This window comes from Sturnus vulgaris, chromosome 8 (assembly GCF_052056855.1).
Source record: "Sturnus vulgaris isolate bStuVul1 chromosome 8, bStuVul1.hap1, whole genome shotgun sequence".
NCBI lineage: Eukaryota > Metazoa > Chordata > Aves > Passeriformes > Sturnidae > Sturnus > Sturnus vulgaris.
The window spans coordinates 24,731,378-25,005,488 of NC_142250.1; the positions used below are offsets into that span (position 1 = coordinate 24,731,378).

The 274,111-nt window shown below is 47.6% G+C and overlaps 8 protein-coding genes across 17 annotated transcripts in view; 7 read left to right on the forward strand and 1 right to left on the reverse strand.

Moving 5' to 3' along the window:
* Positions 1-4,622, forward strand: part of LDB1 (LIM domain binding 1) — a 23,580-nt gene extending 18,958 nt beyond the window's left edge. The window contains exons 2-11 of one of the 3 annotated variants that reach the window (XM_014885975.2): positions 583-685; positions 1,282-1,326; positions 1,550-1,625; positions 1,834-1,936; positions 2,139-2,311; positions 2,539-2,661; positions 2,834-2,917; positions 3,212-3,335; positions 3,749-3,891; positions 4,251-4,622. In XM_014885975.2, the coding sequence (XP_014741461.1) occupies positions 583-685; positions 1,282-1,326; positions 1,550-1,625; positions 1,834-1,936; positions 2,139-2,311; positions 2,539-2,661; positions 2,834-2,917; positions 3,212-3,335; positions 3,749-3,891; positions 4,251-4,481 (1,205 nt within the window). In that variant the 3' untranslated portion in view covers positions 4,482-4,622. The other 2 variants (XM_014885974.2, XM_088169240.1) reach the window with 2 other exon arrangements.
* Positions 4,623-9,302: 4,680 nt separating this feature from the next.
* LOC106859024 (prominin-1-A-like) lies at positions 9,303-19,593 on the forward strand. 2 transcript variants are annotated; one of them, XM_014885988.2, is made up of 25 exons: positions 9,303-9,440; positions 9,687-9,837; positions 11,005-11,060; positions 11,291-11,496; positions 11,915-12,035; positions 12,182-12,245; positions 12,671-12,760; positions 13,009-13,205; positions 13,293-13,367; positions 13,668-13,731; positions 13,959-14,118; positions 14,371-14,523; positions 15,008-15,131; positions 15,289-15,380; positions 15,603-15,687; positions 15,795-15,938; positions 16,185-16,256; positions 16,436-16,525; positions 16,654-16,707; positions 17,035-17,115; positions 17,423-17,491; positions 17,588-17,677; positions 17,947-18,059; positions 19,011-19,028; positions 19,402-19,593. In XM_014885988.2, the coding sequence occupies exons 2-25, from the start codon at positions 9,708-9,710 to the stop codon at positions 19,451-19,453; spliced, it is 2,400 nt and encodes a 799-aa protein (XP_014741474.2). In that variant the 5' UTR covers positions 9,303-9,440; positions 9,687-9,707; the 3' UTR covers positions 19,454-19,593. The 2 variants fall into 2 exon arrangements, with proteins under 2 accessions (XP_014741474.2, XP_088025365.1); XM_088169239.1 differs by having other exon boundaries at positions 9,304-9,440; positions 9,562-9,837.
* A 3,345-nt stretch (positions 19,594-22,938) lies between these two features.
* Positions 22,939-24,516, reverse strand: HPS6 (HPS6 biogenesis of lysosomal organelles complex 2 subunit 3). The gene has a single exon (XM_014885992.2). The coding sequence runs from the start codon at positions 24,514-24,516 to the stop codon at positions 22,939-22,941; it is 1,578 nt and encodes a 525-aa protein (XP_014741478.2).
* Positions 24,517-24,786: 270 nt separating this feature from the next.
* Positions 24,787-149,715, forward strand: ARMH3 (armadillo like helical domain containing 3). 2 transcript variants are annotated; one of them, XM_088169237.1, is made up of 26 exons: positions 24,787-25,877; positions 32,912-33,023; positions 33,486-33,542; positions 33,668-33,814; positions 35,608-35,715; positions 36,569-36,661; positions 37,528-37,602; positions 38,276-38,362; positions 41,665-41,721; positions 42,705-42,748; positions 44,258-44,318; positions 45,275-45,321; positions 45,986-46,061; positions 48,660-48,753; positions 53,537-53,638; positions 58,086-58,144; positions 59,505-59,570; positions 60,654-60,723; positions 62,218-62,278; positions 64,871-64,959; positions 77,968-78,050; positions 78,605-78,731; positions 81,393-81,468; positions 115,956-116,034; positions 141,453-141,569; positions 147,336-149,715. In XM_088169237.1, exons 1-26 carry the CDS (start codon positions 24,787-24,789, stop codon positions 147,426-147,428), a joined length of 3,171 nt encoding a protein of 1,056 aa, XP_088025363.1. In that variant the 3' UTR covers positions 147,429-149,715. The 2 variants fall into 2 exon arrangements, with proteins under 2 accessions (XP_088025363.1, XP_014741431.1); XM_014885945.2 differs by lacking the exon at positions 24,787-25,877 and adding an exon at positions 25,914-26,044.
* A 7,733-nt stretch (positions 149,716-157,448) lies between these two features.
* On the forward strand, positions 157,449-201,187 carry KCNIP2 (potassium voltage-gated channel interacting protein 2). Of its 5 annotated transcripts, none has more exons than XM_088169242.1 (9): positions 157,449-157,598; positions 195,379-195,478; positions 196,537-196,708; positions 197,102-197,171; positions 197,254-197,324; positions 197,857-197,964; positions 198,351-198,455; positions 198,693-198,755; positions 199,082-201,187. In XM_088169242.1, the coding sequence occupies exons 1-9, from the start codon at positions 157,526-157,528 to the stop codon at positions 199,127-199,129; spliced, it is 810 nt and encodes a 269-aa protein (XP_088025368.1). In that variant the 5' UTR covers positions 157,449-157,525; the 3' UTR covers positions 199,130-201,187. The 5 variants fall into 5 exon arrangements, with proteins under 5 accessions (XP_088025368.1, XP_088025367.1, XP_014741446.1 ...); XM_088169241.1 differs by having other exon boundaries at positions 157,450-157,598; positions 196,588-196,708; XM_014885960.2 differs by lacking the exon at positions 195,379-195,478 and having other exon boundaries at positions 157,511-157,598; positions 196,584-196,708.
* Positions 201,188-203,987: 2,800 nt separating this feature from the next.
* Positions 203,988-226,199, forward strand: OGA (O-GlcNAcase). Its single transcript, XM_014885955.2, has 16 exons — positions 203,988-204,363; positions 207,932-207,983; positions 208,307-208,404; positions 209,603-209,733; positions 210,400-210,571; positions 211,439-211,537; positions 211,674-211,958; positions 212,470-212,628; positions 213,901-214,511; positions 214,903-215,077; positions 218,530-218,615; positions 219,474-219,578; positions 221,131-221,216; positions 222,110-222,302; positions 223,098-223,257; positions 223,925-226,199. The coding sequence occupies exons 1-16, from the start codon at positions 204,177-204,179 to the stop codon at positions 224,059-224,061; spliced, it is 2,736 nt and encodes a 911-aa protein (XP_014741441.1). The 5' UTR covers positions 203,988-204,176; the 3' UTR covers positions 224,062-226,199.
* Positions 226,200-226,356: 157 nt separating this feature from the next.
* NPM3 (nucleophosmin/nucleoplasmin 3) lies at positions 226,357-231,692 on the forward strand. Its single transcript, XM_014885956.2, has 6 exons — positions 226,357-227,691; positions 229,232-229,317; positions 229,992-230,111; positions 230,350-230,443; positions 230,856-230,979; positions 231,088-231,692. Exons 1-5 carry the CDS (start codon positions 227,499-227,501, stop codon positions 230,945-230,947), a joined length of 585 nt encoding a protein of 194 aa, XP_014741442.2. The 5' UTR covers positions 226,357-227,498; the 3' UTR covers positions 230,948-230,979; positions 231,088-231,692.
* Positions 231,693-237,795: 6,103 nt separating this feature from the next.
* FGF8 (fibroblast growth factor 8) lies at positions 237,796-253,426 on the forward strand. 2 transcript variants are annotated; one of them, XM_014885925.2, is made up of 5 exons: positions 237,796-244,009; positions 244,093-244,129; positions 246,193-246,373; positions 250,591-250,697; positions 251,638-253,426. In XM_014885925.2, the coding sequence occupies exons 1-5, from the start codon at positions 243,978-243,980 to the stop codon at positions 251,917-251,919; spliced, it is 639 nt and encodes a 212-aa protein (XP_014741411.1). In that variant the 5' UTR covers positions 237,796-243,977; the 3' UTR covers positions 251,920-253,426. The 2 variants fall into 2 exon arrangements, with proteins under 2 accessions (XP_014741411.1, XP_088025369.1); XM_088169243.1 differs by having other exon boundaries at positions 246,226-246,373.
* Positions 253,427-274,111: the final 20,685 nt, after the last annotated feature.

Below are 274,111 nucleotides of genomic sequence, written 5' to 3' on the forward strand. Positions count from 1 at the left end.
CTGTCTGCCTGGATCCGGGTGGCCACTGGCCTGCCTGAGCGGCAGATGGTGGCTGCCTGGGGACCCGCCATCCATCCCTCTGGGCGATTATTCACCCGTCACCATGACGATAGAAAGGTCAGCAAAAAGATCCTGTGTGATTCCCGGGTCGGTCAGTGGGATTAGGAGCAGTGCAGGAGGGAGGGCTAGGGCCAAACCAGCCCCTCTTCAGGCTCACCAGCTGGATTGTCCCCCTCGGACACATCCCCAGAGCCCAGCCAGCTGAGAACTGACAAACTTTGGGTACTAGAGAGAAACCCTTGGGATGGGGTTGGGGCCCTCTGGCTGCTGATCCAGAGAGCTTGGCCTTGAACCTGTGAGTTCCATCCTGCACAGGGGAGGCCTGGAGTTGTGTGTGGGATGAAAGGAGTAGGCTGACATCAGGGGAGAAGCAGAGGAGGGATGGGGCTGTGCTGATGAAGGCTTAACTGATCCTGCATCCTTCTTCTTCCTCCTCCTCCTCCTTGCAGCAGCAGCAGGGTGTCTCTCCTTGCAGGATGCCCCCGACTGATCCATGTCTCCTCTCTTTCTCTTTCCCCCCAGGCTGTTCCTCTAAGTCGTTCAAGCTGTACTCGCCAAAGGAGCCCCCGAACGGCAACGCCTTCCCCCCCTTCCACCCAGGCACCATGCTGGATCGAGATGTGGGGTGAGTTGGGGCCCAGGGAGGGATCTGCAATGCTGAGGACACTGTGTAGTTTGCACCCCAGGGTCTCTGTGTTATGCTTCCCAGCAGCAAACAAACTGCAGTGTGCATGGAGTTCAGTTAGCACAAGAGCAAAGAGGGAATTGGAGCAGGCAGAGGTGATAGTGGGTTGAGAACTAGTGATATTCAGGATGAAGGAAGCCTCCAGGTCCTGAGCTCTGTCAGGCCAAGCTCTTTGCCTGGCCAAGCCCCTGGGATGACAGGGAGCCATCCCAGCTCCTGCCAAAAGAGCCCCTTCTTTAATGTCTGTCCTGCCTAACACCAGTCACTGCTGCAGAGGAGCTGGATATGTCCCCAAGGAGCAGTTGGCTAAATACTAGGGGTGGAGCAGCCAGTGATGTGGGATCAGAGCCCAGTTTTGGGCTACAGGTCGCCCCATGGGGCTGTCAGATATTGGTAGCCAGAGTGGAGTCTTCACTGTGGGGAGGGTCTCACCTCCAGTGAGCCTGACTGCCTGCTGTAGCCAGGGAAGGAGGAGCTGTGGTGAGCAGGGAGATCCCTGCTAGCACTGACGTGCCTGCATCTCTTTCCACTGCTAGACCTACTCCTATGTACCCACCGACGTACCTGGAGCCTGGAATCGGGTAAGCATGGGGGGCTGATATGGACCCTGCTTGGTGGGGAGCTTGTGCCTGTGGTGGGGGTGCCTCAGCAGGGCCAGCATGCTGGCTGACTGGGGCTTGTGGGAGGATTGTTCAGACTCTTCCAGCCCTGGAGGGGCTATATGTGTTCCCCCTGTGGGCTCAGGACCCTTCCACATCCCGTGGCTGCCTCCCCCTCTGATGGCTTGCTGTGCTCTCTGGGCAGGAGGCACACGCCGTACGGGAACCAGACCGACTACAGGATATTTGAGCTCAACAAGCGGCTGCAGAACTGGACAGAGGTAGGCAGCTGGGAGAGCGAGGGTTGGCCAGGGCAGTGTTTCAGCAGTCCCACCTCCTTCTCCCACGTGTGGCCATGGGACAGGGTTTATCACCCCCATCTCTGAGTACTCAGCTCAGAGCGCAGTCCTCTGCTGTGCCTGGCAACCGATGTCTATCCGTCTGTCTGTCTCTCCTCTCCATAACTTAGCATCTCTCTGCCATCCCCAGGAATGTGACAATCTGTGGTGGGATGCCTTCACCACAGAGTTCTTTGAGGATGACGCCATGCTAACAATCACTTTCTGCTTGGAGGATGGACCAAAGAGATACAGTGAGTACCAGCTTGAGCCCTCCTTCCTAAGGGCATTGCCCTTCAGCAGAAGACAGTTGTGTGTTCAGGGGGATGTGGGTAGGGTGTCTAAGCTCAGCTGTTTCCAGCCGGAAGGTATGGGGGGACCCTATTCCTGTACATTCCAAGAATATCTGGATGAAACAGGTTTACTGACCTTATTTTCCTCCTTTTCCTGCTGCAGCAATTGGCCGGACTCTGATTCCCCGTTACTTCCGCAGCATCTTTGAAGGGGGAGCCACAGAGCTTTACTACGTGCTCAAGCACCCCAAGGAGTCCTTCCACAACAACTTCGTCTCACTGGATTGTGATCAGTGCACCATGGTCACCCAGCACGGCAAGCCCATGTTCACCCAGGTACTGCTTCTGCTGCCCCTCCTGCCTTGGCTTTTTGTGCCCTCTTGGTGGCACAGTCCTACAGGGCTGTGCATTTTGGGCTCGTGGGTATGGCTTCTGCTGAGACTCCTGAGAGCAGAGGCAAGCCACTGTGAGAGTATTCCAGTGTGGAGCAGTGGGTTCCCAGGGGATCTGGACTGAGGGAAGCTGGGGCAGTCTGTTCCTGACCTTGTGCCCTGCCTGTCCAGGTGTGTGTGGAGGGACGGCTTTACCTGGAGTTCATGTTTGATGACATGATGAGGATAAAGACATGGCATTTCAGCATCCGCCAGCATCGAGAACTTATTCCCCGCAGCATCCTTGCCATGCATGTGAGTACAGCTCCAGGAGCTCCTGTGAGCATGAATGACACAGGGCTGCTGAGCTCCTCAGGCTGCTGTGCAGGTTGGGGGAATTCAACCCAGTCCTGCATCACAGGCTGGGGCACGGGAGGGCTGTTCCCAGCCTGGATGTACCTGAGCCTCCGGTCCCTCTCACTCCTAGGCACAAGATCCCCAGATGCTGGACCAGTTATCCAAGAACATCACACGCTGTGGGCTCTCAAACTCCACACTCAACTACCTCCGAGTAAGTGTGTGAGAAGAAAGGTGTTGCAGCTCTGCCATGTCTTGTCCTCTCAGCTGCCTGATGCCTGGCTGCCCTGGGGTATGGGTAGGCTGCAAGACTGGCTTTGCAAAAGAAATCTTGCAGAGGGGTTGTAGAGAGCTGTGGGGCAGTGGGTGTGCCAAATCCCACAAGCTCACAGTGTGGCTTGGGTCGTTGCAACACAGATGCCTGCCTGTAGAGGGGTCAGGGTTATGGAGTCTCCATTTTGCTGGGGCTCAGAGCGTTGCAATCTAATGCAGAGTCTGCTCTCTACAGCTCTGTGTAATCCTAGAACCAATGCAGGAGCTCATGTCACGGCACAAGACCTACAGCCTCAGTCCCCGGGACTGCCTCAAGACTTGCCTCTTCCAGAAGTGGCAGCGGATGGTCGCTCCGCCCGGTGAGTCTCACACTGCCTGCTGTGCTGCCTGGGGGTCTCTGGGACTGCCTGCTCAGGCCCTGCCCTCGGTGCAGGCTTCTCCCAGCCCCAGAGCTGTTCTTGGCCCTGTTTCATGAGACTGGGGGTGGTGAACCAGGCATTTGACTTCCCAGTGGGGCAGAGCACGGCTTAGGCAGCCAGTGCTCCCTGCCAGCTGTCTGTGGAAAGCAAAGCAAGGATGGAAATGTTCGTGCCCCCTCACCTGTCCTCTGGTCTTGGAAGACACCAGAGCTGTGGAGGTGAGGACAGCAGTGATACAGCCTGGAGGGGGAATGTGGTCCTTGAAGAAGCAGGGTTTGCATAAAAGGGCCTGGGGGGCACCAACTTCCTCTTGTTGGGACTGACCATATATGTATGTCTCCATCCTCCACCAGCCGAGCCAGCACGGCAGCAGCCCAGCAAGCGCCGGAAAAGGAAGATGTCGGGGGGCAGCACCATGAGCTCCGGTGGGGGAAACACCAACAACAGCAACAGCAAGAAGAAGAGCCCAGCCAGCACCTTTGCCCTGTCCAGTCAGGTACCTGTAAGCATCCCGTTTCCATTCTCTCTTCCTCCTCTGGGGTGGAGGGGAGGGTTCTCTGCCCCTGCCCTGGGAGCTGCTAGGGGGAGACCCCCAGGGACTGCCTATCTGAGCCACCTCAGTTCTTCCCATGTGACGGGGAAAAAGAAGGAGAGGGTGTCCCAGCTTCCTTCCCTGAGAGTCCGTTTGCTCTCCTGCAAGGGAGTGAGGATGTGTTTGCCTCACTCAGTGTCCAAGCTCGGGTTCTGCAGTGGAGATGAGGAGCTGGGGAAAGGGGCTGCGCTGATGAGAGGGGGGGTCTAGCGGCCCAGGCTCCCCCCACCTCGATTATGTTTCGGGACCGTCTCCCCTTTCAGGATGTGATGGTGGTAGGCGAGCCCACGCTGATGGGGGGGGAGTTTGGGGACGAGGACGAGCGGCTCATCACCCGGCTGGAGAACACGCAGTTTGACGCCGCCAACGGCATCGACGACGAGGACAGCTTCAACAACTCGCCGGCGCTGGGGGCCAACAGCCCCTGGAACAGCAAACCACCCTCCAGCCAGGAGAGCAAGTCAGAGAACCCCACGTCGCAGGCGTCGCAGTAACGGCCCCCTGCCGCCCCGTGGACTCAGTCCCAACCAATCTACCTGTACATTTGCAATGGAGAGTGACTGGGAAGCGGCGAGGTACCGGGGGCGGATCCGCGCCACGTGGATGATGGGGTGCACGGCCCGGGGTGCACGCCAGGCAGGCAGCCCCCAGCCGTCACCCCCGCCGCCTCCCCGCACCCCACGCCTGCCTCCCTGACGGACCCCAGGGCAGGGGTGGGTTTCCGGGGCCATAGCTTCATTATTCCCCCTTCGTTCTTCTTTTCTGCTTCTTGCCCAGAGAGCTTCTCATCCCTGTCCCAACATGCCCAACCCCTTCCTGCCGAGTGAGGGGGAATTAGTGGGGAGGTGTTGGCAGCGGTTACCAGATGCCATGTGTTGGGGTCTGGCACAGCACAGAGACCCTCCTCTTCCCTGGGTCCTGTGGCTGGTGTTTGCTGAGCAGCCACTTGCAGTGGGGTTGCACATCCCTAGTCCAACCTGGGGCTGGTTGGGAGGGGCAGTGATGGAAAGCCTTCCCTGTGCCTCAGGCTCTGCCACAAAGCTTCCTCTGGCCAGGGTCAGATCCTGCAGTGCTGGGATGGTGTTGAAGATAGGGCCCCGTCGCATTTTCCCACTCTCCTGCACCTTCCCCTTCCCCTCGCTCCCCGGAGCGAGAGTGCAGCACAGCCATGGGGGGACTCTTGTATATAGGAAGTGCGTGGCGGGGGGCTGGGGAGGCACGGAGGACCCGCAGCTCTGCCGGAGCAGCCGGTGCCCTTGTTCCCTGCCTGCAGCCTCTGTGTTTCCCTCCACCCTGCGTGAGTCTGCCTGGGGCCCCTTTGCAACCCCTGGCTCCCGGTACCTCCTACTTTTGTCTTTTTTTAAGAAAAAAATAATATTATTAAATTGTAAGTTTAAAAAAAATGAAAGAAAAAAAATGGGAAAATACCCCCTCAGCCCCCTTGCCTATTCCCCCCTCCTATCCTGAGCCCTTTCACCCTGTCCTGACTTTTGTACAGGCTTCTTCTCTTGGAAGTCTCGTTTTATATCCAGTTCGGAGAGCTTCAAACCAAGGAGAGACTTTGCAGACTTCCTTTCTAATCCCTCCAGAGGCTGGGGGGGGGCAGCCCCCCGCCTCCCTTCTCAATGTAAATCTTGTGTGCTGTTGTCCCCGCTCCCCCCCTCGGGTTCGTGTACCTCGTGCTTGTACATTTCCGCGCTGTAGACAGTGTGTACGATACTGTTCTTTCAATGTGTTATCACTAGAGCAGGTGCCTCCATTGATGTTAGGGGAAACGATGAGAAAAATAATAATTTTTGGGGGTTTTTTTTGGTTTAAAAAAAAAAAAAAGAGAAAAAAAGTAATCCCTTCCAAGGCTTTTTCCAAGGAGAAGATGGGAGGTGCCAGGGGAGGGTGTCTGTGCTAACTAACCAGTTCACCCCAGCAGCCTTGGAGTGGGGTTCTGGGAGAAGGTGGGAGTCCGGGCTGCTTGTGGGAACCCCCTGGCATGCCCTGTGGTGGGGTTGCAGCAAGTGCTGCTGTGGGGGGGGACTGCCCTAGTGGGAGTATGAGTGTGTAAGAGTGTGCGTGCGAGAGGTTTGTGTGTCTGTCTGTGTGCGTAAGGGAGCCTGGGGCAGGCGGAGCAGTCCTGAAGCTTGGGGGAGTGAGGGGTGCACTCCATTCTCTCTGTCAGACACCCCCCAGTTCCCTGCCGGGGATCCCACAGTCCGTGTCCCACTGCCCCATGGGGCTGGGGGCTGGCAGGTGTCACTGAGAGCCTGCCTGTGCTCGGGGGCTCTGGCTGCTGCAGGGGTGCTCCTAGCACCCCACGCCTTGCCCACCGTGGGTGAGACTGCAGGAGGTTGCTGAGATGGGGTGGGGAACAACCCTGTGTGCCCTCTCCTTCTGCTGTCCCTCTGGTTGGGTAGGGAGTCAGAGCCTTGGGTCAGCCCTGGTCTGCTCTCAAGCTGCAGATCCCTGGAGAGGTGCCTGTGTTGGCTCCTGGGCCCCTCCATGGGCAGGCTGGAGGTGAAGGGCTCGGCCCCTCAGACCCCCAGGCACGGGGGTCCCCACAGCCCCTTTGCAGGTGGGAGTGGGATCCCAGGATGGGAGCCTGCTGTGGCAGGGAGGGGGGCTCTGTGTCTCAATTAAGGTACGATTCTCCACGCCATGCCACACGGGTGCTGTGGAGGGTGCAGAGCCCTCACTGCCATGGGCACACTGTAATGCCTTCTTGTTTCTTTTTTTTTTCTTTTCTTTTTTTTTCTTTTTTTTTTTTTCTTCTCCTTCCTCCCCTCCATAGTTTGTGCCATTTATGAGTCATGTATGGTACCAATAAAATGACTTTTCGGTTTGAAGCTGTCCTGATTCACTTAGATACTTGAGCATGGGACCAGGCAAGGCAAAGGGGGGTCCCCTCATGTCCCTGGTGCCCTGGCAGGGGGTGTGGGCACAGGGCTCACTGTGCTCCCCGGATGAGACTGGCCTGTCTCTGCCTGCTAGTTCCCAGGCAGGCCACAGCTGGCTCCCTGCCATGCCATGGAAAGCAGAAATACCAGCAAGGGTAAGGTAGGTACAGGTTTGCTGGGAGATGACCCAGTCCCCAAACCAGAGCAAACAAGCAGCTCAAGGCCTGCCTGGACACCAAGGTGATGGGCATGTTCCCTGGGGAGCAGTGGGGGCCGTGTAATTCTGCCTGGGAACGGGGCAGGAGCAGCTGAGCAGCATGGAGGTGTCCTGGAGGGAGCAAAGGACAGACGGGACCAATAGAGGGCCATCCTCCATGTGGACTATGCCAGTCTCCTTCCAGAAGCTGGAGTGCCCTGTGCCAGCATTTTTAGGGATATGGGGGAAACCATGGTCATAAAACAGGGCTGATGCAGCAGAGGGTGAGAGCAGGATGGGCCTGTGCCTTCAGAGTAGGGGCAGGGGTTGGGTTGACATCTGCAGTGACGGATGTCACCAGGCTATCCTTTCCCCTGACAGGGCTGAAGGATACAGGTAATGTGGCAGGAGCTCATGGCAAGGCAGGTGAGGGCAGGGTGGCCCCAGTGAGCCCATAGCACTCAGAGCTGAGGCATCAATCCCCTTGCTCCTAATATGCCCCAAGCTCTGGCAGGCTCAGTGGGATGCCCTGGGCCAGAAGGGAGCAATGCCCTGCAGAAGCAGATCCTGTCATCTGTGATGGATCCTGCACGTGCACCCAAGAGCTGCTGGAGGGGCCCCAAGACAACAAACACTTCGGGATTGAGGTCTGACCTGGAAAGCCCCCAAACCTCTTTCGCCACATCAACTCCAGGGCTCTGAGAAACTCACTAGCTGTTGCTCTTTTTTTTCCCCTCCTTTTTTGTTGGGATGAATCTGTGTCCTCTGCTGCTCTGGCCCAGTGGCAGTGCTGTGCCAGAGGATTCCACATGGCACTCTGGCGCCCAGCATGAGCCAGACCAGAAAGAAAACCTGAAGCAAGGCTGCCCTCCTCCCTGTGCCGTCTTCCCCTAAGGTCACGGAGTGCAGTGTTGCCTGCTTGTGCCAAGGAAAGTTAAGTAGTAACTGGGGGGTGGTGATAAGCAAAAGCCGGGGGTGCAGGACGGGCCAGGGAGCCCATCATGCAAAGGTCATTCAGGTACAGCTCACCCAGAGTTCCTGCTGGTCACTGTTCAAAAGCCCGTGGTGTCCCATGCAGGGACACAGGGCAGGGGCCAAGGACCATGCTGGGGGCTCCAGCTACTCTGGGGCAGGAGTGGAGGAGGTGCAAGGCACAGCTGAGGGCTGGCATAGGGGCAAGGTGGGCAGCGGGGATGGGCTCCCAGCGAGGGTGCTATAGCAGGGCAGGCTGCTGGACGGGCCAGCAGTGGCTCTGGCAGTGCGGGGTGAGTGCTGGTTCGGTTAGACAAGGAGGGAACATCCCCAGGCAGAGGGTGTGTGGGCGGCAGGCTCTCCCATGCGGGACAGGGCAAGGGCCGGGGTCTCTTGGGGAGATGCAGAATGTCAGGGTGGGCTGGGGCCAGGAGCAGGGGTGCCTCCCGGGTGGAGGAGGAATGCCAAGGTGCAGCGGGGAGGGATGGGGCAGAGAGCTCCCGCTCGGCAGACGAGGGGGCCGGCGCGGCCGCACACCCCGGACAGACCCCGGCAGACCGGGGCGGAAGGGGCGGCTCTGTCCGGCCCTTCCCGCACCTCCCGGGGCCGCCCGCGCCGCTGGCTCGGTGCGGAGCCCTGCTGAGCCGGGGAGCTCCGCCCGCCGGGATGTGACCCCCGGGGCACCTGCCCCACGTCCACCGGGTGCGTCCGCGGCACAACCGGGAGCGACCCTGGCCCCAGTTGCGGCTCCCGAACTCCGGCGGCGAGACGGCGGCGTGGGAAAGCTCTGCGGGGAGCAGGGATGGAGCCGAGCGGGCGCCCAGCCTTGGAGAAAAAATGCTGCCTGGAGGCCCCTTAGGCTGTTCCCCACTTGGGGGGACCGGGACGCGTGTGAAAAATGCCGGGTTTGCCGCAGTGCCCCATTTCGGAAGGTTTTTAGACGCCAAACCTGCTTCTGTGGCTACAGCTGGTTTGTGTTGAGACTGTGAACGACTCAACGCACCCCATCCCGAAAGGATGCAGATGGTGTGGGGCGGAGCGGGCGGGACGGCTGCCCTCGGGCTCACCCCGGGCCACCCAACTCCTGGGTTGGGGCAGGAGGAAACCAGCACGGGCAAGGGAGCTTGGCAGAGGGCGAGGAGCGGGACTCTTCCTGATACCTGCGTCGGGACAGATCGGTGGTGACCCTGACCCCGGTTTAGAGATGCGGCCCGAGGTGGCTGGGTGCCAAGAGCTGTAAGGGGCAGGGTGGGGCGATCCCGGCATCGCTGCCTGCCCCGACACACAGCTTGTCAGCAATCATCGCTGAAACTTAAACAAACCACAGACCTAGGCGCTGGCACGGTGTGGCTGGACTCTGTCGCAACTGTGGGTGCAGAGAGGTATCAGAGAACACGGTGAGTGCTCTGAATCCCCTTCATCCCCCACAGCCCCCCCGTCACTCGTGGGCACCTCCTGCCTGGCTTCCCACCCCACTGCTCACAGGACTCCCCATCCTTCCTCGGTGCTCTCCCGCAGCATTTTCCTTCCGGGCAGGAGCGGGCAGGTGCCTGGTTTTTTCTCTCTGCATTTCCTGGTCGGAGGCAGGGCAGGCTGAGTGATCCCGTGGCCCGACGATACCGACAGCTCCTCTCGCTGCCCAGGTGTCCACAGGAGCTGCTGCGATGGAGCTGGGGAACATCTCGAAGCCCACGTACGGCCCTGGCCCCGAGGCGCCGGGGAGCAGCACGCCGGGGCTGGTGACAATGGCACACGGCTTCCTGCGGCTGGTGCAGCCCAACGCCCTGCCCATAGGTGGGTGCACGGCGACGGGGGGCTGGCAGTGGTGTCTATGGTGTGGGGGGGCTGCTTGGGGTTGCAGGGTCTCATTAAACATGAGCCCTCCTGCAGTGGTGACTGTCTATCCAGCATTTAAACACTGGGGCACTGGATAAGGAAGGGTATGGCTGGAGTAATCAGGAGTGGGTTCCCAAGTATTGCCAGCTTTGTCCTGCTCGTGTCCCATAACAACCGTGGGGCTATCTTAGCTGGGCGCCAGGACAGGCGTTAGTGGTAGTGCCACATTGCAGACTCCTGCCCCATCCTCCCTCCAGATATTTTAATCCTGGGCCCCCAAAAATGTGCAGAGCAAACCCCACTCTCCCTCCAGGGTCTTTGTTGTCTTGCAGCCCTCTGTGCTTGCTGGCCACCAAGAGCAGTGTGTCGCAGTGCCAATGGCAGCACTGTGTGCTCTCCCTATGCACTTCTCTGCTTGCCATCACTTGCCCTTGCTCCTGTCGCTGTCACAGCTCTGTCCCGAAGCAGCTGCAGGTTTGCATAGGTGATACCAAGACCCTGCTCGATATTCATGGGGCAAGTACTGCCCACCTGGAGGGAAATGCCACTCTGGCTGTTGCCACTTGTGCTTCCTCCTTCTCTGGCTTCAACTCTTGCTCACCGTCAACATGCTGGCTAAGGTTGGGTGGCACACATGGCTTTGTGAACCTGTGTCACATAGACACCAGGGTACAATAAATACGTACCATCAGGGCTTGTATTGAGGGCATGGTGCAAAGGCAGTGAGCCCTGGGAATGAAAGAGGCAGCGTGGCAGTGGGCCTTTGCCCAGTACTCATTCCTTGCTGGCCGTGCCCTTGGGCATCTCTGTAGGGCTGGGCTGCAGAAGGGCAACCCCAGTGCAGTGTCCCTTATGCCCACTGTGGTGAGGAACCCCCTTGTTCTGTGGACCCTGAGAGCCTGGGAGCTGGCAGCACTTTTCCTGGGTGCAAAAATGCTGCATGATGTGATGGCTGGGGAGGGAAGCTGCAAGGGAGAAAAATGCCATACTCAGAGCTGGTCTGAGCTGAAGGTGATGCCTCAGGCTGGGAGCACCTCTCTGGGGTGAGCAGGGTCTAGGGCCCTCTTGGAGAGCCCCAGAGGGCCCAGCACCTGCTCACAGCCTTCTGTGCTTCTTGTCTCCCAGAGCTGATTAATTTTGGGCAGCCTCAGAACATGTTCATCCGGGAGCATATCCACGAGGTGAGCAGGTGGCAGGGGTGGGGAGGAGGCAGCCCCAGACCATCATGGACTGCGGGATGCTGCTGGGTGCTGCTCTGAGGCTGAGCCCTGGATGCCAGGCAGCAGCAAGGGGACATGTTCTGCTCCCTGGGGGGACCCATTCTGTCTGTTTGGGTCTGGACAGGGTGCGCAGAGCTGAGGAGCCTGCAGGGCCACCAGTGTTATGCTGCCTCTCATTCTTCCTATCCCAGCTGCTGCTCTACGAACTGGGTTTCCTTGTCTGCGTGGCCATCGGAGTCCTCTTCATCATCCTGGTGCCGTTGGTGGGATGCTGCTTCTGCTGCTGCCGCTGCTGTGGGAACTGCGGGGGCCGCATGTACCAGAAGCAGAGCCGGAGGATGGGCTGCCGGCGCCGGGCGCTCTGGAGCTCTGTCCTGCTGGTCTCCGTTTTCCTCCTGTGAGTGCGCTGGCCGGGAGGCTCCGGATGGAACCCAGGGGTGGCTGGAAATGCCGGCGCTAGGCGGCCGTGCCAGGAAACTGCCATTGTTCACGAGTAGATCCCGGCACGGCGGGACAAAGGAGAGGAAGCAGCGGGGGTGGGAAGCGGGGGACTGCAGCCGTACAGTCTGCACCGTGCAGACCTTTCCCGACAGCTTCCCCACGCCGTACCGGGATCCCCCGTGCCTCAGTTTCCTGCATCCCTCCTCTCTGGTCCCTCAGTGCAGGGCACTTGCTGGGATGCTCTGGAAGCAGGGGTCACTGGTGTGCTCCAGACCCTGCAGGCTGGGGTCTGTGTAAGTGGATTTGGAGGGTACTGGGGGGGAGCATTGGGACTGAGCTCCCCACACGCTGACCTTGGCACCTTTCCTTTGTAGGGCTGGTGGTGTCTGTGCCCTCATCAGCAATGCCCGCTTCTCCCAGGCTGTGAAGAGCACCTTCCCCAATGTGAACAACACTATGGATGACATCCACACCTACCTGGCCTCCATCCCCCAGGCATGCATGGTCCCCCTGCCACATCTCAGAGGAAAGGGGCCAGGTGGAAGGAGCAGCCCAAATAGCCCCCTGGGGAAGGGCACCAGAGGGGCTGGCAGCAGAGAAAGGTCCCCACCCTCACTGACGCCACATCTCTGTCCCTACAGCAAATTGATTTTATCATCAGCAAGAGCGATGTCCCACTGGATTATGCCAACCGCAGCCTCCAGGGTGAGGGTGTGGGACGGGAGGGGCTGGAGCATCCCCATAACCCTGTGGCGAACTGCTCCAGGGTTGGGGGTTCTTGGACAGTGGGGGTGTTGTGTGGGTTTACCTTTCTGCCCTGTGGTGGTTGCTGACCCTGGGGGCTACTGGGCTGGTTTTTACAGGGATGTCTAAAGGGGCTGGATCTGGAGGCTCTTCCAAGCTCCAGCTCATCTCCAGTTGCTGCTTTTCCTTGTTCGGGCTCCTGTCTGGGAAGGGTGATGCAGGTGGTGGGAGGGTGGGGATATCCCCATTTCCCCCCACCTGGGGGTGGGTGAGGGAGGGGTGCTGGTGGTGTCAGTGTTTTCACACGCTTTCCTGCAAGCCCCAGGGAAGCCCCCAGGCAATCCCCAGGGATCCTGTCATTGACACCACCTCTCCCATCTCTGCAGAGATTGGGCCCAACCTGGGTGGTATGATCACCTCGCGCATCAGGAGCAGCACAGACAGGGCTCTGAGATCTCTCCAGAACCTCTTGCAAGGTACTGACCCCATCCCTGGGAGGCTGGCAAGGGACTCAGGGGGATTCTGGAACCGAGAGATGGGGTAGGTGCATGTTTGGGTAGGGCTCCCTTGGAGGTCGATCCCTTTGGCTCCCAACCACACCCTGGGGCAAGTGGCATGACTTTGGGGTTCCCCTGTGTTGCATTTTTTCATGGTTCAGATGGGTTAGAACGAGTCCCTGCCACACTGGCAGGATGAAGCCCTGAACTCTTTGCTATCTCTCCAGGGATGGAGACGCTAAAGGACAGCTTTGGCAGCATTAACATCAGTCGCTCAGTCCTCGAGGAGCTGCAGAGCAACTACAGCCAGCAGCTGGGCAGCCTGCAGGGCAGGCTCAATGACACTCTGCAGAACTGTGGCACCCCCTGCAGCCAAGTGCAAGTGTCCCTGGCTGGGCTCACCTTCGCTGCCAACTTCAGCACGGTGAGGAGGGGCAAGGTGCAGGTGAGGGGCCCCAGCAACCCCTGCCCCAGCCCCCACAGCTCCCTCACCCCGGGCTCTTCCCCACAGATCCCAGGTGTGGAGCAGCAGCTGAAGGCACTCAGTGAGGTCTCTGACTCAAACATAGAGAATGATTTAAAGAAGGTAAGGGGTGTCCCCGTCACACAGACACAAAGCTGGGTGCTCCTGCAACTGCTGGTGCTGTGCTGATGGGCAGTGGGTTGGGAAGAGCTCTGTCAGGAGTTCAGTGTGTGACATGAAGGGAAGGGCTGGCCAAAGGTCTGCTCGCTATCTCCCAACCATCCTAGCACTGGTAAGGTGGACTGGGTGCTGTGGGGAGCCTGCCTGTCACGTGCTCTAGGATCTGGGGACAAGGGGATGTGCTGCTCAGCCTTGGATTACAGGCAGGGATGTGAGTTTCATGCTGTGCTCCCCTGGATGCAGGTTAACACAACACTGGACACAATCCCTGAGGAGGTGCAAGAGCAGTCACAGGAAGTGGTGGCAAGTAAGCAAGGCTTTGTGTGCTGACTTTTCCCTCTTCTACGGTTCCCTCCTCCCTTCTCAAGATATTCTTTCCCGGAGGCCTTTCCTGCAGCCCTGGCTGTCTCCAGGTGCCATCATGCCAATGACATCCTTGGCCATGACTGCCCCTTTCCTATCCTTTCTGAGTCCCCACTGCCCTGCAGGACTTGGGCAGCAGCTTGCAATATCAGTGTGTCCCCTTCCTTGCAGAGAGCCAGGACCAGCTGGGCTCCATCAGGCAGGAGATCAGAAACTTGCAGAAAGAGTTGCCACTCCTGGATGTGGAGGAGAAAGTTGGGGCCTTTGTGAATGATGCCACATCAGCACTGGAAGAGTACAGGGCGCCGATCATCGCCTGGGATGGGCTCAGGTGGGCGAGGGGCTGTGGCCCCAGCTCCATTGTCTGGAGGGTTTTAGGCTCCTGCTCCTCCAGTTGCTGGAGGTGGGGGCTTGCTGGATGGTGGGGTGTGGGTACAGGGTAGTCAGAGATGTGCCTTGCTCCTTCCCTGCTGTGGTGTCTGTGACCTTTTTTTCCTCCCCATGAAGGCAGCCGGTAGGCCGCAGGATGCTGCTCAGGGTCCCAGCTTCTGCTGCCTGACTCCTGCCCTTTGTTTTGCCCCAGGTTGATCGTGTGTACTCTCCTGTGCTGCCTGGTGCTGCTGGTGGTCCTCTGCAACATTTTTGGGCTGCTGCTGGGGCCCCTGGGGCTGAAGGAAGGTGTTCTGCCCACACAGCGCAGCTGTGTCTCCGATGCTGGCGGGAACTTCTTCATGGCGTGAGGCTCAGTTGGCTCCCAAGGACGTGTGTGGGAGCCGTGGGATGGGTGGGCAGGGCCGGCCTGGGAATGCTCGAGCTCCTAAATCATCATATTACTGCAGTTTAATGGCCTGTCCCAAGGTCACTCCCTGTGCAGGTGGTAAACTGAAGGTCAGACGTGGTGCTGGTGAGAGGCATTCCGGGGGAGCCCGTTTGCCCCGCTGGCCAGGGCTGGCAGTGTGTGCCTGGGTCCTGCAGCTCTGCGGGGGAGGGCTGGCTTACAAAGCTGTGGGAAACTCTTCTGGAATCCAAGCTCCAGGGTAGAGCCTGTCATGCTCTGGGGTCTGAAGGCAGAACAGAGATGAGCTTGTGGGAAGGGTGGTGTTCCCACAGCTGTGGGGGTGAGGGGTGTGCAGCCCCTGGCCTCTGTGAGCTGGGGGCAATGCTAGCATCAGTGCTGGGCCACAAGGCTGTTGGTGCTGATGGCATTTCTGTCCTGGCAGAGGGGTTGGCTTCAGTTTCATCTTCTCCTGGCTGCTCATGTTGCTGGTGATGATCATCTTCGTGCTGGGGGGGAACATTTACATGCTCTTCTGTGAGTCCTGGCAAAACCAGCAGCTCTTACAGGTAATCTTGCTGTGGGGAAACAGCCCTGCCTGGAGATACTGCTTCTTAAATGAGGGCTGCTGGTGGAGCACAGGCAGCACTAGCCATTTAGGATGCTCTTCCAAGATGTCCTGCCCTGCACTATGTCTAGTTTCTCCATCTTTTTCCTTGCTCTTAGCTCCTGGACACCCCTGGCGTGATCCCTAACTTCAATCTCTCAGGAGTGCTGGGCCTGAAGGGTGACACAGCAAACTTCTCAGAGATATACAGGTGGGTCCCAGCCCTGACACTGTCTTTGGTGGGGGTAGAGCTGCTCAATGCCCTCAGATGCTCTCTAGGAGCAGGGCAGCTTGCCCTACCTCCCCAGGCTATGGGTAAGCACTGATCGCAGGGAAGGAGTGAGGTGTAACTACGTGCACAGGTGAGGACATGCTTCTGGGAGGGAGTGGCCCTTGCCTGCCCTGTTTTCAACCCCATGCCCCCATCCTGCAGGCAGTGCCAGCAAGATGCTTCCCTGTGGAAAACTCTATACTTGGACCAGATTGTGTCCCTGGATGAGCTCTTGAATATCAGCCAGGTGAGCGTGGAGGTTCCAGGGTCCTGAGTGCAGGGATCCAGACCAAGGGCTGAGGGGACAGTGAGGAGCCAGCACATGTCTCATCATGACCCCCTTTGCTCTGGCAGTACACAGGAGATATCTCCACAGCTTTTGAGGAGATGAACATCACCCTAAGCCCCATCTCCCTGCTCAACCAGACTCAGAGAGACCTGCTGCTGAGGGCCAGTCAGGCAGGACAGCCCCCCAACTTTACTCTCACCCTGGAACAGGTGTGCTGGATGTAGTCTGGTCTTGGGATTGGGGGGGGCAGGGGTTGGATGTGGATTGAGGAGGTCTACTGCTCTCTCCCTTTTGCTGCTGTGGGAGTCCTCTGCCATCTGTGTAACCCATTAGGGTAACAAGGCACATCCTCTGTCCAGAAGGCCCTGGCTCCACTCTGCCCCACAAGGAAGGGGTATAGCTCCACTTGTGAACCCCATTCCTCATTTTCATTGCTCTGTCTCTGCCTTTTCCAGTTGGATCAGAATATAACCCAGGGAAGCCTCCTGGATCTGGCTGCAGAGTTGGAGCAGCTGGCAGAAAAAGTGGTGAGAGACCATGACAGCCCCGGGCCACCCTGTCCCCAAAGCCATTGGTTGCAGGGCCCCTCTGTGCCTGTCTGGGTGTTGAGGGAAGGCGCTTTACTCTCACCCAGCTCTTTTCCCCAGCTGATGGGCTGGCTGTGGTGAGGCACAGAGCTGGGCACTGCTGACTGTGGCTCTTCCAGGACACGGATGTGAAGGAGGACCTGGAAAATAAATCTCGCGAACTGAGGGAGCTGGAAAAGGAGATGCAGGCGAGCTTCTCTGGGCCACTGGTGAGCCATGCTGGGGGATGTCCTGGAGATGCTGGGTTGGGGCTTCCCTAGAGCTCAGAGCTTGCTGGCAGGGTCTTGTTTGAGCTGTGGGGTCTGCACCTCTGACCCCCCTTTCTCTCTGTCCCCAGCAAAGCCTGAAGGAGGACATCCACTCAGTGCAGAGTGGGGCTGCCCAGCTACAGGTAAGCTGCACTTGGGAGCGCATGCTAGTCCTGGGCACCCTGAAAAGCACCCTCAGGGTACTGCAGTGGAGGTGGTAGGGCTAACCTGGGGTCTGGGGGGCTGCTGTGGGACTCTTCATGTGCTACAGGGACTGTTCATGGGGTAGAGGGAGGGAGGCCGTGGACCCTGCCAGGTGCAGGCTCCCTCCACCTGAGGCACTTGGCACTACCAGCACAGTGCTGGGAACGCCACAGCTCCAAGAGGCTGTGCCCCAGGGATTGCTGCTGTGCAGGGTTGGTGGAGTGCAGAGACTCCGATCACTCTGCTGAGAGCATCTTTCACATCAGGGACAGACAACAGCTGCGCTGGACAAAGCCAACAAAACCCAGGAGATCCTGAAGAGGGAGATGTCAAACATCATCAAGAACGTGAGCTTGCCTTGCCCTGCTGCCAGGTCACATGGACCAGACCCCCTCACCAAGATGTCCCTCTATACAGGGAAGCCAAACCTTGTCTGGCTGCTCATTCTGCTCACCTTCCCAGGGTGTCTCCTGCACCCCTGGGTGTCCCCTTCCCTTATGGCATCCCTGGCAAGGGACTGGGGTGGGGTGAAGCATTCAGCCCTATTGCTGCTGGGCTGAGGTGGTCTGAGAGCCCTGATCCTGACACGGAGGGGACATGGGACTTGGAGGGGGCTGGTGGCACAACACCTCCACTCTGTGCTTGCCCCTCCAGGAGACATGGGACTTCCTGGAGCAGCTATTGGATTTCTTTGAGACCTACATTTCATGGGCCAAGAGCAGTGTAAGCTAAGCCTTCCTCAGCGGGGTGAAGAGAAGGGGAGAATGAGCTGCAGGGCTTGGTGGATGCTGACATATTCTGTCCCCACCATGTCCCCAGGTGACAGAAGAATGGGCACGTTGCAAGCCCATAGCTCAGTCCTTGGATAATGTGGAGGCCATTGGCTGTGACTATATCATGGACTCTGTGGTGAGTGGGGCAGTGGTGTGTAGAGTGACATGTGTCTAGGGTGGCAGTGAAGTCCTCTTGTCCTCCTCCTGCACAGGCTGAGGGATGCAGGGAAGGATCGGGGATGCACAGGAAGCATCTGTGCTGAGCCTCTGCCCAGCAAACTGCTGTGGCTAAGAGGAACGACCAGGCTCTGAGAAGGACTGGGTGGTCATTGGGGAGTGCTGGGAGCAAAAGAGATGCACCCAGTCACTCTCTGGACCTAATGCCTCTTCCTCCACCCTGTGCAGAATGCCTTCTGGTTCAGCCTGGGCTGGTGCACCTTGTTCCTGCTCCCTAGCATCATCCTGGCCGTCAGACTTGCTAAGTTTTACCGCCGCATGGATATTGCTGATGTGTACAGGTGAGGAGCAGCCCCCACCCCCTGTGACTACACTGGGTCTGGGTCCCCCTGCCACCTGTCCCTTCATGTCCTGTGGTAGCCTGTGGGACTCATGCCAAAGTAATGTGGGCTGGGGAGAATCTGAGAGGTGGCTTGGTCCCTCAGCTTCTGAGGATTCGGATGTTCTAGAGCTTTTCTCTGCCTGCTCTGAACCTACAGTTTGGGTAGACAAAAGTGTCTACCCTTTAGAGGAAGGAGCCCGGCAGGGCTGCAGCCCGAGTCTGGCTGAAGTCCACCACCTGACTCACTCTGTTTTGCACCATTTTTATGCTGGAGTCCCGGCATGGGAGCATAGCTGGATGCTGTGCAGAATGCAATGTGCTGTGTGGTTGGTGGCACTGCCATGAGGGTGCAGTGCTTGCTCACATGCTTGTGGCCACCCGTGTCCTGGGGCTGCCCCTCAGCCCTCTGGAACACTTTGCCCAGCAGCTCCACTACCAGCACAGACACTGACACCTGAGGGTAGTGAGCAGTTTCTAGTTGGATTTCCAACTCCTGAGGGCTACCTCATGGCCCTGTGGTACAGCTGCTGTGCTGGGGGTTCCCCAGCTCTTGCCACCCCTCTGAGCTGGCTGGAGATGTGGGCTCAGCTGCCCAGGAACCTCAGGGAGCTGAAGATGATGCACAGGGAGCTGGGTGCTGCTGAACCACTGACTGTGGTTCACCCCCCCCACTGTGGGGCCGTGTTCTGCCTGCCTGGGGAAGGAGCACTGATGCTCTGGGAGCCTCTAAGAGCCCATGCTCTCTCTTCAGATCAGGCAGCCAGGATGGTGGGGACCACAGCACCCTGAAGTCCATATGCTCTCCTTTTGTGACCCATGGGAGACCTTGTCCCACCATTAGATGCTGGGCTGTCCCATAAAGCGTCTTCTTATCCCACTAACACTGTCCCATTTTTTTTCTCCCCTGTAGGAATGAAGAATTTGAGATGTAAGCTACTTACACTGCCAGGTCCCTGCGTGGGGTGGGGGGCAGCCCCTGTAGAAGGCCAGGGGACAGAGGGAGGGTGGTGGGGTCCAGGCTGAGAGCAGACCAAGGAGTGTGCTGCTACCAGGGGTTGGCTGTGAAGGTGGGACTTGTGTAGTGCATGCAGTTGTGGTGTCCCCTATCATCTTCTCACACTCCTAAGTCTGGAGGTGCTGCTGGTCCCAGTCTCTCAAGCTGGTGGGTTTGTCTACATACCCTGTTTCCTGTGGGGTTGGGTGATAGGAGTGGGATGATATTTGACCATCCCAGTGCATCCTGAGCTGTCCCTTGCTCCCCTCTGTGGCTGGGAGTGACATATGTGACCTTGGTTTTGCAGGCCACCAGCATTCAACTTCTACAGAATCCCCAGGCCTTCCACAAGGCATTAGTCCCTGTCACCCACAGATGGAGGAGGAAATGGACAGACCTCCTCACTTGAAAAATGTGACTATTTATTTTTGCAGAGAGCGTGCCTCTTTCCAAGGCTCTAATTTTTGGTGTCAAACAATAAATGGTGTGTCTGTGTGCACTGTGGGATGTGACTGTGTTCCTCAGGTCTAGCAGTGATGGAAGTGTGCAGAGCTGGGGGCTGGAGGGTTCCCCACTGCTGGCACAAGCTGAGGCTGTGCCTGGGACCAGAGGGCTCTTTCTGGTGTTCCCAAGTGTGCTTTGCCCACAGCCAGCTTATGGGTCGATACTTAGTGTCACTAAGACTGGCTGATGTTCCATTTACTAGGAAGCCATTTGCACCTCTGACTGGGTGTCAGGTCCCTCCCTGGGACAAGCCACATAAAGAGCCTCCTGTCCCTGAAGTGTCACCCCCAAGCTGTCCCCAGCACATAAGCACTTCCCTCTGGCACCCCTAGTATGTATCATCTGTGGATTTCCATTGAGTTTATGGGGTGTCTGCAGCCTACACTTCCTTCCCTCTGCAAGCTTTGGTGGCATGGGTACTCTCTGTGCACACCCCATGCTCTGCAGAGAAAGAGCTGCCTGCCCAGACAAACCAAGGGTGACTAGGCCTAGAGCCTTGGGGTGAGTTCAGGTATTGCTTTGTGCTGCTCCTTGGTGCAAGCACAGAGACCATCCCAAAAGCTGTGCCAGGCACAGGGGATATACGTCAGCAGCTTCACTCATTTCCTTTGTTGCAAAGTCCAAGTTTCTCTGGAGCAGAGTGACAGGGCCAGGCCAGCCAGCTCCCCCTCCACTACGTGCATCTCTTTTTTTTATTGCTTTTTCCACTTGCCTTCAGATCTAATTGCTAGTTTTTCCTTTGGGCTTTATCTAAAGCTGCACCAGCCTTAGCTCTTGCTGTCTCCCCCGAGTAGTCTGACTGTAGAGAGAGTCCTTCACTTGCCTATCAGTCAGCTGAATCTGTCCTTCAGATTGGTTTGGCTTGCTTCCCCCAGAGATGCCCACCCTTCCTGGTTCTTGGAGTGAGATATCCAGCAACCCTTTGGAAAGCATTCAGCTCAGTTTTGTCTGTTCTCCTCGGTTGCCATGGACCCTTAGCCTCCAGAATTCCGACTACTTCCTGTTTGTCTAGGGCCCATACATGGAGGCTTCTGCCCCCAAGCCTCAGGCTGTCCCTACTGCATCATGTTCCCCGCTTCCTCTTCCCTTGCTGTGCCTCGGGGATGCCAGCTCACAGCACTGCTGCTGGCTTCAGTTTCCGCTTGCTGGCTTTGTGGGCGTTGCTTCTTCCCTGCTCTGCTTTCTCTGCAGAGCCAGTGTTAGAAGGCAGAGAGCTTCACCCTCATTCACTGTATCACTGTGTCCACCTGCACCCAAACCCAGCCCTGGCAATGAAGATATCCTCCCCTAATGACGGCAAAGCCTTTGCCAAGGTGTGGGGCTTGCTCTCACCAGGTCCCCAGGCAGTGCAGCTCCAGGGCAGTGTTCCAATCCCTGGACCCATGGCTCTAAGCAATGCTGGGGTCCACCCATCATCCTCCTCCTGAGCAGCCCTGGGAGATGGGTGAGACCAGTGTCAGGCAAGGCCAGCAGCTGCCTGGAGAGGAGGCAGGGACAACTCATTACAAAATGCCCACAGTGGATGCCACCAGCTCTCTTTTAGGCTGCACTCCCTCTGCTTGTGTGCATGGCAGCTGCCAGAGTGAGAGAGAAATTCACAGTGCCCCATGGCCACAGCACAAGGCCCCCACCAAGGAAGGTCTCATCAATAACCAGCCAGTCCCTAGGGAACCATTGCAGCAGTTTCTCTTCCTCTTTGCCAGACTTTCTTCCACCATAGGGACTTTCCGCAGGCAAGGCCTTCTCTGGGGGAGACTCTGCCACATCTTTACAGTGTTTTCACAAAAAATAATCTCTCCAACAGCAGCTCTGACACTGTGCCTGGCAGCAGGCTTTTGCTGGGCCAGCCAGGTGCTCTCTGTTGTCAGTTTTCCTAAAAAATAGACCATTTGCAGCTCTTGAGAAAAAAGTCCTCCCTTCCTCAACTCTGTTGGGCCCAGCCACAGCCATGCACAACCTGGATGGCCCTTCCCTGTGGCACACATGCTCCAGCCTGCCTGCACAGACTCCTGCCTCCATGGCTTCATAGTGGTAAGCAGCTGAGGACCACAGAGGGAATGGGCTATCTTGGCATACTCTCCTAGCCCAGTTGTGAGCCATGCTGGGCAGCACCAGAGAGATGAGCCTGGTCACTTTTCACCAGAGGCAAAACACGACTGCCCTCCTCCTGACGGTGTGTACCCTTGTAACATCCACCACCACCTCAGCAGTGCTTTAGGAACCTTTATTTTTAAAAGGAGTCTGTCTTCCACACTTAAGACCACTCTCAAGAGGATTAACGCAGGTGAATCTCCCACAGCCCAATAAAGAAACACACAGCTCCCTTACACCACAGCCCAAAATGCAGAGGCAAAGCCACAGCCAGGGTCTCCCACCTGGTGGAGAGGGCCAGAGACCGGGCACCTGAGAGAGGCTGGAACCTGGATCTTCCTGCACAAACTGCTCTCAAGTTACATTGATTTTGCAAACAGAGGCACAATATGAGCCAGACAACCCTGACAAAGCCCCTTTGTATGCAAAGGGCAAAGGTAGAGGAGATGGGAGCAGAGGGTTCGGGTATCCTGCAGCACAATCTAAGCTTCTACAAAGGAAAGGAAAAGGCAGGGCCAGCCCCAAGCTCACATAGGCTGCTGCAAGCTTCTCAGCTCAGAAGAGAGTTTGGATACTGTCTGGGACAGAGAGATAAGGGAATTAGGCTGCTCTTTTCAGCTAAGTAGCTGCAATCAGTCACAGCTACAGGACTGATCCCAGAGGAATTGTGACTAGACAACGTGTGGAGTGCTGCAACTGCCAGCGTGTGTGCTGGGACCCCCAGTGCCATGGAGCTGTGCCACACTGGCATTTAGCATCTGACTGAGCCCAAAACAGCAGGACTCAGTGGTCCAGCTGCAAGAAATATGTTGGAGCTTGGAGGTACCACCCAACTCATTGAGCAGAGAATTGGGGCCAAAGACTGTGTATCCCTGCCTACCACTCCACTACCAGTACTAGAGGATCAGGGAAGCAGAAGTGGAGTTAAAAAGGAGTCAAACAAACTGAAAACAAAGTGCTTTGGGCAGAGAGCAGTTCTGTAGTCCTGTAGTGCAGCCAGTGTTTTCATCTGCAAATGCACCTGGCATTTGCTCCTCCACTGGCACACACACAATTGCACTTGCTAGGAATAACGAGAAAGCCTGCCCTGGCTCAGAGGAGATCCCCCAACCCCAGCCACCCAACAGGCTCTTTGAGATGCTGCTGCAGGGATGCTTCAGAAAGGAGCAGGCTTCTGTACTGCCAACACAGGTAGGACTTCCCTTCCCTGTGCATCCAGGGCTTGGCATGACATTGTCCTTCCCCCCCTTCACACACTGTCATCCTGTAGCAGTGCTGAGGGTGAGGAAGTCCTTGCAATGGACGGCTGAGAAACATCATCAGCTACTGCTTTTGAGGAGATTTTGTACTCTCGGGGTGGGGTGGGAGGTGGGAAAGTGGTGCTCTGCAGGGCATCTGAGTACATCTCGTCCTGGACACTAGGACGCTGCACAACCCTTTGCAGCAGTGGCTTAAGCAAGCCCACAGTCAGCTGGTTCCCCTCGCTGGAGAAAGGCACTGGGTCCTCCTGGGAATGAGGGAGGTGCTGCAGGACCACGGTGAGGATGTCTGAGGCAGTGAGCTCAGCAGGGCACAGCGGCCACAGCCTGTCCAGGTAAGGGTCCAGCTCCCGGTGCTGGGCAAACTCAGCCAGCAGTGTGATGAATATCTCCTTGTTAAGCAAGGGGCTGAGTTTGGAAAACTTCTCTGCCACCTCCACCACTCGCTGCCACTGCTTGAGACGGATGAGAAGGTGCAGAGCTTGCAGTATGGCCTTAGGCCTCTTGCTGCAGAGCAGCAGTTCCAGCTCCATCTCGTCATCTGCCTCGCCGTGTTTGTTCTTGCGGGCCAGCACTCCTAGTGCTCTCTTGTACAGTGGCACCCGGCCCTCTGGGCCCTCCTTGCTGCTGTATGACCAAGAGCTGCTAACGTACTGCTGGGTCAGCTCCACAAAGCTGGGCAACCACTTGGGTTTGTACCTCAGGAAGGAGGCGCAAATGAGCTCAAAGAGGGGGACGATTCCATTCTGACCCACCTCCTCCAGCTGTGGCTGACACAGGACCTTCTTCCATACCTCTGGGGTGGCCCTAGCTACCAAGAGGCCATCCCCATTCTGCTGCAGCTGCAGGCAGCTCCTTATGGCCTTCCACGCAGCCTTGGGGAAAGAAGCAAAGACAGAGTTCAGATAGGCCAAGTTGTCCTTGTCCATGTCAGACTGAAGAATGCGGCTGACCTCCTGCTCCACCAGCTCCTTGCAGTAGCTTTCCACCTCGCTCTCTGGGGCACACACCACGCAAGCCTTGAGGAGCTCCAGGCTCATGTAACTCTGCAGCTCCAGGCTCACTGTGCTCAACAACTTGGCGTAAGTGTCTTGTAGGCCTTGGGCTGGCTTCTGCTTCTGGTGGAGGCTGTGCTGTAGGATGGCAGCGAGGACCACAGGAGCCTGGAACGTACCACCTTTCTTCAACTTCTCCACTGTAAGCTTGGAGCTACTGAGGCTCCTCCTCTGGTAATACCTGCAGGCCTCCTCAAACACCATCTCCACCAGGCATGGCTCAGGCCTACTGCTGTCCTCAGGTTTGGAAATGCTAAAGCTATAGATGCCAGTTTGACTGAGGAGCTGGATACTGTCCTCCTCTCCCTGCGACTCCAGGAAATGCACTTCTTTCATGCTCAGGACTTCCTTTTCCACAAGCCTTCCACTGTTCTGGTCGACAAGATACAGTACTCCAGCCAGCACACAGGCCAGGATGCTGCCAAAGGTCTTCAGCTGGACAGGACTTCCTTGGGCCAGGGGGCTGCCCTCCAGGTCAAAGATATGCCTCTGTGTCCCATCCGGCTCCACCATACTCACAGAACCCTTTGTGCTCACCAGTAGCAGACCCCCGCTGTTGGACACAGTGGAGGTGTGAATGTCCAGTGGTGCAAAACCTGAGAGAAGGCCCACAGAACCCAGCAGGAGCTTCCTGAAGTCTGACTCGCTGCTGGAGCGCAGCACCTTGCTGTGGATGAAGCCTGCAGAGGGGGCTGTGATGGTGAACTCCGCCTCCTCTGGATGCCAGATGAGGAGGAATTTGGAAGTGGTGGCAAAACCAGCAGCAGCAGGCACTAGGAAGACATGTTGGGGAGAGGCCAGGACCTGGTACTCGGGGCTGTTGTGCAGGACTATCCTCACCGTGCCCAGCCGCACGCCTTGCTCCCCCACCTCCAGAGCGCGGGCACAGACACAGAACCTGAAGGCACACTTGCTCACGTCCGAGTGAGCACCCAGCGGCGGCCTCTCCTCACACCACACCAGGCTGGCTCCCTGGCTGCACACGGACACCACTCGTGCCCGGGCACCCTGGCACAGCTCCAGCGTCTGCAGCAGCTGCCAGCCCACGGCCACCACAAAGTGCCAGACCTCGGTCCGGCCATGTTCCCACACCACTGCCAGTACCCAGGAGCGCGGTGCCCCAGGGCTCTGCAGGAAGAGCAGTCCCACAGGGGCCGGCTGGGGCGGCTGCCAGCTCCTCTCCAGGTCGGCTCCAGCGATGCTGTGGCGCTGGAAGGCCACGACCCGCGGCAGGGTGGGCGGCCGGCTGTTCTGCAGGAGCAGGAGATGCTGCCCGTCGGGGCTGGACTGGACGTGGCTGGGCTCCTCTCTGCGGCACAACAACTCCCGCAGCCAGTGGCCTCGGCTGAAGTCACTCAAATCGGAGACCTGCCGCAGCTTCATCCTGTCAGCGACAGCGTGCACCAGAGCGAGCCGGGGCACGCAGCCACAGCAGCCACTCATCCCCTCCCGAGTCCCGCCGCACCCTGCTCCCTCGGCTCTCGAGGAGACCCCCACGGACACCTCGGGCACCTTCCCCCCGCGGCGAGCCGGTTCCGCGGCAGCAGCTCCCAGGGACCGGCCGCACCGGGAGCTCCCCGCACACCCAGCGCCGCCCGCCAGGATTCCGAGCTGCCCCAGGCACACGCCGGGTCCCCCTCCCGCCGGGACCCACCTGCGGCGGCAGCACTGCCACCCGGGCCCGGGCCCGGGCCGGTGGCAGCTCCGCTCAGCGCTGCGCAGTCACGGGGCCGCGCGTTTCCGGGCGGAGCCGCTCCGCGCCGCCGCGGGCCGGCCCGCTCCTACTTCCGCCGTCGGTGCGGGGCGGGTGATGGGGCTGCGTCCCGAGGGCGACCCGCAGGTCCCCGTAGACAGCGGGGCCATTTGTTACTGGGGTGCGTGTGTGCGTGTGTCTGTCAGTCCCCGCGGGGCGAGGGGAGCTCCAGCCGGCCCGGGGAGGAGCCTCCCCTACCCGCCCCGCCTGCGGGAGCCGCGGCCGCGTAGGGAACCGGCGGGCGCAGGCGCGGCGCCTGCGCGGTGTGCGGGGAGCGGCTGCCCGCAGGTGAGTGCGGGAGCGGCGGGGGGGACCCGAGACCCCGCCGGCGGGGGCAGACGCGCTCCCGCTGCCCCTCCGGCACCGGGCACTCCGCCGCACCGGGGGCTCCGCGGGGCGGTCGTGCTCCCTACCGCGAGGGGCCTCGCCGGGGACCGGCAACCCGTGCTAGGGCCGCTCGCTGCCCGCCCCGGTTAGCTGCGGGAGCGGCCGCACGCAGCCTGTGCAGTGCAGCGGAAGGTGCCGCTCATCTCCCGGCGGTAACGCCGCGGTGCCCCGGTGCGTGCCCCGGTGCCGGCCCTGAGGAGGCCTCGGGGCCTGCCGCAGCCCAGCCCTTGGGCTCCTCGTGGGCCGCGCCGTCCCCCAGCTGCTGGCTGGTTTAGGGTCCAGATAACTCCTAGGAAAAGAACAATTCGCTGATCATTCTGGTTGTCTGGTTTACCTCACCCTTTTCCGAACACTTGTATGGGCAAAGCAAAGGGGAACAGCAAACAGTGGTAAAGCAGTGGGAGCTTGCAGTGTTTATTATGCTGAAGGCAGAGGCACTTGCTGCCTCTGCAAGCCGCGGCCTCGGTCAAACCCTGTTGCGTATGTCGCTGTAACAAAGTTTGCTCCTCAGCAGAGACTGAAATCTGAATGTATGATGAGAGCCAATTAGGGTGAGCAGGTGGGTGGAATATGCAAAGCAATGAGTTAATTTGAATTATTGCGATACGTGGTGATTACAGTTCACCAGCTGTTTGAACTCTAGTAGGAAGTGTGACAAAAATGCAGAAGAGGAATTTCGAGGGGAGAAAAGGACAGCAGTTTGGCTTTCCAGTAATAGTATGTTGATCCACTGTGTAATTTATGGCACTTTGCTGTGTGCAAAGAGATACTGTGGGCAGGGTATATACAGTGTAGAAATCTTAAACAGTTATTGGCTAGCGTGCACAAAAGGAACAGTGAGGCTTTAATGAGCTGCTGGGCTAAGCATTCATCTGCTCCCTCCCCCTGCTAACACACCAGGCAGCCATGCAGACATCCCTTAGGAGGGGAAGGGTCAGCCTCTGCTGCTCAGAGTTGCTGACTTGCTATATTCTGGCTCCCTATTTTTGAGGGATTTTTGGTTTTAAGTTTTTTTTTAACTTACACTTCATGTTTGCATTTTAACTCCCGACTACTTGTGCTGCTGATGGTCTGTATCTCAAAAATGTTACCTACTCTGCAGCTCCACCTTTCTTATCTTGGCATGACTTTAATGTGCAGCTTCTTAGAACATAGCAGCTACCTCAGAAGTCAGAGCCGAGGTCATGCAGCTGCACTGTATTCAGCATGGGCCTTGGATCCACACCACCAGCTGAATCCATGGGCAAAGGGCAGGGGAAGGTTACAGGGAGAGTGTTTTTCTTCAGAAGGAAGGCATTTGAAAAAGTCTGCAAGTGACATGAGCTTTTAGGTGGGAGTCTAAAGGCAGTGCAGAATATTTCATGGTAACTATGTGGGATGGGTTCTAAAGGGCTCAAAAAGTGAAAACCCAAAGTAATTTTCTGATATGAGAGAGCTGGTCATGGTAGCCAGGAATACAGAGCGAAAGTGTGGTGAAATGAAACAATTACCTTGTATGAAAATGGTGTGAACAGATGCTGGTGGAAGCATGCAGCACTTGTCTGGCTGGACTTGACAGGAAGCTTAGCTAGCCTGGTGGTGCGAAGTTGATGGATTGGGTGGTTTTTTTTAACTGGACAGATAGAAATTAAATGCAATTATGGATGAAGTGTTAAAATAGTAGCTCAACTGTTACTCTTTTATAGCATTGCTAAAGCAGGTGCAACGGGAGGTAGCATGTGGCTGTGCTTGCATTAGGAAGCTGCTTTTCCCATTTTTCAAGGAGAAAAAATAGGTCAGAAGTGGTGTAACTTTAGATTGTACTATGTAGAAGCACATATACTGCTCTGAGTGGGACAGAAGGAATTTCTAGTAAAAAATATATATACTGCCACTGTACTGGGGTTGTTGCTTCGTACTGCAGAAAGAGAAGTAGCATCTCTATGGGTTTTTGTCATCAGCACGCCCTCAGAATATGTTTCTCATTACATACTGCCTGAAGGCACCTGAAAATTCTGCAGCATGGATGCAAAGCTTGTATGCTTGTATGCTGTGTTACTGTTTGCCTTGTTAGTGGGTTGAGCACCTTACAGTTGTAGAGGAAAGTGCAATTTGAGCAGTTTTTATTCCAATGGACAATATCCAAATGAAATTGTGAACAATGGATGGAATATAAAAACAGTGTGGTGTACTTGCACAAGCTGTAACTGCCAATGCAAGAGTTTGTAGAGAATAAGCTGCAAAAGGGCTTATGGCAGAAACTTGGCCATGATGGTTGCTAAAGCCTTGACAAAATCTAGCCCTATGTGTTCTTGCTCTCTTTGTTTTCAATAGTAGGCTGCTGATGGCTGGTCCTGGGGGTTTTTAACAGAGGAGCTGGAGCTGGGTCCAGGCACTGCCTGTGCACTGGGATTCATAAATTCTTGTGCTGGGTGCAGGTTGTCTGTTGCTTCCAGCGATGGATGAGTGCAGTGTTGTAGCTGCCAGTTGTTCAGGTCCAGTATTTACTCTGCAGATTCATCACATGGATTAAGTGCAAGTTTTTCCTGGTACTTCACTGAAGAATTTAGTGAGTACTTAGCTTATAACACATTAGCTGTTTGTTAACTTTCAGGCAGGTTTATCCCCGCCTCTTGCATGATGGAGGCAGTTTTTGAACAATTTTCCTTTAGCCTTGAGTGATGTACCTGCAGAACACCTTGAAAGGCAAAGCATGATCACACTGAGTCCCAGGTGCATACACTCAGAGAGGGAGGAGACAATTGCTGGCTTTGAAGTGTTTGAACAGGTGAGTCCAATCTTAATGGCTCTGGCAGTCAAGAGACATAGGATTCTAAAAGGAGAAGTATCTCAGCACTTATTCAGAGTCTTTATAAAACGGATTGAGGTTCAGGACTTTGATAGTAACAAACTAATACATATCACATCATTTGCACAGCCTTTTCCAGGTAGTGAATAAATGGTTTTCCAAGTAAGTTGTATGTGAAAATACAATTTTGCATCATCTGTATTCTTTTTGTCTAGCCAAGAAGTGTTACAGTATATTTTATGAGGGGTCCACACTGAATAAAATACACTTATTCATGTTTGGTTGCACGTGGGGGTTTTATACCTGCATTTATAATATTAAAAACTTTCAGGTTTGTTAGCCAAGGCAATTGGATGCAATGTGCTGTGCTTGATGGGCTGCATGCAAGATTACACAAGTTACAGGTTTGGATCTGGATGTCATTATGGTGTGGATGTGCATTAGTGTTGTCCTCTTGACAGTATTTTTGCTATTAAAAGACGGTCTGTGGGATACTAATAAGTCTGTACAGGAGCTGAGTGGCAACGTGTAGCATTGTGTTGCAGTTTTCAGCGTGCACCAGTCTGAGTAAATCTCGGACTCAAAATACCAGGCTCGTTTTTCCTGTGTCTACTCTAACAAAAAGCTAACAGAGCTGTGTTCATTGGAATGTCATATGTTTGGTTGGAATCTCTGTTATTAGTTCAGGAGTGAAACAGAAAGGAGGTGGATGGTTGGATGTGCTCATCTCTTCCTGGCTGGATCAGCTGATCCTGGGGTTGATGAGAGATAAAGCAAGAGTCTGCCTGTGTCTGCCATGGCTTTTATCTTACTGCCTTTGAGCTTTTTTGACTCGTGCTCTGTCAAGTTTTCTTTTAGTTCCAGATGAAGCATCTTGGATTTTCTGCTGCACAGCAAAGTATTTGTTGTTCTAAAAATCCCCATGCATGTGCTTCTCTTGGCCCTGAGGGGCAGTTCTCCTGTGCAGTCAGTGAATACAGCAGGATTCACTTAGCAGCATGTGCTAATGGGAATGACCTATTGACAGAATAAATTATCCATTTGAACCTAAAATGTGGAAAATGCACTGATGCTTTTTAAATGTGATGTTTAAAGGAAAATTGGTAATTATCATCAATGTCGTTGTTTTCATAAGCTGTCAAGGCATCATGATAATTTGGCACCTCTACAACTTATTTATAAATATTTTGTGGATTTAACTGCTGTTTTCTGCAGCTGCCTGGAAGGTCTCCATTAGCAAAATGCAGTTTTCTGTTTGTCTTTATGACATCTAAAAAACGTAATTGCATAAAGTGAAAAGAAAAAACCATTTGTATGACCTGATCATCATAGGTCATGAAACAAACACAGCCTAATAAAGCATTGGTATGAAAGGCAAGGTTTATGTTTTTCTCCTTGCTCCTCCATATGCTCATTTATAGAACAGCAAATTATAAACAAGAACATTATTTAATCCTTGCCTCTAGCAGTTGTCTTTTTGTATGCTCTGTGCAGCTTTGGTTGAGAGAATGTGAATCCTCAGACCCATTTTACCAGAGACTAGAATTTTCACATGATCATGCAATCCTTCTGGTGCCCTCAAGACCCTTTATGTCTTGAGGTATTTCGATTTTTCTGTCTTTCTGGAAATGCAGGAAGAGGGTTAAAATGCAACTCTGAAAATCCAGGAACTAAGCAGAGCTTATTGATCCCCTCCCATTCATGTACACATTTGATGTGAGAACGCTGACCTAGAAGCACTGAGAGTTAGTTTATTAGTTTTGACATTGGGATTCATTAGCTGTAATTCAATTAGAAGCACACTGATGGATGTGTTCGTATGCTGGGGCTGGCAGCTGTTTTAGGTTCAGAAACTTACAATTCTAGTAGGAAAATTGTTTTGTGAGATCTTACCCAAGATTTGTATTCCTAGGCTAAAAGTGACATCACTCTTCATTTGGTTTTTAGTAGATTTCTCAGTGTTTCTAGTTATGTTTCTAATTAGAATAATGTCTTATTTCCCTTGACAGTTTAAAAATAATACAGAATCTGTAAAAGAGAAGCTATCAAGATGATTGAATCATGTTTTCTTTTTTTGTTTATTAGTTGGAAACCTTCTTCCATCTCAGTTGGATACATAGACCTACTAGGCTACAGGAATAATTCTGGTCTTTACAGAAGGTTACAGTGCAGGACCTCCTAAGCTTTCTTCTGTTAGTGTGTCCCAGGGCTCTTTCCATGCTCACCCCAGCCCATAACCAGCCAGCTGGTTCCCTCTCTACTGGGAAGACAACACTTCTCTGCCTATGTAAATGTTAGCTTTTCAGGTGTGAGAACTGCTGCTCTTTGTCCTACCCTTTCCCATCCCAGCAAAGCTCCTTCCCTTTGCACCTGAGGTAGGGTCTTTTGCAGCAGCATTATTTTTCCCGGCCTAAAAATGTTTTTCTGCCACTTAGAACCAAGATTTATGGCTAAAGGGATGGATGTTTGAATAACTGACTCTGGAAACCTGAGAGTCCTAGTTGGGTATATAGTTTTAAGTCAGCTAAAAATTGTCTGTAGTGGAAAGAATGTAAAGGACATCTGGAACTGATATTCAGTAGTTGATGGAACTTGGTCTTTGAGGGAAAGATAGATCTAAACCTGCCGTGGTTGTGGTAGGGGGTTCAGGCAGTCTGGGATTGAGGCTGCATCCAAAGCTATCTCCACGGCTGCCAGCTCTGTGGTTCTAGATTCCAAAGGTGAGCCCACCTCTCTATGCATAATTTATCATGGTTGAGTGCACCTACCACAAGAGCCTGCCCATGTTTTTCTGGAGCATGACTTAAGTCAAGCCTCTCTGTGTGGTATGATGTTGTAATGCCATGTGTGTAATTACCTTTGGAGATATGGGAGAAATGCTAGGAGCTCGAGGGTATGAGAAGGGATGGCATTCCCTTTCTGCTAAGTACTTCTGACATGCTGCAGTGATGGAGGAGGTTAGAACAGTGCTAAAGCTGTGATGCTTGCCAGGAAAATCTGTGATTGCAGATGAATGTGTATTTGCAAGGTCAGAGTAGTGCTGCACTTGATAGCATCACACATGAGGCTGAGAATATGTGGCAAGTTGTGTGTTCTGACTCAGCCCCTGCAGTGGGTTGTCCCTCACAGAAGGCTCAGGACCTCATTACTTTGCGTAATGGCTCATTTTGAAATAAGGATACTACTTTTATTTTTTTAATAGTATAATCCATAAGACAACAAATAATTATAGTAAAACGTCTTTGCATTTTTAGAAAACCCTTTGCTGTCAAATGGATCATGAAATTCATCTGATTTAAAAAAAACAACAACTCTTTAAAGTTTGTCCTGTCTTCTATCCTCCTCCCAAAACTGAATCACATGGGATGCTTTTGAGGCTGGAGTTCCTCTCTGGCTTGATTTGCAGAGCAGCTGGCCCAGATAAGGATGCTAAGGTGCAGAGGCAGGTGTGTACAAGGGTTGCAGGAGTACTTTATGGAGGCTTTCCTAGTGTTGGATGCCACCTCAGAGCACAAAAGCATAATTTGAAGTGCTTTGGTAGGCAGCAGCTTAAACACATAAGAGAAGACTTTCAAATAGTTTCAGGAGCTTCTTGTCACCAGGTGCCTTTGAGGCTTGACCAACCACAATTCCTCCAGTGAGATTAAAAAATACATGCTTTTCTATATGTAAACTGCATTGGTCTGGATGATTAATTAGTTTCTAATAGAGAAGAATTAAGAAAATTTATCCATAAGGAGCTTATTCTGTTTCTGCCTGTGTGTGGACTTTTGCATGTCTTTGAAATGAGATATAGAACTAGATGGGTCCTTTGATCTGATTTCTTATCTGGTATAGTTATAAATGTCCCTACTTAGAGCTTGTGAGAGACTGTTAGTATTTCAGTGCAGTGAAAAGGTCTTTCATGGTTGATGCAGGCCAGATATTCCTTGAAGAAAAGTTCAAGTTTTCTGAGCTTTTTTGTCTGTTCTTACCTTCAGGGTATACAGCATGGCCCAAACAGAGAAGAAAGGTGGGCTGCTCCGGAAATCTTCAGCCTCCAAGAAGCCATTGAAAGAGAAAGTGGTGTTGATGTATGATGAAATTTTCACGGTAAGGAGTTGAGCATCTCTTTTTTCTAAAGTGTCGTGTTAAATTTTCTTGGTTTAGTTTATGCTGAGAGTTTTTTTTCCTGTGGATTTCTTTCCTCATGGCAAGGCCTGCACAGTGTAGGCACATAGTCCAGGCTCTCCTACTGCTCTCTTCCAAAATGTCTCCTTGTCCTGTTGCTTACCAGAACTGTACCATCTGGGAAGATGGCACCATATGGGAAGTCATGGCTTTCCCAGTATTTCTCAAATAACAATTCAGAAAATAAACAGAGGCGTCCCAATTGAGAGCTGCTTCTGTTGGTCCTTCTTCTGTTTTGGAATGTCTGTAGCTGGAATTATGTACTTTGAGACCTCTTGGTCATCCAGCAGGTGATGCTGACTCTGAGTTACTCACGATAAAGACTTTCTTTAAATTCTGCCTGAATGATTTCTTTGCCCTCATGCCTGTTCCTTTTCCTTTCAGACAGAGGACCCCAGTAAATGCAACCCTAGGTTTTGGGAGGAGCTATTTCTCATGAAGGTAACAGAATGTGAACATCCTGTTGCTGTTCTGCCTACAAAGTGGCAGATTCTCAGTGCAAGGACTTATGTTTCTAAGGTGTAGGTGATGGTATAATGTTCATGAACTGCTTCTTAACCTGACAGGTCAACCTGGAGTATCTAGAAGGCAAGCTGGAGGCTCTGGATGGGGAAGAATTAATGAAGATAAAAGATAACATCAACTGCTTGTTTCAGCATTGCATCCAGGCCCTGGGTGAGGAGCACCCAATCAGAGTGGTGAATGCATTACAGGTACCATGCTGGGACACAGGGAATGCTGTCTTCCTGCTTCTGATGAGGCCATATATTTGTTTCTGGTATCAAACACCTTGCGCTCGTTTCTTTGCTTCTGAGAAGAAGTGATGTCTACAGAGCAGTTGCTGCTTGTAGTCTGTGGAGGTTCCAAACATTCAGAGTCTCTTTACTCTTGTCGGAGCAGTAGATGGTTTCAGGATTCAAGAGGATCTGATGATGGAGGATGAAGTGGATGGCAGTGAGGAGACAAAGGGGCTTGTTCAAATTGCAGGCTGTCAGCTTGGGGTCTCAAAAGTACTTAGGCTGTGTAGCTTTGTGTTTTACTTTCACCTCTTCTCCCTCAATTCAGCTACCTTTTTCAATTTCCATGTGGGTCAAAAAAGAAATAAAGCTCTGCAGAAGTTAGTATGAAATTTACACAGGAAATTGCCTCAGCTGGATGCTTCTTAATTGGAAGCTGTGAAGAATCATCACTCAGAATTCATAGCGTTTTTGTGCAGGTTGTTCCTTAGCAAAGCTCTGCTGTACTATGTCTTGTGTGGGTGTCTCCACAGTCCCTCCTCAGTCTTGATATTTGATGTTACTAGTTCACAAGTTAATTCTCACAGTTTGGTGAATTCATTTGCTTTAGGAGCATGCAGGATGCATTTCTGCTTTAGGAGTACAGGATACGAAATTCAAGTTTGAAGAAGTCATCTGTAGGAGACATTGGACTAGCAGTGAGCTGGGAGAAGTTGATTTAAAACAGAATATTTGCATCTCTGATGTACAATCTTGCATTGTTTTATTGTTATTTTTAGAACTAGTTTGAAAGAGTGCTACTCAAATTGTATTTATAGCTACATAGACAGCTTAGACCAGCCCTGAATATTTAAACTTGTATCCAGACTTGGAAAAACTTAGGGCAGGTCACAAGAATCCTGCCAAAGTGCATGTAAATAGGAACCAGGTAACACATCCTGAGCTCAGACTGGGAGAGCATTCCCTTAATCAGACTATGTTAGTGTGGAAAGTGATCCTGAAGCCAAAACTTACTTAAGCAATCCTTTTTTTGAGAATCAGCATGGTGAGCTAAGGTTTGTTTAGCCCAGTGTCTGTTTCTGACAGTAATCAAAAAAAGGATGTCTGCCTTACCTTTTTGCTTTTAGAGGTTCTAGAGGTCTGCTAATTCCATCAGGTCTGTTTTGTCTCCACCTTTACATCTGAAATTAATTACCTCTCACTGGTGAATTTAAGCTGGAATCTAAAATGGCAGTGGTTGGATTCCTGCTCATTCCCCTCTTCACAGGCCTGAGAGGTGCCTGATAATAAAAGTCACCCCAGACATTTCCCTTTCTTAGGACAAATGAGTAATGCGCTCCCCAAATTTTCCAGGGAGTCTGCTGGAAACATAGTTTGCTGATACCTGTGTATCTTCAAGAACTTGGAATGAAGCAGTAATTAAGCTACCTAATAGACTTGGAGACTTTTTTTTTGGTGGGTTCTTGTTTTTGACAAAGACGCAGTTTATTGGTCCAAGTTGGTATAGCAATGTGGTAACCGAACAGAAATTTGTGCTCAAACAAGAAAAATACAGACAAATATATTCTTCTCCAATTTTTATTAGTTTTCAGCATCCAAGATCCCTTTTAGAAATGACAGAGCTGGAGGAGAGGTCAGATAAAATGGCTTCCAGGCTGGCAGTATTAATTTCAGTATCTGCCAGTGCTAGGAGAGGACTATGCAGTGGGTTTTGCTATTGAGTTGGAGGTGTTGCCTTACATCTCACCTTCTGTTTTTTCCCTTCGCAGACTTTGTGTGCATTAATTCGGGGTGTCCATCAGAAGAACAAATCCACTTCTGGGTTTGACATCATCAACATGCTTGTGGGTTTTGACAAGGCAGAGCTATGTATGAAGGTGAGGCCCTGGCAGTGTAGAGAAGCAGTTTGCACAGCAGCTGTGTTGCAAGGGCAGTGAGTTGCAGATGGGTGTGTCTACTAGGCAGCAACTTTGGGGAGGAATATTTGAGCCAGTTATTAAAAATAGCTGTCCTGAAGTTCTGTACCTGCCAGTAGCACAGACATTTGGGGTCCCTGGGTTGGTTAGTAATATAACAGAACATGTTCTTTTCCTTTAGTTTCACACTGTGTAGTCACTGCTGTTGAGAAACCTTAAAGCCAGAAAAGACTGTCACAGGTGATTACCACCTAGTATTGAACCTCACATCTTGTTCTTTATCTGAGAGTCACACCCTGTGTTCCCACACTCCATCAGCACATGTACCGTTTTAAACTTAGTTGATGCTCTTCACTGTAAAGATACTGAGTTTGGGAAATGACAAAGTAACCAGTGATAAAGCTGAATTCTTGTTGTATCTTTCATCTCTCTACAAGAGTAGCAATTTTTCTTCTGTACACAAACTGTAGTACATTTGGGGAAAACTACTTAATTTGCCTATCAGATTTTTAATCGTAACTTTTATATATGTATTGTTAATTGGAGTTGTGCTGTTGCATCTAGAGAAAACTCAAGGAAATTATCATGATGGTATACCAGTAGTCATTAAACTGTGGTTAACACAAAACAGTGTTGAGAAGCAATAGCATGAATATGACCCGTGTAGCAGTAGTAATGGCCCAGTTATTGATTCTGGAATAACATGGCTTTATATTGGTACTTTGCTACTTGAATCTTCCGGAAAGCTTTTTATAAAAAACATTTCAAGTAATTTAAAGTACTACTTTTAAATAACGTGACTGTTGTTCTTTAGAACCTGATGGAGAGCTTGGACTCCCTCCTCTGTGCAGAAGGTTCTGAAAGCCTCAAAAGCTTGTGTCTGAAGCTACTTTTGTGCTTGGTGACAGTAAGTAATTAACAGCTGTATAATAATTTGGGGGCTCATATGAGCCACATCTGAGGGATGGAACTGTTTCAAAACTTGAGCAGAATGCTGCAGTGTGAAGCTTAAGAAGGGGAAAGAAATTGTGAATGAGAACAAGGGTCCGTCCAGAATATGCATGATGACTCTAACCATGTTGCCAATGCAGACTAGCAGATGCTCTTCATCCTGTAAGATAGGCGCCAGCTGAGACTAAAGGGGAGAGGCAGGAGGATTAACTGGATTCACAGGTGTGGGTTTTTTTAATGAAAAAGATTTTTAAGAAGTTTCAGATAAATGGAAAGAAAGGGGAGGAGGGTTGAGGAAAGACACCAAGTGTGGAGTAGACCAGAGTGGTGAGGATGTGAAGAATGAGGAAGTTTTAATAAATGACCATTCATCATCTTTTGGAGATGGTCAACTGTGAACTCTTTTGACTGTGATTAGAGATAATCGAGAGTGGTGGAGCTCTTCATTGCCCTCTTCATGATGGGAAGGTTCTCAGTGGAGCATATGTGTGCTGTTTTTCATTCTCTGCCTCCTGTGTAGAGCCTGCAACAGCTGATGGCTGTTGTCATTCATGCAGCTGTGTAAAATACCAACGTGTGGAGAAATGGGGGAGCTCTTCATCCGTGGGTGGTACTTCTTGGCAGAGACAGGGCTGCGAGGCAGATTTCTTTTACTTCATGTCTAGCTCTATTGCTAGTCACACCTTGGCTTGCTAAGTGTGAGATTCTGGATAAATGTGTCCATCTGGGAGCAGAGGTCTCCTGTTCCCAATGTGTGCCAAAGGCAGCTACAGCATTGGTAGAGGTTTTGGAAGAGATTTTAAAACTTCTGTTTGTACTCAGGTGACAGATAACATTAGCCAGAACACCATCCTGGAGTATGTGATGATTAACAGCATATTTGAAGCTATTTTACAGGTAAGGGTTCTTCCTTCTACTGTGGGGCTCTTCCATAGCGAGGATTTTCAGTCATGTGTTTGCTTTTCAGCATTTTCAGTGCAGGGTAGTTCACTGGCACTGTTTTTGCTCCCATTCATAGCTCAGTCATACATATATTTTGTGATGTTCTCTCCCCTTTATTCCAGTCTGCTGTTTTTAGTCACTGCTGACTATTTAAAGTATTTTCACTTGAGACATTTCTGCACAGTTAGAATCTGAACAGATTTCTGGGCTAATTTCACACAGAATTACTGTATCGGAGAAACTGTTTTTCAAAAGGTAGTGTGGATATATAAAGTTTTTTTTCTGCTCTTGGATAAATTATACTTTTTTCAGTGGAACTGAACCTTGGAGAAACTCAGAACACTTGCACAGGTAATGCTGGTAATTCACTGAGATACTGTACAATGCTGTTGTGAAATATATTTGCCCTTTATGCCCTGAAAGCCTGTGTATATCCTTTTCTGTGATAAATAAACTTCTCTGTGTGCAGAACTTCCTTGAGGCACTGACACTCCCTTCACCCTAAATATCCTCTTTCAGATAGGACATAATTGACTCTTACACATACATTTCATGGCTGTGCTCTGTCTGAGTCACTGCAAGCTTCTTGAAGCAGGCCTGAACAGAACAGTGTGATCGTTTATTCCAGATCCTGTCCAGCCCTCTTAGTCGCAGGGAACATGGATATGATGCTGTCGTCCTCCTGGCCTTGCTGGTCAACTACAGAAAGTATGAGGTGGGTGTTCTGGGTAACAGAAGCATCACTTCTCTCTACTTTATTAATTTAGGGTGGCCTCTGGATTATAAAGGCAGCACACAGCACAGTTTTCAGCAGTGCACACTGTAGCATCGGGGCATCAGAACGGAGCAGGAGAAGCTTTGCAAGGCAGCCCTGTTATGCTCCCTGTGTCTATCTCTGATGTATGTGTATAATCAAATGCTATGATATTCCTACAGCTCGTTCTGTGCCAGCATGAAAAAAGCTACCTAGGGAATTTGCATTTCCTTTGTGGAAATTGTCTGAGGAAAGTCCTTTTGGAAGAGTTACTGTTGTGCCAAACTGCATGTCTGTGTCTGCGAGTGTGTGGTTATACATAATCTCCAAAGTAAAATGAGCTGTCAGTCACCCTGGGCTTCAGACTGAATTTGTGATTCAGAACCTGACTAGCTGACTGAAAGCACAGATCTCCAGAAGAGATGGTGAAGGTGTGACCAAAAAGTGAACTCAAACATCACAACTAGTAGTTCCAAGAGAAGTCTCTCTCTGTCTCTTTCATGGATTCCTCTTTGAGGAACTTTATTCATCATCCTTTTTATGTTTATGGTATATTCCCATTTTTTTCTGTTATTCATCAGCTTCAAAAAAACCATTTTGAATGCCAGAGCAACACCTAATGTTGGCTTTTCTTTGTATGAGGCATGAGGCTTTCATGATCAGGGTTTTTTTCTTCATAAATAGGAATATCTTAATATACTTAATTAGCCAGCAAATAGGAAAGTTCTGGAATAATCTGCCTTTCAACAGAATTACTAGGAGAGAGCAGGCTTCAAAACCAACCTGGTTTTATAATAGGTCTTGTTCTGAATTATGGATAGACCTAGAGAATATGCAAGGACAGGAACTACACTTGGTGTCAAAGTAATGCCTGTCAAATTCCCATTCCTGTCAATGATGTCAGAATAATGAATTGCAGATTCTGTTCAGCAGTCTGTAGTGTGGTAGCATGGAACAGGAACATGGAGTTTGATTTCAGTATATGGCTATGAGGGAAAACTGTTGGGAATTATCTGTAAGTAGGGTTACTTATGCGGGAAGACTGGGAAGACCAGTGGTCTCATTGCAGCATTCAGACAAATGGTGGAGAGCTGTGTAATCCCATCTCTGAGACACGAATCCCTGGGAGCTGTAGTTTGTGTCCTTAATAAGGTGGAATGCAGTGAGTGCGTGAGACTTGTCATTGGTCTTTGCAGTGGCTTTCTGGAGAATATTGAGTTGGGGTGGAGTGCTTTGGAGAACCTGAGATGTCTTGAAATTGATGCTTTTAAGGAAGTTGTGCTGATGTTTGAAAAGTGCAATGTGTACAATCCAGCTGAAGCAGGCACGTAGCAAGGGGAACTTCAGCTCAAGCAGCTCCTCTGGCAAGGCTGAGAGCTGCTCCCAGAAGGGTTTTATGTGACAACTGCCCAACACTGCCCTTGGTAGCAGTGCTACAAGCCAAGCATGTAGTAATGCAGCCATAATCCTTGTCCTTGAGTAGCTGCTTTCATTTGCTGTTCTTTGGCCCTTAGGGTCAATGTGGTGGTTGTATGGTTGTCAGTGAATTGTAGCAAACTTTCATGCTTCAGGTGCTCTGGAGTTCTCTTCTTAGTTAACTGTGGTGCAGCTGAAAGGTTCTCCTTTGGTCTGAACTCCATTGGTTAAATTGTGTTTCCAGCTGTTTAAGAAAATCTAATAAGGCTCAAAAATTCATTAGCTGATTACAATTTTGCATCTGTTTTTAGTGTTTTTTGTTTCTGTTTGTTTAGCGTAAATACCAGTGTGTTTTACATCAGGATGTTATTTTGTATTTTTGGGATGTGAATTTTGTAATCTCTCAAATTCCTTGGAGAGTATCTCTCCTTGTTGTCGTTACCCATGTTGTTGAGATCTTGGCTTGCTTATTGACTCCTGTTCTAGGGATTTACATGCCTTTACTTGGAACCTTTAAGGAGATGCCTCTGATTGAAATCTTAATAATTTTCAGAAGTTGTTCCAGCTGTATATTCAAGCTTTCAGCTATATATATATTTTTTTTTTAATACTAGTCCTGATTTCAGAAAAAATACTTTTTTTGCATTGATACTGTGAGAAAGAAAATGCTGTGAGAAAAAGTATTTATTTGATCACTTTCCCAGTGTTTTAAGGTATGGCTAATAGGATAGTAAGTTAAAACATAAAATCAGGTAGTGACTTTTGAATACATACTCATTGATACCATCTAGGCAGAAGTTTATTTGCCTCATGTTCAAACTGCTGGAATTGCATTGTGTCTTTTGTTAGGCAAAGTCAGGAGAAATCAGTTAAAATGTGGAGTTTTCCCTTTGAGTGCTTATCTGGCAGCGTATAGTGTATCCAACAACCCTTTGTGTCCAGTTTTGTGCACTTGGCCTCTCTGTGGTGTAGACAACTACAGATGCTGAAGAGACAAACCTTTAGAGAATCAGAAAGTTCATGTGTTTTTCTTTTTTTTTCCCCCCAAAGATCTTGCATAACTCAAATTATTTTTATTTAAAAGAATCTCTTTAACAAAAGAAGTAATTATTTAAGCTCCAATTCCCTGCAAAATGACCTGCCTGTAGATGAGTCTTTTTTTCTGCATCTTTGTTTAAAATCAACTTTTTTAGTTTTGTACTGACACATATAAACCAGGGAAAATGTGCATTGCTAATCTGAAATTCTTCCTAAATTATTAGCATTTGTCTTTATGGATAGAGCCTCTGTGCTTTCTTCAGCTAAGTTTAAGGCATTTATATTCTCCAGAGACTTCCAGCTCTTAGTGGTGTAAACAAAGTGTTGCTCTCTAACCCAGCAGCAGATGAGTCTAGAATGCTGTCCTGCCTTCCTGGGTGCTGCTTTAAGCAATCTTTGCAAGGTGCTGCAGAAGGGAGATAGAGCACTAATGCTCCATCCAGCTTCACTGCCTGTTCCTGCTGCAGAACTGTGTGTGTGTCACAGATAACAGGCTTGCAGCATAGCTGCTCCACTTTCCAGACTGACAGATGAGCTGGTGGAAGGACAGAAACTCCCTCTCTTCTCAATAAAATCAGGAGACTGCCTGGTTGAGCCAATAAGGGGAACATGTCCCTGGCCTAGTGGTCTCAGTATGTGCTGTGACTCCTGCTTATTTGTGTGTATTCTGTTTTATGGAACAGGACAGACGTTCTTCTCAAATGGTTGGGTAAACTTGGAAACATAATGATGTGTTGTTTTTTTTTTTTTCCCTGAAGGCTGAACTTAAAACCATTTTTCTTTCTCCTTTTTTCCCCCACCCTGAGCAGTCAGTGAATCCCTACATTGTGAAGCTCTCCATTGTGGATGATGAGGCCACGCTCAATGTGAGTACTTGGCTTGATTCCTCTGTACTGCTGGAGATACTCTTTCACATGGAGTGTAGGGTAATGAGTGCAAGCATGGTGTGTGGTAGAAATCACCTCTAAGGAACACCACTACAGTGGCTGTTCAACCCTAACTTTGCTCTTGCAGTAGGTTAGGCAGCTCATGATTTGGACAGTTTGATGACCAGTTAAATGGTGGGGGTGGTTAAAAAGCGAGGTAGCAAGCAACATCCTGAAGTTGATCTATTATACATTCATGAACTGTCTCTGCACCACTTGCTGTCATGTGCCAAAGAGGCATAGGATGATTTATGCCAAAGGGAATCTAATTTCCAGTGCTGTGTCACTTGATTTTACCAGTCCACAAGTCAATTCTTGTAACTCAGTGAAGCTTGTATCTGAATCAAGAGTCCTGCAATATATTTTGAGTTGTAGCCACAGTCTGAGTTTTTTATCCAGGCCTGGATAAAAACTGACAGCAGACTGAGTTATGTGAGTTCTGGACTTGGAAGCTGCTCTTTAAACATGAAGTAAAACGCAAGCTCCATGCTAAATAAAGGGTGAGAACTGTTAGTATTTCTGTAATGGTGGAAGCTGTTTGCAAGAAGTCAAAAGTTGCTAGTGTCTGTGACTCTGTTTTGAATTTTTGGATGTTCTTCTTCTGACACCAACTTCTTTCTAAATTTCTTGATGCTTTACTGAGGCTTCTTGAGTGAGAGCTCTATCTGGAGGTCCAAGGAGAGTAAACATTCTCTGTTGAACTTAATAATTAGATTAATAAGTTTAAATTTTGTTGTCTGGGATTTTGTATTATGATGTTATTGTAACATAGCACATCTTAATATTTCAAACAGCTTCAAGGGAAATTCTGCATAGCAGGCTAGGTTATCTTGGGAGGGGCAGCATTGCTATGTGTGTTCAGTGTGTGATTTTTCTCCCTTGAGATTTTAATCTAAAGGTTTTTTTAAATACTTTTTTTTCAGGGAATGGGACTTGTAATTGCCCAGGCTTTATCAGAATATAACAGGTAAAAGCAAATTGTATCTTGTTTTTCAATACGTGATAGTTACTGTACATTTTCACAAATTGTTTTTTGTGTTAGAGCACTTGGTTATCATCTGACAGCCTTGATGCACGTGGAGAGGCAGGGAATAGTCTTATGCTTTGAGGTACTTTGGTTCAGTTGGTGCAGTCATTGCAAGTCTCAATGCATCTGTACTATCTGGGCTGATGTGCTTCAGGGGAGATCTTGCTATAGGGGAAGATATCCATTGTATGTTTTTACTGTCATGGAATTTACTTCTGTATGAACTTTGTGTAAAATCTTAGTCACAAGTGAAAAGATAATAATTTGCTGACACCTTCTCTGTTGAAAAATTGATTTAGATGAAATACTATCTAAACCAAACAAACAAATGTATCTGGGGCTGTCCACATGTCAGATCAGAGAGGACTAGGAGATGTAAACTGTTCCAAAGGGTGGGAAGCAGTAACTACTGCTGAAGAAAGAGGCAGAGAGTCAGCAGTAAGGGTAGCATATTCTTAGCCACTGCTTCATAAGTATCAGCAGAAGGCTAAGAGGAAAGTGAGTTAGAAAAATTTGGAAACTCACAGCAATTTCACCTGAAAAACTTACGAAATTTTTGTGCAGTAGGATTCTCAGAGTATCCAGAAGAATGTTTTAATTCCTTTGGAAGTCTGCTGTCATAGTTATGCAGGTGGCTTGCAAGGTCAGCAAATCATGTAGATGTATTTAACAGAGGAAATGATTAGGGTAAAGCAGAAAAAAACTTCACCCACCCAACTTCCTTCATTCTGGCAAAAGCTGTCTCAGATCATGGCCTGTTTTGTTTAACTCATTCCTTCCCCCTTTCCCAAGAATTTATAGTTGGTTTATTTGCATGCTACATTGTGTGTGATGAGATTCCTGTGTGACAGACGAAATAAATGGCTGTGTGAGCTTTGCTAGTCCCTTTGAGTGCCAGATGAAGCAGTGTAGCTTAAATCTGAGGTACCCGAGCTGTTTGTTGACTTCACTTGCTCTAGTTCCAGTCTCTTCACTTGCTCCAGGAAGGTGGAATCAGGACATGAACCAGAAAGGTCCATGTGCTTTCTGCTGGCCGTAGGATGACCAACTCTGCTTTTTTCTGTAGTGGGTGATGAAATGAAACTGTTCTGTGGTTACTGATTCTGTGTGCTCATGTGGATTATTACTGTTTGTCCAGAGCAGGACAAAATTTCCTAAGTCACTTGATCCCTTTCCTTCAGAGTTAGCCCAAAATGCTTGTGTCCTCTGTAACAAAGCATTGTTCAAGTTTCACATCTTTCAGCAGACCCACTTCAACTCTACACAGTTAACAAGTATTTTAATACCCTTTGTTTCTTGTGAGTTCTTGAAAAGGGCTGTTGAATGTTGAAGTTTCCTCCATCGTATATTCTTGTATATAATAATAAGAGTAATGCATAGGGATTTAGGTGAGGTAACCCTGGTTCTATTTCTAACCCTGAAACTCCATCCTTATTCCTTTTTGTTCAGGCAATACAAAGATAAAGAAGAGGAGCATCAGACTGGTTTCTTCTCAGCCCTAACTAACATGGTAAGCAAGGAAGTGGTGTTTTTCTATTCTTAGAAAGGTGCCTTCATGCAAGTTCAGCAGGAGAGTGTTTCTAAAAAGTGTGAGTTTGGAATGTGAGTTCTGGAGGTAGAGATGGATTGGACAAATCAAAACTAAATACAACTAAAATGGTTGTATTCTGAGGAGTGTCTTGTCTGGCTGGGAAAGCTCTTTCAAATGACAAGATCTCTACTCTTATGTTGATAGATGAAATTCTTTTCCTGCATCTTCTTCACTCTAGTTGACTTTATTTTAAAAATCACCTTATTTTAAACTTCTAATATTTTTTTTAAATTATAAGGACCTCTTAATCCTTTTAAACAGCTAGGTATTTTTAAAAACTAGTTGCTACTCTGGTGATGTGGCCTGTAACATAGTGGCACATAGTCTGATATGTCACTAGTCTTTGAGATTCTGTTTCTTTAGTGTTTTGTTTCTCAAGCATGGATGCACTTTAGCTATGGAGTAAAACTTGATTCTGCAGTGAGCACTGTCTGAAGGGGTAGCCTTCAAAAACAATTGTGAACTTCTTCCTTGTAAAAGAATATCCACAGCTCCCCTTGTTCAGTTTGGCTTTGCTTTAGTCAGAGATTTCATTGTATTCTGAGATCTAACTGACAGAAGAATTTCCTGTGAATCAGGGTAGTTTAGTGTTGACAGCTGTTTATCAGGAGGGACTGGGGTAAAACTACTGCCACCCTGGGGCAAGCAGATTGGAAAGGATCTCTATTGTCCTCTTACAGAATGGTGAATTAATCCAGGCTAGGATTCAAGATTCAGTCTTTTTTTTTTTCTCCCCCCCTTTTTTGTGATTCAACACATTAAGCATTGGTCAGTGACAGTACAGCAAAATAAAATGTGTTTGTAGCCATGTGTTGTCTCTTGCTATCTAATAGCTTTCCCAGATTCCTGCTGTGCAATGCTCTCTCTTTCCATAGGTGGGCAGCATGTTCATAGCAGATGCTGATGAGAAGATCTCAGTCCAGTAAGTGCACAGATGTTATTTACACAATGAGTGGTCGGTGCGATCCGTTCTGTCACAGAGCTGTTTAATGTCACACAGCAAACTCGAGGAGCAGGTTCTCCTGTCAGCTAAAATGGGACCACACCCTGCAAACTGTGGATGTGCACTTCCCTGAGAAGGATACAGCAGGAGGAGACACAGCTGAATTGCTTGTAGTGAAGTCTATTAAAAAAAACAAAACTTCAGTGGTTTTTATGAGGCCTTTGTAACATATAATAGGTGTGTCAGAGGTGGCGCATGAGAAGCAAAGGTTTGTGCACTCTGGCCCTCACCAAAATATTTTCTAAATCAAGGGGGCAAATGATAAATATGAGAAATTTTAGTGTCTCTGGGACCCTCTTTTCTTAAAAGAGAGGATTTTAAATCGAAAACACTGACTAACTAGACACGCCTTGAGTGGGAAGGCAACAAAGATTGTGGTTGTGCTCTAAAAATAGATATTTTTACCGATTGCTACTACTAGTACTCTTATTAGTACTACTGATAATTGGAAGAACAACTGGATTGCAGAGGCAGTTTTCCATACTTGAAAAAAAATATTTTTTCAGATAGGCCATTCTTCTGAAAAATTTAGCTCCTGGTATTTTGATCACTAACTGTGCCTTTGTCTGTATTCTTCCCACAGAACAAATGAAGCAATTCTTCTGGCCCTCTACGAAGCTGTTCACTTAAACAGGAATTTCATCACGGTTCTGGCACAAGTGAGTTTCAGTGGAATGTTTCCCCATTTCTTTGTAGTGGATGTCTTTGGAATCAGAGAGTCAGAAATGGAATTGGTGAAAAGATATTTTCTTTTTTTCTCCTCCTTATGTACTTTTCATGGGATCAACATGAAAGAGCAGGAGCAGGCCAGGGCTGGAGAAGAATTTCATTATCTACTTCCTGCCTTGACAGTAAATCAGTAAAGTTTTGAGGTCACAGTTCATGTTGGAATGATTAATTTTTGCCACTGAATGGAAAGGGCTGCATTGAGTGCCTTCTGTGCCCTATTAATAGTCCACTTAGGGGGAGGATGGAGTGAGCAAAGTGGTTACTGTAGCTCTGAGCAAATCACAGTTTTGTTAAGTTAGGGTTAAGAGAAGGAGGCTGATTCAGCTCCCAAATTGGATGGATTTTTCTGTATGGATGTGCATGGACTGCATGTTGTTGTCTGTTTGGGTATTCTTCACTTAGGGACTAACTGACATGTGAGAGTTGTTTCAAATACCATTTTGTGTTCAGGCTTCCTTGAAGAGCCCAGCCCTTTTGGCATGGAAACCAGTTGTTGGAGCATAGCACTTGTCCTTGGGCTTTTTATGGTGGACAAACAGCCTTCTGAGAGGCAGTGGGCTGCTTTGATCACAAATCTCTGGGTGCTTTTCTAAAGCTATGTGAGTTTGGAGAGGTGGTTGCTGCTGGGAGGCAGGTAATGAGTCTGTCTGATCCAGTGATCCTGCTGAAAGGGTAGCCTGATGTGTTTAGGAAGACCCTCAGGTTCAGGGTTTTAATTTTGGTTTGTAGATACTGCTTGTAATCTATGAGAAAAACAACATCAGCAAAACAGTTAACACCTTTCCCCAGTTTATTCTGGTCCTCAGAGTGCAGCCATAGATCACAGGCTAGACACTTGGCATGACAGAGGAGACCTCTGGGGACTCCTGACAGTAGTGGTGATGGAAGAGGTCTGATAAGCAGATCTACAGCCTCTGAAGAAAGCTTCTGTTTCATGGATGGTTAATTTGCTGTGGTTCCCTTCTTGTCTTTTCCCAGGTTATTCATTCCTACCACTTCTCAGAGATTTCTGCTCTTTCAGTTCTGTATAATAGCAACTCAGACCTTTCTGTGGTCAAGATATTCCTGGGGGAAGAGAGACATTTGGCAGGGAAAAGAGCAGTGCAGAAGATCAGCTAGAGTAAAAGCTCTTAAAAATAAAAAGGTAGACTCGTTACTTGTGAAAATGATAGTTGAAGCAGCCACTGATCACTAGGTTGAATTGGAGAACTGATATTCCTGAGTGGATTGTCTGAAATCCTTTCTTTAAGAGAGGGCAAGGTAGGTCATGTCATGTTGGAAAAAAACTCATAAAGGCAGATGAAAGCTCTTGTCTAAGCTGGTGTCCATTGCTTGGTGCTGCATGGATGGCTTCCTGCTGCTGTGTGGCTCATGGGAAGAGCAGGGATTCAGTTGTGTGGGTATCTGGAGCGTTAAGTGTGTGCTCACCAGCTGTGGGTGCTTGGGTTTGCTGCTGGGTGGCACTCTTGTCTCTCAACTGCCACTTACTGTTCTGGAGAAAGAAGGTAAGCCCCCAAAACATGTCTAAGGAAATCTGGCTTATATAAGACTTTCAGTGATAAAATGTATTTTAAATTGTAAGTTGGTAGCTATAGGGATGTAAATTGTCTTTGAGTTATAGTATGTGTGCTTGTGCTTCCCATAAAATATATGCATTTATAGTTGCTCATAAAATGGGATACTGAAAGGCAGTGTGGAAGATATCCACTTGTGAAAAATCCTATGGAGCTAACAACAAATCAGCAGTCCTGTATCTTCCTTTTATTTTGAAATTGTGATGATATATTAAGGCAGATGATACATTTATGTAAAACTTGCCCTATGAAATGGACACTTTGCTTGGCAGCCAGACTCAAAAATAGCATGGCAGATTGCCTACGCTCTCACCAGTGTGGATAGGTCTGGAAGCCTGCAAAGAGTGAAGTCAAGGCAGTAATTAGGGAAGCAGCTATTAGCAAAGATGAAATGGGCAGAGTGACTGGCTGATGGAAGCTGAGAGGATCGATAATGATGGTATTACTTATGTTATGCACTGTTTTCCTGCAGGGCTTTACAATGAGACAGGAAAGTAATAAATTGCCATCATCTTTGAATATGGTGAAGATGAGCAGGTGGGGGGCAGGAGCAAGGAGAATTTGCTCTTAGAGTAGTGAAAGGATCTTGGAGGAAGACTTCAAATGCACATCCTTGGGTTGTTTTAGGGGGAATTAGAAGCTATTAATATTGTAGGCTTTTGCAAATCTTCTCCCATTCTGCATTAGGGAAGGACATTTTTCCTGTCTGCTGGGGAGAGCCACCACTTTCTGATGTATTTTTATGTTTTGTGGAGTAGAGAAATTGATGTACAGTTTAATCGTTAGACATCCAAGGTCAGGAACCATGACCTGGCTCTTTGGAGAAGAGGTTGAAGTTTCTTGAGATTTCCTTAGTCATGTGTATTATGCAAGAGCATGGAACAGTACAAGTAGTGGTCTGTGTTTCTAGTGCCTGAGGAAGGAGTTGACTTGTGCATTTGTGTTTTCTCTTAGAGCCATCCTGAAATGGGCCTGATGACAACACCAACGAGCCCAGTTCCAACAACACCTGTCACTCCCCTTGGAACCACCCCACCTTCTTCAGATGGTAAGAAATGTAATGATCTCCTGAGGAAAAATAATTTAAAACTGTAAAATAACTAGCAAACTGTTTTCTGAAGATTGCAACTAATGACATCTATCTGGAGCAGATGTAACTTGGTAGTCTCTTCCTGGAGTGACTTGCCTTAGTAAACATGAGCAAGATTCTTTGAGTCAAATTTATTTTTATTTTGCCTTGTGCATTGCTCAATGAAATTATGCTGATATTCCTTCTGAAAACAGTACTACCCCAAAATCTGCATGAAGGTACACCCAGCCTATTAGCTATTCTGTGTGGGCTTTTACTTATGAATATTTCCAGTGTCAGGTCCTTTGCCTGGGATTATTTGTCATTGGAACAGATTTACAGAGAATTGCTGTGGATTCCTGCTTGTCATTAATGCACTTGTCCTCAGCTTTGAATTAATTGGGATTTGAATTCAGTCTGGGTGTGGAAGTGTTCCTCCCTCTTATTATTGCCTTTTCTTTGATAGACTTTGTAAAGGACTGCTTACCCTGAGATCTGTCTTCTAAATGAGATGTTATGTGTCCACATAAATATGCTTTGAACTAATCTAAAATAAAACCCTTTCATTTTAAGGTATAGATAGATACAGCCTAGTTTAAGGGAAGAGATGAAATGGCTGTTTTCACATACTTTAATGGCATCTGAGCTGGAGAGTGTTTAATGAAGGAACAGAGTCAATTTGAATAGAGCACAGTTTGGAAATGTTTCTGGGGAAAAGCAGCCTGGGTTATTCATTTATATCAGCTATTCAGGTCATTTGATACCCTAGTTAGAGATGATCCTCCTCATGGATGAATTCTGTCTGGTTGCCATGGATAACAAAAGCTTCAGATAAAGAGTCCCCTATGTCTCAGGTATCATCTGTGTGCATATAACATAAAATGTGAAGGGATGGGCATTTTGTGGGCTTCTGTTCAAAGTGTTCATTGCAAATGTATCCACTCCCACACTGTATTACACAACTGACAGAATTTGTGCTTACCTACATCCACAGTTTGCTTGCACTTTTTTTCCTCTTTTTTTTTTTTTTTTTTTTTGTTAACCATGAAGCAAAACAAAATCAAAACAAAACCTCCATCCTGCTTTCGGCAGAGGCAGTGATCTTGTGAAGTTTGAGGCTTCTTGTGGCTTGTAAGATTACTACATTTAAGAAAAGGATCTGATCTTAATGTGCAGCAATTGCATTGGGGAGCTTGCTTTATTTTTATCTGCTGTCATCTTGTTGATCCCTACAATGTGATTTTTTTTTTTGTGGCCCTTGGCTTGGTTTAGTTTGGTGGTGCTTGAGTACTGCTGTTTTAAAGATATGTCAGAATTTTCCTCATTTAGTAAGATCTTACAACTCAGCTGTAAAATTTGCCTATGGCTGCCAGTTAGCAAGAGACTTTTTGGCTTTGGAATGAGAAGATTGCTTTCTTTTTACTGCACTAAAAATGTGTAGTTGAACTGTTTTCAAGTTAGATGAACATGCAGAAATCCATCTATGAATTTCAGGTGCTTTTCTTTTATGCTGTCTGGGATAAAAAATGGGTTCATATTCGGGTGTGAAGTTTCTCTGTCTGTTAACCTATAGTGTAAATTAAGACCTTGTAAAGTTTCAAAATGTGTGTTTAAAAAGGTCTGTGTCCTGAACCAGGATAAGCGGTGATGTGTTCTTCAGAGTGATTTCTTTTTTTTTCTTTTTTTTTTCCTTTTTCAGAAATGAGGCTTTTGCTAGAAACTGTTTATCCATAATATGTAAATCAAGTGTGCCTGTCACCATAGTTATCTAAATGTCAGTTTGCTTACTGTTGTTAAATATTCATTCACTACGCTCATTGTAACAGTTCAAGAAGGATCCACTGGGGATATAAATACATTTTTCAGACTTTTAGCTAAATCTTTGAGCTATTCATAATATTGGGAGTAAGAAAGCTTCCAGTCTCATTGCACAGACATTGCCAACAGACGTGGCACATTAGTAATGGGTCAAGAGCCCCAGGTCTTTAAGACTGAATGGACTAAACCAGCTCACACTTGGGAATGTGCAACCTTTATAACCTAAAAGCCCCATTACGATTTTTTATGTGATTCCAACAGTGAAGTTACATTGATCTATTTGACCTGTTGTTTCCAAGGGCTACAGTTTTGTATTGAAGGTGATTTTGTAATCCTGAGTTCCAGGACAACCTCTGCTGTATTCTGGGCCTCTCAGTGCATAGTTTAAAGAATTTTACTGCTGACTTGTCTCCTTCATTCTTCTGTGCCTGCCCTTGCCCCAGTTGAAGCCTTACTTGCCTCATTACAGGGTTACGAGATACAAGCCTTGAATTTTGAAAGGTGTTTTATATTAAAGCAGACTTTTCTCTGAACCAAAATACAGTTGTGGACAGGATCAAATTACTTTCCCTCAGAGCCCCCAACCTAGTCATCCAACAATCAGATGTAATTCCTCATTTCTTACAAGATCTAATCTCATGATAAATACGTTTTTCTTTCCTCAAAAATGAGAAAAGCCTTGAGCATTCCTGAGAATAGGCAGAAAAGAGATTATAAAATAGTTAAGATGTGTGTACTAGTGGTCTGCAGATTTGTTTCCAGTGCAAAGGGAGCCCTGTCTTAGGTTGTCTTTACAGCATGAGAAGAGAGAGACTTTGGTCAATTGTAATTCAAGCCATCTATGACCTCCTGAATGTGAGAACCTGTGGGTTCGACCCCCTAGGCAGCCAGAACAGTCATGTTATTGTCATGTCAGGGCAGTTGCATAGGGCTGGCAAAGGTCTCCTTAACTCTTGAGCCTAGTGCTCTGTGCTTGCAGGTATATCATCATGCAATCCCTTGAATATATCAAGCTCTGACTAAATCTGTTAAATTTGTTTCCCAGTAGTTTCTGTTGGGTGGCAGTTTCAACATCTTGTTCTTTGGTTAGAATTATTCAACTTTGCAACCTCGATTTCTTGTCAATCCATACTCATTTATCATGGTGTTAAGCCTCCCTTGAAACAAAGATCACTCTTCTTCATGTGTTGGTTTACTCACCTGAGTGCTTTGCTGTCTCACAAGAAAAGTTCTTCTGATCTGATATTAGCCTGTCTTTAAACTTGTTCAAATTTAAGTTTATCCTCTTTCAACATGGCGTCTGCATAATTACACACAGTGTTTGAGACAAGGCTTCCCCAGCACCTTGTGCAGGGCATTGCAGTGTTTGTGTCTCTGCTGGAAGTGAATTTCTGAGTATATGTTGTAGAACTGCACTCTCGAGTCCTACATATTGGTAGCGTGTCATTTTGTGATCTGATCATGGTATTTTGTTTGCAGCTGAAGAGCTGCCATGGAAATAAATCCCCAAATTCCAGACCCTACAGCTTGCATTGTTTCATTTCATCTTGTGTTCATTATCTGTTCTTGTATTTATCCCATTCTTTGTGTGCAGTCTGATACTCGTCTGTGTTTACATATCCCACCTTTCTGCCATTGGCAGGTTCATTAGCAAGCAACTGTTTATTATGTCCAGGTCACACTGAAAAAAAAAAGTGCTGTTCTCTAAACTACAGAATTCAAGTAGTATTTTTTTTCTTAGGCCAGTCATTTCTCTGATTGTATCTTGTTTTTCCAGATCTTTGATGTACATTAAATTTCTTTATGGGTTCTCACCTATTTCCTTCACTTTTAATTTCTTTATACAAAGCTGTATTAAGTGCTTTACTGAAGTGTTCTCAGGCTAGTTCCATCAGTTTGAGGATTTTTTTTGTCTGAGCTACTTTATCTTAAAGGGTATCAGACTTACCTGGCAGGATCTGCAGGTGAATGCATGATGCATGTTTCCCACTGATCTTTCTCCTCCTTTTCAATACTTCTTTCCAAAGCTTTCCAAATGGAAAGGCAGAGAATGGCCCTTTAGGACAGCTCAGGCTCAGTCATCAGTAGAAATATGGCTCAGTTACATGATATTGGCTTGACAGCTCATAAACTCAGTGCTTCAGATGGTGCATGGGGAACGGGGGAATGAGTGAGGAGGCATATTGTGCAATTAGCTGAGGAAATGAAATAGCTTCTTGTAAAGTCTAAGGCAGATGATGTCCACTGTTAAGGTGTCAAAAGTACAGCTGGTGTCCTAGAGAAATGCCAGTGAACTGTTGCGAGTATGGAAAGTACATTTCTGTTCCCTGCTGGGTTGAGATGAATCGAGCACAAGCTGCGACTGCTTTTGCTTCTTGATTTTTATAAAACTTCTGTTTCTGCCTTCCTTTTCTATCTCTTTGGTACTGCAATAATTGTTACATTATGTCTTCTGTGTTACTTCTACAAGAGAGACTGTTGTTGAGAGGGAAGAATGGAATTTACACAGACCCTTTGGAATTCACATTTCAAAATTGCTGAAACAGAGAAGAGCTTTTCCTGGGCACGTCTCTTTACAAAATGAGAATTGTGTGATTGTTATCTGTGTTGCTTGTAAGAACTAATTGATTATCAGTGCAAGTATCCAGATTTCCCTAGGCTGGGGATGTTGATGAGTGCTAGAACAGTGGGCTTATCTCCTTGGGAAGAGAAGCAGGGGCAGGACAGAGAAGGATATCACTTTGTGGGGTAGAAGTGGTCTCTGGGGGTGTGGTATCAGTCTTCATAACAAAATCTTGCCCGGTGATCACGGAGGAGGAGGAGGTCAGGTGGCCCTGCAAGTAGGCTGATCCTACCCCAGACCTTTGAGTCTGTGTCTTATTTCTCTGTATAGTTATTTCTTGTATTTGTATAGCATAAATCTGTTTTATCTGCTTTGTTACAGTTATAAGTTCTGCAGAGCTGCCTTTGGATGCTGATGTGCAAACTAGCAACCTGCTGATAACCTTCTTGAAGTACAGCTCAATTGTGATGCAGGACACAAAAGGTAAGTGAATTCTGTGGGTGCAGCAAACAGTGATTCTGAAGTCAGGAGGGCACAAGGACATGCCTAGTGATTCCAGAAATAGAAGTGGAGTCTCTTTATAAAAGGATTGAAGATTTCAGCTTTTGAAAAAATTAAGTGATTTCTTATTGTGAGATAAGACTTATGAAAGTAGAAGAGATCTAATGCTGGCAGGAGAGATGTCAGGTATGGAAATAATGTAATAATAAATGATAATACCTAATAACCAAGCCTGTCTGTATTTCAAAGATGTGAATATAGCTGATTCACAACTATCTGTCAGAGAGGGGAAGTCTGAGACCAGAGAACTATATTTTTAAGAACACTTAGAAACTGACACAGGGGGCAAAGCTCAGCATTAGAAGGAAATACTTCCTTTGTCCTTTGGTTAAACAGGTAGCTGTGTAATTATGAATAGGACAGCAGCAACGTAGACTGCACTAGCAGTTATTTACTTGAGAAAGTATCTTCTGTGTTGTGTTTTTTGTTTCTCCTGTAGTTCTGTGGGGGTTAATTTCAGCTTGCTTGAGTTGAAGTATTGCTTAATCTCCTGCTCAGGGTACCCAAGGGTACAGTTTTGCCCAGTGGTTATACGGGCAGGACCATAGTGTAGGCATAACAAGTGATCTTTGCACTGTATTTCAGCCTATTACCAACTTCCACTGTTAAGTTAGATATAACAACAGAAATATGAAGATATCTGCAGAGCTATGATACATCAGTTACTGAATTTCATGAATGTTTAGCATTGAATAAGAAAGCAGGCAGTTTCCTTTTATCTACTAGCATGCAGTGAAATTGTGTTTGTCTGTCTTGGTCTTGTTCAGTAAGCAAACTAGTTGAAGAAAAAGTAATAATTGAAGTTAGGACCAAAAGGAACTTCATGCACCCCTATCTGATTTTTGGCTGTGACAGAGTTTATTTTCTTCTTAATATCTAGTGCTTTTATTTTTGAATTCAATATGAGAATGATATTGATAACACACTGATATTTTGGCTCTGGCTAAGTAGTGCTAACCCTATGTCAAGGACTTTTCCGTGTCTCGTGCTCTGCCAGTGAGGAGGTGCACAAAAAGCAGGGAGGGAGCATGGCCAGGATAGGTGACCTGAACTGGCCAAAGGGTTATTCCACACCATGGAATGTCACGTCCAGTATATAAACTGGGGGAGTTACCCAGAAGGAGACAATTGTTATTTGGGGATGGGGTGTGCAGCAGGCAGTGAGCAATTGTATCATGAACTGTATTTATTGCGCAGCACTTGTTTCTCTTTGGTTCTGTTATCCTCTCTAACTCTGCTGATGATTATTATGATTATCCTGATTATGATGATGAGGTTTCAGTTATTAAATTGCTCTTAACTCAACCCACATGATTTACCTTTTATTTCCAAGTCTTTTCCCCACTGTGGGGAGAGGAGAAGCATTGCCAGTAGTTGAGCAGCTGCATGATACTTAATTGCTGTCTGAGGTTAAACCACAACTCCTTGGAACCAAGGCAGAATCAGGTTTGCCTGTATTTTTTTCTCAGAGGTATTACTGACAGGTTGGATGAAGATACTGTGGTGCACCATTTTCAGACTATTCATTCCAGTGTTTAACTGTCCTTATTGTGAAAAAGCTTAGTATGCTTACCAAATTCTTTGCTGAGATTTAAATTAATTAATAGTTACCTTCTCCAAGATAGATATTGAGAATGGATTATTACTTTTTTCTGTTTTAGACCTTATGTATGTGAAGTCTGCTTTCATGTTTCCTCTTGCTTTTGTCTTTTGAACTAAACCACATCAATCTTGGCTCAGTCGTTTTATTAGATTGCACATGTGAGGAGGGCTTACCAGCTCTCTGATTTGCTCATTCTCATTTGCTTTTCTCCGGGTCTGTCTTGCTAATCCAAGACTCTGATGGAACAATTTTATGTTTTTCAATTTAACTTCTGCACTTATTAGTCACTGTAATGTGGAAAGTCTGCACAGGGCTTTGGAAACTGCCACGCTGGATTAGTTTCAGATAGAGTGAAATCTGATAGAGGGGATTCCTTACTAAACAAGCCAGTGAGAGATGAGTTTGTGTTATGAGACAGGAGTTGATGTTTCTTTCTTTCTTTACTTTGGTTCTAGCTTGTATAAGGTCTGAAATTTATGCAGCTGATAGACTCCCTTCCCACTGTAGTAGTTTGTGGCAGCGAGCTCCACTGATTGATCATTTTAAAAGTGTGCCTTCCAAACCAATACTTATTAATTCTGGTGGGTATATTCCTGACCTTATATTTTGATTATAGATGGAGGTCTGCCTATTTTTTTTCCTTGTATAAGGTCAAGCATGGAACAGACTTCCCAGGGAAGTGCTCGAGTCACAATCCCTGAAGCTATTTAAAAGACATGTAGTTGTGGCAGGGATATGGTTTACTGAGAGATTGGCAGTGCTGGATTAACAATTGGACTCCATGATCTTACAGGTTTGTTCTAACCTAAATGATTCTATGCTTCTATGTGACACCAATATAGCAAGAAGAATGAATAATTCTTATTTATTCCATGTGTCTTGAGACAGGTGAGAACACTTAGGGGGGAAACTGGTTTGTTCCACATCCAGGACTAGACTCTTGTTTTGGTCCTGTCCCAGAGAGCATAATTTAATAGGTTGTGTTTGCTAGATCCTTCTCTTGTTATTCTCTCTTGTGTTAGTCAGAGGCAGCTGCCTTGGGAAAAAACACAACCTCTGTGTCATTTTCTCCCATCTGCAAAACAGGTTTCATACTGATACACCTCCCTGTAGAAAGTGTTCTGCTTTGTTGCTTTAATGAAGGTTGGTGTGAAAGTATGAAGTGTGTGTGCAAGTAACTGCTTGCCTAGCGGCCCCATAGCTCCTGAAAATGGTCTGATGTTCACAATACACTGGCAGAGGTCATGATGTGAAACAGGAGCCTTTACAGCAAGATCCCCAGAGAGAAGTGGTAGCAGCACCTACAGAAATATACAGGGAGGCTTTACAATATTAAAATAACGAGACTCTTGTATATCAGTTTTATTCTAGGTCATTTCTCCTTCTTGCTGGAATACAAAACTTCATACTTAAACATTTTAGCTGAGGTAAGGAGATGGGAGAGATTTTTAACGCTCCCATTCCAAAATTCCTCTTCCTCTTACTTAGTGCTGCAAGATGAAATCAGCACACTTCAGGGCACATCTTGTTAGTAAATATCTGTCCCTGAGCAGCATAGAAAAGAAAACAGAAGAGGTGTCAAACTAGACAGAGCAGCTAGCTAGGCCCATTCTATCTGGTTTTAAAATTGCCATATACACACCAGCTAGCAAAATGTTTGTAAAAGTCACCTGCAAAGAAAAAAAATCGGCTGATGCTGTCTTCTGCTTTATATGAAAGTGTCTGACTATTTCAGATATCCCTCTCCTTTGAGTTTGACTCTAAGGCAGATGTCTGGGAAGGTGTGTTTAGTAGTTCTGTGCTTTAGAGGAGCTGTTGGAAATCTCAGGAATATGCAATGTTAAGCCTCCTCAGAATTTTGTTATCAGTGTGTAATTTCTTGTTGGTTTATTTTTGTGGGCGTTGGGGTGTGTGGTCCAAGCGCATTGTTATTTAGAGTAAAGATTTTTTAAATGTGCTTGATTGGACAGTGCCTTCTACAACCTGATCTTACCTGGCCCTGCTTTGAGCAAGGATTGAACCAGAGATTTGTTCTATCCTGCGTTACTCCATGACTATATGTATCTTGGGGTTTTTTTTTATATTCAAGGTTAAAATTGAGAGGAGTTTTAAATAATCCAAATGAAAATTGCATTCTTCTTCCTTAGTCCCTCTGTTTTGCTCCAGCTGTCTTTCAAGGCAAAAGCTATTGTTTGAAGTTGTCATGAATAAGAAGCTGTGGAACATGATCAGGGTGAAACTCTTGGCTTAAAATGCTAAGTCTTTGCAAAGAGCAAAGTAGGTCGTGTCTCTCAGTATTGGGGTTAAAACTTGAAACTTGGAGCATAATGTCAGCAGTTGCTCTGCTACACAGTGCCCCTGTGAAAGCTTTGCTGCTGTTTCATAACCTACAGCAAAGGTGATGTTTTGCTTTCCACCTTGTCTAAGAGAGGGAGCAGCATGTCTCTGCTGTGACAGAAAGAGAGTATTTAGAATACCTGTGGAAGTAAAACTGAATGAGACAAAAGCCCAGTGGATAGTTACAATGCTGTTGGAAGTTCAAATCCAAACCTTTGCTGTTGGTGCAGCCTGGTGACAAGTGGGTGGGATTTAGTGGCCAGGCTGGAGGGTGAGTGCTTAATGGGAGTAGACTGCTAGCTATCATGGAGGAAGTTGGACTGTGAAGAATCTCCAAGCTAGGCTTTTCTTTTGCTGTAACAGCTGTCTTGCTCTTCAGCCTTGCTAGGCTTGTGTGGCTCACACAGGACTTGTTTTTTGTCTTTGCAGATGAGCACCGGCTGCACAGTGGCAAGCTGTGCCTCATCATCCTGACATGCATAGCAGAGGTAGGTTTCTCGTGTGAAGCTGCTCAGCAGATGGTGTTACAGGGCTCTATCCCCCTGCCTCCTGTGGAGCAGGAGCTGAAGCTATGATAGATAATGTGAAGGAGCCACATATCCACAGTGGCACAGAGTGGTGAGGTCCTCAGGCACTTAACTGTTTGCTAATATACTTGATGAGTACTGTTAAAGTTGACTTAAAACTTGAAAATTGGATCATCTTATTTGAGTTAGCCAACTCCTGGGGCTGAGGAGAAAAAAGAGTGAACCTAAGCCTTTTCTCTCAGCTTTTGAGTGACCCTGTGGTGTGGCTTTTAGATGAGTAATGTGCTAATGGCTTTCAGCTCTGTGCTGTTCATGGTAAGCACAGGCTGTGCCATAGCCCTTCTGCCAAAGGATACAAATCTGAAAGTAAATCACGTGTTTGTAGGTCCCTACAAGCAAGACAAGTAGCAAATGTGGTAGTAGGGTGAGAATGCAGCATTACAGAGCTATGTCAGCAGTCCTGGCTGAATGTGGCCCTGTCTCATAGGGGAGTATGTTCTAATAGCTGATTGATGTCCTGAATGGTGGTTGTGTTTGTGTGGCATTTACATTTTGCATGCTTGCAAATCAAGACCTTTCATTCTTAAAGAATAAAAAGCAGTGAGGTTGATAGCCAGTGTTAGGATTCTGTAATAATGTTTCTTCAGGGTGCAGCCTGAAAAGTAATAATCTACATTTAAAATTTATCTAATTAAATGATTTTGGCACTTGTTCTTAGGTGGATGCATAGACAACACAAGATAAGAAATTCTATTCCTGCATAACAAGGGCATTCTTTGGTTCTGTCATTAAAGAGAGGGTATATTTATTACCTATTCTGGCTGTGCATTATCTAGAGAAGCCTCTTTAATTTAGAGGTGGTCTTGGAATGAGATTTGCTTGAGGGGTGGAACAGCTCATAAACTTATCTGCTAGTTCTGTAGTAGCTTCTGGCATCAAAATGCCAATTTAAACCTTTATCCACACAGTCACAGAACTGGTATGCTGGAGAACCACCTCTTAAATTATACACCTGGAGCACTTGTTAAACTTGTGACACCATGGTGTGTCCAGTCCAGAGTTTAGATGAGCAAAGGGGGAGAAAGAATGAAGTACTACTTACTTTTTTGGCGATTTATTTTTCTAAAGTGGAATTGGGATCAGGAGAGGTTTACTTTTGTGTGACTGGAAACATGGGTAGGACAAGAGGAAATGGGCAGATGGCTTTTTAACTTCATGGTTGTATCTTGGGAGTTTTACACTGAAACACGTGTGATTTGAAAGGCAACTGTAGGGCGTTGGGATTTTCATATATCCTCCCTTTTCTTGCTCTTTTCAATAGGATCAGTATGCTAATGCTTTTCTTCATGATGACAACATGAATTTTCGTGTAAACCTACACAGAATGGTGAGTCTTTTCCTCCAGATTGTTTTCTCTTTAGGATGCAAACACAGAGGATTTGAGTATGTATGAAAAGTATATGTTGAAAAATGTGTCACAGACGTCTAACCTACATTGCTAAGGCATGTGGAAATACTGTCAGAAATGCAGTAGTTGTGGAATGATTTTGAAATTGCTCTCAGAATGTCTCCATTCTTCAAAGAACAAAGAGCTCTTTGCCCTCTCAGTGAATTCAGAGGCCTGTGTAGCTGCTGAGGAGCTGTATATTACCAGGTCTCTGAGGAAATCAGTGGTAGAGAGAATGTTCTGCCTTAATCTTCAGCAAGCATTAGCCCTCATGTTATACATAATAGCCAGCTGGAGTTGCACTGAGTGCTCTTATTTGGCTTAGCTTCATTCTGAGTGGAGTAATTCACCTTCAGGGAGGAAAGTATTTTTTCCAGAGCTTTTTCCTGTGCTGCAAGTGTCCTTATCTGGCTCATGAAGCTCTGTAGTTACAAGTAACTTGAATGGTTATCCTAACTTGATGCATTCTGTTTCTGTGGTACTGGCAAGTTCCACCTCATCTGAGAGGGAAGCAGCAGTTGAAAATCACTCACTGTTCAAGAAAGAAACAAACATCTTACTTTATGGATACCATTCTGCAAGAATGCTAGTCATTACCCCTTAACAACAGATTTGCTATCCAGTTAGCCTTCCTGGTCTGTTACACTGAACACGAAAGCCATTGACTGCTGTACACACTGTTAAAAATGCCAATCGTACTTCTGGGTCAAAAACAAATCAGTATGTTAACCAAGGGAGGGGAATTGCTGTGTGATTTGTTTTTGTCTTGGGGTCCTTCCCCTCAGTAGAACAGTGCCCTGCAGCTACACAGCTAGAGAAACAAAGCCCCAGTATCAGCATGCTGGAAAGCAGGCACAGCTTCGCTCCAGTCATGGCCTTTAGGGTTAGTGTGTGTAAGATGGCAGTTGGAGAAAAAGACAAAAGGAAGCCTGTGCTGATGGTACTATTTGCTTGAAAAATACAGTAATACACAGACTGTCACTTCAGGCTTCCTGACTTCTTTTCATGTTTGTGTGTTTGAAGCCAATGAGACATCGGAAGAAAGCAGCAGACAAGAACCTGCCCTGTCGCCCCCTGGTGTGTGCGGTGCTCGGTGAGTGTTGTCAGGGCACCTGTGTGCTTGTGGCTCCTGAAGCAGCTCTTGTTGGGCACTAGAAATAGGAGATTTGAGGATTAAATGGAGCAGTGGATGTACTTAAAATGAGGACAACTACATACTAAATATGTTTCCAGCAATCCATACCTGTCTTTGTATATGGCTACCTTGCAGACAAATCCAAGATTGCAACTCTGTAGCAAATATTATATATACATTTGCAGAAAGTTTTGCAGATGCTGCTTGGCCCATTTGACCTGAGTTTTTAACAAGAGGGAAGGCGATTGATTAATAAATTCAGTGTTTAGGTGAGTGTGGTAGCAGCTTACTTTGTAGATGATATGATGATGGCAAACCTATAGTTCACAAAAACATATTTGTGAACATGTTTGCTGGGCATTGAACCTTTTCTGAGCCAAAAAACAACAGGAATGTTAGTAACTAGGATTGGTTTTGCCTGTGGATATGGAGGCGTAGTTGAAAGCTTTTTCATGCAGCACATGATTAAGTTGTGACTCCTGTTACTGTGGAGGCCAAAAGCACATAGGGGTTCAGAAATGGATGGAGCCTGGATCCCTGAATGCCTTTTCAGCCTGATGTTTCTAAGACAGAAACAGTCTTAGACTTCAACATTTTCAAACGTGATTGTTGAAGCCAAGACACAACAGCTGCATAAAGAATCTTTCTAGGACTATCAGATTTCATACACTTTTCACCTACACTGTTTTTAGTCACTATTGAGTCACACTGCTGGGCTGTTACTGCCCTAGGAGGTTACAGCTCATGATTGTTACCAGTGGCTTGGCATAAGCATTTCATGCTGAAGTTGGGTTGAACACACCCCTACACACATTCAGTTATCATTGATAGGCTTCTTTCAATGATATTGATAGGCTTCTTTTCAATTCTGTACTCTTTGCCTCTTATCTTTGCACTTGAACCCCTTAAATGTTAGACACATTCTCCTTTTTTCTTTTTTCCCCAAATTAGTCTTAAGCAGATGCTTAGCCTGTGTTGAGATCAGACTAGCTTTTCTTGCTTCAGAATTTGTTTTAGGAAAAATAGGTGTTATTTACAATGCCTCTTTGAGTAACATCTAGGTTGCTCATTGTTTCTGGCAAGAATAATTTTCTAAAATGTGCTTCTTGATGGAATTTTCCATTAGTGACAGGGCTTGAAATATGAAAGCAATTCTAAACATCAGAATTCATAGTATAGTCTTTATTTGACTAACAGTGGGGGAAACCATATGGGGAAGCAGTGCCTCAAAGCAAATTACAGTATGTACCCTCAGTTTCCAGTAGTTTCTTTTCTAGTTCTAGCAAATGTCTAATGTTCTCTAGAACAAACAAAAAAGTGAAATCGCTTTCATCTAAGCAGGACTATTGTCTGGTAGAGATAGGTAGGTGGGGCAGCTTGACTTCCTTGTAGTCTACTAAAAGTTAACAGTAGCCAGCTCAATACTTACTTTATAATTTTCTTTTCTGTCAGATTTGATGGTGGAATTCATTGTAACACACATGATGAAAGAATTTCCTATGGATCTCTATGTGTAAGTGTCTGTGGGGTAACTCATTGTGATTGCATTTGAAGTTTGAATTTAGGTAGAATCCTGCTCATAGAGCAATCTTCTGGCTGAAATAACACTTTGTGGCTGGTGGAGAGCAGGATGGCTTTTCATGAACTCTTCCACTAACTTTTTGTATTTCAAAAATCCTCTGTGTGCCAGAAAATTGAAAGCAATTCAATTTCAGACTGTTTTCCTAATCTACTTGATCTGACACAAAAAGCTTTTCAGTCTAAAAGAAGTTTCGTAACACGGAGTCATTGCAACAATTCCCACTTCCCAGAAGATGAATCTTGGTCTAAAAACAGAAAAGATAGTTTTGAAAAAGTGAGGATGACTGGCATGAGGCCTGGAAGGCAGTGTGGAGAGGGATTTAAGCCTGAAATGGCCTGCTAGGCAGCAAGGGGTAAAAATTAGCAATGGGCAAAAAGAGACAAGAGGACAGAGCTACTCATGAACACTCTGTGTGTCCCACAGGACTCCAGTGCTTTGTACTGCTTTAGCCTGGAGGGGAGCAGTAGGATTTAGACAGTTTGTTGGCTTTGCTCTGACTGTTTGTACAGTGCTGAATTTCCCCAAGGCGTGAACAGCACTCTATTCTGTAGGGAAGATAAAGGCACATAGGATGTTTTCCCTTAAGGTAACTTTTCAGCATATTTTGATTTTGCCCAAATAACCTTGCAATTACAGTGCCTTTTCAAGAGTTGAACAGTTCGTTTGAGTTTGTGAGATTTCTATTTTTTTTTTAATGACGTTGCAGAACTATTTGTAGATGAGTGTAATGCTTTAGAGTTTCACAAGAAAGGTGTGAAATGCTTGGATTAAAAAACAACATCACATCTAGAAACCCCATAACACTAGAAATAATGAGCAGTAGCAGCCATCAGTGGACATTTGTATCCATTCATTCTGGCATGTTTGTGCAGTCCTTTCACTGTACTCCAGTCTGAAACCATCCCATAGCAGACACAGTTATTGCAGACAAAGTGGGTGTTCTGAATGCACAAGTAGTGTCATACTTCTCTGCAGTACATTTATGAGGTGACAATATGAAGCTGCTCAAGGCTGAGCATTTTAATATTTAGAAGAGAAATCCAGGTTGCTTAAACTAAGGGTACTTTTTGTCCCTTACGTGTATTATGAATCTTCAGCGCAAAACTTTTAAAACAGAGACACCCCACCAGGATGGATAAATTCATAACTTGACTTGCAGCCAGGCAGATACAGAGGTGAAAATGTGCTGGGCATTGTCCAGTAACAGTAACTTCAGAAATAGGAGGTTTTTCCCCATAGGGATTGCTGTTCCTGATCTGAAGAGAGCTGTCTATCCTAGCTGGTTTGCTTCCTTTTCTTGGTTGAATTTATGAGAATCCAATTTGAAATGCAGCACTTAATGTCATGCTCAGTGATTATAAATAGTTTTATCTTTATTCAAAGTTAGTTTCAGTTCCTACCTCATTGTGGTACTTTTTGGGTTATCTACGGGTCTGAAAATTACAATATATATACCTTCTGCATATTTTTTGTTTAGAGCCTTGTTTTTAAAGCCTTGTCTTGAATTTTTCACCTCATTTTGAATAAATTTCATGCAAATTTATAGAATTTGATTTCTCCATGTTTATCTGATGTGCAGTGTCTTTCATTAGTGTATTTTCAGAAAGATATGGGTTTTAATGAGAGAATGCGTTTTTGAGAAATAGGTATTTGGGGGAAAAGGGATTTTTCTTTTTCGTAGTCTTCCTTCTATTTTTTCTACATGTTAATGGCTAAAAATAGCTTGGCCTAACAAATACAAATTGGTATATATTTTTTGTCTTGTCCTTAATGATAGTGTCAGAGAATTTACTCGTTGTACTGTATTTTTAGTTTGGATGTTATTTGTGAAGAATGTTTATGCACCTAAAAGTTTGTATGAACACTACATGCTATAGAGACCAACAGGATTTGGAGACTTGACAAGTGCACTACCTGTATGTTGGGGGATTCCAGAGCTTGCATGTGTATTGCATGAGCATTCCAAAACTCATACTTGAATTATTTTTTAAGGAGACTGGAAAATTTGATAGAAATATATTTATTTATTTAAAATGTAATTAAACCATACACTTCAGTCAAACTGAAAATCCTGTCTTTTTTTTGACACCCTCATTTTCTTTAGTCTCATCACTGGGGCCAGAGACAGAGAAGCTCCATTGTGTCCAGATTTTACAATAACTTGCAGTGTCTCAACATATACGGAGCTTGCAAGTTAAGTAACTAATTTTGTAGAGTTTATGAGGCCCTTAGGTTTGGGTAGCAAAGAGTGAAAAGTATTTCTTGAACAGCAGACATGCATTTATGGTCACTCCAATCCTGTTGAGTTTAAACTGGCATACAGGACCCTTTCTTTCATTTTCACAGATTCTTTATTTCTGAGTGTTGATTTCTCTTAGGAGGCCAAAGCCACAACTCCCATCCTTCTCTGATAGTCTTTGAATATGTCTATTTCCCTGCTGCTGATTTCAGGGATATTTCCAGGCTTGATGCAGAATTGTGGGAAGATGCAATGTCATTAATCCTTTGCCCTCTCTTTTCCAGACGGTGCATTCAGATTGTGCACAAGTTGCTGTGCTACCAGAAGAAATGCAGAGTGAGGCTTCATTACACTTGGAGGGAGCTCTGGTCAGGTACTTGGCCTCTGCAGAGACAGTCAAACAGGAAAAACCCCCAGTGGTGGTTGTTTTGTGGCCATGATTGCTTGTTCCATTGCTACAGGGTTAAAAAGCAAGCAGCAGTTCTGTTAAAGCATCTTTATGTTGCTTCTTAGTTGCTACATGCAAATTGCCTCCTTTGGAAAGCCAGTTCATTATCATAATGGTAGCTAATTTACTTTCTTATCTGTCCATGTTCGCTATGGTATCCAAATGTCTTTGTTTTTCTGTTTCATTATCTGAGTCCCTCTCTACCTGATTGGAGAAAATGGAGTCATGTTTTATGGAGTGGTGTTTCTCTCTCAGATGTTTGTGCATAGAAAGGAGGTAGGCTCTTGGGTGAAGGCGGATGGACCTTGCTTTTCCCTTTACTGTAAGAGATGCTCACACAGAATAGTATGTGCAGCTTCAGGAGAGAGCAGCCTTGAAATGTCAGTATGAGGGAAAAGAGGCTTTTAACTCTGACCTTTGAGTTGATGGTACAGAGTCTGGTTTGTGCCACTTGCATCCCGAGATAGATAAATAAGTATTGTGGAGCCTGACATACTCTAGTGGACAGCTTTGGAGAACTCTTACATGATGCAATCATTGTGTGGGAGGTCTGGGGAAGGGAGTTGCAGAATGGATGATGAGACCTAACAGGCGTCTTTGGTGGATATGGTATGTGCTCCAGTTCTTATCTAGCAAGCAGTGCAGTAGCTCAGCCAGGAAAGTACAGTTAATCCCCTTGCTGTTGTGGCTTAAACAAGAGCTTTATGAAAATTCAAGGGAACGTGGCCCTAATTGTGTATTCCTGTAGCTGTGCTTGAGACTTAGGATCAGCGACTTGCCTGGTGTAATGCAACTCCTATCAGAAATTTGAGAGAGGATGGCTTTTGAAAGAGGCAGTGATCAGTGTTTTGTGAAGCTGTTCTCAATTGACACTGAGAACTTCCCTTCAGTAGCCTTGCCCAGCTGAGATGTAGGTGCAGAAAAATTAACCAACAACCTGAGTAATTTTCAGTTATTAAATTTTCACCTTGTGTGACATGTGGCCTATTCAGCCTTTCTAAATTATTCCTGCAGAAGGTGAAGTGAGTGCCACTAATTAAGGGATTAGCAGTTCCTTTTCGGTTGTTTTCCTCAGAACAGAGCCCCTAGAGGCATGGCTGCAGTGTAGTGCCAGTTCAGGAGATGATTGTGTACAATGTGGATGTCTGTTGTGAATGGAAATTGCAGCTGACAATGTGTGTGATATCTTCTCAGCAGTTACAATGAACCAGAGCCGTTTCTATTTGGCCAGGCTGGCCTGAGTCTTCTACACACTGGCAGAATAAAAGTTTGAAAGACAGCACCTTTTGCTTGAAAGTATTGTTCCACAGTTCAGGGAGCATACTCTTAGGCATCTTTCAATTCTTAACTTTCCCTATTTTAGGGGAGGAGAAAAAATACTCACTGCACACTGAGATTCAGCATTTTGGGATATTCTTGTTAGCTGTCTCTAATTAGCTGGTATTTATATAGACCTTTGGAAACATAAAGTGTCTCAGAGGTATTAAGTACTGCACATGCTTTGAAAGCAAAGCAGTAATATAAATACACTTGGGTTGGTCACATTTCTGTGAAGGAGCTGGAACTCTGGCACACTTGATGTAGCTGAAGAGTGCCATGCTTACAATAGATTTTTGTGTATTTCAGGTGATCCTCTCCTGGGAGTAAACTACCATAGAATGTTTAAATTTTTTTTTTTTTAATAGGATGTTGAGGTGAACAGAGAGATTCTTCTGTAGCTGCCAAGTGATTTATACAAGTTGGAAGGCCCTGGGTGAAATGGTAGATACACCTGTAAAAGGGCAGGTCCTGGCTGCTGTCTGCTTCTAGAATGCTATATAAGTTGCAGAATAAATGCTAATTACCAGCTCTGTCTTGAGATCTGTCTCATACTTAACTCTTACTGTCAAGATTGCTCTTTGATTACCCAGAGTGCTCCTGCCTTTGATGTGAAAGAATGTCTCTTTCTGTGGTCTTGATCTATGTGACAGACAATTCCAAACCAGAGCGCAAGACTTCTGAATTAATTTCTGTCCTTCATATGACCATCAGGATTTTATTTTGGATCGAATAATTGGTTATCACTGCTGGATGAACAGCTAAAAGACACTGTAAGGTCTGAGATATCACGTTGCCCCATCAGGTGTGCTTTACAGAAGGTCTTCAAGCCTACACTTGTCTTCTGGAATGACAAAGTATGTGATGACTTGAGCAATGCCCCTGTGGTGCAGTGGGGATAATAGCAGTGGAGGCCCCCCAACAGAGCAGAGTGGAACAAAGAAGCTGGAGGGAATTTGTGTAAGGAAGAGAGTTCTACCTGGCACATAAATGGAAGAGAGTTTTTTCAGGCAGAAAATTGAGTGGGAGAAGAAGACAAAGAGAATACCATGGGGTAGGTGGTCGGTATAGGGTGTGGAGGAGCTGAGATAAAGCTTGTAGGTGGAAGCAGTAGCAGTGTATGGAGCCTTCTGTTCACTTGCCAATTCTAATCTTAGCTAATCTCTAATTAAGGAAAGCCACTTGTGTGTCATCTGATAGATTGATGCTCTTCCTTTGTGGCTGCTTTGTCTTCAGTATGGAAGGCCAGCAGCACTTTGAGAGTTTCTGCATTTACTTTGATTTTGATTTGCAGTGATGGCAGAGAAAAGCAATGGAGCCAGGTGTTTTGGCATCTCTCAGGACACATACATACCATGCTGTTTGTGCAGTCTGTAATACTTTATACATTTTGGATATGCTACTATTTGGCACATTGTTTCCATATTATCCTATTTCTGTTGAACTTTCTTTTGCAGCATCTGAGCTTAACGAAGAACAATATTGTTAGAATCTTTGGATGTGATCCAGCCTAAGCTTCTCTATTAGAATAACTTTTTCACGTTAAGTCAAGGGACCAGGACCATGGCACTCCAAGGAGTCTAGTGTTGGCCAGATGACCAAGAATGTTTAGGTGACAGAGAAAGATGCAGGGATTTGAGAGCTGGAAACAGGATTGACAGAAAGGAAAATCTGTGGGTGGCAAAAGTAGTATGTAGAAGCTGGTTCTTGCTAAAAGCAGTGTGAAAATAAATATCACTAGTGGAGCTAAATTCTGGAACATCTTAAAAAGAGGGCTGGAGAGTGAAAAGCAGTTGTAATCTGATTAACCTATGAAAGTGATTAGAAATGCAGTTACTGATAGGTAGACATTCAGATCCAGAGATGTCTGTTGATCTTGGTTCTTTTTTAATAGTCCTTTTCAGCAGTCTGTTCACTTCTGTTCCACCAGTGATTAGTGTGCAGCTCTTCCCTTTGAGTGCTGAAGAAAATCTTCAGGTTTTTCACCACTGACAGTGTACCATTGCTGGTGACTATTGCTGGAAATTTGGCCAAGGTCAGAAACTCTTAAGTGGATATGACTCTGTTTACCTGTTTGCTTGCAGACATGCCAGCTGGAAATCTCCTGGACTGTTATGCCAGGTACCTTATACTTTTTAAAGCTGATTTGTTGAATGTCAAGTGTAAGGTACTTCATAGAGCTGATTAGGAAACTTGGGAACAGCCAGTTCCCTGTTCTCAGAAACAGCCCAATGTTTTGGGGCTAGTTTGTACAGCACTCAAGTGATGGACAGTGCTATATGTGTTGTTGTTGTTGTCAAGCATGTATGAGCTATGCCAGAAGAGCTTTCATGAGTCATTTAAGCTTTGTATATAAAAAAAAACCTCGTTTCTTCAACTCCTCCCACTTCAAAATTAGCAATGCTTGAGCAATTCACTCTGAGCTTAGGGGGTGCAGGTAACTTCTTTGCAGTTGCTATGGTTTGCTTTAAGCAAAAGCTGTGTTTAAAGAAACAGAAAAGCAATGTTAATGCAGACTTCTAATAGCAAGAGTAGAGCCTTAAAAATCTGAACTATAATAATAAGGGTGAAATAGCTATTTATTGGGGCAGTTGAATGCAAGTAGGATTAAAAGTGGGTATTGCTGTTAGTAAGTGTTGAAGATCAGTTTCCAAATTGTTTTAACATAAGAATATAGTTCCTTATCTTGTAGCTTATTTAATTTGGTAGATGCAGAATGCACTATTAAAATAAGGGTGCTTCAAATATGTAGCAGTATCAAGAATTTAATTTTTCTCCTTTTTCATTTTGGGGTTATCAAAGCAGACTTTTACAATGCTACTAGACAAAATACACTTGTTTGTTTTTTTTTTTTTCTCCTTTTGTATACTCTTCAGATCTTTTTGTCAGGTTCTGTATTTATAGCAAGGATAGTACTGCATTCAAAATCTTTTTGGGTGAATACTAAAAATACCAAATGTTCCTTTATGGAAGATTTTAAAATAAAGAAGCAATTTTTTGTAGGGGAGAATCTCCCCCCAGACTTTCCGTATATATAATACTGCCCTTGTGCAGTGTACATTTAAAATTATATTGTTTAATCACTTTGCTTTATTATTTTTGTGACTGAAACATTGATTACTGAGAGTATGTTGTCTATGTCATTTCTGGTTCTACAACTGTTGAGCAGGTCTGCTTCAGCCCTCTGATTTATGCTGATGAACAGACTGGAAGTCAGGTGATGTTGTGTCTTCCCTTCATCTCTAATCCAGCTGTCACTGTCACATTCTGCAGCAGCTACCTGGCAAGGGAAGCTTATCATCTTGCAGCTCTTGTGGAGGCAGGATTCTCACCCTGGTGTACCAGACAGTGTAGTTCACTGGCAAAGTTCCTGCTCACTAGATGCTATGAGAATTTGGAAGACCATAGAGCTGCTTGGCCAGTTAGAAAATGGCTTTGTTTCTCACACAGACTAAAGGCTCTAACAGTTGTTTGCCAAGGAATACAAACTGAGAGTTTGCAGTCCTTAGGGGGGTCCCTTTCTCTTTACTTATAGGGGTGTTGGTGCTTGTGATATGTGTTACTGTGTTGGCCCAAGCCGGGTTCAGGAATGCAGCTTTTAATACTGTAATACAGAATTCAGGAAAGGATTGAAATTGAAAAATGGTTTTATAAAATAATTTTTGTTTACAGTTGTGGTGTGTGTTGTGGTTTGATATTCATTGATTTATTTAATTTGTACTGCTGGCAGCACTCCATGTTACCCCAAAGCAAACCCCAGTCCCACCTTAGAAAGCTCACTTACAGGCAGCAAGATGGGAAGGTCAGAATGAAGACTGCAAATGTCTGTTTGTAGTATTCTGTCATTTGCAACTGGTGGGACAATGTCATGCTCACCTTTCTACATTACCTCCTTCAACCAAAGCTAGAATTTTCATGGGAACACTCCAGCCATTTAGTGAAATGCCCTGATATTTAAACTCTTAAAGAGGATAGTGTAAGAATTGCAGAAACTCATTGGCTTTCTTGTAAAGGAGTATGTTCTAAATTCCCTGCATGGGTCATTTTTAGGAAGCATCTGCTTTTACTTAATTCTACTTTACCTTTACTTTGTTAGCATATTTTAATACTGATGATTAAGAGTTTGACCCTGATAGCCAGTGAACAGAAGAAGAATAATACAAGATTTGTGGCTGTTATTGATCACCTAGTAAGATCAGGATGGGAATTTCTCAACATAGCCTTGCTCAGATTGATGCCTTAAGTTTTTTCTATTCTGCTTGGATGTACTTTTCTGATGTGCTAGGGTGATGAAGACAAAACAGTCCTATTCCAGTTGAGAACTCAAGGACAGTTTCTGCAAACTTCAGGCCCTAAGCATAAACAACGTGGAGAGAAAAATGAACCAAAATCTATAAAAGTGTGAGATTTTGTGACCAAGTCCTCCTGTGCTTCCATCTTGGAGCCATCCAGGCAGGGGCCATGACTGTGGCACTCATACTGCTAGGGTGAGACTTTTGTAGGCCTTTCGTAGGCCTCTCCATAAATACCCATTTTATTCCCTTCAACTCTGTAGCCTCTGTTCCAGCTCCTCAAGGCATCAGATGAGCAGAAAGGGAATTTAGTCATTTGCATGGATAAAAGTCTGGCAACCTTTTGGTCATCCTGCCTCAGCCTGGCATGTCTCATCCAGATATGTTGCTCTGTCTTGTTTTAAATAAAGCTAGCAAATACTGGAGAATTTGATGGTGAATCACGAACAGTTTGCAGATTGTAGTGACCTAGTGGAGATAGTGTGATAATTTTTCCTGGGAAATGGTCCCATTGATGATAGAAGTGTTACAGTCAGCTGTTCAAAGCTGTTTCTTTATTTGCACAGAGAGGTTGCAGCACTCAGAATGCAGTAATTTATCCTGGGCCCCTTATTGTGTTCAAGCAGCATCACTCCTGGATTTCTTACCTTGCAGTCTTTCCATGTTCTCACACAATATTTCTTCTCTTTCTCCAGATTCTCCACCTTTTCTGTTTTTTAAAACCTGAGGGAAAAATGTGCAACGTTAACTCCCAAGACTACTGCTTAACAGTGTGAACCTACACTGTCAGACAAAACAGAATTGAGCTCCATACTACCCTTTCCTCTAAAGAGGGATGAAGCTTGTGGGGGTGTGTGGGGTTTTTTAAAAAAATATTTATTTATTTTAAAGAAAAAAGCATACTGTTCATCTGAGCTTTAGGTGAAGTTGGAAAATTTGTGTTATTTCTTACTGCTTGCTGGATTGCCATCTAGTAGCATTGCTCTGGCATCAGCAATCAGCATTTCCATTAAGCTTGCAATTTCACACTGTTGGTTCCATTTAGGTGGGAACAGTGAGTACCAGGGATGGAGGCTATATAAAGAAAGTAAAGGGTTGGAAGTGAAGTAGCCTGCTCGACTGATCCTGGGAGCGATGGGTTGTGCCAGCATGTGCTCCAGCCCTCTGGCAAGCTGTTGATTCTCATTAAGAAAACAGCCTGCTTTCATGGATGTACCCTTGAGAGCGAGTCATGGGGAAAAGAGAGAACAGCTGTGGAGTGCTGGTGATGGGAAGCCTGCCAGTTGCCAGCTGCTTTTTGCCACAGAGCTGTGGTGGCTGGGAGGAGGAACTCAGCAGTGCCTGTGGCAGCGAGAGGGAGGCTGGAGGAGTGTCCAGGCAGGTGATTGTTACAGCAGTGAGCAGGGTGCTCCCTCCTGATCGCAGCAGAGCAAAGAAGCTGGAGCATGTTGACTAGTGATGTTGACAGAGCTTTTATTGCTTCCCCTGCTCCCCTGAGAGGTGACTGCAGCATTGGTGCAAGTCTTGTTTTCTAGGGCTGTGGGTGATTGGCAGGAAGCTGCAAGTGCTGTCCTTGAGTAATTGGTTCACTTGTCCAAAGGTGCTGGGATAGTTTTGCCTCAGGGAGTTCTGGTGTGTTAGTTTGTAATTGCAATGTAACTATTTCTCAGACACACTTCCTATTCCCGCAACACTATCTGGGAAACACCTCTGTTGGTTCTTTCCTGTCAAACCCAATCTGTAGATCCTCATCTCCTGCTGAGTTTGTTTTGATCACTATTCTTCTGAGTGCCTGCCAGAGCTGAATGTGGCCAGATCTGCACCCTCTTAACACTTAGGTCATCTCAGAATGTCATATTTGAGCCTTTTGCTTCCCTAAATCTGAATTGCCTTTCAGGTATAGCATTTTCTAAGGTGATTACTCTTTTCTGGGGTCTCATAGCTGCACAGTGGGCTATATGGTTATCCTAGTTCAGCCCTTGTGACTTCCAGTCTGGAACAAGAGAGTGGACTAGTCTGTGGTTATGGTATTGTCATGTTGGGAGAATCTGCTTTTTTCCCATTCTGTGCTGTAATTTCCCTCATGTGAGGGAATCATGCTGAATTTTGGAATCTGGAAGAACATAAGAAAACATTGTTTGACCTATTGTTTTTCAACAAGTGTTTGATGTTGACCATTTAGAGACAGAACACTAAGTGTAGGTGGACCTTTGATCTGGCCAGGTACAGCCAGGGCTTGTTGTGTTGTTCTTTTTATACTTCCAGTGCTGTTGCAAATTGAATGGTCCTGTTTTCTCTTGTATGTTGGAAGAATTGAAGCACAGAAAGACCAGTGCTGCTTCCTGAAGAATCCAATCCACTCGATTCTTAGTTGCAGCCTTAGTTGCATTAAGCCTTAACCAGATCTGGCTTACCTTGTGCTACAGTGAAGAAATAGTTTGGACCTTGGGAGTGTGTATATATAGCAGGGTGGCTATAGAAGGTCCAGGGTGGTTACTGTGCTGCTGAAGCACTTGTAGGCAGATGACTTCTCTGCAGTATGTAAGTATGCAGTATGATCATGCCCAGATGTCATGATCAGCTACCTTCTAGTGATATATGGGTGGGGATCTTTCTAAGGGGGCTGTGACTTGAGACACTGGAAAGAGGACACCGAATATACTGTTGGTTCAATGGTAGCTTCTAGAGGGAATGGGAAAATCACTGTTCTTTCCCATGTGCCCTAAAAGTTGAAGGGTAGAAAATTGGAGAATTTTAGAAGAGCACTAGATCCTGTTAATGGATGTTATACTGTAGCTAAGGAGCCCTCACATCTCCCTCTGCCCTGCTCCTTTCTTGAGGGCCATTATATGCACCATTAGAAGATTGTTGACCTATATGCACAGCAGATGCAGTGACAGAGGCCTCTGTACTGTGCTCAACCCATCTGAGCTCTCCTGACGAGTGTCTCAGGGCTATTCTCTTCTGCTCCGTTGTGCAATAACACATCAGAGCCTCCTGATGCTCCTGGCAGAGTCTGTGCTATATTCTGACTTGCTCAAGGGATGATACTACTACTTTTTTTTCCCCTTTTCTCTTGGCCTGCCTTCATGATCCTGTTGCATTTCACATGATCCAAACAGAGAACACTGAGACACTAAATAAAAAAAAAAAAACCCAAAAAACTTTATGTGAATCCAAATTCAGCTGGGCCTGGATATATTTCTGTTTGAAACAAGACTTACAAGGAAAGAAGGTAAGTCTGCTATGTGAATAAGAACAGGAGAAGCGGGGAGTGAAGGGAATCTGTAACAGGAATTACCTTCTTCCTGGTAGAAGAGAAGGAGAGATGGTGGCTGCCCACAGTCTTCTCACAGAAGTGGCTTTAGAGAGGGCAGCAAATAATTAAGCAGGCATGTACTGCTGCTCCTTGGCAGACAGAGTGGCTACAGAAGCTGATAAGGGAAAGTGCTAAGAGGTTCTTTCACTGCAGTCATTTCATTTTAAAAAGTAGGCAGGATATCTATGATGTCACTTTCCATCCTTTCACTGTAATAATCCTTTGGAAAGAAACTTGCCCAAGAACCGACCTGCCGTATACCACTTTTCACATACAGCCTGTCACATGGCTGTGTGTCCTCTCAGCATGCTTGTCTACTTGGGTTTGAGGCTCTGAACATAAATGTCCAAAGCTGTGTTCTCTTCTTGTTGATTTAAGAAGCATAGCCAGTGTACTCAGATCAGGTCACTTACATGAATGTACTGGTGGCTGCATGTTTAGTTACAGCCTTCTCCCTTTATTACTAAAGGACTCCTAATACACTGTTTCACTGTTGTATTGTAAAATTATGGATGTTTTAAGACTCACCACAGTTTCGGGTCCTGCTAATAAATGCCAAGAACAGGTATCTTGAGGGAGGAAAAAGGGTCTATGCAAAAATGCAAAAAATGCAAAATGGTGCTGTTTTCCAGTTAATGTTGAAATAGATCTCATACCCAAGCCATCCATTCATCCATTGCTATTAAATCCTGCAGCATAATTTGGGATAAGGTGGCTGAGCCCGAGCAAGGATCACATCGATGTCTGCTTGTGCAGCTGGGGAGAGTGAAGTGCTCCTCTGTTGGGGAAAAAAATAAAGAAGGGATAATTTCCTGGCTAGTGTGAGAGGGCAGTCTGCAGGTGGGGTATGAGAGGTGAATGAACAGTTGATTGCAGCAGGGAAAATGTGACACATCTGGTTTGGCTTCAGTTTGTTTAGGAATAGTAGCATCAGTGCTCTGTTGGGGCTCAAGGGCAGAGGGGTGTTCAGTCAGTTGGACTTTCCTCTAAAGGTTTATGTTGTCTGTGTAATTGTTGCTGAAGGGCACTAGGCATATGAAGCCAGATCTAAAAGTTGCTAGTTCTGAAAACTTCAGGGCATAGCTGTCCTCATTTTCAGTACAGGGCCTGCCTTACAAACAAGCTGCAGAGAAAAGGCAAAGGGATTTAAAAGTTCCACAGTGTTCACGGTCCTTAGAGACACTTGAGTAGAGGCTGCTGCAGAATGTGCTGGTGTGGAAAAAGACTGGTTGCTCTTTTAGCATCGATGTAGTGTATATCCCATTTAGGAACACTGCAACTTTTTTAGGAATGTGTGGTTTCCTAACAGTTGATTAATTTGTCAGTGCAGGGCACACAGTGACTGTAAACCTCTGATGGGTTAGTTCTTCTGACCAGGCTCTGAGCCAAGCAATCGGTTTTTTCTTCATGTGAAGCATGTCCCTCTCCTTCCTAGTTCTTAGGGAAGGAGCAGCACAGATAGTTTTGAGTGCACTGCAATTCAGGTATAAATACTGATTTCAAGCCGAGGTAACCTCTTGTCTTCTTTCTAACTGAAACAGGAAAATTAAACATAGATTCATCACAATGGCTGAAACAAATGTGGGGGTAGAACAGAGAAAGTTCTCCTTCAAGTGTTGTCACCAATATAGAGCAGTACAAGTGTTTCAAGGTGGTCTATGAGAAGTACTAAAGTGGGCAGTTGTAGGGTGCTTATCCACGTCATTTGGTGAGTGCTTGTGCTCTGGACAAATACACTTGTTCTTTTAAAAATAGTTCCTCCTCGTCACAGACAGCTTTCATGTTCGGTGGTTTTGTATTGCACTATTCCATGACCTGCTGACAAAGGCCATTCAGCAGGGCTATTGTGGGGAGAGCAAGAGGCAAAGAAATGAACACGAGGCTTCTCACAACTTGTCAGAGGAAATCCAGAGTTCTGCTACTTTGCTTCCACAAACTCAAGCTGCTGGCAGTTGTACAGCAGCACCTGGTAATGAGCTGTGGCCCTGCGGACTTTCATGGCTGGGAAGGAGGTAAAATCATGCTTGTAACTACAGGATGGAGAAATGGCCAATGAGCTGCTGTGACAGAGATGCAGGGCAGCTGTCTGCAGTCCAAGGCACTGACTGCAGGAGACTTTTTTTGCTGTGGAGGTTTGGTTACCTTGGCAACCTGTTTTTAGCTGGATCTTTGCTCTGGTGAAGAGCCCATCTGTACCTGCTACTTTGTTTTGAAACGTTTGTTTTACAGAAAAATAACTGACAGGGGTATTTTCAGAGCTGTGTTATTGTGTAATACAGGCTCTGCTTTTGGTCCCAGGAGTTTGTCTGATGATGGGGTGATGATGGTATGGAGAGTTATATGGCTGGATTGTAAAGGTGTTAATGTGTCTGCTTCTGAGGTGAGCTGCTGACATGAGAGGGGGAAATGCTATTGCTGATAATTAATCCTGGAATAGCTCTGAAAGATACATCACTTGCATGTCTGGAGTTTGCAGAGAATTTTGTTCATTCCTGTTTTGCAGTTCAGCATCAGCTACCTGCTGGAAGATTAAATGGAAATAGCTTCTGCCTGTGATGGGTAAATACCCACCTTGGGGTTGAAGGCTTCCCTTTTGGTGTGCATATATAAACTTGTGATACTCATGGTTAGCTTCTAGTGTTGTAAAGAAGAGGTTGCAGGACTGCATTCAGAATCTGACAGTTTTGTTTAATTCAAGATCTGACCAGTGTGTTTGCTGTAGTTTTTTTTATTTTACCTTTTGTGAATACTTTGTAATCTTGAAGGGGGTGACTATCTAAATTCTGCCCATACTTCATTCCTATTCCTTGTGCTTTATTTCTTCCTCTTTCATAGCCTGTACCTTGGGCTGAATGGTCTTTTCTGCATTCACTGTGGAGTTCTCCTAAACCACAGGTTTTTTTCTCACCAGTTACTGGATAGTGTGTGACACTTGTGTAATGGTGGGGGGAAAATGGATTTACAAGTTCTACTTCTGCCTGTAAGAAATTGGAGTCATGTCTGGTATTGTTCTCTTGGATGAAGTTACAAATTAGTAGACAATTAACAATCTTTTTAAAAAGGTGTGTGCAGTGTTCCAGCATTGACTTTTCAGGATATCGTAATTCAGATGTTTTAAGTCTTGAAATGTGTTGACTTCAGAACAGAGAGTACATTAAGAACCTCTTCTAGTCAGACATCAGCTTTCACTCCTGAACAAATATAATGCAGAAGAAACTAATTTTCTGAAAATTTCAAGAACTAGGAAATAAAAAAGATAAAAAACCTACATTTTATTCAAGTGCATGTAATGCAGTTGTTTATTGTAAAGTCTGTTTGATTAAAGCATTTTTAGCCAACCTTTTTGTTAATTACCACTGTTAGTGACTGATACTGGGTGGTTACAGCAGGAGCTTTTGTTGTTTTATTATTTAAGACAAGTGTGAACCAGATCTGTAATCTTTATGGCACAGCCCCAGATAACTGACACAATAAAGTACTACATCCTTCTTTTTACCAGTGCAGCAGTATTGACACAGAGCTACAGAAAAGCTGTGCTGTGGGGGTTTTCTTACCTTTTTTATTTTTTATAACTGCATGTATCAACAAGAGTGACAGTTTGGGGCTGACTATGCATACATCATGTTGGTGATATATGAAGCAGAAACGAGACAGTTGGATCCTCCAGCCCCAAAGCTTGCTCCAGGATCTAGCTGATAGAAAAATCTCCATGAGCTCACTGAGTTAACAAGAGACATACCTTGAGCCTGAGTAGATTTGATTGGGAAGTCAGTGAAGGAGAATAAATGTGGGAAGGTAAAATAGCTGTCACTTATCTGTTCAGCAGGGTACTTTAGCAACAAAAAGCACCACCAAACCCTACATATCAATTGATATATTTCTGAGGTGAATAGCTGGCATTTAGTTTAATTTATACTAGATAATGTAAATGCATCTGTATGTAAGTGACTTGTTGAGAATGGCTTTGCTTTTTATAGTATTTTAAAAATACTTATTCTCTCCTAGCTTTGATCAACTTGTTGAAGTTCCTCATGTCTAATGAGACTGTTTTGCTGGCCAAGCATAACATCTTCACCCTTGCTCTTATGGTGAGCATCTTTACCCTTGCACGAATCCTCTTATTTTTAACAACTTTATTGTGAATTAATATTAGGAAGGAATGCTGAAATGATTCCAGAAAAGATTTCTGGCCTGTTAAGGAGATATGAGAACAGGGCCATGAAGCAGAGGAGTATCATGGTGGTTGGTTTCATTAGGTGTTTGGAAAGGGCAGTGCTGGGACTCACTACAGGGTTGGCTCATTGAAATAAAAAAGTCTTTGTGAGGAAAGGCCTAGTTAAATTTTCCAGATTAGATAATTTTTTTTTTTTTGTTCTGTGGTCCTTTGTATGCAATATAGAAACATGTTTTTCTGGCCCTAGATAAAACAGTATTTAAGCTTCTTGTCTGTCTCTTTGGTACTATAAGGTCAATAAAAGATAAAGCAATGAATCAATGTAATATTATCTGCTGTAATTGCAATCTATTCCTTTGAATAATACGTATTATTATATAATATGATAATACAATAATTTGTATTATTTCTGTTGCAGAATAGATTTGGGATAAATGTTCTTGTTGCAATTTCTTTTCACTTGTATAGGTTGTGAACCTGTTCAACATGTTCATCACTTACGGAGACACATTTCTGCCCACTCCCAGCAGCTATGATGAGCTGTATTATGAAATCATTCGGATGCACCAGAATTTTGACAACCTTTATTCTATGGGTAAGTACCACCTGACTTGTCAGGACTGCTGCTGCCTGGAAGTGAGGGTGGTGGAAGAGGGATATTTGTGTCAGGTGTTTCCTGTCCATCTGCTACTGGTGTGCACCATGTGAGGTGAACATGTTTTGTCTATGTGTATGTGTACACATGTATACTAGGGCATGTTGGTAAATTAAGAATTGAGAGAGGGATAAACTTACTGAAAGGATAAGTTTTCTTTGAAGTCACAAAAAAGTATGAACAGGCTCATTGCCCTTCTCTCTGTCAGTTAATGTTGAAAATACAAATTTATTGTCACAAGTAGTATGTGGTATTTCATGCATTTTGTGTATTTTTCCTCTATTACATTTAACACTTTCAAGTCGAAAAGCAGGTACGTGCTGCAGAACCACCCAACACAGAGAAACACTGAATGCAAATAGGAATTTGGAAAAGAATTTGAGAAACGTACAGCAAGAAGCTTGCTGTGCTAGACAAATCACATCTACTTCACTCATTGCCAAAGCAACCAAGAAAACAGCCCTCACAAACCTGCTTGCAGTGACAAGTGAATCGCTGGACTGAAGAATGTGCCCCCTGGCAAAACAGGGAGAAGCTGCCATCCTTCAAGAGAGAGGGAAGGGAGCCAAGTGACACCCAGCAGGGAAGAGGAACAAAGAAGAGCAAGGAATGCATGGAGGCATAGTCAGGCAATGTTATACACAGGAACCTGGAGCCCAGGGTAGCTGCAGCAGCACTGGTGTGTTGCATTCTTGAAGCTGTGAAAAAAAGAATATAGCTGTGTTCTTTGTTTGCTTTATTCCAATAGGACATTTCATTCCTTCTCTCTCTGCTCCCTTCTCAGCGTGATCACCCAATGAACAACAGGAGTTAATACAGGCGTATAAAGAGAGTTAAAGGGCAGACAGTTGGCCACAGCCCTCTGCTGACATGGGAGAGAGACATCCTCACCTAAATAAAAGTAGCTGACTACCCTCTGTTACTGCAAGCAGAAACAAACTGCCCTTTTGTATAAATTTCCCAGTTTTCAGCCATTACATAAGGGAATACTTGGCCATTTTTGTGCCCTCTGAGTGCATAAGATTTTTTGCTAACCCATTTTCTGCTCCCAAGAGTTGCAGTTAGTAAGATCAGGTGCTTTTACTAGGTAATAATTTTTTCAAACCCATCCCCTGTGTAAGCTGAAGGTAAGTGTAATAGAAGAATAATGCACTCAAATACTTCCTCAGTTGTGTTGCAAAGGGTACACCAGACCTGTTGAAACAATTTATCACATGAATGTTTGCCCTCCTCCTATATATAGTAAACCCTATTGAATTACTCTTGCAGATGCCTGAATTGGATAGATTATTTCAGGTATTCAAGTACAGTACCTACTGTTTGGCAATACAGTGTTTCTCAGAGCTGACAGCTTTTTTCTGCAGGTCGCGTAATGGTAGAGTAGAAGGTGAGCAGGTAGCCCTGTCTCAAGCTGATGAAAGCTACCAGGTGTCCTGATAGCTTCCCTTTTTTTGTCAGCCCATCTCTGAGACTACAGTGACCCTTCTGTCCCCTACCCTTGGGATATTTGTTAGCACAGATGAGAAAGTTACTCCTGTAGTTTTTCTTTTAATGTGGTTGAAACTTTCCATGTTGGGTGTGGAGGTGGAATCTAATTGACTTGGTTTTTTTTTTTTCTCTTGTTCTGAAACGGAACTTTATCCAGATCTGCAGGACTGAAAGCTTCTGTCCTTCAGTTATAGGCATAAGTATGCAGCCACTGTGCTTAAGCATTCGCTTGTAGCATCCATGTTTCTGGATGATCCAAAATTCAGATGATGAGCTTTGCTTCTAAATTGAGGATGAACCTTTCTTATGGAGTCTAACCTCCAGAAAACCGTGTATGTACAAATTCAGAGAAAATTCCCTTTGTTCAGGCAATATGGAAATTAATCAACATCTGCTACAGTATCTGTTATTGTTTTGATGCTTACCAAGAGTTGTGCAAGTAACTGCCACCATAAAAACACTACATATCCTGACCTAAATAAATATTTTCGGTACTCTGGCAGAAAAGAATTGGATTCCCTAGAAGTTCTTCCTGTTGCAGAATGTTTTCAGATCTGTTCTTAAGTCTGTCAGAGACCATCTGTGCAAGATAACACCACCCTTATTCCTACAGGCAGTGTTTTTTCTTTATGCTGGTGTGTAATTCCTCTCTGCCACTGTAGATAAATGAGCATGTAAAGAATTCTTCATTGCTGGAAAGGGTTTAAACTGCAGTATGTAGTCCAGTTCAGATGGAACTTTGTGTAAGCAGCAGCTGGAGGAGAACATCTGTGTGTGGAATAAAAGCTATTCTAGGCTTGGGATGCTGCTCTGTTTCTTGAGAAGATGAACTCTGTATGTGATAGTGAAAGCACTTCAGAGGATTCAGGTTCTTCCATCCCCTCTGCCTCCAAGTCATTATTCTGTTCTGCTCACCCCTTCCATGTTCATTATGTTTCTTAGATGGGCTTTGAAGGGAACTTCTACCTTGAATCACAGGTAATCTCAGAGATGACCTTTGTTTTGATGTGGTTCCTGGAGTGCTATCTTGCCAAAGCAAATTTTTTTTTTCCTATTTTGAATTATGAAATTGCCAGTTCTGTGCCAGCACTGTTAACTGTTATCTCCTTTCAGTTCTAAGGCTGTCTACCAATGCTGGTCAATGGAAGGAGCCTGCAAGCAAGGTGACCCATGCATTAGTCAATATTAGGTAAGGAGTAGAAGTTAATTGCTCTTTAAAGTTTCTCATTTCCTGTGTGACTACATTTTTATCATGACAGTTTCACATTTGTTTTAATGAATTTTGTTTTGAATTTTTTCTACTTACTGGGCTAAATTGTTGCTCTAAACAGGACTCACAGGCATAAAGGAACGATCACCAGGGTTTGATTGTCCTCTAATGATTCTCTCAGCTCTTCTGTAGACTGAGTGCTTTCAAAGCATAGCACAAACTTAATGAATTAATCCCCACATCATTCTTGGGAGAAGTTATACAGTAGAGAATAATGCTGTACTGGCAGAGCAATTGTGAACCTAATGGATTTTTGTTGCATGAATCTATTGCAATTCCATAAAGCTATGAAGGGGACTGGAAGCCTGCTGTAATAAGCAGATTTGAGGTCTCTTAACATTGCACGATTTTTGTGTGTGTTTAAAACTGATTATTTAAGGACATTTCAATGTTCTCTTAAATCTCTTCCTGTTCAAGGGCAGAAGGGGAGAAGTTATGCTTTACTTGTAAGGCTAAGGAGTGTAAATCTAGGTATGTATTCTTTCACAATGGCAATAATTAAATTTTGTGGCACCTGAAGCAGCTACTACTGACTAAGATAGGTGCTGGGCAAGAAGATCATGGATATGATTGATTGGAAAATGGAGGACTGTTGAGAGGGAAAATTTACTTCTTAGCTCTGGCTTATAAACAAACCATGAAAGATAAAAGTACATATATGTTGAAAAACAGTCTGCCTATCACTTCCCTAGGCACCCCGACACTTAGTGTCTGTGCAACACCAAGTAGCTCAGTAATGTTACATTGCTAGTACTCATGGTTTTCCTCACTACAAAAGACATTGTGTAGGACAAACTCACTGAGGGCATTTCTCAAGTCAATACACACCTTCCATGTCTGTAAACTGCCTTAAAGGTTCCCTTAATAAGTCTGTAAGCTTGATAACATCATATATTATTCTAAACTTACTTTGCTGCTATCCTTATTTTTGGTTTTTTTAAGCAGATGTATGTGAAACTGTGTAGGTAGATAGTGCACTTGGAGTGAAGCTGCAGAATAGGTGGCTGTTGACTAATGTCACTTAATGTGACACAAAGTGTCTGCTCTGGGAATGCTCTGTATAACCGGTGGGAGAAATCTAAACTCGCAAGAGAGAAAAACCAAATGATCACAGAGAATTTGTGCTCACCTCTGGTTTGTGGAACCAAGATTTTGTATGGGTTTATTTCGTGTTGGCTTTGCAACTGCTTTTGTGAGGATCAGGATGCAGCTGAGACAAGATGCAACCAAAAAACCAGCACTATGATAGGCCTGCAAGGACAGCCTGCATCAGGCATGTTCAGAAGGTGGTGATGTCTGGAATCAGTGGAATCTCTAGTCTGTTTGACTTCTGGTAGCTTTCCTCTGCTCCACCCAGCTGCTCATCTATGTTGAAATTCCACAAATGACTGCTTTTCATTCAGTGAAATTAGTAAAGATCTAAATTACAGATGATTCAAGGCCTTGAGAAGGATTAGAATTCTGAGAAGTTAGTCTGTTTGATTTATCCTATTTCCTTGCTCTCAAAAAAAAAAAAAAAAAAAAAAAAAAGAAGGAAGGGGAAGTTTTGTCTTCTCGTTTATTTTCTTCTAGTGGTAAAAATACTTTGTTTGAAGGGTTGTTAGATGAGTAGATTTCAGAGCAGCCAGAGAAGTCCAAAGGTAGTGTGCTTTTGTGCAGGTGTTTGATGGTGTGATGGTTCAGAATGGTGACTGGGACTAGAACCTGACTTAGCTCCCCATTTTCCGCATTTTCTTCTTTGTTTGTGCCCCTTTGGTTTTCCCTTAGAGTGGTCTTAGCATACTCTGTCTTATTTGGATGCTTTTGCCATGATGGAAATGAATTTAAGAGAAATCCACCCTGGATTTTTTCCTCACCTTGCTTCATCATCCTGTAAAGTTTTTATGAGCAGTGATTACCTGCTTTTTGCTGTAACTGTGCAGTGCAAAGTCATGCTTTGGTTTATATCTTAGTCTCAGTACACAAGCTATTTAAAAATAAACATTGCAATTTCCTTATCGTAGGGTTTTTAGTGGGTTTTTGAAATGTAAAAGCATCTGCCTGTGCATGCATACAGTGGGCTTTAACAAGTGTCTTAAATCCTAGTGTACAATTTTATGTACGTTTCTGCTGGGAGAGGAGTGGTGAGTTGTTTACAATGTTTCAAGGCTGCAATGCATTTGTGTTACAGAAGTAACTGTTGGGGAGACCCTGAAACAGTCCTGCTTGTACCCCACAGTGCTGGACTGATGAGCTCTGCTGATGAGATGATTGCTGATGAATTGCTCAAATGGACAGTCAGGATGAGTAATACCTAGAGAATCTTAGACATGTTCTTCTTTAAACTCAGCCACAGAGAGATCCCACTTTGTGTATCCTATTATGGTATGAACAGTACCTTTTAGTTGGACTAAATGTTTTCCAGTAGACAGTCTGAGTTTTGTTGTTGCTGATTATTTGATTTTTGCTGTCCTTACTCCAGTCAAAAAAGCAGTCATGAATATTCTTTTTGAGTATTAAGAGATAGAGAGGCTATTCCTACCCTTTTTTCCTTTCTACAGATAATTCATCATTTCTGTCCAACCCAAAGAAAATGAAAAATTGAAGGAGAAAGAATAATAATATCCTTACCTGTCTGAAAATCTTACATACCAAACTGGAATGAGTGATTCTGATTGCTGTCCTATCTCATAATAGTCATTATAATATCTGTCTGTGGATTTGTCTCTGTGGTTTTCATAAATAATTGAGATGTGATAGACTGCAAGATATAGCTGCAGCACTGATGGGGATGAAATAGGAAAGTGCAGCAGTTGGTGGTTTGAAAACTCACCTTCTCACCTATGAGGAAATAAACACATTTTGAGACAAGGTTTTTTTTTTTCCCTTAACTAATGAGCCTCTTCAGATAACATTGTGCAGGTTTGCATTTAATGAGAATTTTATTAATGCAGGGTTCAAAGGGGCATTTTCTGATTGCCTATTCAGTGAGAAAGGTGGCAGCTGAATCCCTGTATTCTTTTAATAGACTTTCTCCTGATCAGGATTTTTGCAATGTGAATAAATAGATTAACTCAGTGATTAATAGGCTGAATTTCTCCCTTGTCTGAAATTCAGCCCCATCATAATTTTTAACGTAATTTTATTTTCTCACTGAAACACTTTTAATAAGCAGAGAGTAAGTTTGTAGCATAGAACAAGGCAATAGGATTTTTTTAAAGGTGTTTTCTGTACTGTTGTAGCATGCACTGCAATCCTTGCTTGGGTGCTTTCATTCACTCTTCCATCTTGCAGCTACTTTTGTTCCACTTGAGCCACCCTGTGTGATGTTTTTTTCTTTGAACAGAAGGTGCTGCTTCTCCCAGGGCTGCTTTTGGGGTTGTAAAGGAGCGACTGGGAATTTCAGAGGAGCACTCATGAGCATTGCATGAATGTGTATAAAATGGTTTTCCTTGATGCCAGTCTACACAGGAGCACTCTGAAGGAACATTTGTAATTTTACTTAGGCCAAATTGGACTGTGCTTGTTTGTTGTAGGACACTTGTCATCCTGGCCCTGCAGCTATAGCTCCTGATAAATTACCAGCACTCACAGAACTGCACTTACTGAAAACCTTGACAGAGGAGAATATCTGTTCAGATATTTGTTAGAAAGGGGGTGGCTGTAAGCAGTCCACCTAGTACCCTCAGGATTGTTCCACCAGACTGCAAGGAATTTAGCATTTGTTTAAGGGGAGAGAAGACCAAAAATGCTGCTGACCTAGTCATGCTACAATGACTTTTATGCAGGATATGTGAAAGTGGTCCTGTTGATAGAGGAATGCATCTGTCTGTATTTGTGGTGTAGCTGGTGACCTATGGATTACAGTCAGCTGAGACTGTATGCAAAATATGTTTATATCTGTACACACACACTTTCTTCCTTCCCTCTCTGTACAGACATAATAGACATACAAACACATTTCTTGCCAATATGAATCAGAGTGAAAATGGGAGAGCAGGCTTAAAGCCTATTTATGAAAAGAAATGGTCAAGAAAATCGATGTGTGTATATATTAAAATACAGACATCTGTATGAACATTATAGGTGTATGCAGCTATATGAGTGTGAATATCCATGTGTGGATGTCTGTGTATGTATAAATACATATATATATCCAGACATACACACGTATATACACTTAAATTATATATATTTTTTTACATATAGAACACACACACACACACGTTCCTTTGACAATGGGCTTATTAAAGCCATAATCTCTGAGATGAAAATATCTTCTTGAAATAATCTTCTTGTTTCCAGCTTCTTTCAGATGAACCACAAGGCTTGGCTGTAGATGCTGAGGTGTTGCTTCTTCCAGCAGTACTGTTGCACTGGATGAGTCCCCTGGGACTGTGGGACCATGTGGAACTGCTCAGGGCCAGCCAGTGCAGAGCAGCAGAGGGTGCTCAGGCATGCAGGTTACAGCCCACAGTGATCTGGAGTTTATTCCCTGCAATTCTTAAAACCATCTATGAGGACTACACTGATGGAATAAAAACTCCATTGAATTGTTCACTGAAGTGTGTTTAATGGTAATGACCTCTGACATGCTGTCACTGCTAATCAACCTGACTGAGCTCAGATCACAGGATAGTATAAGACAGTCAACAATTATTTTTTTTAATAAGAAAAAAGCAACAAAACCCAAAGAGAAACTCGGTAATGTACTTTATCAGTACTTTGAAATTGTAACACCAGCTTGACAAGATTATGGTTCAAATTCTTACTAAAATAATGTAAGAAAACTTCTGAAGTGTATGCATCCAAACTATTTGAAGAATTAGTTCATTTCAGTTTTCAGGTGTATCATGGCAGCTTGAAAAAAATTCTGATGCTGGAAATCTGAAAGCAGATTTTAGATGAGGATTCTGGCTTTGGTCTGGTTCTTTTTTTAGTGATGTGTGGTCCTCACAGAAGCAGCAAAACTAGCAGACCCTTCTTGTCATTTCATGTGTTTCTTGTTGCATGCTTTTCTGACTGCATAGGGACTTTGGCACAGCAGAACAGTTCTGAAATGCCACAGTGGTTGTAACAGAGTTATAATGGTTACTCAGAGTTCACCTGCTAACACTGATTGTTTTTCACTCAATCTTGCAGTATTGTGGTAGGGGAAGTTCCTTTACTAGGAACAACAGATCTTGATATGAACAGGTTCTGGCATTAGCTGGCACCTGAACAGAGGAAGCAGGTGGATTGAAAGGGAAAGACCTTATGACCAGCAACATATTAACAGGAGTATCAAAAAAGAAGGAAAGAAGCATTCTTATCTTGAGTTGCAATGTTTCATCTTTTTACAACAGTCTAACCCATGTTTCAATTATTTTTATTAGTATTTAAGGCTTCCATCTAGTTGTGTAACTTCAACACTTTGTTTCTGGTATGTTATCTGATTTCTTCTCAAGGTAGGAGTTTTAGTTTTCAGTTACCCTTTATTTACTAGCTGATTCATCTTGGTGTGTTTCTTTTACAGAGCCATAGCCAATTTCATTCTGCTATAATTTTCTTTCATTCTTTCTAATTTGTGCAGTGGCTTAATTAAATGTTGTCTCTGCCACTGGCCCAAATCCAGAGAGCAAATCTGTTGGTTGAGTGGCGTTGTGTGGACCATTTCCACCAACACAGCAACACGGTTTGGCAAGTCAGATGCACCCCAGGTCATCTTCCTTCTTTCTGCCAGTAACTTCCTTTTCAGTTATGAAGGGACTCTGACAACGTCAAGCCTGTTTATTCTTTAATGAACTTCTGTTTTCAGTAGGTTTTTGGAAGAATTGATTTTTTTTGTTATTTACTTCTTTTTGTGATGACTTACAGTTTCTGGAGCCGATTCTGATTTTTACCAAAGATGTTTGTACTGCAAAGAATGCCTCTGTCTGAGATACCATAGCCATGGCTTGCTTTCTTCAGTGCATTTGGATGCCATTCTGCAGAGATCCTTTTTCATCTAAAACTTCATCCTCAAAGTAAACAAAGCTTTTTGGATTGGGGTGGAGAGGATCTTGAAGTGATGTATTCTTAGGATGGTAGCCTCACTTAACTGACTTTCTTAGCTTTTTTCCAAGGTCTGCAACTGTATCAGCATCTTTCATCTCCTTTCCTCCTGTCTCAAAGGTGACAGGCTGCCCTTCAAGGGGAGTCTGGGAGCAGGATCCACTTCTGTACTTCAGCTGCTCTACAGGGTTTGCTGTGGAGCTGAGCTGTCTGTACAAGGGAGGATTGTTTGCTGGGCAGAAAGGAAACTCCTCTGCAGAGCAGCCACTGCTTGGTGGTCTCCTCTGAAGCTCAGTAGGTCTCTTAGTTCATGTGATTCTTGTAAGGTGTACATCTCAGTGCTGTTTGCCCACTTGTGAGCTTTTGTCCTCCTGGGCATTGGAAACATTTATTCCTTGAAATGTGAAAGATTTGCAAAGTTAGGCGGGATCTGTAGGCTGCTTATCAGTTTGGTGAGAAATGTTGCCTCCATTGCTAATGTATTAGAACCCAGATTTCATTGGCTCTTTGTCAAATACAACTGCTCTGTGAGTAGGTAATTTCTGTCTACAGATCTATTCTGGACTCATGGGTGCAGACTGTAGGCTTAAAAGGTGGAGTTAGTTAAGCTGCTAGCAATTTTTATTTTTTTCTAAGTTGTGTATACAGCCTTGGAAGTGTGATGTTGGCACATAATTTCAGCTTTTGTGCCAATGAGTTTGGGGTGTGAAGCTTTGGGAAAACAGTAGAGAAGTCAGAGACTTCTCAGTGCAGTTGTAGACTCCTGCTTGATTTATGTGACTGTGCACTGCTTGGTCTGAAGAAGTGTGGCACCAGGCATGAAATTCTTTTTTGTTTTGCTTGCCAAATACTTTTCTCTGTAGAAACACAAAAGTAGTGGAGCATATATGTAAGCATAGGGAGTATTTCTCGTTTATTTCAGAAGTGGATATAGTATTTATTGATGAGAACTTGTTTTTCTGTCTCATTTGCAGATGTTTTGGTCTTGAATCCCTGTGCTGGACACAGGCAAGTAATGTCTGAGCCCAGTAATGCATTAAAGCAGGTGCTGCAAACATAGGATACAGACTTGTATACATCTTGGGTATTTTGTTGAAGCTCAAAATCCAGAGAGCACTGCTTTTTCTCTCTCTGAATTGTTGTATTGTTTCCTCCTGTTTATGAGAACAATCTTCATTATTTCTCTGGTACTGTGGCTGGCATGAGTTCAGTTCCTAATTGATAGATTTCAACCTTACAGTCAATGTCTTTGTTGGTAGCTCTACTGCAGCCAGGAAGCAACCAGATTCTTTTGGCCCCAAGAACTGGCTCTACTGGAACATGATTGAAGCACAGTTTGAAGCAGCTGTTTATAGCTTGTTGGAACTTTGTCCATGCTGGTTTTATTCTTTGGGCAAATATAAGGGACTCTGATCTCTGCTGGTCTCAAATCTGGCTTTAAAGATTCGCTTCAGTGGAAAAAGGCCATTAAGCAACTTTCTTCATAACCCAAACAATGTAAAAATTATTGTGAGCTTAAATAACACCTTTTTTCCTTGAAAAGTGATGTAGTATAATGCTGTTTTGCTCTTTCTGTTTAAAAGAAATCTGTTGCTCACAGCAGCAGCCAGAATTATTATTCCCTCTGAAAGTCTGGGCTGTGGGATGTGTACTTAAAGAAAAGCTTTTCAAAAGCCAGTAACGTGTATTTCTTATTATCTTATACTGGTGGGGGGCCTAAAATTTGGGTTTGCTCTAGGAATGTAAATGCCTTGTTCTCCTAATCTTCCTTTAGGAGTAAACTGACAAAGTACCCACTTATTAAGTACATCTGCTCATTAAGGTAATGAAGTACTTACCTTATCTTGAACTGAAAGCAAGGATAATACATTGTTAGCATGACTGCAGAACTGCAGTTGTTTTTTTTTCTGGTGCACTCCAGAGAGCACCAGAATCTGGAGCTCAGTTCTCAGAGAACTGTGAGAGAAGGCATCTTGTTTCTAAGACTTTGTTCATTAAAATAAATACTCATTCCAGCTTTTAAAGTTAAGATGTTGGGTTTTTTTAGGAGCTCTACCTGCAAAGGCAGAAAAAATTATCTCACCCTACCAATAGGTTGTCTTACCCTATTTGGAAAACAAAACAAAAAACAATTTCTTGCCTGGTGCCACACTTCTCCAGACTAGGCACTGCACAGTCACTCACATAAATCAAGGTTGCAAAGGGGGTTAATTTTGCAACTCCCAGCAAATACCAGTTGGCTAAGGTGAAAGCAAAATGCTGCTTGGAGAGGATGGGAAAACCAGAACTCGACTGAGTGTGATTTCCACACACCACACCCACCCTCCAAAATGTGGTACTCTAATATCTCTGAGTCCTGATAGAGACACTAAGATACATCAGAGTTTCTGGTGGCCTGGATGAAATTGACTGCTTGGGAATCCCAGAATGCAGACTTTTATTCCTGTTCTATGTAGTCTTTAAATTTTTTTTCTAACCCTTACATCTAGAAGACAATTCAGAAAATGATGGCATAATGCTCAAACAATTTCTCCCTTAGTTCTGGGGTCAGACTTCTGTTGCCTGTTTTCAAGAGATGCTGACTGAAGGTTTAGCAGTCAGAAATGCCCATGTGCTTGGCTACTTCTCAGCAATCAAAGCCAACCAGGTTAAGGTAACAGCAATCCCATGAAGAGTTCATCTCTGTTGGGTACCAGGTTCTGATATCTCATTCTGGTAAGGGTTTACTTAAAGGATGTTCCTCTGGCAAAATTGTGTTTCCTAAGCCTGTGCTCTGCTCACTTGGAGGAGGTATAAACTGACAGTTCCTACCTTCTCTTCTGTGGGAGCAGCCTGCATCATGCAGCTGCCTTTAAAGGAGGAGTCTGGGGACCTCACCCAGGATAAAAATCTGTAGGGAGGACAGAAAATGACAAAACAATGTGTTCTAATATGTCTGTTCTCAAGCCTCCATTGGATACACATATGTGACTGGTTGTGTCAGCCTGCAGAGGGTGGAGGCACAAACAGCTCAGTCTTAGGGACAACAGGACAGTCTCTCTTAGCAGCATTGACCTGTTAAACTAGTTTTAAGCTGAAATTCTACCAAGTGCTTTTTATGGTTATATCCAGAGTCATCAGTGGTCGCTGATGTGACACTTTGCAGGCTCTGAACACATGTTCTCTTGCTTGTGCTGGTATAGTGCAGGGTGGTTTTTGCAAACTGTTCTTGCTGTTAATATCAACATAATCATTGCCTAAAGCTTTGCCTTAAGTACTAGGCTTGAGACGATAATACTGTGAGCCCAGAAAGTGGGAACTTGGGTGTTACTTGGTCGGAAGTCTGAAGTGGGAGATCACTGACTCATTGAAAACATCTCACTGCAGTGGAGTCCTGTTTGATACTATATAAAAGCATGGTCTCAAATGTGTCTTATTTTCAGGGTGACCAGAAGTGGAATGACCTTAAAAGCTCCCTGGCAATCCTTTTGCCTGACTTTGCTAGAAAACTTCGAAAGCCTAAAGCTTTTTCATGTTGCTACTTTAGTGATTAATTAGGTCGTTGCTTTGTGTGTTAATTGCAGTGACATTTTTCTTCTCATTAGTTGGATTATGGAAAGTTTTTGAGTCTGTGTGGGATGGGAAGTAATGCAACCTTTGTGGCCAAGAGAAGGATGATTTCAGACTTTAGAACATTGAATTTCAGTGGTGGCTTTGGGTACTGTAAAAAAAAAAGCTGCAATCCACTATACAAAATGTGAGTGGTAAGTAAGTGCTTTGAGGGCAGGATGTCTTTTATTCTAAACAAACTTGATGTTGCACACACTTTGGATGTGAAATATTAAACTGGATCCTTCTTCTGGAAGATAGTGTAGTTGTGTATTATGGTAATTAATGTAAAGCTCTTGCTGACAGAAGGGTGTGAATATGATACACTTCATATAATGTTCTTCATGATGTGTCCGAAACGACTTTACAGAGAGGCCATTAAGCAAAGTGTACATGAACAAAGGCCAATTGCTTTTATTTAATTTTTTTCTAATTTAAATAATTAAATTATGTCCTCCTTATAATTTTGCAACACTGTTTGCTTTGAAATCAGAGCTTTACATTAATTTTTTATGATATTTGAGATGAGCTTGTCTGGGGCAGACGTTCCCTTGTAAACTTAGAAAGCAGCAGGTCTGCCATACGTTGTTCTTGATTCCTTAGTTTGAAAGCTGTGGTTGTTTTGAAGTTGAGCCTTGCTGAAGGAGCAGACTGTGCAATTCTCACTGGGTAGCAGCTATTTTTCTTCCTTATTTGGTGACTTTTACTCTTAGCATGAGCTGATGTCAGAAATGAAGAGTCCCAAAAGGAGGAGTGTCCAAGATCTGAAGTTTGCCTGGGAAATAAAGTTAGTCAGATGGCAGTAAGGGAGGCTCTTCTCAGAATGAGTGATCCCATACTGGACCAGATAGCTCAGTGCAATCTCCATCCTTGGGACTTATTCACATCTTGATGAGCATAGCTGTGAGTTAACTGGCCCAGTGCTGGGTACAGAGTTGCACCATGGAACCTGCCAAGGTCCTTTTTATCCTAACCCATATGATTTTAGAAAGCAGTCCACTGCATGGTCAAATGGTAAAAGAAGCAAGAAAGCCTATTTTCACAGAGTATGTTGTGCTGTGTGTTATCTCTGGACCTTTCTGTTAGGCATGCAGAGTAGGGCACTTAAATCAGTAGGCACTTGGCATCTATTTTCTTTCCCTGACAGATCTTTAAAGAGTAACAAACCAGAGAACTTGCTGTATGTGTTGTTGCAGATGCCCAGTATTGTCTGCTGTCTGTGATCTTACCATGAAATTGGATCCTGCTGACGAGATCCAGCTACACAACTCAGTCATTTGTGAGGAGAAGCTGTTCTCAGTGTGATTAATGCTGTGGTTGATGATGGGCACGGAAAGCTCTGCTTTGAATAATGCCCATAATGACATAGTCCTGTGTGTGTGTGTCTAAAGGAAGAGGCTGTGCTTATATGAGATTGAGGGCATTTAAGAGGCAGCTAATGACAAGTGAAAATGATAGCTAGGATAGATTAATTGTTAAATGAATTGTGCCTGCCCTTGCTGTCCTTTTAATGTGGTATTGGTCTAAGTATGATGTTATATAGCAGGAAGGCATAAGGGAACAATACTGTGCACTTGGGTTCAGGTCAGAGGACTTTAAAAGCTTAGCCATCAGGAGTTTTCTCTAGTTTAGACATCTTTTTGCAGTGTGGGATTTTTTTCTTCCCCTCTGCGAGTACAAAAGTCTTTGTTTTGATTAACTTTGGTTTAATAAGTTTTTTTGCCCATGCTTTTTTGACAATGGAGTAAAGCAATATTTTCTCATAATGAGTTTTATATAAGCTTTGCATTAACTGTTTCTGGAATAAGATAATACTAACTGAACTGGGTCTACAGCATAGCTCAGGGGTTTTTCTTTTTTTTTTTTTTTTTTAATTGTACTCTATCTCCAGGACTACATATTTAACTTGGATTTGTCATGGGGCTGCTTTATATTCATGCCTTCAGTCTGAGAGGGGCATAAGGGAAATAAAGCTCGAAGAGGACTGAAAGCAGCCAGGCATAGGTCTCATCCTGTCATTACAGTGAAGAAATCTGTCCTTTGAATTGATTTGGAGTGACAGTGGGGCAGGAAGGCATTGGAAGAAGTTGTATGTCTCCTGCAAGCTTTTGTTCACACATGGCCAATAGCCTCATTTGAGTGAATTTTGTGGCTTTCTAGATGAAATGTTACCACATATGTTTCAGTAAAAGTTTAATGGTCCCTGTTAAGACCTAACTGTATTGAGGGGTTCTTAGGCTCCTTTTCTCTGCTCATGCTTTTTTATTTTTAAAGTATTTGCTGTGTTTGGAGGGGAATCAGTTTGGGCCAAGGGCACTTAGAGGATTTGAGCTTTGATTGCTTTCAGCCTGCTAATCTTCATGATCCGAACTGTGCACTCAGGCAGAAGAAAAATAATGCGATCTACTCAGGAAGATAGACTTTCTGTTAAGTATTTTCCTGTCCTAGGAAGAAAGGAGGCCTTCAAATTCATCTTATAAAAAGATAAACTTGTATGGAGACAGGGGCAGACAAGCATCAGGAATCATGATTTTCTTCCGAAGGACTCTTAGCTCATGCTTTGCCCAATCCAGCAAAGAGAAAACGAGTGGATACTGCTAATGTAGTGGAAAACAAAAGTGATGTAGAACAGCTTCTGAAGCTGAAGGGTAGTTTGTAATGGAAACAAATGGATAGGGAGGGAGTATCATGAATAAATAAAAGTTGGAAGTGAAGGATTTTCTAAAATTAAAAGCACTGAGAGTCTGGGGCACTCCTGTAATCTGTTAGAATCATGCAATCTAAAGAAGGAAGGATTATTTTGAAGCTGAGAATATGAGAGAATGGGGAGAGCCAGAACCCCATATTCTCCCACCAGGAGAAGCCCAGGTGAAAGATGTTTGCAGAGGTTCTCAGTGAGCAAGGAAGGTGGAGATTTTTTATGGGTTTGATTTTTTTCTTTTTTTTTTTTTTTTTTTTTTTAAATTCCCCCTCCCCATCAGTAATGTCATCAGCTCCAGAGTGTTAGATATGGATCAGATCATGTTGGTCAGTGGCTTAAGATGTGATTCATACAGTGTGATAGATACCAGTGTAGGGTTTTCTACAGTATAAGGCCTGTAAAAACTCATACCTGCTGTTACATTGTGTGTTATTTGCTTCCTGCATCAGCGATTGAGAACCTGTTTGTGTTAGCAGGGCAGCCACTTCCAAAAGACTGATGGCACTCCCTCCTGTCAGTCAGGGATCACTTTTCCACTGAAGGAAGACAGTAAATGTCTTCAGTAAAATTCAGGGGCTGGCTAACAAATTGAGGTTTAGAATACATTACAGATGATGAATGTGATCTCCTTAAAGGGAAATCTGTTCATTTGACTTAGTGCTCTTACGATTAATTGCTTGCCAGATTAAATTGCTCTGTAAAATGCATACTACTTTATTCAATCTCTTCATGATGAGATTAGCTGGGCTATGCTGGTTCTTTGTATGTTAATTACAGTGGTATTTTCTTCTCCAATTTAATTATTAAATTATTTAGCACATCAAGGTTTCTCCTAGCCTCAGGTAAGTTGTCTGTATTTTTCTTTTGACCACCATTCTATAATCACACTGCCCTTTCCCCAGAAATTTTCTGGGTTCCTTTATAGAAGTATCACACACTGTAGAGGATACATCCTGAGGTTTTTCTAGGTTTTCTTTGGTACACTGCTGAAACACAGATATGGTTCTAATTTTGCACAGGTTCATTATGTGACAGTCTAGGATGAGCAATGAGCAAAGTCTGAACCGCAGCCGTGGAGGCAAATTTCCAGGGTTGCTACACAAACAGGAATTTACCCTGATAAATTCCTTTTGTTGAGAAGTGTAAAGCTCACTGAGTGGCCAGGATGTTTGCTTTTTGTCTCAGCTGGGAAATCAGTACTATAGCAGTTCAGTATTCTGTGCTGTTGATGTTTCAGAGCAAATTTGGAAGGAGGACCATGTATGCTTTCCTTGTTTTCGGAGGACTTCTCTGTACTCAGTGACCATAACCAAGACACATTTTTTCCTGAAAATTTGGAAAATGGAGGCATAAGAAGTTGAACAGCACTAGAATTGTGGTGATAGCGTACAATTACTGATAGAGGCCAGCAGTAAAAAATTTAAGAAAAAATTAAGAAAAAAATGAATTTAAGTTTTCATTACCAGATTTATCCCAGCCTTTAGGATATTAGTTCATGCTCCCTTCCTCAGTCAGGGACCTGACTACATGTGCAACTACCTCCCACATGCACACACAAAAACTCCCTATTCTTTTGCAGTGCCAAGACTGGGATTTGCACATAACTGAATGTTCCCACAGTAGCATTACAGAGACTGTTGAAGAAATGTTGGTTTTCTTTATTTTTAATTTTTAACTGTTTATTCTGCTATACCACTCTAGATAAAATATGTAATATGCATCAAACTGTTGTGGTGTTTAAAATCATTCAGATCTCTTGGTCTAAAGTAGAGCTTCTCTCTTACTCAGCTGTAATAATGTTTTTAAAAATTTGCCTCTCAGTTTAACTCCTCTCCCTCAGAAAATAGTGTGTTATCTTCTATTAGAATTGATTCCCAAAGGCAAGGCAAATTTTTGTGTTTATTAACCTAGTCTTTCATTTCCCATCTATCCAGAGCTTAGAAAATTCGAAAGGGTATAGGAGGACTAGGAAAGTTTCAGAAAGGGAAAGTTTCATCAAGAATGACTGAAAGCATGGAACCAGATGTGCTATGAAGGACATTTATATACCTGACAAGTCTTCAGACTGGGAGAGATGGCTGAGAATTTATAGAAGAGTTAGTAAAAATTACCAAATGTCTGAGAGAAGGTGAAGGGGAGCTGTAAGAAAAGGCTGCATCAGAAGATCAGATAAGTTCTAACCAAAGAGATACTGCTTCATGCTATGCTTAGTTAAGCTGGGGAATATCTAAAAAGTTATGTGACTACAAAGCAATGATTATACAAATTAATGGAACAGAATTTAATCATGGGTTGCTAGATCATTTCTGCTTCACTTATTATCTTAAAGTATATGTGGCTGTAAGTAAGGGTTCTTTTTGGGGCAGTATCATTTTGTTTTTGTCTGCTTTTATACTGTTACCTGAGCTCCAAGTTCTAGACAGTTTTGAAGTAGGGACACAGACGCCTTTGCTAACTCATGGCTATTTTAAATGTTGACATAAATTTTATTTGTCATCGTTTTTTCAGGAATAAGTTACTTGCTTCAAAGTCTTTAGCCAAGGGTAAATGAACATGCCAGCATCCCCCTCCCACTGCTTTCAGGATGGGGGGGCTGCAGTTTATTTACAGTCACATCCGGTTATTTACATGGTTTGTTCAATCTGTCACTGCTTTCAAGTTGAGAAGGCTGAATTCCCATGTTAGGGCTCTGTAAGGGTTCATTGTTAGGTGAAGAAGTCTCTTACCTACACTTTGACCCACACTCTGATTGTGTGCAGAAGAGGAGGGCTCCAAGCCTTTCTGTGCCTTTCTGCTGTTCCTTGTGTGTGCACAGGAAATACTGTCTGTGGTCATTCAGAAGAGGGATGTCTAAGGAAGAATATGACTTCCTCTGCTCTTTAGCAGCCTTTTGCTCTTTTCTGGGAGTGGCAGAGAAGCCCATGATTTTCTGGAGCACTGGTGAAGACAAGAGTAGAATGAATAACCATGGAAGATTTTCCTTCCCTCATGGTTTTATTTCATCATTTCAGTCGTCGTCACTGTTCCTTTTTTCTCCAGAAAGAGCTCGGGAAGAACTGTCAGAGTCATGTATTTATAAATCTCATGAAAGTAAAACCTGTGCCAGCTGAGCAAGACATGACTTTAATTAAGACTAACAGGATTTTTTGTAATTTTTTTCTTACCAACCCAAATATAAAAGTCTTCTAATTTCATTAGCCTCATGTTTGTCAGTTAAAAAAGGGTGATTTGGTGGAGCCTTTTGAGAATTCTTTGATTAAAAAAATAGAAGTTCAAGGCCCTCTGTTTTTAAAATTTGGTTAAGAGGACTTTTTACTCAGTCTGTTAGAGCAAGGAATTGAACGGGAATATAATCAGGTTTTTTTCTGTTGCAGGTTACTGTTCTATAGGAAGTTCACGTTGAATAATTTATCATTCATTCCTTTTTCCTTCTGGCTACTGTAGATCCCAATCCACTGCTCTATAAATAGATTTATAAAAGGTTCTTTTGCTGACATCTCTGCAGACAACTTTCGATTTCGCTTAATCCAAAGGAAAAAAACTATTGTGAGTCCTCAGTGCACAAGAAAGAGATCAGGGTAATCTGATCTCTGCTGTAAGTGCCTCAAATAATGATCTGTTCTTTGTGATGAGCGTTTATCTGTGAAAGCCAGTCAAGGTGAATTAAAGGAGCATTATCTGAAAACAGGTGAAGCCACATATCCTGATGTTGTCCCCCGACTACCTGTGTATGGAGGTGGGGAGGGTTTTACCTTTAGTGAGGAGCTAAGACCTCGTGGCTCCACCTGGTTCTCCTGCCCAGTGCTGGTCTCACAGGCCAGTTCTACATCCCTGCCTGTGCTCCCTACAACCAGCACCAACACACTGGAGGCTGAGAAGGGTCTCCTTCACAGCACAGTGCTGACCTGACTGAGTGCCAGGCTGAATTTGCTTCCCATCCAGTTCTTTTCCAGTCCATGGTACCTCTTACAGGGAAAGCCATCTGTGTTACAGCATTTTTATCTTAGCTTGGGGAGGCAAATGTGAAACAGAGCTATTGTGATACTTGTGGACTGATGTTGTGAAGCACTTCCAGCTGCCCTACAGCATACAAACCTAGTCCTGACTGTTTAGGCTCTAAATGATGCAGGTACAGTTCTCCTGGAAAGGCTGGGTGCTGAGTGTGTCTCTAATTCCTGACTTTTTAAACAAAACTTTCCTTCTGTGTTACCAGTTATTCAGTAGAAAGAGTTTGCTTGATGTGGAACAATGCTATTGTGGAACCCTACTAAGGCCCCATCTGCTAAGAGCTTGTATTGATTTGTGTCTTAGTTTATAAAAGCCTTCAATTCACCTTGTGTAAATGCCATAAATAATGCAGATGTACTAGATGAAATGTGCTGTGGGAACATCCCAGAAATCATTTTGGTCTGTGTTGAACAGAGCTAATCTAATCATGGTTAGGAGTTTCTCAATAGCTGTGAAGCAAAAAGTGTATTGTCTTATTCTAGCTTAATGTATTAGTCAATACACAGGGGCAGAAAGATAGGTATTTGAAAGTGATTATCAACTTAGATGAAAACAGGAGTTTTTAATTTTAAAACACTACAAAACTTCAGATGAAACTATGTGTAGATTATATATGTACACACACAGTGGAAGTATAGTCAAGTCCAGTCCTGCGCCTGTGATTTATCTGCATAATCCTAACATTTGTATGCCTCTGTGTCACCAGGACTGCAGTGCTTCACAGGCTATATGTATATATACTAAATAAATCATTTTGCCCACTCATAGCAAACAGCCACTTTGTGCCAGCAACATTGCAGAATGTATTTTAGTACATAGGGGACATTGATGAATAATTTGTCCTTTTGAAATTCTATGGGCTTTAGGGCACCAAAATGTATTTCAAGTTGGACTAGGTCCAGATGTGTATGGACACAGTCCTTGGCAATCTTGTAGAAAGCATATGGGAGTTTTAAAGGTGACCTCTTTTTAGAAATTTAATTAGATTTTTGTTCTATTCAATTATGTGTAAAGAAAGCAAAAAGGTAAAGGGATGTGGTATTTCTTAGATTGTTCAGTTAGGACTATCCATCATATTAAGACTGATTTTTCTTCAAAGTGGTCTGTGGGCATGGCATCTTGAGTTCTCTGCATTGGAGGGATCAGCTGATGTGCAATGGTTCCTGTAGAGGAAAGAGAATGTATTTGTATGCTCAGAAATTGATTCTAATCAGTGTTTCCCTGGCAGTTACCACAATTGCAAGATGAAGAATGTGTGCTATTAGCATTATTAATTGAGAGGAGACATGGATGCAGCCCATTGTCAGAGCTGAGACTTGGCTTCCTGTCACTTTTCTGCACTTGATGGTCCCAAAAGTGCTGATGTGATCAAATAGGACATGGCAGACAATGGCGATTCAACAAGTCCAGGACTCACGAATTCTGCCTCAAATTGTTTATCAGCAAGCACTTGGTCTTGGCTAAAGCAGACAAACCATATAAACAGTTGTCCATTGGCAAAGAGTTTTTAGGAATTTGGGGTCATATGTCAGTATTCATTGCTGAAGGACCTCCAGGTGCCTAGAGGAACTTGGAGAGCTTTTGAATGTCAGCACAGGGCAAGACTTCAGAACTCCTTGAGATTGCTGCTGGTGTGACTTGGCTTGAGTTTTGTGCCTCAAGTACTATTTGCTGACCATCATAGCTCATCTGCTCAACTGAAAAACTCATGACAGTAGAGAGAAGTATTCTTTAAGAGGCTTTGTGTGTCAGTTTTATAGCAGACATTACTGAGGTTCTATGGGCACGTGAAACTCGTAGTGTTTCCTTTGGGCATCAGTGACAACGCTGGAAATTGTGAAGTGAATGATGTGACAGAGCACTTGTTGTGGAGCATCCCTACAAGACAAGGGGGATGCCCTTCTTAGGTGATAAACATGAAAACAGTGCTACATAAGTTTTTCAGTGATCAGAAGGGACATAAGAATTTCTTATGATTGTTGCAAGTTACTGGAAGACTGGCAGAAGGTTAAATCATAAAGTAAATTAAGCATGTGATATGAATTGCTTTTTAACCTGCCAGGCAATTCTTGAAATGCAGTTTTTGAAAAAGCAAGTGCTGGTTTGCAAAAAGGGGCTGTATCTTGAAAAGCAGTATTGACTGACAACTTTACTCTAGGTCTTTTGTGAAACATTCAGCTCAAGAGGTTTATTTAACCCTAGAAATATTAAAAAGAGACAGAAAGTGATTTTATGATGGCATATATTTTGCAATTTTTTGGCTGTTTCAAAAAAGGATATTGAAGAATTGGAAGAAGGACAGAGAAGCCTCAGTTATGAGAAACTAGAGAGAATGCTTTCATGATTTCAGCATCATAATCTCTTCAAAACAAAATGTGTGGTATGCTCTCCAGAGTGTTCAGGTATCTTTGAAGAGATAAAATACCAAACCAGAAAAGGAATATAAGGCTAGACACCGAAACCAAATTGCAGCTGCAAATTACATACCCTTTTCTTAATAGAAATAAGATAATTAATTAATCACTGTAGTAAATGACTGAAAGAATGGGTTTTCTCCTCCTGTTCCTATCTGAACAGAATACCTTGGTGAAAGGTACTCTAGCTAGCTACTGACATGAGAGTAATGATGTTAGGGTGAAGTTGAAAAATGTAGTATATGGAAGTTCAGATGAGCTGATCTACTAGCTTGTAGTGTCATGAATCATGTAGATTGGATCAAAGGTATCATTTTGCATTTAAAACTTAACAAATTCGCTCTGGATTCTTGTGCTTTTGGCTTTTATCTTTGCAATGAGAGATTTCTCCTCCAATACATCAGTCATAGACATACTGAAATTTATCCATGGAACAATTAAACAGAAGGCAGCCCTGAGAATTATTTTGAGACATTTATGCTCTTAAGACCACAAGACAGAGGTAAGATTCAAGGAGATGTCAGTTGGCCACAAGCCTTTAATTTTTCTGCAGTTTGCAGTCACCATGATGGCTGTGCTGAGGGAGTAGGGCCCAGGATGAAGTACTTGTGCTGCAAAGAAGTGTGAAGAAATTCTTCACTAGCTTAACCTCCAAGTGAAATCATTGCATTTGTAATTTAAATTTTCAGTAGTACATGTTTCAGTTTTTTAAGGGGAGAAGGGGTTTTTCCCACTGTGATTCAGAATGGAAACTCAGTTGTAATAGCAAAAGAAAACTAGAGTGCTTCAGAGAGGCCTTAAAAATAGTGTTTTACTGAATGAATTTTGCTCAGTTTCCATGTTTAGTCTTGATATTAATGGACAGTAGCAGTAAATCACGCTAGGAATTGTCCTCAAATCCAAAGAAGAAACTTATTTCAGCAAAATCTCTCTTTTTTTTAAAAGTGCATACATATAGAGTAAGCTTAAGTTTTGATGTTCTTGAGCACTGTGATCTTGAGAATGCCAGGACACCCTTTGGCACAAGAGGTCCTGTTTATCAGCTTCAGGATCTGAAGCCTGGCACCTGGAAGAGGCCCCTGTATCTGCATATGCAGATACTCTGCAACTGGAACACGACTGGCAGTCCTATAGCAATTCTTTGTGTGTAAAAGTAGGGTGGGAACTGAGTCTTAATGATGCATACCACCAGGAGAAAGGAAACTGTGCTGAACTGTGCTGCTGTCAATTGTGGTGAATCTCAGCTCCTACTAGAGCTGGAAGAGAACTCAACCTTCAGCAACTGTCTGACTCCACTTTTCCTGGAATGGTTAAAAATACTTAAAAGTGATGATGTGATTGATATGTTAAAAACCATTAAAGGGAGCAGGAAAAGCAGTCAATATTTGATGCAGATCTATTGCTGGGTCATGAAGAGCTGCTCCGAGGGAGGGCATAAAAAAGCCCAAGACAATCTATTTTGGAGCTTTTAGTAGCTGTCCCAGCATGTAACTGCAGAGAATCTGCAAGAGCTGCAAGTCTGTCTTTGCTCTTTTCATGCCACCCCCTAATTTTGTCTGTTGTATAATGGCAGAGGTGTTTTGGGGCACCAATCAGGCTCTCAGGTTTGCCATTGGCATTCGGGAGGTTAAGCACTCCGTTTACTCCTGCTCTCCTGCACCACTTGCATTGAGGCAGGAGGTTCTTTGTTCCTCTGCTGGCACTCGCTGTTCATCACTATGCAGAATGAAACTGTTCATCACTATGCAGAATGAAACTTAGAAGTTGCCTGAATATTAATTTTCTGGCTTTCTGAGAACTGTGGAAAGTAAAGGTCGAGGAAAATGTATTGGCTTCTATTAAGGCAGAATGATGAACATGCTGAGCAGTGAAAGGCATCCCAGTCTGTAATACACCCCAAACTTGGGCCTGCTACAGCACCTCTGGCCTCCTGCCAGGATCCTGGCAGTGACTTGTGCAGAGCACAAGTTCATCTCCTCTGAATGCAGGGTTGTTGTGTCTGAAGGCTTAGAGATCCACAGATCTTGAGATGAGTCCTGTTCTGTGGCAAGAGGAGCCCTGCTAGAAAGGGAGGTGAACCATCAGTCCTTGGTGGGTCTGTTTTGTGTATATGTGCAGTGTGTGAGGAAATACTCTGTGCTGGAGCCAGTGGGATTATTTTAGAGATTGCTTGGAAAGAACTTGGATAACCATTTCCCAGTGTACAGCTGAAATCAAAACACTTTTCCATATTTGCGAATTCTTATTTTGAAATATCACCTCACTTTTTGAAATAGCTGAATGCTTTCAACATGCAGGTTTGTAATTTTTATCCCAAACCTTGTATGTCAGAATTTAACTGAAATCATGACTTTTGTCCGAAGTTTTGAATCAACTCAATTTATGGACAAATATGGAAGGAAAAAAAATACCCTTCTGAATTTTGTTCACCTTTCTTGTTGAATTATTATGCAGCTTGTCTGTGAATCCAAGTGCAGTTCTGCCCTTTAGATAGCATTCATGTTTTTGCTTTATTTGTTTGGGTTTATATCCTTTTTTGCTTTCCACGTCTAATTTTTTTTTCCAGGAAGAGTTTATACAGTTTTAGCTTTCTTGAATAATGAACATGCTGCCAAGCCTTGGCTCTTGCAAACTGCTAAGTGCTGTTGCTCATTAGCATCAAATGCCACAGCCCATATCACTTTGCTCTGTCTCTCAGTGAGTACATGCTGACTGCTGTGTTGGGTTTGTGTGGCAAGGGTTTGGTGAGGGGAGCTACAGGGGTGGCTTCTGTGAGAAGCTGACAGAAACTTCTCCTGTGTCCCATGGAGCCAATGCCAGCCAGCTCCAAGGTGGATCCACTCCTGGCCAAGCCTGAGCCCATCAGTGACAGTGATAGTGCTTCTGAGATAATTAAGAAGGCAGAAAGTGACCCCATGGGAAGCCCTCTCTGGAGCAGGCTCCTGGAATGACCTGCACCATGGAGGGAGGAACCCACACTGGAGCAGGCTTGTGGATCTGCAGGAGCCATGACCCTGCAGAAGGGACCCATGCTGGAGCTGCCTGTTCCTGCCAGACTGTGCTTTGTGAAGGGACTCACATCGGTGCAGTTCCTGAAGAACTGCATCCTGTGGGAGGGACTCAGAGAGGTTCCTGGAGAACTGTCTCCCATTGGATGGACCCACACTGGAGCAGGGGAAGAGTGTGTGGAGTGTCGTTACCCATCCCCGATTTGATTGGCAATGAATAAACTAACTTCCCCAAGCTGAGTGTTTTTTGCCAATGTTGTTAACTGGTAAGTAATCTCCTCCCTGTCCTTACATCAACCCATAACCTTTTCATTATCTATTCTCTCACCTGTTCAGCTGAACAGAGTGGCTTTGGTGGCCATGTGGCATCCATCCAGGGCTAACCCACTCTGGCTATTAAAGCAGCAATTAATCACTTTGATACTGAATAAGTTCTATAATTATCTGACCTGTTATTTAAAATAATAATCAAAGTTCTCTAATAACTTGCATGATTTAATTCCTTTAGGAGTCTTGCAACAGACAAGAAGATTTTGCCGTGCAAGCTAACTTAGATTAGCTGGAGAGCTGCTGGCAAAGAATGCTTTTTAAATACAGGCAGGAAAAAGATGTCTTAAGCAAGAGTAGTGTGGATGAAGGGAAAAGAGGGTTTGGTAGGTGAACACTGAGCAAGCCTGATTGCTTTCTGTTGCTCTAACACTTTTTTTCTACAAGTTGGACTACAGTTTTTGGAGCAAGATTTTTACAGGATTTTACCTGGCAGTAAATTCTGTATCAGTCAGGCTAGAGCAGTGCTGGATCTGGGTTAAGTTGTCAGAAATTTCTAAGTGTGTGCCTATCAATAGTAAGTAATTATGCATATGCTCAAATGGAATGCTAGCCAAGGGAAAGAAGGCATGCAAATTTTTTTGCTCTCTAAATGTGGTAGAATCTGCAATATCACAAAAGTATGCAGTAATCATTGACAGTTTAAAATTTTATAATAGTGACCTGTAGATGTACTGAATACCTTTTTTTAAAGATATGCCTGTTCCTCCATGTTTTCTAAAATGCTTAAATTGGGCAGCTTTACCTTCATGGTGTATGACAGTACTCCTATCTCAAACATTTCTAGTGTTAGGCTGATTTTGCTAATGCTGGTTCACAAGCAACACCAGGAAAAAGATTCTGGCCCCTTGCCTGCAGACAGAAGTGGCTAAGTGGGACAGGAGTAGGAATCAGCCTGCTGCAGTGGTTGGACCACCAGAGAAGTGTTGCCTTCAATCTTTGAATGGAAGAGCTAAAAGTAACTGAGGAAAAATCAAATAGCTGACAAGTAGTCAACACTGCATTTTTGACAATGCAAAACGGCAAGTTAGGATTTCAACAGCCTTTCAATGCTTAGATTTTGTTTTTCACTAGAGCAATTCTGAATCAAATAGAGCTCAGAGAAATGAATGCAACCAAGTGTGGTGACTTCCTTTTTTGTATTAATTATTTTTCAAGAAACTGTAACACATGTGGCTTTTTTCATTAAGTTTGCTTTTTTTCCCCTTACATTTTCACTTGATTATGGATAACATTTATTTGTTGTAGCCCCAGCTGTGGTTGCTGAATTGAGAAGTTGTGAGGTCTTCCCCAGCTACTGAGTGTCTACAAACCTTTTCAGCACCAACTGAATACATGGATGCTTTGTGTTTCAAAAAGAAAAAGAAAGGAAGGGATAGAACACAGACTGTGTTGCACAACTCAGAGGTTGGCTCAGGGTCTGGAATGTTGAATTCGAGCTGTGCAGCTTAAGCTTCACAAAGAACCTGGCTTGAGCTATCCGAAGCTACTGCCCTGCTTAGAACTAATGTACCTCCCTGGTGTGTAGTTGTGTATTAGCAATTATAAGGAAGAAGCAGAGGCAAACCTTTAGCTCTCCTTCCGTAGAACAAAGTCCAGCACTCCTTCCTTAGATCTTTTAGATCCTCTGCCACCTGTATTATGTCACATGTAACCGATTAAAAATCATGTGGCCCTTTTTTGCATTATATTTTTGTAAGAGCCTTGAAAAACACTTAAATCCTAAAGCAAGAAAGACATATCAGTAGCAGAACACTGTAGGAGTTGGGCTTTTTATTTGACTTGATGGATGGGAAAACATCAGCAGTTAACTTCAAAATGTTTGGTGTGCTGCTGTTTCTAAGACTGGAGAGCCATACTTCACTTTTGAAATAGAAAATGCGCTTCACTGGCCTTGCTTTTGCTAACACCCATACAAAGAGCAGAGCAGGAGAAAAGCATATGTCTAAATAACAAACCCAAAGCTTTGAGGGAGAGGTGAGCATGTATAGATATGTCAGGGATGATAGTGGGTGATTTGAAAAGCAACAAAATTTCTCTTCTTCTGTGACATGAGAAGGCCATTGAAGTGCAAATCTTTGGGAGTAGACTGATTCAGCTAAATGGGTTTTGTCAACATTTGCCTGAAATTCATTGTAGGATAAGGATGTGTAAAGTGAAAGCAAAACCCAGAAACCCCCCAACATTATTGAAGTGATTCTGCAAACCCTTGGTGAGGCAGGTGATTGAGAAAAGTTGTCCCTTGTCCTAAGAGCTGTGATGAGTTGACCCCCAGTCCTCCTTTTGTCCAGAACTGGGAGTGTGCTCACACATGCAGGTTTATCTGTGGTATTTTACTCTGCAGGTACAACAGATTTACAGCATGCTTGTTGCAGTAACTCAGTTGATCACTTGATCAAGATCTATAAATCACTTGCTTCTGATCATCACTTCTTACAGTAGAGATCTCAGTAGTAGATATTTGTGATGTGTGGATATTGGGATGGAGGGGGCTTGGCTTTCAGGGAGATGGGCCAAGTTAAGGCAATTAAATGGGGAAGAAGATGGGTATGCATGAAATACAACAAGGGAGATAAGATGAAGCTCTCCACTGGTCCATAAACCAGGTGCCTTGTCTCTGGAAAACAGATTCTTAACCACAGGTCCTCCAACCTTTTGGACATGAAATAAATATCCTAAAAAGAGTAGCATTCATTCAGCTGGAATGCTGTTTGACTCTAGCTTTTCTTGGTGTTGAAAACCAACTTTGCCTTGTCCCAGGTGATGTGGGGGACATCTTTTTTGAGGATGTGGTGTTCACTTGGGGTGTGTCTGGGAGGTGACAACAGAATCCATGCCTCGGTCCTGGATTTTGGAAGGATCTGAATTCCACTAGGCATTTTTCAACAAATGTGATTCTCATTTGTACTTGTCAGACAAAAGAAACACATTGTGATGTTTGCAGCATTTTTTATTTTCAGAGGATTGGACTGTAAATAATGGGTTTTGGTTGGCATGGTAGTTGGTAGTGTCTCAAAGGCTGATATTGTGAACCCTGATTTACGTGGCTGGTATAGTGGTGCAGATATAGCCATAGCTGACACTTGGTGTAATTAAGTTAATTAAATACCGTTGTGGGACTTATCTTAATTTCCTTTGCAAAGTAGGTTTGACTGTAGCTGATTCTTGCTTAGACAATGTTCCTTCCTCTCCTCTCTCTGTAATTTAATATCCAGCTACTTCACAACTCAATTGCATTGTTCTAACCCTTTACTCGCTCAATACAGACAAATGCTGATGCTTCAGGGCCTTCCTTTCCCTCTGGGACTTCTGTTGCAGGCACAGGTTTTATTCTGAGTCAGTAAAATAAGGTTGTGCTCCATGACCTAAAGGGAGAGGTTTGTCTTGCTGCCACAGCCTGCCAACAGGGTGTTCAGGGCCTCATGCAATACCTGCTGGCTCACACCTGACAAAATGAGGTAATAAGAGTCATTTCCAGTGTGCTGTAGATAATACAGGGTTGATGGCAGGTTTTCACTAAGTTAATTAAACTAGCAGCCTACTCAGAGCCTTTCTCAGAGAGCTTTAAAAGGTCCCAGTGGGATGGCTTATAAACTTTCAAAGTCTCATTCTTAGCTTGATGTGTTTGGAAGCTGGTGTGTGCATCTGTATGGTGCTAGATGCAGCATCCAGTGATCCAGGCTTTCCTCAAAGTTAAACATCCTATGATTAAATACTAATGAAGATACTAAAAGTAACTTTAAAAACTTCAGGTTAAGATTCTGTTTGAGGTTTTGCGATGTGTCTTGTGTCTCAGGAGGCTTAGATGGCATCCTGTAACCTGAATTATGAAGCAATGGGTGGATGCTGACCCACTTATAGCACTTAGAGAGAATAAATATTTGCTGTAATGCTTTACTTCAGGTCCTAATGAGAGAAGGTGGGTATGCAAACATGTGTGGTAAACTACTGTCAAATGTGCTTTTTTCCCTCCTTTTTTCCTTGTTTTGTTCCCCCCCCACTCCCCCACTTTCTGGATGAATTGTTTCTTCATACCTTAGTGCTTGTTTTAGAGAGCAGGTTGCCTTGTACGTGGGACTTAAAAGCTGGTGTAGCTGAGGGGCTGTATTTGATGTTAAGGCAGTGTTCTGTAACCCTTTTCTCTGCTCTACACCAGCTGGCTGTAAGAGACTATCACGCTGTTTGCATCACAGAGTGCTTAGATACTAAAAGACCCACAGCCTATTTGGCCTGTGGACTGTATTTGTTTAGTACAGCTGAAGAACTTTGGATAAAGGAATGTACATGAGGTAAAAGAACTTGGAAATAGATGTTGCAGAAAACGTTGTTTAGGCTCTGAAAAACTTGCTCCATATTAATATTTTTTGTTATGGCTCTCTGCAGATATTAAACCAGGACCACAGCCCTAGGGCAGTAGGTACTTTTTAAAAGCATATATTAAGGAAGTTTCAAAGAAGTTTCTCATTTTAAAAGTCGGCTGAATCTTCAAGTTTGGTAACACAGATGTGGAAGAAGCGCAGACATGTTGTGCCTAAAATCCAGTATGCTGACATGTATTATGGTTGGCTCTTACACCTGGGACATGCTAGATTGAGCTGCAGGTTTTAGTGCTGACAGCCTGAGCCCAGAGGACAGGCTTCCCTATCTGTGATGTTTCTCTATTCCATCACACAGCTCCAGCTCTGTTTGTAGTTAGAGGAACAGGTAGAGTTAACTGCTGCTCTCTGGAATTGAGGTGTAATGAGGGGTTGGCTTTTCAATGTTTTTAACTTTGGTAAAAGTAAACTCTTGCCACACTCTCACCACTACTAGCTGGCTGTTTTAGAGCAGTGAAATGTGCCGTAAAATATGTAATTTGATCTCTCATAAATTACATGTTTGAGGTGAGAAATATATTTGTTATCAAGTGATCGCTTTGTTGTAAAACAGTCAATTACAGATTGGGAGATGAGCAGGAACACAGATCAGTCTGGTGCCCTGTGCTTCAATAGATATTTTCACTCTCTGTGCCTAGGTAATATTTTTTACTTTTTCATTCATACCGCTTAGACTGTCAGTGCCACTGGTTACATATACCTAAGAATTCTGATGCTTGCTTATTGAGAAAAGGGAACAGAAATGCTTCTTAGATTAATTTCCAGTGATGCACTGGCTGCATGAAAATAGGTGAGTGGATAAATTCCCTAAATTGTAGTCTCAAGTGAGGCTGTGCAGCTGTTCCAAAAGATGAGTTAACTGGTCACCCATGGGGATTTCCTTAGTTAAAAAGACAAATAGAAGTTAAGTGAGGTATTTAATGTGGTTGACTTAAATTTATAGACATGGACTGTTAAAAGAGAAAATCAGCATATCCTGTAGCTGTGGCGATACCAGGTTAGTATCCTGCAAATAGCCAAGTGTCAAGACACCCTATGTACCTGCTTGGTGGTTCAGAAAGCACAACTTCTGCTTCTGCCCTTGCGGACTCGAGCTTGGTAAAACTATGCTGAGAAATGTGAGAATCTCAGTTGCTGTGTGTGCACTCTTTTGTCCCCTCCTTATTAAATAAATAGACCATGTATCTCTTTCTGCCATGGAATCTGTCATCACGATCAATAGGTTTCAGGGTGGCAGAATTGAACAGGTGTAGCAGTTGCTTCTCCTGTGAAATTGCTGCAGTGCTGACTCGGATATTTTCAGTGAGCTGTAAAGCAAGTGCTTTTTACTAAAATATCCTTTTGTCTTGGATTCTTCCCTGCAGTTTATTATTGTGTCTAGAAGATGTCTCCCACTGTGAGTTGTGGACTTTCAGCTTAATATCAGTACTCATTAAATTGTAAGAGCAAAAGAAATTTAGCAGACTGGAGCTAAACCACAGTACAAGAAAGAATTTGATGCACGGTTCCAGGGAGTTTTCTTACTTTTAATTGCTGCAGACAGGTTAGGTATGGTAGATATGTGTACTTCATAGCAATGCTTCATGTGTGTTAAAATAATCTAAATCCTCTCACCTCCTGCCAGGTGGGGTTGTACATATGGAGCAACTCAATCTAATTGTTGCAGGCATGGAGCAGATGGGGTTTTATTGTCTGGAGTGCTGGGGATGCCTATGAGAGCAATGTCAGCAAGATCCTTGCCCCAAACAGCACTTGCTGAGGCATAGCTTGCTGCAGGAAGATTTGCTTAGAAGCTTTACATAAGTCTCCAGCAACCATGGTTGTGATGGCATGTATGGGAGAAAAGGAGAGGGTTTGTGTTCATTTTGGTCTCTGTATTGTCTGTAAGTTACTTGCTGCTTTGTGCTCGAGCAGTTTCCAACATACCACATGGTATGCACACTGAGCTCTTACCACCTTGTTGGTTTAAAACACTTTGTGGAAGTGATTGCTCTTATTTCAATTTCATAAAGAAGAAACTAAGGTGTATGAGAGGGAGAGGGAACTGCTGTGACAAATCACAGAGAAACTGGTTACTTATTGATTCCTGTTCCTGAACAACAACTGCTTTATCTCAGGCCTCCTTTTTGTAGTAAAGCAGCTTTGTGGAGTGCGATGAAAGACAACTATGCCCTTTCTTGCTTGCCTATTCCTAGCCTTCATAATGGATGAAGCTTAGTGCGTGCTGGAGTATTTGTCCACCTCAAATTGTGCCAGTTTTCACTGCAGAGGGTGAGTGAACTGGCTGCCTTTGCCATGCATTCAGTTTTACTCAGTGAAAACTGAGATGCATTCCCCACTGCCCAGTGCTCTGTGCTGGCACGAGCAGATGAGAAGATGAATGTCTGCAGTGAGTATAAAGTCACCCTTGATTTCCTGTCAAGGGTTAAATACCAGCCAAGAGCTGCTGCTTTTCTCTTTCACTCTAGCGGAATGTAGGAAGAAGTGAACTTGTGGTGTTGCTTTTATTGTACAAGAAATGTTTAGGAATCCACAAGAATACTTTGTCAGGCACTGCATGCTGGACCTGTGAAGTAGGTGCAAAGGCCAGGTTCATGCAGGGAATGATGGCTCAGCATTCCCATCTCTATAATAAGCTTTGCAACCTTTCTGTTCTTCCCTTAGCCTACTTTCAGCACCTCCACAGTGCTTTACTTTGCTGCTCAGGATAAGAGGACAGTGTTGTCTTATGGGACTCTGGCAATGTAGCTGCTGTCAGGCAAGAGTGGGTATTAGACAGCTCATCTGCAATAACTTCATGGGGAGAGTCTGGAGGTCAGAGAAAACGTGCTGAAGAAATGCTGCCTGCCTGATCATAGTGATTTTGCTTTCCCTGCGCATTGGACCCAGACCAGCTCATTGTGACGTTAAGGAGGGCAAGGTACCTTCCTTACCCTGGTGGGCCACCTGGGCTAGAAGTTCCTGTTAATTGTGGGACCAGGACCTTTGTGTTGCTGGTGTGTTTCACTTTTCACACCTGATGTTACAACTAGTGGGAAATTAAATTGAATTAATTAAAACTCTTCTTTCCATACGTGCCATATTAGTTTTCATAGGAGCCCTTTCCAGTCAGCAGACTTTGTGTCTTCAGAAGTTCCTTTACTCTGGGCCTCTTTTCAGGGCAGCTCTGGTTGTTTCTGTTTATTGAAGAGAAACTCTAGGCAGTTTTTAAAGGCTATAAATGTAAGTTTTTAAATGTTACTGTCTGGAGAGCTACTGCAACCACTGCAGAAGCAAGTCCTGTTGCCCTGAACACTGTGAGGGGAATGCAGCTTACCTGGGAGGTTTCCTTCTCTTACCATAGCTCTAGGTGAGAGCCACAGTGTGATGTCCCTATTTGGTGAACAAAAAAAAGCAGTAGGACCCACATGGAGATTCTTCTGCTTCTCACCTTCCAGCGTATGTGTTTTTGAGGGAGAAAGGGCAAGAAACACTGTTGGACTGGCCAATTTTTGCAGCCTCAAGAATAGCCAAAGTAGAAACTTTCCACCAGCTGAAGCTTTCCAGTTTACAGAGGACAGACTGCCCTGGGATCAGCTGCTGTTTCTCTGATCCTTCCTGTTCTGCAGTTTTTCACCTCTGTTATCTTGATCCTATCTGCCCTTCTATCTCCTTTTTCCTATCTCTCTGCTTTTTCCTTCAGTATTCTTTCTGTGTTTTTTCTCTCCATGGTTTATCTCAAACTTAAGTGTTTTGTGACACTCAGTAAGTAGCAGCACCGTTACATATTCTGTTGCCAGTGAGCTTTTCTGTGCTTTCCCTGTTCTCTTGCATTTGAGATCCTTAGACCCTGGGACAGAGGCTTTCTACCACTCTAGATTGGTACAATACCTGTTACAGTGGGACCTGCTTTTACTGTCTAATAACATGATTGATACAGCTAGTACAAATAAATTATTCATCTGTACTTTGAGGTTTCTAAATCAGGGTGATTTTTGCTGCTTTCATTCTCTTTTTCATGAAGAATTAAGTGAATGCAATAAATATGCAATAAGTGCAATCATACATAAATGCAAGTGTCCTAGGTTGTTCATCCTGAGAAATATGCAAATCATTCATATATGTCTCTACATGTTTCTGCCATCATGGTGTGTAGGTAGCTTGAAGAGCTGCATGAAGAAATTATGTGAGGTGTGTGTTTTTTGGAGACCTCTGGTATGCCTCATGTATTTACTAGGAGATCAATCTCTCCCCAGGAGACTGAGGAATACAGAATATGGAGATGGCTTGTGATCTGCCTTAGAGCACTAAGCATTAACCTCAAGACAAGACACTGGGAGGTAGTTTTTTAATTCCTGAGCCATCTGCTTATTCAGCATCCTTCCTTTGTCCAGTGACAGTCTCCTCTTGTCAGTTCACTGCTGAGCTGTGGATCTGTCAGAAGAGGTAGTGTTGCTGAAGTGACATCTCTCAGTCCCTGGAGAATTGTGTCCCACAGGTGCTGTGAAATTTCTATGGCAAATGGCAGCCAGCCCCACCGAGGGACTTGGCAGTGTGGAAACACATAAGTGTATATACTATGGAAGGCTATGTGAGAACTGCAGCATTTTGTCTTTCAGTTGACACTTCACCATTTTCTTGCTTTACAACTGTGTTGAAGATGTTCATGCTTTATGAATACCAAACACAAGGGTTTTCTTTTTTCCCCCCCATGATCAATATGAAGATCTCAGTAGAACACATCATCACAAATCTTTTCTAAGTGCTTTAACTGTTCCCTTCCCCCTCCCCAAAGCTACTGGCTGGCATGGCAGTAATTGAGGCAATCACAGTGTAAAAATAAATCATTGCCAAGGATCAGCTGTTATGTGCTGGTGTGGGAACTAATGGTGGCAAAACCACTGGTTCTTTTGTCAGTTACAGGGAGACTGTGTTCAGAGTTCTGGTCTCCCATTGTCTCGGGATCAAATGCCAGGGAAAAGGCATCTCTGCAAAGTGAATTCCAGCTGTTAATCAGTGAAATATCCCAGGAGGCCAGTTGCCGAAAACATGCTCCAGGGACAAGATATATTTTGAGAGATGGAAGAATAGCAGGGATGTATGGGAGTAGCTGATGCAGAAAGGTGCTTTTTGGCCTGGATAGCAGTGGGATTTGTCTTGGCAGATGAGTGAGAAGGAGCTGCACCATGTGCAAAGCCTGGCCTTGGTGGGTGTGTTGGGCAGTAAGATCCTGGCTACACAGAGCCAGGATTGAATCCAAGCTCTTCATGCTTTTCCTCCCCAGGCTGCCTGTGGGTTCAGGAAAACAGCTCTGCAGATGGTCAGGTTGAGGAGGAATTCTTCATAGTTAAAACAAATTAAGCAGCTGAACTTCGTCTAATCACTGAGGAGTTGTCCATTCACCTTTCGGGAAATGAGGAAGGAAACTTGAATTCTTTTCCTTCCTTAATGTCTATTGATTCTTACTGCAGTGGCAGCTGGTTGCTGGTTTGCTTTCCCTGGGTGAATCCCAGCTGTGATTGCAGGTGCCGCTCCACTAGCTCAGATCCAAGCAGGGACTTTGTGAGCAGGCAGCCCATGTTGAAGTGCTTCACAGCAGTGGGTAAAAATGTATGCTAAATCTGTTCCCTGGTAAATGTTGGAACCATGTGAGTGCACTGAACCCCTCTGAGCTGCCAAACCTTCTGTCAAGCCAGAAGTTAAGTTGTTGTAAGTCTGTGTTTCATTTTCTTTCAATAACTTGCAATGTGTCCTGTAGGGGTATAAATATGACTCCAGCCAGGCATGAAACATGCAGCTTGAAAGCCAGAGTGTTGGAGAGGCTGGGTAATGGGCAGTGTGATTGTGACTCTGGTCACACTGAGATGGGAAGAGTCTGGGCATGTCTCCACCTGTTTGTTTATCCTTCTCTAGAGGGAAGGGGGTTACAGGAAGCCTGGTAGAGGCACTGCTGGATTTGTTTTCTAAATGTAACTGTCAAGGTTGGTGAGAAGGCAGAAGTCCCACTCTGCCAAGTGTGTACAGATGCTGTAGGAGCAGCTGCAGGAGTGACTGGCCCTGTGTGCTGACTGGCACCTGGTGTGTTGATGAGATGTGGCTGGGAATGCTGCAGTGGAGGTAGCACAGCCAAGAGGGTGAGCGAGATGATTTTGTCCCACTGCTCTGCTCTCTGAGACCCCTGGGGTGCAGTGTCCAGCTCTAGTGTCCTCAGCACAGGAAAGACATGGACATGTTGGAGCCAGTGCAGGAGTGGCCATGAAAGTGTTCAGAGGGATGAACCCTTCCGTGAAGACATGCTGCGAGAGCTGGAGAAAACTGTGGGTAAACCTTATTGCAGCCTTTCAGTACTTAAAGGGGACTTACAAGAAAGCTGAGGAAAAATTTCTTAGGAGAGCTTGTTGCAACAGGATGAGGGATAATGGTTTTAACTAGGACAGTTGATATAGATTATATATGAAAAGTTTTAAACAATGAGGTTGGTGAGGTATTGGAACAGGGTAGATGACCCATCCCTGGCGACATTCAAGGTCAGGTTGGATGGAGCTCTGAGCAACCTGATCTTGTTGAAGATATGTCTGCTCATGGCAGGGGAGTTGTGCTAGATGAGTTTTAAAGGTCCCCCTACAACTGAAACAATTCTTTGAGCCTATGAATTGCAGATTCTGTTTGGGTTGGACTTTTTTTGGGTTGGTTTTTGTTTTTTTGTTTTTTTCCCCCCTGCTCCCACTCTCCACACCTTCCACACTCTTTATCGGTGTATTTAAAGAAGTAAGGATGCTTCTAAGTAGGTTTTTATCCACTCACTCTGATTGGCACCAGTGAATATCATGTATTCCTAGACTGGGGCACAAGCTCTTAGCTGTGATGAGGTCTGGAGAAAGCAGCTGAAAGTCCTTCTGAAGGGGGAGGAGTGGGGAGGAGGGAACCCATTAGAGCACAACAGAGAGAACCAGAGTGAATTTTCATGCTCATGAATATGAGAGTGGAAGCCCTGACTGCTGCTGCAGTGTAATCTGGCTGAGCAAGTGTTCTCCAGGCACAGTCAGAACTCATGTGTGCTGAGCACTGACATGGCCTGTTCCCATGATGAGTATTTACCTCAGCAGTGGGTCTCATGAATTATATCCCAACTGGAGCAGTTGCAAACTCTGTCCCAGGGAGTCTTCTTTGTCCTGCCAATTACCTTAGCAGCAGCACCTGACAAGCAAAAAGAAGGCTGAGGAAAGGCTCCAGCTGCAGTTTGGTGGGGTTCCCCCCGAACTGTTATTCTGCTTTCCATTTTAGATTTCTCACATCTGCTTCTAGATGCACCTAGAAGGGAAAGGGGGTGGTGTGGATTGATACAGCTAGTGAGAGAAATGAGGCAGAAGAGCAGGAGTGGCCAGTATTTGCTGCTGTGTTTGGGACACTGACATAAGTTATTGCTAATGATCTAATGATCTGGGGATGAGGACTGAAGTCAGTATACTAAGAACTCAAAATGTAGTGGTTGTAGTGATGGATGACTACAAATAAGAGCCAGCTACAATATTTTAAACTGCGTGAAAATCCAAAGCAATAAACCATCAGCTTCATCATATCAGGCAACAAAGTTCCACAAAATGTCAGGTGAGGCTGAGGAGCTGCAGTTCCCTGAGCAGGATGGGGCAGTGATGGCCAGGTTTGCTGTCACTCTGCTGGAACACAGAGCAATTTGCAGCCTGCTCCCAGCAATTCCCCCTGCCAGAGCAGCAAGCACAGTCCAGTGTCTGCTGGGACAATGCACCCATGTGTAGGACAGTTCCTGTGCTTGCAATTTCCAGTGAGGTTGTGTCAGGATCTGCATTGGCCTCAGCAGGGAGCGTGCCTTCAGCAAAGAAAACAGCACCTCGTGGTGAAGGAGGAATTTCTTGCAGCACTGGCTCCATGTGCACACACTCAGACTGGCAAGGAATTTCTGCTGCATTTCTAAGCTGTTCCTGAGACCTCTGAAAATTTCCCTCCTTTGTTTCAGAGCCATCATCAATCACTTCAACCCGAAGATAGAGTCTTATGCTGCAGTGAATCACATATCACAGCTCTCTGAGGATCAGGTAAGCCAGGCATGCCATGGCCTTTTTTCATGTTGATCTCTGGAATATGGGTGTTCAGGACTACCTTGTGCTCCGTGGGACTGATAATGTGGCAGCAGTAAGAGAGATGCAAGCAGGACTCTCATGTTCCTTGTTCAGATGTGGGTGAGAGAAAGAAAAGCAAGAATTGCTTTAGCTAATTTTACCACAATTTGGTACTGCAAATGTACAAGGATGGGTACAAGCAAGGAAAATATTCAGCATTGTCAGCAAGAGTGTTTGGAGTCTGTGAGGATGCTGGCATTTAGAATGGGACAGGAGGTTTTTGGCAGAAAACTTAGTTATCAGAGAACTGTTGAGCATAGATTTTTTTTCTTTTGGTTATATTGGGGACCTAGAACTCTGACAACAGCTGGTAGAAGTTTTCTAGGGTAATTTAATTCAGTAGGGTTCAATTTTAAAAAGCAGAGGATTTTGATAAAGAGGGTGATTGTGTTAGGTTTCCCTTCCTTAATTTGGCCTGGTTTGCTGTCTTCATTTTCTGCCTGTATTGCAAAAATTTGTAAACGTGGCTTTTTGAAAATAGGCTACTGTGAGTGGTCTTAGGAATGGAAGAGATGGCCTATTTCCCAAAATAAAATATCAGAATTATACATTAATCACTCTTAGAGGGAAAAATGACTCTGCAGGAGTGTTTGGTGGACAAAATGCAGAGTTGCCATGAGAGCTTGGGGAATCATCCCAGACAAAGCTGCATCAACAACTCTGGACCTTCTGGAGAAGAAAATTTTTATGCAGTCCAGGACAGACTTCATTTAAGTCACCTTGGGTTGTCTCTTCCACTGGATGGGATCCCATACTTGTGCTTGCTAGAAGGTCCTTGACTGTATCCTGCTCTGCAGTTAATCTCTCTTTCTGTCCATGTTTTTTTTATTATTTCTTGATTATACCCTTCCTAGTTTCCCACTAACCTTTTCATTTATTAACCTATTTGATCTGTAATATGTAACACCCCAAAGACTTGGGATGAATGCTGTACTGATGCAGTGGAGGGAAAAAAAGGTGGCCCCTACTGGTTTTTATTCTCTTCTAGGTGTAGTTGGTTAGAAGAACCTGGTTTTAATTTACTCAATTTTCCTTATTGTTCTGCCTCTGAGAGTCACTGTATTCACAACTATGCTTTGTGATGGTTTGTGTTATCAATCCTCATTCATTGATGATAGACTGATTGCATCAACCCAGGCCTCTAAAAAAGAAAAGCCTTTGATAGCCCAATTTAAAACTGGAGGCTTGGATAGAGGGGAATTTTGCATAGTCTTTGAGTTAGTCTGAGAAAGGAAATGAGCTTTTCACTGTCAGCTCTGTGTAGTATTCATCCCCCAGCAGTTCAGAGAGGTCAGGTTAAATCCTTTCTTCCTTGTGTGTTATTCTTTAAATAAAATCCCTAGCAGCAGGCAGATAATGAAATCAGTGCTGATGCATGAAGCATTTTGAGGAAGATGATTAGGAAGTTGAAAGACAGACAGATTTCTCTTTTTTCTTTTCTCCCTCCGTGCTTTCTCTCAACACAGGGAGAACATCAAACAAAATAAAGCAATAATAGCCCCAGATGAACTGCAGAGATATAAGGGAGATGTCACTGTGGTGAAGGGAGTGTGTGGTCCCAGGGTGTTTATTCAGCACTCTGCAATTTACTGCACAAGGAGGAGAGGGATGGAGACTTCTTGCCTCCACTTTCAGTTATGCCAGTGAGCTCAGGTCTGTGTTTGGACTGTGCTTTCCCCTCTGTGTGAGAAGCTGTAAGTACATGAGACATACTGGTAGTTGGCCCAGATCAAGGCCAGGCTCTGGCTTTTGTGGGCTAACAGAATTTGCTGTTTTCATTGGGTGAGCTGAAAACCCAGTGTGTGTGGGAAGGGGAGGGATCAAGCTTGCCTTTAGGCTGCTGCAGTCTCTTTCCTTTTTTGTTTTTCCTTCCAGCTGTACCTTTGTTTTAACTTGTGTATTCACTTAATTACCCATTTCTCTGCTCTCCTTGAGTATTTTCTATACAGACTCCACCATCCTTTATAGCCCTGTCTTTTGAAGTGTACCACATTGAAATATTTAATGCTAACATTTAGCTTGTGTGTCCACACACAGATACTACATTTAGGACTGGTCATTTTCTCCTTTGAGTTATTCCAGTAGTTTCAGGAGACTGGTATTTCTTTACTAAAAACATTTGTTTTTAGAATTTTAAGAGTCAAACTTTCCTTTTAATGAAGATTTCCTTCTCAGACACCAGTCTTTGACCAGATTCTCATATGGCTGCTTACATTCCTCTGTGGTATCTGAGAGTCTCATGCTAATCAGGCAGGTATGTCTTTGACATGGCATTGTCTGAAGGGCAATTTCTAGCTGCTCTGCTTTGTTTCAAATTCACCTGAAGCTAAATTCTGACACGCTGTTCATGTGTGAGTTTGTTTATTTAATTATTTAGTTTTATATTTTAATATCCTTAAACGTAGGTAAGTAATCAGCTCAAAGAGATTTTGCTCTATCTTCTTCTTTTCCTAATCCTATTGAAGCCTTTATTACCTTGTTAATTACTAATGTCCATTTATTACTATTCTAAATCTGTCATTCCAGTGGTTTCTCCTTTTTTATTTACAAGCATTAATTTTAACAATATTGCATGCTGGGGGGATTTGTAGGCCCTTGAAAATGATGGGCATGGGATTATTTTAAGCATAGGCTGTTAATGCCATTGTATGTTCTCAGCCCTAGAGATTTCCAGGAACCACAGTCTGAATATACAAGTTTCTGGTCTAGGCAAGTATATTTGTAAGACTTCATGGAACTGCTTTGCTCACTGTTGTGGTGTTTATCCAATATTAATGGGTTTATCCAGTGTTCTGATCAGAAATACTGGGAAAAGACCTTTTCCATTCCATATTCTCTCCAGCAAAGAGTGGGAAATTCCCAGGGGCAAGTGAATGATGAGCCACTTCAGTCTATAAACACTATGGGAACCTCAGTGCCTTCTGAAAAGCATTTCCTTGCCAAGGCAAACTCGGAATCCTTCCTAGTCATTAGCTGTTTTGACCTTGCTGTAGTTCCTCACCATGAAGCAGGGAATGTCTTAGCCAGTTATTGGCATCTTTCCTCACTTGCTAATTTGTTAAACTTGACTTCAGTGTTAATTTGTTGTTTTGTGGTATTCTCTCTCTCAACACATTTGGCTCCTCCCTGCACATCCTTTAAGGGACTGAAAGATGCTGCACAGTCGAAAAGATTGGATTGGCCATTAACTGCCAATGTAATTTTAGCTCTTCCATGCAAGTGATTATTCCCATGTCTTCAAAGAGGTTTTGGTACATTCTCGAGTCAAAGGGCAAAATAGCCTTTTATGAAATTAATTCATAGGCTTATCTGTAGTTTCCAGATGGTTGGACTGCCTTGTACTTAATATGTTGGAGGCAGTAGACCTTCTCGGAGCCATATCTGATCTGAGAAGCTTCCAAAATATTTTCTAGCATAAGCAGTTGTAGAAAACAGGGTCAAGGCAGTGAGGAAACAGCAACACAAGTGTTTCTCCAGAAGAGCAAATGCAGACAAACAGAAAGTATGAAAACACAGCATGAATGGTCTTGGTGGGTCTCACATCTGCCCTTTCCTGGATGTGAAAGGGCAGCTGTTTGTAAGAAGGCAGCTCTCTGCCTGATAGCAGTGTAGCACAGCTTTCAAGAAAGGTTGAAGTGAGGGGAACCCAGCAGTTTCAGTTGAATCTTCTCCGAGTAGGAACATGTTGTGGTGCCTTGCATGCCAATCAAATCTTGTTTTCTCTTTGGCATTTTTTTCTCTGCATGATTTCCTCTTAAAGGGTCTTAAAATTGAGATGTCAGACACACAGGACTGATAATGCTTGTTAGTCAGGAGCATCTCTGTGCTTTTTTTAGTAAAAGCCCCTCTTTCTTCCCAGCCACAGTGGGAACATTATGCCATCTCCAAAATGGAGATAAAGTTCAGTGTGAGAGACTGCTGTGAGCACCTGTTTTATGTATGGTAATTGCAGATGGAAAGTGCTGGGAGCCAGAACAGATTGTGATGGAAAAACAGGACAACTCTATCACTTTTGAAATTGTGATAAATGAGTGTAATATTTGCGTTGTTTCACACTGTAGTACCTTTGTAACTCGGGTAAAACCATAGAATTGTTTCAGGTTGGAAAAGACCTTTAAGATCATCTAGTCCAACCCAGCACTGCCAGTAGCTGCAATCCAGTTTGGTCAGGCCACCTCACAAAGCCATTTCTCTTTCACTGAGGTCATACCTCACTTTCTGAATGCTCCTCCTTGCCACCTCAATCCACCTGGCCTTCTGTTACACTGGTGAGGCTCTGAGGGACTAACCTGCAGTGTTGCTCAAGGAGGTTCAAGTGACTTGCATAGAAAGACACAAAAGGGTGAAGTTAGTTGTAGGTGCCCTAAATGTTTTAATTCCAAGCCATTGATGTGAGGGTTTATTCAGTTTGTTCTGGTTTCCATAACTAGTAGCAAAACCCCTGGCAGATACCAAATGCTTTGTCTTTTTTTAGCACTGTTGGCAGTGATGTTAAAAGCCTCTTGGCAATGTCTGCGTTTGATATTTTTTAAATGCTGAGTACTGTCAATGCTAGGTACTACTACAGTAAATCCCCCTAATCTCTTATATTAATACAACATGTCATGAGGACTTGAGAAATATTTTATAATGGTCTTGCCATAATGGTGCTTCACTTCTGAAAGGCTGTGAGCTTTGGGGTAGAAGGTCTCAAGTCTGCTAATATTGTGTTGCATGCAGTAGTGGGAACATGAAACTCCAGCTAAGGAGGGATCACCAAGGCAAGGCCTTAATTTAAAGTCATCTTGTCTTTGCAAATGAGGCAGGGATGTTGGCATTCATGGTCTCATTACAGACACCTACTCATGACTAATGGCTTGAAACAGATTTTATAGTTTAAATAGAAAGAGCTGAACTGCACTGGGTGAAATTGGAAAGGATCTATATAAAAAGTCTTCTGGAATTGGCAAATTGCTGTTTTGCTTAGCTGATGGGAGTTTTCTCTGGTTTAGCTCTTGTCCTCTTTTTTTGTTGTTGCTTTTGTTGTTTTTTGTTTTATCAGAGAAATGTCCCTGCTATTTGCTAGCATCTCCGACTGCTTTATGCAGTGTAGCAGACTGAATGGGTCTGAACAGGCTCCAAGGTCTGATCAGCTTTGCAGCAAGGAGATTTGAAGCTGAAGGTGAGCTGTGGAGCAGTGACTTTGTGCTGTGTAGTGCCTTTTATTAACATGCAGAATGCAGTAAACTGTGCGTCAGTGGAGGAGGGGGGACAACTGTGCCCAGGCCATTAGAGAGACAAAAGAAGGACTTTGATTTTTAAAAACAGCTGCTACTGGAGAGATGCAACCCTATTCCAGTAAAAAATGGGAGAAACCCTTCCATTCCCTTCCTTCAGGCTCAACACAAAGGTGTCCCAGCATCCTTCCTCTTAGTGTTGGTGGCACTTTTGGCTGCTCTGGGCCTCAGAGGTGGCGTGACAGTGAAAAACCCTGGCTGCTCCTGGAGCAGAGGAGTCTTTCCACCCTTTGAGCACTGCAGATGCTGAAGCATGTCTTGCTTCCATCCGTTTTGTGAGCTGCCCTCTTGGGCTGATAAGGGACTGCCTTAAAGTACAAACTAGTAACGAAATAAGTCTATTAAACTTCAAAGCAAAGCTTGCCTTCAGTTCTTATGGCTGTTTCACATCCTCGCCTGGTTTTGCCCAAAGACTGCAGTAGTACAGGTGACCAGTGAATCCTGGGGACCTAGCTTGGAAGAGCTGCCTTGGGGAGCTGCTACTCTCTGCTGGCTGCCACTGAGTGCACTCTCCTGGGGCTAGGTAAGTTTCTGTGCTGGGGCTACAGAAGCTACACTCCGTGTGAGTTACAAGCCCAGCCTGATTCACAGCTGGGAGTGTGCTGAGCACAAACAGTAGGTTCAACTTCGTAATAAGCTCCCAGTCCACATTGTGGAGACAGCCTAATGTTGCTCTAGTTCAGTGCTTGCCCTCTTCACCAGTGAGTTTGTTTCACAAAACGCTTCTCAGATGCCTGGCAGATTTGCTTGATATGTGCTTTTTCGCACATACTTGCTTTTTATTGCTTCTAAGCCTAGAAAAGGGGCTGTGGGTAGCTAGAGGAAGGGGCTGCAGGCTGGGGTCTGAACTTCTTCCTGCTCTCACTGTGCTGCTTTGAGCAAACCTTGAGCCCTGTGTCCTCCTGAGTGAGAGAAGCCAGTGGGCAGCCCTTGGGGAGCCAGGCAGCTTTTGAAGTGCTGTGTGATCTGCCAGGGAAGGCTGATGAGGAAGTGCAGAGTAGTGTTACGGATTCCCATCACTGTTAAGTGCCTGTATAGGGCAGGGAAAGCTCCACAGAGGATTGCAACAGAATGATCAAAACAGTCTGCATTTATAAAGATTAAATTACAACTCTGCACATCTGTGATTAAAGCAGAAGCTGTCAATGTCTGGCTTGTGTGAACGCACAATCCAATTTGCATTTTGTAAAAACTTCAGATTGAGAAGGTTCTTTAATCCTTTATGAAACAGGAACAATAGGTGCTGGCTTTTGCTTCATGCCTATAGATACCGTGCAAACTTCTTTGGTCATCCTCTGTAAAGCTGGATTTGTAGCACTATGATTTGTTGCTCTAGTCCCGAGCTCCACCCTAAGCTTCCTTACACTCAGTTGTTCCTTTGCTTGGGAGTCCTAAAAGCAGACAGGCTACAGCCTGCTGTGCCAGCTACAGACAGCAGTGTGGCTGTGAGCAACCACTCCTGGAATCACGTTTTCCTCTCACAAAAGGAGACTGACTGCAGTGACTGCCAGCCCTGTTAATTCTGGGGCTTCTTTAGGGTAAAACTCCTGCCTTTAGAGACTGGTACTCTTCCTTCTCTCTGGTAGTATCCTGCTGTAACAGATGATGTTTTTCTGTCTTCCTTTTCTGGATCCTCTCGCTGGAGCTGCAGCTGTTTCCCAAAAGTGACAAATTGGGTCACCACTCTGATTTCAAAGTGGGAAACAAATGGAGCTTTGTGGTCTCCACCCCTCCCAGAGCAGGAGAGTAAATGCTGCTGAGCCAAAAGGTGCCACTCCTGAACAGTGCTCCACTCAGCTGGAAGATTAGTTTTTTTGGCTCTCTGACACTTGACATTTGTATGTTAAGACAGTACATAGAAATTTATTGTCCACGGTAGGGACCTCAAAGGCAAACCTTTTAATAGTGGAGAGGATGGCATCCCTGATGTATGTCACTCTTCCTGTCTTCATGGGATATCTTAGGCAGGCAGTGGAATTGCTCAGGGAACCAAGATATGCCATTCAAAAGACAACAAGCTGGGGGAATGGATGTCTAGAGAGATGGAAGCTGGGGAAGGTGGTTCATCAGCCAAGTGCCAGAGGCTATAAATCAATTCCAATGCCTTAGTCAGAGGGCCCTTGTATTCCCCCATGGTTCAGTTAAGGCACAGATAAGCTCCTGGGGAGCTAAGTATTGCTGGCAGCACATGCTGTTTGAGCAGCAGCATCTGCCTCATAGCTGGCAGGGGTGCAGGCCTGCAGGAGGATTAATTCATAGCCCTATGTTTGCTTTCACCTGAGCACCTATTTGGAGGAATTCCTCTTTCACACTTTGTGATTTGTGGATTTATGTTCTCCACCAATAACTGCTTCACAGCAAGAATATCTGAGGAAAAATGTATTCTGGTCTCCCAGACAGGAAATTGGTAAATTGTTGTGGAGCATTGTCTGACAGTGCATGTGATTTAAGAATAAGCTGATGTGACCCAGCAAGCATCACTTGTATCAATGTTAGCTGGTGAGTCACAGTTGTATTAATGTTAGTGTAAACTAGCAAGCTTTTCTCTTTCCATGAAAACAGGTCTTAGTTAGGATGAACTCTGGCAGTAAGATGGGTAAGTATGGAAAATCTGCTGTTACAATCTCAACAACTGGAGAAGGTGATAATGTACAGACTGTCACCTAATAAATATTGTTTCCAGTGACTCCTGCCATATGCCTTAGCCTCATAGTTGGAAGCTTTGCCACCAAGTGTCACTGTGTGCAGAACCTTGCTAATGAAATGTCGTGCTGAAGCCTTATTTGTGCACAAACCCCTGTCGTGGTTTCCCAAGTGTATTTTCCTCAGCAGCTGTAATTCGGCAGACTGCATTTGTTTTTGAGTTGGATGTAAAAATACACACAGAATGCTGTTGAAGTCATACTCTCTGGCTCCCTGACTACTCAGAAAATGCTGAGTTTGGGTCCTGTGTGAAAGCTGTAGAAGTTCTTATGAGTGCTTCTTTCACTTGTGGCAAGAACGACCTACTGTCTCTGAGACAGTGACAGCTGCTTGCAGGGACAGACAAGGCAATGAGATTTGAGTCAGGGAGCTGATAGGAGGTGGCTAGCTAACTCTTCTTGGGGTGCTTTGGCTTTAGGAAGGTCTGCAATACCTTTTTCAGAGCAAACTCAGCTGCCCTGGAGCCCCATGAGCATGTTTAACACAATGGAAAGCTGGAAGCAACATTATTGTGGGAATACTGTGAGAATCTGGGCACTGCTATCGACTCCCCTCTGGTTATAATTTCTTCAGCGTGTTGTAATCCAAACTATTGCTCTTCCTGCAAGTAAGGCATCAGTCTTTTCACTTAGGTAATGCATTGTACTTTGCAGCCTTCTAGTTCAGTGACAAATAGTGTTCCAGACTCGGGAGGAATCAATCCATATGTGGATCTGAAGGTCACACAGAGCCCTGAGATGTCTCTCATTCTGCCAGCAGTTCTCTTTCCGAGTGTTTAAAGGAAGAGTGTGCTTAGCTGGCTTATTAATGACTGAGTCTCCCTTTCCATTTCTCTTCTGCACTAGACATACATGTACCCCTCCCCAAACCTAGATGTCAGCCTCTGCTCAGCTATGTTATGGTGGTGGTTTACTGGAGTCAGGCATCTGTCCAGCTTGCAGAAAACATTAACTGTCTCTGTCACTGCAAAGTTTATCTGTCATTTTATAAGCAGCTTACAACACAGAACATGGATCTAGATGGAGCTTTATGTGACTGTATCCGCAGGTTTTCTCCTTTTCATTTGTTAGAAAAGGTAGCTGTAACTGCAGTGTAGAGTTTTTAAGGCTGTGGTTCATTTGCAGTAAGTGTTCTTTTTGTTGAACATCTTGAAACACTAGAACAAGAACAATCTGCTGATGAAAACAGAAATGTGGATTTCTAAGGGAGCTGAGGTAGGCAAGCTGGAACTTAGACTTTGATTGTCTGCTTGAATTTTTCACATCCAGGGTACTTTGCTGGGAATTTTCTACCCTGTCATTAATGCTCCTGAAAACTAGTGACTTGATGGAAGCATCTCACGACAGTCTTAGTTCTCACCTCAGCTATAAAGATGTGATTTTCTATTTTAAGGGATGGACCTTTTTAATTACAGTACCACCTACAAGTCACTTTATAGGCATAGAAAGAAAACTTAGGTCTGTTGCTGGGCTAAACTCCCCTTCTCAGAAGAATAAAAAGAAAGCTGCTGTAAAAAGAAGCTACTTCATCTCAGCCTCTTTGCAGATACCTGAGCATGACACACTTTTTTGCAGGGGAGAATATTAACATGATATGAACCTTAATTTCTCTGGCTGATGACAGTTTTCCACATCATGCAGATTTTGCTGAGCTTTCCACCCTCAGTAGTGCCCAGAGGGATAATAATCCTGGACTGCTTGAGTCTTAAAGTGCTTCTGTTGCTATTTAGTGTGTTGATGCATCAGAACTAGGACTAAGTGGTACTGGGGCTGGGCAGTTAACGTCATACCAATGTTTTAGCATAAAGAAATTGGTCACTGACCACTCCTGTCCTAATTGCTCAGGAAGTTAGTTGTTAATGTGTGGCCTTGTTAGCTTAAGGCATAGCCTGGTCTCTCATCATCACCTCGAAACCCTTCAGTTGAGTGAGGCATGATTTGAAGATGCAGGAAACTGTTCTGTTGTGAGATGAGGATTGAAACATGCCATCATAACACAGCGTGACTTCAGCTTAGGTATGTCAGGGAGACTTTTTTCTGTGATGAGTTTGGAAAAGGTCAGATTAAGATGCTTGAAGGAAAATGGCCAATTTGCTTGATCCTGATCTTTGTTTTAGAAAAGAATGATGCAAAAATCTGTGACGTTAAATCTGGGGAATAAATGGTTTTTATTTTTATGGTATTAATCTGTAGAAACCTGGAGGATGGAGGGTGGAAATCACCTGCCTACACTCTCCCTGAGCCCCTTACTTTTCAGTGCTTAACATCGTTGTTATTGAAAAGGTTAGTCCAGACTCTGGGCTGTTAACCCTCTGCAGTCACCTTACAGGGTTGTACCTGGGTGTTTACAAACTGCTGCACATTGTTCTGCCCTGCCACTTGCAACTGAGTCAAGAACAGATGCTGAAGAAATAGCCACAGAATGTTTAAGGCAGCTGTTCCCTGTCACTTTCTCTTGGAAAAGGCCATCGGGTTGTTCTGATGCTCAGTGTCCCTCCCTGGCAGAGCCTCTAATGAGCATGTTGGGATAAGGGCAAGTGGCATTTCAGATCTCAGGCTTCTTATGTTCTCTATAGCTCCTACTATATGTTCCCTTCTCTCTGGGTACTGAACTGTTGTTCTGGCACAGTATTTGACTGGAGCTTTTTCCCTGCCCTTGTTTTTTCTGTGGGTGGCTGTGCACCGTCACACTGCTGACAATGCACGCATTTGAGAGGATTCCTTTACATGTGCCTTTCTGGCATTTTGTGATTTGGTCTCTTCAACATGTGATAACAGAATATAAAGTAGGTCACTTAATTGCTTTTTTGCTTCTCTTGGTTCTGCAGTTCTTGTGATGTTTGAATTCTTTCTGGTATCAGTTTTGGAGACTTGTGTCTGGGAGAGTAGAGTCGGTTCCTAAAGCCTTGGTAGTCATTTTAGGATTGGGCCTTAACAGGACACTAGGGACATAATTTTTTGTAGCCTTTGTGTGCCTTGGGTAGCCTGTCAGTGCCTTTCACATGTTTTAGAGAGCTGAGAAGGAAAAATGATGGCACCTTTCCTAATGCACAACTGTCACTTGCTGCTGTGCTGCATCCTGTGGCTGCTGCCAGCCCTGCCCTGCTGTCCTCTCTGAGTTGATTGTAGATGGCAGTTGTTGTCTAGAAGCAGTAAACAAAGTGAACAGCTCTGCTTATTGCAGTTTATGAAAATACACCAAATAAAAGCTCTAGGCTCAGTCACAAGTCAGGCCTTAAAAAGGCATATGGAAGAAATTTAGTCTTTGCTGAGTCAGGCCAGTTCAGTCTACAAGAAACCCCAGACCTTTAAAGTACCTGAATATTTCAACCTGCAGACTTGCTTCTGTGTTTTATTCATGCAGTCTAAGATGATAGAAGTGTTGAGGTTAAGTTATAGCATAATTTCACTGCAATTCCCTTTAGCAAATGATACTTAGAACTGTAAGATCAAGAGTCTGTACAGGGTAATTAAAAATGTGACCCCCTTTAGCTTCTGACACTGGCTTTCCTAGCAGGGTGAGTGTGGTACCAATTTAGTCTGTGTTAGCTAAGGGTGAGAAAGGATCCCTCTACTTTATCCTTAAAGGTGTGTTACTATGTGGTCAAATGCAGGCAAACATTTTGTAGAGCTTCTCTGAAATGTGAGACTGAGTTGAAGACACAGAGAGACCAGGTCCAAAGCTTCCACTCAAGCCTTCTATTGGTGTCGAATTCCTGAGGGGACTGCTCAGCTGATATGTCTGGTTAGTCAGGAAAAGCCAAGTAAAATTTGAACTTGTCTATTAGTATAAGGTGCAGTTTCTTAAGAAATTTGCTAAGCAAGCATGAAATCTGCTTTACGTATAGTCAAAAATTTGGATGTGAGCATAATACCAAGAGGGCAATGCAGCAGCATTTTGGGAAGAGCAGGGTTTGATTCCCATTTAAACAAAAATAGTTGTGCAAATAAAACTACCAGCTGATGCAGTACAAATTAAAGGTTTTAAAATCTGGAGAAAAAGCTGCTGAGTTATTAATCCCTGAACTGAAGCCCTCAAGTCCTTTTAGTGAGTGATTTCAGCTTGTCATCTAATCCCTTTGACTCATAGAAAACAGACCCAGAGTTGTTCTCTGTGGTGTAGGAAGAGGAAATTAAACCGGTGAACTAAATAAATAAATTGATTAATTGGCAACAATAAGGACTTGTGTATGCACTGTATCTAATTGCTTTCTTTATATTGTCCTCTTCTAACTTCTGGGAAGACATGAGTTTATGGGTTGCTCATGCAAAAATAGACTGAAAAACCACCTCACCAAGGCTTTGAACCTTTTTCAGAGATCATTTGTGGATCATCTTTTGTTGCTTTGGACAGTCTCTAATGGGGACATTGTTCAGCCAAGCTGAATTGATGCAGTGGAAATTCAAGCTTGAATTGAGTACACCTCAAGATCACAGAGTAAATCAAATCTCATTTCTTTGCTTGCAGGCAATGTGGACTGTATGGACTTTCTTTCTTCTTCTCCTCCTCTTCCTCCTTCTCAATAGTTTTTATTCTACCAGGTCAGAGCTACCTTTTTCTCATAAGAAATACTGAGCAAGTGGCTTCCCTGAGCTTTATTCAAAAACTCATCAGAGCTTTTCGTTTCAAAAATGTTTGATGTCCAAGAGGCACTTGGGAGCATTAAATCCTCACACAGGGATTTTTTTAGGCTGTAAAACAATGGTGTCCTCCAAGCACTGCAGAAATTACAGTGGAGATGATATTTCCATCACAGATCTTGCAGGTACTGATCCATAGAATATGGCAAAAGAGAAATATATAGAAAGCAGAAGCACTGGTGATCAGCTTCATATCCCCAGGACAGTGGCATGATCTTTACTTAAGCTTTCAGTGTATCCCATCTCTATAGCCAGCAGGTTCTGTTTAGAGCTGTGACAACAAAGGGTGCATGTTTTTGATTCAGAGGGCAGCCATTGTGGACACGTAATTCTCCAGCTTGCTGCTCAACTTGCTGATCAGCTCAGCTTGAGGAGTCAACAGATAAAGTGCTTTGGAAAGGAAGCATAGGTTGTGTTCTTTTGTTCTCCTCATCCTTTGGAAAGAACAGGTGCCAGCACAAGTCACCTTTTCCTTGATTGTCACTGGTGGGTATACAGCTAACACTGTATTGTTATCTGGACTGTCAGCAATAAACCTCACCTTTGTGTCATATCCTTCCTGCTCATCCAGCATCTGAATGTCCGTGGAGATAAAAGCTTGCTGTTATAGAGCTAAGATGCCTCTTTTCAGTCTTTCTCAGCTACTAATTCTGAAGAGAGTTCTCTCCTGTAGTGTTTGGGGTTGTTGCTGGGAGCATATGAATCATGAGAGTGCTGGGTACTGAAGGGGTGGTAGGTCTGATATTTTAAGGACATAAGTGGAAGAAATGTTTATGGGATAAACACTGTGTTCCAAGGCTTACAAGGCCTTTTTGTTCTCCAAATATGTTTTGATTGCAAGATGCCATTTAACCATGCCAGGAATACTTCCTCAGAGGCACAGCTATTATCTTGGGCTCTGATAGTTTCTGTCATGTATAGGGAGCAAGGACTAGAAACAAATGAGTGTCAGCAACCTTGGGTGCCTCTGTGTTTATTCCAGAGATTGCACATGGATGTCTTTCTCTGAGAAGGACAGAAAAAAGCAGCAGACAGTTTGATTTCTCAGAAATATCTGAGCTGTTTTCCGTGTGTGGTCCATGCCCAAATCTCTGTTCCTACTCAGCTTCACCTTGCTCGCTGTCTGCTGGTCAGCTTTCCAGCACATCTCCATTTCAGTCAAAACGTGTCTCAGCCTACAGCATTCAGCATCTCTATCAGGCCTGCCCTTGCTAGTGATTATCTTGGATAGTAGCCTCTGCATTTCCATCTGTCCCAATAGCTGTTTTCAATGGTCCTTTTAAATTAACTTAGCAGTCAAGTTTAAGCAGTTCTGGTTTTGCAGGCAGAAAACGTTTTCTATGTTGGCCATGGATGCTTCCAAGCATGAATGGTCCCGTTCTGTTTCAGTTCTGGTCATTGCCCAGATGGAGTTTCAAAAGAATGACACATTCCAACAGCACAAAAGGGAATAATTCAACAAATTAAAATGTTAACATTCACTCCTTCAGCACATCAGAAATTATTTGGTTTCCTTTTTTCTGCCCTCATCCATTCCTTTTCCTCTGATATGCAATGCAGATTAGTCTAAGATCCTAAAGTGTGTCTGGGGTTTGTGAGGAGTCACTTAGTTGGGACAGATTTGATATGATCCTGTTGTCTTGGTAGGAATTTCATAACTGCTGTAATTCTTAGAAACCGAACTTGCACAGCTGCATTCTCAATATTTTAGTCATCTCTACTCCTCCTTTACCTTCTTTGTCCCTCCTGGTGGCAGTGCTACCTGGTCCCCAGCACCCTTGGTACTTGTGTTTAGAACAAAAAGACTTCTTACTTGCACACTAGAATGTCTTATTTCTGCAGTGAATGCCTTTGAAGGAAGAACTCCAGACTCTGGATTGCAGGCTAGGTGACCTGAACTTTGACTTAAACAACTTTTGGGACTGCAGCCTTAGAGCAGACATTTTGCAGCTGAAATTTTCTTTTCACTATAGGATTTTCTGTCTGTAAGGATCATCCAGCAGCTTATAGCTGTCTGTTCCAGCTCCAGATTTGCAAAAGCCTTAAGAGCTAGAACTTTTATATGGGTTGAGTCACACAAACTTCCAAGCACTGCCCACCTTTCCTTATTGCTATCTTAGCATACTGCTACTACAGTCTTTCTAGCTATTTGTAGCTAACCAATTGACTACAGAGCTTCTATTTCTTTTGGACTCTATCTTTAGAAGGCATTTTTGCAGACTGGATTTTAAGTCTCTCAGAATCATTAAACTGTAGTTTTAAGTCTACTAGATTGTGTCATGCTGGAAAGGACTCCTGGAGTCACTGTGATAAGCCTGGAAATGTTGGCTCAAGACTCAACAGTAGTCATAAAGACAAATAGAGAATTAGAAATTATTAGAGAGAATACAAAAATAAAGAAGAAAAATTGTGTTGTCACTGTGTAAGTCTTTGATAACCCATGTTTTAAATCTTGTGTATTGATTCCAGTGCCCTTAGTTCATAAAACATCCTGAAGAACTGCAAAATAGTGGAAATAATTAAACAGCTGTTTGCTCAATGGGTTTCTTGGCTATCCAGACTTCTTGCTTGTATTCAAAAGTTTTTATTTTCCCTGAGAACAGACTTCAGTTCATTTTCCTCATGAAGTCAGGCAGGTGAGATTAGTGTTTCCTCTTTCTTGGTTTCATTGCATCTCCTCAGGCCATTGAATGACTGCCTTTTATCACTTCCACTAATTACTGAAATGTAAGTAGGAGCTAGGGAACTGATCTTTCTAATGTCTGCCCCTCTAAATGTATACCTTCCTTCTCCAGCCCTAGCTGGTTTTCTCTAGCATGTCCTATATTGATTTGACTTACTTTAAATACAAGCATCCACTTGGTTTGTGGCCAGCTTTTCGGCATATTGGTATTTAGTTTTGCTGCTTCCTTTAATTAAATTTATTCATGCTGTGCAAACCAAGTTTAAAAAGATTTATGATCATTAAAAAAAAAGTCATGAGCTAGATTAGCATCCACTTTTTCTCAGCAAGCGTCAGACCTAGGGCTGTACATTCATAAGGGCCATTGGGTTGCTAGTTGCTGTAAAAGATCAAAAAAGAAAATTAAAATGCATGCCAAGCTCCCTAGCTTTTTGTAGTGCCTGTGTTCTCCTTTCACTTGTCTTGATCTTCAAGTCAGAGTCCTGGTGAGTTTTGATTTGGTTTTATTTCTATGTTAGTCTGCAATCATCATATCCCAAATCCCAGAGAAGTCCATGGTGGCTGTGTGAGGGGCACAAGCTCTCTTGGATCCTCTGCTGATTTCTGTGAAGCTGACCAGGTGATGAAGTTCCAGAAGCCTCATGTGACTGCAGGTGTTTGATTAGACCATAACCAGAATAAGCCTCCCCATTGTTTTTTCTTTGGGCACAATTAGATTTTGGTTTCTTCGAACTGGAGCAGTGCACTTACTTCTGTCTGGGTTTGATTGAACAGAAAGAGCTTTGTTGCATATCCTGCCTAATCTTTTCTCTAGACAGCCTTATTCCTGAGCTAACTGTCTTCTGGGCAAATTTGAATTTCTTTACTGGGAATGAGTTTCCTCTGGTGTACATCAGGCATCCTGTTGTCATTTCATCAAGGCAATCTCAGCTGAAAGCTGTGTATTTGAGTTTCAGCATTTGCCAGGATGCTTTCTGGCTACTGGTCCTACAAAGATTTTATTTCAAACCTTTTCTTAAAATCTTCAGCTATCATTTTTAAGGTTCTTATATCTGTCTTTGATTTCTGTAGTAACTGTGTATGTCTTGGTTTCTCAGTTCAGCTGGAGCAGCAGTTCACCACTTAAAACTCTTTCATCTTGTTTTTGGGACCAAGGTTACTGGTCTTGCTTTGGTCAATTAAATGGTGCTGAAGAGCTTCTGCTGACTATTTTTTTTCCTCGGTGTTCAGGAGGGCAAGGTCTTCTGTAAATACTGAGTTGCACCAAAGGTTGCACACAAATCACAGCATTCATTTGCTGAATGCTGGTTAGCCACTTAGGCTGAACGGGTAACATGAATGATAACAGCATAAGGACGCTCTTGTCCTCTTGTGTGATGTTTTGGTGACAGCAGTTGATTTACTGCTCTGTGAGAATGCAGCTGGTAGATAAAAAGCTTCTCCTGGAATAGCCCATCACATTTCAGCACTTAAGTTAATTGTAAGCACAAAGGGGAAATAAAAAAGTTAACAGTCCAGTCCATTGCTATCTGCAGTGCATTTTGAGCCTTGGCAGAATTGCAAGTGCTCTTACGTACCTAGCAGTGAGAAATGTTTTCATAAATGCCACCAGCTGGAGATAAGGGTTCACAACTCCAAAATGGGCTGTAACTCCAAAATAGCAAATCTATCTATCTCAGGGTTTTATGCTCCTGCCATCATCCTGGCCTTTCTTAATGGTGCCTGCCTTTCTCAACAAAATTTCTAAAAACAGGCAAGCTTAGTGGGCCTCATTTGGTTTCTGGTGTATCTCCCCTTCCAGATCTACATGTCTGCTCTGGACACGGCTTATTTTATTAACTGATAATTTTTAAGATAATTTTTTTCAGGATCTTTGACTTCTTTTTCTCTGCCTGGGTTTTGAAAATGCCAGCGTTATGCAGTATATGGATGTTCGTTCCCTTGGCAGAAGCCACTGAACCTGTTTTTCTTCCCTGAATGCTACAGAGTTGCCTCCTTTGTTTTCCCTGGAGAACCTGTCCCTGCAGTCTGGGAAAGAGCACCCAGTCCCAGAGAGAATAGCAGGTTCTTTGTGCCAAGTGGGATATGCAGATTAGCATGAACCCACTGACCATCTTTGAAACTGGGAAAGGTGGGAAAGGTGGATTGGTCTTGAGAAAAAGCAGTGTGAGGCTACATGCATTTTTTGCTCCATGTGCTCCAAACCTGAATGAATTAAGCAAAGTGCATTTAACACATGTGAGAGTTGTGGAGTCTGTGTATAGACATGACTTCTTGAAATTACTCTGCAGCAAAAGCATACCTGGCATGGCTTTCTGGTAAGTGGGCAGACTTTCATGTACCTGACAGCTGGAGCTCAGAAGGTATTGTAGCACTGCCTAGTCCTAGTGATGGCTGCTGGAATGTCCAGGGTTATCACCACATTAATCTGTTCTCCTTGTCTATACCTCTTACAAATTAAGTGCCTTGCAAGCTGTGCACATAGAGACCATGTCTCCCTTGTTACTTGCCTTTGTCCTTGTTTGCAGCCTTACTGCTTAAAGTAGCTGTTGATGGTTGGGAATGCCTGTCCAATGGGGACTTGGAATGGGCACTGTTTTGTACCTTTGTACTTGCTTCTTGGTGCAGCTGGGTTACAGTTTTGGCTTTAAAATGTTTCGAAAGCTGAGTGATTCCCAGATTGGTTGGATTACTGTGGTTTTTACCACCGTTACATAAAGTTGAACACCTAAGGCTTCTAATGGATTGTGCATTTAAAGCATTTCTGAAGCAGATAACTCTTGTCCCAAAATAGGATGCCATTTCTGCTAGCAGAGTTCAGAGAACAACAGTAATTTTCTGAGTGAGATTATAAATTATTTATCTTTAGAAGACGCACCTGTGGGCAGAGGAGAAAGTCTGTAACCAAACCCTCACACTCCATGGATAGAAAGTGTTGCCTTTGTAGGCTTGTTTCTTTAAAGATCACAGATCCCTGTGAGATCACTGAACAAACATCTGAGCTGCTATATTTCATCTGAGCCTCACAGACTGGCTCTATGCTGAGGTGAGAAAAGGGGGTGTGAAATGTCCCTCCTTGATGTTGCTAAGTAAAATAATAATAATGATAATCTTTTATGTACGATCAAAACCTTTTGCCTTCTGTAGAGAAGTGATGAGGCCTGGATTTTGATACCATTCAAGTGCAGATGTATAAAAGCAATCCTCAGGAAGGATTCGGGACATGGAAAGTTAGACTTATGTTTGGCTGGGCACAGAGCAGTTGACTGAAAACAGCAGGACTGCGAGAAGTGACTGGCAGGAACAAAGGACAAACTAGTAGGCAGAGACAGTTCACTTCCAAACTCCAGGAAGCTGTGTCCTGGCTATGCTCAGTGAGCTGAGCAGAGGGAGATTGGCAAACACAAACTAACAAGTGTCAGAGTAAATGGGAACTGTGTGCAGGGGTCCCTGCACCAACCTTAGCAGTGGAGAGCAGAGTAAGGCACCTCCTCTCTCTATTTCCTGGCTCACTCACGTTTGCTATGTGCTGCTCAACTTTGTCCACGTGTCCAGCTCCAGACACTGAACAAGACTCCCATGAGTTCCATCAGCTTTGGATTCTCCACAGCAGGACTGGAGCATGTGCTCATGTCTCATTGTTACCCTGGAGCCCGTGGGCAGCTGCGCCCACCTCTGCAGGCTGTTACAGTCTTACTGCCCAGCAGTGTTGGTGCATGCCACGTCAGTGGCATCCTGTTTTATACCTCAGAGGAGAAATTTGCCCTTTATCTTTTGGTCTGGCTCAAGTTTTTACTATTGAAAAAATACCCTTCTTCCAGCAATTTTTCCTGGACTCAGGGCAGAAAAGATGATGCCCTCTACTCTGGGAATGACAGATGTGTGAGCTGGTGGGGGACTGTCTTACAGGCTCGTGCTCTCAGCCCAGAGCATGAGAGGGCCATGGGTCTATCACTGCATGTAGTACAAGCTGCAGCTGCTGGATGCAGAAGATCTGGGGCACCAGAGCAGAATTAGCAATGTGCTGTGGGTCTTACACATGTGGCATGGTTGCACTTGAATCTGCAGCCCACATCTTTGTCTTTCCCATCAGACCCACTCCACATCCTCTAGATCCATAGAAATGTGCTGTACATGCAGCATGTCTTGGGAATCTGAGTTGTGAAACTATCATAGCAACATCCTCCTCCTCTTTGTCTTAGCATTCGTGAACATGGAATTAATAGTCATGGCTTGATCAGTGCGGGGGTGAGGAATGGTGCTAAGGCATCAGTACTGCATTTAACTCCAGGATAGCTGCAAAGGTAAGGTAGTGTTGGGTCAGACAAAAGCTCTGTGCTGCTGCTAGTCCTGGATGGATGCTTTCCTGGAAGCCAGAAAGGCAGCTGCTTCCAGCATGTGTGTGTAGCATTGGCAGCTTTAGTGGAGCCTCTCTGAACTTGGCTTCTGCAGACAAAGAGGAAAGGGAGAAGGAGATGAGTGCAGCTGAGGTTTGGGCAGAGTCTGTTGGGAAATGTGGCAGCTGTGTGTGTGTGTTTTTATTTAACTTCTAATTATTTAGTTATGTTCTTTGTCTGTGGTGCTTCTGGGGATTAATTTCAACAAAGACTCCAGCCTGCATCAGCAACTTTAAAGTTGCTCTGTGAGAAGTGTGATGGCACTTGGAAAAAAAATCGTTTTCCATATTAATTAGAAGTTACTACTGTAAAATTGATGTCAATTATCCAGCACTTTATTATGGAGAGGCAATAGCCTCTTTGTAGTCCAGGTGTCAGCAGCTTTTCATTACAATGAGAAATGTCGCTATTCAGTTGAGTTCATGAGGAGAAACATTCAGGGACTGTGAGTTGTTGTAGAGATTAAGGACGGAGAAAAAGGGGAAGATTTGTACTAAAACTAGAATAAACAAGCCAGTTTGAAGACTGCAATGTAAAATGCACATTTCTACTGGAATAGGAAAACCCTAGTGTCTCTTCCTACAGCCTCCATCCTCTGAGCTCGGGGTATGGACTGCTGAGTTTGCTTGTGGTGTTTTGCACTTTGACTAGGTTTGGGAGATGGGACTGCCAAATTCCCTGTGGGTGTGGTACACAGGCAGTGACAAGCACTCCACCACCTCTGCAGGGTGGACAGAAGGCATGTTTGGCTTCTATCCTGTTGTGCAGTAGTGCTGATGAGAGGTTGGCATTACATGTCCCATAGACTGGCTGCTCCGTCCTCTGGCATGGAGCAGATGGGACAGAGCCCCTGGCTTTTTTGTCCTGTGGGCACTTACTGGTCCTGACCTGGAAACCCTCCCCCATGGCAGCCGTGTGAGCAGCAGGGAGTTGGTGAGGGGGCAAGTGCATTTTAACCTGGGCATTGTTGGGGTGGCGTTTTGCTTGATGTGAGATCATTCAATCAGTGCTGTTCCAGCTTCTTCTGTGTCATGGTAGTTAATGACTGTCTTAGGGGCACAGAGAGGCTTTAGTGAGGCACTGGTAATGCTGACTGATTGCATTCTTGTGCTTTCCTATGCTGATTAAAAAGGCAGTGTAGAGACCTTGATTTGTTCTTGTTTCTGTTTTTCCTTTCATTTTTCTGTCATTACCTGTGCATGCTTCCTGGAACCTACCCACCACCAGGTCCTTTGCTGGGTGCTGTGAATTGCTGGTGCTCTCTAATTTTATGTTCCAGTAAGGCAGAGACTGCAGATGCAGATGATGAAAGATTCTGCAGGTTAAAAAGTTACTAAGCAATGAAGCAAATGACGTCTGCCAGATAGATGGGCCCTAGAGCTGCATGTTGCCCATTAGGTTTTACTGCTGGTGCAGCTCCCCCTGTGGCTTTGCTGCTAACAGTAGCAGTGCTCTCCTGGGCACAGTGGGGATAGGAGACTGCTGCGTGTAATCCCTGTGTTTCCCCAGGACAGGATCTTCCAGGAGGACTGGTCTGTCCTGGGGGAGTGCAGTATGTTGGCTCTTGCTGAGGATCAGTCAGAGGGAGCAGCTCTGGTGCAGTAAGGAAGAAGTCAGTGCGTAGTGACTAGCACAGCAAAATGATGGTCTGTTTTGAATGCTTAAAATTTCAGGGCAGGGGCAATTTCTTCTGGGAGCTCCTGTTCACAACAGGCCACTGACCCAGTCAACAAGACTGTCCATCCAGTTTGCAAGTTAGTGATGAGCTGGTGGATGGAGCAAAGTAAGGAGCCACGAACTGTGAAATAATCCTGTTCCTCTGGGTGCAGTGACCTGGCATGGCATGGGTGGGATGCTGCAGAGAGCTGAGCCACGCATCAGTCCCTCCTTTGGAAGCCAGCCCTTCTGCCATGTTCCTAAGGGGTTGCCTCTGCTCACAAGTTATTGGTGTTAACTGGGGAAGGAGAGTTTTATGGGGCATGGGCAGTTGTAGCTGCAGGAGAAAGCTGAAATCTGGATGCCAGAGAAAGCACTTGCTGTTCAGAGCAGCTCTTGAAAAGCTAGTGCAGGTTTGAGGACGTGTTCTCTGGAACTTCTGGAAAGCAGTGAGTGAGTGGTGGGGCAGAGGGTCAATTTGATGGCAGATTACTTTTAAATTACAGTGGTGCAGCTCCACTGAGTTCTGGTTTGTTGCAGTGGAAAAAATGAGCAAATGTAGCCTCTGGGGCTGGTGCAGGTAACTGCAGGAAGGGAATTCAACAGCCTTCCCTCTTCTGGTATTGACCGTGCCTGAGTTGCTTGCTTCCGTCATATTGCTTTTTAAAGACTCTGATCCCCCTAAGGTAACCTACAAAAGACTTTTAGACTGTGACTCCATTAGGGTTGGATTTTTTTTTTTTCCACAGTCAACCATTAAAAAAAAAGAAAAAAGCTTCCTTTGCATGTTTGTCCTTGCAGTCTGAGGGGTGTCACTTCAAGCTCCTTGAAGATCATCTACAGTCCAATTTTGTCTGTCCTTGCCTGACACTAAAACTGGTATTTTTCCAGCTTCTCGTGAGATTTTTAAAATCTGAATGACTGTTTAAAATCTGTTTGGAAGAGCAGCTAAAAGTCCCTTCTTAAAATCCCTTCTCATACTTGACCATCTTGGAATTCATGTTTTCTAGACAAGACGCTTACAAGAAGAATGGGTTGGACAAGACTTTGAAGAAGAAATGCTTTAACCTCAAAATTAAATTGCTCTTAATTCCTTTGTATCTGACAGAAAGGTGCAGATAAAGATCTTGTGTGTTTAAGGAAAAAGGCTGTTCTTCCTGCAGTAGTTTTCCTGAGCAAAAGTCAAAGCAATGTGTAAGAAGGGCAAAGGATGCTGACACACACTCTTCTGTTACACAGAGGATGTGAGATTTTTGTCATCTGTGTAGGAAGTTGATGCCTTTTAAACCTTCCTGTTAGATATTCTTAATACCTTCTGCTGCTCTTTGACCTGTCCTCTGTCTAGCAGCTGCATCTTAAAGAGCAGATGAAATCATCTCAAGGATGGCAGGTCCTAATCTCAGTAATAGTTTCTATCCATTACAAGGTATGAAGTTGAAATGATCTGTGAGTGGGTTTATGTCAGATCCCACGTAGCATTTTTTCTCAGCAGCAGCAAGAAAGGGAAATTATCAGGCAGTGGGGAGAAGCTGTTTATTTTTAACTTACCCTTTCTTTTTAAGTTCTATTTCATAATTAAAGGAGATAAGGAGTGGAAGCCAATGAAATACATAGCTGAAGGGATAAGCTGATCTCAAGCTCACTGCAGAGATTACAATAAGTAACAGAGTAGAGACTGTGGGGGCCTTTTTTTCCTTCCCTGATCTCATCCTAAAGTATCAAAGTGAGTTCTTAGCTGCCTTTCAAAGGTGATGCAAGAGGGCAGATTTAAAGGATTCTGGTTACAGAGCTCACTGCTGCCCTCAGAGTGTACTTCTCTTCACCATAGTTTGAGGATGCCTCTCTTGAGTATCTGAAGAGATCTCTACTAGCAAGGAGGAGCCCTGATTGTTCCTAAAGAAACCTGTGCATCCACTGAGTGATCAAAACTGTGTGGCACTGTGCATGCCTGTGTGTGTGGGAATACAAGGAGACTGAAGGGAAGGTTCCTGGGGAGTCAGGTAGCCCTGAATAAAATTCCTTTGCTCTTGAATTACTGCTGGAGAAGCCTGTTCAACTCTTCACCTTTCAAACCAGGTTCTTCCTCTGCAGCTTATTAATCTTCGTCAATTTGGCTTCCTCTGATTGACAGGAGCAAGCTGCCAGATCTTTTATTGCTCAGAAGAAGGTGCATTTTGCTATTACACTCTGTCCCTAGTGGATAGTTATTCCTGTGCCCCGGTGGCTTTCTTTCATCATTGCTTTTGGCTCTGCAATACTTCTTGTAGCTTCTGCACACAGGAGCAAGAAGGGCAGGCTGAATTTGGAGATGGATGTCATTGCAGGGGATTCTTTCTGCCAGTGAAGCTGACAAACAAAACAACATTAGGAAATGAGTACTGGAGAGGAGGCTGTGAGCCTTTGCAACACCAGCAAGCTGTTCTTAAATAACATTGCAGAATCAGAATCCATGCAGTTAGAAAAGACCTCTGAGACCTTCAAGTCCAAATGTTTATTCCCATCCCCAGCTTGCATCTGCAGTTTTGGAGGACAGTTGAGCTGCAGAGACTGCTGCTTGACCATCTCACCTGGGAATTGCTTTTGGACCCCCTTTTTTTGCCCCCAGTCCTCATTTGGATGATTCCCTGTAAGCTTCTGCCACCTCAGGCCCTAGCATGAATGTCTCTCTGCACCACTGCCACATAGAGAGTTTGGGGAAACGAGCTTTTGAAGGAACCCTAAGCAACTTTAGATTTCTTAGAAAAAAAGATGTAAGGACCAGATTCAGTCTTGTAAAGGGCAGGAGCTGCCAGGTGCCTAAAGCGGCAGTTGAGAATAGTGCTTACATTGCTGGAAGTACAAGAGAAGTGCAAGGACTGCTTGTTGTTCTGGTCAGTGTTGTCTTCAATCCTCTGCAATGCTCCTCTTAGGATCTTCTCTGAATTGTGATGCCTTGGAGCAGGGTCCTCTTCCTTTGCACCTTTTACCACATGTCTTCCTGACTGGAACTTGTCGTAAGCAGGGGTTAGTGTAGTGCAAACCTCACTCAGATGTTGATACTCTGTTTAGCTCTCAGAGCAAATGGCAACAGCCTAAAAAAGAAGTCCATGTGTTTAGGAGAATCATTTCAGGCATATGTTTGCCCAGGAGTGTTGGTCTCTATGGTTCCTTGTAGGAAGATTATTGTCACTAACCATCTCACAAATGCTTTGAGGAATATGTTAGTCCATGCAATGCTTTAAAGCTAAAAAATCATTGTGGGAGTCCCTCTTGGTGTTCCCTAGTTAGGAAAACGAATAGTTCAGTAGTACAGAGATGTGTAACTATGAATTTGCAAGTATAGCCCAACACTGGGAGCAGAGTAGGGCAGTAATAAAAGCTGCTTTGGTTGCAGTGGAGGCCAGTAGTAAAGTATCTCCTGGGCAGAAAGACCTGGATTCATGTCTCCATGTCTTTCTAAAAGCAGAGTCTATATCAAGGCTGGTCTTCTCTTCGTGCCTGTCAGAAGCTTGTTCCTATCAGGAGAGACATGCAGTGCTCAGTATGGAAGCTGACCTGAGCAGCTCTAGAAGCTGGTGATTTAGCAGGCTGTGAATAGTGATTCACAAGCCAGGAGGGAAGTGGCAAAACTAACCTTGGAAGGACTGTGAGGCTGGGCAAATCTGTGCTTGTATTGTGCTTCTGTATTGCATCTGGGTGTACATGTGGTAATTAGCTGCTTGATTTATTAATATGTCTAATTCTGAGGACAGAAAGCTGCTACTGTCATGCCATCTACCATTCTCGTGAAATGAGAAATTCTGTAAATTTCAGAATGGTTCCTTGGCAGGAAGACTTTAGTGCCCACCTCCATGTTGTTAATCACGAGCCAAATATTGGGTGTTAAAGCAATCTCTGTTGTGAAAACAGGTGCCAAAGCTGTGATCTATTTCCTTGCTCCTCGTGTCCTGAGGAGTCCATGGATACTGATTCCTATGCTGTGTTTGGCTGTTTCTGGCAGGTTTTGGAAGTGGTAAGGTCCAACTATGACACGCTGACCCTGAAGCTGCAGGACGGACTGGACCAGTACGAGCGCTACTCCGAGCAGCACAAGGAGGCTGCCTTCTTCAAAGAGCTGGTAAGTGCCTTGACTCTGAGCAAGCAACAACCAACCCTCTTCCAAAGCCTTTGCCTGTGGCCTGGGCAGTTGTATTTGGGGTGTAGCTGAGCAGTCCCATTACTCCATTGGATTGCCTCCAAAGAGAGGGCAGGAGCAGGACCTGGACAGATCTGAGGGCTTCCTGGAGCTCTCTGTGTGGCTGGAGAGGATACTCCAGGCTTCTTAGGCCTGCACTGGTCAGACAGTCTCTATCCCTTTTGCCATGGGAATTTGCTGTGCTTTGTAGTGGTAAATCTGTATGGGGAGAAGCTGACTGAGCTGACTGCTCCCACCTGGGGTCAATCACGCACAGCAACTTTGCTTTTTTGCTCTTGTTAAGGGGACCATGAAGTTTGGTCTTCTTGCTCATTGCTTTTCTCCATCACTCACAAAAAAGGGTTCCCAAGCAAAGAAAGTGAAGGCATTGCCTAGAAATGTCTCCATCTGCAAGGGGAGAAGACTGATGGTAGGAAGACCCACAAAAATTATAGAGCAAAGACAAAAATTAGTCTAAATAATTCAGGTTGGTAGTTATAATTCTTCAGCAAGCCAGCTTGCTTGCCCTGCTCCAGAGAGCCTGAAGGCAGTGTTTTTGTAGTGGCTGGTGTGTGAGGGAAGCCTCACTCTTGAATCATTACAGCTTCACCAAAGGGAGGGATCTCTAACCTTGGCAGCCTTCTCCACTACTCTGAGAACTGATTATTTCTCCCAACTTTCTCCCTGCTGATTGATGAGTAGTTGATGCCTTCCTACTCTATCACGAGTCTCCCTTAGTTTGGGCATGTTGTTGTGCATTCCTCTGTCAGCTCTGCTCCAGAAGAGGCACCTGAATTGGTTTTGTTTCCTTTTACAGAATGCTTTTAACTCTCTTGGGGTCATTCCAGCCATGACATGGGGTAGTATATGGGCAAAACCACTTGCAGTTGTTTCTGTGCTATTTTTCTGTGTTCTCTTATGCCTCTTTTTGTCTCTCTGGCCTGCAGCTTGACACAGCTTTCCTGGAATACAGGCAAGAAAATTTGGCCATAGCCTTTCTGTGACATAGGCTTCTTGTATTACTGTACACTGGAAATAAGACACATTCCTGTTTCTGTTGTCATCTGTTCTGTCCCAAGGACTCCCACCCTTAGCCAGCATCTCCTTCCTCTTGGCCACATGACTGCTCTGCTTCCTGCATGTCCCACTTTCCACTTGGCCTGGCAGAAGCTCAGACCAATCATGCCAATTGATTAAAATTATATTCTCAGTCCTATGATCATCACAGCCACAAAACACTTCAGCTAAAATTATTTTCTTCCTAGACCGATTTCCTATTTTTTTCAAAATCCCAATTTTGTATCATTTAAGAATCTGTTTATCATAACCAGCCCGTCAACTCCCTTCTGAAAACTGCCCATCCAGGTACCCTTGGGACCCTCTCCTCAAGAGCATATAAAAGGCTGAATAATTACTGTATAAATGTGCTGATTTGACCCAGTTGTGAATCTGTTTAATCCACATCTCTAGATGCCCTGAGAATTGGGACCCTATTAAATGTTCTTTACTCACAGCTACAGAAAATCCCCTGCATTCCATTAAGCCGTTCCCTCAACACAGTGGGAAATGAACCTGATACGTTCTGATTGTCTTCAGCAAATCCACTTGGCCTCCCGGCCTCCTCGCTCTGCTTTTCTCTAGGTGCACAGTAACTGATGGCTTTATTAATTGTTCAAACAACTCATCAAAAAGGCCCTAATCTGCCCTGTCCTTCCCATAGTTCCCTTCAAACTAGGTACTTGCTTTCTTTTTGTGAAGCTTTTGAGTCTTTGCTTCAGCTTCTGTTGCTGGTCTGATATTGGATAATACCCCCCCACCCAGTGCTTTGTATTTAACCTCTAAGATTTGCAGGATTTTATGAAGGGGGCAGAGTGAAGTTGCTGCAATTCTCTTTGTGGGCTGTACCAAAGAAGCAGGGCTGGTGATGAACTACAGATTTCTGAATTCACATTGAGCTCATCAGGTCTTCCTGGATAGGATCTGTTGGCAAATAATTGTCCAGATTCTGCCAGGTTTTCTTATCACTATCTGTAAATGTTTACATCAAAGCAAACCCTTCTTGGGTGGGGAATGACACCGAGGAGACATTTTCCTTTTCAGCTGCCTTTTTATCTCTCTTTGCTCCCATTAAGTAGGTGAGCAGAAGCTTCCCCAAGCCATTCTGGGGGCTCCTTTATGCTTAGAAATCTTGTTCTCACTCCTTTCACCTGCTTTGCTAATGCACTGCTTAGCTTCTCTTGCTTTCCCTCAGTGCTGCTCTGTCTTGCTAATCCCAAAGAAAAATCTGCTTTCTTCTCCCATTCCCTTTACAAAGCAGTTTTCAAAGGCTGAGATCCTGCGGCCACATTGTGGTGGAAGGTGATGTGCAGATTGTTTTATCAGCTGGGTTTTTTGGCATGTTGTGCTGCCTTTGAGGGGCTAAAGGAAGGAAGTTAGGAAGTTTTCTAACACTTTTTATTTCTTTTCCTTTGAAGCCTCAGGAATGTCATTTGAGGTCTATGCAGCTTTGATAGAATGAATGGTTTGGATGTGAGCTTTTGGACCCTCACATTGCAGCTGGAGGAATGTGTGCAAAGTGATTTCAGCATCTTTCCAAAACATTCACTGTCTTTGCAGTTAGATAGGTTTCATCAGTCTCAACAGAGTCTGATTAGGGATTGATTTCTACAGGGAAAATTACATTAATTTGACTTTTAATTAAGTGTAGTAGTCAGTGTAAACCTTCTCATTGTACAAATAATTTAAGGGCTGCTTGTTGATTAGGAATAGATTTAATTGATGAGACTTGCTGTGAAATAGGAGTGTTGGTACAACCTTGCACACTTCCAGCTCTAATGACACAAAACTAGAATTTAATCATGTTTCCCCCCCATGGTTAATGCCCTTGCTTCATCCATTCTTTCATTTTCTCGTCCTTCCACAGATGATGTCAGCATTTTGCACATTTCCCATTTCTTCAATGTTTGTGGACTAATAGTAAGAAAACAATTTTAAAAGTTCTTCTGGCCCTAATTCTCCAGGATACTCCATAGTGAAGCAAGAGGGAACATGTGCTCTGCTTGTACTTCCTATCAGAATGAATATTAAAGCTCTGACCCTAATTTCTGCAGTTTTAGGACTTTTTTGTAAGCCGGTCTGGAGGGATCTGGTAAATTCCAGGCTGGCAGCCAGGCCTGGGCTGTCCACTGCACCAAGGGCTAGGAGGAGTCCTGGGGTGTATCCTTATGGAGCAGCTTAGGTAGACTACAGGAAGCTTCTAAAATTTATCCTTGTTACAGACTGACACCTCCTTGTCAGAACTGTCTGGTCTTCCAACTCCAAAAGGGAGATGAGCTCTGGCTCCTTGTGCTGAGCCCTGGTGCTGGAGATAACTCGATTTAACTTTTATTTGAGCTATTCTTACCTTTTAAGCAGGTTGGCTGAGGCTGCCTGATTTCTTGCAGCAGAAGAAATGCTGGGCAGGGATTTGTGTAAACATCACTTTTATGTGTTATCATACCCACTCTTCTCCCCAGTTTGTGTTAAAGCAGATCTACATTCATCTAGACTGGTCTTGACCAAAGTTTGTGTCTATAGCTTCTCTTGAAACCTGAAGGTGTCTTTAAATGGAACTAGCTCCACAGTAGCTTCAGGTGAGCTCCTCCACCGCTTCACAGACCATAGGTTTTAAAAGTATTTCCTCTTTTCCTGTGTAAATCTTCTTTGTCTAAATTAGGCAGAGTATTTCTTGCCCCATCCCTGGGGATCCAGATAAATATTACTCACTGTTCTCTTTCTGACCTTATTTTGCATAATGGAGTGTGTTTGCTCTATTCCTCCTTCTCTTTGCAAACTAATCAGGCTAATTAATTTCTTGTGCTCTACCCCATAGCTACAATGTCTGCTAAGCCCTGTGTTCTCATTGTGCCACTCCAGCCTCACTTTCCAGGCTTGCAGAGACTCCTTCTTGGAGACCTTGATGTGTATCTGAGCTGGGAATCTTCTAGTGCTGGTGCCTGACTCCTGGCAGCAGTTCCTGAGGCCAGGAGCTCAGTACTGCTTGCACTTTCTGTTGCTGGGACCCACAGAAATGCTTTTCGTCAGAGTAAGGATACTGGCTTACACTGCTTGTAGCATCTGCCCCTTTTCTTCAGGCAGTCATATTCCCCAGAGCAGAGAACTCCCCACAGCTCATTGTTCATGTTCTTCCCTTCTTGTAAGAACTCACTAGATCACTGGCATTGGAGCACTTGGTAGGACTGGGACCAAATCCTGTCACTGGGACTTCTGTCTCCTGGCAGCAGGACAGCCCTGTGCCAACCAGTGTTGCAGTGGTGTTTAACACAGGGTACAACTGTAGTTATGTTGCAAGGTGTGGTCTCAAACTATTTGAGGATGGAGTAAGTAAAAAGACACCTAAAGAAAAGAGTTGAGGAGTGCTCCAAGGGAACAAAGATGCTTGGGGTCTCTGCCATGCATCCTGATGGAGAGTTTGTGGTTTCTGCAGATGCCATAAAACTTTAATACTTTGTCTTTTAGGGTAAACATCTTTGCTGGCATGCTTGGGTTATTAGGGTATGTGCAATGGGGCTCACTAAGGTTCGTTTCACAGCTTTCCCTGATAACCTTTCAAGTTTTGATTTTCTTCCCTCTCTTACACATTTCTGCTCTTTCAGTGTGTTTTCCTCACCAAGGTAGCAAGCAGGACCCTCGGCAGTATGTGTCTGTGTATATATATATGTGTACTCTTCCAGCCTCTGGTGTTGGATTCCTCATTATGCATCCATATAATTCTTCCCCCAGTGCTTTTATAAAGCACAAAACACTAACCAGGTCAGCAACAACCTTGTTATCACAGGCTCTGAGTCTCTGGGAACTGTAATCCTGTTGTTTGGATGAGCTTGTGTCAGTTTTGCTTTCTGTCACTGCTGCACAGTCGCTGACACAGATGATGTTTGACTTTGTTTTCTCGTTGCCAAGTGCAGCTGAGACTGAGCCCAGTCTGGGGCCTGTGTATTTGGGCAATGAGTCTGCAGGCACGAAGGGAAGGGGGAAGGGAAGCTGCTGTCAACAGGGCTGCCCAGCTCTTCTTTGTGCTCTGTGGTGTCATTGAGGAATAAAGGTGTCTTTTCTTCAGAGACAGTGAGTGAGCCAGCTGCATGGGTATGGCACTCGAGTACACACAGCTGGCTCTGAATCCAGGGGTTTCTACCAGTCTGGGTGGTAATTTGTGTTTACAGCACAGTGGCATGGCCTCTGTCCTTCAGTCTGTATCTTTGGCTCTGTGGGTTCTGGAGCAGGACAGAGGCCATGGCACTACATTAATCCAGGAAACGCTCGCTGGCAGTCCAGTGGACATTGATAAAATATGATCTTTAAGCTTCACCCTGCGAGTGTTCACTTCCCCCATCTCTTTGCCCCAGAACCGGAACCATTTGTAGCTCGTGCATCCACACAGAGCATCTTCTCCCATCCACATCTCCTTGGGAATTTACTCTCCTTGCTGAGATGTCACTGTAGATATTTTTGGTTTTCCAAGAAACGGCTGAACCTCAGCATTTCCTTGCTAGGCTGGAGTCTCAGTGAGAGCTTGCTGCAGCAATTGCTGTGGAGCTGTAAATGCAAAACAGCTTCGTGCTGAGCATAGAGGTCAGCAATGTCAAAACTACCAGGCTCATGAGAAGCCAGGAAGAGTCCCTTGGCTAAAACATCTCGTTTTGTTTCTGTCAGGTTCGCTCCATCAGCATCAATGTGAGGAAGAACCTTGCTTTCAACACTCTGAGCCAGGAGCTGCTGCTGAAGGAATTCTCCACGATCTCTTGAAGCGCGGACGCTGCCGCTGCCGGCGGGGCAGAGACGGGCCCGTGTGGGCAGGGACACTCCAGCTCTGCAGTCACCCCTCGCCTCCTGCCTGCCAAAGGGACTGTGTTTCTTCTAGGGAACGCCTTGCTGCTGTGTGTTTGATCCCAAAGGAATGTGTTTAAACAGAACTTGGGCTGAGGAGAGGTGATTGGCATGTTGAGAAGGAAGCAGTTTTTTATGGTGTCATGGGAGTGGGCAGCCATTCCTGTGACACCGCTATGGGAGATTCCCTCCACAGCCTCAGGGAAAATGCACTGGAAACCTTTGTAGCAGAGCTGGGGAGAGCTCACAACTGAAATAATAAAACCAGCCCAGCTGTGTGAAACTGTTCTGGGTAGAGATTGCTCACCTGCTCTATGGGGAAAGCTCTCTGGTCCCAGGTGAGGGCTGTTCTTTTCCATCAGCCTGGGTCAACATGTCCTCCTATAATGTAAGTCAAATCCACTGTCATTCCATTGGGAATGGCTTAGGATTATAAAACAGTTTCCTCAAGCAGCAGGCCTTGCTTACTGCTGTCTCCTGATGTCAGAAGGTGTCACTTCAACCAAGCCATCGGATTACTGCAGAAGGGGAAACTTTGCCTCCAAGGCTGTTGGCTTACAGGGTCCAGTGTGAGCCAGTATACAAGAATATGGGTCATCAAACAGAGCATTTTGTTACTGGAGACCAGCTCTGCTTGGGGTCACTGCTGCTTCCAGTAGCCCCAGCTCATCCACTGTTTCTAAGGTAGATGGACATTTTTAGATGTTTGGTTTTCATGGGGCAGAGGACAGGCTGACTCCTTCTCCCCACTCACCTTATATTGCCCATCAGAGACCGCTTTGCGACAATCCTCCTCTTCCTCACAGGAACATCTCCTTGCACATGTTTGCAGGTGCCTGGTGACCTTCATAAATGAAGAAGTCTCCAGTTTTTCACTTGTGTGTAGCACACAGTTTAAATGCATCTGGAGAAGTAGTGACTTCACTTTCTCACCCTCCTGTCTTCACCAAGCGACTTAGAGCCACGGTCTGCTGAGGGCTTCCTAAGGAAGAGCTCTGGGATGATGCTGTGGGGCACAGGCAGACCTTCCTGTTCCCAGAGCTGGTGCTTCAGAGGTGCCCAGATCTGGCAGAGCCTGTTCAGAGTGCTGTGTCAGGTTCCCAGCTCAGGAATACACAGCATAAACACCCGTTCCACACCTGTTCCCTGCTCATGCATTTTCAGCTCCCAGCAGTGTTGTTATGGTATTAGGATCTGGCCTGACTTGGTGGACTGAAGTAGAGAAGTTACTTACATCCCAGATCCACAGGGTTTTTTCCTTCCTCCTAGAAAACAGGTGTTTTTTTTAAAAAAAGTGCCTAGTCCTGCTCTTAGCCTTGTAGGTTAGTGTGAGTAATGTGGATGTCATGCTCATTTACTACCATTTTTAGGCAAGGCTTTTTTCATGCTAATGTGCGTTAATTGTGTTAATGTTTCATCTTACCTGCTATGAGCATGGGAAACTGAAGGCTGTGTCCTTGGCCACCCACTGGGCACAACGCCCCATGAAGTCCCTATGTTTTCCTTGGGAGCACTGGCTTCTCTCAGCAGATGATACTATTCCTCAGCAGGGAATTGTCTGGCTTTTAACAGCTAAGCCAGACATTTATTTGCTTTCTGCCATGCAAGTGTATGGGAATGTGTATGTGTCAGAGGGACAGTGTTTAGGAGAGCAAGCAGGCTCCATAAAATCACTGCTTGGGAACAGGCCAGGGTATGTAGAGGAGGCAGCTTCTCCAGTGGAAAATGAGGAACAATTGTTTGTAGGATGTGGTGCTTATCTGGGGGGGATAGAGAGAGATCTCACCTCTGAGAGGGGGAGTTTCTTCTCAAGGGGACTTGAGGTGCAGCCCCAGCATTATGATTGTTGGAGCATTGAGTCATCCACTGTCCTCATGCCTCCTGTTCTCTGGGCTCGTTTAGGCTGAGTCTAGACACATCCATGAGAGAGTTTGGGATGAGTCTGCTTCTGACTCGGCAACCTCTGGAATCTTCAGCTTCTCCCTCTGGGCTCAGCTATCCTATCTCCTTGAGGATGCTCCCTTGCTGGGATGATCATAGAAGCCCAGGCATGTGTGAGATCAGTTCCTGAGCCCAGCCCTCATCTAAATCTGAGCTGGGGAAGACTGTGATACATGTCCTCTTGTCACACTGTCACTGAACCAAGCACTGTAAATGGATGTACATACAAACCTAGAGCTCAATAAATAGCAGAGCCCTGCCTGTCCGGAGTGTGCAGTGTTTGTCCTTCACAGGAGGGAGAGTGGGGTGGTTGTGGGAGTGGCCCTGTCACCATTTGGTGGCACACTGGCTGCAGCAGGGCTATCACCTGCCCTTGGGCTCTTCCTGCCTATGCAGAGGGAGGTTGAGGCACTGCACAGTGATGCTTTGTCCTGTCTGCAGGTACCATGCAGTAGTGAGCATCCCTCTTCCTCTTACATCCCTGTGGCTGGCACTAAGGAAGCCATGAGCAAGACTGGGAGCCCAAGAGAAAGGGATGCAGGGCCTGCCTGTGCATGGTGTGATGCCCTTTGTTGCTGGTGTCAGCAAACTCCTGCTCACAGATTCTGCTGCACGTTTGAGTGCTTTGTGAAGCACCCTACTACTATTTGTGTTTTGAGGCCAGCTTGAACTGAACAGGAAGTCATTTAAATCTTGATGTTCAGCTTCAGGATGTGTGTGACAGCCTCAAACTTTCGTGTATCTGATCTGAGCAGATGAGTGTATTTTGTTATATCTAGTTCATAACTCTGTCTGTTATTGGAAGAGCTGTTTCTGAAGCTTGGGGAGTGTGGGGAGAAATCAGATTGCTACCTTTAAATTATGCAGCAGCTGCAGAGAGACAAATATTTTACAAAATAATGACCTGGAAGAGAATTGAATTTGAGCTAAACTTTGGAGGGAGTTACTAAGAGTTGCTTTGTAAGTGCCACTGTGATATTTTTGATCTCTTTTTCTTTAGCTCTTACAGGTCCCACTTTTCATGCAGACTTGAGAGGCAGCTCCTCAGGAGCTGAGTCTTCCCTGCACGGGCTAGCAGCTCCAAATGGTGTTTTGTCTGTTCTTTGGAGCTGCCAGGAGCAGGTAGTAGCAAACCCCTGATCATGTACTGCAGCCAGAGGTTAGAGTGCACCTTTGCCCACCTGCTATGTTTGGTTTGCAAACCTCTTTGTTCTCTTCCTTGTCATGGCTATTGCCTGCTCTAGTCCCATATCCATGGCACAGGCGCCATCCCTCTGCAGGGTTGAGCATGTCCTGGTGTCTGTTGTGGGGTGCTTTTCTCTTCCTGCTTGAAGTATTGGACACTCCCTGCTCTGGGGTCCTGCACACTGGTGCATGGTGGCTATTAGGAGAAGTCCTGGAAGGAGATATCTCCTAGACAGCACTTGCACAAGGGATCAACTCCAGTGTGCTCCACCTGCTTCCCCACACTTCTTTCTCAGGGTGGAGCTGCTCTTCCCTAGCTCCCATTCCAGTACAGGGCAGGCAGAGGGAGTGGCTGTTCCTTCTGCCAAGTCACAACTGGCACAGTGTGTATTGGGATGGTGTGTGGCCAGCAGTCAGTGGTAAGACTTAGAGCTGGCTCTTGGCACTCAAAAGCAGCTCTTGGTGTCAGCACTGAGACCTTTTGGGATTCTCATCTCCTGTAGAGCTCTGTTTTCCCGTTTGGTACTTGTTGGTATGAGCAGGGTTGTGCTGGACAGAAGTATGATGGATTTTTTGGTAGATGAGCCATTGCAGTAACCTGAAAGGAAAGAGATAAAGCCCAGCTTTGGAAAGTGTAGAAATCCAGACGGGCTAGGATAAGATGTGCTTTTCCCCTGGTGGCAACTTATTAATGCCTTTGCTGATCCTTTTAGGGAGAGGGCAGACAGAAAAATAAGTGATGAAGGGAAGTCTGGACCAGGAGTCTAGAGAAGGGCTGTTGCAAGGCTGGTGGGACCTGGAGGCAACTGGGGCTGCTGAGAGTCCTTCATGCTGGTCAGAGCCCTGGTTCTCCCCACCTACAGCACAGTGGTTGTACCCAGGAGGACACTGCTCAGGCAGACAGGTGATCCCAAATACACGCGATAGGCAGCACTCTCGAGGGAGCATTGCTGAATGCTGTTATCTTTTTAAAGCTTCTCTGGGCCACACTGGCAGGTGCTCAGGGATGCAGACCTCAGATCTGCCCCAGCATGGCTGTCACCCCTCAAGGTTGTGACTGCCTGCAAAGAGAGATGCTCAGGATGGGGCTTGCCCATCTTCTGCCCTACAGCTGCCCACACACCACTCAGGACCAGCATCTTGTGCCTAGAGGAGCCCCAGCTCTCCAGGACAGGATGAGATTCCCCTGGAGCCCCCAACATCTCAGCACATCCCAGAGGGCCAGAACAAGCTCAGAGTCCTGTGCTGCCCTGTCCCAGCCTGGCAGCTGCTGGAGCACAGACTGGGCCATGCTCTGCAGCCTCTGCTCTCTGTACTGTCCCTCCAGGGCTAATTGAATCATGTGGCTGGAAATTGAATCCAATTGAATAGATTAAATGAGCCGGGCTTGCCTCTCACTGCAGCACAGCTCAGAGCCTTGCCAAGCTGCTGCCAGAGGCTGGGATCTCCCAGGAGTCCCATAGGGGCAGGAAGGGGCTGGGGATGCTGCTGGGAGATGGACACCCACTGCGCTGGGCTGCTTTTCCAGCTATGCTGTGACAGACGAACTCTCAGCCATTTCTCAGTGATGTGCAGCCTGGCTGTGTCCCAGGGCCCACAGGTCACTGCTACAGGCAGGCAGAGGTTGGGTTGGCTTGTTTCCCTTCTGAAGCAATTAATGACTAATTAGCTGGAGCTCCCCTGCTCCAGGGTTCAGCCAGTGTACAGGGGCTGGGATGCTCTAATGATTTGTGGCTGCTCAGGAGTTCCAATCCTGTTGTTCCCCCATCTTACAAGTGGAGCAAGTGGTGCTCCAGCAGCACCCACCTACAGCACCCTAGCCCCATGCCCTACTCGTGGCCCTTGTGCTGCAATCATTGCCAGGCCAGTGGGATGGGATAGGGTGGAATGGGATGGGCAGCTGAGCAGAGTGCTGAGACCAGAGTCACAGCAGAGACATCCCCTCCCAAGGAGGTGAGCTGGGGCACAAGGCCCTGCCCTGGCAGAGCAGGACACGTGTCCGCAGTGTGGACTCACTCGTGACAGAGATGCACATCTGTTCTCACAGCAGACCTGAGCTACTGAAAGAATCCCTGGTGTGGCATCCAGCATGGCATAAATGAAGGTTGGAAATAGTATCTAGTTCCTCTTTAATTAAAACCTGAGCCCACAGGCACTGAGCACACAAACCTGAGACGCTTTGTAATGCTGGGAGGGCTTGTGAGACTCAGGGTCCTAAGCCCAAGAATGCTCCAGTCTGCACTCCCCAGGCAAGTCTTTAATGCACACAGATTTTGGATCTGTTACGCAGAAGTGGCAAGAAACATTCTGGGTGGACACAGAGCCCCCCTTTGGCCCACCCAGCAGTGAGGCCATGCTGGGGAATCCCTCCGTGCTGGAGGCATAAGCAGAGGCAGGTGACTGGCTTTCGAGGATACCGAGTGTGATGCAAAGTCCTTTCTTCTGCACACCCAGATTTCTCACACCTGCTAGTTTGCATTTGACAGAGGAGTTTCCCTTCCTCCTGCAGCATTCCTGCTTGCAAGGCTCTCCCAGCAGCTTGCAGCATCATCTGTTCCTCCTCCAGCTTTGCAAGATTTTTCAGCAGCTGAAATTCCCCCCAGCTCTGAATCTCACAGTGGCTCTCACCTGCCCATGTGTCTTTGCAGGGTGGGTTCGTAGAGATGGGAGCAGCCCTCCCCTGTGTGTCCTGGCTGATGTCCCTGTGGGGCATCATCTCCCAAGGACCTATTGGTCTGCTGTAGCTGTCCCAAGATCCCAGAGACCCCTCTCTCTGCAGAGTCCAAGGGGCTCGTCTTGGTCTTGTGTCACCCAGATCCATTTCCTCTGCAGATGTAAATATTGTGGTTTATTCCTGAGTGAGGCCATTTGCCCTGCCTGGAGCCCTCCCCAGACACTTGCGTGGCCCTGAACATCCCTGCTCCAGACTGGGGGCCTGTCTGGGTGCTGGGAGGGCAATAGCCCCTGATGCAGAGGTGCTCATCTCCATCTGCTGGCATGTTTGCAAGGGGTGAAGCTGGTTTAAGCACCTCTCTGCTGTGGAAGCAGAGCTGTCCCTTGGTGCCACGTGTAAATCTGAGCCCAGAGACACCAGGTGACCACAGCCAAAATAAGACTAATGGCATCTGCTGGGAGCTCATCCCGAGGACTGCTATTGATGACCATGGCTTTAAAATACTGTTAACAGTGGATAAAGCACCGTGATTTCGAGCATTCAACAATTACATCTCTGTTTGAAATTTCCTAAAGATAGGATCAGACTCCTGAGTCCTGCTCTCTGCTTTTTCGATAGAATTAATAAGAATGGAGATATGCAATTACAGAGCATGAAGGCTGGTAGGGCAGATCAATGCCTTGTAGTTACCTAATGAAGCGTTAAATTATGTTTTTCCCTCTCCCTGTCCCCCAGTCACACGCACCCCAGGCTGCTTGCAGAGGGCCTGGGGGGAGCTCCCTGCGTTCCTCTACACCTGAGGTGCAGACTCAAGCATTCCTGACTCCTTCCCAGGGTCATCTTCTGTGGTTTGGGACTGTCTTGGGTTTTGTGTTGAGCCTAGGATTTTCAGCAGGGGAGAGTAGGGACTTGTGGCCCCAGAGCTGGGGTGCCCAGCAGGAGCAGGAGGCACAGATGAGCCGAAAGGATCAGACCAGTGTTGCAGCCTGATGTCCTGTCCATGCTTTCCAGCCCTTCCCACCCGAAGTGTCATTCCTGGCTGCAGCTTCACTGCCTGGGGAGCAGCAGTAATCCCGTGCAGATGTTCCTTGTCAAAGCTTTGCTGTCTCTGACAGAGTGACAGACACGCCCCTTAGGGAGCATGCCTTGTGCCTGGGACAGTGTGAATGGGTGATTTCCATCCTGAGGATGTCTGAATGGTCCCAGGGACACCCTGTCTCCAAGAGGCACACAGCCTGGGGTGCACCTCATGGGGCAGCAGCTTTTGCACCCCCAGCCTGTCTCCCTCTGTGCATTTCCTACTCATCCCACCCCTCTGCTGGCTATGCCAAGCCTTGGGGCTGGTTTACATGGCCTTGTTTCTCTCATGGCTCTCTGCTGCTGTCACAGAGACGAGTCTGGGGACCTGGGTGCATCCACAAGACCCCTGCTTGCCCCAGCGGGCTTGATCCATCCACCTGCCTGCCTTCCACACGTCTCTGGGCTTTGGAATATGAGTTTCATGGTTATATGGCATAGCTATGTCTGTAGAGCCTGTGCCATGTCTTGGCCAGCTAGAGCATGGCTCTTCCTCCCAGTTACCCCTTGTAACTGGGATCTTGATTCTCAGGAACCGACAGAGCTCTTTCTATCCTCTGGAAATAGTTAATCCAGTGACATCTTGCACAGTGCAGACCACCAGCCCTGCCTGCAGCTGGCTCCTGCCCATCCTGAACCTGCTGATTGCTTTTGTGGTGGATGTGGCCAGCAGCAGCCAGGCTGCACAAGGCACGCTGTGATTACAGCCTCAGATACTGCTTAGGTGATTTTCCTCAGCCTGGCCCAGTCTTTTTGCCTCTGCTGCACATCCCGGTGAGATTGAGACGTGTTGCAAGGGATACTCAGCATTCTGGGGTGACTTTGCTGCCATTCCTGTCCCTGTCCCGACATGTTCACCGAGGCATCTCTGCACCCAGTGCACCCACAGCAGGGCACCTGTCTGGGTCTGGATAAGAGGGCAAAGACCAGACTCATTCCTGCTTCTCCTACCCTGGCAACCTGCAGACCCCCAGTGCCCAGAGGAACATTTAGGGGAGGATGTTGTATTTTTCCCATGCAGAGAAAGGCTCAGAGGCTGTGAATCCTGGCAGAATGCCCAGCCCTCATGTCTGCTGAGGAAAGGAGCTGTAACAGTGATCAGGTGAGTTGTGTTCCCCTTTTTCTACACCGTGGGGAGGGTAGGATATGTCAGCCTAGGCCTGGGGCTGCCCCATCCTACCCTGTGGTACCCACCAAACTGCCCAGCTTCCCCCCTCTCCCCAGCCTGGCAAAGCATCTCTTGCTTGCCTGCCGGAACAGGAGCACTTAGCTAGGATAAAAATAGCCATGTTTGCCTCCCAATGGACCAGGGATGGCAGAAGGTGAAAACTTCCCTGTGCAGCTCTGCTGGGCTTGCCACATCCATAGCTGGATGGACCCCGAGGAAGGTGAAGTTGGTGGGTGAGCTTGGGCATGGATCATGCAGTGCTCCAAATCTACTTCCCTGGGACACTGCTGGTCCCCAAGGGCAGCCAAGAAAACATGGACAAGCACATGGTGGAGAGGTTGGAGGAGGGAGGCTGAGGAGGCCAGAGAGCAGCAGGATGGACAAGCCCAGAAGTGCAGGGGGTCTGTGGGCTGGCCAGGCTCCAGCTTTGCTTGTCAGGCTAAGCAGAGGGGGCACTGCCAGAGTGTCCCAGGAGTTTCCCTCCAGCCAGTCAGTGCATGCAGGCTCCGTGCAGTGGCCGGGCCACGGGGAGGGCTGGGGGAATGTGTTTAGTTCTCCAAGCATTTCTCCACTGCGTTTTCCTTGCTAAATGGCTCTTATTTTTAGATCCAGGCAGTTGCTAAGCATCACTGCCTCGCTAAGGCGGCTTCTTTCATGGCTTGACACCAAAGCACGTTGACAACACGCTGCCTCGTGAGCATGGCCCTCCCTCCTTGCTGATCTGGATTCCCTTCTGCCCTGCGGCTCCTGTGTGCCGGGCTGGCACAAGCATCAGGAGGGATGCTTTGCCTCCTCCCGCAGCCCCTGCTCTCCTCTGTCTCTCTGCACGGGTGAGAGAATGAAGGGAGGAGCGCTGGGAAGCGATGGGAGCTGGACAGCCCCCGAGATGTGCCCAGGACCCCTGTCATGGTGCAGTCAGTACTCAGGCAGTGGCATCACAAAAGCCCCTGGCTTTGTCCATGGAGGGGACTCTCCAGCACAGTCTGCATCCCCCGGGGATGGCATCGTGCACAGATGGCAACAAATAACTAAGGGCAGCAGCGGGACATCAAGTTCCCAGTGCCAGATGTACCGGTGGGCTGTGAACTCCTCTCTTGGCAGCAGCGGGCCTCTGGAAGCCTCTCCATGTATGCTGCTGCTTCACCCTTTCCCTGAGGCTGCAGGCGATGGGGGTAAAATCCTGCTAAAGACTCGAACCCTGCATGGAAAGCCATGCTCAGGGTGGGAACGGCGGTGAGACCCACTTCTGTACTTGGCTGCAGGCAGGGGGATCTGGCCGCCGTCGCCACACTTCTCCTGCATCCTGTCCATCCCCTCCGTCTCATACCTATTTCTCATCCAGCTTCTCCCCACAGGCGGAGATGCAGCAGTCCCGCGGGACCGGGCAGGGCTGGGGCTCCCCTTCCTGGGGCTCGCACGGCGCAGTCCGGCATGGGCACTGACACGCAGGGCTCGGGGGACCCTCGCTCCCCCGCAGTGGGCTGTGGGGTCTGCGCCCCTCCTGCCCCACGCCTTCTCCATCTCTGTCCCCTTCTCCATCCCTGCGCAGTGCCCGATGCCCAGGGCTCTCCCGAACCGCCGGAGACCGCACCTCGGAGCGGTCCGGTGCAGCTCTCTCCCTGCCTCTTCCCGGGAGCGCCCCCGCTCTCCGCCCCCCCTCCCGTGCCTCAGTTTCCCCGCGGCGGCGGGGCCGGGCTGGCGGTTCCCGGGAAGAGGCGGGCAAGGACGAGAGGGAGGGGGCGGCCGTGCCCAGCCCCGGCGGCGGCGGCGGCGGGGACCGGGGCGGCTGCGCGCTCCTGCTGCCGTGCCGTGCCGAGCCGAGCTCCCGGCACCGCCGGCCCCTTGCCGCTGGCGCGCTGAGCGGAGCGGGCGGCGGGGCGGGGGGAGGCGGCGGCCGCGGGCAGCCCCAGCCCGCCGGCGCAGCCCGTGCGCCCCGTCGCCGTTCCCCCCGCCGCTCGGCGGGGCGGGAAGATGCGGAACAAGGGCAGGAAGGAGAGCCTGTCCGACTCCCGCGACCTGGACGGCTCCTACGACCAGCTGACGGGTGAGTGCCGCCGCCGGGGAAGGTGCAGCAGCCACTCGGACCACGGCGCGGGGCGGCCCCGGGCACCCGCTTCCAGCCCCGCTGAGCCCCGCTCCCTGCCCGCTCCGCTTCGCCGCACGCCGTGCTCGGGGAGAGGGGGAACGGCCGCGACCCCGGCGCTGGAGCAGGGGGACAGTCCCGACCCCCGGGGGGAAGATGCTCCGAGGGCGATAGGGCTGGTCCCAGCCTGCAGATATTGTCCCGAGGCAAGGAAAAGGCAACAGTCGGGGGGTTGAACTCTTGGATCTCTTTTGGCCACCCCCCAAGTTCACACGCCTCGCTGTTACGCCCAAACCCCTCAGGACACCAGGGTCTGGCGCTGGGATCTCTGTGCCGTGCCTTGAGCCCCCGCTGCACCCTGGGGTGGCACAGCAGCAGCCCGGCAGCAGGTTCCCCAGGGAAAACAGGCTCACTCCGCTCAGGAAACCCGGGCAGCACCACGGTGCCTGGTGTCTTCACCCATCACCCAATGTACCCTAGAGCATCCCTTGAGACGTCTTGCCCCTGGATGGGATAGCTGTGGGACACAGAGGCTTAAGACGACCCATTTGTGACCTATTGTATTCCCCTTCATCTTCTGCCCCATCAGGGAATTGCCAAGCATCCCACGTCCCACAGCATCTGTCCATCCGTCACACCTCATCTTCCACTGTCCGATAGGGAAGCAGCTGGGCTGGAGCTGGCAACACCCCTCCTTCCCCACGTGCTCTCCACAGATCAGGCCAAATCCTGTCCCCTTCCAGGGCTTCTGTCGCAGCAGCTGTGAAATGGGGCAGCAATTCCCACCTGCCTCCTGGGACCCACGATGGAGCTGAACCTTTCCATAGCCAGTGGAGTTCTGTGTCCTTGTACCGTCGGCACTGTTGTGCTTGCACAGGCGGCTTCCCTGAGTCCCGGTGATGCTTTTCCTGCCGAAGTCTAGGGTAGATTTCAGGATTTGCTCTAGAATTTCAAATAGGTGGTGATAGCAGAGCAGAACCTCTGCTCTGCTTTCCTGAACAGCCCCACACATGGGAAATGCTGCTTACTGTCTGCCCAAACGTGCTGCAGGGAAGATATTTTTGAGCTGTGTAGGAACTTGGAACCCACACACAACTTTTGGTTTCTCCGGTAACTTTAAACTGTCCATATGGATTTAAATCAAATCAAAGTTAAAAATAAATTCCAGTCTCTCCAAGACTGAGACCTTTTATGCCTGGGCTTACCTCTGAACCAGCTGTGCAGCAAGAATCTGGATGGAGTGGAGCTGTGCCACATGCAAATCTCTGCCCGCAGGGATGGGGCTTTGGGGAAGTCTTTGGGGAATAAGGCTGGAAATATCTGCCCCATTTCCCAGAGTGGGAAATAGGTCCTGTAGGGCATGTCACTCATTTCCCATCACTGTCAAGTCAGTGAACTGCCAGGGCAGAGCCTGCAGTAGCCCCACGGAGGAGAGGGAGCTGGTCCCAGTGGCAATGATTTCCCCTGTGCTTGCTGAATGCACTGAAGTTAAGCCCCCGGCCCGTGGAGGGAAAGTTGTCTCTCTCCCAGAAAGTGTGGAAGTGATGCAGGCAGGAGACGAGATGCAACCTTTACTCTAGGGAGGGTTTGCTACCTTGACCCCATGCCTTCTAAGCTGGTCTTGGCTCTCCTGATATCCTGGAGATGTGGTGAGGAGCCAGGACTTCCACAGGGCTGTGGCAAAACGCTGGGGTGAAGCTGGCAGTGTCTGTGTGGGCTTTGTCTCTATCTGCAGATGGGAGGGTTGCTGCTAACACCTGCTGTTTGGTAGCTCAGCCCTGTTTGGAGTCAAGCACGAGCAGTTTGGGGTGTTCCTCCATTTTTGGAGACCCTCATCCATCAGGATGTGCCAGAGTTTAGAGGACATCTGCCATACAAGAGATGTTAATCAAGAGATGATGTGGTGTCAGGCAAGGCGACAGCCCCACAGCAACTCCAGTGAACGGCTGGTGTGTACAGGGACGGCAGTCAATCCTGCTGCCTCCCTATCACTGCACGAAATCAGGGGTGAAAGCAATGTGATTCCCACCTATGCATGCCCAGAGAAGGGTTAGCAACCCCACTTCCAGAAGGAGAGGGGCTAAACAGGAAGCAGGACCCCCAGCCATGCTCAGGGTAGAAACGCTCCACAATGCCCACTCATTCTTAAATTTAAAACGCTGTTGAAAATGAGGGTGCAGTGACAGTCTCCCTGCAGCGATGCCCAGCTGCCCCGGCTCTGTGGGCACGTGGCTGTGTGTGTGAGAGGCCCGAATGAATGAGAACTGTCTGTGTGTGAGCAATGGGGAGAGCACAGCGCTCCCTGTGCCGGGGGAACGCGGGCAGGCTGCGCTGGGACCAGCCGGGGTGGATCCTGCCTGTGCTGGCCCTGGTGTGGCTGCATGGGGCAAGGGCAGGAAACAGCCATGCCTGCTGAGCCTGAGGCTGGGCACTCACCTGGGTGTTAAGGAGAGAAACCTTTAGGTTACACCACCAGGAAATTAAACTGGTCCATTTCTGGGATATTTAGATGACGCTAGCGAGAAATAAAAACCATCCATAAATTACATTATTTCTCCAGCCTCTAATGCATGAGCGATTAGTGTGCAAGCAGAGCTCAGAGCCAGTGTCTCAGGACTGCTCTGGCCATGGCTCTCTATGCAGAAGAAATGGGAATCCAGAGTCACTTTGTCCCAAGGAGTGCAGGTACCACATCCCTGACCCTGAATGCTGTCATTCTGAGAGGTGAGTGAGCTTGGAGGAGAGTTTCCCTCCTGCCTGATGCTCCACAGGGATGTGTGGGCATCAGGGCTGCCTTAGCTCCAGATTTGGAGCAAGGGTGTGTGGCCTGGGACTTGTCTTACCCCATTTGACAAACCCCTGCCAGCCATGCTGTATCCCATGAGCGGGACAGCATGTGCCAGCATGGGGTGAATATCTAGGCTGTCTGGGGTGGGGCAAGGCCCCTAACTGCCTTTTGGGAAAATGAGGGATTCATCTCCAGGGCTGTTGGGTCCCCAAAAAAGGGTTAGGAGGCTGACTTTTCACCATTGTTTTTTCACCCCTGTTTTTTTTCCTCCAGTTGTCATGATCTGGGGACTCGAGCAACCGTTTTGCTCCACCCCAAAGGCAGCTGCAGCATTTGCAGGGTTGAGCAATTGCTGTAGAGATCATCTGCAGAGCTTTGGGATCCTCCTGTCTCCAGAGGCACAGCTGATGGATGGGGACTCCCCAGATCCTAGCACTTTTAGCAGCCCACCCCGTGAGATGAAAGCCTTAGACAGCAGCATAGCGGCAGCGCAGCATCTGGCTGAGCTCTCCTCCCTACCTCGAGGAAGGCTGTTTCAGAGGTGTTTCTCCCCGCGGCAGTAAGAAAGGAGAGGTGGGGCCAAGCTGTCCCCCATAGACACATCAGAGGGAGAACAGGCCAGTCGGGGAGCAGGGTTCCAGTCCCTGCCATGGGATGAAGCTGAAGAGCTGTGTCCTGGCAATGCTGAAGGAGGGTCCCAGGTGATGGGCAGATCTAGGGCTGTGCCAGGGGCTTGTTCTGCTGCCGGCAAACCTGGCGGCTTCATCGTTTCTGCTCCCAGCCCGTGATCAGCCAGGTGGGGGGAACATCTCCCCCAGCTTGCCATAGTGTAGGACTTCCATCTGCACGGGGGATAATTTATTTCCCAGAGTGTGGAGGAGGTGTCAGTGCTAGCCTGTCCCAAATAATAGTGTGTGTAGGGGGAAGCACTGGGATCTGCAGCTGGAAGATGGAGTGACAGGGTCATTGGGTGGGAGCAAGGGCATGAGCAGGCCGGCCAGGAGCCTGGCTGCAAGTGTGCATGGCAGGTTGTGTGCTGTGCCTGTCTGCTGAATGGATCCCAAGGAGGGGGACTGGGGTGGAGACTGTACCCAAGACCAGCTCACTCACCCAGAATAAAGGTCCTTCTCTTGCCCAGTTGCTTCCTTGAGAACAGCCCTGGGTGCACATCTGTGTCCTCATGGGTCTAGCAGGGCCAGCATCCCTCTGGTCACTGTCAGGCATGAGTTGTGCCTTCCTCAGTCCCTAGGAGGGGTGACACCCACCAGTGTCCTTCCCCTGGGTATCTGACCCGTGGGAACTGTGTGTTGCCCATCCCCCTGCTCCCTAGCTGACCTGCCTTCCCTCCTGCTGCTGCCCCACGCACCCTCCTTCTGCTTGCCACTTCTGCTCCTGCAGCCTGGCAGTGAGGCTGGGCTGGAAGCCACACTGACCCTCGAGCCAGGTCCCTGAGCTCCCAGGACGTCCTCTGTCAGGGTGGGGTACTGTAGGGAAGGGTCTCCCCTTCGTGTGCCAGGGTTAGGGGCTCCCATGGGTCGTCTCTGTGCCGAAGCGCCTTGCCCTCGATGGCTGCTGCACCTTCCTGGGGTGATGGGACTGTTGCCTGACTCTGCCTCATCTCTGTCTGCTGTATCCCCCCTTCTGGCATCTGTACCCTCTTCCTCTTCCCTCTTTGCTGTCCTGGCTTGTCTGCAGTCCTCTGATGCTGATGACTTCTCTCTCATGGGGTGTTGTGGCATTGCTGAGATCCTGAGGGTCTCTGGTGGAAAGGGTGCTGCTTTTAGCCACACATGGGGCAAGGACCATCTGAGTGATGCTGCCGGGTACCACTGCTCATGGGCAGGTTGGATTTTGCAGGTGGAAGGGCTGGAGCTGAGGTTTAGGCAGCCACTGCTGCATCCCTGCAAGCAAAGGTAGGTTGGAGTCCGTAGTGAGTTGGTGGCACAGGATTAATTGACAGGAAGTTCGCAGATTTGGTTGGACCGGTTAAATGGCTGATCTCTACAGATGCTGATGCATAATTAATGGATTGTCACAGCTTTGGCCAAGGGGTACAGCTTCTGCTGCACAGGACTGGCCATGCACAGGCTCTTTCACCAGCTCTGTGTCTGGGCATAGAGTTTTTCCTCACTGTTGGCCATGTTACAACTGGAAAAGATGTCTCGACTCAGTGTGTTGTGCTGGGACCAGTTGCCCTCAGAGCTTTGGGAGCTAGGATGTGAGGAGGTTTTGTCCCTGGAGCAAACTCTGGTTTCTTCCAGCTGTATTGGGTCCATATGTCTCCGCTGGACCTGAACCTCATGCATTAGCAGCCCGGACATCAGTGGGTCACGCCAGCCCTGAAGGACTGGAGAGACCCCATTCATAGAGCTGCCTCTGCCTCACTCCTCATTAGTGGTGTTTTCATTAGGGGAAGTGGTTTGGTTTTGTTTAAGCCAAATTGCAGTGCTTGGGAAATGATAAATCCATCTGCTGGCAAATCGCTCTCCTGACGCCAGGATGGATCCCAGCCCTGCTTTCTAATCATGCTGCAGATAAATGAGCCTTTAGTAAAATGAATCTCCCTGTCATCCCTCGCCAGGGGGGCTGAGTTGGGTGGTCTGGTGCCGTGGTGAGGGGCTCTGGCTTGAGGTGGTGAATCACAGCCTGTCACTAACACTGTAGAACTCCGAGGGTGGTTATTGCTGAGCAAGTGAACTGCTTGGGTTGGCTTCCATGGGAGCAAAGGGGCAGGTGCCCTTTCCATAGGGCAGGGTGTGTGGATGGGTGCAGGGGTCATGTTCAACCCACTGTCCATACCAGAGTGCTCTGCTGGCAGCTGGGTGCATGCCATGCCATGGGGGTGAGTGGCAGGATACGGGGGACAAGTGACCCTGCTCCCAGCAATAACCCTTTTGAGGGCTTTGCAAATGTGTGGCAGCCGGGCTATGCTGGGTGGGAGGAGGCTCTTACTGTGGTCCTCCTGTCCCCGAGCTTCTGTGGCTCTGGCTTTTAAGTAAATTTATCTTCCTCTTCAAATGAAAATGGGTGATGCAGCCCCTGGGGAGCAGTGAGAGTAATTAGCTTGTTTAGAGATGGAGCCCTGCAGGAGGGGAGCTGGGGGCAGGATACTGCTACCTTCAACAGGAGTTGACAGAGATGGAGGAGGTGGAGGGCTGCGACTTTCACTCCCTCTGAGCCTGGGCTTCCTTGAATGTTTCCTCTGTGGTCCAGACAGGGCAAGTCACCTATGGACACTCCTGGACAGGGAAGGCACTCACTGCCATTGTCGTACACTTCTGTGTCCATGCCTTGTGCGCCTCTCCAGTCCCAAAAGCTCAGCTCCACCTGGTTCCAGATGACTCCAGCCCCATCTTGGCAGGAAGCACTGCACTTTTGAACCTGTTGGGTTGGAGATCTCTTCTGTTGAGGGAGCTGGCACTTCTCCCAACCCCAGTTTGGTGTTGGTATTGCTGCTGGGGACTCTGGGCAAGAAGGTCAATGTCCCATCCATGCTGCTCCTGCTCACTCTACCTGGGGACAGGGGGGCCTTGAGACCCTGAGGTGTGCAGGACATACAAGCAGGAGCCCCACTCTGAGCATGATCTTCTGATTCCTGTGCCAGCTTCATCCGCAGTGAGTGTTTTAGGAGTTGTGCCCTGTACAACTGGGGGCCCTGCGTGCAGACAAACCTAATCCATGCTCCACTTAGCCCTGGGCTGTACCTGGAATGGGCAGATGGCTTTGTCCTCGATGGGAGGGAGGTATGAGATCCGACTGCTCACAGAGAGATCTGTCAGGGACCATGCTGCAGCAGCAGCAGCAGTGCCTGTAGATAGGCAGGGAATACTCAGAGCCCCAAGGGGCTGGCAGTGGAGATGGACAGCATCACCTGTGGTCTCTCTCCAGGGAGCAGTCAGGGACAATGATAGAGTGACTAACTCAGCAAGAGGGATGGTGGCACAAATCTGCTCCTTATCTCTGCCCTGCAGAGACTTGAGAACTGGATGGGATTAGACACCCTGGTCTGTCCTGTTGTCCCCGTGGGCCACATCCCATGGCAGTGACATTCCTGCTGGGAAGGGGCTGAACAGTCTGAAGCAGAGGCAGGCTTCTTGGCAAGATACTACCATGAGAGACTGGCATAACCCTGTCACTGAGCCTCTGTGGGGCAGAAAGTGGGGCCCTGCTCCTGGCTTCAGGCACTGACCCCAGCGGCAGAGCAGGGATGCACCAAATCCCTTACCTGTCCTCTTCCCATTACCAACTGTGCATTTGGACAACAAAAAGTGCTTTTAAGGGATGGTGTGTCATTGGTGGTGGTCTGGCCAGGATGAGGTATGGGATGAAGTCCTGTGGGATTCAGGGAAGTACCAGAAAACTCTCGCACCCATCAGGAACTAGGACAGGAGCCAGGGAAGAGCCATCCATCTGCTTTCACTGGTTACTGCAGCCCATGCAGCTGTGGTGGGGTGAGATGGGAACCAGCCTGCTCACTAACGAGATTAGACAGGCAAGCCATTGCTCCTGGCCCCTTTGGTTAATCACTTCTTCCTAGATTGAATTTTTAAAAATTGCATTGCTTACAGAAAGCCCCTGGATGGGTTTAAAGGCAATAATCCACCCGGCCCTCTGTCACTGCAAGGGCCCCCCTGGGGCTACTTGGCAGTGGGTTGTTGAAGTCCCTGGTGTGTCTCCACGTGTCTCTGGTGTCCCCAGGAGGTGGCTGGCAGCACTGGCCCTTGACAGCTCCTGATTTATTCCAGGAGGGAATACGCATTAATTTTTAATGGTGTGATTTAGTGAAGTCTCCAGAGGTGAGGGAGAAGGGACTGGGTCAGATGCCAGGCTCTGTACTGCAGCTCATGTGACAGGTCCAGTTTGGAGCACGGAGGGACAGGACAGCTGCTGGTGCCAGGTTCTGGGGTCGCAGCACAGGTGGAAAAGGGGTGCGGGGCTTGGGCAGCACAGAAACAGATGTTATAATGTGCTATGGTTATGACTGATCCCAGCATCTTTTGGAGACATCTCAGCCCTCTCCTGAGTGGTGGGATCTACCCCTAAGTAGCTCTTTCTTTCCGCCTCACTCTGCTTCTAGCAGTTTATCTTCTGAGCCCATCCCCAGCCCTCTGCTGCTCATGCTGACCCAGACAAATTTCCCCTGGAGCCCGCCCTTTCTGCTTGCTTCCCCTCCATCGTGCAAAGTGAGTCACTCCCAGGCACCAGGAATCATTCATGTCATTTCCCCCTTTGCCGCAAAGTCATTAATGCGAGTGGAATAATTTGTTGCATAACGGAGAGGATCAGCGGGAGTGCTGCTCTGGCAAGCAGTTCCTGGCCCTGGCCACCACTGCCCTGGGAGAGGACAGCTTGATGGGATCCTGCTGGTCCCACGGCTGCACCGCGGCAGCAATGGGGTCGGATCCTTGAGGCATTTTTCCAAAAGCCATCAAGTCTTGCCCGAATCCCAGCCTGGGAGGATGGACCTGTTTGTCGTGGCTTTGGTGTACGCTCACCCTCACACAGATCCTCCAAAAGGGACATGTTCCAACTTCCCCACAGTGACAGAGGCAAGAAGTGTCCCCTGTATTGATCAGGTGTGTATTGTAGCACTCCTTGTTCTGGCCGCATCCCTGCCTCTTATCCACTCCAGCTCCTCTGAGCTCCCCAAGCTGTGGGTGTCACAAGCGCTTCCCACCAGCATCCAAATCCCTTCTGACTTCTTGGTCTAGAACTGGGGACCCCAAAGTGTCCCAGCAAGGGTGTAGGCAGCTCTGGAGCTGTTCCAGTGAGTTCCAGCTGGCTGTTTTTGGTGTAAACCCAAGCGCAGCTGGCTGTCTCTCCTGGGGACCTTGCAGCCTCCCAAGTAAAGGGCTGTCTGGAGGGGGCACTTGCCACCCCACCAGCAAAGGGGTGTGGGTGCTGAGAGCCTGTGCTTGAGTGATACTTGCTGTGATTGTGGTAGATCGGTGTCGAGTGAGAGAAGGGCAGGGAGCAGTGCTTTAGGTGGTAAGAGGCATTGTGGAGACTGCTCCCCCTCCTCAGGGTTAATTTCCTTCTATCCCACGCTTGGCCAGGCATTAATTTAAAGATGCTGTAATGGGAGAGGGAGAGTGTAAGAGGACTGAATTGAGGGCAGGAGGATTTAACGAAGGGAAGGCATGTGGCTGGGGCTGGGGGCTGCACAGGGTCTGATGGCAACAAGTGCCGTGCACTCCTCAAGACTGATGTGTGTCAGCAGCCACTGTGATGGCACCCTCCAAAAGGGAACCTGGGAGTGAAGCTTTTCCCTTCCTCAGGGAGAGCTGCTGGTGGCTGGGTGGGGACAAGGCTGTGAGCTCCTTGTTTGCAGTGTGGCCATGCTGTGTGTTCCACCTGTCTGTGCTTTGCATGAGACACCAGGCACAAGTAAGCCTGGAGTAAGCCAGAAGGAGGGCAAAGTGCCTGGCTAGGGGGACTGGGGGGAAGGAGCAGGCAGAGCCCCTTTGGAGTGCCATGTCCCAGCTGGGACTTAGTGCCCTTGGCTCAGCTGAGCAGCAAGCCCCTCGGTGCAGGGGGCTGCCCTGAAGCAGAAAGGGGAAGAAGGAGATGGTGTTTAGTATTTCCAGATGACTCACTGAAAACCTGCTGTTCTTTGGGACTGCTCATCCCCCAGCATGGGATTGGGGCCACCCCAGTGCAGTGTAAGCTGGAGGGAGAGGCTCTTTTGGGACCACACCCAGGGAGGCAAAGGAGCCTTTTCTTCTCCTCCATCCCTCACAGACTCAAGAGTCCCACCTCTGCCCTGGACCACAGTGCCAGGACAGGGACGTGGGTTCCAAGGGATTGTAGTGTCCCCCCCAGCCCCACAGCATCCTGTGCCTCCCTCAGAATTGTTTGTTTTCTCTGCCTGCCCTGCTGTAATTACAACCCGCTGTCACTCTCTGGATAATACATCTTCTCTTTTATCCCTGCTTAATTAAATAGCTGTGGAGAAGTGAGGGGCTGGTAACCCCTTATTTGCTAGAATGAACAACCCAGTGGCACTGAGGACATTCTCCTGGGGCTGGCAGAGGAGCTGGATGGGGATAGCTGTGCTCTAGCCTGGGCAGCATGGCTGAACATGGGGTACTTGCATGCCCTTGGGAGGGATGAGGTGCTGATTTTGTTGTTCATAGGCACAGGATCTCTGGCACATCCCTCAGGAAGTGCCCTGGATGTGATCACCGACACCCCCACCTCTAATTCTCCACTCAGTTTGGAGCCTTGACCGCTACCAGGCTGGGAAGAGCATGTGAGCAGGGTGCCTGCTGCCAGGCTAGCCACCTCTGTCCACAATTAGTTGGTGCTACTGAGTGTCCCTGGCAGCTGCTGCCAGGTCAGTGATCTCTGGCAGAGTATCTGCTAGGCTATCCCCCCGTGAGGCCAGATGCATGGGTCCCACTCCATGCTCAGCAGAGCATCCTTAGTTGTGCTGCTGGTCCTCAGTGCAGGCATGGCTCCCTCTGCTCAGTCTCCATCCCTTCCCTCATCCTCTGCTGTTTCTTTGCCTTTGCACCTTCCCCTGGAGGCTGGTCCCAGGTTGGGCACTGCCAGTGGTGCATCTCCAGGTGCTGTCCCTGTGTCTTTCTGCTCTGAGTGCTCCTTTCTCCCCATCACAGCCACCTCACAAGTTGCTGTAGTAGTGGAAATGAAGTCTGTTAAGACATCCTCAGGAGCAGGAAATGGCCCTGTTTAAAAACAGGTGGGCTGGGGTGGTGGGAGTGCTCCCCTGGGCACTGCTCGTTCTGCTATGGTGGATCAGGGATGAGATGTACAACATGCCTGGCTGGGGTAGACTGGGAAATGCCTCCCACTGTGAACAACCCTGGTTCTTGGGGTCCTGGTTTGGAAATGATCAGTCTGGAGAGGGAGCAGTTTTAGAGGCACTCTAGGTCTTTGTGGTGGGATGCTGTGGGGAGACGAGTTCTGTGATGATTAGGTGTTGTGTACAGATGTGGAAGCATCTGCAGGCTCGGGGTGGCTCTTCTCCTGGTGTGCTGCCCATCCTCATAGCCTGAACTCCTGCCTGCCCTGGATTTGCAGCTCCAGACTCGATTTGCACAGATCAAAGCCCGGGGCCATCTCTCATCTTGACTTACCTGGGTCCTGCCTGCCCCCAGCCCGGAATGCGGGGGAGGTCTGGAGGTAATCCCTGCAGACGGGATGCTGCTGGCTAATTATAGCAGAACCTCTCCTTTCATGGGAACCACGGCAAATTGTCCCTCGAGCCCTGGCAGCAATGGTACAAATCTTCCGCTAATTAGACTTGAAAGTCCTCCCGTGAGCTCAGACACAGGATGGATATTTGGTTATTAACATACTTATTTCTGAATCTCTCAGCAGGTCTTGCGCTGGGAGGCTGTGCTCCCCCTCAGTAATTGCCAGGCACATTTATTCTTATCAAGAGTGCCTGGTGGCTCCAGGGAGTGGGGGGACTATTCAGGTCTGTGTGCTGATTTTTGGGATTGTCTCATTAAGGTGTGTAGACGAAAACCTGCTAATGTTGAGAAGTTCTCAGGCAGGAGCAAGGTCCGTGGGCTCTGACCTGTGCCTCCCACCAGCCCCTCTCCCAGATGGGATGCTCCTGACCCTCCTGCCCAAGTAAGAACCTAGGGATATCTTCCCATGTGCTCCCAAGCACAGTGGGTCCAGGCACAGTGGGCAGGCAGAAGAGGGATGAGGATGACCCAGTGGTGCTGAGCTGGTGCTGGGCACCACAGCCCAACACAGAACTGCTGGCCATGGCACCTCCAAGGAGAGCATCCCTCCCTCCAGTGGAGGAAACTGCAACGGAAACACTGTCTCTGAAACAACCGAAAATAGCTTTCCTGTCCCCAAAATGTCAGTTTAAAAAGGCAGTCTCCAGGGGCCACTCAGGGCTGGCAGTCGGCTGAGTGGGTGCCCTGGAGATGCTGAGTGGGCAGCCCTGCTGCCCCATGGGACAGGGAGCACAGCAGGGTGGAAGGCTGAGGTACAGGTGGGAGACTCAGGGTACAAGTGGAGCGAGGGTCAGTGCTGGCATGGGGGCCATTAGCTCAGCCATGGGGATGGGCTGTGCCTTGGCTTGAGGCTGGAGAAGGGCACAGGTGATCCGTGGGCTGTTGGAAGAGCAGTACTGACCTTGTGTGTCTGCCCTGCCCTGAGCCCGCCAGGTCCACCTAGCCACCTATCCAGGGCCTTTAGGCCAGTGCTGGGGTGTTGTTGGCATGAGGGCTCCATGGGCTTGGTGAGGAGCCATGGGTCAGGACGTCAGCCCCATCTCCAGCACCACTTTGCTCTCCCTCCCTGCCTTGTTGCTGTGTCTCCCTGAGCCGAGGGCACGCACATCATTACAGCTCTGGAGTTATTAATAGCAGCAAACACTCTCGGTGCCTTCAAGCCAAGTCCATTTTGGGGGAGATTCCTGCCTTTGGAAGCATATTTCCCCTCCGGGCGTCTTATCTCCCTCTCCCAGCTGTGCAGCCAGCGTGTGCGGAGCCCCTGGATAAGCGGTGGTGCTAATAGCCCGTGTCACTCAGCGCGGCAGCATCCGCCCGGGTGACAGAGGGTGTCCCGCTCCCTGCCTCACAGGCAGCCCGGGGCTGCCTGAATATGTGGGAGCGAGGTCGTGTCCCAGCCTGTTCCCACTGTGCTTCCTCCTGTCACCCTGCCGAGACAGATCTGTTGGTGGCCAAGTGAGCGCTGATTGCAAGGAAATGAGCCTGGTACCACCTCCCATTTACTGGAGCCCAACCTATGTGTGATTGCATGGAGCTCATTAGTTTATCACCATCGCTGTGGCTTGGTGAGAGGTGGTAAGGCTGGCAAGGCTGGAGAGATGCATGTCTCTCTTGGGAGCAGGGCTGGCATCACTTGTCACCAGGCTGAGATTTTTTTCCAGCTTCTCAGTTCAGGAGACTCTGGTGATGATGGGAGTGGGCGCTGGAACAGGGCTGGGGATGGAAATCCCTGCTGATTTTCATGGGATGCTATGAGCATGGAGCAAGGTGGGCATCTGAGGGGCAAAAAGATGCTGGTTGGGGATAAGGAGATGCTGTGTCTGCGTTGTGCCCCAGTGTGAGCTGTGCACACTTGGGAAATGCTCTTTGGAGCTCGTGGGTGCTGTGCTGCCTCACTACCTGATATGTCCCGGGTGCCCATAACATTGCTGTGCTTTTCAGACACAACAAGCTCTGAAATGCCCCCAGATGGTCCAGGCAGTTTATGGTTCTACTTGCTTACAGCTACTGTCTCCATGTCTCAGCCCCATAACCAGGACTGGGTTCAGGTCCTGACTCTTTTCCCTTCCTTATGCTTCTGTTTCCCTACAGCTGTTGGTGCAGTTCTGTGCCCTCCTTTGCAGGACATGGAGACTCTCGGGGTGCACCCCAGGAGTGGGGTGGGGCTGATGAAGCTGTTTCCCCAACTTTGTCCCCTCCTACCCTCTGCTTCTATCCTGCTCATGGGGTCAATGAATTATCCATACCCTGGCAGGCGGGGGTGTGTCTGTGGCCGCCTGTGTGATGCCAAGGGGGCTGACATGCCGCCGAGCACAGAGAGCTTTTCTGTGTAAATACCTAAAATATTTAGCAGAACTGACGAAAAAAAAATCAGCTTGGGAGCATTCAGCGTCTCAGTGTAATCTGGATGTCTGGGGCCATCACGGGGGTTCTGGGGGTGATGGACACACCACGGTGGAGCCTGTGGGGCTCTTTCATCTTGGCCTGACACGCGCCACCCAAGTTGGTGGTGGTGTTTGTATCTTTGTCTGTCCAGCCACCCATCTGTTCTTTCTGCTTGTCTCTGCCATTAGATGGTGGGGGTGCCCCATCCTTTCCCTGCATTGCAGGGGTGCTTTAGCATGTGCTCATCTCTAGCGTGGTGCTACAGAGCCAGGCTGCTGCCCCATCACCTGCTGCCTGCCAGCTGCTGCCAGGTGGGTGCTGCAGGACCAGCGCACAGCGTTAGGCTGGGTTCTGTCCCTGGCAGCGCCTTCCCGAGCAGACAGATCGCGTCACATGCATTTTTTAGCAAGATCCACCAGCTGAGAATGAGCTGAGCTGTCGTTGCACGTTTGTGATCAAAGCCAGACATGCCCTGGCAGCCCCGGGGAGAGTGGCCCTGCGTGCCGTTCCTCTCCATCACAATTTACTGGGCACAGCAGCTTGGGGATCCAGCAGTGTCACAGATTGGTGTGTTGCCCCTGCATTCCTGAATGTACCAGGATGACCAGTGCCCTGCTGCCTGCTGTGGTTCAATGATTCCCGACCCGAACAGCTAAGGATGGGTGCAGTTATGATGCAGAGCTGTTGATGGCATTATGCCTCACGCACAGTCCTGCATCCCAAAAATTGCACCTTCTGCTGGGAGTCAGAGTGAAGTGGGTTTGCTGGCAGCAAAGATTTGGGTAGGAAAGGGTTTGTGCTTGTCCTGGGATGTGTTTTAGGCCAGGTTCACAAGGGAGGAAGCGGATGTAAGGGGTGCAGTGAGCTGCAGAGCATCCCAACTCTGGGTGGGAAAGCACATGGAGCCAGCTGGTTGTGACAATGCAGGGTTGCCCTGCAAGGAAGCCTGGGTTGCTGGCAGCTTTTCCTTGGCCTTTGCAAGCTTGTCCTTTCATGGATGCTCTCTGAGCCTTGGCAAGGTAGGATCTGTGTGCTGGCCCATGATCTGTAATCCCAGGGCCAAGCCGCAGGGTGTGTGGCAAAGGCAGGAGGGGCTCACGGTTAGAGCACACAGCTCCTCCCAGGCCGTGTGCCCTGCTTCGAGCCTTCCTCCACCTCCTTGCTGGGTTTGCTGCTGCCCCCCTCGCCTCCCCGGTGCTGGGTGACAGCTGCCTGCGGTGGGTGCCTGCGGTGTGCCCGTGCAGCACGGCTGTCTTGTGTGTGTCTCCCTCTGCAAGCGCAGCAGAGCCCTCAGGCTGCACTTAGCTGTGACAGCACATCCCATGTCAGACCCGCTGCAAATCCTGACTGCTAATAGCTATGCAAATTACCTCATTAGCCGCCTTATTTATTTTCTCTGGCATCACGTTTTCAGCACTTCCCCCAGACCCGGAGGCTGCGGTTTCCCCGGGCAGGGAGGAGGCAGGAGCAGAGCAGCAGCACGCAGGGCTGGCTGGGCTAAATCTTCCTGTGATGGTTGCAGAGGTGGTGGGATCCCACGGAGCCACCCACCCAGATGTGATGTATCTGGATCCAGAAACTCATGGTTCCTGAAGTGATCCCTGCTGCTGGGGGTCCACCTCCTTCTCTCTCATCGTGTCCTGGCTTTGGGGTGAGTCTTGCTGTGCTCTCCATCCAGCCAGGACCTGCTCTGTCCCTGCCAAGCAGCTGTGGGTCTAGCACTGCTGGGATGTGTATGCCCTCCATCCCAAATAAAAGGTGGGTTTGAATTATTTAGAGAGAGAACAGAGCATTTGCTCACTTGCTGTAGGCCTGAGTGGTGGGCTGAGGCTTGGCACAGGGTTGCAGGATGTCCTGCATCCTTCCCACTCTGATCATCCTTCCTTGGTAATGGAAATTTTCCTCCTTCTCGCCCTGATTGCCCTTCCTCATTACTGGAAATGTGCCTCCCATCCTGACAGCACTTCCTCCCTGAGAGAATGTTGGCATCTGCTTTCTGCCAGCCACAAGATGACTCCAGAGAGCCCACAGATGCCCTGGCCAAGGTGGCCCTGGACTGGTGCCCTTCTCTGGTGCTGTCCCTGTGGAGTGTAGCCTAGGTTGAAATACTTTGAAGCCCAGGCACCATCCAGGGCTGGCACGAGCAGAAATAGTCTCTGATCAACAACCCAGCATGGTGCCCCTTGGTGATGTGCGTGTTGCAGGGCATCCTTACCCATGCTGGATGTGCCTGCAAGGACTTCTGTTTCCTGGCTGCATTTTCTAGGGGTGTTTATGTGCCCACGACGTCCATGACAGTGAATCAGGCTTTGCATGGACACCAGGGGACCCACATACTACTGTGGTGACTGGTATGAAGACCTTGATTCAGCCACTCCATGGGCTTGTCAGTGCCATGCTGAGCTGCCTGCAAGCATTATGTCTTCTCCCCCCATCCCCTTCTGTTTATCTTTTATTTCCTCCCTTCTCTTGGCGGCTGTGCTAATGAATATTTAATGGCCAGGAACCAGCGTGAATTCCCCCGGCAGCTCTCTGCACTCCCTCGGCAGGTACCAGCCCAGTAGCTGGTGGCTTAGGAAGGATGTTTCTGCCAGGAAGCCATATCGGGAGGAGAGGACCTGGGTAGGAAAGGAAGCAATGGCTCTGGTGTGGGCAGATGAGTCGTGTCCCCCTACTCGGTGCTGTTGTCACCGTCTCTTCAGCCTGCAAGGGACTGCCAGCTGACCGTGGTGGCCCCATGTCCGCAGTGGCCGCATGGCCTTTACGGTTCCCGTGCATCCTCTCACACGCGTGCAGGGCCACGCTCCGACACAACAACACGTGTCCCCTCCTGTCTCCCGTGTGCCATCGGCTGCCACAGCCGTCTGAACGAGCCGTGTCCCCGGCTCACCTCCCGCCGCTCTGCCGCTCTGCTGCGCTGTACCGGGGCTCCTCTCAGCGTCGGGCAGCGGCACCGCGGCCGCACGGAGCGGGACACGGAGAGTGGGACACGGAGAGTGTGGGGCACGGAGTGGGACATGGAGAGTGCGGGGCACGGAGCGGGGCACGGAGTGGGACACGGAGCGTGGGGCACGGAGCGTGGGGAACGGAGCGAGGGGCAGAGAGAGTGGGGCATGGAGCATGGGGCACGGAGCATAGGGCACGGAGTGTGGGCAGTCCGGGTCCCCACCCATGACATCTCAGGTGCGTCGCATGGCCTGTACTGCCTGTCCTAGCTCCAGTGCTTCCAAGCTGGTGGTGTCCCAGCACAGTCAGCAGACAGGCATGGGACTAGGGCAGAGAAATGCAGGACAGTGTTGGTCTTCAGTCTCCTGGAATTTGCCGTTTATCCCGTAAGCTGGGCTGTCCCGGTGCAGGCTCGGCATTAGGAGGTGCGGGCAGCATCTCTCTTTGCCAATATCAAAGCACATGAGGGCAGCATGTGCTGGAGCTGGAGACAGAGCCTGGAGCCACAGTCTTCCTCCTTTTCATTGCTGCAGCTCCAGCTGCTGAGGGATAATGTCCTTTGCCCCACAGTGAGGCACTGTGGGGAATGGAGCTCACCTGGGGCTGCAGCTGTGGCACGGGCTGGGGAGCCACTGGGCCTCCTAAGCAGAGAGCAGGTCTGGGAGAACCACAGGCTGGGTTGTGGGGCAGGAGACTGGCAGGATGCACCCTGCAGTAGCACCCAGGTGGGGTTTTTAGCAAGAAAAGTTGTGTAAAGGTAGGCTCAACAGCCCTGCCTTGTGACTTGCTTTTGATTTGTGCTGAATTCCTGTTCAGCTTTCCAGTGAGGAGCAGGGTCAGTGACCAGGGTGGCCAACATCCACTGATCTGGAAGGGGCAGGAGATCCCCTGTCCCGCATGACCATCACGACCAGGGTGAACGGGATGACACTTGCATGTCTCACCTGTCCGGCGCACGCTGGGATGGAGCAATTTTCCCTGTCAGATAGAAACTGGCTGCCAAGGAGCTGGACGGTAGGATTTGGAATGGATCTGCAAACTCTGTTTGCTGTCACGAACTGTGGGCTCTGGCACCCTCCTGTGGCTGTTCTGCCTCCAGGCCTGTATCCCGAGGGCCTTTAGGATGCTGCAGCTGCCTTGGTCTGATTTGTGCTGGCTGGTCCCCATAGCATTGGGGACGTTGTGCATTTGCAGGATTTGCATCACGCAGCTCACGGGACCTGATGGCTGCAAGAAACTGTCCCAATGTGTTTGTGTTGTGGGGTTGAGCCAGGAGCAGAGCTCCTGAATACTATAGACATGGATGAGGGTCCTAAACCCCAGACCTATCCCTAGAAGGTGGCAGGAGTGGACTGGACACTGCTGGCTACCCAAATCTCTGAACTTTCAGCTGGGGGCAGGTGGTTCACAGGGGTAGATTCAGTCAAGGTGTTGCATTCACAGATTGTCTCTACATCTATGTCTCCGTCTGCTGAGCTGCCCAATCTGCCTCAGCTGGCCTGGACTGGCCCCTTCCCCTTGTGAGGTTCATGTCCCTTGCAGCCCTTCCCTGGGGCTTTGTGGATGTATTATTAAAGGGTTGCAAGTCCCGCTGTGCTGTGTGTTATGCCTTGTTTAGGATTTCTCCAAACCTGGCTCAGCTATGCAGTGGCCAGTGCAGCATCCCCTGCTGTGGGTCTCCCTCACTCTGGGACACAGGGACACTGTCGTGCTGTGGTGTGGAGACACTCTGTTGGGCAGCTGCCCCCCTTTTGCAGGGTCATAGCCTGTATAAGATGGGGGGGCAGACAGGGGGGCTTGATTTGGAGAGGATGGGCCTTCTTTTAGGGAGCAGGAGGTCGGGTTCCCTTCTGCCACCCCCAGTGCAGGATTGATGGGAAGTGGTGGTGCTCTTGCCCCTTCCCTTTGGACTCCTTCTTGAGGTATTGGTAGGGTCTGGACAGTCTGGCTGTTCCTGTCTGTATCTGTCTGTATGGCTCCACCCTCTTTTCCATCCCGGAGGGAACAGAAGCTGTAATTTCCATCAGGTCTCTTTTGGTTCGCTTCCTTCCCTATTAATAAGAGATGAAATTTATGAGATTATAGAGCCTGGATGGATTCAGAACTGATAGAATCCTGCTGCTGTGGGGTGTGAATGCACTGCAGAGATGGAATACAGCTGGGAAAATAGTACTAGGGGAAGGGATGTTGTCTTGAGTCTGCAAAGACCGTCTCAGGCTGGCTCTGGGAGCAGGGAAATCCCACTGCCACCACACTCCAGTCTGTCTTCTGGCTCTGACACAGTGTGCAAATTAGCAACTCGCTGCCAGGCTGAGCTTTGGAGTGAGCAGCTCTCAGCCTGGGTGGTCTCAGAGTCTGACTCCTCTTCCTCCTATCCTTGCATCCATCCTTGTCTCCTCCCCTATGTGGAGCTAGCAGAAGTGGATGCCTGGAGATGCAGGACACTTGCAGTGATGAAGGATTGATGCCCAGGGATGTAGGATGCTCACAACACTTGATTGTGGAGTGGATGGCTGATGCCCAAGGATGCAGGATGCTCTCGGTGCCGGCTTCCCTCCGGAAGGAGCATCCTTGCCTGCTCTTGGAGAGAGGCGGCCCTGGGATGCAGCGGTGCCTCATTGGTCAGCGGGACCTGTGGAGTCTGCGGGTTGCCATACCAACCTGCCTCTGGTTCCCGGCCAGCCGGGGCGTGAAGTGCCGGGTCGAGCTGGTGCCAAGGGGCGGATCAGGAGCCAGGGGCAACCCGAGGCTCTGCCAGCCAGGGAGGCGTCCATCCGCCTCTGCCGGAGGGCTGGCTGGCCCCGCTGTGCTCCCCGGCACCCCGCATCACCCTGACGCCGCTCCCCGCCACTCCCCGCAACTTTGCGGCACGGAGGGGGCCGGCGGGAGGGCACGGCCCGGGGGGGGCGAACCCGGACATCCCGCTCCCTCTGGGCAGTCCGCTTTCGTGAGCCCGAGCCTCGGGAGGGGCACAGCCGCCGGACCGTCTGTCCCACTGCCCACCGGCACCGGAGCATCCCCGCGCAAAACTTCCCTTGCCCGCCGCCGGGGAGCGGGGCCGGCGGCTGCCGCGCTGCCGGGCGCTGCCGCTGCCCGCTCCGCCGGGCTGGACCCGACGCCGATGCCCGCAGGCTCGCCCCGGGCGGGAAGGTTCGGTCCTCCCCCGGGCATCGGCTGCTGCTCGGAGGAGCTGGGGGGCTGCTTGGCGAGCGGGAGGGGGTGCGGCTGGGTCCCTCCCCAGCGCTGGGAGCTGGAGCCATGAGCCACTGCCAGCAGCGCTGCAAGAGGCAGCTGGGCCGGGTGATCCGCTTCTTCTACCAGTTTGTCACCGGGACTCTCTCCCAAGGTAAGTACCGCCCTGGGGGACACGGGGTGTCTGTTCTGTGGGAGGGGGTGTCTGTGTGGTGAGCTCTGTGGGGTTATTTGGGGAGGGGAGAAATGCTGTTTAGGTGCTGATTGCTTCAGCCTCTGGTGGAGGGGTTGCACTGAGCTCCGCGTGGAGCAAAGCTGAAGATGGTTCCAGGAGGCAACAAAAGCCCCTGAAGGCCCCATGTGGACCTGGGGTGAGGCGAACGTTGTATTTGGGGAGGGGGCTGATGCAAAGTGGAACATGCAAGAACTGCTGTACAAATAAATTGCAGCTGGTCTGACGGTTCCTGACATATCAAGGAATCTGACTCATCTGGGGCTGAAGCCATGCCCTCCATCTAGCTGGACAAAGAAACCCTGTGTGTGCCCCATGAGCCAGGGCAGAGACACACCCTGGTGCTGCATTTACCCATGCTCTTGTCCTGGGATGTTTGGTCCTGGGGACAGAGATTCATGCTGTGTGCTCCTGGTTTGCTGTCACTGCCATGGTAGGACCCTCACCCCTGTGCCTGCCCCTGCACTGCCCTGCCAGCTGCCCAGAACCCCCTCTTCTGGGTGTGACTCGAGAACCACCTCCTAAACCCAGTGGGCACCTCTCCGGGAGTCATCATGGGCCTGTGTGTGCTGGGAACCCGGGTGCCCTACTCCCACCTCTGTCCCTGTGTCCCTGTGAAGGGACAAAGTTGGCATCTCCATGGCCTTGTCCTGCTGATGACCACTGGGCTGCCCCTCTGAGTCCCAACAGTGCTGGGAAGGGATGCACCATACTCTGAGTGCAGGGAAAGCCTTGTCAGGCCAATGTGGCAGCGTCACGCCTCAGAGCAGGGCTGGGACTTGCACTGCTTTTGCCAGGACTCAGCCTGCCTGGAAAACCCCTCCCAGGTTTTGTCCCCTCCTTGCCTGGGAAAACCCCTGGGTCTCTAGAGCTTGTGTCTGTCCTTGGGGCCAGAGAAATGCAGGGATAGCATGGAGATGCACTTGGCACAGCCCTGGAGGGTGGGATGTGAGAGCAATATTTGACCTGTGAGCCAGGTCATGAGCTGTGAGCCATGCCCAGCTGGCATGTTACCTTCCTGCCCACAAGCAGGGACCCAAGCCCTGGGATGGAGGCTCCCAGTTGAAGCAGGGGACAGTCCCCTAAGCCCAGCAGCATGCCAGGCTCTGGAGGCTGGGTGTGCCACAGGAAGTGCCAGGTCGATCCCCGCTAGTTGGCTCCGTTGGGCACCAGCCAACTTGCCTGGAGTGGAGGGGGCAGAGGATGAGTCAGCTGTGTCCAGCCCAAGGCATGAAGGGCAGAGCTGCTGGTGATGGAGCAGAGAGGGAATGGGACCTTGGGATGCTCCCAAACCCCACCAGCTGCACGGATATCTTGCAGGTCCTTCTCCCAGTGTCCAGGGCTTTACAGCTGGGTACTATGGCATTGGGACTGTAGCAGGTGTCCCCTGGGACTGGGTTTCTGGAGTGACCATGTGTGATGCTGAGCAGGACCAAGGGGTTTCCCTACAGCCTGCTGGGTGTGCATGGGATTGAGATGGATACAGAGGGCATGGCTGGCCGTGGGACTACCCTCACTGTCTTCCTGGTGTCCTCCCAAGCTCTGAGAAAAGCCAAAGTGGGGTGAAACCCAAAGTTGGGCAGATCTGAGTTGGGTGTGGGATGTGGGGCTTGCACAGCCTTGTCCCTTCTGCAGCTCCCCTCCTCCCCAGCTGCTGCTCCAATCCTTGGGTCACCAAGATGCTGACCCCTCAGTAGCTGTTATCCTACCACATCATTCTCTTTTGGGGGGCAGTGACCCCTGTCCTTCCTGCACAGGTGAAGGACGTCCCCTGGAGCTCACTGCAGAAGGCACTGGGTGCCTGACCAGGTGGGCCCAGGGCAAGGAGCCCCCTGGCTTGGGTGCCCTGGGGAGCTAGCCAAGGACGGGTCGCCAGAGAGGGCAAAGAGAAATGACTCAATCAATTAACCAGATTAAAACTGTGACTTCACCTCCCAAAAATAGCATTTCACCAATATTTTAATGTGCTTATTAATAATCTGCTCGCGCTCTGATTAGCAGCAAGGTAATAAGAGATCAGCTTTAACCTAAATTTAACTCTCCCTAATGGATGATGGCCCCGAGAACCAAAAAAGAGGAGAAATTCCTATCCATCAGGCTGGGCCCCCAGCAGGTCAGGAGCACCCAAGGGACCTGGGCAGCAGCTGCCCAGCTGTGGCCAGGGACCATCACCTCATTGTGGCCCAGCAGGTCCTATGGCACATTTCGTGGAAGTCATCCTGCTGCACTGGGTGAAGAGCACTTTAGAGGTAGCCACAGGGGTGGCTCTCAAGGAGGGCAGATCCTGGCCACGGTCAAGGTGCATGGTCCCCTCCTGAAGACTCAGATTCTTTGATGATGGATGATTGCCCTGCTCCATCCCCATCTCCTCCATCCCACAGTGGGGGGCAGTTCCCCATCCTTAGCTGCTGGTAGTGCTGGGAGGATGGAGACAGGGACGAGCCACCTGGTTACCTGATGGCTCTGGGTGTGCTTGTGGCATGCTGTGTGCATGGAGCTGCTTCTTGGGCAATAAACCCCAATCCAGGGGTTATTTATATACCACCCAGCAGGTGGCTGGCGAGGTGCTTAAATTTAGCTGTGTGGCAGGGCTGTGCTGCCGGCAGCACTGGAGAGCCAGGGCAGGGTGGCTGGGTGGTGGGTGCTTTTATGGCTGTTAGTGTCACAGCCCAAAGTGGGACAGGCAGCCTGGACTCAGTGCCAGCCTGAGCTGCCTGGTCCTGGAGCAGGGTTACAGGGCCTGCTGCTCTCCCTAATGCTGAGCCATGGGCACATGCAGGGCCACTTTGCCTGTCCTATGTCATCTGTGGATCCTCAGAGCCGTTGATCTTGGGGGAGTGAGAAGGGATGGAAGGAGGAAGGGAGGGCGGATAGGGATGCTTGGATTCTGCTCCCGGAAAGGGGCATAGCTGGAACAATGCTGTACTCCTCACTCACACTCAGGTGGCCACAACCCCTGGCTATGGATGTGGGGTTGAGATGGGACGTCTCGCATGCGAAGGGTTTGGGATGGAACACTTGGGTCCAGTGTCTCCCTCAGCCGTATGTCGCATGGGGCAGGGGATAAGGCCAAGTGCCGTGCAGGGGCCAGAAGCATCTCAGGCACGGGTGCAGCTAATCCCTCAAGGTTTGGGATCTGTAAGTGAGTGTGCTCGAGCCCACAGTGGCACTATCTACATGCACCTGGCATCACAGAGCAGGAACCAGGCTGGCTGGCTCTGACTCTAGGCTCAGAGAAACAGATGCTGATCACAGACATCCCTGGGGAAGTGCTGTTGTGGGACAGAGGCAAGGAGATGCCAGTGCCTCTCTGCCAGACTCAGCTCTCCAGGATGGCAGAACTGCAGAGACACCTTCCTTCAAGGCCCCATGTCTGGAGCAAGGACAGACACAGCCGTCAGCAGAGATCCTGGCGGCATCATTCCCTAGGGAGCCCCATTTCCAGGACTCCCAGCTTCACCTGTGGTGTAGCAGCAAGGGGTTGAGTCCTGAGGATCCCAAGATCATCAGGGAACTCAGAGCAGCCCTTGGGCTGTGGCGATGCCTTGCTTGGCCCCATGGCACTGAGACACCTCCACATGTGTTCTCCCCGTCTGTTCTCTGCCCCCTGCCTCCTTCTCCTGGCTGATGGTGCCACTCTCCCCCCGGGCCAGGAGGGTTATTTTTAACTGTTTGCCATGTGCTGTCTGAGCACAATTAAGGTAATTGGTTTGGGAGCCTGGCTCTCACACAACGCTCCCAATTACCTGCCTGCCTGCCCGGGCGGCCCCCCGCCTCCCTGCCCGCGGTGGCCGGCTCCTCTGCAGGGGGACTGCCGGGACAGGGCTGCCCCAGATAGCACAGCGGGGCTGGCTGGGGGCACGAGTGGGCACAGGGCATGGAGCCATGGAGAGGACATCCCTGCACAACGACAGCCTGCTCTATGCCTCCCTGATTGCCATCCTCCTCCTCATCTCCTATTGGTTCACCACTCGCTGCTTCAAAATCATCAGCGGCATTGAAGGTACGGGGCTGGGGACATGGGGGGACAGGATGGCCCAGCCTGGCCGCTTCCACAAACCAAGCAGTGAGGCGAGCAAGATGCTTGGTGAGGGAGAGGTGGATTGGGGACTCCCTCTTTGCCTCGCTGGGAGACCTCCATCTCCTCAGTCACTTCATGAGCTCCTCCTGGCCGTGGTCCTGCTCCGCTGTGTGTGAGAGCAGCCCCGGCGCTGAGCTGTGGCTCAGGGCTGTATCCAGGACTACCCCAGGGTCCACCACGCTGCATGTCTAGGTACTGCTGCCCCTCGCTGTGAGACGGGGATGCGGATGGACTCTCTAGAGCTCCCCACTCTTGTAGGGTGCCCAGAACTATGCTCGGGCCTCAATCTGCATTTTGGGGCTCTGGATATATCTTTGGGCATGACCCACATCTTTTGTCCTCAGCTAGTGTGTCGGGGAGCTCTGGGATGTGGTGGGGGTCCCAGTTTCCCCAGTGAAGGGTCTCTCCAAGCCCTGCTGCAGTGGGATGTGAGTGCTGCAGGTTTGCAGGATGAGACTCCAAGGCAAGCAGTGGGGCAGGAGGGGTGAAACTGGCTTCACGTGTCTGGGGACGTGCAGAATCTCTCCTGCTCGGGGTGTGCATGACTCCATCCATCTGTGAGACTTCTCTCTGCACAGCTCAGCCAGAGCCTTGAGGCACTTCCCACAGCATGGCCAAATGCTGACTGGCTGCAGGGGCAAGGAGCCCCTGGGAGTGATGCCCCTCAGTAAGGTGGGGGGCAAAGCCCTGTCCCACACTTCTGGCAGGGCACATGTGCTCTTGAACATATCTTGCAGGCAGCTGTGGGTCTGGCTGACATCCCACATGTGGTCCTATGTGTCTCCTTCATCCTGGGGGCAGCTCCAGATGGAGTAACATCCCTGGAGACCTTGGTGAGGTGAAAGGATGGTCCTTTGTCACACCTAGGCCATCTGGAACTGCCCTGGGAATATGCTCTGGGCAAGAAACCTGGGGGAGTCTGGGGGTGCTGGGAGCTGGGCACGGTGTGTAGCACTGGGACATGGGACTCTGTGTTGGTCCTGGCGGGATTCTGTGTCATACTGGCAGCAAACAATGGAGTGTTTTTTTAATGGCTCTGGCATGGGAATGTGTAATCCTGATATGGCAGCCAGTGGGAGAATTGTCACTGCTCTGCTGGGGAGGATGGCTAGCATGGGGGAGGCACAAGGGCAGGTGGGGGAGCTGTCACTCGGTGACTGACCTGCCACTGTACCCTTCAGCTCCAGAATCCCACGATGCTGCCAGAGACATATGAGGGGCTGATAACAGTCCATTCACATGGGTTCAGCTGGTTCCCTTAGCAGAGAAGCTGCCCTAAACCCTCTAGATAAGGCTGGAAGGGCTTCTCTCTCTCTAGCCAAAACTAGGTTGCAAAAATAGACTCATGGTCTGCAGGACAGTTACTGGCACTGGAAGCAGCTGGAGACTTGAGGAGAGGATGGGTTGTAATGGGCTCAGCAAGAAAAGTGGCTGTAAAAATGCAGTTGACATCAGTGGGAAACTTCCTGCAAGAGTGCAACAGGTCTGTGCCAGCCCAGCCCGGAGGGATTGACTTGAGGACAGAACTGGGAGGCAGACACATGAAATTCAGGCTCAGTGCCTGGAAACTCAGATCTTTCCAAGAAGAGGAAATGCCAGGTCTGAAAACTTCCAGACTGAGTAATATTTCCCCAGGGAAGACTTTCAGCTCTTTCCCCAAGATGCCTCTGATGCATCTCTGGCATCTTCTGCTGGTATTAGAATAACCTTGGGAGCGTGCCCCAGGTGGGCAGGAGATGCTAAGCCTGTTGGCATGGAGCCACGAGGTAGCCAGGCTATGCCACGAGCTGGAACTGAGACACCAGCCCTCTCCATCCCCTGCCAGGGGACAAACCTGCAGCCTACTGGGCTGGAGATGGGGGTTCCTGGGAGATTGGTGTGAGGCAGCCCTCCTGGGAGCTCTTGCTGGGGGTCTGCTCCATAGCCTGGATATGGCCACTCCACCTGTAGCTGTGGCAGCTAGCCTTGCTCCCGAGGTGAACTGGGAAGGGTGAGAGGCAGCAGTGGCATGGGGACAGCCCTGCTCCCTGCTTACCACACTAGTGCTGGAGTTAGGACTGGTCTTGCATCGTGTGTCATATGGGAATTGTCTGCCTGGAGATGGGCAGTGCAGGGCATCCCTGAGGGAAGCAATGGGGGAGCTTCCCTAGGGGAAGACCCCAAAGGGTGCTGAGCCCTGGTGATAGGCAGTGACCTGGATCCCCAGTGATCCCTGTGGCTTGTGATCAAACAGCCAGGCAAGGGCTGGAATGCTTTTAAAAAAGAGCAGGGGAGCTAAATTTAGCTAAATTGGCTGTGTGTGGATGTGTGCTTGAGGCACTCAGATGCACAGGTTCAGCCTCTGTTTCCAGCTTCTGTGTGACCTTGGCTGGGTCCCTAGCCCCTGCATCTCCTCCTCTCTTGCTCATTGCTGCCCCGTTTAGGGGTCTGGCAGTGTCTTGGGCATCCTGCATCACAGCCTCTGCTCCCAGCCTGTTCTCCCAGACCTGCTCTCCTTCTTCCCTTGGTGTTCCCAGCAAAACAGGTGGACCCATCTGCCTGCTTGGAAATGGGGCAGATGGAGCTGTTGCCCCAGACACTCTCCAGGAGGGAGATGTTGAGGTGTTTAGCCAAGTTGGTCCCCATGGGGCAGACATGTCTGGGGCACAGAGGACAAATCTGAGTCATTCCCATCCTGGATGTTTTTTGCCCAGCGTCCTGCCCCTCCCCGTGTCCCCCCTGGGAACTGAGTGCCTTTTAATATCTGTGGCCTGTTTCCTTAGCAACTGCATTAAGCAAATCGATGGAGGTGGTGTCATTGGAATGGGAGGGCATGCCTTCTCTCCCCCTCCGACCCCCCCATCCCGCCACCCCCCACGCCTCCCTCCACTTGGCCTCTCTCCACTCTTACTCTCTCTGCCTGGGCTCTCAGCTGTGGCTCTCTGAGCCTCCTGCCACAGCCCTGTGCTGACCCCTGCTCGCCCATGGCTGATGGCAGGTCACCCCTGAGTAGGGGGTGACAGCCAAACCCCCGCCAGGGACACAGGCGGGTGTCCCTGGGGATGCATGGTCTGGCGGCTGAGGTGCTGGGGTGAGGGGGCTCAAGGACTGTGGTGGGGAGGGGTGGAGGGGTGAGGAGCCATGAGACACCCCCACCATGAACCTGGAAGGCCTTGAGATGATTGCGGTGCTGGTGGTCTTGGTCCTCTTCGTCAAGGTGCTGGAGCAATTTGGCCTCTTCGAGCCTGTGTCCTTGGAAGGTAACGGGTGTGGGTGGTGCTGTCACCTCCGGGGACATTAGGGGCAGGTGGTGGGTGTCCAGAGCGGCCCCCAAGGATGCTCCAAGGCTGCTGCATCCCTGAGAAAGTCCTGGTGTCTGTTGGCTGCTTGTAGGGGCGTAGGACGCAAGGACACTGCCTGTCCCAGCGCCTGGGGATGTAGGGAGGGGACAAGGCTGGCAAGGTGTCTGCTGTACAGAGGTGACTTTGATGTGTGCTGGGTGCTGTGAGCTGGGACTCTGTGTGACCATATATGTGGGCACCAGGGTGTTTTCCAGCACCTCCGCAGGAGCAAGGTGTTACCAGAGACCATGGTCACCTCACCCTGCATGTCAGGTGTTGGACTCAGCTCCAGTCTGCAGAGCAGCCAGGCTCAGGCAGGATGGGTGCATGCCGGGCTCCCTGCTCCTGGCTCTCCCCAGAGCTCCCTGTGGCCCTTGGGCAGGGTGGGGGGACACAGAGAGAGCTGGCCAGCTATGGATGGGCTGTGCAAGGTGCTGAGTGGTGTTGCACGGGACACACTTGGCAGAGCCTGGATCCGCTTGGGGGACTGTGCATGGTGGGAACAAGGTCAGGACTGCTTGGCTGGGTGCTCCCTGGATTGTCAGAGTGATTGTTGAGCCCTGCCCAGCCCCCGCCCATGCCTGCACACACCTCTTTGAAGGATGCTACAGCCTGCCTCGCCCCTGGCATCGGGGCATGCACAGGGTGAGGAGGACACAGACAGTTTCCCTGGTCCACCTGTACCCTGGGATACTCTGCTGTGCTTCTCCAGCACTGGCTCCCACACGGGCTGGGTGTAGTGGTGAATGCTCACTTCCATAGGCAGTGGAGCAGACAGCAGCCCGAGACTGCACCTACAGATTGGCTGTGCCTGGGGATAGGGAGGGAGGGAGGAGGCAGACCGGGGGTAATCTCTCCCTCTGATCCTGTGAACCTTATCCCAGGACAGGAAAGATGGATGGAAGTTTTCATTACTGCTTAACTGCTTGCTCAGTCCCTGTGTTCCAGCAGCAGAACTCCTAGGTGGATCATACCAGGAGGGAAACTGAGGCAGGAGTTGACCTGACAGACATCCTGCCTTGTGAGTGCCAGAGGAAGGCATGCTGAATGTGCCCAGGGTGGACTCCCCTCCCGAGTTCTGCTGGTGATTTGGGGGTGCTAGGACCATATTTCCTCCTTCCCAGGAAAGCTTTTGCTTCCCTATGTAGCTTTTCGAAGCTTTGGACCAAAATCAGTGGCATTGATTGCAGGTGTTCTACAGCTCCCAGGGCAGTGGAAAAAATGGAGACAGAGAGCCCCCAGTCCCTACAGAGCCTGCTCCAGTCCCTGCAGCAGCCCTGATGAGGGGCTCAGGACAAGGCAGGGGTCACTCCTTGCCTTGTGTGGCTCCTCTGTTTCCTGGGGCACACTCCTTGTCCATCTGCAACTGACTTTGCCCTAGCATGGGCCAGAGCAGGATGCTGGTGATTCGGTGTCCTGTGTCCAGCCTTGTCCGGGTCATCTGTCACCCCTCCAGAAGGAACAGGGGCATTCCTGTCCCCCTCCACCCCCATTCCCATGCTGAGAAGCTGCAGTTCCCTCTGGCATGGCTGGAGATGTGCCCCAGCTGTGAGGGAGGGAATGGGATCCAGGTGCCCTAGATTGCCAGCAGTTGTTCCCATTGCCTGAAGGTGCCCAGAGGAGAGGGAAACATGTTACTTAAGGGGCAGAAATTGGCTGAGGTAAGCTGAGCCCTGGGCGTTCTACAAGGAGTCCTGTGTGTGAATGGCAGTGGTTTGGGGTGAGGTGCTGTTGCATAGGTTACTTCCCCTCTTGACTTGAGAGGCAGCAGGTAGGATTTTCCTCTCCAGGGAAGGTCCCAGGCAGTGTCTGGGGCTGGAAAATACTGTGTCCCCTGCAGGGGTTGTTTACAAGCCATGGCCCCGTCAACAGTGACAGCCCAGAGACCACAAAGAGCCTGAAACCAAACACTAATGGCTTGGGTCTGCTAATGGACACAGGGCTCTGCCACCTGCTCTGGGGCAATCGATGCTGCCGGCGGTGCTTCCCCTACTCCGGTGCTGACCCACGCTCTCCCTGCCCCATCCCTGCTGCTCTGTCTCTGCCCAGGCTGTGCTGGTTGTGCCGTGCCACCACAGTGATGGACTGGGAATGGAGCAGCTCCAGAGGGGACCAAGCCAACCCCTCTAAGCTTGAGGGAAGGGTTCAGTGGGAGCATCTTGCAGTGAGATCTTGGGGGAATTCCAGACTTGCTGGATGAGGTCTCAAGCACCTCATCCTTCATTTGGAGCAGGCACTTCTCTGAGAAAGGGCTTGGGCAGAAGTGCTGACTCTCTGCAACCCCTTGTTATGCCTGGTTGGCACTGTACCCTCTTGGACCCTGCCACAGCCTTGGTGGCACAGCCAATGTCTGGCAGCAGCAATGGAGCATCTCCCACGAGCGCACTGTGTTCCAGGATCTCCAGGGTGATCAATGCTGGAACTGATGTAGTTTACCAGATGGATAATCAGTGATGGACTGTGTCATCCCACCCGTGCCCTGTGCCATCGTGCTTTTCCCCAGCCCTGAACATCTCCCGGCAGAGCCATGCCGGAGGCTCTCCGACCCCTGCTGAGACCCTGCTTTGGCCAAGCACTCAGGATGGGGCAGGTGGAGAGAAACGCTATCAATTTTGTCTCTTGAAGTGCAGCATCAATAATTCAGCGCAGAGCAATCGGTCCTGGCTGGGAGGAGGGATGGTGGGAGGGAAAAGGCGGGAGAGCCACCCGCATAGCCCAGCCACAGATTAATATTAAATGAAGTTGCAGATTGCTGTCGGCGGGATAATTGGTGCCTGCCCGAGGCTGTTCCTGCCTTGGCTACTCAGGGTACATGCTGGGGGACAGGCAGGATTGGGGGTGTCTTGGAGAGCCCCCAACATGGGGTATGCTGGCCTCTGCCTTCTCTGGGGGCTGCTGCTGCTGTAGAGCTCAGGATATGGATAGAGAAGCAGGGCTGGGAGGCTGCCAAGCCCTTCCAGAATCTGAGGAGAAGCGGGAGGGAGCAGCATCACGCCTGGGTGCCACTGGCACCCTGGAAGGTGCCAGGCGGGAGGGTGGTGGCAGTGAGCAGCATGGACACCTCTCTGCTGGCTCAGGGTGAGGATCCCTCTGGAGAGGGGAGAAAGTGAGCATCTCCAAGGTGCTGGTGAGAGCAAAGTCCTGTAGAGGACTCCAATGGAGAATCAGTGCCAAGCCCTGATTCCTCCTGCTTTCCAGGAACCTCTTTGGCAGGAGTGCTGCCTCTTGGCTGCAGGAGGGACTGACCCTTTGGGGTGTGATGCTTTGGTCCCTGGGCTCAGGGTGTCATCCAGCCTGGTGGGTTTGACAGACCCCAGAGGTCAAGGTGAGCTTGCTGCAGGGGAGTAGATCTTGGAGCATTGAAATCTAGACCAGCGCAGCTGCAGGAACTCCAGGCTGAAGTTTGGGATTCTCTATGTTGAGCTCCACCAGAGATTTCCCCACGTGCAGTGGATTTCACCCCTGTCTTTCCAAGGGTGAGCAGGTTTGTCAGCTGGCTCTAGGGCTGGGCAGGGTTGGCTCTCCCAGCAGTCCTGAGCTCCCCAAGGTCTGCAGTACCTGTAGTGCACCCTGTGCCTCTGCTGCTGCATGGTGACACGTCCTGCTCAGCCCAGCCAGACCTAATTAGCTTGTTGAATTTCTTCTCCCTCCGGCCTTGTGTTAATCACTTTTCACATTGCTTCCTTCCGAATTCCCTCTGGCCTGATTTGCTTTTACTGTTGCTGATGTGCCTGGAGAGGGGAGCAAGGAGACCCAGCTGGACATGGAGTAGGACCCCCAGTCTGTCCCAGCATGGGCTCTGAGCCAGCAGATGGAGGGCAGGAGATCACTCAGCCACAGGAAGGTGAGAAAATCACAGGCTGGGGAAAAAGCAAGAAATGTAGAGAGCAAAGGAGCCTATTAGGTCCACCCTTCTTTATAGTCCTGCTCTGTTGGTGGAAGATAAAACCTTCAAGTCCAATGGGAGAGGCTGTGACTCTCTAGTGCAGGGTTGTGTTGGGCTGCAGGGTGCTGTGGGAGCTCAATGGGATCTCCTTCACCTCCCCACTGTGAGGGGCAGGATTAGATCCCAGGACTGGGCACAGGTGGGAATAGAAGTGCCCTGGACTTGGGCTCTAGGGTGTATGAAGTCCATGGTCCCTGGAGTGCAGTTACTGGGATGTCAGATGTGCCATCTGTGCTTAGCTACAGCATCTTCTCCCATGGGTGCCAGCCCTGGTGCTTGTTGTACTGCTGGGGCAGGAGGTGGCCACATCAGAAGCAGCTTTTACATGAGAGATGCATAGACAACTGTCTGAAAGTGACTTTCTAATAACCATTATTGCCAGGCTGGAGTTTCTGTCCTGCTGCCCTTAAAGCAGGATTTCGGGTGGGCTGTGGGGAGTACCCACCCTGGCTGTTCCTGACATACTGCCCTCCCTGCTGTGGGGAACATTTGCACCCTGTGGAGCACATTTCCCTCCAGCAGCAAGCAGCATACGCGGGACTGGCAGCCCCGAGCTGTGGCTGTGACTGACTCGCTGGTGCAGAGATCCAGAGCAAGAGGGAAGAGATGAGGGTTGCAGATGTCTGTGGAGATGATCAGTGGATGAGGCTGAGCTCCAAGGCAGGGAACTCATGCCATGCAAGGTGGGGATACTGTTGGGAGGAAAGTTTGGTGGTTTGTGATGGGGCAGAGGGGATTTCCTGGGTGGAGCTGGTCCCCGGGCTGGTGGCAGCAGCATCCCAGTAGTGTGTGATGAACTCGGGGGTCCCTGCAGACTGCTCAGCTCCAGTGTCACCACGAGCTGCTGTTGGGGTGGAAGTCAGCGTGGCTGAGCGTCCTCCACTTCCTTGCACCCACTGGTCCCCATTCTGCACCCCTTTGCAGGGTGCCCTGGAGGAGAGCTGACCCCTAAGTCCCTTGGGCAGTTTTTTGGGCTCTCCTTCTCTGCAGCCTGGGTTTCCCGAGGGACCCAAGAGGGTGCCGGGGCAGGAAGAGGGAGGGCCAAGGCAGGTCTCTCCTCCCCTGCCCTCCCCTCTCCTGCGTTGCTGGGTCTGTTGCTGCCAGAGCAGCTGCCGGCTGGGGCTGTGTGTCTGGGGGATGGCGACTGCTGAGGCACCCTGGGACCTGCAGGGGCTGCAAACGGTGGGCATCATCCTGCTGCTCTGCTCCAGCCTCAAGATACTCCATGCTCTGGGCATCATCGACCTGACCAGGGGAGGTGGGATGGGGACAGGGATGGGGATGGGGTTGCAATGAGATGAAGATGGGGTGGTGGAGATGCTCCTCCTGTCCTAAGGGCTGTAGGGTGCTTAGGGGAGGTTTTGAAGAATTAGTGTGGTTTAGTGCCTTTTTTGTTTGTTTGTTTGTTTTTTAATGGGGGGTGTGCAGGGGGGGGCATTGGAATATCTGGCAGCATTAGGGTGTAGGGAGCTGCGTAAGTGAGGGTGTCTGGGGGCCTTTCAGAGTGTTAGAATATTGGGTGGGAATATTTGTGGACATTGGAATGTGTGGTGCTGGGTGCAGGATTCTATAAATTTAGAGTGTCTGGGAGCATTAGGGTGGAGGATATCTGGGTCTTGAGGCACTGGGATACAGTGATGTGTGGGGTGCTGGGGGATGGAGACTGCCTGGGCTGTTGGAGTCTCAGGGCAATGGGATGCAGAGGGCTGGGCTTTGTCAGATGATGTGGAAAAGAATTGCAGGTAACTGAGGCTGAGGAGATAAGCGTGAGCTGGGAAGAAAGAGCCATCCATGAATGTGGGGTACAGCACCATGCAGGGCAAAGCTTTCTCACTGCTACAGGAATTGGTGGCTATGGGGAAAACATGGGAAAAGAGTCAAGAGCCCCTTTGCCCTCCCTACAGGGCTATGCCTGGGCTGGAGAAAGAAGATGATGCTCTGGGTGTTGAGCTTCCTGGATTGGCAAGTGGGTACTGAGGATAGGGTTGGATGTGGCCAAAGAAGAGAACCCAAAATATGTCAGAGCAATGGATACACAACGTGTTGGTTGTGCCTGATGAGAGTGGGAGTGCAGGGGGCTGCGTGGTGCTGATGCCTTGTTCCTTTTGGCTGCCTTCCTCTACTGTGCCACAGCTCAGACAAAGGGCTGGCAATAGATTTTGCATGATACGTTTTGGGGTTGGTTTGCCTCCATCCCTTCTGCCTCCTTGCTGGCACTGGGAATGCTGTGAAATGAACGGACTGCCGATCACATCCCCTTGGGTAGGTAGATCTCAGAATGGGAGGTGTGTGGCCAGGAGTGATCAGAAGAGCAACTAGTAGGAGAGCAGAGGGAGGGGAGCAGAGGAGGATGCTGTGCCCAGGAGGTGCTTTCAATCTTCTTCTGATGGAGGATGTCCCTGAACTCCCTGACACCTGGCTGGGGTGTGGCTGAAGAACATCCACTTTGTCCCTGTGCCTTACTGTGGAGGGTATGGATGGCATCTGGGTAATGGATATGCAGAGCACTAGCTCTCTTGTGGAATACGTTACTTGCAGCCAAGAGGAGCTGGTGCTCTGCTGGGGCATTTTTTTTGGGTAGCTCCTCTGGCACCTTGGATGCACTGGTTCCTGCTGCCAGAGGAGGTGCTGATGGGGGCAGGATGTGTCCCTGTGTGTGGGTTTTGCAGCAGGGAGATGCATATGGCTGTCCAGTCCTGCAGCTTTGTCTGCTCCATTTGGGAGCCCCGGAGCTCCACTATTTCTTGGGATGTGTATCCTGTACCCTGCTCGCAACATTTTGTACATGGTGTGGTCTGAAGAAATTATTATTCTGCAGCATCTCCTTTGGGCACAGCTAGGATATCTGGGAGCACTGTCACAGGCTGGGGATGGGAATGGGGACAACAGTGCTGTGAGCCCCACTTGGCTCTGTGGCCCATTCTGGCCCATGGCCAGTCCCCCCCAGGACTGCTCAGCACAAGGTCTGTGCAGCTGTTTCTCCCTCTGGCACTGGGGAATATCCTGGTCCTGAGCCTTTGCTGTCCCACGATCTGCAGCTCGCGTGGCAGTTTTGCTGCTCCCAGCTCTGTCCCACACCCAGAGCAGGGACTCTTTGGCCCTGGGAGATGCCAGCTGTGATTTCATTCCTCTGATGGATGACTGTCTGGCACCTTTGCTACCCTTGGCTCTGCATTGCTGACTGATGAGAGTAATTTGCAGAGCTGCTGTTGGTGGGACACATCCTGACCTCCCCAGGGTGGCTGGGGAGACTCTTCCTCCTGTTGACCGTCACTGCAGACCCCAGAGAGCTGTGGCTGGTGGCACTGCCTGAGGCTGGGTATTTCCCTGAGTGGCTGAGCCCTGCACAGGGATGATTGTCAGCCACAGGTTTTAGGGGAGCTGGGTTCAGATCAGCCTTGGGATACCAGCTACTCCTGACCTGTCAACTCACCCATGGGGCAACCTGTGTTGGCCCACGGGGCCAAGCAGGGGCTGTGGGTGCTGCATGGCTGGTGGGCTGCTGGTGCTCTGCTCCCCTCCTGGAATGGTGCTGTTCCCTGGAGCTGGGGACGCTGAGGGGGCGGTCTTGTCGTGGGATACACATTTTCCACCCATCATGATCATGCATTTATTGACAGGTTACTGAGAGTGATGGGGGAGTTTTGGCATTACCTGTTGGTTTGTTATTGAGGGTGTATTCTAGCAGGAGGTGCCATGGAAGGGGTGGGTTGGTCTCCCCATCCAGCTGTCGCTGGGAGAGCACTGGTGGCTGTGGCTCTATGGGAGGACAGGGACATTGTTATGCATCTGACTGCCTCTGTCTCCTAGTTTTCCTCTGGGGAGACCATAGAGCAGCCCAGGCTTGGGTCCTCCATGGGAAGGGGGTGTCAGCCCAGCACTGGGTAACCCTCAGCATGGTGGCATTGGCTGGATCCAGCCTCCAAGGACACAACAGCTGCTGGTGGCTCGATACAAAATGGTCTGTGGCCATCCTGATGGCAATCGTTGGGGGCAGGGATCTACCCACTGTAGGTATCTTTGGAGCCAGCCTTCAGCATTCATTTCAACAGCATATGGAGGTGGGGATGGGAAATCCCTTCCCCTTCTGGTGCTACCCAAGGATGGAGTCTCAGTTGGTGTGTGTTTGTGTGTTTTGAAGTTGCCGAGCTGCAGAGTGATGCATGGGAAGTGACAAGCCACTTAACCCAGCAGACCTCCAGCTGCAGATAAAACACTGCCAGCCCTTTTTGTTCTGTGCCAGCCTCTGGATGGCCCTTGCAGGAGGGTGGAGAGCAGAGCAGCATCTGGAAAAGGAGCTGTTGCTGGCAGGGACAGCTGCAATGTGCAGCACATGTTTGGGCTCTGCTCCTCATCTTTGGGCACAGCTGTTTCCCAGCAAGGAGGAGCTACCAGGCTTGCTTGTGGTTTGGATGCTGGGGACAGAAAGAGGGTGGTGTGTCCTACTCAGCAGAGCCCTTGTGTTCACTAAAGCCAGGACAGCAAAACCCCAGTCCTGGTCATCCCTCTCCTGTTTTTAAGCTGCATGTGCTGAATGTGCTCCTTCCCCTGCCCTGGGGACCCTGGAATTGGGCCCCCTTTGGTTTCCTCCTTAAGAAACACCCATGTTCTTTATTTTTTTTCTTTTTCCTTCTTTATAACAAACTAAAGTGTAACTTGCACCTGACCTGACCTACTGCACGTGCCTATACCTGCTGCCCCTGTGAGTCCAACCACAGTTTACTCTCTGTTGCATCTCTCTCGCTGTGTGGTTTCCCTCCTGCCCTGCTCCCTCCCGGCTCCATCACCCTGGCATTGGGTGTTGCTGTGCCCACCCTGTCCCTTCCCTCTCAGCAAAGGGGATACTTCTGCCTGTCAGGTCTGTTCCCACAGCTCAGCTCTGCTGGAGGGACCTGGCCCCAGAGCATCCTTGGAAGGCTGGAAGGTGCAATTTCCCTTTCCCTCTATAAATGAAGGCCCTGGAAGGGTCATAGCTGTGACAAAATAATGGTTTATGTACAACTGATGCCCACTTCTAGGAAAGAAAAGTCCTCTCTCCTCACCTGCCTGCAAACCCTGGAGCAGACAGGAGCCAGGTTGTGCTATTCTGCCAATGCCAAGACCCTAGTCCTCACCCTTGCCCCTGTCACCCCCTGACAAATGCCAGAGGATGTGTTTGTTCATCCCTATACGTTTGCACCTCACTGTCACCCTGCTGTGGATGCCACATCCTTGGAGAGAATTTGCCCTCTTTGAGTGGCTTTGTGTGATGTTCTGCTGGATTCATGACCTCCTGGAGCTATTCTCCATCCCCTAGAATGATGGAGCTGCCTTGGTGTGAGCTCAGAGAGTCCCAGGTTCTGCCTGTGGGCACTTTGGGGCCAACCTGCCTAGAAGTGGTTGCTGGATGCAGACCCATGTCCCTGTCCTGGAGCTGGGCACCATGCAACACCATTTTCCTGGCATCTGGGGCTCAGCTTAGCCCCACAAGGCTGAGAAAGGGCTTCTCTGGCAGCTATTTGCTAGAACCCTAGAAAAACAACCCCAAAACCAGGGCTCAGGATGCATAGGCGTTGTGACCTGCTGCTTGCAGATGTACAGGATGTTTGGATATCTCCAAACAAAGTGACAAATCAGAGCCATAAAGGGACTTTGCACCTTTTGTCCCATTTGTCCCCATGCTGGTATCTGCCTCCCCTCAGAGGCTGGAGCCCAGCATGGCCTTCATCCCCTCCTCTTCCTCCTTTCCCTACCTGCAGCGTTAGTCCTGTGCTGAGTTTGCTGGCTTGAGGCACTGTGGGGGAAGGGAGGGAGGGAGTCTGCAGCCATGGGGCAACACCAGCTGGGAGAGATGGGGCTGAGTGAAACCATTGGGGCCCAAATGGGGGAACAGGGGGGTGGCAGTGGGGTCAGTACAGTGAGGGAACCTACTGTTAATGCAAGGTGACTCGGATGCAATGGCCGTGGGCCAGGCTGGTATGGGGAGTCCCTCACCCAGCCCTGTAGCCTGGCCAAGGCAAAGCCCTGAGCCCCATTCCCCTTCTGGCTGTCTCAAAGCAGGTCCCTGGGCTCGGGTCCCAGTGCTGCACTGGGGTGGGGGTGCATGCTGCAGTCTGGGCTGCATGGGGGGTCCAGTGCATGCTTTGCCTTCAGCCCTTGGGTGCCAGCAGGATCAAACCCAGCCTGAGCTTAGGGAGGATGCAATGCCCTGGCTCAGCCACAGGCTGTTTCTTGGGCTTCATTCTACCTTGACTCCCTGCGGAGCCCCTCGGAGAGAGTCCCCAAGGAGCAGGTATTTGTCCTCAAGGCTAAAGGACAGAGTCTGGCCCTGCCATTTCCTGACTCTCTGCTCCTGGGAGTCACCAGTGCACCCTGGTATGATGGGGGTGCACAGAGGCGCTGGGTGTGGGTAGCAGGGTTGTCCTCATCCTTCCCAACGATGGATACTCCAGTGCTGGGTTTGTCCTGGAGCTGAGCAGGAAGGTCGACCAGAGCCTGGGCTGGGTTTAGCCTTCCTGCTCCTTCAGCCTCATGCTGCATGTGCTGCCTCTGCTCTCATCACCCCGCGCCGGGTGCCCAACCCTGCTGCCCGTCGGGACCGGGGGCTGATGCTGTGTTAACTCTTCTGCTTGGTGACTCCTTCTTTCTTCCAGGCAACCCGCCAGTCCAAACTAAAAAAGCGCTGAAGCAGCGATTCCTCAAACTGCTGCCCTGCTGCCGGCCCAAATCCATCCCCTCGCTCAGTGAAAGCAAGTGCTTCTTCTTGCCTTTGTGTGTGTTTGTCCCGGCGGTGCTGCTGCCTGCTCTCCGCCCTGGCCCTGCCTGCGGGAAGGGGATGCCTCCACCTCTCCCCTGCCCTGGCTGTCAGGATCCTGGCTGCCCTGGAGGGGTCCGATCCCATGGGCTCTGCACCCACCTCTGTCTTTACCTGCTCACAGTCTGGTTTTCTCCTTCTTCATCCCCCTGGAGCGGCTCCCACGGGATGCACAGCGGCAAGAACCGCTTGAGAGCTGGCTCGGGGCAGCGGGGCCCTCCCGGCACTGGTCTAAGGGGTGGGGAGTTGTTTCTCTAAGTTTAGGGTTGGTTTGGAGATGGAGGTGTGATGGGGCGATGAAAGAGGCTGAGCAGGGAGTGAGTGCAGAGTCCCTTAACCCCCTGTTCTGGGTGTGCTTGGTTCCTTGTTGAGTCCAAGCTCCTGGTCAGGATCTCTCCCAGCTCCGCGGTGCAAGCCAATCCCCCCTGGGAAAAGGTGAGTATGAAGAGGCAGGGTCTGAACTGTCCCATGAAGAGGGAGCATCTGCTGTGTGCCCCTCTTGGCTGAGTGGGGTCTAGGGGTGGTGGTTGCTTCAGGCAGGGGTTGTGCAGCTTGGAAGATGGTGGAGAGAAGCCGTCGATAAAGGTGGGAGCACAGTGGGCAGAAAATAATCGGGAAAGGCTGGGGGAAAGGGGGCATTTGGGGCTGAGAGTTCTGAGAGGCAATTCTCCTGCTAGATGTGAGCCCTGGTGCTGCAGGACATCAAGGGTCTGAACTCCACAGGGCAGATGCCTCTTCTGGTGAGAGGAGAAGGGCAGGCAGGGAGGGTTTCAGCACTGGGGGATTTTCACACCTTTTTTGTGCCCAGCCTGGGCTGTGCTGGAGGAGGTTATTGCCCAGTGTCAGTCTCTGGTCTGTAGCCAGGCTGTCTGTGAGTGTCCCCTTCTGGGGGGGGAAGCAAAGCATCCCAAAAATGTGTCAGCCTGGGCAGGTGTGAGAGGACAGTGTGTGCTGTGCAAGGTGCCTCTCCTGCCCCCTGGCATGACAAGATGGGAAGGACAGTGCTGGCCTCAGCCACCCTCTCTTCCCCTGGGTTCCTTGCAGACAGTGTTGAGGATGAGTTTGAGCTCTCCACCGTCTGCCACCGCCCCGAGGGGCTGGAGCAGCTCCAGGAGCAGACCAAGTTCACCCGCAAAGAGCTGCAGGTCCTGTACCGAGGCTTCAAGAACGTGAGTACCCCTTGACCAGCTCTAATAACCCCCACCTCTGCTGCTATGTCCACCTCGGAGTGGTGCTTTGTTTGTGAAAGGTTTTGGAACCTTGGGGTTGAAGTTTATATAGGGCTACAGCCTGATCTTACCTCCAGGGAGCTCAGTGGGGAGACCTGATCCTGTACTCTGTTTCCTTGGGTGCAGAGAGCCCCCTTCCTGGATGCCTGGGATTCAGAGCCCCTCCAGTGAGGGGGGCACTCCAAAAAATAAGGGAGATGTTCCAAGCAGCCTTTCTAGCCACCCCTCTAGGTGCACAGGGCTTGGGGGCAAGGCAAGGGAACCACAGGTTTTTAGGGAGTGCTCAGCCCTTTTTTGCAATGTGGAAGTGATGCTGTGACTTTGCTCTGGCAGGAGTGCCCAAGTGGCATTGTCAATGAAGAAAACTTCAAGCAGATCTATTCACAGTTCTTCCCTCAAGGAGGTGAGTGCCCATCCCCATCCCTGTCCCCATACACATGGGTGCCTCTGTGGGGCACCCCCCAATGCTGTCTGCCTCCCTGCAGACTCCAGCACCTATGCCACCTTCCTCTTCAACGCCTTCGACACTGACCATGATGGCTCCGTCAGCTTTGAGGTGAGCTGTGGCCCAGGAGGGGATGATGGGGTGCAGTGGGACAAGGAGAGCACATCCCTCCAGGGACCACTGCTGGAGTCAGCAGTGTTGTTGTTGCAGATGGATGAAGAGCTTTGCAGGCCTAGTGGTGTTTGTTAAATTTCCAGGGGCAACAGAAAACCAATGAAAAGCAAAAAAAAAGGAGCTTTCTGTATTTTCTGGTTAGGGTTGTGTAGGGACCCAGGCCGGCAAACACAGCCATGAGTGGGTCTTGTTCAGGCTTTAGCTGAACAGCACATCATGATGCACATTGTCCTTTTGGTTGCTGCGACCCAAGCGAGTAGTGTGAGAAATGTATGGGGTTCAGCAGTTTTTTCTCCCTCAACTCTTTTTGATACCCAACATTTCACCTTGTCAGCCCCAAGGCCCAGGACACATCAGCTTTGGGGCTGAGTTCCTCTCTGCAGGAGAATCAAGCAGGGCCGTACCCTCTGTGTCTCAGATGCCCTTTGTGGCTGTAACTCCTGTTTGCCTGCCTTGTCCATCCTTGCAGGATTTTGTGTCTGGGCTGTCCACCATCCTGCGGGGCACCATTGATGATCGCCTGAACTGGGCCTTCAACCTCTATGACCTGAACAAAGATGGCTGCATCACCAGAGAGGTGGGATGGGAGTATCCAGACTGGTCCCCAGGGCCAGCACAAGTCTGTACCTGGCAGGGACCAGGGCAGAACTCGGGGGTATTGGCTGAGCTTTGGAGGAGAGCTCAGTGGATCAATATTTAACTGAGCTCAGCTTTGCAAATGTCCCTCCTGTCCCCTGGCACTGGTGTGACTCTGGGATGGAGGGTGGATGAGTGGTGTGCAGCTTTGGGGCTCCACTGCACATGCATGTGCACACATGGCCCCATACTGTGCACAGAGCCAGCACAAAGACATTTGAGCACCCCACAGGTCCTTCAGGAGCATCAAGAAGAAGGTGCGGGTTGGGGACCAGGTGGAGGCAGAGCTCTGTGTTGACACTGCAACCCTTATCCCCTTCCCAACAGGAAATGCTGGACATCATGAAGTCCATCTACGACATGATGGGCAAATACACCTACCCGGCCATGCGGGAGGAAGCACCGCGGGAGCATGTGGAGAACTTCTTCCAGGTGAGCTGAGTACATCCTGGGGAAGCAGAGCTGCAGAACAGAGCTGCAGTGGGTGCAGTAGAAAACACCTCACTCTGGGGATGAAGCAGGGCTGTGCTGGTCCTGTTGGTGCTTGGGCATGCTTGGGGCCGGGGATGCACTGTGTCTAGCCCCTGTGGGATGTGGGCAGGGGGCACCAGGTTCTCCCTAGGGCTGGGGCTGTCCCTGCTATGCCCCCTGTGCTGTGCTTGTCTGCAGAAAATGGACCGGAATAAGGATGGCGTGGTGACAATCGAGGAGTTCCTGGAGTCCTGCCAGAAGGTAAAGTCAACAGAAACCTCTGAGCTAGGTGACCTCCCTGTTCCTTGGGGACCTTTGTCCCTCCTGCTTCCTTCCTGCAGAGAGGGGGTGAAGCCAGGGCTCCCAGGGTCAAGGCTGGAGCTCTGCTTTGGCAACTGTACCCATGCCAGCTTCCTCATACAGATGAGGAGAGCCATGGATCCCAGAAGGGCTTGGAAACTGCCTGTAACCCCTGGGGCTCTTCTCCCATGTGCCAGAGTTGCCATGAGGGTAAAGCCAGGTTTGGGGGAACTGCCCAGATTGCTGTTCTGTGCCCAACGTGCCTTCTTCCCACCTGCTCCTGACAGGATGAGAACATCATGCGATCCATGCAGCTCTTCGACAGCGTGATTTAGCTCCCGGACCTGCCTCCAGATGAGCTCTCCTGACACTGGGCCCAGAACCTTCTTCTCTCTCGACTTTTCCTTTGAGACTCCCCTTCTCTGGCTGCATAGACACCCCCATGGAAAGGGGTTCTTTCCCCGAGATGCAGTCAGCGCCGAGATCTTCCCTTTCCCCTGGCCCAGCTCTGCTTTCCTCCGGGAATCCCAAGCAGGTGCTCCCAGATGTTGGAGCATGGGCATGGCTGGCACAGGATGAGAATTTCACCTGGATGGACCTCCCTGTACCCATTCCCGGTGGAAAAGATGCATCCTTGGGCTGCAATAGAGGTTTTCCCCTGCACACCACCCTGTGCAGCCACAGCTCGCCTCCCCTGATCCTCCCCAGCCCCAGGAGCCCCCAGTCCTGGCTCCAGCCGAAATCCTCCAGCAACACTGTCTAGAAACCAATAAAATCTTGCAATGGGCACAATCAGTGCCTTGACTTCTTCCCCTGCCCTGGCTGTGCCCTGCTGTGGGAAGCATGTCTGGTGTATCCACTGTGAGCCACCAGCCACCCTCCCTGTCCTGACACTGGGCCAGTGGGTGGGCAGAGGGGCTGTGCCTGGAGAAGGACATGAGCCCTTGAGTTCATTGCTGTATGAGCTATGAGGAGCATCCCCTGATCCCAGGCATCCTGGTTAGACCCTCAAGGCTCTTCCTGACAGGGGCAGAGGGGAGGTGATTTGTTGTGGCACTTCTCCCCCAGGATGAACAATGCAGGGCTGGGAGAGCTGCAACCTCAGCCCCTGTCCCTCAGGTTTAGGGTGCTGGCACATGGGGACCCCAGAGATCCACTTTGAGGCTCCAGTGGAGAGACACTCTTTCTAACCCTTCCTGAGGACATGACAGCCAGTGTATGGGGACACGTGGAAGAGGGAGATGGTCTCTGGTGGCCATTCTGGCCCCATAGGGCTCACAGCCATGCTCCTGGCATTGTTTGCCCCTAACCTTGCCCTGCCCCTGTGCCCTGGCCCATCCAAGCCCACCTGCTGCCCCGGGGACTGGAGAATGAGCAATGAGGCAGAGAAGTGTCCCCACAGGCATAGCCCTGTGCTGGTGACGTGGCTGAGCTGGCAGCTCCTGGAGGAGAAAGTCGAGGCTGGGGTTAGGCAGGAGTCACTTCCCTGCTGCTGGCAGGCCGGAGGGTCACCTTGGGGCAGGGGACTCTTCTCCTTTTCCCAGCACGGCCATGTGAGAGCCTGCTTGGGGACCTTGGGGACAGGGACCCTGGGTGTTTTTTTCACCATCAGCTCTTGGAGATGGATGTGTGCAGGCAGGCCTGTCCTGCCCGCACACCACTCCAAGTCATAGCTGGGAGAGTGATGCCCATGGGCTAATGATCCCATGCTAACTCCAGCAGCTCTTCACAGGCACTGGGAATGTACCTAGGCCTGGCAGCCCCAGGGAGAGTAGCTTCACTCTCTGTATCCCTAGCCGGAGGTGGTTTGGGGTTGGCCTGATCTGTGATGTCTGGGATCAGCACCCATGCTGGGCCAGACCCAGGCTGAGCCCCTGGGGTTGGAGACATTAGAATTTAACCTCTGGGGCTCTAAGCCAAAGCTACGGGGCTGCTTCCCAGGGGGACTGTCCCTGTCCCAGCCCTTGCAGATATCACATGTTTTTTAGGCGCATTCAACACATTATTTATCTCACAGACATTATGTGTTTTTTAGGTTAATTCAACGCACCGTTCATCTCACAGATCTGTTCCCAAGTTTGCTGTGGGGCTGAGCTCCCACTTGCATTCTCCTAAGGGTGGGAGGGCCTTTACCCGTCCATCTCTTTGGCCCTGTTCTCCCTCCTCCCAGCTCTCTGGGGTACCCATTGTTCGCTGCCACGTGGAGCACCTGCCACCTCCCCCCTCACGCTGTAGGTCGCATGGTGTGACCCCCCCTGCCCTGGGGCATGGTGACCCACAACCCGCTTGGCATCTCCAGTCTGTATATTTTGTATTATAGTAATTATATGAGTTAAAAAACAAAACAAAAAAACCAACAAAAACCAATAAAATCTAACCACAATCGCTATGCACACTACTGTTATGTCTTTGCATCTGTCAGCTGCTTGGGATGGGAGGGCAGGATAAATGAGGGGCCTCTGCAGAGGGTTGGTATCCTTTTTGGGGTGCTGTGGTTGCAGGATGCTCTGCATGGGTGCTCTGGGAGGTTGCATGGGGGACAGGATGCACACTGAGCTTAGCTATGCTGTTGATGCTCCTGTAAATACAGACATTCCCCTGCTAAAGAGGCTGTAGGTGTTAAGGTTAGAAAGCTCTTACATCAAGTGTGTCACATTTCAGGAGTCAGGCTGCTAGGTGTGTCAGAGATGTTGCTGGGTGGACCCAAGCTTGGGAACAGGTGACCCTTGTTATGATGCAGCATTTAAGGCTGAGCTAACAGGAACTCAGTCATCTGCCACCTTGAGGAAGTAGGTGTGGACTGGGAAGGGGTTTTTCTTTAGGGCAAGCACTGGTTGTTGGAAAAGTCCAGCATTGAGAACTGGGAGAAATTAAGTAAACATAAGAAAGTAGCAGAAAAAGAGCACAATAGACCTGGTGTGGGACAGCAAAATGGTCCAGCATTCTACAGTCTTGTCCAGGAACTGAAAGCTCAGTGCAGAGAGCTGCCTGGAGACCAAATATCTTAAAAGGATGGGCTCTGGCTGTGGGGGGAATTACCACTGTGGGACTGGGTAGGCAGCAAGTCTGATCTTTCCAAAGCCTCTGACTCTCCAGGGACCTTTTTGGGCTGCTGGCTACCACCCAGGGCTGTATATGTCAGTATGAATGGGCCTGAGCACGTTTTGCCCTCTAACCCACTTTTCCCGGTATATCCTATCCCCTGAGCTCTGTTGGGCTGGTTGCTATTTTGGGCAATGACATCCAAGGGCTTGATGTGCCCTCTTGTGGCACAGGGATGCCATGAGCCACTGATGGGATCCCTTGGGTCCTTGTCCCCAGGGTGAAGGGCAGGAGAGAGGCTGAGGTGATAATGGGAAAAACAGCACTGTGGGGCTCAGCCTTCCAATGCTGCCGTAGCCTTCTCACACCAGATGGGAAAAGGTTTATGTAGGGAGTGTAGCTTTTGGAGTGGGGAAGCATCTCTGGGAGTCAAAAATAATCTGTTTAGCTCTCCCCCAAACAGGACCTCAGGAAAAGCCTGAGAGCAGGGGGGCCAGGATCCTTTAAGGTGTGCCTTCAGCTCACTGTGAGAAGCTGCTGTGTGAGCCAGGGCTTGGATGAGCCTTGCTACTAGGAAGTGGCATTTAAAGGTGGACAGACAAGTCATTTGGAGAGATAAGAGCTGATGGATCCTTGGAAAAGGGCAGCCTTGTGTTGTTTCCAGACAGATTTTTCCCCAGCTTTCAGAGGAAAAATTAATAGTAGCTATGTGGTAAAACAGCTGAGCAACTGGATGAGGCAGCTGATACAGCCTGGGGCAGCATCCTGAATACTGCCTAGAAACACAAGTATTTTGTAAAAGGATGAGATTCCAACACTGGGAGAACTGTTACTGTAGGATTATTTTGCCATGATCAGAGATATGAACACTCCTTCATACGGGGTCTTTTGTGACCCTGTAGTCACTGCCTAGCTCTGGAGGTGTGTGAAAGTCCTGTGTGTTCTCCACCCAGATTCTATGCATTTCTCCTCTCTAACCCTTCTGTAAAGTCTGCTCGTGTATCAATACAACATAGCTGGTTTCTATTTAGGGTATCTGTACAATTTCTATTTTTGCTCTTTGAAAGCTTAGGCCTGATGATGGTAACCAGAGATGCCCCTTGGCCACGGCTCTGCTGCAGCTTCCTGAGCACAGGTATTGATGGAAACGCAGCCGGCTTCAGTTTCTTGTCATGCCTGAATTGTTATCAGTGGGAATAAGTGGAAACGTGGCTGAAATGGGATGTGTCTGCAGGCGTTCTCCAGCCCTTCCTCATGAGCTGGGGCTTTGGCAGCTCTTTGTTAACTTGTTTCTTGCTGGCTGGTGCCTGCTGCAGTCTCCCCAGTGCTGGGAAGGCTGCCAGGATCACCTTGCTGGCCTCTCCATAGTCACAAGAGAGCTCACCTCAGCCCTGGGGTCCCTTATGCTCCCATGCGGCTGCAGCAGGAGATGCTGTGTGACCTCAGAGCCCTGCTCTGATCTACTGATATCATCTCGGCTTTACATCCCACCCTTCAGCATTCTCGTGGCCTTTTCCAGGCAGGAAAACACCTCCAGGCCATAGGCTGTGCCGTGCCATGCCGGGAGGGTCGGAGCATTCCCGCCGCAGCTGCTCGGTCTCCCCTCCGCGCCGCAGCCGCGCCGGGCCTTGCTGAGCTTGCGGGGCAGCGCGAGAAGTAGGTCGCGTCTCACGGGAGCCCGCGCGCCCGCCGCTCCCGCGCAGGCGCGCTCCCGCCGAGGCGCTGCGCCGCGAGGCGCACGCGCAGACCAGAGGTAAACACTTCATCTCCCCCTTTCCCCCTCGGCGCCGCTTCCCTACACAAACCCCATGGCGCATGCGTGCTGTCCCACTGCCGCTTCCCCCTCAGTCTCCGCGGCCCCTCGCGCGTGCGCCGCGGGCGCGCGCTGCCACCCCGCGCAAGCGCCCTGAGGCCGCCGCGGCGTCGCCCCTCCCGCTGCCGGCCCCGCCGAGCACGCGCAGTGCGCGCTCTCCCCCTCCCCGCGCCTGCGCAGCTCGCGCGCACCGCCCGCCCGCCTCATTCCCTGAGGAGCCTCCCGCGCCCCAGCCCGTTGTTCCCGTTCCACCGGCGCGGTCCCGGCCGTCCGTGTCCCTCGCGCTCTTCCCGCCGAGGCAGACGCTTCCCCTGCCCCCGCGGCGGTCCCTCGGAGCGGGGCGGCTGCGGGCGGAGCGGCGCGGACCAGTTGGGGCCGGTTCCCCGCGCAGGCGCAGCGCCCCGTAAACAGGAAGCGGCGGCGGCCCCGGAGCGACGGAGACAAAGGGGCTGCGGAGCGGGGACGGCAGGGACCAGGCTCGGCTCGGCCCGGCCCAGCGAGCGGCGGCGCTGGCGGCGGGCGGCAGGATGGTGCAGAAGGAGGGGCAGGCGGCGCTGGAGGAGCCCCAGGGCAGTCCCAACCCGGCCGGGGTGCCCGGCGCCCCCTTAGAGCCGCCTGGCGCCACGGCAGGGCCGGTCCCGGGGGGTGAGGAAACGGACACCGAGACGGAGACCGCGCTGGGCTCCCGCCGCTTCCTGTGCGGAGTCGTCGAAGGTGAGAGTTTTCAGAGGGAGTCTCCCGTGGGAGGCAGGGGGTGCGGGAGAATGGGGGGTTCGGTATCCGCGGGAGACCGGGGGTGGGTCCCAGCTGGCTTTGCTTTGCCGTCTCCTCCCCCGCCCGGAGGAGCCCGCTCGGCGGGGAGGCGGTGTGCGGTTCTTGGCCGGGACTCCGCCAGTGTGGGGAGGAGCCGCGGCTCCCGGGCGGGGCTTCTGCCCCCGGGGCTCGTGCTGGAGCGGGGAGCGCCCTTTGATGGCAGCTGTGCGGCGGGGCGAGGGCAGGCCTGGCACCCAGCACGCCCATGATTCCTCAGAGGGGCTGAGGCAGTGCTGGGGCTCGCCTGCTCGTACGTGTCTAAAGGGGGAAGTAGGAGAGAGCATAGCTACCGCGCGATTATTTCGGCTGTGCGTGCTCTTCCCTGCGCTCCAGAGGCTCACATTTAGTCCTGAGTAGGGAGCAGATGATTCTGTAGACATCTGCTCAGTAATTAATATTAAATACACCTTGCTTTCTAAAGTGTTACAGCTTATCATTTTGATTAAAGCACAGTCCTCTGTCTTTTAGCGTAGTTGCACCATTAAAAGGTTTAAATTCTTGTTGAAGCTGCAGAATAAAGGAGCTTCATGCAGTTCTCAGTAATGTGTTTCCGACAGGTCAGCTAAAGTAGGTGGTTGAAAGTCAGCGGGAGAAATGGTTTATTCCCAATGTAACAGTTGGGGGAAACTTGTTTCTTTCCCGTGATCTCTTAATATTTCTGTACCGATAATGATTTTCTAGTAGGAAAACAAAATGATTAGCAGATGAAATGGAGAGGGAAACAGGCAGTTTATCAGAGTCAGTAACTGCTTTGCTTTGCAGACTGTTTTCTGTTCGTGTCTTAAAAAAAATAATTTGGCTTCTGTAAATATGACTGTGAGAGGTGAATTGGTAGGGCTTAAATACAATCAGTGGAGAAAAATGCCTTTCTTTTGCTAATATACTTAATTCTGTGAAGGTAGATGCCAAATTGAAGGCTTTGGAGATGCTTAACAGTGAGGAGAAATACAGATTGTAACAACATGTTTTCTCATGTTCCTGCTGATACACCTGGAACATGACTTGTTCATCCAGGTTTCTATCAGAACCACTGAGAATACCATAATAATTTTTCTTGTCATGTTAGTTACATTGTTGGTTGCCTCAGCATATATTTTGTTGCAGGTGTTCTTGACTGTACTGTGCACAAAACAAAGCACGAAAATGTCCTCTGCCCAATGAAAGCATCAAACACTGGTTAGGCGTTACCAGTCTAACAATAATATGTGTATGGGAAAAAAGGAAGAGGGGAGTGTTAAAAAAAAAAAAAAAAGCTAACAAAAACCCACCACAAACAGAAAATCAAACTTGTGGTGAATGAGGTAAACGGTAGTGAGTGAAAACATGTCTTATTAGTGACTCAAGGAAATTATAGATTTAAGAGAAAAACAGGAATTAACTTCAGTAGTGTAGATAAATGCTAAAACAGAGTAGTGGTTAACACAGACTAAGATGTAATGAGATTAGAGCGCTGAGATGGAGAATTTGGATCTTTGGTAGAAAAGGCAGAGGGCAATTAGCCAAATACTGACTGTGCACTCTAAGAATGTGAAGAGCATATGCCTCTTATCAAATTCACTGTTTTGCAGAGTAATAAGGTCTAAGAGATTGCTGAATGCAAAGCTTTGGTGCACTGCCTCTAGGATGTCCTGACTTTTAGTGATGGAGAGCATGGTAATGGGATGAGGTATTTTGGCATGATCTGTTGACTTTGTATTAACCTGACATACCTGAGGGAGTAATACAAAACTAGGTTGATTTTTTTTTTTTTTTTTAAGTTGGACAGAAAGATGCAAGAATTGTAATCAGATGACGACAGTAGTAAATTAAGAAATGTGGTGACAGATGGAAAAGTATTGCTGCAGATTAGCCAGTTCTGTTCAGCCTTATTTAATTAGTTTTTGGTAACTGATTTTGTTTTAAATTATTTTGTAGTAAGTCGTGCTCTGCTTTAGGCTTGTCGGTCTGAAACAGTAGTATCATAAGTAAAATAAAAGTGTTGTGAATGAGTTATGAGGCATAGGGGGATATTCATTAGGTTTCACAGGATTTAACTTCTCTTGTAAGTTCCTGAGCTTCCTCAGGGTAGCATCAGAGTTAGGAAACTATAGTGAAAATAAGAAATTCGTTCTGGGTGAAGTAAACTGTGAGTTTTCCAGGCCTCTCAGCTCTCTCTTGTTGTTCCTTGTTGCACTGGGCAGTTGTGAGGTGAAGTAGTTGCTCAGTTTTGCCACGTTGTGGTGCCAGGCAGTTTGACATCACTCTCAGAGAATAATACTTAAAACTTGAGCTTCTTGCTTTAAGCTTCTTACAAGAGCATTGTACACTTAACGTGTAACTGATAGACAATACATAAAAAATGGCTTCAGTTGAATCAGTTTGGAGGTTTGGAAGGTAGAAGGATGGTTATGACCTCAGTGAGACTGAATATATACAGATTTACAAGGGTGAGTAGCTTTGGAAACGAAGATACTGTTTACCCTTTGAACTGGGGACTTGTGAGCTTTGTGTATTAGTAGTATCATTCATCACAGAGTGGCCATGCCGTTTGAAAATAAGAGCTTATTAAATTTCATGTTATTTTAGTCTCTGGTTTTTGCATGGACTGCAAGCTGAAGCTTTGTTTTGAAGTGCCCACTTGTGGTTGAGCTGTTTGCACATAGGTGTAAATGAGTTGGCTTGACTAAGAGGGTATTGAGAGTCCTTTTTTAAATGTTATGTTTCTAGAATGGAAAGATAATATTTAAAGCCAGAAGCAGTTGCAATTTCCATGGAATTGTATGACTTTCAATACAGTCTACTCTAAAATCACTTGGGTAGATGTTTTTATATATGATTACTCACAGACATAATATTAGCTTGTAAAATGTGGAAATGGTAAAGTAGGATATCAGTTTGCATCTTAATTTTGACAAAGAGCCTATTAAACAGAATAAAAGAAATTAAATCCTAAGCATTTTGTTTGACTCACTTGCACGTTTTTTTTAATTACACATCATCTTCTCCAGTATGTATGTATATATTCTGTGTATATAAATCCTAGTCTGTACCACCAGTTAAGCATTTTTGAGCTGGTAAATATTTTCAAGTGTCTTTAGTGTTCACCTTAAAATCAAATCTATTTTGTAAGTGTCTGGAGTGGTAATTTAATTAGGTTATAACTGCTCAATCTGCTGCTCTAATGATGCTGACTTGACTTGTCAAGGACATATGCTTTGGAACACAGCTTGTATTCTGAAAATTAATTACTTCAGTGGCCAAAATTGTAAGACCTTAGATCATAAGAAATAAAACAAGTTATAATTGCATTTCAAATTTAGATCAGTTTGGGTTATTACACTTTCCTCATGCTAACTATTTTTTTTCCTTTTCTGTTTTGAGAAGCTTTTTGACAAATGTAGCAAAATAGGAAGAAAATGGTGGGTTGTAATACAAAGTTTCATGAAGAAGGCGTAATCTAACTGGATAATTCTAATCTTGTTGCCCATAGGATTTTATGGAAGACCTTGGGTGATGGAGCAGAGGAAAGAACTTTTTAGAAGGCAAGTCATGTTTCCTCTTAGTGCAGCACATTCCATTGCAATGTAATCATAAACTTCCACTTAAGTCTGGAAAGAATTATTGTTCTAACCTAGAGCAACTTTCTGCCTCATATCTATACTATTGTGGATTTGTATTCACCTTTTCATCTTGCATATAACATATTTGTCCAATATAATTTGTGCTTAAAGTTATTGTGTTTAATAATATAACACAATGTTCAGTGAAGAAAAAAAGATCAGGTCAAGTAAAAGAATGACATGAGGTAAAACACAGAATTCCTGAATTTGTAGGCTATTTGAAGGCTTTTTTCCTGTGTTTTTAGGCTTCAGAAGTGGGGGCTGAATACATACCTGTATGCTCCAAAGGATGACTACAAGCATAGGATGTTTTGGCGAGAAATGTACTCTGTGGAGGAAGCGGGTAATTGCCTTTATTTCTCCTCTGTGTTTTCTATAAGTAGATTTTTGAATGAATTAGTTATTGCTATGTATACTTCTGTGTGTTTAATCACAGTAGCCATTCCCAAAGGTGACTGAAAACCTCTTTTTAATACCCTGCAGGTGTGTTTATTGGAGCTTTGAAACAAGCATGGATTTACTTCTTTTTACTATAACTGCAGATGATTTCTGAAACTGCTTTTAAGGCTTTGTCTTACAAGATTGATTTTTTTGTCACAAGGAAGGTTGCTTAGATTTATTCCTCTGGCTCTTGAACATCTGGGCCGTATTTTGAAGTAGAAATTTTTTGCTTTAGAAAATGAAAAAAAGATTGTTGAGCAAATAGCATGTCCTTTTTTGTGATTCATTAAGTCCTTGTCTCAATGAAAATAGTACCTGTTAGAAAAACAGCTCTTGACCAGTTAGTCAGAACATAAAAGATCTGTTCACGCTAGTGTGGGTTGTTTTATCATGCTCTGGCATTTATAGGATTTATGATACTTTATTAGACTGAGGGTATTATAGTTTTCCTTGGGTGAGGGGAAAAATTATACTCTCTTGAAATTAAATCCCTCTTGGAGTCAATGTAGAAAAATAATCTAAAGGATACTGCAAGGTAATATCTAATAACAGCAAATATTGTTAAATATGGTAAAAATAATTATTCTTTCTATGAAAGATTCAATTGCAAGTTTTTTTTCTTAAGGCAACTACTTCTGCACAGTGATGTTAAACCCCACTTTTTCATGTGCCCAAGCTTCAGTCATGAGCACTGTGTGAACCACTGTCACATGGGGTGATATTACTACAATAAATTGTTAGTATGTTTGGAAAAAGTTAGTAATAATTCTAGAACTGCTGATGTATGTTCTGTGGAAACAGACTATATCCATATTTGTCTCACAGCACTGAGATAAAGAAAATTCTAAAAGTATTTATAAAACTTTTAACATGGAAAAGGAGAATACATAGACAGTTGGTGTATTCCTTTTTGGCATAATTGCTGAAAAATCTTCCAAATAATTTGGTGCTCTTTACTGTGTTAGTTTCAAGAAATACCAGCAATTTTTTTTCTAATTATGATAGAAGCAGTATCTGCACTTTACAATATACAACAAATGATGCCTGAGAATTTTTTAAGATTGTCGAGTCCTTCTGAAATATTTTAATTTAATTTCCAGAGCAATTAATGACTCTAATATCAGCTGCACGAGAACATGAAATAGAATTCATCTATGCAATCTCACCTGGACTTGACATCACTTTCTCCAATCCTAAAGAGGTATCCACATTGAAACGTAAGCTGGACCAGGTAAGGATGTCGCAAATTTAGCACAGTTCCAGTGCTGCTTGATTTGGAAGCTCCAATTCCCTGCTCACTCTTGCAGCTTTTTACCAGCTTCTTGAATCTTTTCAGCACTGGTGTTAGTTTGGGTGTCTCTGAATGATTCTGATGGATGTGTTCAAGTTTCATTGCAGAAGTAGCCAGTGATAACTTTGATTTAAAAAAAAAAAATTCTCATCTTGTATTGGATGCTGAAGGCTATTTTTGTCTTCAGAGTATTTCCTAATCTTGAAGCCAAGATGCACTGCTGAAGCAAGAACTCTAGCCCACAACAAATGCCTTCACAGACCTGACATGCACATCTTCTTTGTTCTCCTGACTCCTCTCCTTTGTCCAAGAGCTGTTGCAGAATTAGCTTTTTTCCAAGCTGTCCATCCTGTGAGATCAGCTTTGGATGGTTAAAACTGGAACAGATTGCAGATCTTTAAAGGTCTAATCTTTGAGAGAAGCAGAGCTATGGGTCAGAGACAGGCATTCATTGTGAATAGAAACCAAAGTCTGTCTTGCCTTCACTATATCCCCTTTCCTATAGCTGTCTCTAAGGTAGATTAGATTTAAAAATCCTACAGTTCTATTTAAAGAAGTAGCAATAATTTAACAAATTAAACATTTTGCTCTTGTCTCTTGTATTAGGTTTCTCAGTTTGGCTGCAGATCTTTTGCACTGCTGTTTGATGATATCGATCACAACATGTGTGCAGCAGACAAAGAAGTTTTCAGTTCTTTTGCTCATGCTCAAGTCTCAATCACAAATGAAATTTATCAATATCTAGGAGAACCAGACACATTCCTTTTCTGTCCTACAGGTAAAACAAGCGGATTAGTTTTGTTCAGCCTTAAAGGATGGGGACTGTTATCTTACTGTTTGAAAAGCTGGTTTAGCATTTAAGAACTGCCCTAAGGAGTATTTTGGGCTTGATTGAAGAAATTGACTTACAAAGAAAAGTTTGATTGTTCAGATGTATGCAAAGATTTTTCCAAATTCATAAATCTCTGAAAGGCTCAATACCAAGCAAATAAGGCAGCTTGATAGAACAGTTCAAGGAGTTTGAACTGAGAATTAGGCTAAAGGAAAATTTATTTTTTCCTAACTTGAACTGAAATCTTTGCTTCTTGAATTAGTGTATTGTTAGTTTCTAAGAATTTTTTTAAAGTGGAGGTAGTCTGTGCTTATGGCTGTCACTGGTTCCTATTTTTAATAAGATTGCTCACTTCACTAGTCACCAAGTTGCTTTTTTATCAAAAATTATTTTTAGTTTATCCTCTTACGCTGTAGTATAGTGATTCTGTTGCAGACCTTAACTTTAGAGACGTGTTCCAGTGTTAAAATGTTTAGGTATTTGCACTTTGTAATGAGACTTGGTGTTTTTTCATTACAGCTATCTGCTGTAATGTGGCCTTGCATTTATGGACTTGATTAGTTTTTTTCCTAGTTTTGACATTTGAGTAATTGAAAGTAATTCTCTACCATTCATTTCTGATATTTATGCTAAATGTCATTCATAATGTCCTTCTTATTTATACTTCAGACTTTTGGACCTTATTTGATTAATTTTATCAATGTTTTTCATTTCCAAGGGTGGTATTCTCTCAATGTATTTGTGGGACAATTGGATATCTTGTCACATGTGTGCATCCTTCTAGTAACAGTGACATTCTCTTTTCCTGTGCAGAGTACTGTGGAACTTTCTGTTATCCAAATGTTGCCCAGTCACCATATTTACGGACTGTAGGAGAAAAACTGCTCCCTGGAATTGAAGTGTTATGGACAGGTAAAGATTGATGGTTTATTTATTTTATTTTGTTGGTGTTTTTCTCGTAAGTATTTAGTAAAACAAACTGTCCAAATACTTGGAGGTTGAATGTTCAAATATGCAAAGGCCTCTGATTATCCTATTTCCTGCTTAGGTCCGAAAGTTGTATCCAAAGACATTCCGGTAGAATCCATTGAAGAAGTTTCTAAGATCATCAGGAGAGCACCAGTTATCTGGGATAACATTCATGCTAATGATTATGATCAGAAGAGGCTTTTTCTTGGGCCTTACAAGGGTCGGTCAACTGAGCTCATCCCTCGACTAAAGGGAGTTCTGACCAATCCAAACTGTGAATTTGAAGCCAATTATGTTGCCATTCACACACTCGCGACCTGGTACAAGTCTAACATGAATGGAGTGAGAAAAGATGTGGTGATGAGTAAGTATGCATGACTGTTTGCTGCATCTATGCTTAACCATATAAATCATACCAATTATTGGTGTTTTTAATGACTTTCTCTTCCTCACCAACTTTTTCTTATGATCACCTAGCCCTTTTTGTTCCATAAGTGAATGGCAGTTGTCCGAAAAATAATGATCTTGCTTTACTGACTTCCTGGGGCATATCAAAGAATTTCTTAGTCTTGAGAGGTTTCTGTGGTTATGTAATTAACACTCTCGGAAAGCAAGTTTAGTGCCCAAATTTGAAATGTATCCATGGACATGATCTCATTGGAATAGAAGCAGTTCAGATCTGAAGACACCCTGAATGCCAGGATGTCTGGTTTCAGTGTTGATATCGGTGGTGACCATAATTTTCCATTTTTTCCTAATTAGAATCTAGTAACTTATCCTTTTTGTGAAGTAAGCCTCTGAGTTACTGAATGCCTTGTCTGACATCTATTTTAGACTAAACTACTCTGATAACTTTTTAAAATTTCTCTCTGTAGCTGATACTGAAGACAGCACAGTTTCAATCCAGATTAAATTGGAAAATGAGGGCAGTGATGAAGATATTGAAACAGATGTTCTCTACAGCCCACAGATGGCCCTGAAGTTGGCCTTAACAGAATGGTTACAGGAATTTGGAGTACCTCAGCAATACAGCAGTGAGTATGATTTGGTATAATTCTGGGGCTGGTAGAAAAATGGTGTTAGATGTTCAGTATTTGTGTTTAGATTAAAGATAATTTACAGATCCTGGCAATTCATACACTTCAGCTGGAAATATTTTCTGCCTTTGTAATTGGGGAGCCTTAATTGAAAAGTAAGAGTGCTTGATGTTCTGAGGTGTGCTTCTAATGCTCTGACTGATCAACGGAAGCCATCTTGATGTATTATCCTTTGGTACTTCTGATAGAAGGCAGGAAAGGGTCTGGATCTTGCTAGTCCCAATTCTTACTAGACTTCAGTGGAACCTGAGGAAATAGGAAGTACAGTGGTTTTTTGGGGTTTTTTTTGAGTTAATGTTACATTGTAACAAAAACGAGTAAAAACTAGTTCTGGTCCTGAAGACTCCATGTTCTTCCAGTTGTTTTAAGATAATTTTACTTTCCTGAGTTTATCTGCATAAACCAGCTGAGTTCCTTCCAGCACTGTTTACCTTTTGTGTACCAGTGGGAGCTTGGGATATGAGGGAGAATGTGTTTTTCTCTACTGTGGGTTTCAGGTGATCAGAGCATCTTTCTGTTGATGGAATGGAGGAGCCTGTTCTCCTAACTGCTCTGGTGCATTTATGCTTTTTGAACTGCTTTCTGAAACTCAACTGCAGCAGAAACACTGGGTGAGGAGTAGTAATTAAGGTGTCAGTCTTCCTCCATTTTCACAGTATAGTTTAAGTTGGGAGGGACTTCTTGAGATCTATCTTGAGTCTAACAGTCTTGGTCAGGGAGAGTGAGTTAGAGTAGGTTGTCCAAGATTTTATCTGGTGAGGCTTTGAAGGTCTCAGTTTTCCCCAAGTTAATGACAGTTTTGAATTTGAAATATTTAAGCATCAGCTTATCATATTAAGCTTTTATTTTGAACTGTCCTTTATATTCAAATGCAACTTTACCAGTCAGTTGATGCAGAGGGAAAACTAGTTACTTTGAGAGCTTTTCATTCTGATGCCATAGTTAAAAATGCTGCTGGCAGCACATAAATAATTTTCCTAACTTTTTCTTCATCCTATCTTTGCTTACCAGTTATGGGAAAAGGAAACTTGCTAAACTCAAAGTCAGTAGTTAGAATTGCATTGACAGAAGTGAACAGGCAAAGTACCAAAAGGAAGCTGTGCTGATGGGATGCTGTGGTGACAAAATCATCCATCATTTGCAGGAGTTGCTGATTTGAATGTTAGTTGACAGATACTGAAAACTAAACTTGTTTCTTCTTATTCTCAGGTAGACAAGTGGCCCACAGTGGTGCTAAAACCTCTGTGGGGGATGTAGGGCCACTGGTGGCACCATCCTCTTTAAATGCAGCAACAGTGGTTACCACAGTGTACCAGGAGCCCATCATGAGCCAGGGTGCAGCACTGAGCAGTGACTCACCTGCCTTGGCCAAGGAAGAGGAGAAGAAGCAATCTGATGAGGAACCAATGGACATGGTGGTGGAAAAACAAGATGATGCAGACAAGAATGCAAACCAGATACTGACAGATATTGCTGAAGCCAAGATGGCAGAGGAGCTGAAGCCAATGGATACGGATAAGGAGAGTATAGTTGAGTCAAAGTCTCCAGAGATGTCTATGCAGGAAGACTCTGGTAGTGACATTGCACCTATGCAGACTGATGAGCAAATTAACAAAGAACATTTTGTGCCTGGGCCAAATGAAAAGCCTCTTTATACAGTAGAGCCAGTGACTTTAGAGGACCTACAGCTTCTTGCTGACTTGTTTTACCTTCCTTATGAACATGGACCTAAAGGTGCACAGATGCTGAGGGAATTCCAGTGGCTCAGAGCTAATAGCAGTGTTGTCAGCGTTAATTGCAAAGGAAAGGATGCTGAAAAAGTGAGTGCAAATCCTGTTTCTCTTCTTTTATGTCAAACTCACAAGCAATTTATTTGTTGTCTGTAATAAAGACTGATGTTCTACTTTGTAGGACCTGAAGGATAGTATATAATGAACCATAGGTCACAGTAATTTTCATTCTTCCAGTGGAATCAACTAGTTTAAGCCCTGTAGTGCCACGTAGCTATGAAGGCAGTCTGGTATCTGCATTTGAGCAGTTTTTGCTGTACTGGCCTCACTTCTAACAGCCGTAGAGAATATCTGTGAGTCATGTGTGGTGTGGTAGTCCATCTTGGTAAAATGAAGTAATGAAAGGCATAGTCTTCCTCCATATTTAGAGTATCTCTCCTCTCTGGGAGCCTGTGTTTGATCTTGTGGATCTTTTTCATAGATAGAAGAATGGCGTAACCGAGCAGCCAAGTTTGAAGAGATGTGCAGCTTGGTGATGGGCATGTTCACTCGCCTCTCCAATTGTGCCAACAGGACAATCCTTTATGACATGTACTCCTACGTCTGGGATATCAAGAGTATAATGTCAATGGTGAAATCTTTTGTGCAGTGGTTAGGTAGGTGCATTGGGAGCCATTATAATCCCAGATAGCATATTTTTTATGTGTGTTTTTAATTAGCCCACGGGGAAAACTGAAGTATTAGGCGAATGTGTTTTCTTGGACAGGGGTCTGGTTTGACCCTGTTTTAAAGGTTTTCCTGTCTTGCTATTTGAAGCAATGCTTGCAGTGAGTTTGCTTTGCTATTAAAAGTGAAGTCTGCTGGATGCTTAAGATTGGAGACGTTGATTTTCTTCTTGGGCTAATGAAACTTGAATCTCATCTGACACGTAAGTGTTGACTTCAAGTTACTCTTGACTGAATGCACACTGGACTATGCCATGTAACTCCTTAGATGCCCCGCTGTATGATTGGAAATGACACTACGAAATGTGATCACGTCAGCCATCTGCTGTTTGCTCTGTCTTGATAACATTATTGCTGTCTTCAACAGACCTTTCAATGGGCCTGGCCATGAGGAAGGTGATCCTCCCAGCCCCTGTGCGCATGCGAGCTTTAGCATAAGGCTATTCTGGTGCAAAATAATTTCCTTGAAACACTTTCCAAATTGCTGATTTTTAAATTTTTTTAAAATATATATTTTAGTTTTGGTAATGGGTGGAAATTGTGGAGCTCTCTGGACAGATTTAGTCTGAGACTTAAAATGATCTTGAAAGAGTTGTTTTCTTTTTTTTTTTTTTTTTCTTTTTTTTTTAAATGTGTGGCACTTCTTTTGGTTTTGTTTTGTTTTTTTTTTTCCTGAAATATTTTTGGGAGATCCGAAGTTGGCAGAGAGCACCAGCATGGCCTGGGTAATTCTAGTCACTTCATTTCACTTTCAGGTTTCAATCCAACTGTAAGGAATATGCTGTGGAGTTGCTTGACATACACAGCAGACAGCAAAGCTGATGGTCTCAAGTCACACTTTCTGTAGCTGTCACAAACCTCACAGTGGCTAACCATTGCACAACCTTGGTCTAATCCTAGTGTTTGGATTGTCTTCAAATTATATTCTTAAATACTGATAGATTTAAGCAAGGACAGAGAAGACTTGTTAAATCATCAACTTAGTCTGTGCCCAGCAAATTCCTGTGTTTTGTGCCTATTAAATATCTGATCCCTAAACCTATAGTTGATAAAGAAGAGAGCTTTTAAGACTGTCTTCTGCAAAGCACAGAGAAGAAAACCTAGTGGAGGAGGAAAACTCAGCAGCATTGTAGTATGTTAGTATTTCTCTAACAACCTCATGCTGTTTTAAAAGCTTTAGTTTGTGCATTTTTAAGTGTAACACAACTCCTCCAACTGTCCTTGCTGTATGGTGACCTTTAGCTAGACAGAATGCTCTCTTCTTGATGACTTAATCTGCTTGCAGCTATGGGCCAGAGCTCTATAAAGGGAACAGTGGTTCTTGTAGTCTCTGAAAAATCGAGGGCTCAATGCATTTCAGAATTATCTATGTACTCAATTCAGCTGAAATTGTTGAAGTAGTTCACAGTAGAAGCCAACTCAGTAAACACAGACTGTTAACTTTGGCACTATTCTGTTCCAGTACTCGCACTGGTATTAGATAGTTGAAAAATTCAGAGTTTTTCACATGTACAGTGTAATAGTCTTATGCTAGCAGTGCTTCTCTGAGAGGGGCCATTTTTGTCTTCAGCTTATGTTTTATCACTAGTGTAAATACAGAGTGAAAGTCTTTAAATCTCATTATATAAAGTCAAGTACATTACAAATCCAAACAAGTTAGTTTTCACAGTGGTGTGCTCAATGGTCCACTGGATGTTCACCTTCTTCACCTCTCCTCCAAAGTCCAGCTAGCATTCAGTCCCTTAAATTAGTGTGGCTGTACAGTACTATGGATTACTAATGACTTCTATTGTCTTCTTCCCCATTGTGTACAGATGGGAGAATCCTCAGCACAAGTTTCTACTGCTATTGGATGGACAGCGCCAGATGTTCACAGCGCGTCGTCATTAATTAATTAAAATGGAAAGGTTTTGTCTGTGAGGCAGCTCAGATAGATTAGATGTACAACAGGCATGAACTGAAGTCACATTTGCGCAGCGACTAAGGCATTAACTATGTTTTTCATTTACACAGCTCTTCATTCACACAGCTCTTTACTGTAATACTTGGAAGTGCTAGTTAAGTTGTAGTCTCAAAGGACAGACAGATACTGTCTTCCAAGTTACTGACTAAATCTCTTTGGGAAGGATGTCTTCTTACATGAGAATTCTAAAATGTGGGAGTAAACTTTATTTCAATTCTGGTGTTTGGATTGTTTCTGAAATTTACCATACTTAGGGTAGTTTGTATTTAACTTATATTCCTAAACTCGCATAAATGTCAAACTTGGCACACTTTGGGACTCTCTGACTAGCACGATATACTTGTCTGTACTGATCTGAGACTGTTACTTGAACAGGAGGTAGATTGCTGTCCACAAAAGGAAAAGAGTATTTGCGCTGCTCCTCTTGTCAGAAAACTAGGCGGGTAATTGAGATCTCCACTCCAGATACCAGTTGGCTTTTTTTCTCTCCAGAGCTGTCATTTATGTTACTTGGTGAAGGCTGCAGTGTCTTGCTGGCAGAACAGTGTTAAAAATCAAACAGCCTATGGAAGCTTTTTTTCTAAAGCAAGTGCAAGCTAAAGCTAAGCACTAAGCACTGCAACGGGCCTGCTGCTGCTGGTGGAGCAGCAGGGTCCCTGGTGTGTCCAGTATGCTTGTGGAAATAAAAATCAAGATGCAAAAAGCAAAGCTAGTAGTGGCCACCAAGGGTGTATTAGTTAAATTGTGAGTTAATTCCAGTTAACACTACTTAGTATTTTAATGTGCCGACAGTATTGTGAAGGTGGCCTGGATTATGTAAATCTATGTAGTCTCTGGCAAGAATTATGTTTCATACAGCTGTCCTGGCTGCCTGATCTGTTCCAGACTGTTTGCATATATTGTTAGTCCTAGTTTTCTGACAAGATTAGAAACAATCAGTACTAAAATGTGACTTCAGCAAGGTCCATTTTTTTTTCAGGGGCTGTGATAATGGCATTTATTTGATCTAAAATTTATGGTAGTAGCTATTGAGGCACATAGCTTCTAAGATGTCAAATTTTCATAGATGAAATGAATGTTTCTGACATAAATATGCAAAAAAGTGTACAAAATGTGTGGGAAGTCTACATAGTTCTGCATGGCACCATTCTTGTGCCTTCTGCACTAGAATGAAGTGTGTAGATGAATTGCCTCACCTGTCTGTTACAGGTAATCAAAAATTTGAAATACCGCAATTAGTGCACAAGGACAAAAGCTTTATAAATTATACATTATTACAGCCCCTCCCCTTCCCCAAGCCCTGGATTCTAGCTCAGTTAGAGAGCATTTTCCACAAGTGTATGTTAGCTTTTTGGACATGTAAGACACCCAGGAAATCCCCCTTCTCGTAACATTCTCCGCTTGGATCTGATCTCAACAGGGTGTCGTAGTCAATCTTCAGCACAGTTCTTAAGTGGAGACCAAGAACCCTGGGCCTTTAGAGGTGGTCTAGCAGGAGAGTTCCAGGTATCAATATGACTTCACAACTGAATGACATTTTCTTTGTTTTATGAGAAACCTTTTGTTGCACATCAGAGGTCTGGAAGGATTGGTCTGCCGAAGGCTTTCTGGTCCAAAGCCCATTAGCCTTACAGCTTGGTTTAAAATAATTTTCCTCCCCTTTCTACAGTAATTTCTCAAGGAGATGCTGCCTGTCCCACGCGCATGCGAAGCGCAGCGGCTTTAGTTGTACATTTCACATTGTTTCTTTGCAGGTCGCACAGCATTTTTACCTGCGCCCGCAATTGCACAATGCGCGCACGCTTGTCTGCCGATGGGAATTCCATGAGCAAAAGGGGTTGTCATCCAAATTCTGGTTCCTCTCGAAATAATGCTGTCGTGCACTTCATTGCGAGGAATTCAATTGGCAAATATTCCTAAATCGCTGTTTGTACCATGTGCAGATTTGTTCATGGATTTTTCAGGCGCTATACTTTTCCCCCCTCACAGGTGCTCTGCGCGCAGCAAATTGAATCAGCGCATTGCTTTTGGGATAAAGCGTCTCCTCTGGCCAGTTAACCCTCTTCAGACCAAACCTTTCCTCCTGACATTCTATGTTCTTAGACAGTGTAGATATGATTGGTAAAAAGTTTTTTAAAGCAGTTAAGATTAACAGACTCTTAATGTGCTGTTTCAGTTGCATATTTTAGAACACCAATTGGATATTTTCTATTCAAATAAGGTCTTTGCATTTGTAAAGCATACCAACCCCACCTTCTTCTGGGGTAGCAAGTAGCAAATGTTATTTTGGGAGTCTGCAGTGCACACCCAAGAGTAATGGGTTTTGTTGTTCATCCAGTTATATTAAATATTTTGTTTTCACAGCGTTTGCTGCCTATTGATGGGGCAAATGACCTCTTTTTTCAACCACCTCCATTAACACCCACTTCCAAAGTGTACACCATACGACCCTACTTCCCTAAAGATGAGGTAACTGCTTTTGACACTTGTCACTTTTGTTGTTAGGCTGCAGTTCCTTTGTGCTAACAGTGATTGCTGCTGAATCCCCTCTTCCCCTAATGAAGCAGGTGTCCTGATATCTTGCACAAGGCACAAATGCCAGCTCACAGGAAAGCTGAGGTTAAGAGATATGCCTCTGGTTCAGTAACATGCTGTTCAACAGTACGTGCACACCCACAGCTTGGTTCCCAGCCTCCCACTCCCTCCACTTTTAAATCTGAGTGCCTTCCTTATTTATGAAAGGCAAGTTAAATTTGTTCGCAGCTGGTAGTAAAATTCTTGCAGCAGGGAGACATGCAGTGGATTAACCTTTGAGGGTGGCTGTGTATGCCTGTTTCACTTAGTGGTTATTGTGGTACCTGGTGTATAGCATTGATACTGCATCTCAAAATGGAGCTGAAAAATGTGATCATGGTTCAGCCATTCATATAATTTTCATTACAGTTGGAAGCTTTTTGGTCTGATTTTGAAAGAATGTTTTCAAATCTGCTTTGGAGTGTTTGATATTTCAGAATTAGGAAAAATGTATTAATCATTATTGATTAATGCTTTTTACCTTTTCTGAATGGATCTGTAGGGTAGTTTTTTCCTATTAGCTTGTCATGGAGAATACTTGAAAGTGAGGCATCAGCCCGTAGTTAGTTAACTCTTTATGGATGCTGTTTAAACAATGTAGGGAATAATGCAGCTTGAAATCTTGCATTGGTGGGTACACTGAGATGAAACAGGAGTTTCTAGGTTGAGTTTGCAGTATTTCAAACGAGTCCTAACTTTAAAGCCAGTCAGACATACGAGGCTGACACATGAAAACTCCTTTTCCTGCCACTTCTAGGTCAGCTCTGGCCTATGCTGTTCTCACTAGCAGTAAAGCAGCCTTTTCCAAACTTTGGTGCAGGACTCGACCTAAGCTGACTTGTTCTTTTGTAGAAAATGGAATTGATGTTTCTGAACCACCTTAGCAATTAGATTTGCAGTTAAGTTTGCAGCCATAAACAATGTTTCTTCTGCGGAGTTACCTTTTAATTAAAGGAAGAAAGAGAAGCGTCAAATGCAAAGCATTTTTGTTGGAAAAATAAAAGGTGAAGTTTCTTATTTAAGATGTGACTGATACAAATTTGCTCTTTCAAAGAGAGTTAGGTGAAAGCCTTTTAACATGCAGGATGTGTCTATCCTTGGCAGAGGTTGAGTTACTGTGCTTGAACATCTGAGGTTTTGTGAAGGTTCTTTGCAGCAATAGTGGTGATCTTCACTGAGTGTTTAATATGTAACCCTCAGAATTAATCTTGTGCTGTTACAAGATTGACTCCAGCCTTTCCTTCCCAGCCATTCAACTTAACTGCAATGTTTTTGAAGGGGACTTTGAGTTACTTTCAGGGAAGAGGTGGAAGGAACACCATTGTTTCTGTATAGATGGATAGTTTTGACCTCTGGTGCCTGTCTGTAGTAGGTTACAGTGTAGCTGTTAATGACCTACTCTCTTTTGAATGTGACTAAGTTGAAATCATCTCTTTTCTCCTCTTAGGCATCTGTATATAAGATCTGCAGAGAAATGTATGCTGATGGAGCTGATCAACCCTTCCATAGTTTACCAGATTTAATTGGAGACAAGTATGTATTAGGAACAAGTGTCCTGCAGAAGTGGTTCTGAACAATGAAGTCCTGAGAGTGTATTTAATTTGAATTTTTAGAATTGTGCAGGAAGAGTACAAAGAATATTTGAAATAGATAAAATAATTTACTCTCAGGAAACTGATGTTTTGGTTTCTTTAAAAAACTGTTGATAGTTACGTCTTAGCGCATGTGCTGGTCACCTGTTGTAATCTGTTAGAAAATAAATTTAGCTGAAACCTCTGTATTATGAAACTTGTGCATCATAGTATCTTAGTTCAGATTTTGTAAAAGTATATCATGAGAGTGTCCATAGTCAGTAGTTACCCTCTGATATTTTTTTCAGACCTATTGACAGGTTTTTGAGGTGCTATCTCCCAGAAAAGAGCCTCAAGTTTTTTCTGAAGTACATGTACAAACTTTTTTAAAGGATAAGCAGTGATAGATGAAATTAAAAAAAAAATTGGACATTAAATCTGAGCTGCAAAATCAGCTACTTTGAGTGGGGTTTTTTTCCACAGGTGTTTACTTTAGATAGAACTTTGTAGAGTATGCTCTAAGTGACAGGAAGGCAGATAAGAAAGGATGTGTAACTGGTATCAAACAATACCAAAAGGAAATTATGAAAGCAAGGAAATAATGGCAGTAGAGCAACTAAGAGCAAAAGGTGAAGAGCAGTGTATATGGAATTAAACTGGAATCCTGAGGTGCAGATGTTACTTATAGCTGAGTTTTGACAGCTGATCAGTCAATTAGTGCTTTGTTGGAACTAATTCCATGACTGGAGGACTCACTTCTTTGGTTGACCCTGGAGTCTCCTCCGTAGTACCTGAAGGGCATACTTGGTCAAACTGACCTTCTTTTGACTGAACTTGCCCTTTTTTTTCCTGCAGGTTGGTTGGAGGTCTGCTCACCCTCAGCCTGGATTACTGTTTTGTCTTAGAAGATGAGGATGGCATATGTGGTTATGCTTTGGGAACAGTTGATGTAACTCCCTTCATTAAGAAATGCAAAATGTCTTGGATCCCTTTCATGCAAGAAAAATATACTAAACCAAATAGTGACAAGGAGCTGTCTGAGGCAGAGGTTGGTATAACCTGTGAGATCAGAACTGCATGCTGAAGTCTTTCCAAAGTGGGTCTTTGTTTTTTTGAGCTCACATGAAATTCGGTTTTTGCACCTTTCTGAAGACTTTGAGCACGTATTAAAGCATCTGATGTATCAGAAGGAGACAGTAAAATTTTTCATTGCCAGTCAGATACAGCTATGTGCTGTAATATACTCATGAGATGTACTTTAGTAATAATCAATGCAGTAAATGTAAAGCACCTTCATCTAGAGAAAATGACGTTTTGAAAATAAAGTATTGCTCCTGCTCTGTTCTACTGCAAAACGCAGTACTAGTTTCCCCATGCTGCAGGTAGAGCACTGAAAGTCACACATCATTTTCAGTACTGAAAACAAATTCAAGAGCACTTGTTTTTGGTGTGAAAATCTATGAGCTATTTGTAGAGTGTGACAGCTGTAAATGGTCAAAGCAGCCTAAAACTGCCCATTAAAAAGGCAAAGAAACAAGATTATCTGTGTGCAAACTACTGGTTATGTGTTGGCTTATGTTTTCTTTGACTTGAAGCATGGGTCACTGAGAAGGAGCTTTGCATGCCTCCTTTGATGGTCTTGAGAGGCTTTTCTAGCCAGTTTTTTTTTGTCTAGAGTACAGACAGCAATCAGCAGATGAGAAACTGAGTGGCCATCAGAGGTGTAGCTGAAAAGCCTGCTGGTTTGGACTTACACTCCATGAGCAAAGCAGTCTCCCCTGGTAAAGATGAATGAAAGTGAAAATCTGGAGAATTATTAAATACCTGTTTCCCATATTTTCAGAAAATAATGCTAAGTTTCCATGAAGAACAAGAAGTATTGCCAGAATCGTTCCTTGCTAACTTCCCATCTTTGATAAAGATTGATATCCACAAAAAAGTGACAGATCCCAGTGTGGCCAAAAGTATGATGGCCTGCCTGCTCTCTTCTCTAAAGGCTAATGGTAAGTTTCTTGCACTTAGAATTCCTTGTTTCCAAGCTACATGTCATTTCTAGGGTGCAATGCAAATTTTGGAAGATTTGGGTAAATGATTACAAAAGCTTTTGAACAGCTAACTTCTGCTTCCTTTAAAAAGGGTGCTTTTCATTTTAGCCATTATCCTGCAAATTAGACAGAACTGAGGGAGCAATTTAGCACTGAGAGCACACATCTTTACATCTTGAACACTGCACAAAAGTCTATATTTTCCCTGCTGGCATTGGTAATGATGCTTTTTTTGAAGTTTGGCTGTGTGCAGTGGTGAGTAATTACCAAACCTTCAGTATGGGAAGTGCTTGGCTGCCTGCCTTGACTGCACTCTCAGTTCCTTTGTGCCACTTGGTGCCCTCTTGCAATGCTGTTTTTGGAGCCAACATCAGATATTTTTGTGTACAGTGGAAGGTGTGCAGAGGGTTAGTTCAGACTGATGGATGCCTGCAGTGTGCAGTCCTGTTAGGGGATGGTCAGTTGTGCTGCCATGAATCTGGACTCTTGGGCACTATGCTCCATGTGGAATTAGTTCACTGATTTACCTGCTAAAATAGGTGGGAACTTTAGGAATATTTTATGTCTATGCTTTTTACAGTAACTCTTCTCCTACAGTATTTTATTTCTTTTCTTTCTTCTTCAGGCTCCCGTGGGGCTTTTTGTGAAGTGAGACCAGATGATAAAAGAATCTTGGAATTTTACAGCAAGCTGGGTTGTTTTGAAATTGCTAAAATGGAAGGATTTCCAAAGGATGTTGTTATCCTTGGAAGAAGCCTTTGAAGTGCTTGAGAGCCAACTGTTCCAGTACTGTAGACCCATAACAGCTGGGCAGGTAGTGGTGGGGATCTTCATATGGTCTAACTGCACAAAGCCAGCAATAAGTCAGCTTGCTAAAAGGGGCTATGCGAAAATCACCCATCACACATTCAGACTGTAATTTGTTGGAAGGGGATAATGCTGCTGAAAACATTGTTATAACAAAGAGAAACCTTGTCCTCTCCTGGTCCTGTGTGAAGTGCCAAGGAATCTTGCATGGGCTATAGCTTCTCAGAGGAATCCCTCTCAATCAGTGCTGTGGTTGACGACAGTTCTCTGCATTCAAGTGTCAACAGAAAATTGGCCTCTGGCAGAATGCCTATAAAAATGCAGGTTTTTTTTCTGTGTCATAGAGCAGAATGTGCAGTTGGAAGTTGCAGAAATGGGAGGGATTGCTTGTTTCAATCAGCATTTTTAAAGATAAGTAGTTACAATTCTGTTTTCTACTACCTTTGCGCTTGTTGATAAAGCAATGACCCGTTGTCACTTCTAACGACCATTGGTTCAAGCTTTGTGTTTTGTTAGGGACAAATGTGCAGTGTCTGTGGCAGAAGTCACTCAATGACAAACTTGTAAATCTCAGTGTATATAAACTTAGCTGTATGCTGACTAACTTTTTGTTTACTGGTTTTTGTAACTTTTTTTTTTTTGAAAGTGAAATTGTGTAGGTCCAAGATGGCACTTTTGAAAAATCTAAAACCACAATCGAGAACCAGTCTGTCCTCAGCACTGACCTTTCTTACTGTGCCTCATATCCAGGGCTAGGAACTAACCATCTTGGGAAAGGGGAGCAGATCCCAACTGACCCTTCCTTCAGATAGCAGTTTGTCACTGCTTGAGGGTATCATTCTCCTGGGACTGAAACAGCAATTCACAGGATGCTTTGCTGAACCTGTTAATTTTGGTAATGTTCGCATGGGATTATGGATGAAAGATGGTGAGAGGGAGAGAGAGCTGGCCCACAGCTGGGATTTGTCCTTGGAAGAGTCACCATGTTTCAAAGCCTGTTCGTACTAGTTTGATTAAATCAGGGTCTTCAAGTCCTGCACATTTGTATCAAATAACTTTTCTATAAGAAATGCCACAATAAGCACATTTTTACACATTATTTAAATGGTTATCTACTTTTAAATGTTCCGAGAGTTTAATGTTTTTACCCAGGACGGACATGCTTGGTGATGGGATGGAGCTGGTGTCGTATGGGACCTGGTAGGTAGTTGGATCATTTAATGGGAATGGTATTTCACAGTAGTCCCAGTGTCCCAGACAGGTGATTGGACAATGGTACGCACTTTGCAGTACTTTGTTTCTTCCACCTGTTGCCATCAGCTGTCTATATCTTATGTTTAAATTTTCCTGGGGTTTTTTCCAGTGGTGCACAAAGGAAGCTTGGTTACTCTTACAAGCCTCCAGCTGCATAGAAGTCGATTTGCAACCTGTAATGAATGGCATTAAGACTGCAGTAATGCTCTCTGCAACCTGTAAGGAGATGCTGTGTTTGGCCTTCTGGTGCAGTCACGTGCAAGATGGTTTTTGTTTTTTTTTTTCTTTGCAGAATGTGAATGATTTTTAATGCGGTAGCGAAGTATTTAAGTTGAAACAAGTTCATTTCATTTTTAGAGAGAGGTATGGGGTTGTGCTGTGGGATTTCATTAAGTCCAAGCTGAATGCCACTAGTTTTTATACAGCTTTGAGTGCATGTTGAGTAGCTGATACCTTGATTTACCAGGTGGGAGAGTTTTGTTTCTTCACGGATACCAGACTTATTTTATCTGGATGCATAACATTACAGCATAGGATGCTTGTGGCCTTATTTCTTGGCTTTTAAGGAGTTGCCACATTTTCTCTTCCTATGAATTTGTTATTATTATAGAAGTTAATTGTCTAAGCCTATGGAATGTCAGGCCAATACCATCCTTCTAGGATTGTAAAGTGATATGTTGACATATCTTTCATGGTTATGAATTTTCATTAAGGTTGGAATGCCACTTTCATTAATCTGTTTTAGATCAACAGTATCTGTAGCAGAAAAAGACCTGTAAAACTGTATTTGAAGACCATGCGAGAAATAGAATAAAAATTGAGAAGTGAATGTAAATAAATGTGTATTTTGTGTATGAACTGGTCCAGAAACAGAAGTAGTTCTGCAACGTACATTACATCACACTGTGTTTGCCCTCGGGATCAGCTGTCAGAGACTTGTGTCTGGTTTCGGTGTTGGCAGTTGTACATCCACAAAATTTAACTTGGGAACATAAATACGGAGATACCTAAAGCAAGTAGCTTCCCGCTTAGCGTGACAGCTAAGCAAGGGGATGGGCCAGGGGTATGAAGAGCATTTTTTTCCTGAGGTCACTTCACAAGAGTTTGTCCACCTGCTGCACAAGTGCTGGTGTGGTTCAGAAGCTGTGCAGTGTGGAGAACAGGATAATGCACAAACCAAGCAGGGAAGTTAGCAGGTGAAAATTTTCTCCTGGCCGGGTAAATGTTCTCTGTTAAAATTAGTAATGTGTTGCATATAGGTGGCTACATTTTCTTAAAGCCTATTTCATGAGGTTATGACAGATTTGTCTCCGTACAACATAACTTGGCATGAGAAAAGGGAGTGTGCTCTAATATTGCACCAGACTCTTTTCCTTTAAGGGAGCATAGTGCAGCCATGGATGCTCCTGCCTCCATCGCTCCAGGGTGGTGGCTGCAGACAGGTCAGGTGGGGTCAGGTGGCTGCGCAGAGCAGCAGCTGAGAAACACATGGTGTGTGCTTGTGTAACCATTGCTGCACGAGCACTTGCTTCTTTCTGGGACCTGGTTCAGATTTTCAAACCACTTCAGTCAGGTTTTTCTTGAACTTACTCCAGCGCAAGCAAAGCGAGTGGCTGGCTAGCAGAGGTCTGTGGTCAGAGCAGAGCCAGGTTCATCCCCAGAATGCAGTGTGAGCTCGTTGTTAGTGGGGTTTGTTTTAATTTGGCTGCTCCTCTGCACCAAGCAAACTGCTTCCCTTTCTGCTTTGAAAAGCTGGTCCAGCCCTCTCCTCCTTGCCGTAGATTTTGAAGTAGGACGTTGCCCTCTGAGCACAAACGCTCCTGTGCTGCAGTCCCTAGTGTCAGGTCACGCTGCTCTTGCCCGTGTTTAAAGGGATAGAGATGAACAGGTCCCTCCCGTTGAGGCCCTCCCTCCATCCTTGTCACCCTTCTGTCCCCCCAGTACCCCTCTTTATTCCCTCAGCCTCCTGGCTCTGTAGGTGCCCTGTGTCTCCCACAGAGTGCTGGGGCGGCCGCTGCCGTGGGCCGGGATGCTGCCCTGGAGAAGGGTGATAGGTGAGCAGCCGCTAGTAACGGCCGTTTTTCCGGTGCGGCGTTTCCACAGCTGGCGGTGGGGTCAGTAAATGCTGAAGGCCCAGCATGGAAATACCCGAATTAAAGGCTGCGGGGCGCTGCCGCAGGACTCTTTGGTTCGGCCCCCGGGGCGGGGCGGCTCGGCTGGGTACGGCACTGCCCGGCCCGCCCCGCTCCCACACCCGCTCCCACACCCGCTCCCTGCGCCGCCGCCTCATGGAGCCGCGCGGGCCCGCCTGCCCCGGCAGCGTCCTCTTCGGTGAGCGGGGACACGGGCCAGGGGCCAGGGATGAATTAGGGAGGTGACTCACCTAAAGGGGGGTCTGGGACGAGAGGGAGGGTAAGAGAGAACTGGGGGGCAGGAGAGATACGCTGGGGCAATAAATAAGGGGGCAGGAGAGAAGGAGACTTTGGTGGGTAATGGAGACGGCCTGGAGGCTGGAAGGACTCGTGTGGGGGCAATAGGACCGGGGGGGTTGGTCAAAGAGAGACCTGGGGCCAGCAGAGACGCTGTGGGGGAAAGGAGGTAAGACAGAAACGTGGGTATGAAGAGACACGTGGAGGGCATGAAGGGGCCGGCGGGGAGAACGGTGTGGAGAGATACGTGTGTGACCGTGCTTGGGCGGCAACAGGCACATGTGGGGGTCCTGGGGCGGTGTGAGGGGAGCCGCGTGGGGTCTTCGTGTTCTGGCGGCTTTAGAGGGCTGGGATTAACGAGGCGGTGTGTTGGCAGCCCGGCTCTCGCCGGCCTCTCTCGCTCCTCCGGTTAATCCCCCGCGCTCCCACGTCAGCGTTTCGTGGGCGCCTGTCGCAGGGCGGTGGAGCCGTGTCCCTCCTCTCTGGGCGGGGTTTGGGCCGGGCCATGGCAGCCGCGGCTGCCTCGTGGCTGCTCTGCGCTGCCCTGCTCTCAAACGCGTGTGCGGCTCAGCGCACCCTGCCCTGGGCGGGGAGCGGAGTTGCGGCTCCCCCAGGCCTTTTATGCAGCTGGGGTTTGCTGCTCTCTTTGGTAAGTTGAATATATAAGCACGGGAAGAAAGAGGTCCTGCCCCAGGCTGCGCTCTTGAAGGCAGATTCCTCTCCCTTGGAGATGCCGGCACTGGTATGCAGGGCTCAGCTCTGTGTTTTTCCGATCAACCTCACGTTGATGAATCATCTTGCAATAAGTAAAAGCATCCAGGGCAGTTTAGTCCCTCCCTTTGGTCGGCTAAATCCTGATCCTAAGAGTTAAAGGCGTAGTTACACATCTCCCTAGTTTTTGTAACCATCTGAAGAAGTATGTAATAAAATATGTCTCAAAACTTCTCTTGAGGGACTCCAGTTCCCTGCAGTTTGGCCTGGCACAATCCTCCTCTTGGGCTGTGCCTCACAGACACTCTGTGTCTGACTCTGCTTCCAGAGTCCCATCCAAGAAAAAGTTGCACTGGCATGTGCAGAGTCACTGTTTTGTCTGCTCTCTCCTGTTTCCCACAGTGGTGTGCCCTGACTGTTCTGCTCTCCGGAGGGGAAGAACCTTGCCCTGCCAGTGCTTGAGAATCTTGGTTGCCCGTGGGCATTGCTTCATGGCAGCCCGCTTTGGGGACACCAGGTTTTATCCATACATTGTACAGAGGCAGCTGCGTCGTTTCCTGGGACCCTGGAGTGCAGGGTGGCCTGGTCTGATGCTGCTTCTCATGCAAGAAAATAAAGCGTTTTAGGGGTGCCATGAGCATGTCTGGCTAGAGCTCCCCCTCAGAACCTTTGCGTGTAGTGACTGGTGTTGTGTAATGCTTGCTACTGCTTTTCTAATCTCCTCCTTCTAGGCTGTGAGCTGACCGCCAGTACCAAATCCTACACATTTCAGGTGGATGAAGAAGATGACTCTGACCACATTTTAGCACTATCTGTGGTAAGAGAAATGTGAATTAACTGTGCTTGTTCTCTCCTGTAGTCGCCCATATCCTTATACTCCTTTTCCAGGCTCATCCTCTCTTGGCTGGGCTGGATCAGGGGTTCTCAACCCTTGACTGAGGTCTCAGGGCAGGACACAAGAGTTTATCCATCATACGGAGGTGCTTGTGCAAAGCCTGTGGTGGTGGGAGACTGCTGAGTAGGGGGATGCTCCAGGCAGGTGAAGAAAATTATTTTTCCCTTGTATTTAACCTTCCTGGAGCTTCACACTAGATTCACACCAGCTAGGTCTCTGGCTTGTTGCTCCCCAAGCCCAGATAGGTGCAGGGCTTCGTTCCTGGCTCGCCCTGGGGATGTTTTCTATCCTGGGAGTACAGAACCTGACAGCATGGATCGGATCAGCAGAAAATACGGCTCAGGTGCCATCCCTTGAGGTGACTGCAGTAACAGCTGTCACAGCTGGGAAAGGCACGAGCCCTCTCTGAGACAGTCAGGGGACAATTGCTATGGGGTTGTTCAGTGCTCTCCCTGTTTTGTAGAGCAGCATCCCCACACCTTGCATGACATCTGGGCTGGTAGCATTGCTGAGGATTACTTGTCCTGTGGAGAGCTCCAGCTGTCCCAGATGTGTCCCTTGCACAGCATTTGTTCACAATCTCTACTCCCACCCAGGTGTGCCTCACTGATGGTGCCAAGGATGAGTGCAACGTGGTGGAAGTGGTTGGGCGGAACCATGAGAACCAAGAGATAGCTGTGCCTGTGGCAAATCTGAAGTTGTCATGCCAGCCCTTGGTAAGAGGTTGATTTGAAGACTTGGGGGTGGAAGGCTGCAGTGAACAGGACAGCTCGGGATGTTTGTGGATCCTGATGTAGGATCTGCAGCTCACAGACAAATGCCCTGGCTACCCTTGGCCTGGCTGCAGGTGCTCTCAGATGGACATGTTTGATTGGGCTAGGTACTGTACTGGAACTACAGGATATTCTGCTTTTTGCCTCTGCCCCAACTCAGTTTCATCTCTGCTCTTTGCAGCTGAGTCTGGACAACTTCAAGCTGCAGCCTCCAGTGACCTTTCGCCTGGCAGCGGGCTCTGGGCCAGTGCACCTTGCTGGCTGGCACAGGATCAGTAAGGACTGAAGGGTTGGGAAAGACTTGGGAGAAGGGAGTGGTATGAAGTGTCAACAATGGCCAGGGAGCCACTGGGAAATGCACTGGATGCTACCTGACATGCATGCTCTGTCTATCCTTTGTGCTGGTTCCCCAGGGGCCATCTCAGTGCAGGGATTCCTTCCCTACCACAAGGCCTTGCATGGGAAAAGGGGTCTGGATATCTCAAACTGTCCCCCTTTTTTGTGTCTGGCTGTCACCATTCCCCTCTGAGACCTCCCTCCAGCTGGGATGCTGCTTATTTCCCACTGTTACCTGCTATGAAAGCTGTTTCAGAGCTCCCTGGGCTGCTCTGCTCTTGGGTTGTCTTGTGGGCCAGTTGTATTTGCACAGACATACATTGGTGAGTAACAGTTACTTGTGTGTCCCAGTGCACAGGGAAGATGCTTCCTTTGAGGAGGACGATGACTTGTCCGAGGAGGATGAGGAGGAGCTTCCTCCTATTAAGCCAGCCAAGAAGTAGGTGGAGGAAGCAGTAACTTGTCTCCAGGCAAGGTGAGGGGCCAGGCTGCCTTGGATCTGGGTGGCTGTGATATTGGTGTGTCAAGTGTGGGTGGAATGTGCTGCTGAAGTCTGCTAGTCTCAACTTGGTTCTTCTCCTAGGTACTCTCTGGGACTTCTCTCCCTGGATGGTTTTTATCTTGGACACCTCTTGCCAGGACCTCAACGTTTGCTGCTTTTTTTTTTTTTTTTTTTTTTTAATGCTGTTTTAACTTTTTGAGGGAGCAGGGTCTGCTCCCAGCACTAGGGTGTCTCCTTTTACACAGCCCTGGGAGGATGATCCCAAAGCTGGATGGATGCTGCTGGTATATCCCCTCTCCCAGATCCCTCTTCTGGGAGTTGGGGTTAGAGGAGGTGATCCTTACCCTGTGCCTTTTTGCTATCCTGGACCTCTGCTCTGTGCACCCCCTTTTCCTGGCTGTGAAATACTCAATCCAGGCCCTTCTCCAGCAGATGGATGCAAAGCCAGTACGACAGGCACTTTCACCGATTCTAACATGTTTGCTTTTGCTTACTCACAGTTTGGTGCTTTTTATGTACTTGGAAGTGTGAAAGTGGGGCCCAGGCTCTGTTCTTGACTGCAATTATGGTGGGGTGGGAGCTCACAGTCTGTCTGATTTGGGGGAGGTTCTGGGTCAATCTGCATTGTAAAGAACTGTTCTTACACTCAATAAAGATCTCTCAGGCTCAGGTCTGAAGAAAGGTTACTGCTGGCTGGCAGGTTCTTCCCATGCACACTTCAGTGGGGCAAGTTTGAGCTGTGACCTTTGCTGAGGAGTTGTCTCCCCACGCCTGGGTGCCTGGAGAGGGCTTGATCCTTTCTGCACTTCAGCCAGGTGGCATTTCTGCCCTTAAATGTTTCTCCAGCAGTTTCTCTGCAATCAGTCTTGGATTCTTGGCCCATGTGTCAATGCCTGTGCCAGTCCTCCTTGTCTGAGATGCTGGATGTTGTCCTTTAGAAGCACCATGGACTGTTCAGTCATGCTGGCTCTGTTGATGCCCTGGGACAGGGAGTTTCTCAGTAGTCTGAACTCATGCAGGAAATCCAGGGTGCATCCTCAGCTCAGGCTCCTTTCTAGGTTTTGTTTCTCTCCTCTGGAACCTGTGCACTGTTTCCTTCTGGCCCCAAACAGACCTTGCTTAGTTCTCAGAATGAGGCTTTAAAGGCCCTTGCAGCAAAGGGAAAAGGACTGAAGAAGAATCGGCTCTGGGGAGATTTTCTGTGGCATTTCAGTACTTAAAGGGGGCTTGTAAGAAATATGGGGACAGATGTTTTAGCAGGGCCTGTTGAGGTAGGACAATGGGTAATAATTTTAAACCAAGAGGGTTTATTTAAATCGAATATAAGGAAGAAAGGCTTTTTGCAATGAGGGTCATGAAACACTGGCACAGGTTGCCCAGAAAGGTGGTAGACGCCCCATCCCTGAAAACATTCAAGATCATGTTGAACAGGGCTCTGAGCAATCTGATCTAGTTAAAGATGCCCCTGTCCATGGCAGAGGGGTTAGACTAGATGGCCTTTAAAAGTCCTTCCAACCCAAAAAATTCCTTGACTCCAAGGCCGCTGGCATCCAAACCCTGGAGAACGCGACCTCGGCTGCCCGGGAGGCACCATCGGAAAAATCTGGCTCGGGGGAGCTGAAGCCCCTTGAAGTTCTGTGCCTGGCCGCCGCAGCAGCGCGGGGGGAGCGTGCCGGGGGCTGGAGAGGCGGCGGGGACCGGTGCGGCACCGCCAGGGGGCAGCGGGGCTCTGCGGCACCGATACCGGCACCGCCGCCCCGCCCCGCCCCGCCCCGCTCCGACCGCCCGGCCCGCGGGGCTCTCCGGCACACCCCGGGCTGCCAAGGGCATCCCGCCCTGCTGCTCCTCCTTTCCTGTGAGGGGCAGGTGCGGCTGCCAGCCGTGCTGTCCCCGGCGAGGTGCGGTGCCTCCCCGCCGTCCCGTGTGCCCAGGGCTGGCGCTCGATGCCCGTGCTCACAGGCAGATCTCTTGGCAAGTCCCATTGTCCCGGGAAGTTCGTAAGAAGCGGGACATTCCTTGAGCTGAGCTGGGTGAAGGGAGGCAGTCGCATTCTCCCTGTGGGGCTGTGGATATTTGAGAGGTGTCAGTGCGCATAGCGCACCCGTGCCCTATGCTGATGGTACGGGAAAGGAATCCTGGGCTTTGGATGGAGCCGTGGCTGGTACAGTGCCGGGACAATGCCCAGCCCCTGCCAAGGCCGGCACCCCATCACCTTCCAGATTTCCCTGGCTATATGCACCTGGAAGGGGTCAGGGATAATCTGTCTGCCAGACCTTGACTGTGCTTGTGCTCTGCAGAATTGCAGCTTGGTTCCAGGGGAACAAGAGCCAGCAGACCATTTTTAACAAGTCAGTCTTGGAAGGCAGGGCTGGGAGAGACAGCTGGTTCCAAGCCTAGTGAGGAGTGATGAGTGGAGGGAATGGGCACTGCTCTGTCCTGGAAGGGTGATACTGTTGCTTCACACAAAATGGAAGAGGCTGTGTCGACTGATGGGAAGGAGCATTTGGCCTCTTCAACAGTAAGAGGAGATTATTTCAAGCTGCTGGTGTTCTTCACGGCGTCTAGGTAGCTGGAACAGAGGCAGGCAGGTCGGTCCCGGCAGGGGGCAAAGGTAGGACCATGGGGTACATGAGGATGGTGGCAGGGGTCTTGAGGAGACAAAGCTTGTGCACCCCACTGCAGGACCAGCTCAGCTCAAGATCTTGTCACGAGTGCTGGCTGGTCCCAAGTGCTGCTGTAGGGCAATCCCGGGGGAAGTGGATGCTCCCAACACAGAGGGAGCAATAGAGGGGCTGGGGGGTGTTGGTACTGCCAATCCCCTTTCTAAGAGACTTCGGGAGGTTTGCTTCCTGCTCCCCAGCAATGTTACAACCTTGATATGCTCAGCTTGGAGAGAGGGAGATAAATGCTGAAATGTCAGGAGGCTGGGAGGGGGGATGCGCTCACAGAGCACTTAATGGGGAAGGATGGGATTACAGGGGTCACGCTAGGTGAGCAGCTTCCTTCGTGGAGCTGATGGTATCAAAGCAGGTGCCCCCGGCTGCAAATACCTTGGGCAAACAAACAGGGCTGTCTAAGAGCAGGTGGGCTCAGGCATGGCAGGGCTGGGGCACACTCAGAGGTGGGGGGCAGGAGGCTTTCTGTGCTCAGGGAGTGGGGCTGCCTTTCCTTCCATAGGGTGAGGGGGGTAATCGAGTAATTGTGTTTCTTTGTACATATGTGAGCTCCCCATACTGGAGACACATGTAAGGGTGTGGAGCCCAACAGGAAGCCAAATGATGCCCCAGTCCAGGTGATGGCTGTAGGATTGCTCTAGGAGTTGTTTTGCTCTGAGCATCTCCCCTCTCTGCTGCTTCAGGGCTCTGCATACTGATACAGCTGGTGATGGATCCCTCCCTTCTTTGGCAGTAGTGGGTAACCCTGCCCCTTGCTGAGCCATGCAGCAGAGATACAGGGCTGTAGTGGAGCTTAATGTACAGCCCATCACGCATGAGCACAGTGGCTGTGCACCCGTGGTGCCACACACTCCACAGCCCTCCCAAACCAGCCTGCTGCTCCTGGTGAGAGGCTTGGGCTGCTTGCTGCAGGGCCTGGCTCAAGTGCAGCCTCGCTGGGCTGGGGCTTGGCTACCTCCTCCCGCTGGTGGCTGGGCCAGACCAGCAGTTCCCAGAGGATGCTCTGATTTCAGAGGTCAGGTTTGAATTGCTTTTTCAGGGATGGAGGAGCAGGATGGGGAGCTGCTCTGCTGAGCGTGGCCAGGAAGTGGTTTATCTTGTGATGCCCTAGCAGGTCCTGCCCCATCAGAGTTCTGGCTGGGTTTCAACTCTTTGTGGCTTAGACCACGGCCCCAGGGCAACTGAGAAGCACAGCTGTGACTGTGCTGTAGGTGGGGCTGGTCCCCTGCTCCATGAGCTCCCTGTTGCTGGTTCCCACGCTGATCCAGGGTAAAGCTCTTTTTCTCTGTGTCTTGGCTGCCTGGGCTTCGAAGGAAGAGAGGAGGACACCCCAGGAAATGCAGCATCCCATTATCCCGGGTTTCAGCGGCACTGCAAAGTGGGAAGAGAGCCATGTGGCACCTTGGTGGCAACAGGAGCAAGAAAAAGTGTCAGCAGAGCCACCTTTCGCTGGGACTACCCCAATGGTGGGTGTGATGAGTGTCCTGTTCTCTGAAGTGTTAGCTGAATGTGCCATCCCTGTTCCATCCTGCCGGGAAGTGGGCAAGGGTACCTCTGCTATTGCCTCAGGGAGCCACCAGGTCAGGGCAGGCACTGATAGAGCTGAGCTAGATTGCAACCAAGGGAAGCAGCAGCAGGATTTGGAAGGGCCAGGCTGCCAGTAATTCCCATCCTCTTCCCATCAACATGCCTTGCAAAGGGAAATGGTGCGGATGCACTGTGTGGGAATGGCCTTCTCTGCTGGAAAAACTGAAGCTGGTGTCACCTCCTGCGTGCTGGTGCTCAGATATTTTCTGGGTCTTCCCCATGCTGCCTCAAGTTTGTTGGGAGCTTGGATGTGTGGCTGTTCACCCACTGAGTGTTCTGTGGGAGGAGAAGAGGCTCCTCCAGCTCCCAGTCCCAGTGCAGATGTTTGGATTCACATCCTGGCACAGGAGTTTGCTCATGCCCAGGGCAGTGTCAGGCTGTGGTAATGTGGCTGCTTGTGGAGTGGACTTGTGTCCACAGTCCCACAGTGCTGTCCAGAATGCAAGAGGGGGCTATTTCCATGAAGGTGCTGCTGTGACAGCTGTGGGTTTTTGTTCTGCAGTACGGGCACAGCTTGAGAAGCACAGTATAGTGTTGGAGTGGGGGGTGTGTGGGTTTAAATTCACAGACATGTAAAGCAGGTGCTAAAAGTGAATATGTTTGGGCTGTGGCAGAGAGGTCCATGCAAGATAGCCTGGGTTGAGGCTCCCTGTAGCTGTCCCACACCGTGCCCTCCTGAGCCCCCTCCTCACACTGGGGCAGTGTTGGCAGCTCTGTGCTCAGCACCCACAGCCCAGATACCCAGAGGTCACAGGTGTCCTGCCCTCTGACCCCTCCGAGGTGCAAATCTAATCACTCTGGGCTGGGCTGTCCCTGACACTGGCAGAACTGTCACTACTGGCCACACATCTCTGCCAGGCTGGTGGCATCCAGGGGAACAGGGCTGCAAGGAGCATATGGGCTGTATCCCAAGGGAATTTAGGATGTCTCAGAGTTATTCTCTCAGGGACATCAGTGACCGAGCCCTAGGCTGGATGGGCAGGATTTATCTTCCATGGTATCCTTCCTGTGATGTCTCTGCATAGGGCCTGTGGGACACCTCACACTGCTCCATACCTCCAGTCCCTGCTCCCCTGACAACCTCTTAGGCAGGCAAAGACCCCCGAGCTGCTGTGCATGAGGTTTTTGGGGCTTGATAGGAAGAGTTGTTACTGATGGGCAGAGTAGAGGATGAAGAGAGCAGAGGGGACAGGGACCTTGTCTGTGGCAGGTCTGTCCCGCTACACCTCCTAATGCTCATCTCACAGGGGAAGGCAGCACGGTCTAGCAGTGGGGCTTGGCCATCGGGAGGTAGGATTTTGAATCCTGGGGAAAAAATGGAAGTAGACTGTTTGGAGAGCTCTCAAACTCCACCTGAACTCCCTGGGCATTTGCACCTGTGCCTAGGCTGACTCCCTGCAGCCCTGACCCATCCCTGCACATCCTGGAGACAGTGTCTGCACCATGATGGCAGCTTGGGTTGTGCATGCCATGGCCATACTCCAGGCTGTCTCCAGGCTCTGACTGTTGTTTTGCCTGTGATATGTTCCCCACCTTTCCCAAACAGAGGTCTGCAGGGCAGCACAGAGACCAGGCATGACCTGGGCATGGAAGCTGGCAAGGGGCACAGTTCTTGTGCCAGTCCCCATCCTAGCATGGCGTGGAGGCTGTAGGGTTGACAGAAGATGAAGGGCTGGGCTTGGATAAGGACTTGCAGGGGGTTTAGGGCAGGTCTGTGGCATGGTGGTCCACAAAAAGCTGGGGGGCTGCAGCCAAGCCTGGACAGCAGCAAGTACCACATGTTTCCACCTCAACACTCCTTTGGGGTCCACTCCCACTGGCCCCACTGTCTCTCCCCATAGCCCCATCTCTCACAGGGCCATGTGGGGTGCCCCGGGGCCTGTCTCCTTGGGGCCAGGGTCAGGATGAGCTGTGGCTCTGCTGGGCTGGGATGTCAAAGGGGCCATAACCCTGGTGTTTTGCAAACTCCTGGGGTCAGCAGTTCAGCTGCCACTGACACAGAGGCCCAGAGACACACACGGGCATTTTGGGTGGATGCTGTAAGCAAACAAACGAAGGTAGAGTTACAGAGACATACAGCCCCCCCTGGGCCATGCTGTTGGTTTTAGGCTTAACCCCACCGTGGGCTGGGCACAGAAGTCCTCTTCCTAAGAGGACCCAAACCAAGCCAAATTGCCTGCTGGGGCTGACTGAGAACTGAGGCAAGAAATGAACAGCATTTTGCATCTGTCTCAGTTACTCGTGATCCTGAAGGAGCCACAGACCCCATCCCACAGACAGGACAGTGACACCTGGCATTGTGTGATGGCTCCCACCTTCCTGGGTGGCCAGTGGAGCTCCTGCCTACCCAGCCTGACTTTGCCCCCCCCCACCCCCTTTCCCAGCTCTGCCTGATGATGTATGGCTGGACACCCCAGCTTGGGCTGGGGCTATGATACTAGGGAAGTTGTGCCAGCCAGGAATGTCTTGGGACCAGGTTCTGGAGGTGCTGTTTGGTCTGTACAAGGGGGTCAGGAATGGAGTGGAGCTGCCCAAGGGCCACGAGCACACACATCCTCATCCACATGTCTGTGGGTGTCACCCTGTGCACGTGTGTCATGGCCATTCATGGTCAGGCTGCTTTATTTGCTGGCCCCTGCTCTACGCAGAGCAGAGTTGCACAAAAATACTCAGCCTCGGGTTTAAATCATGCAGGGTTGGAGATGTCACCTTCTCTTTGAGCTGATCCCATGTGAACTGCCCTCACTGGGACCCTTTGGTCTCTGGTTTGCCTATCTCAAGGACTCTGTGGACCTCTTCCCGAGCTGGGTAGCTGCAGAGCCATCCCAGCTCTCTCTCCTTGCAGATGGATGGGGTCTGAGCATGTGTCTCCCCTTCAGTGACCTCCACAAGGCTCTTGGCCTTGCTCAGGTCTGCCAGATCATTACCCATGTGCTGCATGGGGATGCCAGAGATGAGAACAGCACTAGCTTCAACAGAGTCAAATGCAGGGAACGCTTAACACCATTGAAAAATCGAAGTGTGCATCCGTGGACTGTCCTGGATGATAGGATGATCCCCTACTCGGCCTGGGAGCCGGAATACTGAGCCACCCAGGCTGTCCCTGCTATGCTGGTAGCCCTGCTGCTGTTGGTGGTGAGGTCTCCTCCATATGGCCCAGCCTGGATGGAAGGCACAGCCCAGCTGTGTCTCCTCTGATCTGCAGGAGCATCGCTGCCTGGGAGACAGCACGTGGCCACTGGAGAATGGTGAAGCCAATATTGATGCCTGCAATTCCAGGAGCACGGACTGAAATTATGGAAGCAAGGTTCGTGTTTCTAGAAAGTTGCTGGACAGGAGGGACAGGAGGTGGTGAAGGACAGAGGAGTCAGCCCGATTCCCTGAAATGAAGCTGTGAAAACAGGCTGCTGAAGAGTGACCAGAGAGGGCCACATCATCCAGTTTGGTCCTGCACAGGGGTGGGCACATCTTCAGAGGGCTGTGACCAGAACACAGGGGCAGTCTCCTGACCTGGTGTTCCCACCACCCACAAAACATGCCTCAGTCTTGCTGCTAGTAATTGAATAGAGAGAAGAATTAATTGTGAGTGGGCTGTGTCTCCCCTCCCCGCTCCTCGTTTGCCCTGGGGCTGCCTTGGTGCTGTGGGTAGTGAAGACAAGGTCATTCCCATGTAACACATCCCAATGGGGTTTCACCAAGTTCCTTCCCTTTGAGGGGTGGGGGCAGGTTAATGGTGAGCAGTGGGATTGCCCCAGGCTGCTCCGTGCTGCTCAGCCATGGAGGAGCTGCTGTTGCCACTGAAACGCCCCATTAAAGCCGCAGTGAAGGATCAGCAGGCAGGGCTGGGGGCACTGGGCTGCGAGGCTGGGAAGGGTGAGGGTGGAGTGGGCTAGTATCCCTCTGACTTTGCTGGGAAGCCTCCATGTCTTTATTTTGGGGTAGAAAAAGTTAGTTTATGGCCAAGCATCCTCCAGGCATGGCTGTAAAACATTACAGGATTCTGGGTTTTGTGGATTTTGACTCTTCTTCATATGGTGTTGGAGCAGAGAGAGATGTTCAGGTATTGGGCAGTGCTTCCTGCACTTCAGTATCCTCACTTTCGTGTGCCCCAGCCTTTGGCTAACCCTCAAACCCACTGCCTACACTGTCTGTCCTCTGTCACGGTCCCCAGGCAGCTGCTCTGCAGACTGAGTCCTCTGCACTGCAGAGAGGAGCTCTCCTCGCCGTCTGGCCGGCTCAGTGCTGCTGTGTGCTGCAGGTACTGCTCTCCTCCATCAGTCGGGATTAGCGCTGTGGTCCTGTCTATGCCCTGCCTGGCAGGAGCGGGGAGCTGTGCCTGTTGGCCTCTCTCTGTGAGTGACAGCAACGTCCTGATTGCTTCTCCACCTGATAGTTTCCCCTGAAACTATCCATTGGTAGTTCCCCCTGAAAGAGGTATTCAAGGCAAAACTCCTGTAGGTGTTTTGCTGGCTTCCCCTCACTCCAAATTCTCCTAGAGTCCTCTTATGATATGAACTCCCAGTTTGCTGGGAGCCCTTGTCTCTTTTCAGCCCAGATTGGACTGCTTGCCCCTAAAGCTGTGGTTGGTGCTGTTTTCCTTGTCTCTGCCTTTCTGAAATAAGGGATGCTAATGAATTGAGAGGTTTCAGGCTGATGCTCCTCACTGGCTTTGATCTCTTGTGGGGAGCAGGAGCTGACACCACTGTTTATCATCCTGCACAAGGGAAGGGGTGTATGTGGAACCATTTCTGACATGAACTGGGCTAGACAGGGATGATAAAGAAGCAGGCAGGAAGCTGGAGGTGGAACCTGGCTCTGTCCTGCAGATTTGCTAAGGGAGATCCTGGGAGAGAGAAGGGATGATGCTGGGGTGGCCCTGGGTTGTGGGGGTGCCATGCTGAGCATCACAAGGGGAATGGGAAGAGCTTTCCTCATCACTTGCTCTGCTCTCTCCAGTCTCTGCTGTACAGTGGCACAGTCAGGGCCCAGAGCCTCACAGTCCTTTACCTGCTGCCCCTTCCATCTCAAATCTTCTCCTGATTTGTTCCCTGTTTTATCTCAGTCTAGGCTGCTCCAGAAGCTGCCTCCACACTTCCCAGCTGCCAGGAGGCTCTGTGTGGGGTGAAGGAGGTGGGCAAAGTTTGAGAACAATCCTGGACCCCAGCCAGGCTGGGACAGATGTCTCCATGTCCTAGTTCCTCTCTCGGCTCATGCTTCTTGGTGCTGTAGCCCTGTGGCTGCACCTTGGTACCCTCAGCTTTGCAGGAAAGGGGATGGGAGGGCTGCAGCTAATGCTTCAGCTGCAGCATTTAACATCCCAGATGAACATAAAACACATGAGCTCTTCTCTGAAGGAAAACATTTCTGTACCTGACCAGTCTAAACATGGTCCCAGTTCTGCAGATCAGGGCAATAGAGCAGTGAGGCAGCAGGACAAGATCTAATGGGACCATGCTGGTAAGCCTCTTCCAGGGATCACAGCCCAATGGCTGCTTAGAGCACTGGGGACACAGCAGGTCCTCCAGTCTTTCTGCCCCAAGGGCCTTTCTTCCACCATCTCCATAGCAGCTTGGCCTGAGGCCCAGCTGGTCTCAGGAACACAGGGCTGTAGTTTCTCTTCTCCCCAGGAGAGCCAGACAAGCCATTTAGCCTCAGTGCCTGGGGATGGAGGGGACCCTCACCCTGTGGACCAGCGGCTTATCTCAGATGGCCTGTGAAGAAGCTGACAGGCAGGCAGATTTCCCTTTTGCTGCCTGGCACGGGAGAGAGCATATCCAAAAAGGTTTATTACTTAAAAACAAAAGGGGGTGGAGGGTGTCACTCTTGATGCAAACACAGGTGGGCTGAGAAGCACCAAGGGAAGAAGGCAAATGCCTCTGTGCAGGTACCCGTCTTCCCTGTGAGGAACAGATTGTGGTCATGATCCAAGGCAACAGCAGAGGCGGGATGAGCCCAGCAGCTGTGATGCTGCCTGTCCCTGGCTGCTGTCACCAACCTGCTCATTTCTTTTCCCTTCCCAAAGGTGGGGTAGGATGGGGGCTGTGGAGCCTTCGGCTGTAGGCCTGAGGATGGCTGACAGGAGCATCATCTGTCATCCACTGTCAGGCAAAGTGTGGCCACCCCTGGGTGATCCCACACAGGCTTGATTTTACAGCCATGACTGGCACTTGAGCCTGTTTGCTGAGGGCAGGGGGCACACGGGATTGTCAGCTTGCAGCTGCCTCTGACCCCGTACAGGACACCATAAATCTCCCAATTTAAGGCAGTCTGGGCTGTTCTGGAAATGGTGCTATTGAGTAGACTGTGGTGTGCACGATGACATGTGCCTGCCTGATCCTGTGTCCGCCAGGGATAAAGTGGAGGTGGCCACTCGTGAAGGAGAGTAGCATCTGGGATATAGACTAAATTCCTTAAATTTTTTTATATATAAAGAAGTAAGGATTGTCTGAATTTAGACCATCAGGAGTGTCTGGTGTTTCTTGTTCTGGTTTTGCCTGATTTTCCGTAGGCAGTGCAGAGAGGTGAATAGGAGGAACCACCTCACCTGTGCTGTGGTACATCAGCTGTTCACACAGTTCAACCTGGAGAGTTTTTCTCCTGACGCTGTGCTGTACTGATGTGCTGAGTGTGTGAATATGTTGTGCCTTTGGAAATCAGCTCCTGTGTCTGCCATGCACCTTCAATGCCTGTCCTGCCTATTCCTGTGGTTCTCCTAAATGTTTCCAGTTAAACACAGGCTTGGCCCAAGACTTCTTCCCACACATAGGAAACTCTCTCAGAAACATCTTTTTGCACCAAAAAAAAGGGAAGGAAATTTAACAAGGAGCTGAATTTTGGGGTAATTTTGGCCAGCACAAGGCAGTTGGTCATCCTGTGCTGTACTGGGTTTGTTAATACTGATGCAGGGACTGTTTCCTCCTTGGGCCCTGTGGGGTCAGCCCAGTGATGGGGCAGTGCCCAGGCTCCCCTGCCTGCCTGCAGCACCCCTCAGCAGTGAGGATGCTGAGCAAGATCAGGTGAGAACCTGAGGAGATCCATCCCCAGAAGTGACAGTAGGCAGAGTTTTGGGGTGACAAATTGTGTAGTGAGGAGAGGTGTCAGTGCATTTGTGTCTAGGGCTGTTGGGTGCCTGAGCAAGGGGGAATGTGCACAAGCTGGGTGTCAGTGTGCATGTGAGAGAGAGAACTGTCCTGTGGCTGCAGCTGATGTGATTGTGTGTGAGGCAGAGTGTTGTAATTTGTGGGTAGGGGTGAGCAAAGCTAATAACTGAATAAGTAAGTGAATAAGTGAATAACTGTGCTGGGGAGCACGGAGTGTGTGAGAGGTGCAAGTGAGAAGAAGGGGACCTCATGGGAAAGGCTGCACATATGTGCCAGCTGCGTGTGTGTGAAAGGGGCTGTGTGCATGGCTGTGCATGTGCAGGAGGGCTGCACAGGCGTGTGCGGGGCTCTGTGTGTGCGGGCAGGCCATGCACGCGTGTGTGTGTGTGTGTGTGTGTGTGTGTGTGTGCGCGGCGGGGCAGCCACCGCGCTGTCACTCAGGGGCGGCTGACAGGAGCTGCCTCTCCAGCGGCGGCAGATAGCGCTGATTGCTGATTCGAGGAAGCAAAATAGCAATTGTAATTATGGGCTCTGATAAGATAAAGGAGGGCGCGGGGAGCGCGGGGACCGGCAGCGGGGCACGGCTGGCAAATTAGCAGCTGTCACTCAGCGTCGAGCAGGCGGCGCCGGCCCCGGCCCCGGCCAGGTACCGGCCCCGGGGGCCGCCCGCCGCAGCCCCGCCGCAGCCCCCGCCCCGGTGCGCAACAGGTGGCGGGGCCGGGAGGGCCGGGGCTCGCCGGAACAATGCAGCCCTCGGCGGCCCTGCCCGGGCTGCGGGGCTGAGCCCCGTCCCGCCGCCGCCGCCGCCCGGCCCCATGGCCCCGCAACGCCGGCCCTGAGGGCGCCCGTCCGCTCCGCAAGGTAAGCGCTCGGCGGGGATGCTCGCGAAGAAAGCGGGGATGTCCCGCTCCCCACCTCGGTTGCGGAATTTGCTCAGCCTCACTCTTTCTCGAAACTCCGACCCCCTCCATCCCCCCTCCTCCGGTAATCCTTTTAATGTCTGGCACGTCCCGGGAGGGCTCGCCCGCCCGCTCCCAATCCACAACGCGCCCGCGGAGCGGCGAACCCCCAGCGGGGGGAACCGCGTCCCCGACCCACCCTCCGAGCCCTTAAACCCCGTTTTACGGATGGGGAAACTGAGGCACGGGGTGGGGAAGGAGTCCCGCCGGCGACTGACCGCGGAGTCCGACCCTTAGCGGCAGCTCCAAGCCCCGGCCACACCTGGCCCGCCGCTCACTCCGTTTCGGCAGGTACCGCCGGGGCCGGGAGGGGAGCGGGGTCCGGACGGGCTTCGCCCGCTGCAGCTGCCGCTCCCGGCCGCGCCCGCCCCCGCCGTCGGGGTTGCGGGTCGCCTTCGCCTCTCGAGGAGGTAGCGGAGCCGCGGAGCGGGGCGGGGGGCTCCCCACGGCAGGGGCCGCCGGCCGAGCGCCCCGGGGGCCGGGCGGGCGGTGGGGCCGCCGGGCCTTTCCCGTCTGTAGCCGTTTGTGCCCTCCTTTCTCTGGGGTGAGGACGTGCCGGCAGGGCGAGAGGAGCCGAGGAGCTGAGACAGCGCCGCGCCCCCCGGGCGCTCCCCGCCTCCGCCGGGCCCCGGCCCCGCATCGGCGCCGCGATGGACCCCTGCTCTTCGCTCTTCAGCTACGTGTGAGTACCGGCAGCCGCAGCCCTCCCGTCCCGCGCCCGCAGCCCCCCGGCTCACACCTCTCTCCCGCTTTTCCTCCTCCCAGGTTAATGCACTTGTTCGTCCTCTGCCTGCAAGCCCAGGTAAGTGCCCGCTGGGCTGCCCGGCTTTGTTCGCCCCGCGGGGATGGGGGGTGCCCCGCCGCCGCCGAGCGGCTTGGCAGGGAGGGACACAGGGAAGAGGAGCAGTTTAAAATCCAGGAGATAAAAGTTGTTTGGCTATAAAAAACCGGAGCCGAGGGGGACCCCACCTTTCCCGGGATGAAAAATAACGTGTGGAGAACCCTGGCTGAGAGGCAGGGAGTATCGGGATTTCAAGGAAATAAGTAGGGTTATCTTAAAGCAGCTTTAATTCCTGTCTTCCCGACCTCTAATTACACTGTGGATACCCCCATCCCTCTGCTCCGTTTTATTTTCCCCCTCCCATATCGCTTCATCCAAAAAAGTAAAGCAGAATTAAAAAGAGGAAAAGAAACCCTGCAAAAGCCTTAGTAAAAAGCGCAGGTTTTGATTCAGCTTAAAAGTGTCCGACTTTTAGCATCGCTGGTTTGTATCGGCAGAGACAGAAGTGACACGAGTAGATTAAACATCCCGGGCAGGGCTTGTGCAACACTCGCATACCAGCAGGCACGCGTCGCTGGGAGCGGTGCGCCTCCAAACCGGGGTGAAGCCCCCCTTCCCCCTGAGATTACAGGTGCAGAAGCTTTGTTTGAAATGCCCTTTAAGCTACTTTTAAAAATTATTGTTATTTTCATGGAAGCTTGGGGGGCAAAAAAAAAAAAAATGGAGTTTCCAGCTGAAAAGCGAAGGAAACGGAGCACTGGGATTGTGCAGTTGTATAAAAACATAGCTGTAATATTTTGGAGTATGAGATGGAGACCAAATAGCAGCATGGCTAATGACCTCTCCTCCACATGGTACCCTCATCAGAGCTGGGGAGAGAATCCTGCTGCATTATCCAAAACCCGTCTATAGGAAACACACATGCACAGGCAGAAGCAGAGGGAGAGAGATGACATTGTCAAGGGGAGATATCTCTATAAAGCTGGCTTTGGGAGAGCAGTGGCTTTTGTTTTTATTGTGGTTTTCTGTTGTTGTTTAAGACAGGAGGAAATCTTCCCATTTGACGTGGGGGTGGTGGGGAGTAGCCCCAGCCTTCTGATGTTGAAAGGAGCGATCTCCTAACATTTGCTCAGAATACATCTTTATAAATGTCAGGGAGCAGCGAAACTTTCCAGACTTAAAAGAGGGATTTGAGACGAGGGGGGAAAAAGACTTCTGTGCCAGCTCACAAGCTAGGGCTGGGGGGGGAGCAGGTTTGGCCGCTCATGAAAATCATTTAAAGCCCAGGAGCAGCAGTGTCAGGTCTGGAGAGGACGGGCTTAGCTGTGGCTCCGGGACTAAAGGGCTCGGTGTGATGGGGCTGGGGATGACCCCGTGCTGGCACCAAGCAGCTCACTGGGGATGAGGGCTGTGTTTGCATGTTGGTATCCTTGGGTGGTTATACCACTAAATACCTGCCCTGGGGTATGGTTTTCTTGTAATTCTTATGCCTCATAATTCTGCCAGCTCCGTGACTTTGTGTTTGAAGAGCTTAATAAGTGGGTACTTAGGAGCAAATAAAGAGCCTGAGACCCAGAGGACAGGCAGCTGTTGAAAACGTTGGGGTGTGTGCTGGGGCAGCTGGAGCAGTAGCACGCTCCTGCAGAGGTGAGAGAGGTGTGGGATGAAAGAATCAGCCCCTTGAGAGGGTAACATAGTGCCATCCTACATGTCCCACCTTGATCCCCTCCAGCTCCCAGCCTTGATGCCCATCTCAAGGTACCCCAGTCCCAGTCAGAACCCACTGAGTCCTGGAGGGGTCTCTGGGGTCACCAAGCCCTGTTCTACTCCCGAGCTACCCGCATCTCTGCTTAGGGCAGGTCTGGAGAAGGCACGGCTCTGTGTAGGGCTCTGGTCACTGTGTCCCCGAGCTTAATGCTCCTTCTCCTGGAGAGCCTTTGATGGCACAGGAGGCACCACCGCGGTCCTGGCTCTTGGCCTTCCGTAAAGCCCAGCTGGAGGCTGGCGATCTCGGCTCAGCCCATTTGCCCCGCTGAGGAGTAGAGATTATAATGGTGTGTTGTATATTTTTTAATTTCCTAAAGGTAACTGTTCAGTCCCCACCTAATTTTACACAGCATGTGAGGGAGCAGAGCCTGGTGACAGATCAGCTCAGCCGGCGGCTTGTCCGTACCTACCAGCTGTACAGCCGGACCAGCGGGAAACATGTGCAGATCTTGGACAACAAGAAAATCAATGCGATGGCAGAGGATGGGGATGTGCACGGTAAGGACACACGATGTGGGCAGGCGAGAGGGGAGCTGGGGAGGTGTTCACAGCCCAGCGTGGCGATTGATGATTTCCGTCCTGTTTGTTAGCCAGAAATCATTAAAATCGTTCGGCTTGTGGGGGCTTGTAAAAGGAGAACATAGGGGTCAGTAATCAGCAGCTGTGTGATTCAAGGTGAGGGCAGGTTCCCTGTGCCAAAGAAGGGGACCAGTTCTGGAAGGATAGGCTCTGCTTCTTTCCTTTTAATTCTTGGTTTACACCTGACTCAGAAGGCTTGGGGCTGTGGCATCCTGAGCATCATCAAACATTTCATCTCGGCTCTTTCTAGGGATGGGAATCCCTGAGACTTCCTTTTGAAACTGAAATGGAAAGCGAATTTGAAAAAGAGGAGGCAGGGAGGAGAAATGGGGAATGACTGCTTTGGAAGACTTCCTTGAACTAGGACTGTGTAAAGTGGTATTTTCCTGCCCCATCTCTTCCTTCTCAAAACAAATCCCGAGCAGAGGGTCAGCGAGGCACTCAGCCGCAGGCAAAGATGCTGCGGCATCCCCAGAGACAAAGCAGGGACTCTGCAAGCGTGAGAGCCTGCGCTCTGCCGTGGCCCCTCTGCATCGCCCTCCCCAAAACCTCCACCCTCTCCTGGGCAAGGGGACTGGTCTGGTCCACTCGAAGCCCAAATACTTTGACTGTGAGAGCCACTGACATGTTGGGATGGTCAAGCGCGGGGCAGGGGTCAGTGGGACCAGGGAGCCCCGGCAGCGCCGGGCTGGCTGCAGGAGGACTGATCCTGCACCCAGGGCAGGGAGGTGTTCCTGAGTGCTGTACATAACTATCACAACAGTTTGTCTTTGGTATTAGCTGCAATTTCACTTTCTTCCTTGGGTAGATTAGTAGAAACAATTTTTTTCTTTACCTTTCTGGCTTTTGGGGGCTTTTTCTTCATTTTGCTTTGGCTGAAAATTTAATGCTGGATATTATCAGTACAAGCACAGCACAGGTTCCATGTGATGTTCCATACATCCAGAATTAATCTTGCAGATGAATTATTCCCATCCTGCAGCAGCTCTAGCTTGAAAGGGCAGTAGCTAATTTCCGAAGGAAAAATAAAAAGAAAATCCCATCTTGTTTTAGACCTCTAACGCCTGGATTTTAAAAAACAGTTAGTGCATATTTAAATAACAACCAGGTTTAAATACGGCCAGAAGGAGGGGACTGGTGGTGGCTTGAAAAACTCTATTAAAATGTAATAAAAAAAGGTTAAGCATTTGAAGAGCTAAGGAGGAAAATGAAGACTGATCTAAACCAGAAAGAGAACAAGCAGTTTTTCAGATGTAAAGTTTTAAAAGAGTTGCAAGTCTGTAAATGTTAAAATAGAGGTTCAGGATTGTTCTGTATGAATCTCTAGGGAGGCCCCCATGTCTGGAAGAACTATTAAAACGCTTCTTACTTTCACCTTTTTTAACATTTCCTGAATACTTTCTCCTCTTCGCAGTCCAGTTGGGGGATCAAGTGTGTCTCGCTGCATTTTTTCAGCATTTACGTAGCCACTTTCCCTTCAAAGTTTGAGCATGAAACATAATTTTACTGGGATAAATCTGTCACTTAAATGAAAGAATAGAGTTGAAAACGTTAAGCCTCCTCCCCCCTCCCCAAAAGAAGGAAGGGGAAAAAAATGACTCCCCCCAAACATTATTTAGAAATCTACATTTGCAGCAAAGATACCCCCTCCCCAAGCCCTTATTTCTGCCTTTTTTTTTTTTTTTTTGGTCTCATTTTTAGGGGTGGGTGTGTAAAAGGGGTTGATTTATTTTTGCAGATGACCCCTTTCCCCACGCTGACATTTTTACAGCCGACTTAACATCGAGTCCGGCGTTTTCAGTTATTTGTCTTAATTGTCAATATTTGATTGACTTTTTTTAATTCTAAGGGAAGGCGGGCAGCCGGTGCAGCCCAGCTTGTCCCTCCCAGGCTGTTCCTGGCACCAAGAAAACCACTGCCAGCTGCAGCTTGGACTCTGCTCCATGAGTGGTTGGAGACACCAGCACAGCTCTCTGCCCACTTGCTGGTTTTTGTCTCTGCCCGGGGTTTTCTGTTGGTTAGGGCTGGAGTTTGCAGGGTTCACAAGTTGCCTGCAAGGGTCTAGGGGTGCAAGTCCCTGGGGCCAGGTTGTCTTCATCCTCTGTGGATAAGGGGGCCAGAGTGACACATGGGCTGGGCTCGTGCAGGGCAGCAAACCCGTCTGGTGGCTGTAAATCACAGCTGCCCTTTGGGGGAAAAAAAAAAGTCCAAAAGAGAAGCAATATGCATCTTTAAAGCAGGGTTTTGTGTTTGCTGGGGCCAAGGCCTCCCCACTCCCTCCCTCTTTCCCTCTTCATCCCTCCCTCCCTCCCTCCCAGCTCTTTCTGTCTCTCAGAGAAAAATCAATTCTCCTCAAACCTTTTACTGCCTCCAAGATCAATTCCACCCCTTTCCCCAATATAGATAAATAGGGGGTCACTGTCTCAATGCTTTGTTTGCAGAGTGCCATCGCTCCCGTGGGTGGTTTTGGGGATGCTAGGTGCTTGTCAGGCTCTGTGCATTGATCAGCACATCCCGGAGTTTGCTCTTCCCAAATTTCTTGTCTCGGAGTTCAATCTGTGCCTGCCTAGGAGTAGGGGGATGTGGGTACATGGTAGCCCGGGGACAAGAGATGCTGCAGGGTGATATTGACAGGGGGGGGTGCAGGAAGGGGGAGCCTGTATGCACATCAAGCTTGGCCTGCCTAACAGCATCAAATAAGTTGGCCCCAGCAAATTTGAGGATGACCTTTCCATTGGTCAACTCAGTGGCTGCCAGCACTGCCTGCTTGCTGTCCCCACCCTTGGTGCCATTGACCTCAGCAGCACCCATCGCAAGAGGGATGCAGGGTTGAGGCACTGCAGAGACAGAAAGGCCATTTGCTCCTGGCCCAGAGTGTGATTTAGGATCACTTTAATTTGTGTGTGCACCTACAGCTTCCTTCTGCCTTTCAAAGCATCCTCCTGCAGAGCTTCCCACTCCAGAGCCACATCACTCCACCCACTGGAGCTTGCTGGAGGCTGAGCATTCTGGGTTAGAGATGTGCAAGCTGCAGTGAGCTGCAGTCCTGAGAAACTGAAAAACCCTTGTGCAGGGATCAGAGAGGATAAATAAGGCATCAACGGACTTAAAGCCATAATAAGAGTGTAGACTCAGAACCTTTGTGGCCTGTCCTCTCATTGCCTAGTTGGATAGCATTTATCATACTATGGGCTGATGCTGGACAAGAGGTGATGGGACAGTCACAACTGGCTTTTCAGCGTTGTGGGGAGTTCTTTGGTGCTTGGCAGAGCACAGACCTTTTGAGGTGCTAACAGGTAGCCACCATCCCCATCGGGGCTTGCTCAGGGGACAGCAGCTGCAAGACCGGGAAGAAGGATGTCCTGTCCCCATCCTCCCCCTTCCCTGGGGATGCATGGGCTCTGGGGCTTGGGTTCCCAGGGTGAAGGCAGGGAGGGAAGGTGACAGGTCTATTTATAGGCAGCCCATCGACCCAGCGATTTGCATAGCTCCTTCAGAAGTCGATCGATGCCTCCATTAAAAAACTGAGACCAAATCAATACGCCCTCTCGACTCGTGCAAAGGTGAAAGGCATTAAAAGGGTGGCTGTACCCTTCACGCCTTCCCTGCCAGCTGCAAAGTCACTGCTCCTCCTGCAGTCCTGGCCTGGCAGAGGGACATGGGGCAGTGTCCCCTGGGCTGGGGACAGCTGGCAGCACACTGTGCACTTCCAGAAGGTGCCTGTCTGGTTCTTGCCTACAGGCACACCCAGACCTGACTCAGTTTGCAGGGTGGCTGCTTTGTTCTCTGCCAACCAGCGTGTGCCTTGCTCACTGCCCTGCCTCCATCTGGGACACCTCTGTGGCACCTGAACAACTGAGCCCCGTGGAGCTGGGTAAAACAGAGCTACTCCCCATCCAGCACAGCTTAAGGTGGCAAAGGGACAGGTCCAAGGTCATGCAGGGACATAGGGGCAAGTTAAGAGGGGAGGAACAGGCTGTATCTTAACCTCATGTGCTGATTTTAGGGCTCTCTCTGGCCCAGTCACCAAAGATCATGTGCTTGCAGTGCCCAGCATCAGGGTGCATTGCTGGGCTCACCATACCTGTTCCAGCCCTGTCCCACACCCCCTCTGACCTCCCTCCCTCTCTCCCCAGCCAAGCTCATCGTGGAGACAGACACCTTTGGGAGCCGCGTGCGCATCAAGGGGGCAGCCACAGGTTTCTACATCTGCATGAACAAGAAGGGGAAGCTGATTGGCAAGGTAGGGTGCAAGGGTACGGGCAAGGCAGGGAACTGCCGGGACAGGGAGAGGGGACTGCCAGGAGAAGGGCTCTGCCTTTTGGGGGCAGGGGGACAAGCCTGCTGCAGCCTGAGGGGGAGCAAGAGAGGTGGGCGGGTGCCGCGTGGGGCACATTCCTTCTATCTCTCCGAACAAATAGGCGGATTGCTGGTCTATTCTCCACGATTACATGGTACAAGTGCCAGGAATGTTAAGATGCTCCATGGGGCTGGCCCCAAGGACAGACCCCACCACCTGCTGGTTTGTCATGCAGCTTCTGTGCCTTGAAGCCCCCCCGCCACGGGAAGGGGCAGGACATGCAAAATCCCTCCAGAACAGTGATTTTCTGCAAGGATTCTCCATGGCATCTGCTTCCTGGGGGCTCCCCGATGTGGGTCCCTCTCTAGTCCTGCTACTGCCCATGATGGGGGAGCTCAGTTCCTGGCCACCCCATGCTTCCCCCACCACCTGCATCTGTGGGCACCATCACCACTGACCTTATGTCTCTTCTCCTGCCCCTCAATGTTCCTCCATGCCCCTCCTATATTAAAGGCCCCCGGGGGGACAGGATGGGTGGGTGAATTAGGATGGAGAGTTTGATCATGGTTACATCCAGGCACAGATGGAGGCAAAAGTTCCCCGATGGATGTGGTGGAAGTTGAGGCTGGGACCAGCTGAACTGGTACATAAGCAGCAATGAGCAGCGTTTGTGCCACAGTGCCTGCTCCCTGCGGCTTGTTAAGGAAAAGCAGATTTTGGGCAATTCTGACTAGTGGGCGAAGTGAGCCTTTGGTTGCCCACAAGCTCTGCAACCCTGCTACCACAGCAGTCAGCCCGGTGTGGGGTAGTGAGAAGCAGCCCTCTGAGCAAGCGCCTAATGCTTAAACGTGCGCTTAAATGTGTGCTCCTGTCCCCTTCTCAGAGCAACGGCAAAGGCAAGGACTGTGTGTTCACGGAGATCGTGCTGGAAAACAACTACACGGCGCTGCAGAACGCCAAGTACGAGGGCTGGTACATGGCCTTCACCCGCAAGGGCCGCCCGCGCAAGGGCTCCAAAACCCGGCAGCACCAGCGCGAGGTGCATTTCATGAAGAGGCTTCCCAAGGGCCACCAGACCACTGAGCCACACAGACGCTTTGAGTTCCTCAACTACCCCTTCAACCGCAGGAGTAAAAGGACTAGAAACTCCAGAGCGGGCCCTTGATGCCCCTGCTCCCTCTGGCTGCATCTCTCCTGGAGGATGCTCCTCTGAGCTTGGTGGACTTATATGTAGAGACTTTCCCATATGGGCATTAAACAAAACACAAAAAAAAAAAAAAGGGGAGGGGGGAGGATAAAAAAATTACCTGCTCTAGTTGTTGGTACTTTTGGGGGGGTGTTTGGTTTTTACAAAAAAAGGTAAAAAAAAAAAAAAAAAAAAGAGGAAAAAAATGAGAGAGGCTCTATTTTTGTACTCCAGCTTTAAAAGTAATGAGACATTCAAAGACTGGTGAAGGGAGAAGAGCCCTTCACTTAGAAATGTTCTAGTCTGTTTGGGTTTGTGCTTTATTTTGTAATTATTTTTTTTGTAGCTCTAGGGGGAAAGGAATTAAAAAATCATGTTTAAAACAAACAAGCAAAAACCATGGAAATCCAAATCTGGAAGCGATGTGCTACTTCAATGAACTGAACTAATGCTATGCTTGCTGGAGAAGATGGAGAGGCTGGAAAACAGCTAAGAGGAGGGGATTTATTTTGGAGGTGGTTGGAGGCCTCCTAGGTGGTTTTTGCAGCCTGGGTGATGTGGGGACACTGCCAATGGGGGCTGACTGTGACGCCTGAGGTGAGGACCACTGGAAGCTTTCTTTCCTCGGATGTGTCTACTTCTTTGGCTGAGCAAGAGGTTGCTGGAAGTCACATCCTTCTGAGAATGCTGCTGGCTTCACAACTCTCAACTTACTTTTTTCTCAGGAGGAGACAGGGGTGATGGATTCCCCAGAGAAAGTCCTGAACTGACTTGGTACCTCTTACCCATGGGAGCATCTTTGGCATTTGGTTTGTTTTCAAGTACTAAGGTACAGCTGCTGTGGAGCTGGCTGATAACTGGTATAATTTTTTTTCCCCATGTGGAAAATGTGAACTTCTCACCAAAAATTGATATTTTTTTCCTGTCTCTATTTTTTTATGAGATGCAAGTTTTCATCCATAAAATTAAACAAAGTTTACAAATTATTGTGGAGCCATTTCAGGCTGTTTTGTTGTGATATTCAGTATCCTGTTGTAATAGTTGGTGCTTCCGTTGCCAACCGCCTCTTCCAGGTTTCTTCTTTGATAAGAAATACTGCTGCCCTTGTTTCCCTAGGAAAGAAAAGGGTTTCTTTCAAAATTTGTATTGACAGAAGCCAAACTTTATATTTGGAATTAAAAAAAACCCAAAGGAAACATTAAATCTCTTGAGTGAGCATCCTCAGCCAGACCTGCTCTACACATGCTGCCCTGGGACTGTGTCTCTCTCCAAAGGGTTAAACCAATTATTCTTCATGGGGAGGGCAAACAAAGACACTGGATAGGAGCCAGAACCAGGGGTGACTTTTCATCCAATCTTTTTTGATTGTTTGAGGTTTTTCCTGTTTCCTTGAGGATTTTCGTTTTGTTTCGGTTGTGTACAAATTGAATATGAAATGATGGAAATATTTATTTAATATGTGCATTAAAAGTTTGTATTAGTCTAACTGAGCCTGATGCTTTCTAGGGAGGGGATGAGGCTGGACAGACATATTGGACAAGGATGAAAAAGAATGGCAGTGAGGTGCAGGATGAGGCTGCTGGTTGGTGCAATTTCCTTCCCAAGGGAACAGCTGTGGAAAGTGGGAGACTGCCTCAATATTTTGCACCCAGATGAGTTTTGTGGAAATCAGGGTTTTCCTTGCAGCAAATTCCAGGTTTAATGTGTAGATGACACCTTCCTGACATGTGTGAGCAAGGCTCTCTGCAAGTTGAATGGGGTCATAGTGCCATGGAACTTGGACCACTGCTTTCAAGGACAGGATGAAACTTTCCAATAGAAAGGTGGTATTTGCTCCTCTCTTGCCCAGAAGAGCTTGGGGCTGTGCAAAATGGGCATCCCCTCCTTCAGAGAATACTGAGCCCTGCTGCAGGGGTCTTGCTTACAGGAGCTGATCAGGGATTGAGGTATGGAGTGGTTCTAAGGTATGGAAGCATGCAAAAATAAAAATGTGAAATATATTAAACTGTGTAAGTGTAGCAGCCCTGCAGGGTGAGTCCCACCACTGCTGATGCCAGCTCTGGGTTTATTGCAGTGCTCATGGGGTGCCTGTGACATCACTTAGTGCTCATGCTGAGACTTAGCTGTGGGTGCAAGGCTGAGCTTTCCCCTGGCTGACAAGCAGCCTGGGCTGAGCTGGCAGTATTCCTCAATAATTCCAAGGAGGGAAAAGAAGGGGCTGAGCACTTGGCCGTGATCTGCACCTGAGCACCGCTACTGCATCAGGGTGATCAGGGATGTTGCTTGAGCCACAGGACAGCAAGGATGGCTTTTGTCTGACTGTTCCAGGAGGCACCCAAAGGCTACAGAAGCCTGAGGATGATAGCTGGGGCGAGACTTTGTTGTGGTTTACAGACAGGAATTAAAAGTGAATTGCTCCTGGCCTTTCCCCAGGCAGAGATGGTGTTTGATAGTCCTTAATGGTTGCTTTTCTTCCTTTAATTTGTCTAACTGCTTTTCCTAATGGCTTTGTGAACATGAGTGAATTGGTGCCAGGTGCCTGCTCCAGGTAGCAGAGGCACAGGACTGGCTCCTGTCTTGTTACAAATGTCCCAGCTATGGTAGGGAAGGGCACGGTGTGGGTGCTCAGCCCCCAGTAAGGCTGTTCCCCCATCCTGGCCACCCGGATGCAGCCAAGAGCTGGAGCAGTGAGCAGCCAGCACCCTGGGGTTTGAGGTGGGTATGGACACTCCTGTGTTCCCACACAGCTCTGTACCACACTACCCTCAAATCCTGCTCTGCTACAGTGAAAGGCACCCAGGCCTGGCCTCTGGGAAGGGAACCCCAGCTCACTTGGTCCATGGTTAGTCAGCCACTTTTCCTTAGAGGGCTTCTGGGTGGCCGTGGAGCACTACAGCTTGAGACTTTGTTTATTGCTTGAATTTGTCTAACTTTAGCTCCTAGTCAACAAAGGTTGTTTCACCATTGCTTGTGAGATTAAATGGCCCAATTCTTGTAAGTTAATGAGTAGGTGAATTAATTAATGGTTCCTCATATCCTGTCTCTGCACTGATTCCACTTAGTCCTTGGTACATCTGGAGGAGCTCATGCTCTTCAGGGCATGCAGGGTGCTGTGCACATGGTCCCCTGGGCTGGTGGTTTCCACCACCCATGCAGGAAGGTGGGGACAGTCCTTGGTGATACCTGCTGTTCCTCCACAGTTACAGGAACCCTGGCTGCTATTTGAATACATAGGGTCAATCATCAACCCAGGAATCTGGGAATTTTCCTTTTTCCTTCATCAGCAGGTGTGTGAACCAAGTTTGAGAACCACAGGCATCCAAAGGCCCTGGGGACTGTGGGGTGCTGAGATGGGACTGGATGCAGCAGAGGACTGGGGACAGGGGCTTTGGGGGATGGGTGTTTTGCTTTTTTTAACTCATGCCGTTAGTGTGGGTGTTTTGGGCAGAAACCCCTGCTTTGAGCTGGCAAAGTCCTTGTGGTGGGCATATGCCTGTTCCTAATGCCACCATTCTCAGTGCCACCCTGCAGTCCCCTCACTGCCACCATCTGACTGGAAGGAGGTGGCAGATGAAGCAGGAGAGGAGCCTTGCTGTTGGAGCAGGGATGGTGGCCCCATCCTGAGCTCCAGGCAGTGGTGTGTGTGTGTGTGTGTGTGTGTGTGTCCCTGCCTGTGCCACCCAGACACAGTGACAAGGCTGGAGCTGAGCAACCTTTGGGAGACTCTGCCCTGCCAGATCACGAGGAAGCCAGCCAGCCAACACAGGGTAAGAAGTAAATGTGGGGTGAACACACCAGGGCAACACTAAGCAGGAGAAAGAGCTGTTTTCAGATTAAATGCTGCTGTGGTTGCCCAGAGAAGCTGTGGGTGCTCCATCCCTGGCAATGTTCAAGGCCAGGTTGGATGGGGCTTTGAGCAATCTGATCTAGTGGAAGACATCCCTGTCCATGGCAGGGCATTTGGAACTAGATGTTTTCAAGTCCCTTCCAATCCAAACCATTCTGTGATTCTATGGTAGAGAAACAGAGTAGACAGGCAGCAATAAATTGAAGTGGCAGAAAAAGAGGCATGTGCTATCTGAGCAGGGGCTGCACCAGGGCCTTATTAACCAAACCCCAAACCTTTTGGCACACGTTGTCTCTGCTCCCACCCCGTCTCTCAGTTTACAACTTTTCTACAAGTTCTGCTGGGATATGGGTGCCCACTGAGCTGGGTGGGCTGTAGGATGCTGTGGCTCCTTTAGGCAGGCTCTAGCTTGGGAAGGACGACTGGGCTGTTTGTTTATTGCATCAGGCTCAGCTTTCAAACATTTCCCTGCCATCCCCCTCCCCCTTCTTTAATTAATTCTGGGTAAGAAGTTCTGGCTTTATTGTGCCACCGAACTAAGGGCTCTCTGTGGGAAAAGTCACACCTTCTGAACAGCTTCTGATACCATGCAAATGAGGGACAAGTCCAGGAAACGCTTTCATCTCAGACCTGTCCAGCCCCCTGCCCATTAATTACACACATTTCATTTGTGTGAGAGCAATTCCTCTTGGGGAGGGGGCAGGGGGTGGCTGCAGCTTGTGGATCATCTCAGCCTCCCTCTCTAAAGATTCCTCCTTGGAAGGGATTTATAGCCAGAAACAGGGATGCTCAGGGGCTCAGTGGGGGATCTCATATTTTGGCCACTCCAAACCAAACTGGCTTGTTGGTGGGCTGTATCCTGACAGTGGGGAGGGCTCAGCACAGCTCCATGCCTTGCTCCATACCAGCAAGCCCTGGCTGTGGAACCATCCCAGAGGGAGACAAAAGGTAGAGCAGAAATGAGCTCAGTGCTGTCACAAGGGAATGGCCCTCTAGGGCCAGGAGCTCATGAGATAGATTTACTTTGGGCAGGGTGGCCCAAAATGAGTCTCACATATGGAAACATCCTTCTGTGCTGCAACAGCACTCAACATGTGCTGAGGGACAGCAGCATACTCTGACAGGGCACAAAATCTTCTTGGCCGAATGTAGACCAGACCCAATTCTCCTTTTGAGCCTTGGTCTCTCTCTCCTCCTCTGCCCTCCTTTCCACACAGCTTGTCTGACCACAGGGTACAGCCAAAGGCACCTCCAGGCTGGTTCCTGTTTTCCTGAGTCTGATGGGGAGTCTTGGGTCCAGGCCCTGGACAAGGTGCAGAGAGAGGGGATATGGAGTACAGTTGGTTTTCACAGCCAGTGAAATAACATAGTAATAACACTTAGCACTTCTGTAACACCTGGGATGCTCCAAGCACCTACACAGATGCTCCTCATTACCACTCTGCTTCCTATTTGCAGTGTTTCTGCCCCCTCCCCACGCCTGCCTACAGCACTATCAGTTCTCCCTTAGGAATGGGGAAGCCCTAACAGTTATTGTGGCATTGTTGCAGAAGACCTTTGATGGCTAAGTTTGTTGTTTGCCTTCCTCCTGGACAAGGATGTGCTGTGACCTCTGGTCTTGACAAGCCATGGGCCCAGGGAGACATGGTCCCTGTGGCTTGGTGCACCAGAGGAGCTTTCGGGAGATGTTGGAGGGACGTTTGGGACTGGGAATCTGAAGACTTTGTAGGGTCAAAGTCAGCATGAAATTGGTGCCACGCTCCAGCAAAACTTTTTGTCCCCCACTGTGCCTGCACCACATCAGCTGCAGGATAAGAGAGGGCTCGTGTGTGGATGGGTTGAAGGTTATGGCTCTTACTCCAGGTTGCCCAATGGCCCAAGTGCTGTGCAATGAAATGCACTTCAGATCTGCTGTTCTGGAAGCAGAGGGGATATTCTTGGGCTTCATGTGACTTACAGCATCTCTCCTATGTTCATAGTAGCTGTAACACTGGAGTGTCCTTCCAGGCTGTGTGGTGTCCAGGATATAATCTGTGGCTACATAGTCCTGGATCAGAGGCTGGGAGAGGCTTGGCTGTGTTGGGAAGAGCCACTCCAGCCATGTTCAGGTATTACCACTTTGCTAAGGTTGTGCTGTGGGTTGTTGTGGACTGGGAATAGGGTGCTGAGTGCTCTCAGAGCCTCCCCAGTTTGGTGAATGCCTGATCTGTGCCACTGCTCCCATCCAAGCCCTCTGTTCAGCCATGGAGTAACCTCTTTCAACCATGACCATGGCACTGTGAAGGGTCCTTGCTTCCTGGGCTGGCTTCTTCTGCCAATATGGCCATTTTTTTTTCTCTCAAAGATTTATAGCAGAAGGAGAAAGAAAAAAAAAAAATCTCAGCCTCGTTCTCTTTCCGTGATTATTTTGCAAACTCTTTCTACTGTAGTAGTACATCTTGGTGGCTGAAACCTCCTCTTTTATGAGCTGCTCCCAGAGTAAGAAGCAGCCCTTGTCCCAAAGACATCATGGTCAACTGTAGCAGTTGCCATAAGCTGTCAAGGTAGACATAAGCACAGGTCTAGTCGCTACCAAAGCAAAAGAAAGTCCTGAGTAGGGATTTGAAGAAGAGGTGGAAGGTGTCCCTGTGGAAATTCATAGTAAACATTAGGAAAACTCCAATAACAGCATTCAAATAAACAAACCCATAAGAGCCTTCTGAAGTGCAGGATGAGACCTAGGCTGTACATCCATATAATTTTGACTATCAAGATGTGAAATGAACCTTGAGTGCTGGCTGTGCCTGCTCAAGCCCTGGGCTGTGGCTGTGCTCCCTATCTCCCCGTGAGAAGCAGAAGCCCAGCTGGGAGCCAGCCCTTTGGTAATGGCCTGCGAATTTCCCTGGACTCTGTTAATTGCTGCCTGGCTGCTAGTTACAACTCCAAGTCAATTGCTGGGAGTGTTGGGCCCTGCAAAACAACCCCTTGAAATCAGTTGTTAGCCCAATTAACAACCGGTTTGGCTTTGGTTCAGGCTGTTAACCATCAAACAGCTAACTGCTGGTAATGATTGATTTCTCAGCAGTTGGGGCTGCAGTGGAGGAGCCAACCTGTGTCACAAGATGCTGTTAAAACCAAAATTTTGAGAATGCATCTGGCTCAGGCAAACATTTGAGTTATCCCACACCAGTAGAGCGGGCAAGGGGATGACTAGAAGTTTTATCTATTTTGATTAAATTCGTGTGTGTTGGGATGAACTGGCAGCCACCAGAACAGTGCTGCCAAGCACACAGTGCTCCAGGAAGGCAGCCACCACTCTTTGTAGGGCAACCATTGATACTCATGGGGCATCATGGATGGGAACTGCTCATTGCCCAGCTCTCTTCCAAAGTTACTGTTGCAGCCAGCAAACCTGCACAGATTAAGGTATCTAGTTTGAATGTTCAGGTGTTTCCACAACCCACCATTTCCATCTGCACCACCAGCTGGGAGCTTGTACAGGGACAGAAGCTCCTATCAGCATGTGCAAGCCTGGGATGTCTCTATAGCAGTATGGCACACTGTGCTTGCTGGAAGGCAATGTAGACTCCTCTGCAGGTGTGAGTATATCTACAAAAACTATAAAATACTCTTTGGGTCCCAGGGTTCAGGCAGGGTTTGTTTAAGACTGATGGTCAGGTCTGTTTCCCTCCGCAGTTTCAGGCCCTGGTTCTCCACTGTGCCCTGACAGGCTGGTTCAAACACATTGCTGGGTATTACATCAAGAGCTTTTTTTTAGCCTAGGGATATTTTCCCCCTGATCAAAGTGTCTGATTCGAGCTGTAACATGTTTGGGGAGGAGGAAGACAGCCACCTGTTAAGGAAAGACTTTGAAAATGCAGAGGATGCGCTGCAGAGGTTGACTTTGTGAAATGTGAGCTCCAACGGTGCAGGGTGAGGAGTGAGAACCTTGATGAACAATACTATGGTAGTTGTGCTTTTGTGGGTGCTCAGGGGGCTGTGGTCCTGCCAGGGCCTCAGCTCTGAAGTCTGAACTCAGTTTCTGAAGCTGAGACCTCAGTTTCTGTGCTCCTGAGACCCATGCAGATGTTTCAAAGATCTTCCTGCAGGGTTCCTCCGAGTGCAGATCTGGTTCTCCCTGGAGCCATGCTTTTCCTGCCCTTTCACTGCAAGTATGGTCATCCCAGATTCCCACCAGTACATACCCCTGCATGGTGCATGTTTTCTGTAATCAGCTATATTAGATCCTTGGGCAAACAGGAAAAAGTTGCTTATTTCATCAGATACCTAGTGAAAGAAACTGTGCTCTCGCCCACATAAGGATTATCTTGCCACCCATATTGGGGAGGCTGGGCTGCAGCTGAAACTTTCCCCATGCGAGGCAGTGCATGTGCAGTGAGCCTCTGTATGCAGGAGATCAGTCAGTGTTTCACCTCCAGTCTGTACAAGAAGAAACTGGTTCTTACAAAAGTAAAAATGAGGAGTTTGGGGAAGCAGACAACCCAGTTTTCTCACTTACTGGGTCTGTGAGCAAATGTTTTACTTGCAGCTTATGCATTAGATTGGTCTGAATTACAGCAGCCCCAGTCTCTGCATCTTCTGGGTGTCCCATTCTTCCTGAGCTGTTGCTGAACACATCCTTCCAGGGAGTGCTGAAGGGTGCCTCTTGCCTGCTGGAACTGGGTAATCTCTGTCTGCTCAGGCTTTTTGTATACCAGAGAAGGTCAGCTGTAAAGAGAAATGATTGGGTTTTTTGGGGGCTCTTTTTAGACATCAAAAATGCTCCATCATCCACAGGCTGGCTTAGCTTTCAGCAGCCAGTGCAAACAGAGTCAAACCCTCAGGAGAGAATTTAGCAAGAGAAGCGGCACAGACTTTTCAGAGCTATTCTGCCAAAATATCACATCTTCATTCCTCCTTATACTCTGTGCCACAGCAGTTGATGCTCTTTTGGGCTCTGCACAGACACAGGGTGAGCACAGAGGAGCTCCCAGCCAGAGCTGAAAGCAAGTGGCATAGCCCCACTTTAGAGAAGGTGTGGGGGAAATCAGTGTACAGAAAAGATTAAGATCTGAAAGAAGTTCTGGCAGAGCTACAAATCAGCTGAATCAATCTGTAAGAGGCCAAGAAAAGGTATGGCAGTAGTCCAGTGGGAGAAGCAATGCGTATATGCAATAATCTGAGTTATAAATGAGGTATAAAACCACAAACTTGATTTTTTTCTAAACCTCATGTCCAATTCCTCAGCTTTGACTGAAGATTGGATTCTATCCTGAATGCTGACTGGATTTGTACATCAGCAGATTTCAAGGTCGTGGGGAGTATTCCAAATGTTCGTCCCGGTCTTCTGCCATACTTGAATGAGAGAAAGCTGCTCAGTGCCTTGAGTGAAAGTCATAGCTCTTACTTAAGGAACAGGAAGAAAGGATATTCTGCAGGGACCCCATATTTCAATATTCTTTGGCGCTTTTGGCCATAAATGCCTAACTTCAACTCATGGCACTTGATCTTGCCCTTTTCCAGCTTACAGTGTCATCCCACCTGACCAAATTTCTCCAGGCAGAGCAAGCAGGTTTTCCAGGTCTCTCTGAGCTCTTGTAGGGATTTTTAAAGGTGATTCCCATTTGTCAATATCTCTTGTGAAGTGCAGCCAAGTGTCTTGGCCTCAGCATCTGGCAATATGTTCTGCTGTTGGCTCAGTTGTGTCCAGGACCTTGAGAGGAGAAAGGATGCAACAACCATCCACTGGGGTGATGTCTCTCTGCTCAGAGCTGGTGTTTTCCAAAAGGTTCTTGCAGGGACTTGCAGAGCAATTGAAACCAACCATGGAGCTGTAATCCTCATTCGGATGGGACCACTATAACTCCAGTTTGTTTTGAAGAGGAGAGACATGGATGGTTCTCACAGGAGGTGCAGGTAAGGCAGTTACAGTCTCCTGACACTTATATTCAGCTGCAATGGCCACAACACATCTCTAAGCAAAGGCAGCATTTATTTTATAATGAAATCTGAAATGCCAGATCTTGTGCCTTCCCAGGAGATCTCCATCTCTTGTCATCTAAATATTGACGTCTGATCTATTTTTGCTCTCATTTGTGATGGGCAAAGCCACAGTCTTTCTTCCAATTTCACTAGAACAACTGTGGATAAGTTCACATGTGAGCAGAAGGTGGTTTGACCTAATTATCCTCCATGCCCATGACTGCAATTCTCTCACACTAAGCCGGCACAGCGACAGCAGTGAGAGCACGAGTTTTCACATACTCAAAGGTTTTGGTGGAATCTGTGTTTCAGGAGCTGGTCACTGACCCCAGATGCTGTCCCACGGCACTTTTGAGGAGTGACTGAGATGTAGAGGGGCACAATAGGGCAGGAAGTGCTGTGGAAACTGCAAATTCCAAAGGCTATGGCTGTGGCTTGTGGCGGTATGTGCAGCACCTGCTGCTCTGACCCAAATCCCACCACTATCACAAACTGGTTAATTATAAGAAAAGCTCTTTCTTACTAATTGCTGCTGGCTGGTAAAGGGACATCCCCAGCCCCTAAAGGACTGGTGGGATCAAGAGCGGAGAGCAGTGTTTGCTGACATGTGCTGAGACCTTGCAGCCTCCATTGTGGAGCCTGAAGGTGTCTGCACTTCACTCCCTCTCAGAGCGATCACTGCAAGGAGCTGAGAGTTTCACCACCTCCCCCTGCAGAGCCGTGGGTTTGCTGTGCACTTGACACCTGTGCAGGGGGATGACTTGTGCTTGACAACTGTCCCCACCACAGCAGCTGCCTGTCCTTCACCAGTGCCCCCCTCCAACATCCTTGTAGGAGTTGTGGTGTTCCTAGAATGAGGCAGAACTCCAGGGTGGTGCAGTGTGATGTGGAGGTGGCACCCTCAGGGGCCATGTTGCCAGAACGTGGCAGCCTCCAGGCCACTATGGTACCAGACACTCCAGCCACCAGCTGGGGCTTCCCAAATCAAATCTGGGGCTCCCTGGGGGAGCCAGTTTGCCTTCAGCATCAGTAAGGATGAGAAACCTCCCTACAGGTAAGAGGAAATTACAGCTGAATTTTTGTCCTGATGGTGATACTCTGTGAGCTGGGATTTCAGACAAATCCTCATCACTGTGACGTGGGATCATGTTACATGTGGGGTGGATGGGGCATTTCTTTTGTGTATTTGCTAGGTATGGTGTGAAAAGCTTACTGCTGATGTGAGCAAAGGGACGAATAGCAAAGGGGATGAAGCAGGAAGGAGTGTGGACAAGTCCTACATGGAAAAGCAGTAGCAGCCAGACTGGCCAGTGGAAGGGCAAGGAGGGGCTTTGGGTCCCATTTTATGCTCCCTAAAGTACATTTCCTGGGAATGAGTATCTGTCAGAAGGAGAAGGAAGTTGGAGCCAGTTAGTGAAGCACATAGGCTTTTAGTCCTCTTGTCACTCAAGAGATGACAAATGTGGAGTCTCTGCTATTGAGACCAAGTGAACCCCTAACGGGCTGCTTCAAGGGACTGTCACTTAGAGAAATGGCAGTGTGACACAGACAGCTATTTCGTGGCTACTTTACCAGGCAGCACCCATTGCTCACTGTTTCTCTGCTGCTTGCTCCACCCCAGAGCCAGGTTCACCCTGTGGCACGGCAAGCTGGGTGGCCTGGCCATAACCTGTTCTGATGAATGGTCCAGAGGAGCTGCACTGACTTCCTGGAGGAGATGTTGGACACTGAGATCAGATTCTGCTCCATGTCTGGGCAGTATTACAGGCACTGTGCATTGGTAGGTGCTTATGGGTCTGGCCTTCCCTGTGGATGCCACTTCAGGAAAGCTCTGAGTGTGCCAGCTTGCAGGATTTTTTGCATAAGATGGACAATGTTGCCACTTCTGTTGTCTGGAGCAGCTTTGGAGCTGTTATTTGAAGCTAGCTGTGTGGTAAGCAATCATAGGTGGTAAGGGTAAAGGCAGAGTGGGTGCCAGTGGGTCATGAACAGCTCAGGATGGGGAAGATGAGAGTCATCAACATAGCACAGAGTCCTCATCCCCAGAAACCTTACTGTGCTGCTTCTCTCTCTGCTTTAAACCTATAGAGAACCTATGGAGGTAGGAACTCTGAAGATCTTTGTACATTATTTCAGGAACACACATGGTGGGGAAGAAAATCTTTCCCTACCAAAGCAGGGAGTCCATACCTCTGCCAACAGCCTAAACAGAGAAGGCTCAGCCCTAGATAACACCCAAGGCAGCAGGTGAACATCAGGATGCTGCAGGACTGTAACACGGACTTAGCTGCAAGCTGGGTGCACCATTTACTGGTGGGAGGTGTCATGGAAGGCAACAGGTCTCTGGAGTTATTTGCCTGTATTGAGCTGCTAGGAAATGTCTGACCTTCCTTGAAACCAGAGTATGCAGAGCAGCCTGCTTACCCTCAGCAGTGATCTCTGGGCAGGAAGCTCAGATGTGAGCGATGAAGGCAGCAGCTTTGCTGAGGAAATGCATTTAATTTGATATACACTGCAGTTTCTGTTGGAAAAAATGTTGATGCAGTAGCATTCTGCACAGTAACTAGGGGTGGATTAAAGGTCATAGAGATAATGTAGCATGCTGAATTCACAGGTGGGGAGAGACTAAGATGCACTGGGAAAGTCTCCCTGAAGTGTCTTCTCTGCAGCTTTATCTGTTCTACTCGAGAATAGGGTTTATTTCTCCTTCCCAGCAGGTTTCACTCTTGCCTGGACATTTCTGCACTCTGGGAATAGCTTGGCTAGTAGGGCTGCACCTGAATCTTTCCCTCATGCTTTAAATCATGGGGTGACCACTTAGCATGGTGCAGGTGGAGCAGGGAAGTGTCTACTGACTAGGATGCAGAGATGGCTGGGCAAACACAGCCTCCAAGAAGCAGTTTCCTGAGCATGCAGATGGGTCTCGCTGCAGAGCATGCTCTTGGGAGAGGGCAGGAGCAGGTTTCCCCAGTCTGCTGCAACTTTTGCAGTTATCTGAAGTCTTCTGTGAAAGACAGCAGGCCTGTGACAGAAACATTTTAAAGGACTGTTCCTAGAGGGGTAAAATTCAGCATTGTGCACTGGGTGTACATGTCTCAATGGACAGTGGAGAGCCTCACATGTTTCAGCTCACGACATGGAACAACCTGAGCTCCTCCTGCCCCCTGTGTAAAACAGAGCTTGTGCCAAATCACTCCACAGGAAGTTTAATGCAAGTTTCCCAGAGGTTTTGGAGCATGCAGTGAAGGATGTTGCAGTGCAAAGCATTGCTGTATATTCCACCGTTAACACCCAGTGGAGAAAAATGCAGAGTTCATTGTGACATCCACTGAAATATCATGGGAAAGAAAAGCCAACTGCCCAGCAGTGAAATCATCCTGTCAAGACAGACAGACAGACATCCCCCTCCTCGCCCCCCTCAGCCCCCTCCCGTATTTTGTGCTCTGTCCCAGCAGAGGGAGCCCGCGTTTATTAACAAATTCCTGATCCCACAGATAGCTGCTATCAAGGTGGTACCAAACCCCGGGCAGGATTGTGGCTGCTGGAGGAAGGTAGCAGGAGTAGGGTTCCAGCAGTGATGTTGAAAGCAGGGCTGTGTTTTCAACCAGGGAAGCAAAAGAATGGTTAGCGAAGAGGCCCTGTAAGGACCTCTGCTCCTGGGACACTGCAACTGCAAGAGATGGATGGCCTGCAGCAGCCAGCAGACATGCTCATTGCATGGGGAAAACATTTTGCATCAACAGATGCAGCAGATCCACACTATGATGGATGAACTGAGTTTAATTTACTTCAGAGGCTACTTCAAGGCAGTTAGTAACTGTGTATCTGCACTTGTACTGGGATGGCCAGTTTTAATACTGTCATCTGGACAGTTCTCCCAACAGTGTTCAAAGCCATTGATCACTGTGGTGCCAAATCCACAGCTGTTTGGCGCCTTGTGCCTGAGTCTGACCCCATTCAGGCAGCATGGCAATGCTGTATAACTCTTCAAGCACAGAACAGTGGCTCTGAGCCATCTAGCATGAGCTTTTGCACTAGTTTCCCTTGGTTTTGGAGGCTCTATGTTAGTGCACAGAGAGTTTAGTTTAGGAAGCAGGAGCAGTTTTAGTGAAGTGCCTTCTCAGAGCTCATGAGGATGCCCTAAATTTTCTCCACTGATAATGTGAGATGAAGTGGTTCCCAGGGAGACAGATGATTCCTGCCGAGTGTTCTTTTTTACAGCCAGCAGTTGCACTGATACCATGGATGCATACATGGGTACAAGATTATCTGGGAGAAAAAAGGTTGTGTGATTGGGGTACGGGAGGGTCACAGATAATTTTAGGCCAAATCCAAACCCCACTAATATCAATGCAAAGCCCTCATTAGCCTGACCAAGCACAGAGATTCTTGTTTTAGAAGCTTAGTGACAAACTGTGACATTCTAGGACGCAGGGATGGGAAGGCAAATGACTCAAGCTGCACTTTACAGAAAGCAGCAGGCAGATATTTTCCGAGGCAACTTTTAAAAGGAAGGTTAAATTTCTCCAAGATAAGGAGAGCTCCAGCTCGCTGGAATGCATCGCGACCCCCCCTCCCCACCTCATCTTATGATAACAGCTGTTGTGTTGGAAACCTAATGCTGATGAAAGAGTTAAAGGCTGGTTGATGGGCAATATCGGTGACACACCTCTGAATTGAGCATACTCCTGGAGTGAGACTGCGGACTGGTGTTACTCAATGAATAGAGGCCACTCCAAGGGAGTTTTTCCTTGAATAGAATGGGGTCAGGGAGCCGCTTTGGGGAACAATGGTTGCCACCGGCTAGCTGAATTTCTTACAATCACACACCATACCCCCTGATCAAATAGCTCCTTTGTCAGTCTGATATAAAAACATGTCATACAATGATGATCTGGAAGAATGACAAGAGCTGGCCTTTCAAAGAGATCAGAAGGGCTTGTTTTGCACAAAAAGAGCCCCCATCAGAGTCAAGACAGAAAAAAATGGAGAATAAAAGGGGGTGAATGGAAACAAACAGCAATAACAACAACAACAGAAAAGAGGGCAAGTTGGAAACTTAGGTCTGGCTTGTTTCACAGCATCCCATAGCCACAGCAGAGCAGCACGGTCGAGTTGAATCTCTTTCAGTATGGATGTGGATGTCAGATTGCGCTGCCATTGGGTTCCCATTGTCATTCTGCACTGGGACAGAAGAAATTGCTGGATGGGAAAAGGTCACTTGGCCCAACGAATCATCTCCCTGCCCCCCCGAAAATGTCTCAACACCATGTCTCTCCTTTCTCACTGTAGTTCACTCCTCTGCCTTTTTAATACAATGTTCATCTGCTGTCTTTATGCTCCTGTATAAAGTTCAGATTGCTCAGAAGGCTATTCTTGTCCATCTGTTCTTGTGAGCTGGAAAATGTCTTTATTCTCCCCTACTACCTTGTTAACTTAAACTTTTTTTTTTTTTTTTTCTTGAAGTGTGTACCCTTCCCAGGACCTTCAGGGACATAACTGAGATTCTGGATGGAGAGAAAGAGCTTTTCTCCAAATACTGTTTTAAGATGTGCAGGGAAGTGAATCCCTCTCTGCTACTTGCAAGGGAGCTGCATTCCTACAGTATCTGTCACAGGAGTCCCAAGAGATGGCATTTACACATAATCATTACAATTATTTGCAAGCCAGAAAAGCTCAGCAGACCTGGATGGGGGCAACTAAAGCTGCCAGGCAATTTCAGCACATAAAAATATTTGAAAAATTTATATTTCGATTTTAATCTGGTATTATCTAAAATAAGAAGTCAGAAGAAACAGTAGCATGTAAAAGACTGAGCTCTGGGGAAACAGCTCCTGAAAATACACTCACAATAACAACACACCAAAGCTTTGCCCCATGTTTAAGTTCTGTTTATTTATTTTTTTAACCGCAGCATTTTCTCTAAAGAGAAACAAAACCCAAAAAACATTGCTAATGCTTCCAAGAGTTTGTATGATTAAGCACAGAAACAGAGAGGTACCTTGCAGAAAGGATAACTTCATGCGCCTTGTTTTATCTCCAAGAGAAATATCTATTATCATCTAAAATTTATTTGTTGTACAGTGTTATTTGCCCCTTTTTGCAATTTAGTACAGAATCTGTTATACTCCTATGCATGTTACTCAGCATATGTTCATTTTTAAGAAAAATACTAGGTAAACTCTATTTACAGAATATATTGTTTATTAAATACAGGGAATATTTATAGACACACACATAACACTGACATGTGTAAACCAAACAGAATTGATGCTGACCTGAACGGGTAAGCTCTTCAATTCCTTTACCTAAAAGTCTGTATGGCATAAAATTAGGTCATAATTAATGACCTCTTCTCCCAAATAAAGGTCTGAAAAGCTGTCTGAAAATAACTAGACTACATTCTGGGGGCAGGCAAAATTAGGGTACAGGTTACAAATTCTGGGTAGGTTAAGTTTCAAGTCTGTTACTACCAGCATATTCGAGGTAGTAGAGGAAATACAGGACACACTGTACGGTGCTGTTTGGGAATTAATTTGGAATTGTAGTATTAAAATTTGCACATGTACTAGACACTGGAAGAAGAATTTAGGCACCTAAATAAAATGTTTTCAGTGGTCATGAGCATCCAATAGTTCTGCTTGATTTTCAGAGCTAGTGACAGACAAACGACTTTTGAGTTTGTCAGTCTGAAAGGCAGGTTTTAGTGCTTGTATTTATGGTTGCTCCAGCCTCCAGCTGGAAACCGCAGGTAGCAAAGAAGGTGACAATTCTGTTCTCAAATGGGATGTACCTGCCCTGGGACCAGCTGTTGACTTGAACTGAACTGAACACCTGGTAAGTGGTGAATGGGTTTCTGCAGTACTGGTTTTGATCTAGCTGCCATTAAAGCACACCAAGATCTCACCAGTTAGTGATCAAGTGGAGCTATATGAGAAGAAGCCCTTGGCATGCCATTGGCTGAACTCTACAAGTCCAGTTTGGCTGGAAGAGTGTTACACATGTCCTAAAGGACCAGGGCTCTGGTCCACTGGGTGTGATATCCACTTGGTGATAACCTGCAACTTCACCTTTATTTTTCCCTACTTAAAGTATTTTGAAATTGTGTTGTTTGGCTTTCACTGGACATTTCTGTTTTGTGGTTAGTCTTGGTTGCTGGGTTTTCTTTATTATGGAAGTTCTGAATAGGTGGAAAATTTTTGTGTTTTCTTTAGATGACACCCTGTTTCAATATAAAGCAGCATTATTCTGTTAAACAGTGAAAACTCTTGTTTACAGCATCCTCACATCTGGTCTTGAGACCCTGGACAACTCTGGGAAAGAAAAACATATGTTAAGGGAACACTCACTGTGGAATTAACTGTTCCAAAGATTGGAAGGCATAAGAGCCAGCTTGCACACACATCTTAATTTTGTCCCTTTGTCAACAGGTTGTACAATCAAAATTTAAGTGACACTTCTGTCTTCTTTGGGCTGCTGGCTCTGCTGTGCTGAATCTCACCTGTTCAAGTTTCCAGTGAACCTTCTTGCATTCTCCTCTGGTTCTTACCCTGAAGTTATAACCTCAGTATTGGGAGCAAGCCTGGAAAATTTCAGAATGAAAACTGAAACCTTCCAAAAGGTAGGAGCAAATAAAAAACAGAGGATATTAATATAGCAACAGCTGGACTTCAGCTTTAATAATGTATATTTTTTTAGAGCATGTAGCAATTCAGATTAGACAGAGGTATTTCTGTGTGCTTCTGTTAAATCAAGCCTCTTGCTAATAACACAGTGAGAGGCTGGTACACTCTATTAAAATATTAATTACCAAGCCCCTTTCTTTTGATGGGTCTACTAAAGATACTTCAAATGGATATGTGAGAATTGATCAAAGATTCTGTAGGTTGTTGCCACTGCTCACTGGGCATTTCAAACCAAAGGAGAACCTGACTCCCATGAAAAAGATACTGTGTTTTTACAAGCAATAAAAAAAAGACTGGTCCCTTGATTGCTATGGGGATGGATATAACTAAACCGGGCTTTCTTAAGGCAGAGAGCACGATCTAAGAGAAACAAAAAAAGACATGGGAGAGGGAGGGAAAGAGCGAGCAAGAGAGAGCTGAATTGATTTCAGTCTGTTCAGGTCTAGCTGGAAAACACAATGCAGTGAAACGGTCCCTTAGTCGGCAAGCTTCTTTTCCTAGGTTTTTCCCATGGTTTGAAGTGGAGAGGGAGGGATGGTATTAGAAAAAGTGTGTATGTGTGTGTGTGAGAGAGAGAGAAGACTGTAGGAAAGGCAGAGAGATGAGAGACATCGTTTGGAAGGGTGTAAAATAGTCCTTTCCTTCTGGGGAGTGGAAAACTTTGATGTCCACATCTCTGGTTTTAAAGTGGAAGTGTCAGGTTCAGGCTGAAAGGTCCTGATATTTGAATCTTTGTGCTTGCACTCAGGACTTTGCCTGTGCACACACCTGTACATCCAAACACCTGCCAGGGCATCCACACAGCAAATGGGCCCTACGCTTCAGAGAGGCAACAGAAAATAAGCAAGGAGATGGCTTTACTGGCTCCTTGTACAGAGATTCATGTTGGAAAAAAAAAGGCCCATTTGTACGTGTGTGCATGGAAAAAGACATAACCAAAAGCGAAAAAGTGCTGTGGGCTTTACTTGCCTTAGAAAGCTGTTTTCTTCCTGGCATTACAAATGCAGTTTTTAGGTTCAGAGTGTGTCAAAGGCTCACAATGGCTAAACAGATGAAGAAGCACAATTACAGGTGAGGAAAAGAATCTATGAGAAGCACCTTGATTTGTCAGGCTTCACCATACCAGTAAATTTGGTGTCAAGATTCACAACCTATCTGTTAATCAGATGCCTTTTCTCCTCTGCAGGGGCATGAACATCTTGCCCTGCCTGGATGTTTTTCCCTTGAAATGCATTTCAATATATTGCTACTAATAATTCAGGCATACTAACAATGGTAAATCCACTGCAAACTGGAGGAAAAGAGAAAGTATAGGACAAAATATAGCACTCGTGACAGTCAAGTGAATCCTGATAGGAGTTGATCCAGTGTGCAAATGTCTCTTTCTCTTTTTCTCCCTTTCAAGAGCAGGAAGGTTTGTGCTCATGGTGGAGCTCAGAGGGATCATGCTCTGCTGGGCAGCAAGCTAATCTCACTGGAATCTGCACCCAAAAAACTGCACCACATGCTAGCAGGCTGAAAAACCAGAAAGGTATTTGAGAATTGTGCAGTTTCAGATCAAGTCCATGACAGATATAAATGTTATAAATGTGATAGTCTGGGACTGTGAGGTCTCTGTTTCAAGCCAGAATAGAAGCATATGTGCATGGGGTGGCTTGTGGGTCCTGATGGGAGACAGACAATGGATCAATCTATGTTCAATTGACAGACCTCCTTTACTGGAGGGGGAGATTTTGACTTGAATCCCTGGAATGTCGGCATTTTTCTTCCGAATACTCAATTTTCAGTTTAAATAGATAGAGTGAAAAGCCTATTTTCATGGCAGGTGGGCTAGAGAAGGGAGGTTTTAATGACTCTTTATTCTTGGATTTATAATCTGACACGCTGTATGCACATGTGTTTGTCACAAAACTGTGTGAGGTGCCCACCACCCAACCATGCATTGTCCAACAGATGTTAAAGCCATCAAGTGTGTTTGCTTCCAGTTCCAAAGGAAAACATTCTCTATTTTGGGACCTGGGATTTTTTTTTTTTAACTGATCTAAACAAACAAATAAAAATAGTCTTGGAGAGTGGAGCCTTACATGATCATAAGAAACATGAGGATCTAAGGCCTGTTCCCTGACCCATAAACTGGGTTAGTAATCAGTGGTTCCTGCAGTTTGTTATTGTCATCACAAAACCTGAGGTTAGGCTACGGACTATTTAAAAATCACGTGCACTACCAATACAGGGTATCTAAACATACACTTACTGCACTGACAAAGCATTAATTGCTCCTTACAACGATACCTGAGAGGCTCAATCACAGCAGAGGCCATGTCGTGTGAGGTACTGTAGGAGCACAGAAAGGACAGTGCTTTCCCCAGGGTGGGTACAACTGAAGACCCCAAATCTATCATGAATCTGTGTGGTGGGACTGTGCACAAGCGTGGTGCTTTACTGCAGGACTAGGACCTACTGTGTGTGGACAGCAGGATACTGTCCTTGATTTTTTTTATATATATGTGTGCTTCATTTGTAAGAGGAGAGGGTAAAACCTGCCTTATGGCTTGGCATAAGCTGAACTGAATAGAAAGAAAGACTGTTTCTAGCACCAGCCAGATTCCTGTTGCTGCATTGTAAGTCTCTTAACATAAAATTAACGAATTCTGTGTTTCAGTAATAAGAAATAGAATTAACCAGCAAGAAATAAAAAATGTCAGCTTCCTGATTGAGAAATCCTACTGTGCAAGAAAAGACAAACAGTGAAATGTTTCCTCTAACTGTAGAAAAAGAGAAGTAAGCCTAGGACTCTTAATAATTTTGCATATTGGTAGCTGTTGCAGGTAATTTAGACTCTGTCTTGGTTGCCTGGGCAAGGCAGACCCAAAACTATTTGTAGCATTAGGTTTGCTCACTTTCCTTAAACAAATTATTACCTTTTAAGTGGTATGACAGTAGTGACTCCTCCAAGAACAACGAACCCCTCTGTACCCATGGGCACAGGAGTCAGGGCACTGTCAGACTTGCTCATGGCAGGTGGGGAACTGCACAATGTAGCCACGTAGGTGGAAAGAAAATGCAGGATAAAACAGTATCCCAGTCACTGCTACACCAAAGATATTTATATTGCTTTATAAATACTCCAAAAAGTTTTGGAACTACCTGTGGAATTAATAAAAACTGAGCTGAGAATCCCTAGAAACAATTTTGTATGTCTTGATCTCACTCCCCAAAAAGCCAGCGGGTATTTGAATGTTTAGTTCCTCAGGTTTTAAGTAAGAAAGGAAAAAGCTCCTAAAATATCTTCATAGGTAGCCCCTATAAAAGAACAAGATTCAAAAGCATTCCTTCAGGAGATCAAGGACGGTCCAGCCTTTGAAGCCTGGAGGATTGGGAAATTTAAAGATCTTTGTGGCAATCATATTGTGCCATTAGAAATCTACCATTTGGAATTGTAAAGCGTTTAAAAGGAATGATTCCAAATTCCACAGCTGTCTGGTGAATGACAACTTGATGTGGCCTGGGGGGGAGGAAGAAGGTCATTGTTGGGAAAACAGTTAAAATGAACATTTTCTGAACAGATGCTTTAGATAATACTTTGATAAATGAGGTTTAAAACAAATAAAATATTCCGGGTGACTTCCTGGGAACAAGAGATTAGTAAAACAAACAAACAAAACTCAAAATGCAAAGACAAGAAATAGATATGGCTTGTCTTAGCAAATAATAGAGGAGTGTTCAAAACAAAATGCACAATAAACAGGAGTCTGAACCAGCAAGATAAGACAATTCTGCTGCCTATGGAAGGTGATATTTTTTTTTATTGCACTGCAGTTTTGCCAAGCAAGAAAGATTCTGGAAGGCTCTGTTCATTTTGATACACTACAGTATTTGAGAATCCCTTTTTATTGCCTTTTTTCCCTAACCATTCAAGAAGCTCAGCTGCTTGATCAAAATACAAAAGCATTGCATGTGCCTAGCAAGTGGGTAATGAAAGTGATCCCCTCAGTTTACTATCTTTGTCAGCAGAGTGCAGTGAGAAAAGTAAACAAACAGCATCACTGATGACAAACTGATTTATGGAACTGTTTGTTACCATAATTTTCAGCATAGTCATGACTAAATGTCCCAATTCCGTGGCTGTTAAGAACACTGCAGGGGCAGCTGCTAGCTGTGTGCCCTTAGTACTCATCAAAAGCTCGTTGTGGATGGGGTTTGGAATAGGGTCTGTTGAGAATATTTTTAAGAGACAATTTTTCATCTCCCTTTAACAGAACCTATATGAAACAGCTTCTAATCCTGGTTTCTTCTGGCAAATATTTCATAAGTAAAACCAAATCAATATGTATAATTTGGGAGAAAATTTAAAAGCAGAAAATTTGCCCCCAAATTGAGAATAACCTTTTAATTTTATCCTCTTTAATCCTCTGATAATTTTTGTGCTTCTCCTACAGAAAAGCAATTTTGCTAATCACCTTTGTGCCAATCCCTGCATTCCTAACAATAGCGTGAACAGCTTCCATCAAAGTCTTTGATGTGGGAAAGACACACACACACACATATAATCTGAAAACAATTCAGCTCCTTGGTTCTCAATGGTGAGCACTCTGCTTTAATAGAGTGCAAGTTCTGTGGAGGTTTCTAATCCTTTCTGCCAAACAGAAGAGACACAGTCAGGTAGCACACCTTATTC

Excerpts from the sequence above, each read along its gene's own strand:
- LOC106859024 (XM_014885988.2), top strand. The coding sequence starts at position 9,708 with ATGGAGCTGGGGAACATCTCGAAGCCCACGTACGGCCCTGGCCCCGAG. Across the intron at positions 11,497-11,914 it reads CTGGTCTCCGTTTTCCTCCT|GGCTGGTGGTGTCTGTGCCC; the intron begins GTGAGTGCGCTG and ends TTTCCTTTGTAG. Across the intron at positions 13,368-13,667 it reads TAGAGAATGATTTAAAGAAG|GTTAACACAACACTGGACAC; the intron begins GTAAGGGGTGTC and ends CCCTGGATGCAG.
- HPS6 (XM_014885992.2), bottom strand. The coding sequence starts at position 24,516 with ATGGTGGAGCCGGATGGGACACAGAGGCATATCTTTGACCTGGAGGGC.
- ARMH3 (XM_088169237.1), top strand. The coding sequence starts at position 24,787 with ATGTTGGGGAGAGGCCAGGACCTGGTACTCGGGGCTGTTGTGCAGGAC. Across the intron at positions 33,024-33,485 it reads TGTATGATGAAATTTTCACG|ACAGAGGACCCCAGTAAATG; the intron begins GTAAGGAGTTGA and ends TTTTCCTTTCAG. Across the intron at positions 37,603-38,275 it reads TATTTGAAGCTATTTTACAG|ATCCTGTCCAGCCCTCTTAG; the intron begins GTAAGGGTTCTT and ends CGTTTATTCCAG.
- KCNIP2 (XM_088169242.1), top strand. The coding sequence starts at position 157,526 with ATGCGGAACAAGGGCAGGAAGGAGAGCCTGTCCGACTCCCGCGACCTG. Across the intron at positions 195,479-196,536 it reads CCCTCGCTCAGTGAAAGCAA|GACAGTGCTGGCCTCAGCCA; the intron begins GTGCTTCTTCTT and ends CAAGATGGGAAG. Across the intron at positions 197,325-197,856 it reads ATGGCTCCGTCAGCTTTGAG|GATTTTGTGTCTGGGCTGTC; the intron begins GTGAGCTGTGGC and ends CCATCCTTGCAG.
- OGA (XM_014885955.2), top strand. The coding sequence starts at position 204,177 with ATGGTGCAGAAGGAGGGGCAGGCGGCGCTGGAGGAGCCCCAGGGCAGT. Across the intron at positions 204,364-207,931 it reads CCTGTGCGGAGTCGTCGAAG|GATTTTATGGAAGACCTTGG; the intron begins GTGAGAGTTTTC and ends TGTTGCCCATAG. Across the intron at positions 218,616-219,473 it reads GTCTAGCAGGAGAGTTCCAG|CGTTTGCTGCCTATTGATGG; the intron begins GTATCAATATGA and ends TTGTTTTCACAG.
- NPM3 (XM_014885956.2), top strand. The coding sequence starts at position 227,499 with ATGGAAATACCCGAATTAAAGGCTGCGGGGCGCTGCCGCAGGACTCTT. Across the intron at positions 227,692-229,231 it reads CCCCGGCAGCGTCCTCTTCG|GCTGTGAGCTGACCGCCAGT; the intron begins GTGAGCGGGGAC and ends TCCTCCTTCTAG. Across the intron at positions 230,444-230,855 it reads TGCTGGCTGGCACAGGATCA|TGCACAGGGAAGATGCTTCC; the intron begins GTAAGGACTGAA and ends TGTGTGTCCCAG.
- FGF8 (XM_014885925.2), top strand. The coding sequence starts at position 243,978 with ATGGACCCCTGCTCTTCGCTCTTCAGCTACGT. Across the intron at positions 244,010-244,092 it reads TCTTCGCTCTTCAGCTACGT|GTTAATGCACTTGTTCGTCC; the intron begins GTGAGTACCGGC and ends TCCTCCTCCCAG. Across the intron at positions 244,130-246,192 it reads TCCTCTGCCTGCAAGCCCAG|GTAACTGTTCAGTCCCCACC; the intron begins GTAAGTGCCCGC and ends AATTTCCTAAAG.